General features: G+C 38.3%; 4 protein-coding genes across 8 annotated transcripts; 3 read left to right on the top strand and 1 right to left on the bottom strand.

Moving 5' to 3' along the window:
* Nucleotides 1–32,242: 32,242 nt before the first annotated feature.
* TRPC3 (transient receptor potential cation channel subfamily C member 3) lies at nucleotides 32,243–110,922 on the top strand. Of its 3 annotated transcripts, none has more exons than XM_029235861.1 (12): nucleotides 32,243–32,566; nucleotides 51,933–52,704; nucleotides 60,967–61,155; nucleotides 69,471–69,635; nucleotides 72,374–72,590; nucleotides 74,678–74,911; nucleotides 76,816–77,080; nucleotides 81,066–81,261; nucleotides 82,583–82,792; nucleotides 86,282–86,365; nucleotides 107,294–107,366; nucleotides 110,082–110,922. In XM_029235861.1, the coding sequence occupies exons 1-12, from the start codon at nucleotides 32,355–32,357 to the stop codon at nucleotides 110,222–110,224; spliced, it is 2,760 nt and encodes a 919-aa protein (XP_029091694.1). In that variant the 5' UTR covers nucleotides 32,243–32,354; the 3' UTR covers nucleotides 110,225–110,922. The 3 variants fall into 3 exon arrangements, with proteins under 3 accessions (XP_029091694.1, XP_029091693.1, XP_029091695.1); XM_029235860.1 differs by having other exon boundaries at nucleotides 107,291–107,366; nucleotides 110,082–110,709; XM_029235862.1 differs by lacking the exons at nucleotides 86,282–86,365; nucleotides 107,294–107,366; nucleotides 110,082–110,922 and adding an exon at nucleotides 84,025–84,886.
* An 8,765-nt stretch (nucleotides 110,923–119,687) lies between these two features.
* BBS7 (Bardet-Biedl syndrome 7) lies at nucleotides 119,688–164,468 on the top strand. 3 transcript variants are annotated; one of them, XM_029235082.1, is made up of 20 exons: nucleotides 119,688–119,870; nucleotides 121,479–121,544; nucleotides 124,108–124,170; nucleotides 125,556–125,731; nucleotides 133,002–133,188; nucleotides 135,644–135,716; nucleotides 136,173–136,289; nucleotides 138,079–138,209; nucleotides 142,185–142,269; nucleotides 143,015–143,117; nucleotides 144,761–144,953; nucleotides 146,177–146,251; nucleotides 149,124–149,189; nucleotides 153,433–153,572; nucleotides 155,596–155,760; nucleotides 158,745–158,854; nucleotides 158,970–159,073; nucleotides 159,225–159,348; nucleotides 161,145–161,290; nucleotides 164,402–164,468. In XM_029235082.1, exons 1-19 carry the CDS (start codon nucleotides 119,835–119,837, stop codon nucleotides 161,276–161,278), a joined length of 2,148 nt encoding a protein of 715 aa, XP_029090915.1. In that variant the 5' UTR covers nucleotides 119,688–119,834; the 3' UTR covers nucleotides 161,279–161,290; nucleotides 164,402–164,468. The 3 variants fall into 3 exon arrangements, with proteins under 3 accessions (XP_029090915.1, XP_029090914.1, XP_029090916.1); XM_029235081.1 differs by lacking the exon at nucleotides 164,402–164,468 and having other exon boundaries at nucleotides 161,145–162,206; XM_029235083.1 differs by lacking the exons at nucleotides 155,596–155,760; nucleotides 164,402–164,468 and having other exon boundaries at nucleotides 161,145–162,206.
* On the top strand, nucleotides 162,397–169,974 carry CCNA2 (cyclin A2). The gene is made up of 8 exons (XM_029235085.1): nucleotides 162,397–164,548; nucleotides 165,338–165,581; nucleotides 166,817–166,929; nucleotides 167,132–167,355; nucleotides 167,992–168,199; nucleotides 168,623–168,736; nucleotides 169,163–169,296; nucleotides 169,654–169,974. Exons 1-8 carry the CDS (start codon nucleotides 164,336–164,338, stop codon nucleotides 169,700–169,702), a joined length of 1,299 nt encoding a protein of 432 aa, XP_029090918.1. The 5' UTR covers nucleotides 162,397–164,335; the 3' UTR covers nucleotides 169,703–169,974.
* A 376-nt stretch (nucleotides 169,975–170,350) lies between these two features.
* On the bottom strand, nucleotides 170,351–182,056 carry EXOSC9 (exosome component 9). The gene is made up of 12 exons (XM_029235084.1): nucleotides 181,903–182,056; nucleotides 181,474–181,568; nucleotides 180,635–180,754; nucleotides 180,416–180,518; nucleotides 179,350–179,487; nucleotides 177,365–177,447; nucleotides 175,990–176,122; nucleotides 174,282–174,370; nucleotides 173,536–173,682; nucleotides 172,393–172,574; nucleotides 170,709–170,787; nucleotides 170,351–170,495 (listed from the first exon to the last, which is right to left on the bottom strand). Exons 1-12 carry the CDS (start codon nucleotides 181,966–181,968, stop codon nucleotides 170,411–170,413), a joined length of 1,320 nt encoding a protein of 439 aa, XP_029090917.1. The 5' UTR covers nucleotides 181,969–182,056; the 3' UTR covers nucleotides 170,351–170,410.
* Nucleotides 182,057–204,642: the final 22,586 nt, after the last annotated feature.

Here is a 204,642-nt window from a genome sequence, read left to right as displayed (position 1 = left end):
ACACACACACACACACACACACACACACACACACACACACACACACACACACACACACCCCAGACCATAAAGAAGAATTAGAACCACTCGCCCCCAGCCCAGAGCTCTCGGTAAACCCCCAGCTTCTCTCCCTGGGCTGCAATCTGCTTTCCCTCTAACCCTGTCTACCCAGCCTCACACCCTTGGTCTGCAGTCCCAACTTGAACCCCTTGGAACTTGGCTTCTCCAGGGCTCAAAACTTGGCTTTTCTCAAACAACTAGACTCTGATTCCCTTCACCCTACCACCTCCCCTACACATGAGCTCTTTTTCTGCTTTGAGGAGAAAATTCTGCCCTTAAACTTTAGGGTAAAGAACCCACTCCAGACAACACAAAGAACAGGGTGGGGTGAGTCAGGGAGTATCTGGAGATGGCTAATGGTGAGGGGGCAGGATTGGAATCTCACTTTGATTTGACTTCTCCAGCACTCTGGCAAAGGCCACAAGGCCTTCTACTTGTTAAATGCAGTGAAAATCTTTCAGAACTTAATCATACTGGATTTCTCTGGACCTTCTGACATTGCTGACAATCCTTCCTTCCTAAAACATTCTTCTCCTTCGGCACTGGCACTTTTCCCCCTTAGGCCTCTAAGACACACCTTCTTTTGCTGAGCTTTCTTTTTCTCCAGCCATTCTTTCCTATTCATACTCCTCTTCTCTTTGTTTCACTGATCCTCAGGAGTCATCTTATCCATTCCCATGGCTTTGACCTACAGCCTACATGCCAATGGTGTTCACACCTTTATCTCCACCCTGTTCTTCCTCCTGAGTTCCAGTCTTATGTATCCAACACCTATACTGAACAACCCTACCTAGGTAGTCACAGATAGCTCCAGGATGTCAAAGACAGAACTCATCATCTTTACTCCTTAATTCCATTCCACTTCCTCTGCACCCAAGCTACCCCACATCCTGCATTCCTTATTTTAGTAAATGGCACCGCGATTCATCAAGAGTGCAAAACAAGAAACTGTGAGTTTCACCAAAGTCTATGTTCTATCACCTCAACCTCCCAAATAATTCTCCATCTCTTCCCCCATATTAGGCTCTCACTTTCCTTGCTTTAACTACTATAATTACTCTGTAGTGGGATTCTATGTCTCTAGTCACTTTTCCCTCTAATTCTTCACCTGATGGCTCTCAGTGTTATCTTAATAAAACAAAATCTTATCACATTATTCCCTTCCTGCAAGCCATGTGATGACACCCTATCAATCACCCACAAGAAAAAATGTTTTAATAGGAAAGTTCAGCACCATCTTTATTTCACTTTTGCCGTATCTCCTTGACAACCTCATTTAGACACACTTAGAGACTATTTTTCCCCTAGTTCTCTTCTTTTATTCAAGACTTTAAGACTACATACCCTAAAAGAAATTAATTTGTGTTTGATTTCTCAATATTGCCATTTCATTTCCCTTCTATAGATTAATGCATACTTCCCTTTGTACATCACCATATGTTGTGGCATGAGGGATACAAAGATACCCCACAGAATACCCCTAGCAGGACCCTGTATTATAACAGTGCTGGTCAGGCAATGGTTAGCATGTAACTTATTATTTTATACAAGTAATAAAATATAATTATCTTCAGAATTATAAAATTTCATCTCCTCCTACTCCTCCCCTTCACTCAATGCTTTCCAAAATAATTCACCTCAGTTTTTTTTTAATATAAAGACCGCTGACCATAATTGACTGTGATTTGATTTACAGAAATCTAACATGTGCATAAATTTGGGGAAAATATTTGCATAAAGCTGAGCATACTACACAAATATGATTTCTCTTTGCAAAGGACTATATGTTCTGCAAGCAGAAAGAATATAAAAGTTTTGTGTTTAAGATTATCCCACTATGCTAACTAAAAAAAATTAGAGCCAATAAAGTTGCCCATTGGAAAGCAACTAAAGAGAGCTTAAGGAGGGCTTCCTGAAGGAACGGGTTTCCTGGGCTCTCTTTGCAGAAGAAATCATTGCCTGTTCTCCCCATGGACAATAGAACACAGATATCTGTGTCCAAGTCAAAGAGTGAGGAACATTTCCTAAGACAAGCCCAATATCATATCTAATGTGATCCACATCCTTCTGAGACTCTGAATGGAGAGAAGACAGAGATGACAAGGAAGTTTTCACCCCCTGAACTGTAATCCAAATGGCATCTCCATCCACAGAGAGGCACTCACACAAACAGACATGTTTATATTTCATTCCACTCCATCCACTGGCACAGAATAGAGCACATAATGCAGTAGTTTTATCAAAAGGTTCTAATGAAAGAAATTACATGCTGAACATCCCTGAATTCCTGTGAATGGAGTAATGGCTCCAATGAATAAGAAGTCTCTAGAATTATAATAAATGGTGAAAGACTGAGACATTCTGTAAATGAGAACATATGTAAATTTTAAAAGATACTTAAACTAAGTTATCTTGATTTTTAAAATTTGAAGAGGAGCATTGTTTGTCCAAACATAGAAGTAATGTGCTTTATATCCAAGTGATTTTGGCAATTAACTTGTAAAATCTGGTCTAATTATTCTTCTCCTTTTCTTGGATTAAGGTGGGCTTTTAATTTGTTCTCTTTTTAAAAGAATATGCTACAGAAGAGACTTTATTTTTCACATAAAATAGCCTATTTTTTATTTGTGGGTTATTGGGATTGAATCAAAGTTGATGTTTTAGTGAAAAACTTGAATATATTCATTAATTCATTTAAGTGTTATTGTTCAATTTATAGTGGTAACTATTAAAATATGGCAGTTATGTTTTATTGAAAGGAAAAAATAACAACAATAAAAAATAAACAAGGCAATCTTTGAGTCATAAGTGCCCTAAAGGAAATAAATAAGATGGTATGAAAATACATACTAATAATAGTTAACATTTATTGAATACTTATTATGTGCCAGCATATTACATTCTTTACATGTAATCCTGTAATGTAGGATTGTTTCCACAGATAATTTTCACATACAGTGTTCTACACACAAAGAAAACCAGGAATATAAGGAAACTAGACTTGCGACCCCAAAAGACTTCAGAGGGAGACAGTAAAAGAACTATGCTGACTTTGTTGAAACAAATAAAAGATAAGCTTGAAGACAACAGTAGGAAATAGAAAACTATAAAGCGGCTGCTTTGTAAAGGAGGAATTTAAGATGGAAAATGATAGAGACCACAATTAAAAGGCCATTGTAATAGTTTGCACAAAGGATATTATTTAAAGAATATTAATGTATAAATAGGTATCAGCCAGAACAATGGATTTGTCTTGGCCACATGTCAACACTATATTCAAAGTATAGATAAAGTTATAAAAATGTCTATCAAATCTGTGGATAATGTGCAGTTAGGAACAAAGGAGACTACTTTAGGTGATAAATTAGTAGGAAGACATCAGGAAGACATCAACTTCTTGGTGTGAACAAATAAAATAAACTGAAATTAAGCAGGGTAAACATAACATAGGAATGACAGGACTTAGTATAGCTCACATAAGGGAAAAAACCAGAGATTTTCTCTGACAGTGAGCCCAAGATGAGTGAACAGTGATTTCAACAGTGGGCTCATTAACTACTCTAAATGATAGTACCGCATTTCTTTGTACTACTTAAAACAAACCTTAAAGTTAAGGTCATTTATGGGCACCTTGCTAAGAAAAGGGGGACAAAGATGATGAGAGAGGGCACAAAACCACATCATATTAGGAATTTTGGAAGAACTGGTAATATTTAACATTGATAATTCAATTTGATTTCACTAATATTTGTTGAACATTTCCTTTATGCCAGAGATTGTTATAGGCAAAGGAAATACAGAAATATACATGACTGGTTCCCAGTCTCAGAATGTTCATAGTTTCATTACAGTGTAAACAAGAATAGAAGATTAGAAATAAAAATAATAACCTGTCTTAAAATAATTTAAGGTTTATGATGTGGAATAAAAAATGGCTATGACACCTAGGTAAGATTCAGGACCTGTGAATAAAATATAACCTATTAAAGTGAACTATTTCCTAAAAATTATAGTTTCCTGAAGATGGAATGGACTACTTTTCCATCTTCACTACCTTTTAGAGTGGTGAGTTTTATGTCATCTACGCCATTTAAACATAAGCTAGACATGTACTTGGGGGAGATTCACATTAGACTGTTGGACTGTGTGTATATACACACTACTATATATAGAATAGATAACTAATAAGAAGCTACTGAATAGCACAGGGAACTCTATTCAGTGTTCTGTAATAACCCATATGGGAATCTAAAAAAGAATCTAGGAAAGAGATTTTTTAGAATCTAAAAAAGAGTGGATATATGTGTATGTATAACTGACTCACTTTGCTGTGTGGCAGAAACTAACACAATATTGTAAATCAAGTATACGCCAATAAAATAATTAATTAAAAAAAGAAGGTTGGACCGTGTGAACTTAAAAAAGTTCTTCCCACCCTGAGAATCTGTTATTCAATATGTATTAGTTATCTACTACTGACTAACAAATTACCACAATTTTAGTGGCTTAAAACAATACACATTTATTATTCCACAGTTTCTGTACGTCAGGAATCCAAGGATGGCTCAGCTGGGTTCTCTGCTTCTCAGTATCTCACAAGGTTGCAGTTAAGTTTTGGCCAGGGCCGGAAGATTTGACTGGGGAAGGATCTAGTTGTTTCAGTTCTTCAAAGGCTATTGGACTGAGGGCTGTTGGCCATAAGTCACCCTCATTTCCTTAGCATGTGGGCCTCTCCAATATGGGAACTTGTGTTATCATAGCCTGTAAGGGAGAGAGTCTGTTAACAAGATAGGAGTTACTATCTTGTGTAACCTAGTCATCGACGTGACATTCCATCATCTTTGCCCTATTCTGTTGGTTAGAAACAAGACACAGGTCCTTCTCACGTTCTAGATGAGGGGATTACACGAAGGCATAACTACCAGGAGGCCAAGTCAGAAACTACCTGTGTCACGCTATGAATAAATAAAAGAGGTGTGTTTGGAGTCTTTAGGAGATAGGAAAGTCTGGGGGAATCAGAGAGTGGGTTATCTAGTAAAGAATAAAGGGATTGAGAAAGAGAGGTTAAAAACTCAGCCAGAATTTAGCAATCTCTGATAAAAAGTTCTTTAGGACAAAATCTGTTACGTTGGAAACTTTGCTCTGACAGAGTTATAACCAATACCAAAATCTGACAAGTGTATCACTAAAAGGAAAACTACATTCCATTCATAAACATGTAAAATCTTAATACCAGCAAAGAGATTAATCAGTATAATAAAAGAACTCTAACCACAATCAAGTACAGTTCTTTCCAGGCATGCAAAGAAGGTTCAATATTAGAAAATCTATTAAGATAATCAATCCTTTGTTTCAAAGAAGAAAAACTCCAATCCATGATCATCTTCACATATGCAAAAAAAGGTGGGGGGTGGCATTTAATAACATGAAATAGTCACTCCTGAATAAAAAGTCTTGATAAAATGGGAATAAAAAAGATTTTTCTTTAATAAATGTTTTAAAGTGTTAGAAGAACAGTAGCTAGTATGGTAGATTGGTCACCTGACAGTCCCCATTAACAGCCTCCTGGTATTCATGCCTTTTTAATGTGAGTTTGCCTCTCCTCCCATCAAGAAGTAGCATCTGTCTCCCACGTCTTGAACTTAAGTTGGCCTTATTACTTACTTAGGCTAACAGAATATGGCAGAATTGAACCTGTGTCAGTTTTAAGCCTAGTCCCCAAGAACCCTAGCATGCTTCCACTTTCTGTCTTGGACAGAAAATAGCACAGACTCTGGCTAGCCTCCTGCAGGATGAGAAATCACGTGGGGCAGAGGGAAGAGGTGCCAGCCAAGCCTTGGAAGCAGAGTAACCTCGCCATCAAATGGTTGCATGCAGACGCATAAGGGAGCACAGGGGATACCAGCCTAAATTACCAACTTGACTTGCAGGATCATGAACTAAATAAATGGTTGTTCGAAATAATTGTTTTGAGATTGTTTGTTATGCAACAATAGCAACTGATACAGCTAGCAAGTCCATGAAAATCCTCGATTGATTTTCTTGGTTTTGAAAATGATAATGTCTGGCTACTTCATCCCTCCATTCAAAAGAATGGAAGGAAGGAAGAAGGCAGGGAGGAAAGGATGGAGAGAGAAGAAGGGAGTTCAGGTTACATCCAATTCACTATTAGATTTCTGTATGGTGACAATGGGAAACGTAATGAAGTGCTTAATCTGTATGAATAAGAGCTTTCATTATTGTTTTTAGATCAGACCTAGGACAGTGATACTTGGCCTCTCATCTCATGATGAAATTATCTCTAAGAACGCCTTGATGCATTTAAAGGAGAATCGGCTTGGATGAGAATTTTAGCTAGGTTACGCCTTTTTCCCTTACTCAGAGCCTGAAGTGCAGATCCATGATTATTACTCAGGCTTCTTATTCATGTTTTGCTTTTGCCAAGATGATTACTATAAGCTACAACACTTCAAATCACAGTGGAGACATAGAATTTCTAGAGGCATAAACCTTTATGTTTTGGTTCAAAATCCATCTACTTTTCAACATGTTCTTACGGCAGTTGAGCACTTTCCCCCCTTGTTGTGCAATTAAAATGGAGTCCTTATATTTCCATTTCCTTTTGGAAAATTTCCAGCAAATTATGGAGTTGGAAGGATGGTTTGGGGGACACTTTCTCCTTACTACTCAATGCTTTTCGTTTTTATTACATGTTACTAATTGCTCTGCATTAAATACTACTACTTTTCCTTTCATGGTGCTCTGCAGGATTGGCTACAATGTAAAATATAACTGAGATATTCAAGGTTATCTTTTGAGGATAGATAGTCATTCTATTATGTGCCATAAAAATTAGATCTCTAGTTTAGATTACACAAAGCAATGTAAATCTGAGAGGATAAATAGTCTGTTAAACAGCCGAAGTCATGGTTAAGTAATCACTGGGAGCTCTAGACAATTCTTGAGGAAGAAGTGATGGGCCTCGGGGATTCTTCATAATTCCCCATGATGTCCTTGAATCCAAGATAAAAAGTGAAGGATGTGAGTAATTTAAGTCGGTTTAGAATCTCTAGAACTGAGATTTCCCTCTAAACTTAATCCCAACTCTTGAGTCAAATCTTATAAATGAGTGAACCAAATAGTCCTCAGGAGTAAACAGCCTTCCCTCTTTGTTTTTTTCTCTGAAGATCTATTACCTGAGCGTAAGAGGGCTCTCCTGGCATAAAAGCTTTAAAATTCTATCACTGCTTAGTATTCCTCCCATCTCAGGTCTTCTCTTTTTGCTCCAATCTTGTCCTGCTATTTCTCTTATAGATATTTATGGAGCAACTAACATGATTATGGCACTAAGCCCTATGGTAAAGAGGTTATGGTCTTCCCTCAGGAAGAGACATATTGAAGTTATTCTTTGAAAGACACTACTTTAAAAGGTATTGTTACCTCTATCATCATCAAGAAAGCTTTTTGGCATCCTTTCTTTAAGGAGTGCATTCACAATTCCTCCCCTTTAATAATTAAGAGAATTATGCTTTGGCATCAAGTTCCAACCTCACTTTTCCGGCTTAGAAAATGAATGCACTCTAGCCAATAAACTAAATTCTGATTTAAAAAAATACATGCTTAATTGCTTGGCAATCAGTGACTGAGCTCTGGCAGGTTCAGATAGTGAGTTGGGAGGACAGTGAAGGTGCAAAAGAGCTCTAAAGACACGTATCTTTCCATTGCCATCACTGGAACGCACAATTGTGCTCGGTCAAAAGCAGTACTACTGTTAACCCCATGGAATAGAGGAGTCTGCTTCAGGCAAATTCTCTTCACATCTATCACCTCATCACTTTGTTTTTTGTTTGTTTCATTTTGTTACAAATACACTCCCAAAATAGCCTGCAAATTGGGAATCATTTCACTAGCAAGATGGTTGTGTGGAAAATGTCACATGGCGTGAAAAAATTATCAACCTCTGGGACTAGATTTTGTGACAATGATCCAGTTCCTCTTAATCATGCAACACTCACACCCAATCAGATATCAACTCCTGTCAAGCTCACCTCCATAAGTTCTCCCATTTCTCTAGAGTCTACAACCACAACCCTAATTCACTTCCTTTCCTCTGTTCTTTTGCTTTGGGCTCTAATTTGGTCCCCCCAATTCCTGTCTTTCCCTTCCCTGTCCATTCTGATTTTAATCATCTTGAGGCCCACTCAATTTTATCACTGACATGTTTAAAATTCTTTGCTTATTCTCCATCACCTACAGGATAAAATTCACACCTGTTCTGAGGCATTCACAACACTCCTCCGTCTTGACATAATGCCTCTTTCCCACTTTCCTCAGCTCTCCCCTCCCTCACACACTCTGCTTCTCTCCTGTGGCAGAGGCAAATTGATCTACTCACTCTGTCCTATACCCACTCTTCTCTTTCCTGCCCTTCTGCCTCTGAACTTTCAGTTCCCTTTAACTGAAATATCTTCCTTAATATCACTTCTAGTGTAAATGCTATCTTTCCTTCTCAGGTCAAATCAGATGCCGCCTTATTCACAAAATCTCCCTAATCTCCCCATGTAAATGGAACTGATCTATCCCACTTCCCCAGCTTGAACGGAAGAAAGAGCTATTTTCCCATAAATCACTCAGAGGCTCTATCTTACAGAATATCCTTCCCATGGGACAGTTGTCCCTTCATGGTAACTCCAGTACCCCCAGGCATGCTTTCTCAGTCCCCGTGGGCAATATTAATTGCTCTCATCTCCAGGGGGGCAGAAAAACAGACAACCTATCCCATCAGCCAAGAGGCCCTTTCCTGTCACTCTTGTTGCTCTCATTATCACATTACATTGTTGGGAAAACACCAAGAATCTGGTTATACCTGTGCCACACTTCACGTCCATTATTTGAGGATCCTTTGTCATCTTGGACATGTACTACAACCAAAATCTGCCAACCAGTCAGCTGGTGCAATCCCTGTCCTCTGAAGAAATTCCCTTGGGCCACCTAGGATTACACGACTTTGTTGCTCTGACCGTCATTTTCTCCAAATGAGGGGCAGAAGGAAAAGCCTCTCTACTTGCAGGCACACACAGCTGGCTTCATCCCCTACCACTCAGAATGTTGCTGCACTTTGCTTACTTGGTTCCTCAAGTCTACAACATGTACCCCTAGAGCCTTTGCCCAAGGTAGTGTGGGCAGTGCCAGAACAGCCTATTCTTGAGGGACTTCCATCTCAGCCCCACGATCTAGCTGGAGTCCTCCATCCTATGCCACCCTGTGCTTTGCTGCCTGACTTTCATCTCATTACCATGACCAAAGCTTCACATCACTATCCATTCAGGTACATGTGCCCTCCAGGTAAGCATCAAAGTCTTTAGGAGATAGGTTGGTTAAAAATGCCCTTAGTTTTAAGGGTCAAAAAAACCTGAAAATGAACAAACAAGAAAAACCTCAAACTGGATTAAACAATAATGAGACTTGCTGATTGACATATCTGGAAACTTAGAGGTAGAATAGACTCAAGGATGATTTAACCCCGTAGACAGTCCTATTTCCTTGTGACCCTTGGCACTGTCTTCCTCATTGTATTGACGTCATCCTCGAGCCTGGTGATGGGGTGTCCTTAGAGGTCTGAGGTCTACACACGACAATACATCCAGAAAAAGAGTTAAGGGGTCACTTCTGTAAACATTCCTGGAGTAGTGGGCAAAAAATTTCCCAGGAGCCCCAGGAAACCTCTCTTCAGGTCTCATTGGTCAAAATGCGGACTCACGTTCCTCAGCCAATCACTGGCAAGGAGGAGCAATATTACCAACCAGGCTCACCCCCCCCCCCGCCATGAATCACATGGGTTGCATGTGGCACAGGAACAAAAGTGGGTTCTGTTAAGAATGACAGTAAAGAATGCTGAGCAGGCATCCTCTAGAGAGAAATTTCATGCATGCCTCTTAATAGCTGCCTTCTTTCTGAACTGGTGATACGGAAAACATCTCATATACATTGATTAAAATCTTAGATACTGCAATATTACTTATTTTTTTTAAGAAAAAGCTTTTAGAATCTTACAAACATAATATTGAGAGAAAGAAGATAGACACAAAAGAGAATACGTACTGTATGATTCCATTTATATAAAGTTCAGGCAACAGTCTTTTGTGTTAGCAATAAGAGAGGCAAAGACTGTAAAGGGGCATGAAGAGTTATTCTAGGGATAATGTTCCTTTTCTTGATTTATGCTAGTTACAGCATGACTTTCATTTGTGAAAATTCATCCAGCTGTGCATATATGATTTACGTACTTTTTGAGATGCATGTTTTATTTCAATTAAAAAAGTAAATGTTTAAAAATGAAATTATAGCGTAAAGTGCAGGTATTACAGATATTGAGATAAAGTCTCTTCAAGATTCAAGCACTTCATAGCTGAGTGGAAGATTCATATATGCCCATAACCCATTATTATACCATGTTAGGATACTTTCTATGATACGCAGCATCAAATCCAAGGTCGGGAAAGGCTTTCCAAAAAGGATGACATGTCAGCTGAAACAAATACAATGTGTGGGTAGGAATTTGCCTGGTGAAGGATGAAGGATTGCTGTGAATGCAGAGGTAACAGACTACCCGAGACCAGGTCAGCATGACTGGATCTGAGCGTTTAAGGGGAGAGCACACATAAAGGCTGGAGAGGTCAGCAGAGGCTTTCTAGGTTATATTAAGGAGATGGACTTTATCCTGAGGGCAAAGGAAGGTCATAGAAGGGAATTGCCCTGATCTGTCGTCAGCCAAGAGCACACTCAGCACCCTCAGTGAAGGGACTTTTACTTGTATGTCTAAGAGATTGGGAGAAACCTCCATCAAGAAGTTGACGGTCCTCAGAGCTTGGCTGAAAGGAATGAGTGGGAAACTAACTGGTCTGCAAGCCAGATGATCTAGATTCTTACTCCAGTTTTCCTATAACCTTGATCTGTACTCTTAAACAAGGGGGAACAGGGAAGAGAAAGAGCTCTTACTGAATAGATCCACTACTTGGGCACCAGGCTTAAAAGGCAGAACTTCTCCAGGCAGAAAAGAGCATAAGCATTCTCGAGGGTAGAGGAGGATGGGTATTAAGGCTACAGCACTAACAAAGGCATCTAGGCACTAGGTGTGGTCACGCAAAGTGACCAGGCTCAGAAATGGGAGTGTGGTGAGAGAAGGATGCTGAATGAGTGAGAAGCAGCAGGGTAGGGACTGCAAAGGTGACTTCAGGCTGAGTCCAATCCTGAGGCTGAGTTCAATCCTGAGGCTGATTTCAATCCTGGTAGGATGGCAGACTAGATACTCTGAACAGCTCTCCAAACTCCCAATTCTTTAATGCAGTTTTAAGAGCATGCTTTTAAGAGGATTGCTCAGCTCACAAGAAATCAAGAGAAATAGCTTAGGGCCAACTTATTCAAGTGACTGGGAGGATGATGAAGGGAGGTGCAGGTTTACAAGGGAACTGGCCAGCTGAGTGACCTTCAGGAAGTCAGCTGGCTTCTTTATATCTCATTCTCTTCACGTGTGAAATGAAGGTTTCAGGCAAGGAGATGAAGATCCCAGCTCTAATGTTCTCACTGTCTGGAGGCAGGGTGCTTTTCCTCCCAAGCCCTTCAATTCTCACTATTACATCTACCGCTCAGATCTCCCTGAGGCTGAGACGTCCCTTGGAAAGATCATAGTTTCTTTTTTTCTATTCTTGTTGTCTTCCAGAAATTTAGAGCCTAATAAATTATTCAGAACTTTTAAATTTCAGGTAAAAACATAACATCAAGAATATTCAGCTTGGCCAAAAGCAGCAGAGAAAAAGCAACTGTTATTTCCTTTTTAAAAAATCCTAAATTTACTTCATATGAAGTGAATAATGTAAACAGTGACTTCTGGGGGGTGGGGAGAAATCACTTACCCAGGAGAATGTTTATCTCTATTCCATCAGTAATTTTATAAGCAGAATTTCTAGCTTCAGGTATAGAAAAGTACACAATGAATATTATCTTGGGAAGATGATAATGTAGTCACTTAAATGAACAATTTGTGTGTTTTAACAGGCTTATAGTTATGCAAGAGTGAGTGCAATGTTAAAAAGTCATTCTTTAAAAAAGATTTCAATTTCAGAGAAACAATGATCTAGTATTATGGGAAAACAGTAATCTAAAAAATTTTTACACAGAATACATTACTTGCAAAAAGCATTCACTTGGTTATGTTTATTTTAATTCAGATAAATTGTTTTTAGGTTTTAAAGGAGCTGTTAAAAAGCTCTGTTACAGTAAGGAGGCTACTGTTGTTTTCCTTTGGGCTACCATATTTGCTTTGTTCCCAGACAAAAGGATTTATAAATTTGAAATCTAATTTCAAACATGTGTATATAAATTATTGTAAGAAAATAAGATGGAAGGAAGGAAGGAAGGAGAAACCCATAATAAGGAGGAAAAAATAAATTTTCATTAGATAAATATAATTCACAAGTGCTACTGGAATCTATTTATCCCTGCATCTTGCTCACTTACCAGGCATGAAGAAATGTCATTAAGACCCTGCTATCACTTTAATCGTATCAGTTTTTAAATTTATCCTATACTTAAGTCCCCTCTGGGGTGAAATATACATCCTCATGCAGGGTTTTGAAAATCACTCTGGAAGGAAATCTGTGAAAATCTATATAATGTAACAGAGGATATGATTCAATAATTACTTGTCTTACCTACCCCATAGGTAACATTTAGTGAAATTTAAACCAACATTTTCCATTATTATAGGTAATAACATTAATTTTCTTTCTGTACTAAGTAATGTATTTCTTTACAGTGGAATTAGCTTCTCTGAATGACAATAATTCATTCCCAGTCTTTCCCATTGGAAGAATTAACAAACATGGTTTGTTAATTACTGAAGGAGGTAAACAACCAAGGTTAGGGTCCTTATTTGAAACACATTTAGGGTCCCTCAGTTTAACCCTCTTTATTTTACCACTTCACTGACTGACGGTGCAGCATCGTGCTTTGGTACTAGTACATTGCTACATACTCCTCAAGAAATAGGCATTGACTAAATGACGAATTAACTTACCGTACTCTCCCTTCTTTAGCTGGGAAAATATGTCAAGAGCTACAGAGTAAAAATATATGACTATTTTTTCTCCTGCATCCTTTTTTTTTTTTTTTTTTGCGGTACGCGGGCCTCTCACTGTTGTGGCCTCTCCCATTGCAGAGCACAGGCTCCGGGTGCGCAGGCTCAGCGGCCATGGCTCACGGGCCCAGCCGCTCCGCGGCATGTGGGATCCTCCCAGACCAGGGCACGAACCCATGTCCCCTGCATCGGCAGGCGGACTCACAACCACTGCGCCACCAAGGAAGCCCCTCTCCTTCATCTTTTAATCCACACCAGAAAATAGGGAAGGAAGAAAGTTTTACATGCTATATCTAAATTGAAATCTCAGACAAAGGGTAGAGACAGAAATGACAACTGTATATTGTAAAGTTCTCACGTGTCACTGAGTGGCTTGCAGTCAAACAACTAGGAGGTTCCAGAATTATGCTTTGCTAAATGCCGCTGAAATTGAACTCAAGAACAGGATTATTCACAAATGATGAGGTTATCAATGAAACACAACTAGGCTTATGTACCAATAAGAAAGAGAAAAGCAAGGGTTGGTTAGATTCATGGTGAGTCAGATTGAACACAGGAATGTTAAGCAGAGAATTGATTCTCCCCATAGTAATAATTATCAATATAATTAATCAAATGTGCTTATCCTCTATCTATTCCTGGCCTGACTTGTTATTTAAACCTTATTGATTTTTTAACATTTTCTATTTTTACATCTAATCCTTCTACAACACGGCTGGAAGCTCCTAGACTGCAGGAAAAATTGACTTTTAAAAATACCTTCCTGGGTTTCCCTGGTGGCACAGTGGTTACGAATCCACCTGCCAATGCAGGGAACACAGGTTCGAACCCTGGTCTGGGAAGATCCCACATGCCGCGGAGCAACTAAGCCCATAAGCCACAACTCTAGAGCCCGTAAGCCACAACTACTGAAGCCCACGTGACTAGAGCCTGTGCTCTGCGACAAGAGAAGCCACTGCAATGAGAAGCCTGAGCACCACAACGAAGAGTAGCCCCCACTCACCGCAACTAAAGCCCGCATGCAGCAACAAAGACCCAATGCAGCCAAAAATAAATAAATCAAAAAAAAATCTTCCTACAATGTCTTGCACTAGGTTGGTGTTCAGTAAATATTGATTTGGATAGTGAAATTAAAACAAAAGCTGATTCTAATTTGAGGAATTCATTTAACATTTTTTTCTACTTAGAAATAACACATGGTCAGTGGAGAAATTTTGAAAAACACAGAAAAGCTAAAGGAAAACTTAAAAGTCATCACAAGTCCTAAATACCCTGTCAACCGTAAATATAAAATAACCAGTTATTTTACTAACAAAATGAGTTTGTTTAGAAATGGAAGAGGAATTGCAATTCAGGACATGCTAACTATGGCAAACTGCAGGCAAGTTCAGAGAAAGAAGGAGAGGAATGTTACTTTACAGAGAAAAAGGGGAAGTTGAGAGTGGCTGCTTTGAACTGAAATCTATTGGAGGAAAGCGAGAGTTCAGGGTGGTAGTGGTTACTCATTGGCTGAGTACTTGCAGTTCTCATTGGCTGGGTTGTTACTGGGCAAGGAAAAAATCTTCCTTCTTCCTGCTAGGGTAGTAAAGTAACCTTCTTCCTGCCCAGGAATGCATAGTAAGCTGTGACAGATGGAGCCTGAGAGCACCCCGTTCAAGGCTTCCCAACTTCATTTTAAATGAGGTTTCCCTTTATTAATTTTCACAACCTTTTCCCTACTCCTCTTCTGCCACTGGAAATAGGTGAAAATTCTTATAATCTTTTTGCTATGTTGGTTTGTAGGGGAAAAAAAGGTACAAAGCTACACATAAAGTTCAATGGCCCACAATTTTTACTTAATGTATTACATGAACTTCTTCCCATGACAATAAATATCCTTCTACAATATGACTTTTGTGCCAGTATAGTATTCTATTGCATGGGAGCACCATAATTACTTTGCCAAAATCTTACTGTTTCCAATTTTTTCCATTATAAATTTTTCTACTGTGATTATCCATGTTCATATCATATCAAATACACATAGCAATTAATAATTAATCAAGTAATTGATTAATAAGCTCTGATAGGCAGGATGTTTAATTAAAAAGGGACAAAGAATGGAATTAAATAGGTTTGTATAATCATGTATTACATATTTCACATTTTCATATAGAAAAATTACTAATCTCTTGAGTTTTGAAGTGTGACTAAGAAATAAAATACTAAGATTTTACAGAAAAAAATGTATGCCTTGATAAAGTGACTAATTTCATTTTTTACAGTGTAAAGTGCCTATAGATAATCAAAGCCTCAAATCAGTTAACAATAGAACAAACAAAAGGCTTCGCATTTATTTTCTGCACCATTTTCCATATCTCAGTGAGTTACTAAAAATAAATATGGGAAGAATTCTTGCTAATTCAGGAAAGTTTGAAGACAAATGCATTCTATATAAATTATATAAATGCTGAATGTATTGGTACATGATTGTTGTTCAATTTCAATCTTGACTTGTGTCACATGTAAAAATCTATGTGGCTTTTTTAAAAAGCCTATAATTCTGGATTATAATTACATATTTATCTAATTCTAAGTATAATAAGACCATCTATCACAGGCCAACATCAGGTTTTTTTTTTTTAATAATTCTATCACCAACACAGATGGATGAAAAAAAAACTCAAAAATATCTCAGAATATGCCATTTAAAGGAATCAGTGTGTGGACTATTTATTTCTACTTCCTTTCATTGGTTAGCCCTCCTGATAGCTGGTGACCTTTTTTTTTAAATCCAAAAAATTTAATAGGAGATAAAACATCAAATTATTAACAAAAAAGGCTTTAAGGGAAAGGATTATTACTAAGATTATCAGTCTTTTATCCAATTTGATCCCTTGCACCCAAAATAGCTTTATACCTTAAATATGGGCCAACAAATAAAATAGTAATAAAAGAAAGTAGCAAGAGGAAAAGTAACAAAATGGAATTAGGCCATGGGATGGAGAAATTCACAAAGAATCTAGGACTTCTGCACTGAAGAATTCACAATATTCTCAGAATTAAAATTTTAAATCTAGCCTTGTAAATGCAACCAGTTATTGCTTAATAAGGACATAAAGACTATCAAAGTTCTGAGAGGATGATGTTTAGATAAAATACATTTAGGAAGTGTCTAGACCCACATCATCACCATCACTCCCATCCCCACCACGATCTTTATCAGTTTACATTGTTACCTATAACAAAGGAACGTTCTGGTCAAAAATGATTTCCCAAGCATTTATTGAGTGATAGGTTGCTAGAACTCAGAAACACAAAAGATCCCGAGTAGCCAAAGCAATCTTGAGAACGATAAACAGAGCTGGAGGAATCAGGCTCCCTGACTTCAGACTATACTACAAAGCTACAGTAACCAAGACAGTATGGTACTGGCACAAAAACAGAAAGATAGATCAATGGAACAGGATAGAAAGCCCAGAGATAAACCCACGCACATATGGTCACCTTATCTTTGATAAAGGAGGCAGGAATGTACAGTGGAGAAAGGACAGCCTCTTCAATAAGTGGTGCTGGGAAAACTGGACAGCTACATGTAAAAGTATGAAATTAGATCACTCCCTAACACCATACACAAAAATAAGCTCAAAATGGATTAAAGACCTAAATGTAAGGCCAGACACTATCAAACTCTTACAGGAAAACATAGGCAGGACACTCTGTGACATAAATCACAGCAAGATCCTTTTTGACCCACCTCCTAGAGAAATGGAAATAAAAACAAAAATAAACAAATGGGACCTAATGAAACTTCAAAGCTTTTGCACAGCAAAGGAAACCATAAACAAGACCAAAAGACAACCCTAAGAATGGGAGAAAATATTTGCAAATGAAGCAACTGACAAAGGATTAATCTCCAAAATTTATAAGCAGCTCATGCAGCTTAATAACAAAAAAACAAACAACCCAATCCAAAAATGGGCAGAAGACCTAAACAGACATTTCTCCAAAGAAGATATACAGACTGCCAACAAACACATGAAAGAATGCTCAACATCATTAATCATTAGAGAAATGCAAATCAAAACTACAATGAGATATCATCTCACACCAGTCAGAATGGCCATCATCAAAAAATCTAGAAACAATAAATCCTGGAGAGGGTGTGGAGAAAAGGGAACCCTCTTGCACTGTTGGTGGGAATGTAAATTGATACAGCCACTGTGGAGAACAGTATGGAGGTTCCTTAAAAAACTACAAATAGAACTACCATATGACCCAGCAATCCCACTACTGGGCATATACCCTGAGAAAACCATAATTCAAAAAGAGTCATGTACCACAATGTTCATTGCAGCTCTATTTACAATAGCCCGGAGATGGAAACAACCTAAGTGTCCACCATCGGATGAATGGATAAAGAAGATGTGGCACATATATACAATGGAATATTACTCAGCCATAAAAAGAAACGAAATTGAGTTATTTGTAGTGAGGTGGATGGAACTAGAGTCTGTCATACAGAGTGAAGTAAGTCAGAAAGAGAGAGACAAATACCATATGCTAACACATATATATGGAATTTAAGAAAAAAAATGTCATGAAGAACCTAGGGGTAAGACAGGAATAAAGACACAGACTTACTAGAGAATGGACTTGAGTATATGGGGAGGGGGAAGGGTAAGCTGGGACAAAGCGAGAGAGTGGCATGGACATATATACACTACCAAACGTAAGGTAGATAGCTAGTGGGAAGCAGCCGCATAGCACAGGGATATCAGCTCGGTGCTTTGTGATCTCCTGGAGGGGTGGGATAGGGAGGGTGGGAGCAAGGGAGACGCAAGAGGGAAACGATATGGGAACATATGTATATATATAACTGATTCATTTTGTTGTAAAGCAGAAACTAACACACCATTGTAAAGCAATTATACTCCAATAAAGATGTTAAAAAAAAAAAGAATGAATAAACATAGTCCTCATCCTCAAGAGTAACATCCTGTAGGGAGAACAATTTGTAAAAACAGTAGTGGTTGCTCATAAATAACGCATACTTAAATGTCTGTTTTTCCTCACCTTACAGAGTTAATCCACATTGCTACCTTTCCTCCACACAGGACATGACTCTTCACATGTTTCTACTCGCCTCCATCCTCCACTGCCTTCCGTGTTGTGATGGTCAGACAGCCTAAGAGCCCACTTGATATCTGTGGTCTTGATTTAATGTGATTCAATAAGCAGGACTGTGTTTTCCTGCAGGCTTATTCAGCTGTACAAGTACAAGTAGAGGCATGGACATAGCAGATTAGTTTTGCCAAGTGACTAGGAGGAAGGGAAGGGGGCAAGGGAGTTGAAGGCATTATGTGGGGAATGGTAATAATTATAGTTGTGGAGTTTAAGTTGGGTAAGGGGGCATGTGGAACAGAGGGAAAAGGGTCGGATTAATGAATTAAAGATTCTGGAAAGATTGAAGTATTGTTAGAGTTGTGCTACTAGAAAGAATAAATGGCAACTATAGGGGGTGGTAAGGCCAGAGAGTGAGGTGCATGAAATTGCGAAGATGGAGGGATTTGAGGGACGGTTATGACAACTTCTAGGAGTAGAATTTGAGAGGAGTAGCTGAGGTAGAGTGTAGGACAAGACAGAGGAAAGGAGCTCAAGAAACTGAGAGAAATATCATCGATATATCCTGAAGCTTCAAAAATTAATATAGGAAAAGTGCTGGGGAGAGTGAGAGAGAGTCAGGAGCTAAAATCATAGAGAGATTAGGAGTGGCTCAGGCATAGAAAGATGCTCCCACCAATGAGGTTAATCAGTGATATCTTTTGATGACATCAGAGTCAAGCTACAGAGAAATCTACCCTGATTCTGGGTCTATAAATACAAAGTGTGTGGAAAACAGTCCCTGCTTGTGAAGACTGCAGGGGAAGATGGGTCCTCAGAAGGACAGCCAGCTTTTCTGTAAAGCAAGAAGGTAAAGGAGACTTTCAAAAAGGAGGTTGAAGACAGCAGATTTTGCTGAGGATGGATCTTGAATTCCAGAAGGAAGAGTGAAAGGGATTCAGGAATTTGGTGAAGGGTGGGTAGGAGACAGGGTTAGAAGCAGAAATGGGCATAGCTGATGAGAGAGAAGGGGTGACCTGGAATATGGAGTTTCTTATGGTGAGTGACATAAACATATAGACAAAGGGCATCATGAAGATAGTCCTGGTAGACTCAAGGCGGACAGTGAGGTCATGGGAAGGCTATGTCTGTTAGGAGAAGGGAAAGAAGATATTCGGCATATTCAGGGCTCCTTCATGACCTCAGGAGTTAGAGATAAAGAGCCAGAGAAGCCCTATCTCAGAGGCTTCTTGACACCTATTGATGAGGGTGTGTGACCTGGTAGAGGTGTCTTATTCAATGTGTACTAGATGCACCCTTGACACTGCTGGTCAAGACTGCAGATGGGAATTTAATTGTTTACAGACTCTTTACAGGGCGATTCCTTAGTACCTAAGTAAACAAGAAGTGAATATATACTTTGACTCAAAAATTTTAGGAACTTTCCTGCAAAATATTGTCATGTAGCAATCAACCACAAACTAAATATTCAATGGTTAAGTAGCATATAGTAAATCCATATTATAAAATAAGGTAGATAGTTAGCAAAGTTAAAGGTTGCCGAACAGCAAGTATAGTATAATTTCCTTTATATATTTTTAAAAGCATCGTAAAAACCTATACTTGCATAACATATAGAGCAAACACTTTAAAGAATGTACTATGTGCAGGACACTGTTCTAGGTGCTTTATGTATTAACTCAGTCAGCTATGTACTATTATTATTATTATTATTATTATTGCTATTCTATAGATAAAGAAACTGAGACACAAAGAGTATAAGTAATTTGCCCAAGAACCCCAAAATGTTAAGAGGTAGAGCTTGAATTTTCTCCCAAACAGCCTGTCTCCAGGTCTGTGTTTTTAAGTACACTAAATTGCCTATCGGGTATATAAGTATATAGAAAAAAGCCTGAAAAAAATATGTCCCTAACTCTTAACTGTGGTTATTTCTGAAAAGGAGAAAACTTTTAACAATTGGAACACTGAAAACTTTTAACAATTGGCATACATTCACTTGTGTAATTTTTTTTTCACTCCCTTGAAAAAAGAAAGTTGCTGTATGGTTCCACAAGGGTTGTGTACAAGGTACAGTGGTGGCATTATTTAAAAGGGTAAGAGGATGGTTATTAACTTGCTTTGAGGAAGGAAACTTCAAGGAGGAGGAGATTTTTGAGTTCTAAAAGTTGAAGAGTTTGCCAGGCAGACATTTAAGGAAGGGCATATAATTGATGCTCAATAACTTTTTTTGAATGGATGTATTCTAGGCAGAGGGAACACATATACAAAGTCTCAAAGAGAAGGTAGCAGGAAGTAAGACCAGAAAAAGAGGCAAGGGCCAGGTTACCAAAAGTCTTAAGTGTTAGGTAAAGGACATTATCTGGAGGCCATCAGGAGACTTTGAAGGGTTTTAAGTGGTGGACATCTCACTATTCTTTGATTGTGGGTTTAATTTAGGCTCATCATTCTATAGAGGCTCACTCCACATTAAACAGAAAGGAATAGTAGAAAAGGGTAGTTGTTGCTGCTGATGTGAGATTCTGGGATATAAAGTACATGGACTCTGATCATGACTGTCTCCTATGATACATCAGTCCTATATGTTCTGTATATAAGATCATTTCGTTCATGGCCACACTGATACCTTGGGATTTTTCATTTCCTTAGGTACTGGTGATTTTTTCCTGCTTTGTACTCAATTTTATAGTTTGCATTTATATAAAAGTAGCTTCTGAAACAAATCAAAACCCATGAATAAGATCTTACATGCTCTCACAGAAAGTCATTCTAATTACACTATTCCATTTTGTTCCCTTAACAGTACTATAAATCCTTAATGTACTCTTGTTAGCTTATGAGCTTTTATTATTCCTCCTGAAATCAATTCATTTGTGGATATTGGGCTTTTCCTGAATTATCTCCAAAGTTGTCTTTGTTGATGTTCTAATGTATTTGGCTACAGTATGCATACTATTTCTAGCCAAGAAAAAGCTGATTCTTTTTAAGTAAGGTATTATTGGTAGCATAAGCCTATCAATGCATTTTTGGTAAAAATCCACCTGTGATTCACTACGCTGGTTTTATAAGAAAATTGAAGCCATTTATGGTTTGGGAGCCTGCCATCTTCTTTTGGGTGTGTGAGAAGCCTCTCTCTCCCTTGGGGTTTCAGAATTTGAAGCTGCTGGCTAAACAGTTGAGTAGAGAAAAAAAAAAGTCCTCATGAAACAGAATATCCTAGAGAAACGATTTCTTTTTGTGGTTCTGTAGCCAAGACTAATGTCTAACTTTTAATGAGGAAGACTTTTGTGTGCAGGAATTGTTTGTTTGATACAGATACCAGTTCTTTTGTTATTGTGGCTGGGCTCCGCAGCAAGTAGCACCTTCACAGGATCCCAGCAAAGTCCCTTGGACAAAGCTCCTTTTCCAGGATAAATTAAATTCAAGCCAAGATTCAAAGCTTCCAGTTTCAAATTATATTTTAAACCATTCTCTCCTGTTTTGTAGTCAAACTGAAATCTATTGTATGCAAAAAATCTCTATAATCTGTCTTCTTTTTGGTTTATAATAATGCAGATCCTTGTAATTGCTCTCCATTCCCATCTTCAACTCATAATCCTAAGAAGTTCTGATTGGGTTGTATCCAAGGCTCAAATTTTAAAAGCCCAAACTTTCAGTGGAGACTCAGTTGTCCCCATTTGATTTGTACATGTCCAATTGGACTTTTCCAGGCCTTGTAGATTTAGATGGTGTTGAACATCAGTGCTTCCCAGGAACCCTCATAGGCATCACTTAAAGTTCCCCTTTGAACAATTATTCCATCGCAAAGAGATTCAACAACCTTCCTTATAAAGGCAATTATTCACAGATTTGACTCACTGATTAAGATGTAGTCCACACAATTAATTTTTTCCCCAGCATCTGAAACTCTTCTAAGAAAGGATTTATTGAGCTAAAAAAGAATCTACAGTGGCATGTGGATGGTGTTTTTTAAAACTGTTGACATTATAAAAATATTAACATATATGTTCAAACATTTAGCCAGGACAGTGCAGAGGGATTCAAGCATTATAATGTGATCAGACTAGATGTCCTTTAAGATACATTTCAAATCCACATAGTTCATGATTTTTTAGACAGTATAATCTCCTCCTTTTCTCTTTATCCTTAAAGTCCTTAAAGACATTCTACTGATTATAATATCATGTCAAAAGTATTAATAATTGAGTTATATGTTTTATGTTGCTGTGTGACTATCTTGTAATTTTAATTTTTAATCAAAGTTTGCATTAAAATTAGACCACTGAGCATCCCATGTATGTGGATATTTCCAACCTATTTAAGATAATTTATTCCAGGTGAATATAGGGAGGGAGAAGCAGAAAACATTGTCTTCTCTCCCATTTCTCTTTCCTTTTGTATTCTCTTAACTCTTTGCCTAAACTGAGTTACAAGATAAAGGAGTTACATTTGAAGATTAGGGATAGCTAACTGGGGTCTGGGGAGGAAGGGCATGGTTTAATGCAGTGGGGAAACATTGTCCTTTATATATCCAGAATGTTTAAGTGAGGCCCACTTTCCCTTCCCTAAATCCATACCTAGTTAGACCTGATTAGGTGTCAGAAAGTCAAGTCTCTCTTCATCCACTGGTGGTGAGTAGATATTTATGCTTTTAAACAAAACAAAGGAAGCTAAACTGGTAATATGGAGACTGACAACTTAATTCTATTACTGAACGATTCAGACCTTAGAATGGGATTGCATTTGCAACCTGTAAGACATGTGCACGTAGCACAGAGTAAATTTGACACTAAAGAGCTATATGAGTAGGAAAAGGAAAGAGAATTGCACTTTAGTTTTTATCACCATTATTAATGTGTTCTAAGGATTCACCCTGCACAAAAATAATATGAATAAGAAACGATTTTAGCTCATTTCACTAATGGTGAATATACTATGATCGGAAAACTTGAACTACTCCATTTTCTCAAACTCCCTTTCTGACAGGTGACTTACATAGACACATTTCTGCCAGTTTTCCATTTGTAAGTGATCAGTACTTTTTCCTCCCTCAAGGAAGGACAAATATAACTTTGAGGAACATGTCTTTAAATAGGTTTCGGAAGAGGGTGGGCAGGAATCTTAGGGATTAGGATGAAGCAGAGTTGTTTTTGCCCACGCCAAAAATAGAGGCTGGACAGATTTGATTTCTGTATGTACGTGCAGACAGAGGTCGAGGAAGTGAAAGCTAAGTATTCACCCTCACCTCTCCTCAAGTCTCCAAACACCACAGCATTCTAAGCCTTGAGTAGCAGTGTTGGCTGAGTAGCAATGTCAAGCCACTCCTCAGACTGTCAACACAAAACTATTAGCAGTCATAAAGTCTGTATCTTAAAAAGTAGAGGATATTGGGGCTTCCCTGGAGGTCTAGTGGTTAAGACTTCTCCTTCCAATGCAGGGGGTGTGGGTTCGATCCCTGGTGGGGAGCTAAGATCCCATATGCCTCGCGGCCAAAAAAACAAAACATAAAACAGAAGCAATATTGTAACAAATTCAATAAACACTTAGAAAAAATGGTTCACATCAAAAAAAATCTTATAAAAATTTTTTTAAAGTAGAGGGTATTGATTTCCTTTGGTACTGATTTCACATAAAAATCATTAGCAAATATTGAAAAATTAGTTAATAAATTAATGCATTTATTCTCATGGGAAAGTTAATACAACCCCTCTCAGAACCTAATATACTCTTGGAGATTTCTGCTCTGGGGAGAGCTGTGAATTTTTTCACCTGTAAAATATAATAATTGCCAAGCGCTCTGAGATTTTACACTATTTGCAAGCTAACAAGTTGGTCAGTCACAGTTTCGTGGATGCTGGCAGAAGGCACAAAACTCCCAGACCAGAAATAAAGGACAGTGTTTTACTCACAGCCATAGCAGTAGCTGGAGTGTCAGCATTTGTGCTAGTTCCCTGAGTCCCAACTCCCACAAAGTAACAGGAAGGGGGCCAGATGATCCCTGTACATGCAGTGGGTTGCATTACAAGAGAGGAACCCCACACTTAGGTAACTGAATCTTTTATAAGGATCAGTAAGCCTCCCTGCCCTTTGCCCAATGGGAGTACCATCTTTATTATACTGGACAGTAAACAAACCTAGTCTTTGCTCCAGAGAGGGACACTCCCTCTGCCTTCCTAAGCTGTTAGCCTTACAAACACCCTTGAAAAGATATTCCAGAACAAAGGCAGACTCTCTCTGCTTGCAAGATGTATAGAAATGGGAGGCACTCATGGAGAATTGTCTTCCAAAAATAATACACTTTTGTTCCTATTTTCTCAAGATTGAGACTACACATGAAGTCGCTAGCTCTGCCTCTTAGCCCTTCTTGTACTCCCTCCTCAAACTGCACCCTTTCTTGACAGTGCCGTGGGAAGATGCTGATGAGCGGGCTGAGGGGGTGAATGTAAAATGTTTGGGAATGGTAACTTTAGTAACAGGGAAGATAAAAGTCAGAAACCCTGTAGGAAAGTTCCTCCTTGGCCAGCTCGCTACTTGGCAGTTCCTCACCCCTCCCCACCCCTGTAAAAAGTATCTTCCTTTCACTTCACTTTAATACACAGCTAGTAATTCCACTAAATGGATATTCACTGCAGTTTTTGAAAAACGTAAATCCCTCAGAGCATTAAGCGCTCTTAGATGTTCACACACATTAGTGTAAATTTGTGTAAGACACTTTCCCTTTAATAGCTAGCTGAGGTTGGTTGCCCTGAAGGACGAGCAATTTTGACTGGCAGCATATAGAAGGGTGATTGTAAAGCATGGAGCACTTTTTGGGTTCAGCAGGCTAGAGAGATAACATTGTGGGATAATTCAAGCAACGTGAAGTCACTGAGTCCATAGGTGCCAGGGAAGGCAGGCACCATGAGGTGGGAAAAGATGTGAGAGAAAGAGTCGAAAGATACCAGAGAGGAATTTTGCCCATTCCCAGATTTTGTCTGAAGTTGGCACTGTGCCCAAAGCAGAGGAAGTTCTCTCCCTCCTTCTCCTCGTACCTGGATTTTCATTCCATAAATATTTATCGAGCATCTGCTATTGCAACTGCCACTGCTACTATTACTAGTTACCACTTACTGAACACTTGCTGTCTTCAGGTTTATGATTACGAAGTGTGACCGTGTCAGATAAGACACTGTCCCTGCCTTCAACAGAGCTTACCGTCCAGTGGGGGAGACAGACAAATAAGTCAACAGTTATGCAGCTTAGTAAATGCTATTTACTAAATACAATTATACAATTTAGTAAATGTTTTTATATGGAGGGGCATCTAAGTCAGACATGGCAGCTCCCTGCCTTAGGACCCAGACTTCAGACTTCTATTGTAAATTCTATAGTTTACAATAGTGAACTAAGAATAGATAATTCTTACCAGTGCCTGTTAGGTGCAAGGCACAGTTTTCCAGGCCATTAACACCTAGAATCTTTATAGCAGCCTTATGAAATAGGTACTATGATTACATCTTCATTTTATGGAGGAAGAAACTGAAGCTCAGAGAGGTTAGGTAGCTTCCCTAAAGTCACAGAGCAGCAGAGGTGGGACTGGACTCCAGGCCTCTGGCCTAGAGTATATGTTCTTACATACCTCTCTATACTGTCACTGAAACAAGTTTAAGTTAAGTAAGCTTTTGTGAGCTGTCCAAGAACGATACCCATCACTTACAACTTATTTCTGTGATAAAGTAAATGTGGAGTTCTAAACTTGTGACCCACGAACAAATTTTCAAAACAAACGTTTTAAAGTAGGAAACTACCTGAGGCCTCCTGGGCCTGTAAGAGAGCTGCAAGCATTAGTGAGACCCTGTTAATAGAACCCTGCCAATTCTGTGTAAAAAGCACTAGAGTACTAATTACCACATCATACATTCAGGGATCCTCCTTTTTCAGGTTCAATTATCCCGATATGCAGCATTCCCCATCTTACTAGTTTATGCTGCTAAAAAAATTAATGACTTATGTTTCCTTTAAAAATCAAACAATCAAGAGCATGAGAAGACAAGCCACAGACTGGGAGAAAATACACTAGTTCCCCCTTATCCTCAAGGGATATGTTCCAGGACCCCCAGTGGATGCATGAAACCGCGGACAGTATCCAAGCCTACATATACACTAAATCTTTTCTTATACTTGCATACATATGGTAAAGTTTAATTTATAAATGAGGCACAGTAAGAGATTACCAACAGTAACTAATAAAACAGAACAATTACAACAAAATTCTGTGACAAAAGTTATGTAAATGTGTTCTGTCTCTCTTAAAATATCGTACAAATTTAATGCCTTTTCCAGCTTAACTGAGCACTTATCATGCACTGTGGCTATAACTTTCGCAGTTTGAAGTGTGACAGCAAAACTAGCACAAATTTCTTTTTCCTTCCTCAAAATTTCATGAATAGAAGACTCATTCTTACCGTAGATCTTAGCAAACGCAGCATACGATTTCTTTTTTTTTTTTCTTTCCTTAAATCAAGAACTTTCACCTTTTCACCTAAAGGAAGCACTTTATGGCTTCTCTTTGGCATATTCAAGTTGCCAGAACCACTACTCTTGTGCTTTGGGGCCATTATCAAGTAAAATAAGGTTTACTTGAGCACAGGCACTGCAATACCACAACAGTGGATCTGATAACTGGGATGGCTACCAAGTGACTAACAGATACCTTACATCCTGAGTAACGATAATTCACGTCCTGAGTGGGATCGAGCGAAATTTCATCATGCTACTCAGAAAAGCATGCAATTTAAAACTTATGAATTGTTTGTTTTCTGGAATTTTCCGTTTGATATTTTTGAACCATGGAAAATGAAACTGCAGATAAGCGGGGGCTACTGTATTTGCAAAAGACATATCTGATAAAAGGCTGTTATCCAAAATTTACAAAGAACTCTTAAAACTCAACTATGAGAACACGTTTTTTTTCCTTGATGTGACGATAAACGTGTGTTGTTTAAGCTGCTAAGAAACAATAGACAGCTAATGCCATTCCTACCACAAACTCTTCTCAGGTGAGCATTACCTTCGGACTTCATGTTTCATTGGCCTAGTCTCATCTTGTTGATGGTGCAAAGAAAATCTCCATTTGACATTTTTTGCAACCTTTGAATCCATCAAAACACTGCTAAAATATTTTATAAAGAAGTTTGTAACACATAAAGTGCTAGATCTGTATCACTGAAGTGTGCTCCTTGATGTGTACCCAAAGGAGTTGAAAACTTATGTCTACACAAAAACCTGCACACAGATATTTATAGCAGCTTTGTTCATTATTGCCAAAATTTTGAAGCAACCAAGATGTTCTTCAGTAGGGAAATGGATAAAGAAACTGTGGTGCATTCAGATAATGAAATATTATTCAGTGCTGAAAAGAAATGAACTATCAAGCTATGAAAAGACATGATAGAAACTTAAATACATCTCACTAAGTGGGAAAAAAAGCCAATCTGAAAAGGCTACATACTGGATAATTCCAACTATATAACATTTTGGAAAAGGCAAAACTATAGAGACAGTAAAAAGATCAGTGGCTGCCAGAGACGGGGAGAAGGGTGGGATGAATAGGCAAAGCACAGAGGATTTTTAGGGCAGCGAAATTACTCTGTGTGATAGATATATGTCATTATAAATTCGTCCAAACCCATAGCATGTACAAGACAAAAAGTGAACTCTAATGTAAACTATGGACTCCGGTTGATAAAAATGTGTCAATGCAGGTTCATCAGTGGTAGCAAATATACGGCCCTGGTGGCGGGTGTTGGTATTGGGGGAGGCTGTGCGTGTCACGGTAGCGGGTCTATGGGAACTCTCCGTACCTTACAGTCATTTTTGCTGTGAATCTAAAACTGCTCTAAAAAATAAAGTTGTTTTTTTTTTTAAGCAAAGCAAAATCCACTTGGAAGAGAACTTCTATTCTTAAAGAGGAAAAAAATGTGCACTGGAGCTCCCCTGGTGGCGCAGTGGTTAAGAATCCACCTGCTAATGCAGGGGACACGGGTTCGAGCCCTGGTCCAGGAAGATCCCACGTGCCGCAGACCAACGAAGCCCGTGCACCACAACTACTGAGCCTGTGCTCTAGAGCCGAGAGCCACAACTATGGAGCCTGCACTCTAGAGCCCAAGAGCCACAACTACTGAGCCCGCGTGCCACAACTACTGAAGCCCATGTGCCTAGAGCCCGTGCTCCGAGACAAGAGAAGCCACCACAATGAGAAGCCCACACACCTCAATGAAGAGTAGCCCCTGCTCACCGCAACTAGAGAAAGCCTGCACGCAGCAATAAACGCAGCAATGCAACGCAGCCAAAAATAAATGGTAATAAATAAAAAATTTTCCTAAAATGTGCGCTGCTTGGAACATTATACCTGTTTCCATGCTCTTGCCCCCTTGAGAAAATTGCTAAGTCTAAACTTCATCCTGGGGTGTAAGAATTACTGCTCAACAGTGTCTTCTTATTAGGTGTGTTACAGACAACCCTGGAAGAAGAGAGAGGGAGAGAGAGGAGACAGAGAGACAGAGAACGGAGCCTTCCACAGTGTGTGAAACAGATTTTAAAGAAGGTATAGCATTTCTTAGAGATTCAGGGGGAAAACTGGAATCCATCTTCTGCTATCAGGTTTTAAAATTTTGCTTTTATTTAATTTGTACTTATCATGAAAGTTATGCTTCTCTTCTGCCTCAGTGACCACCTCTACTTGAAAATAACCGGCCTCAACAGTTGATTTTCTGAATACTGAATATTGATTTTGTTGTTGTCCTTCTCCAAAGGAGTAATGGATTTTGAATGCATGTTAGGCACTTATTTCATGAGTACACAGACAGCCAACAACATATATACAGTGATAGACCCTCTTTTACAAAAGAAGAAAACCAAAAAGACAAAGCTGGCTTATGCCAAGGAGGTCCCTATTTCCTCTCTCTTGTAAGAACTTACTTTCTTTAGATTTCCTCTCCTCTGGGTTTTTGTTAATCTCATGAATGCACTTGTTTTTTTTTTTTTGCGGTATGTGGGCCTCTCACTGTTGTGGTCTCTCCTGTTGCGGAGCACAGGTTCTGGACGCGCAGGCTCAGCGGCCATGGCTCACGGGCCCAGCCGCTCCGCGGCATGTGGGATCCTCCCGGACCGGGGCACGAACCCGTGTCCCCTGCATCGGCAGGCGGACTCTCAACCACTGCACCACCAGGGAAGCCCATGAATGCACTTCTTAAGAATAAAAATGTTGGCAGTCTCTGGATGAAATAGTTCCCTCAGCCCAGGAGAGTTAGTTTGTGTTATAGGCTGAATTGTGCCCCTGTCCCTTATTTATATGTTGAAATCCTAACCACCAGTTCCTAAGAATGTGACTGTGTTTGGAGATAGGGTCTTTAAAGAGGTAATTAAGCTAAAAGTGAGGTCATTACAGTGGGCCCTAATCCAATCTGACTTGTGTTGTTATAAGAAGAGGAGATTAGGACACAGACACAGAGGGGAGACCATGTGAAGACTCAGGGAGAAGACAGTCAAGAGAGAGGCCTTGGGAGAAACCAACCCTGTCAACATCTTGATCTCAGACCTGCAGCCTCCAGAATTATCAGAAAACAAATTTCTATGGTTTAAACCACCCAGTCTGTGATACTTCGTTAGGGCAGCCCTAGGAAACTAACACCGTATGTAAGAGTATAAACCCTCGTGAGTCCAGCATTCCCACAGTGCTTCTATCCAGAGCCTCATAAGAGCAGTTCACGCAGTCGTTAACATAATTATAAAGAACCTGTAGACTTCCTGAATTCATTCAACATTTATTGAGCTTCTCCTGCACATCAGGTACTGAGCTAAATGCAAAGACGAAAAGATAAACTCTCAAGAAGCTCAAGGTATATAAGACCCCAAACCACCCGCAAGGAATTCAGTCTTAAAAGAGACAGGAATATAAGGAGTTAATTTCAATGTGCTATGACTACTGGTAAGATTGTGGTACGCACAGAGTGCCATGGGTGCGGATCATGAGCTGTGGGAACTAACTGGGAGGCAGGAGGGATATCAGATTGGATGCCGTACCTAATCTAGGTCTTTAGGGAAAGTAAAAGTGTGCCAGGTGGCTGAGGGGACAGAGATGTTTCAGTGACAGGAATACCACAGACAAAGGCAGGGAAACAGGAAAGTGGCTAGAATGTAGGGTGATGAGTGAGAGGTTCAGCGTAACTGGAGTTAGGATGTATACGAAGGAGGATGGGAGGAGAGACTGAAGAATTAAGGTCAGACCACAAAGGGCTGGGCATGCCAAATTTGGATTTTAACCTGAGAGAAGTGGGAAGCCACCAGAGATTTTTACAGTGAAAATTCACGATCAGACTTGCTCTGAGCATGGTCTCTCTAGCAGCGTGGAGAATGAAATGGTGTGGGGAGAGGTGGGCTGCAGAAAGACTAGATGGCAGGGAGGATGATGGGAGCCTTAACTGAAGCAGTGGTTTGGGGGTACAGAAAGCAGTCCTGCTTTAGAGATCGTTCAGAGGTGGAATTGAAGGGGTCTGGAAACTTGCATTGTGAGGATTTTGACACTTCTAACTTCTATATGTGCTGGTATGGGAAGGGTGTTTCCAACTGTAAAACACCAGACATTATTTGTTTTTTCTGTACCAGGTGTATAAATAAACATCATTGCTTCCTAAAACATACAGACATTATCATCTTAATAAAACACACAATATATTATTTACTTTTTAAAACTGTAGTTCAAAAGAGCTAAATTTCCTTGTGCTTTCTTTAAATTTGAGAAGAATTGCTCTTCAAAAAAATACAGTATAATTGGACAATGGTAAAAATGAGTATCTTATTTCATAGTAGCATACCTGGTATTTCTGTGATTATTCCAAGTTGGACTTGCTGGAAAGCTGTTTATTTGAGGCAATAGAAAGCTTTAGAAAATACACTTGCCTAGGTCTCATCTGAGTTTTCTATTACCTACCTTGAGTAGTTTATTCAGTCTCTCTAGGCCTCAGTTTTCTTATTTCTAAAACGAGGGATAAATTCCTTGATCCCTAAAACTCATTCTGACTAAAATTCCACAAGTTTTTTCTCCCAGAAGAAATACTGCTCTTGAATTTTAAAATGCAATTTTTAAGTTTTAAAAAGAATACTTTAAATTTTGCTGGAAAATATTTCTTGGAAAGTATATAAGTCTTGTTAGATGTTTTGAAATTCATTTAAAACAAACAAACAAAAAAACCCCTGAAGCATCATGCACGATTAAAACATTACCATTCTTGGCACTCAGGGAAATGTACTTAAACCTCTGTAGGTTCAACGAAGTCTTAGAGAAAGTAACACAACGAACCAATGGTGCTTGTTGAAACAAATATAAAGTTGAACAGGATAAATACAACTGCAGGAAAATTAACAAGCCAGACGACTTCCTTTTCCTTTCTTTGGGAAACTTGTATCTCTAAGTGGAGAAAGGCTCTTTTGGAAGAGAAAGGGGAAATTGGGGAGGGAAGTTTCTCTGATTTCCTTACTCCCTACCTGCTGGTCTGTCTGATTTCCTCTCCAGCTCTCACTGTCTGATAAGGAATTGATTCTTCCCCTCTTCTCCCTCCCTCCTTCCCTTCCTCCCTCCCCCTCCCTCCCTCCCTTCCTCCCTCTCTCTCTCTCTCCTTCACCCTGAGTAACTGTACTGTCCTAGCAAGTGATGCTGTCGGAAACAGGAGACGGGCACGGAGGGGGCATCGCTGTCGCCGCCGCCGCGGGGCGGGAGAGCGTTTTCCAGTACCAGCGGCCCGCTCGGCCCCGGGCTTCCTCCTCACAGCCACGGGCGTGGCGGCTGCCCCCACGGTTTGATGGTGGGCGGCGGCGGCGGCGACACGGCTTTGGTTCCCGCCTCTAACTGCTCGGTGTCGGGCCGCGCCGTTCCCTCTTCCTGCCTCCACGCCCGGGGCTGCCCGGGACTGCTGGAGCCGCGGAAGGTAGGGAAGGGGCGCCGCGGGGAGACCGCGCGGCGGCTGCGGTGGAGAAGGAGGCCGCCGGCCGGCATCCCCGCGCTCGGACCGCGGCCGGCGCGATGTCCACCAAGGTCAGCAAGTGCAAGGAGCAAGCGAGGGTGACCTTCCCCGCGCCGGAGGAGGAGGAGGAGGGCGAGGACGAAGGCGCGGAGCCGCAGCGCCGCCGACGGGGCTGGAGGGGCGTCAACGGGGGGCTCGAGCCGCGCTTGGCGCCCTTGCAGCGGGAACCGCACGACTACTGCCTGCCGCCCTTCCCGCCGGGGCCCGCCATGTGAGTACCCGGCCGGCCGCGGCCCGCGCCTCGGGAGGACCGCGGCTGGCGGGGTGCGGGAAGGCGCGCCCACGGCCGCCTCGCGATGTGCCCCGGACCCTCAGAGCCCACCCTCCACCGCAGTCCTATGCGGGGCGGCTCGGGTGTACGGTAGACCTAGGGCGGGGTCTCGCACCCTTGGTGTTGTTCTGTAGAGGGACTTGGGGGCGCCGAAGGCGTGGCCGGGGTGTCCGTCCCGGCTCGAGCGCACAGAACAGCCCCGCGGACTGACACAACGGACGCCAAGCACGCTTTCCAATAAGCAGACGCCTGCTCTCCTGCAACCGAGGACCGGCGTGCCCCTGCCCGTGGTCCGGGGACCTCGCGCAAGATGGACCCCGGGGTCCCGGAGCTTACCCCGGGAGGTCAAAGAAGGGGAAGGGTGCTTAGACACCGGCGCGAGCTCGAACCCCGGCTGCCTCCCGGCGTTCAGCGTGGAGCCACCCAGGGAGCCTCAGTCCCCTCCGACGCTCCCGGCCGTCGGGCGTGGGGAGAAGGAAGGGGGCGGTGTGCGATACAGAGTGTGGGGTGAAGGTTTGCCCTGTCACCTCTTTTCCCGACGGTCCAGTCACAGTTTGGGGGTAAACTGGAGCCGAAGCCCCAGCGGGTCTCCCGGGGAGAGAGCGGGCGCGGGGCGGCCGCCGGCACCGCTTTGAGGTACTTGGTTGTGGTTCCCAGGCGGCTCAGGGTCAGTAGCTGTTTCTTTTTTAAAGAAAGGTAGAGGCCCGCGCTTTAATGTGTGAGAAAGAACAACTTTTCTTAATTGCTAAATCTTGGAAACAGCCTTTAACCAGCCGCGAGACTCAGAGAGGTTGAAGAAGAGAGTGGTTCGTTTTATAGGGCGCGTGCTCTCTGTTTCTTTTGTCACGTACCTTGGGCGTCTGTCTTTTTTAGGAGGTAGAGAACTTGGGGCCAGTCGTGACGGGCTGGACTAACCGCCTGGGCCGGGGAAGGGGTTCTCCCGGGAAGGGACGGAGGTTCCGCAGCGCCCCCTGCTGCCCGCAAGCTGTCCACAGGCGGGGTGCGAGGTTTCTGGGGCGACCTCGAACCGGTCGTGTCGCGCACTGCTCGGCTGGTCAGAGCCCGCACCTGGCTCGGCCGGACTTGTCTATTAAAAACGCAAATGATTGGCTGGGAGTAGGTCGTCTAGGGAAGGTTTCTGATTTAAAACGAGCGACGCTTCCCAGTGTGGTTCACTTATTGCTGAAGTTTAGCCTGGATTGGAAATGGCCCAGGAAATGGAGGGAAAGTAGGTCCTTTCGGATTAAAGCGCGGCCAGCTCGCTTCCCCGCCTCCCTAAGGTTTTAAGACATTGTCCATTTTTCCTTTTGCCAATTTGGTTTTTATAACCCAGCTCAACTTCTTGATTCTTTAATTTTTTTCCCTTTTATCGTAAATCCACAATAAATGGGACACCAGAGCACTCTTATCTGAGAAAGTAGGGGGGAGCAGAGATTACACACTTTGCTTTTTGAAGCTTGAGGTCAATTACACAAAGCACTGGGACAAATTCTAATGTAGGCTCGATGTCTAACTCGTAAGAGGACATCTTTCCTATCTATCTTCTGACTTTACATAATTCAACAGGTAAATGTTGTAGTGTACTTATTTTGTAAAGTAAATACAGCTGGCTGAAAAGACCCAGTCATTTGAAGGCGATATCCATTAATAAAGGTTCCTTCTAGAGGTAGAGCAGCAAGCTCTTCTTGTTTCTTTGAGGCCTGTCACTTGGTAACAGCAGAGACTAACTTGATATCTGTAGCAGAGATTAGCTCTTTATTCCACCTTTGAGTAGAATATGGCCACAGTTTAATAGCTCAGAAAGTAAACATACAGCCCCAGGATGGAATTGGAGAAGGATACCCAGTCTACCAAAGCCCCAGGGTCATTTTCAGTAGGCAGAATAGAATAGCCGAATTTAACATCCAGCAGAATGCTGAGGGTAGAATCCCACTTTTACCAAAAGGATTCCTTAGCATAACCCTGTTGCTCATTTCACTGCTCCATGCTCCAGTATTCCATCTGGGAATTTTAAACAGACTGACTTAGGAGGAAAAGTGTCATCTACTATATCACTAAGAAGACTTTTTTTTTTAATTCTTTAATAGAACTCTTTATCCAACCATTGATTCAAAACAAGACTTTTTTCCCAATTGTTTGCAAATCTAGGACCAAGTAGTATGTCACTGTCAAGATTAACTCATTCTCGAAGTTTTTAGTTATTAAATATGTCTGATGAACTCCAAAAGCATTTGAAGGCAGTTCTTATGAGTTTTAATTCAAAGGCATTTCTTAAGTGTTTACATATGCAAAGTGCAGACTAGGTACAGTAAGCCACAAAGATGAGTATGCCAACTTTACTGCACTCAAGGAGTTTAAAATCTCATAAGGGAGAGGTGGAAATGAAACTACGTACGAACAATTATGCTGTAAGTTAGAGTAAAATAAGTGCTTAAATACATACACACAGGATAGAGCTCTGATGAGTCAAGTGCAAAGAAGAAATAGACAACACAAGGTTGTGGAGAAATCAAGAAAACCTTTATGAGCCTTAAAAAGTAAATAGGATAGGAGGCAGAGACAGGATGGGCAATTAATTCAAGCCCTCCCACTTCCAAAATGCCAGGCATATCCAGGGAATATTAATTGAGTTTTACTGAAACATAGCTTATTTGGGGCATTAATGTATAGGATCTTGTATGTCAAGGGGAGGCAATAGGGAGCCATTGATTGTTTCAAAGCGGCAACAGTTTGATCAAAGCCACTCTGGGAACAGGATAGATTGAAGTGGCAATTGGCAGAATGTGAATAAATAAATTAGGGGGCTATTGTAGCTTTCCAGGCTGAGATTAGGATCTGTAATCGTGTAGGACTGGTGGGATGGAATGGGGAGAGATAGGAAAAGAGAATACACAAAGAATCTATGGGAATTTGCAGCTAACTGTCCATCAGGGGTTTAAAGAGAAAGCAGGGTCACAGATGACTTGGTGATTTTGATGTAGATGACTAAGATCGTGATGTCATTGTTGAAAAGAAAAGAACAAACAGAGTAGAATCTGATTTTTCAGATAATTTTGATAGAAGTGTCAAGCAGGAAGATGCAAGTTTAAAGCTTGGGAGAATTTGAGCATCTAATGGGAATTGTTATAGAGTTGTGTGAGTTCATGATATTACCCAAGGATGGAGTGCGAAGAGAGAAACAAAGGGAGCCTGAGCTAGTTTTCTGAGGGGAACTTTTTTGTTTAGAGGGGCAGAAAGAAAGAGTAGCAAGCAGAAGACACGGAAAAAGATGAAGGAGCAGGTGGTACTAAGACAAGGCTGCCTAGAGAGAAGAGGTTCAAGAAAAGGGAAGAATTGACCCATAGCTGGCAAATATTTGGTAAATAAAGGGAAAAACTTTGTGTTTTGTCTTACTTTTAGTAAGAAGACTCAATCCTTACTCATTAACATACATGAAAGAAGTCATTAGATTTCTCAGCAGTGTTATCTTTAAGAGAGAAAGGCTTCTAGAAGAGAGGATTCTGGGGAATTCCCTGGTGGTCCAGTGGTTAGTACTCGGTGCTTTCACTGCCATGGCCTGGCTTCAGTCCCTGATCTGGGGAACTAAGATCCCGCAAGCCTCTCAGCCAAAAAAAAAAATTATAATAAATGTACTTTAAAAAAAAAAAGAGAGAGGATTCTGTTTAGTTTTTCTTGAGGAAGTGCTGCCAAAAATTTGTCATAATTAAAGCAGTAATTTGTGTTTATATTATACCTCATGCTGTCATTTAAATGAATTAACTTGAATCACACCTCTCTAAAGCAGGTTTTCTCATTTGGCAAATGAGGAAATTGATACACAGTGAAGTTAAGTCAATTTCTAAAGATTATTTAGTAAATCAATAATAGAGCTTCTGTATTCAATATAGTATTATTAACTATAGTCCTCATACTCTACATTAGATCTCTAGACTTATGCATCCTACATAACTTCAACTTTGTACTCTTTGACCAACATCTCCCCAATTTCCCCACCTCCCAGCCCCTGGTAACTACAGTTCTACTCTCTCCTTCTATGTATTTGACTTTTTTAGATTCCACTTATAAGTGAGATCATGCAGTTTTTTTCTTTCTGTGTCTGGCTTATTTCATTTAGCCTAATGTCTTCCAGGTTCGTCCATGTTGTCACAAATCGCAGGATCTCCTTTGTAGAGGCTGAATAATATTGATATTACATTGTATATATATATACACCATATATATATATATATGTGGTATATATATATATATATACCACAGTTTCTTTTAACATTCATGGGTCTATGACACTTAGGTTGTTTCCATATTTGGACTATTTGTTAAGAGGGTAGATTTCAGGTTTCTTCATCACACACACACAAAATGTAACTATGTGAGGAGCTGGATATGTTAATTACCTTGCCTGCAGTAATCACTTCACTATGTACAGTTGACTCTTGAATAACCCAGAGGTTAGGGGTGCCGACTCCCCGCACAGTCTAAAATCCATGTATAACTTTTGACTCCTCCTAAAACTTAACTACTAATAGCCTACTGTTGACCAGAGCCTTGCCAATAACATAAACAGTTGATTAACACAGATTTTGTATGTTATATGTACATATTGTATAATCGTATTCTTCAATAGAGTAAGAGCAAGAAAATGTTATTAAGAAAAGCATAAGGAAGAGAAAATACATTTACAGTATTGTACTGTATCTATTGATACCATGCTTATGTCATCTGTTTACAAAATGAATCATCTGTCAGTACCTACAACGATATTGTCTTATATGATACAAAACATTGCAGACGTTATATGTATTATTGATACTAACACTAGACATCAAAAATGAAAAAATTATGTGAAAAAGAAATTCATATTTATTTGCAGGTATAATGATTCATGCATTGATAACGAAGAAGCAGCAATATGATTGCTTTATGGTAGCCTAGTGTAATCGATATGGCTGCTTCACAGTAGCCTATAAATAATGAATGAACTGTTATAAAATTCTTGTGGCATATGGTATTATTACCATGCCATATTCATAATACAGTATTGGAAACATGATTATGTTTTTTTAAAACCACTTACCTGTGATGATAGGCTGACACACATCTTCTCCAATTGAAAGAAAGAGAGAGAGAGAAGCATACTATGTGGTAATGTAATTCTTTGAAAGCAAAGTTATAAAACAGTAAGAAAACTAACATTATTGCTATTATTAAATATATTTAAAGTATATTATTTAATTATTTAAACATTATAATTAAATGTCACTCACCTTATGCCTATGTAATGATAGACTAGTATCTACATATATCTTAGGCATTAATGACATACCTAAATTTTTCTTAGTTTTTTCCATATTTCCAGGCTACAGAGTTTGCCTGTGAGTTTTTTCAAATTGTCACAAATCTCCAAAACTTTTTCCAATATACTTGTTAAAAGAATATGTGTACAAATGGACTTGCACAGTTCAAACCCGTGTTGTTCAAGGGTCAACTGTATATGTATATCAAATCATCATGTTATATACCATAATTATATTCAATTTTTATTTTGAAAGTTATATAAAATAAAGCCACAGAGTGATTAGAAGATTTAAAAAAATAATAGAGCTTCTGATGCTCAACTTTGTGTGATAGGGGATCTGAAGATGAGTACACAATGCCTCGTAACCCAAGTTGTCTACTTGGATGTTAGTTTCTGTGGTATTGGCCTGTGAAAATGTTCCAGTCTAGGTTTAGCTTGGCCGTGGGATGGAGAGCAGTGCTGTGCACGTTGGCTTGTGTTTCAGACTGGAAGTAGCACTTCCCTTCCACCGCTGGAGTGGAAGTCAGAGATTTGCCAAGTCACTGTTGAATCTCCAGGGGTAGGAATTTGGACTTTAAGGACTGAAGTCAAACTAGCATTATTAAGGAAGAGGCAGGTTTCTCCATAGTTATAATTTTCAAGAATAGTGCAGCACGGTATTAGACTTGAGACCTTTAATAATCTGAAACTTTGAATTATATTTTTAGTTTATCCTGTAGAGTAGTAATTTCACTATGTACAATAGAGAGTTGTCATTTTTGTTGGTTTGTTGTAAATTATTTTATATAGTTTCAAAATAATGCAAGAATATAGTTTTAAAACTTAATACTAAAAAATGTGGCTTATAAGAACAACAGCAAACCCATGGCAGTTCCCTGATTTTCTCCTTTTTTCTGCTTGTCCCCTCCATTTCATTCCACTTAAAACTCCTTCGGGTATAGCTATCTTGTTATTCATGTTTTTAGATGTCATCAGTATTCTCAGGCAACAATTTTCACTCACTTATACCTTTTATTCTCCCCCATCCTCCATCACATGGTTTGGTACAATTTGTGGTTAATATCTTACTTAAAGTCTTCATTATTATGATCATGTAACTATTATTCACTGCTGAGTCAAGTAGTATAGTATGATTGCATTTCTTTTCTTTTATAATTAGTTGTTTTTCATGGAGTAAATATGTGTTCCATCTTGTTCTTGCCTCTTTAGCAAAACCTTTTACAGTCTCTTACTGTGTGTGTTTTCCTGAAGACATCCCTTCCAAAACCCTCTGACTTCCTTTGTTTGTGGTTTTTAATTTTTTTTTTCTTCAGGAAGCTTTTAGAATGATCTCATCATTAGTGTTGTTCTGAAATGTCTAGATGATAAGCCTTGATATGGGTCTTTTTTTTCATTCAGTGAACTGGATACTTGGTAAACCCTTTCAGTATTTGGAGATTATGCCCTTTGGCTCTGGGAGGTTTTCTTGTATTATTTCTTTTATAATTTCCTACCTGTTATTTTCATATTTATTCTTTCTTTCGGGAAACCTATTATTTGGACTTTGGATCTCCTGGGATGACCCCCTAGTTTTTGTATCTCTTCTATTCTGTTTTCCAGTGATTGTCTTTTCTGTTCTTTCTGAGATATTTCCTCGGCTATATTTCCCAACTCTTTCACTGAATTTTTTTCCATTTTATCTATTATATTTTTAATCTCTAAGAGCTCTTTTTGTCTTATGAGTATTCCTTTGTTATAGCATTCTTTCTTATTTCAGAGATGCAGTATCTTTTTTTTTTTTTTTAATGTCACAAGGGAGTAGGGGTTGGGAGATAATAAACCTGACTGCTAGTATTCTGGAACTGGCCAGGGTTCCCCCCATTCTTAGTCCCTACCCTCCCCTGGGCCTGGTATCCCCCCATTTAGAGAATCTCTGTTTCTATTTCTCCAGAGATTTCGTATCCTATATTTCTTATAGGGATGTGGGAGGGTTGTCACTTGATCATATCAGTTGGAGGTTAGCAATCTAGGGGGAGGGTTACTACACACCACTTACACAAAATTTCAGCTGATTCCTCCATTTTAGGCTCCTGCCTTGTCTCTGCTTTCTGAGATTTCTTTTGCCCTTAGTTTCCAAGTCTTTTCCGGTATTGGGTGGATCAGCTTATTTTTTGTTACAGGCACTCTGGTTAGACCCTCCTTCTCTCTGTTAAATCATTCACCATTCTTCCAACTTATCTCCTTTTCATATATTGTGGAGTGCAGTTACAAATACTTCTGGTTTCATGGAAGATGAAATTTGTGTTCTTTGTTTTCTGTGTTGTTTAGGGGGTAATTTTTGAGAGGTGAAGGGGTGAGAAAGGCCTTTATTCCATCATCTTGAAACCAAACATGCTTACAATTGTGTTTTAGATATTCATTTAAGCCCAGATGAAGACAGTATTATTAACAGAACCAAGGTTGCAGAAGGAAGACTATTCTTAATTATGACTGATCTTATTAGGCAAATGAAGTAGATAGTAATAGGTACAGTGTGATTTGAGGATCATCTGAAGTCCCCCAACTAAAATCATCTTAGAATCACACTTCCTAAATTTAACTGATGTAGAATATGATGAAGAATAGAATGTTTGAGTTGAAAAGGATTTCATCTAGTCCAGTTGAGAAACTGAAGCTGAAGGTTGACATTGAATTCACAGCAGCCCCAGGCCTTGTGAAATCTCCAGTTTCCTTTGACTGTAATGTTTACACTGTGGCCGAGTTTAGGTTAAGCATTTCTCTCTTCCTCAAAGAGATTTTAGATGCACTTACTCCTAGGAGGAGCAACACAGGAAACTAATAATTAGTATTAACTCATTTATGAGATTCAATTAATTCATCATTTCAATTTGACTACTGATGGCAGATCAACTTGAGAAAGTTTTAAACTAAGTAGGAGGATTAAGAATTGGGCGGGGTGGGGGGGGGGCTTCCCTGGTGGCGCAGTGGTTAAGAGTCCGCCTGCCGATGCAGGGGACATGGGTTCGTGCCCCGGTCCGGGAAGATCCCACATGCTGCGGAGCGGCTGGGCCCATGAGCCATGGCCACTGAGCCTGCATGTCCGGAGCCTGTGCTCCGCAACTGGAGAGGCCACAACAGTGAGAGGACCACGTACCGAAAAAAAAAAAAAAAAAAACAAGAATGGGGGGGGGGGGGGGGGGTGGAGATAAGAATATCTCAAGGAACAATTGACCCCTGCCAAATATCATTTATGGTTTTCTCTTAATATCAAAGAGGTAAATGGATCCTGGACAACATCTGAAGAGTAAGTTAGAACTTTAGGAATTTTTCATTACTGTGCTAGGATAGCAAATGTCTGTCTGTTCATGTTTTCTCCTTATAAAACTTCACAGGAAATGTAATGGGAGGAAGACAACTGTTTTTGCAGAGCTCTCTGCTCTCCATAGGAAGGAATACTTTCAACTTCCTGGCTCAGGATTGATATAGCCCCCTTCAGGCAATCAACACTACGTAGTTATCAGTCTGACAGGGGAGCCAGAAGAGTGGCCTGTTCAGGTTGTACACAGAGGAATCTGGCCCCAGATAGAAGGTCTGGAGTTGGGAGCTATGGGTGCCAAATTCACACTTGTGCATAAGGGGCTCAGCAGTGACTTTATGAGAATAATTAGGATTGTTATAGCATTTTGTCTTTAATTTAGTATCTAGGTCAGGGGTATTTGTCTACACTTATCTAGTCAGAAAATTTCCCCTATTCAAAAGAAAACTCCCCTCTTTTTTTTGCACTATTCAAATAATAGGTGACTATATGAATTTGGCCCTAGACCTTTTTTTAAAAATGAGATTTAAATGTCCACAAGTGCATGACGTGTTAAGGAAAGAGCATGACATCACTAAATATTTTACACCAGTTTTGCATTTCTAAATACATTTTGTCAAATAGGACTGGTGCATATGGATTCTCTGTTGAAAAATAGGTTGCAGGGTGATGAGATGGGAACAAGAATCTAAAAACCTCAGGCTTTTGACTTCAGATATGGATGACAATGATAGAAAACCAGATCCTTTTGCTTTTAATAACATTAGAAGTTAATATATATCTAATTGATAGCGACTAATATGTTTAAATAGCCGAATAGGAACTTCTCTTGGGTCAGTAGAGGTTTTTGATTTTACTATTGAGTTCATTTTATCTCAAGTTCTTGATCAATTATAGACTGAATTTGTACTTCATTTCTAATTTCATTGTCACTAATCTTCCTGAAATAATAAAAATTAGTTTTAGAAAGTACTGAATTTAATAAATGAGTTTGTTTTTGAAGATAAGCTTAATTATTAACTATAAAAGCTTATTAATTCTAAGACGTATCCTCCATTTGCCCTCAGATTATCCTGACAAAATGTAACTTTATGTAAGATCAAAATCACAAGCTGTAAGATTCGTCAGTTATTTTGTGCTGTAACTAAGAATAGAATGTGATTAAGCAGAAATCTGTTTTGAAAGAAGAATGATTGTTTACATTACTTTAATTCCTGATAATTAATTTATATTAATGTATTCATGACATTCTTTTTTATAGAAGAATTACTCCAAATTCCCCTCCACCACTACTTCCACACATTATTTTATGTGACCAAGGGTATGCTTGAATCTGAAGGGGAAAAGTGTCTGTTCCCTAGGTCTTCAGTCTTAACGCTTTAAGCACACACACATCTGTGCCTCCAAGAGATAGATATTGATCAGCCACGTACTAACAGCCAGGCATATAGAGATATAGACAGACAGTCTCTGCTCTTAAGTATGTTACAGTATTATTGAGGAGACTGGCATGAAAGCAGTTAATCACAAAACAATAATAAGTCAGCTCAATGGAGTTACACACAAAATGCATTTCTTGGAAACAGAAACATCTAAGTTCTAGAAGGCATTTACCTAAACGCTTTTCTGGGCACATACGTTTCAGAAGCATCACCAAGAACTCATGCAGGCAGTGGTTAGGGGTCCTCACCTCTGCTCCCAGTGGACTTTTAGAGGGAACAACACACTCTTAAAAGCTTTTTTGCTTTTCTGGTCTTAGCTGCTAAAGGGTCTCCAGAACTTTCCTGAGAGGGATGCCGGGGAACGCGATGAAGAGCAGAGACAGGAGCTTCCCTCCAACAACAGCTTCTTGTCTCCGACTGAGTCATTAGGGCATATATCAAAATTAGCAGATGTCTAATAGATTTATGAAAATGATGCATGGAGAATTCTGAATGTAACACTGGCCAACAGAAACTCTCAGGAAATTAATTACTGTGGAGATCCAAATCCCTCCCCAGACTTAGAAGTTCTGGAATCTCTACATTCTAACCGTTTTCTGGGGTGGGACTCTTTAGGCATGAAAGTGACGCGTTCCTGTTTCTGAAGCGGAGTGCCTCGTCTTGCTGCTTTGGCCGCGGTCGTGACAGCGTGTTGTCGGACTGTGCGTGGTGATGGTAGAGGCAGGCTCAGCAGCAGGTGGTATGGAAAGCGGCGCTACCCAGAGCGCTGTCCCCGCTACACCAGACAGTCGGACTGATTGGGCTGCCTCTCTCTAGCCTGGCACGCTGGTGCCCGTCGGGGCTCCTCAAGCTCAGGGTGCCCCGCCACTCTCCTGCTTCCCCTCCACAAACACACATATGAGAGATTTTTCAAAACGTGACACTATCGAGGCTGTCAGATGCCCTCTCCTCATTCCGAGCACACTCACACGTAGGCATAGTGTGTAGCTGTCAGATATCTCCAGAGGCGACCACACTGACTGACAGGTGCCTGCTTCCCTGGGGGACTGTGGGGTTTGTCTCTTTTTTGACTTTTCATCTCTGACTTTCTTGTCCTCCGTCAGGTGCCAGCTGCTTCCCACCTTCATTACCGCTTCCGATTATCACCATCCCTAATACGGTAGCTAACACGGTGGTGGCTCTCGAACACGTTCTCCCCCTCCTCTGTGCCTTTCTCACTACTTATCTTCCGCGGCTCCTCCTGCTTTGCTTGCCCTTCACAGAAGGACGGACCGGATCCTAGCCGGTGGGCACATGTGCCTCCTTCGGTGTGGTGAACTGATCAGTCAAAGCAATTTGACTGTTATTCTTACCGCTTTGGTTCACATTGTTGGTGGTGTTTACTTTGCTTGGTGGCTGGCTGGCTTGCTAGATAGATTGAGTAGCTGCTGAATTCTTCACCTCACTTCAATAAAAGATTTGAGGGGACTTCTTTAATAATGTCCGTTTGTTGCTGAGTGCTAAGGAGCTTGTGATTCAACCCGAAGAGCCATTTTAGAATGGCTCATTTAGCCACTTTTTATAGAACCAAAGTATTCCAATACATAAGCTCAGCCTATATTTTAATAGTGCTATTTTGATTTGCAACTTGTTATTCATTTTTCTTGTTCCCTAGAGACAGCATGGTAAAGTAGAGAGACTCTAGGAGAGAACCTCTGAGCTCCCATTTTCTAATTCTCTTCCTTTCAGTGACCTTAAGGACGTTAACATTCTGACTGAGTCACTTTATCTGTAGAATTAGCATCAATTGACAAGTATTTTTGAACATATACTGCACTATATTAGGCACTATAGAGGTGGCTAAGAAGTATGAAAAATAAGATAGGAAGCATGGGGCATTTATTCTCAACCAGATTTAGGGGACATGAATATCATAGGAGACAATAATCAAGGAGACAGAATCAAGGAGAGGGGAAAAAAAGTGTATAGATCTATGGGCAGACTAGCAATATTGCAAAAGGTCAGGCTGAAGTGGTCAGGAATGGTTTCAGAAAGGCTCAGAAGACAACATTTCAGAATGAACGGAACCTTGCAGGTCTTCTAGTTATTACCGTGTGAAGCCTTACCCTCTGTTTCCAGAGGTGTAATGTAAACTGGGCCACAGAAGGTAGGAAGGATTTGAATTGGCAGAGGGCAAGAATAAGAGTATGCCCAGGGATAGAAACAAAAGGAACATGCCAGAGGCAGGTGTAGCAGGAACAAGAAACCAGAACAACTTGTATGGGCAGCATGTAGCTCTCATAACAGGCCTTTCCCCTGAGCCTCCTACCTGCTGACTAGTGGGGAGAAAAGTTGACCAAATGTTCAATCTGTGGTTTAAATTAGTTTTTAAACTTCTGTTTTGTTTTTTGCTTGCTAAACAGACATTCATTCTCATTCAGCAAGTGAATTAAGCAATCAGTAAATTAAGCAATTAAGTTAATTAAGCAATTATGTGGGTTACTAAGAAGGGAATCCTTGACCTGCATTATCGCAGGGATCTAGTCAACTAGAACAGTGTCTCCCTGTGCTGCGAGCCGGTGTCTAAGGGACCTTTGCTTACTGATTCCTCTCTGCAATCTCCATAAGGGGTTGGAGTCTCTTTCTGGTCTGCATGTCCACCCCCAGTTCAGGGCACTCTGGAGGGATGCTGTGAGGCCAATTTCACTGATCTTAGTTTGATAATATAAAGTAAGTTTCCTTTTTAAGAAATACTGTCTCACTTGGATAAAATTGCTCAGGCTCTTGGAAAGCTGCTGGTTCCCCTGCTCTTCTCTGTAGCATTTGGGCATTGGGGGAGGGGAGCTTACGTGTCCCCTGGAGGGAGGAAAGGGTGCTATTCTCTGACTCTTCTGGTCTCTGGGCAGTCTTCATTGTCTGCTGGGTGCTGCTTGTCAGTGGCAGTAACTTGATCTTGGCTGACGTGACTTTGTCACCCAGATGTGTTCGCTGGCATATGTGGTTTCAGCTCAGCTCCTGGGGGCTACAAAGCTGGGTGCCTGCAACATCCTCTATCCAGCTCATAGCTGGTCATCCTTAGTCTGGGTGCAGGCTCCCTGGCTCTCATTGCAGGGTCCACACTACATGGAAGCTGAGGGCGGCTTGAGAAAGCCCAGACCATTCCCTACTTAACCAGGCAGGACTGTTCCAGATCTCCAAATCAAACAAGCAGGGCAAGAATCCCCCTACCCTCAGTGGTTCCTCACCTTACTAAATCCACATCTTGACTTTTACTTCCTTTCTGCTATTTCTTTCTTCTCCCAGGACAGTAAGCACCATTGCTTTGGTGTCAAAAGTGGGAGAATTATCTTGTCTGTGTGACAAGAGCACTCAGCGATCAGGTTCTTTTGGAATTAATTAGAGAAATAAAGGAACTAAGCAAATTATTCCTCAAGACAATTTCCCTTTTCCCAAATTCTGCTTACAAAACCCCATTTTTCTTGCAAAAAAAAAAAAAAAAACACACACACACTAAAAATTACCTTGATCTCTCTATGTGCACTCCTCCTCTAAAATTTATCTTATTTCCCCCTAAACTCATGCAACTCTATACTGCATCCCTCCCACACCCCAAGGCTGAAGCAAGATGTCCCCGAGTTAACCAGGGTCAAGATCTGGTATTTGGAAAGGCAAAATTGAAAAGCACCTTGCTAATTTTTCAAAAAAATATCCTTGATGGTATAGGATATTTTATACCTGTACCCTTTACAGTACAGAAATAAGCAGAATAATATGTTTATAAGACAGTGAAGAATGAATCTGAAGTGCAGGGAGGAGAAGGTTGGTTAGGGATGCGGGGGCAGGCTGTCAGCATCCCTGAAAATCAGCTGGAGGACCTAGTTTGTTTTGGTTTTGGTTTTGGTTTGGTTTTAAGAGAAGTGTGGGGCCTCCCTGGTGGCGCAGTGGTTGAGAGTCTGCCTGCCAATGCAGGGGACACGGGTTCGTGCCCCGGTCCGGGAGGATCCCACATGCCACGGAGCGGCTGGGCCCGTGAGCCGTGGCCGCTGAGCCTGCGCGTCCGGAGCCTGTGCTCTGCAACGGGAGAGGCCACAATAGTGAGAGGCCCACGTACCACAAAAAAAAAAAAAAAAAAAAAGAGAAGTGTGATAGTAAAAGCCGACTTTAAGAAGTGCAAGCTGCTGGGGATGTCTGTGGGGATACAAAGAGGAAATCAGGAGCAGCACGAAGTGCCAGGAAGCATAGGAGTCAGACAGACCCTAGGCTGAATCCCAGTTCTGCATTTTACTCTGTGTATTACCTTGGGCAATTTCCTTTGAGCTCAGTTTTCTTATTTATGAAACAGAAAATAATACCTGCTTCCTAGCAATGTTACAAGAATTAAATATGAGAGCGCATGAGAAACAGACACATATACCAGGAACTCAGTAAAGTTTCGTTGCCTTCCCTTGTGCCATCTCTGCCGGAAAGCTGTTCTAGTGATGCAGCCACGACGAGGTAAAGATCTGGAGGATAGCGTTGGCAATGAGAATTGGAAGAAAAGGTCAGGTACAGGAAACATTCCAAAGGAGAAGCTTCAGAACTTTGTGACTGACAGGATCAAGACAGTGAGTCACAGATGACCTTGAAATTGCTAAGCCTGAATAACTAGCCTGAGATGCAAATGTTAGGAGGGGAGCCGGTTTAAGGGAGAACGTGAGTTGGGGCATTTTAGAGTGACCAGAGGACAGATAGTTGTACATGCGGGAGCTGAAGCCAAGTGAGAGGATAGGGCCCAGGAAGAGATTTGAATACTCAGTTGAATAGATATTTATTGAGTATCTACTCCCTGTTGGGCATTGGGTAATGACAAATAAAGCATGACCTTACCATCCAGGAGTGTGGTCAGGGGTGGCCTATATGAGGGGGTATTTATTAATACTCTGTTTTTCAGAAAAGAATTTAGATAACCAAAAAATAGGTTTAAGACACATGGAACACAGGATAACTGATTTAAAATCTATGTCAGAAATGATTTAGGAGAAGGGGAAAGACTGTGCCAGAAACCTGGGTTAGGATACTGATGGTAATTGAGCATTTTTAGATCTAAGCTAAATTCCTGGGTACCCTGGGCCACAAAAAAAGACAAGGGTGTACAGTTCATATTATTAGATCAAGGGAAGCAAACTCATCTGGAGAGACAGGCTTCTTGATACACAATTCTAGGATGATTTTAGCACTTGAATCCTCATAAAAGGTACAATAGATACTATAATGGAAAACCTCTTTAACCCTTTAAAGGCAGTTTTGAAGGAAACATAGTAACCCTTTAAAAATATCAATCCTTGGTAAAAGAAAGAGCATGACATTAAATGGTCACTGGTAAAGGCATTTTACAGGCTTCTCATTTACTGTGATTCAGGTGAATAGCGTCCTGAAGATCAAATTTTAAGTGGTAATAAAGGGTAGGGAACCTAAGTGAATGTAAGGCTGCTTATCCCTTAGCCTGCACTGCTCAAACATGTTATTCCAACTTTGCTTTTGGCAGGGCCAGTGTGACAAGTGTTTACAGGCCTCTGAGCCTGGGGTCATTGATCCAGGATATCGCCGTTTTTATACTGGAGGTTTCCAGCCTTCAGTGTGTGCGGGAATTGCAAAGGATGCTCATTTAAAATATATATTCCAGGGCCCCACCCCGAGAGTGATTTAGTGCATCTAGAATGGGGCCCAGAAATCTGAATTTTAACAGGTATTCCAAGTGATCTTGAGGCAGGTGGGCCTCAAGTCACACTGTTAGAAGTCAGATGAGTGGATGGCAAAGTTACGAAAACTGAGGAGCATTGCTTATATTTTTGCCTCTGAATAGAATGGAGCAAAGGATTGCCTTTGGGTGCACAAAAATATTTCTCGGGAAGAACTTTTTATTTGCTTAAGTGTTTGGACAAGTACTAGGAATCCAAAGTTTGTTTCATAAAGCATGAAAACATTTTCTTTTGCCTTAAGATGTGTGGTCAGTGTCTTACTCAGCTTGGGCTGTCATGCCTAAGTACCACAGACTGGATGGCTTAAACAACAGAAACATATTTTCTCACAGTTCTGGAAGCCAGAAGTCTGAGGTCATGGTACCAGTATGGTCAGGTTCTGGTGAGTGCTTTCTTCCTGGATTGCAGATGGCTGCCATCTCACTGTGTCCTCACAGGGAGGGGGTGGTGGGAGGGTAGGGAGAGCAAGCTCTCTGTTTTCTCTTACAAGGGCACTGATTCCACCATGAGGGCTCTACACTCATAACCTTATCTAACCCTGATTACCTCCCAAAGACCTCACCTCCACATACCATATTGGAGATTAGGGCTTCAACATATGGATTTGTGGTGGTACAGAGTGCAGTCCATAGCAATCAGATATTACCAGCCATCCATATCAGCCCTGAAGGAGCTTGCATATTGTGCTTGTAGGGCAACTGATTTAGGTCAGTGGTTCTCCAATGCTTTTACCCAAGAGAAGGCCCTGTCCAATGCACCCTTGCAGTGCTGAATGAGTTGACCCACTGGGTGAGGATCTAAAGGTAAGAAAATGTCTGGCAAAATGATTTTAGTGTTAGCATTACTAAGGTTAGGCATCCTCTCCCATTCACCCTCACTCTTTCCTTATTTCTCATGCCAGAGGAGATGCATTGCCAAGACCAGCCAAGATTGAGGCCATGCTAATGCATTGTGGATGAACTGATTGTGACTCATACCATTTTATCAGTCCAGATTAATGAAGCTTATCTTAATACTGTAAGGAAAGTTAAAAAAGAAAAAAAAAGACACTTCTTATGTGGATTCACCATGAAGACAAGTAGCACTAAGTCAGTACTTTTATTTTGAAATAGCAGTATAACTTGTTCTAACTGAAAAATCTTACTTCACACTTAACTCAGTGTTAGAATCTTTTAAAGACAAAATCAAAATGGCTCATGTCACTTGTGTTGTATAGTACTAAAACCCCACATTTCAGCTCAAATACACAAAACGTAGGTATAGGTTCCAAAAGAAGAAGAGATACTAAGAAAAAAAACTTTAAAATACTAAGAAATGCAAAGAAAAAATTTATGAAAGAATCATTTTCTGGTATTTTCAGATCACTCTCTTTTGGGAGAAAAGGTAGGGTTTTTATGAGTTATTTTCTTTGTAGGTAGCAATCATTAGATAAAAAGCCCTATTCCATTAAGATGTGACACTTGAATAATGAGTTTATTTCCCCAAAGATAACCCGTCTGAGATAGACGGGAATTCTGCAGACTTACATATTCTGCATATATATTCTGTAGTCATAAATAATGTCAATATATTATCAATGGTAAGCACAAAATTCATCATTTATACAATATGGAAGTTCTAGCCATTTGAAGAGTACCGGTTTGTAGCTTAATAGTAATATTTAATCTAATGAAGTCAGTACTACTAATGTAATAAGTATGTCAATTTATTACAATGACAGTATTTTTAAGATTTTTAAAAAGACCCTTGTCATAGAGTTTGATCTTGAAACAAAGGTCTCTTCTATGCAGTTCAGTGAATGCTATTTCCCAGTTCTTGTCCACCTAAAAAATCATCATTCTACAAAGATACACACACACAACACAAAAAAACACACACAAAACACACGCCCCCAGCCAGCCTTGCACCTCCTTGTTTCCCACACACACACCACACACTTTACACACCTCACTCCGCACACTATCCTACACACCACACCTACTAATAATAGTCAAACATATGGCATTTATTTAGCTTCAGAAAGATTATAGTGTAATGGTTATGTATAATGTAGTATGTACCTATATTTAAAAAAATTTGTCAACTAAGGGATTAAGATTTTTTAAAATTTAAACAAATTTTATTTTTAATAAAAATATTCAAACTATGGTTAAAACTATTCAAAATGTGTAAAAGCTGTAAGTGAAAAGTAAGAATCTCCCTTCCCTTGTGCTCCTCAGTTCCACTCCCCAGAGCCCCAGGTATAAATACAATGAAAGGCTTCTTGTATTGCTTTCTAGAAATTCCTACACATAGATACATGTGTGTGTACATATGTGTATATATAAGTATATTCATATAAATGTGTGTGTATATATAAATACTATATTTAATTTTTTAAAGTTGATCACCTGACACTAGTTGAGCCATTAGAATGGGGGGTCAGTCACAGCACCCTCTGCCCTTGGACAAGTTTACAAGCTTGTCGGGGGACTTCTTTGGTTTCCTTACCTCTGTAGGTTTGCCTGGCCACACTTCCTTGGTCTCTATCTGGGAAACCTCTGCCAGTGGCTTTGGTGCTCCTTTCTTAATTTGGGGCCCAAGGAGCTGAGAACTGAGTGGACACTGCTACCCGCCTCTGAGTTCACCTGCTAGAGATGCTCCCTAATGCCCACCTCCAGGCCCCCCACGGAGGACAGTGCCTCTCTAGTTAGTTTTCAACCCCTGACTATGTGAATGCTATTTTGTCAATGGTCGTTGCTTTATTCATAAAGTAATACTAGTGATTTTTAAACCATAAATCATACCATATCCTTTTAGTTCAAAGAGGTAACTATATAATATTGGTAATTAAACAACTCATTACAAAGACAGTTATTTTCAAAAAAATAAATCTAGATTGATATTCTCATTTTATAATTGCTAAATCTTGTCTGTGTTATTGAAAAAAATGAATCTTGTAAGTTTTTTGGAGGGGTGGGGGAATGGAGTGGGATACCCTTAAGAGAAAATAAAATAGCAAATCTAAGATCCTGAAAAATAATACTTGGCCTAAATACTGGGCTTTGTGTGTGTCAATGATTTTATTTAGTTAAAAATATGCAGTGACTTGAGAGGATTGTTCTGGCCTAATTCTTGAAAATTTTAATTTCTTTAGCCTTCAAGCCTAGTGCTTTGGTGCCAGGTACCTGCTCGCCCCTATTTTCAAGGCTCTTAAGAGCAGTAGTAAGGTTATTTCCACAAGGTATGATGAGTCCCATCTTTGCCAGGGTCGCAAGGGAGACGCAGGGTGTCTGGAAATCGTTTATATTATTATTCCTTGTGAATGTCATTTTCTACGGAACAGGAACTCTTGTTCTGAAGGGCTTCCAACCCCTCTCTGGGTTCTAGCACCCCGTGTTAGGTACAGGTGTAAATTTCAGGCGGGTGTCAGCAACGGACCTGTCTGTCCTCGGGCCACAGATGTGCGCGGTGGCTGCTGTGTACTCCAGAAATGGCCCGACATCTGGGAGGAAGCAATATGCCCTAATATTATACATCTGGGTTTTTTTTTCTTCTTCTTGCTGTTGCTGATTAGGTCAATGGAGGAAAGCCCTTCCCTGAGGCGCAAGACAGTGATGCGCGAGAAGGGCCGGCGCCAGGCTGTCCGGGGCCCGGCCTTCATGTTCAACGATCGGGGCACCAGCCTCACAGCCGAGGAGGAGCGCTTCCTCGACGCCGCCGAGTACGGCAACATCCCTGTGGTGCGCAAGATGCTGGAGGAGTCCAGGACGCTGAACGTCAACTGCGTGGACTACATGGGCCAGAACGCGCTGCAGCTGGCGGTGGGCAATGAGCACCTGGAGGTGACTGAGCTGCTGCTCAAGAAGGAGAACCTGGCGCGCATCGGCGACGCCCTGCTGCTCGCCATCAGCAAGGGCTACGTGCGCATCGTGGAGGCCATCCTCAACCACCCGGGTTTCGCGGCCAGCAAGCGCCTCACCCTGAGCCCCTGTGAGCAGGAGCTGCAGGACGACGACTTTTACGCCTACGACGAGGACGGCACGCGCTTCTCCCCCGACATCACCCCCATCATCCTGGCGGCGCACTGCCAGAAGTACGAGGTGGTGCACATGCTGCTGATGAAGGGCGCCAGGATCGAGCGGCCGCACGACTATTTCTGCAAGTGCGGGGACTGCACGGAGAAGCAGAGGCACGACTCCTTCAGCCACTCGCGCTCGAGGATCAATGCCTACAAAGGGCTGGCCAGCCCAGCGTATCTGTCCTTGTCCAGCGAGGACCCCGTGCTCACCGCCCTGGAGCTCAGCAACGAGCTGGCCAAGCTGGCCAACATAGAGAAGGAGTTCAAGGTAAGCTGTGCGCTCCACCCCGGCTGCCCTGCGCGCTCTTCCGCTTCCAGGCTGCCACCAGGCGCCTTCCGTAGTTTGCTCCCGAATCAGTCTCGCCCAGCGGATTTAAAACCACGAGGAACTGGGAGCGTCGTTCAGAAACGACCTGATGATTTTCCTTTCTCACCACGGAGCTGTGATAAATTCGCTCTGAGGATGGGTATATACTAGATCAGAGAGCTGTAATTACGGTGCTGCTCTGTGTTCTGGATAAGCGTTAAGTAGTACACAAGACTTCTCTTTTGTTGAAGGAGGGATGTGGTGTGATCGTCTCCCTTCCAAATTCTTCCTCTTTTGTAGTTGATTGTATGGTGGCACCCAATATAGAAAATATAGAAATAGTATTCGTTTTGCATGCACTGTTTATTGGCCCAAACATTTGTATATCACTTTTTTTAAAAATTTATTTTATTTAAATTTATTTTATTTTTGGCTGCATTGGGTCTTTGTTGGCATGCGTGGGCTTTTCTCTAGTTGTGGCAAGCGGGGGCTACTCTTCGCTGTGGTGTGCGGGCTTCTCATTGCGGTGGCTTCTCTTGTTGCGGAGCACGGGCTCTAGGCACACGGGCTCCAGTAGTTGTGGCACACGGGCTTAATTGCTTCGCGGCATGGGGGATCTTCCCGGACCAGGGCTCGAACCCGTGCCCCCTGCATTGGCAGGCGGATTCTTAACCACTGCGCCACCAGGAAAGCCCTTTGTATATCTCTTTAGACTGAAAGTCAAAAGGCTAATATAAAATTTAAATGAATGACTAAAGTCATTTTATTTGTGACAAAAACGGCTGTACCTGAAATCCACAAGTGAAATCCACAGTATTCAAAATGGTGAGCCATAGACATGAGGTCAACCCAGAAATAATGACAGCAGATTGATTTGCTTTAATAGAATTTTTGTTTTTTTAATGAGTGAACTTTTTTTCTGGACATCAGCTCCAGTCAAGCAGAATTACTTATTTTTGTAAAATCTATGCATTAACAATTTAATTGTTACAGTCTGCCGTGCATTTTGGATGGTTCTGCCTATTAAATCTGGGGCAAAAGGAGATTTCGTAGATCGGGTCCAAGTCAGACTGTTTTTCAGCAGGTTCTTGCCTCCCGTTATCCACCTAAGAGGATGATTCTAGGCATAGATTCTTTGAATTATTTTCTGTAATTTAGTGTTGTGGTATCAGATCACAGAAAAAGTGATGATTCTGCTTTTCAGATATTATTGCAGTTTTTCACACTTAGGTGTGAGCTACACAAATGTGACTAGCAATATAATTCAAGGTAAGTAGTTGAAAGAAAATGGTAGGAAAGTTTTGTGGGGGGGGGGTTTTCTCTTTTGTATGCGCCAAATTCCCTCTACATCCATCAACACACATCTTGTCCTTCTGGAGATCAGACCTTAGTATAATTTTATTTGTTATTCCATTGCATTCTTTTCTAATATAAAAGCTACACGTATTTATTGTAAAAATTTTGGAAAATGTGGGAAAATAAAAAGAAGAAAATAAATATCACTGATATCTACTCCCGTTGAAAAGATTCATTATGTGGTATTTGAAAAGATTTATTTCCTTGTACCTAAAATGATTTATTTTTTGACAGAACTCATGTAGAGCAAATTTAAAACTTCAAATTCTGTTTGAAGAGAATAGAAAAGCATTCAAAGTCTAAATGTCACTTTATTTCAACAAAGTAATAAAAAGTATAATTCTACATTTGTTAATTCACTATTCCAAGTGTCACTCAAACCTTGTTTTTAAGCGTTTTGCTTGATATATACTGAAAGTCTGTAGAAGAGGTTCTACAAAAGGGAATGTTCTAGATTATGTTTTTTGTTTTTTATTAGATATTTATTGGAGTATAATTGCTTCACAATACTTTGTTAGTTTCTGTTGCACAACAAAGCAAATCAGCCATATGCATACACATGTCCCCATGTCCCCTCCCTCTTGAGCCTTCCTCCCATCCTCCCTATCCCACCCCTCTAGGTCATCGCAAAACACCAAGCCGATCTCCCTATGCTATGCTGCTGCTTCCCACCAGCCAACTATTTTACATTCGGTAGTGTATATATGTCAGTGCCACTCTCACTTCGCCCCAGCTTCGCCCTCCTACCCCATGTCATCAAGTCCATTCTCTATGTCTACCTCTTTATTCCTGCCCTGCAACTAGGTTCATCAGTACCGCTTTTTTTGTTTTTTTTTTTTAGATTCCATATATATGCATTAGCATACGGTATTTGTTTTTCTCTTTCTGACTTACTTCACTCTGTATGACAGACTCTAGGTCCGTCCACCTTACTACAAATGACCCAGTTTCGTTCCTTTTTATGGCTGAGTAATATTCCATTGTATATATGTGCCACATCTTCTTTATCCATGCATCTGTCGATGGACATTTAGGTTGGTTCCATGTCTATTGTAAATAGTGCTGCAGTGAACATTGTGGTACATGTCTCTTTTTGAATTACGGTTTTCTCAGGGTATATGCCCAGTCGTGGGATTGCTGGGTCATATGGTAGTTCTATTTTTAGTTTTTTAAGGAACCTCCCTACTGTTTTCCATAGTGGTTGTATCAATTCACATTCCCACCAACAGTGTAGGAGGGTTCCCTTTTTACCACACCCTTTCCAGCATTTATTTTTTCTAGATTTTTTGATAATGGCCATTCTGACCAGTGTGAGGTGATACTACATTGTAGTTTTGATTTGCATTTCTCTAATAATTAGTGATGTTGAGCATGTTTTCATGTGTCTCTTGGACATCTGTATGTCTTCCTTGGTGAAATGTCTATGTAGGTCTTCTGCCTTTTTTTTTTTTTTTTTTAAAGAAGATGTTGGGGGTAGGAGTTTAGTAACTTATTTATTATCTATTTTTGCTGTGTTGGGTCTTCGTTTCTGTGCGAGGGCTTTCTCTAGTTGTCGGAAGCGGGGGCCACTCTTCATCGCGGTGCACAGGCCTCTCACTATCGCGACCTCTCTTGTTGCGGAGCACAGGCTCCAGACGCGCAGGCTCAGTAGCTGTGGCTCATGGGCCTAGTTGCTCCTCTGCATGTGGGATCCTCCCAGACCAGGGCTCGAACCCATGTCCCCTGCATTAGCAGGCGGATTCTCAACCACTGCGCCACCAGGGAAGCCCTCTTCTGCCCATTTTTTAACTGGATTGTTTGGTTTTTTTTTTTATATTGAGCTCCATGAGCTGTTTGTATATTTTGGAGATTAATCCTTTGTCTGTTGTTTCATTTGCAAATATTTTCTCTCATTCTGAGGGTTGTCCTTTTGTCTTGTTTATGGTTTCCTTTGCTGTGCAAAAGCTTTTAAGTTTCATTAGGCCCCATTTGTTTATTTTCGTTTTTATTTCTGTTACTCTAGGAGGTGGATCAAAAAAGATCTTGCTGTGGTTTATGTCAAAGAGTGTTTTTCCTGTTTTCCGCTAAAAGTTTTATAGTGTCTGGTCTTACATTTAAGTCTTTAATCCATTTGGAGTTTATTTTTGTGTATGGTGTTAGGGAGTGTTCTAATTTCATTCTTTTACATGTAGCTGTCCAGTTTTCTCAGCACCACTTATTGAAGAGGCTCTCTTTCCTCCATGTATGTTCTTGCCTCTTTTGTTGTAAATTAGGTGCCCATATGTGCGTGGGTTTATCTGTGGGCTTTCTATCCTGTACCATTGATATATATTTCTGTTTCTGTGCCAGTACCATACTGTCTTGATTACTGTAGCTTTGTGGTTAGATTATGTTTTAATAATTTCCGAAAGATGGTGATGTATGCAATTCTGTCCAGAGAAGTAGTCTCAGTGAAGCAATGTTAAGAAAATTTATTCATAGTTTTCCCCTTGAAGCCAGCTAAACCCATATTGGTAATACTTGGAATCTCCTTTACCCTGACATAAAGAGTCACCTTTGATAACCTTTCAAAGGTGGGAAACTATTATAAGTGAAGAGGCAAAAAGAGGAGAAAACACAGCTGAGTTTAAGAAGGCATCCATAAAGCTGCCAAATATCTAAGGGTACGCAAAAATCATCTAAATCTCACACTTCCTTTTTCTGAATTATATGGAAAGCAGTTGTGTAGCATAACCATCTCTGAGCCAAAATACAGACACTTCTTTGGAAGTTACAGTCTCTGAGGACTACAGGTCTCTCTCCCCTGACTAAATGTTCCTTTTCTTTCCCATTCTCACTACTCCTTGTTATTCTTTTCTTATCTGCCTTCCTTTCACCTCTTTGCCTTCTCATCCCACATTCATGTCCACCTGTCAGGGCTTTCGACAGACAGAGAAAATAGTGCTTTCACAGCACTGACCCAGAGACTCGGAGCTCTGAAAGGGCAGGAAGTGAAGCTTATTTCTGTGGCAGGGTCACTTAATTTGCCCTATTCTATGGTGTTCACTATATTCTTTCCATAGAGGCTTTGAGCTCAAAGTACTGGCCTTGAAATGGAAAAAAAAAAAAAAAGACAACATGTTCCCTAGTGAAAAACACTTGATTTTTTTTTCCGTTTCAGACACATATGACTATTTTATCTTATCAATGGCCTGTAAGATCCAGTATCTCATCCCTCAAACTGCCATCACTTAGATGCTTCACGGAAGGTTCTCAGCCACCGTGCAGTTTTCAAAGTTCCTTTAAGAGTGCGGGAGGCATGGTGCCGAAAACATGTGAAGGTCATTGCCCCAAGGGTTGAACATTCTAGGATATAGATATAGATAGATTAATGGAGGACAGCTTGGTGACAGGTTATTAAAGAAGTATTTTCGATGTGCAAATGCTATCTGAAGCTATTTTGAGAAACAGAATATTGGACAGGATGGATTCCTTGTCTAATCCTTTAAATGTCAGTGGCAAGGAAGCTGGTCATTTATTAAGCTGAAATTTACTAATTTCCTAATTCTGAATCAATGATGCACTTTTTTCGCAAAAAAAAAAAAAAAAAGCCATTTGTTTTCTCCATGCCTCAAGTTTCCCCTCTTTAAAGCAGAAAAACAATTTCAACTTATATCACAGTAGGACTGTAAGGAAGAGGAAAATGAATGTAATCCAAAAGCAAGATAGCATTTTATAGCAGGAAAATACTCTAGGAATCATCTGACTATACACACCTCTCATTCTACAAATGATAAAACAAAGACTGTAGCCAAGGTCCCATCTGCTAAGCCTAGATTTGGGTGCCTTGAGTCCCAGTCCTAGCTATTCTATGTAACATGCTGTACCTGGTAACACTGAAGCAGTTCTATAGTATACAATTATATAGTGATGTGTACCAAGCACACTCAAAGCGTTTAATCCTCATAGTAGCAATATTAGATAGGCTTATTCTCATCAGAGAGGCCAAGTAACTTCTATAAGATCACACAGTGGTAGAAGCAGTAAGTGGTAGAAGCAGTGTTTGAACCTAGGAAGTCTGGTTTCAGATTTATCCTTTTAATCACTACACTATCCTGCCTCTTTTATTATTAGGGAAAGGATCTGACAGTACCACGCCTGCTTAGAGTTGAATTTCAATTTTCCTGTTAAAGATAAAAAGGGATTAGAATGATGATTAAAGCATACACATTAAAAACCTGCTGAAACCTGTAGACAGGTTGTGATGACGCGCGAGCTTCGTTGTTCTTCCTCTGGCTTGAGCAGTTCTTCCAGGTTTTGAGTTCCTGCTCTGTAAAGTGGGCTGCAGATCCATCTGGTAACTTTGTGGAAGGCCATGGTAATGGAAAAGCGGCACAGTGAAGATGATCAAGCAAAACTAAATTAAGACAGCATCATTAGAAAATTCAGAGCAGATAAACGGTCTGAGTTGTGAAGCAACATGAGACAGGACCTCATGGCGGAGCGGACAGAGTCAGCTCATGATGCAGTTCAGACTTCAGATAGCTCCTTTTGCAGCTGAGGAAAGGCCATCTTTAGTGGTGCTCTCCATCTTTCCCTGAGAGCTCTGCATATATTGGCAAATGGTGTCCCACAACCCCAGTAGAAGAAATCGCTATTACCTCCAGCTCTGATTATTTTCTGTACTTGGATAGCAGACTTCTTCCAGCAGGAAATGTTTAAATTGTTATGAAAACAGTGTTGTCCTTGCAACTTGGTTACCTGTTTTTTGCTTCTTAACTGATCTTTTAGTGGATATAAAAAGGCCACAAAGCTTTCCTTAAGATTGGATAATTTTACAGATTATAATTTTTAAAAATAATGAGTTATTATTCAGGTATTACTGCAAAATTGGTTCCTATGTCTTCTTCAAGAATAGAAAATAGTCTCTTTTACTTCTGATCAATGGAGGATTGGCCATCCTGTGTTGCACCAAATCTTACAGAACAGTCTGAACTGACGAGTAACATGAGGAAATTTCATCTAAAAAATTGTATTAAAAGGGGAGCTTTATATGGAAACAGACATGGATAACACTTCTTCTGGATGCTATAATAAAATATTTCATTAGTCTTTCAGGAATGGAAGGCAGATGGATATTTAACTGACACTCTGCATAGAAACCAGAGACTGAACATTTTATTAATTTTATCAGTTGCATGGTACCAACTTGAATGGAAACCAAAGATTGAAGTTTTTATCCATTTTATCTGTTCCCTTATGAGGGGAAAAGGATTAACTGCAACTGTTCTTTATCTGGATTTCTGATATCTGAAATGGAAACTATTCTGGTCTGTGTAGCCTTTAAACAGTCTCTCCTCTTCTTGTTTATTTTAGTTGGTGACATGATTTTTGCCCATCAAATCAAGTTAATTAATCATTTAAGGGGAAAAAAATTGAAATTCTTTGTACATCATTTTTAAAGTATGATTTTTGGAAGCCCAGAAATTCTGCTGTGCTAAATGTTACTGAGTTATTAGACATATACAGTATCTCAGGACATGTTGGAATGAGGGATTCTATTTTCCTCAAGTGCACCAAATTAGATTATCATCTGATTAATTTTCTTAATGGGCTAAAATTTTAGTGAAAGCCGTAGAAGTGGAGCTGGGGGTTGCAAAAGTAAGGCCCTTTTCCAAGAGATGGCCATTGACACCTAGACTGGAATCAATGGGCTAGAAATAGAGCTCCATTCAGTAGGTAACAGGGAATGCTGACAGCTGACTTCCTCATACCAGTCCATGGCACTATATAAATATGCTAGTGAAATTAAAGATTCACAGATTATTTTTAGCAAGGTGTTAGTTCCAGTAGCCTGAAAATTTTTCTCTCAGGTATTGATATTCTGCAACCCTTGAGAATTCAGTTACATATAATCAGACATTTCTCTCTCTCTAGAAGCTCTGCAGGACATTATAATGTGCCCTTCAGACAAACAAGAAAAAATACCCTCCATGTTGGTACCTATCCTTCTCTTTGCCTTCACTATGAACCATCATTCTCAAACATAAATGTGTATCAGGAACACCTGGAGAGTGTGTTAACACAGATTGTGAGCCCTCAATGTCAGTTTCTACTCAGGACCCCTGGGGTGGGACCTGAGAATTTACACTTCTAACACATGTCCAGGTGCTACTGAGGCTGCTGGTCTGAGGACTACAATTTGAGAAGCACTGTCTCCAATGAGGCCATGGATAGTAAACCAGACAAGTTATTTTCATACATAGTCAATCTTCTATGCCAAATTGCCACTTAATTTAAAGAACTTTCATCGTAGAAATGGTTTTGTTTGAGCTTTAAGAAAACTGTTGTTCATCTGTACAAGAAAGATTCTTTTGATTCTTTAGTCTTTCAGCATTAGCATTTAGCCAACATCTCTTAATATAAATCAATCACTGACATGCACGCCATTTTCAGAACTGTCTCCTATGGTTGTACAGGTTGTAGAAGGTACTGGCTAAGGAGGTAGGTGGGAGCAAATCCAGCCAGTATCGAACTGAACAAAACTTGCATCCAGGGCTTCCCTGGTGTCACAGTGGTTGAGAGTCTGCCTGCCAATGCAGGGGACACGGGTTCGTGCCCCGGTCTGGGAAGATCCCACATGCCGCGGAGTGGCTAGGCCTGTGAGCCATGGCCGCTGAGCCTGCGCATCCGGAGCCTGTGCTCCGCAATGGGAGAGGCCACAACAGTGAGAGCCCCGCATACCGCCAAAAAAACCCCCAAACAAACAAAAAAATCTTGCATCCACCTGGGGGCTGCAACTTCCTACCCAGAGGTAGGGAGACTTTTTCTAATTCACAAAACCCCTAAACACTTTCCATTGAATTAAAGCACATTCTCTGCATTAAACTCTAAACCTCTTGGTCTTAGAATGACTATCGCAAGCTCTCCATGCAATGCAAAGACTTCGTAGTGGGTGTGCTGGATCTTTGCCGAGACTCGGAAGAGGTAGAAGCCATTCTGAATGGAGATCTGGAATCGGCAGAGCCTCTGGAGATGCACAGGCATAAAGCTTCACTGAGTCGTGTCAAACTTGCCATTAAGTATGAAGTCAAAAAGGTGAGTGGCCTACTTTCATCCAGCTCCATATTAGAATAAACATGTAATATCAACTATGCCATAATCCCAGGAAAGATTTTAAAATAATAGCAATTATAGATGTTATTGATAAGAAGATTTACTTCACTTCATGAAAGAGATTAAATGAAGTATCATGGTAAAGTTGTGAGTCAAGTATCTAGCTCCGATCCTTTCCACTTTTTATCCATTTTTGGACCTTGGATAAGTCATAAAACTTCTTTAAATTTCTTTTTCCTCATATAAAAGGAGAATAATACCTCTTATCTGTCTCAGGGTCTTGGTGGGATTTCAGTGGATTAAGATATGCAAAAGAGCTTTGTAAACTGCTCATTAAAATGCATTTAATGATAATAAAATCTGTTACTTGTAAATATTTTTGTAAGGCACTGTTACTTACATTCGCATGTTAATCTTGCAATAAGCCTTTGTTATTATCCATTTCACCTATAAAATAGGTGTTCGATGATGAGATTTCTATTCTATAAGGAAACCGAGGTTCACCAAGCTTAAATGACGTGCCTAAGATCACACAGCTATGGAATTTTATGCAGTTGCCAAAAAAAAAAAATTATGATTACTTTTTTACTCTGGTTACTGCAGATAGAACAGTTATGTATTATGTGTTTGCTACTTGTATGGGCCTTTGAAATAATTCATGTCAATTGTAGTTAGGACGTTTCACTTATAATAAAAATCTCAGTTATCCCGAATCTAATCGCTTATACATATTTTATATAACTTAAATTTTTGCACTTTAAATCACAAAGAAGTAAGCTGTTGTCGGGAAAAGATCTGGTTTCATGAACTGGTCAATCTATGGAATCTTCTCTCCTTCCTGCAGTGTGACATGGTGCATAAGAGGGCAGGCCATGGAGCCAACTTGCAAGGGTTCAAGTCCTGACTTGTCTTCTGTGTGTGACAGGGCAAGTCACTTGATCAGTCTAAACCTCATTCTGCTCGTTGGTAGTGGGGACAACTACTGTTTCGGTTGTTTTAAGGATTACGTGAGCTAATGCACGTAAAGTAATTAGCACAGGCATAGTACATGATGATTGCTCAATAAGTGTTAGCTAATCACATTTCTGCATTTGAAAATTCATTCTCAGAATGATGGCTCTTAAACAAGTTCAGTTCTTAGTCATCAACGACATTTCATGTTTATTGTGCTGGTTCTGGTTCTTAGTGGTAGACCATAGCCAATTTAAACAGAAAATAATTCAGTAAAGGATATTAGGAGGCTCACAGAATCATTAGGAGAGGTGGAGGAACAAGCTTATCTAAGCTGTGCTTGCAGAAAGCTTGCCCAGAACCAGGCCCAGAACTGACCTGGTAAGTGAGTTTCTGTGGCCCAAACAGAACAATTCTGCCTCTGCTGCAGATGGCCAGCTCCCCACCAACAGAAAGGATGTGCTGAGTGCTGAGTGCTGCCTGTTATAAAAAGCCTCTTCCAAATCAGAGGTGTGCACATATGCCTCTGACCCGTGGAACCTAGGCCAAAGTTTGCACCCTGGTATCAAATGAGGATGGGGGAATCTCTCTCTCTCTCTCTCTCTCTCTCTCTCTCTCTCTCTGTGTGTGTGTGTGTTTCTATGTGTGTACACACACACATACACAGTTCTACCACAGTGTAGAAAACTTCCACACTGTAGCGTTCACAAGATTACAGCCAGCCATTAATGACAGATCTCCCCTCTACTTAATAAGATATGAAATGTGAAGATTCTCAGTAAATGCTGAGGTAAAATAACTTTTCAAGGAAGTGTCAGTTACAGGGTAAATGAATTGGATTAACTGCCCTCCTCTCAGAGTATTCTTGCTAGTTGAAGTTTTGCTGTATTGGAAGAAAAAGATAGTTTTGCATAAGATTGATATTAAACTGTTTTTAGAAAACTGTCTGGACATTTATTCACAGATCTTGCAATGGGCATCTCTCCTCTTTAGCACCTGAGAGGAGAGAATTGATTTCAGTTGTCACTGCTTCTTTATCATTGCTTTCAAAGTGTCGTATTAGCAGAGACAGCTCATCTACAGATGCGCTTCTGTGAACCAAACTGTCTTGCAGAGTGAATGTCTTCTTGCATGTTGATTTTAAATAAATTGATGTGTAGGTTACAATGTATGAGGTGTCAATTAATAATAAATTTGCTATCCGTCAACTATCAGGAAACAGCAACAACAAAAATGTATTCGGAACTAAAAGAAGATTTAGGACTTTGCAGGTATTTCTGGTTTTGTCTGTTTTATGCTATAAAAGGAATATTAGTTAAAATATTTGATTTGGAATCTTCACCCAATAACTGTATATAAGAACTTTATTCTGGAATGCCTCCCCCAAAAGCCCTAGTTCCTCTTTCTTTCTCTCCAAGGCTTCCTTCATTCTTCACTCAATACTCACCCATCTCCATCTAGCAAGGATCAAAAATACCCCCACCCACTTCTGCTGCTTCCTTTTTCCATCATCTCATTTCTAGTCCCCAAGTAAAATAACCTCTTGGGTTATAATGATTCATGAACCCTACCCACTGTGACACTGAAGTAGCCCATAGCTATATGCATGGCATTGGGATTTCAAAATACTTTATATGTTATGGAATTTCCCCCCCCCAATAATATAATAAACTTGTATATGTTCAAATCAACCCATAATTCCACCAAGGAAACCAATTTGATTAATGTTAATTTGTTTAGGTCCCATAAGAAACTCAGGATGTCTCTTCTGCCATCTGCCCAAGATCTACCCCCAACTCTGATTCTGAGTCTGTTGGGTTCTTTCTGGGCTCAGGTCTTCCCTAGGAATAACCATGAGTTCACCTTAGGCCTTAGAGACTCAATGACAGTTAATGAAGAAAATGAAAATATGAAAGATCTGAATAGGAGAGGTCTGAACATGAATTTAATGTTTATGTGGGAAAGGATTTTTTAATATAAAAGCAGTAGAAGAGATAAAAAACAAAAATATAAATTGTTTGACCACATGCAACTTAAAACCTCTGTACATCAAAAAGATCATAAACAAAAAAGGTGAAGGGCAAACTGGGAACATTTTTTTCTATACTATAACTTACAGAGGATTGATATTCTTAATATCCAAAGTACGCAAACAAATTTATAGGAAAAATTTCCAGAGCCCTGTAGAAAAATAAGCAAAAGGCTTGGATAGGTAATTCACAGAAAAGAAAATTCAAATGGCTAACAAACATATTTTAAAATTTCAAACCCTCTAGTAATAAAAGAAATGCATGCTAACATACAGATACCATCTCCTCTCACTCAAATTATTAAAGAATAAAAAATTACAATTCTCAGTGCTGTTGGTGAAGTGAGCAATCATACACTACTAGTGGGGAACAAACAATAATGTATCTTCTATCAGGGAGTGGATGTTGAAGCTTATTCATCCCAGATTCACTTCTGAGGGGTCTTTAAGGTAAATAATAAAACTGGAAAGATAGTAAATGTTATTACCGTTTGTAGAGTTACCCACATTATTCTACAAAAGAGAATGGAATAGAGTGGAGGGTGAAATTTGGTTTTTTGAAAATAAGTACAAGAAAATTAAATTTTAGGCAAACCATTCATTATTTTCCAATTAGAATAATGGACTATTTGCCCTCCAAAAAGTCCTGAGCTCTATTTATGACTGTACCTCTATCTTCTCTGACTTGAGGATGAATATCAATCCACTCCCCCCATAGAAGTAACGGGAGTCCTACCTATCTCAAGTGAACTTTGTCTATTGTAAGAAAGCCCCTGACAGAGATAAAAGATACTAGCACTGGATGGATCATCAAATCTGGAAAACCGAGCTCTTGAGAAAGAGGAAATCCTTTCCTGAGTTCTTCCTCCTTGCTCTATTTCCTCCAGAGAGAGATTAGGTTTAACCGTAGAAAGATCATCTAGAAACGAGACATGCAGCAATATAGACACATAAAATTATCCACTGTGTAGGCAGAAAGTGTGAAAAGAAAGCCCAGAAAGTGAGCAGTACAATGAAAGAGTGGTAAATCCACTGCAGAGACTTTGGCGTGCATGTGGCAGCCGGCACGGGAAGGGGCTCTGCACTGTAGGGCTTCTGCCATGTTTGTGCTCAGGCACCTGAAAGGTAACAGTCGGTTAGCTCTTGGTAACAGCATTTTGCACTCAGTGGGTTTGAAATCCAGAAAACGTGTACAATGTAAGTTTTCAGGGGTTTTAAAAAAAATGCTTTTTTATTGAAGTAGAGTTGATTTACAATGTTGTACCAGTTTCTGCTGTGCAGCACAGAGGAGTTTTCAGTTTATATTTCACAATTCAAAGAACTTTAAAAAGAAGATGAATGATCTAGTTTTTATTCACAAGAATATTTTCTTTTAAATATTGTAAACTGTGGCTCCAGCAATGTCATTAAAAACAAAAACAGAGTGTTCCTACCATGTTTTTGTACAACAGTATTCCCATGAAGATAGTTCTTGGAAAAGCTAATTTGATAAAAAGACAGTGTAATTTTTTTAGGTTGAAATTTATCAGCTGCCCTGATTAGTGGTTCAGTTTACAATCTGTCAGTCATTTGGTAGGGAGTCAAGTTTGTTCTCTATGCTCCAGTCGTTTTGTTCCATTGAAAGACTGAGATTTTCTTGTGTGTCAAGCATTTTCCCTTTATATCAGAAAACCTCAAATAAGGGTATTATTATCTGTAATGGTTTCAATTTGTTGGTCCACTGAAGTTAAGAAACAGCATACAAATTTTATCCAGCTGGCTGTGACTGGTGTGGCAGCATAAGGACATTTTTTAGGAGGTAAATCAGTTTTAAGAGATAAAGGTTACTGCCCTATTTTGAAGTCATTGAAAAGAGCAAAACTCAGCTCCTAGAAGGATTAGCTCTTTTGCCCTCACTTGCTACTATTATACTGGTTTTATTTTCTTTTTTAAAATGTTCCTTGTGTACTTGTATTAGGATTTTAAATCATTGGAGGAAAATATCTATTTGTGTTTGCTTTCCATGGATTAAATGCCATATGGTGCCGTATTATGATCTCAGTTAAGAAGAGGGTAGAATTAATGGTATAGGAGATATACCTGTTAGGTTGAATCTTAAAGTGTAACAAGTGAAGTGCAAACACTATGATTTTGGCTAGTATTTAACATATATTAAGTGTCTGCACCGTATTGTACAAGTCACACCAGGTCAAAGATTGATCATTGCATAATGCCATATGGAAAGGATTGATTTCCACCAAGTCTTTGAGGGCCTTGTAAACTTTATACAGTATAATTAATCCAATAAAGCATTTAAAGATTCAAATTTAAAGATTAGCTCAAGGAGGAAGAGCAAGAAGACGGAGCCATACTACAACATTAATATTTCTGTACTCAAGAGTTTAAAACCTAAGAAAGGCTGGACAACCACAAAAGGGAAATTTGTCCGTCAATTTCACAGGGACACGTGTCCAAGTGTCTCTTAACTTCATGTGGATTTTCTGTTTTACAGAAACACTTGGCCTATAAACAAGTGCGTGTTGGCTTCCCAAGTGGTAATCTGATCTGATGACAGTGTATGCTCTACCTGTAGATTTCTCTGAATGCAACATTCCCATTCCTAAGCTGAGCCTAGCTGGAGTCACAGGACTGCCTTTTAGTTACATCTCTCCAACTTCCCACAAATGCAGATCCTCCAAACACCAAGACATTTGGACCAACTTTCAAATTAAGAGTATTTTAAATGCTGATTATTTATCTTGGCAAGCATACGGAATACAAGTCTCCATTATAATAACTTCTTCACATTTATGTAGAGCTTACTGTGTGCTCTAGAACAGGGACCACTTATCACTTACTGCAATACTGATGTTCCCGTTTTGGTTTTCTTGTACCAAATACCTAACACCTGCCTGGCGTGTAGGAGGGGCTTATGACATTTTGAAGAATGAATGAATGAATGAGACAGACATTTAAGAACCGTAGAACGGGGACTTCCCCGGTGGTGCAGTGGATAAGAATCCGTCTGCCAATGTGGGGGACACAGGTTGGATCCCTGGTCCGGGAAGATCCCACATGCCGCAGAGCAACTAAGCCTGTGTGCCACAACTACTGAGCCTGTGCTCTAGAGCCCGTGAGCCACAACTACTGAGCCTGCGTGCTGCAACTACTGAAGCCTGCATGCCTAGAGCCCGAGCATCACAACAGAGTAGCCCCTGCTAGCTGCAACTAGAGAAAGCCCGCACACAGCAATGAAGACCCAATGCAGCCAAAAATAAATAAAATTAAATCTTAAAAAAAAAAAAAGAAGAAGAACCGTAGAGGGGATGAAGATTCTTAACACAAAAGGAGGGGTGAAGCAGAAAGATATTGATCCAATAGAGTACAGGGGCAGAAGTGGAAGTTTGGAGAAATTCTCAGTAAGACTCCTAGGAAATTGTTACATAGACCCCAGGAAGCCTTCAACCTTGATTTTATTTCATCACGAGTTCAAATAATGACTGCATTGATCTTGAAATACTGTTTTCAAAAATCAGAACTTTGGAAGAGTGACAGAATCTTGAATTTGGAAAGAAGATCTAATATATACTTAGCCACTAGCAATGACCCATGAGCCTCAGGACCTGGGATTTTTATAACTAAATTAAAAGGAACTTACAAGATAAAATATGCTTTTTCACATTGAACTCATCGAGCAAGAAAAAAATAGCATCTTCCTTTTAGTACTTTCAATCTCCCAAATCCTGCTGTTCATTTCCTTTGTATTATTGGGAAAAAATTCAGTTAAGTATTTCAAACCTGATATTTGTAAACTCATCCTCACCACCTCTGTCAATGGATTGTCAAGTTTTCCTTCTGCACAGTGGTGGCAGCTGTCATAGCAAAGTCAGTGGACTTCCCAGAGGGCGGGTGCACACTGGGGGAAAGAGTGAGAATTTGAGGAAAATTGTGCCTCTACCGCCCAACCTGGGAGATGAGGTTTTATTTTTGTTTTTTCTTTTCTTTTTTAAAAAAAATTAGAACAGCTGATGGTAAACTCTACACCACTAAGTGGAATCCTGTTCATTTCCTTGAAGAAATAAGTAAGCTACTGATAAATAGCCAGGTAACTTGAGGAATTGCCTAGAGTTACTAAGAAGCATTCAGCTCATTAACTAGAACTTGATTAAAGTTGAACCCTTTGCTTAGTGGGAACTGCGGCTGCTTCCTTTGCCTCTCAGAATTTGCAAAAACATTTCATGGGTACTTCCTAGCAGGTTCTTTGTTGTTTATAGCATTTTATAGAAGACAGTTATACCTTGATTTTTGTGTTGTTAAGCACTCTTTTTTAAAAATATGTTGACACTCATCGCTGATTTGTGAATGACCCTGAATAATTCCCAAGCTTGGGCAAAGTGCAGCTGGCCGTTCAAAGAAAGGCATATCCAGCTGCAGATAGGCACCTTTTGACGTAGGGGCCTTTTCACATGGGCCTGACTACAAATATATTCTGCTACCTTAATGAAGACAGGACCTTAATGAAATCCCAGTCCTTCTATATAGATGTAGGCAGATGACTTAGCAAAATCAGATGGCAAAAATAAAATAAAATAATAAAATAAAATAGCAGGGCTAAAATAAGTATAATTTGCTCATGTTTTTCCTGATTAGAGCTGTAATTATAAAAGAATTGATAGAGATAAATGTTTGTGTTTTTTTCACCTGTGATAGAGGAAGCAAAAAAAGAGTACAGATTACTAAAATAGGATGGACGTGATATTTGATGCCAATTCCTGGAAGCAGAGCAAACATGGATCAAGCATGACACTTGGAGGTTCATTGAGTTTTTGCAAATCTTTTGCATATTTGCTATGGTAGGGCATACATCCACATGGGACATATCATGTATATATTTTTCATAGATGTATCATTTTAGGAGTTGCTCATGAAACAGTAACATTTCTCTTTTAGCTATAGTATCCAGTAAACCAAATAACTATTTTCTTTTCCATTTTGAACTGAATGCAAGTAAGCTGACAGACAGCAACATGGGACACATTTCCGCAAAGGAAAGCGTATGTCACCCAGATTCCAGAGAGGAGTCTGTAAATACAGAGAGAAAGAACTATGATTAAGGACAACGTCAGTCTTACCCTCATGTTTCCACTTTAGTTCTTGTAATAGTTCTGAAGCAATTTTGAAAAACAAAGGGAAAGTAAAGACTATTACCAGAAACCTTCCAGTGCCTATATCCAGTGCCTAATATCTTTAGGATGCACACGCATTCGGTAGCCCAGCTGTCGACAATGGCATGGTAACCTACTTCTCTTTCTCCCTCTCCCTCTGTTTCGACCAACAGTTTGTGGCTCACCCCAATTGCCAGCAGCAGCTCTTGACAATCTGGTACGAGAACCTCTCAGGCCTGCGGGAACAGACGGTAGCTATCAAGTGTCTGGTGGTTCTGGTCGTGGCCTTGGGCCTTCCGTTCCTTGCCATCGGCTACTGGATTGCACCTTGCAGCAGGGTACCGGCTTTTCCACCTCTGTTTCCTCTGTGGTTGGTGTACCATGTCCTTTGAGGATGAAAAAGGAAAAAGCTTCCTACTTAAGGCTCTTATCAGTTTTACCCTGAATGTTAATTGACTCAAGAATACGAATTCTGCTTTTTAATGACTGGATTAGTTCAAATAAGGGATGAAAAGAATTTGGTACTAGTGGGATAGATCATATTTGCAGGCATATAATACTTAGGCTTTTAAGATAAAATCTCCATGGTAAGCAGGAGGAAAAGCTGCTTAAGTGAAGTAGCAATTGTACCGATTCTATTGCCAGCTTAATAAATAGTCTACCAGGCTGGCCTGTGGAAGAGGAAGAGCCCTACTGCAGTGGTTCCAAGAAACAGTTAACCTGAAAAGGCAGCTTGGTTGAACCTGTCAAAAAGATCTGAGGCTGGGTGTATTAAGCTAGGTTCTGAACAGTGGTATTATCCAAATTCTTTAAGAAAGCACATGTCAGGTGCCCCTAGCCCTTTGTTCTTTCAGGAGATTCTAAAAAGTGTTGAATTTGGGTTTGGGGGCTTTGGATTTTTTAGATTGTTCATATATTTAGTTTTGTTTGAATCATTTTGTTCACTACCTTTATCCCTCTCTCAACTTTGCCATTTTACAGTCAACTTAATTGTGCCTAAGAGATCCTCTAAACAAGATGTGGAAAGGAATAGGGATCATGCTAACAGAATCTGTATTAGGTTAATAAAGGACACTGCCAGGGAGAAGAAACAGTTCTGAGATCCTTCAGTCCTATTTTTATATTCTAAAATCTGGTTTTGTTAAAATCAGAGGCAGTTTCAGGCGAAATGAGTCAAGGCCACTCACAAATGACCCTGGAAATCCGTCATCTCCCTGGCGCATCTGTCTCACCCTGCAGAGTCCTGCTCCGCAGGCCCATATACGTGTAAGAATATTCATCCATCTCACTTCGTCGTTGAGCTGCCCATGCAGTTTAAGGCAGAAATGTTGTCATTTTGATCAATTTTGATGACTCAGCTAAGTTCCTTTGTTATCTATCATGGGCAAATACCTTAAGATTCTGCTAATACATAAACACTAAAGACTAAAAACTATAAATAAGGAGAGAGCATTCATTAAAGCAAAAATCATATCCCACCCAAATAATTTCCCTTCTTGGGGGAAATGAATTGGAATGTTCAGATTTATACATGTTTGTCTCTTAGGGCAGCTTACCCAGTTAAAACATATTGAGTTTGAAGTAGGCATCTTGAAGTCTATTCTTTTTTCTCTTCGCTTGTAAAAGTGCAGCTAATGATGTGGTGAACTCTGCCCAGCAGAGAAGGGAAAGGAGGGAATTGAGTTGTTTCTGGAGCCCACATTTATACCTGCCATATACCACTTATCCTGTGGTGAAAGGACAATATAGTAAGAATTCTCCACATGTATCCCATTTTTTAAGATAGGCATGCTGCTTTTTTTTTTTTTTTATGTTATTTAACATTTTCAAAGATCAACCTTTAGGAGAAACAGACTTGGCAACTCCCCCCAAATCACTATGTGCTATGGATGAGCTACCCCAGTGTGTCTTCTTGGCAGCTGTGGAACAGCACAGTGATATGTAAATGAGTGGTTTATTTTTCTGTGTCTAATATGGAAAATGTGACATTTGTCTGTGTGCATTCATGTCCAATCCCAGAAATGCTTGACATTCTTTGGTTATTTGTTGACATCAAATTAAGTTTCTGGACATACAAAAACATTTGTTTGAAGTTACAGTCTTTTAAATGTGAACCTTCGTACTTTTTAAGGTCACAGACTGAGTTTGAAAGTAGGGTCTGAGTATGCAGAATAGAGAACTTCTCTGATAGATCTACCAAATATACCTAATTCTTGGACTGCAGAAGCTCTTGGGACAGGAAGAATTGTTTTTCATTCCTACTAGAACATATGGCTTTTAAGGACATTATATCACATGGGATTTAAAAAGAGTTACCTTAAAATCATTATAAACTGAATTTTAAAAGTGCTTTTGTACTATTTATATGATTTTCCAAACTCAGGGATGACTTTTCATTAAGTTAACCTACTTAGAGGTTTTAATTATTGTGTATCTCTCTGCTCTTATTGGATAGCAACAGATAAAATATTTATGTTTATTATAATATTTTCTGCCTTTTTATATCATACAAAATACAAATTGATTTTGGAATATGTAGAAGTGAGAACAAAAATTTACTTCTGTATTAGTAAGTTTTTTTTAATCTTCAAAGGCTTTGTAATGTGCTGCAAAAACATCATAACATTTCAATTATAAATGAATGAGTCCACAAACTCATCATAACATTTCAATTATAAAGAATTACATATTACAAATTTGGAGTTTCTTTTCCTAGACTCTAAAATCCTGACACCGCATAATCTTTCACGTAAAAATAAGAATAACCAGTATATGCCTTGTAATTTCCAGAAATGCATCTGTGAATGAAGTACATCCTAAGACAAATTGGATATTTAGAAACAATGAAGTTTGAAGACTTCTTAAATTATCCTTAGAGGAAGCATCCCCTAAAAGGAGTACTTTTTACAATGTATAACTCTTCAGAAACAAAAGCAGAATTTTGAGAGTGTCCTCATTTTATCTGTTTTTTTTTTTTTTTTTATCCTGTATAGTAGTTTTCATAAGTGGAAGCCAGATTTCCTAAAGTAAAAGGTTTTGGTGTTTTTTTGTTTGTTTTGTGTTTGCCTTCTTACAGCTGGGGAGAATTCTGCGAAGCCCTTTTATGAAGTTTGTGGCACACGCTGCTTCTTTCATCATCTTCCTGTGCCTGCTTGTGTTCAATGCCTCAGACAGATTCGAAGGAATCACCACGTTGCCAAATATCACTGTTATTGACTATCCCAAGCAGATCTTCAGGGTGAAAACCACCCAGTTCACATGGACTGAAATGCTAATTATGGTCTGGGTTCTTGGTAAGCCTTTTATTTCAAGTATTCTAATTTCTACCAAAATAACACCTATATAATGATTGCCATGTTCTATTTAAAATGCTGTGGTACGTTATATGGTGACAACATCCCCACTGTAAGATAAGCAGAATAGCAAATACTGGAATAACATGGCAGCTTGATAATGCTGAAAGGTATCCCTTAACACTAAACAAAAGTTTTATGAGTAACATAAGCTTAATTATAAACATACCGTGTTTCAGAAATCCGACTTCAATTACTGAATAAAATGCCATTTTTATATATACACTACCAACTGTAAAATAGATAGCTAGTGGGAAGCGGCCGCATAGCACAGGGAGATCAGCTCGGTGCTTTGTGACCACCTAGAGGGGTGGGATAGGGAGGGTGGGAGGGAGGGAGATGCAAGAGGGAGGAGATATGGGGATATATGTATATGTATAACTGATTCACTTTGTTATAAAGCAGAAACTAACACACCATTGTAAAGCAATTATACTCCAATAAAGACGTTAAAAAATAAATTAAAAAAAATAAAATGTGACTCATTGTGATGATCAAATATTTAATTGAAATAGTTCTGAAATAACCTAGTGGCTATTAACTGATGATTAAAGAACATTTATTGCTTCTGTTTCAGAGGATTTTTTAAGGAGAGTTTCCATTTTCAGAATGTTACTTCACCTCACAATAGCTCATTTTGAATAGCTATGTTAAAGTAAACATTTTAAGCAATATGAGAAAAAAATAAAGATTGGAACCAGTTTATCTATTGATCACTAATCCAAAGTCATTTTTGGATATTCTGTTTCACACAGAATGTTTCTTATTATCTTCTCAGTTCCCAAATTAATGGGTTGGTTCTCCTCCTCATTCACTCCTGTGGCCTTAACCTGAGTCAATTAATTATTTTATAAATTTTATTTTGAGCCACTACATGTCTTTTTTTTTTTTTTTTTTTAGCGGTACACGGGCCTCTCACTGTTGTGGCCTCTTCCGTTGCGGAGCACAGGCTCCGGACGCGCAGGCTCAGTGGCCATGGCTGATGGGCCTAGCCGCTCCGCGGCACGTGGGATCTTCCCGGACCGGGGCACGAACCCGTGTCCCCGGCATCGGCAGGCGGACTCTCAACCACTGCGCCACCAGGGAAGCCCCACTACTTGTCTTTTAAAAGCGCTACAATATTTTCCCCTTACATAGTCAGGACAAGTTGTTAAACTGGCATATTTTGTCCTCTTCTCCCAGAAGGACATTTTCCCCTTTCAGTTTCTTCATAATGTCCTAGGGCCTCCTGCTTAAGGGTTTCTTCTTTTTCCAATGACATTCCTCACCTTCTCAGCATGAAGCTGAAATGAGGAGAGAGGGTAGGGGAATGAGGTAAGTGTTCCTGGATGACTGGAAAACTGTTCTTGTTAAAAGCGTAGGGCTTCCCTGGTGGCGCAGTGGTTGAGAGTCCGCCTGCCGATGCAGGGGACACGGGTTCGTGCTCCGGTCCGGGAGGATCCCACATGCCGCGGAGCAGCTGGGCCCGTGAGCTATGGCCGCTGAGCCTACACGTCCGGAGCCTGTGCTCCGCAACGGGAGAGGCCACAACAGTGAGAGGTCCGCGTACCGCAAAAAAAAAAAAAATAAGTGTAGAGTAGGGTTCTCAATTACGGGCTTATTTCTCTAATAATCACCATGATTTGATAATTAACCATTGTCATTTTATAAAGATGAATTTTCTCCTCTCCTCCAAGTGTTTCATGGGCCAAAATCACTTGATGTGAAGAGCCTTCCTTGCTTATTTCCTTCCCTCCCTCCTGCCCTACCCCCATAAGAGTAGCACCATTTCTGGTGCCACATGTAGAATTATGTTTCACCAAAATCTAACTTGATGGAGTGAATCATTCCTTTGGTCGAAGCTTCTTCTTTCACTTAACTCTGCCCAGCACCTCCCTTCCCGAGCTGTAGTCCATCAGTGCTTTACAGTGCCCAGTGGCATGCTTTACACTGGGGCATTTTATAGGTGGGGACAGATGGTGGACGAAATAGTAGCTTCCCTATCCAAGCAGTAAACTCTTGTCTGTAATCTGTGCATCTTGTGACAGGAATGATGTGGTCTGAGTGTAAGGAGCTCTGGCTGGAAGGACCCAGGGAATACATTTTGCAGTTGTGGAATGTCCTAGACTTTGGGATGCTCTCCATCTTCATTGCTGCTTTCACAGCCAGATTCCTGGCTTTCCTTCAGGCAACAAAAGCACAACACTATGTGGACAGTTATGTCCAAGAGAGCGACCTCAGTGAAGTTACACTTCCACCAGAGATACAGTATTTCACTTATGGTAAGTTATCAGCTGCAGAGTCCTCTTTTGTCTCATCAAATTAGTTTACTTCTCTGTGCTTCAGTTTTCACATCTATAAAAAGGAGGTATTGCAAGGTGGGAGAAAATTACCTTTAAGCCTAACATCATGATTATGCTTATATATTCTTAGGACGTGAAATTGTCTTTAATTGGGGGGAAAAATAGCTTGCTAGATTGTTTGATGTGGAAGATGAGAGCCTGGGTTAGAGAAGATAAAATAATAAAAGGTGCTAAACTGCTGTAGAGGGAAGTGAACAAAAATTCAGCAGAGGCAGGAAATAGGAGCTAAAGTGACAGTGAGAATGTAAGCTTTGCAGAACCAGCAGAAATGCTGGGAAGGATGTTGTGCTCCTACGACCGACATGGGATGGAGAATCCAGGCTTCTGTAGATCATGAGAGCAGGAGACCCCAGTGACATCAGATGTGCATGGTTACTGATGCCTTCCTTGCCCACTGCAAACCGATATTAAGCAATGTTAGCTTCCCTTCCCTTGAGGCGAAATTGGGAAGCCGCAATTAGCAAATTTTCATATAGTTGCAAAATCTTAAACCTGGAAAAGATTTTAGCAATCATTGTCTAACCCTCATTTTACAGATAAGGAAACTCAGGCACAGAGTTTAAATGCGTTCTGATTGTAAGGAATAACTCTTTATAAGTACACTATGATACGTACCAGCAGCGTGTTAACATTATTGAAGAAGGCTGAGTGCATGCTCTAAAATGAAGGTGCACGTTTTACACATTGTGAAATTTAAACACATTATCTCTTATTGTCAGCAACCAAAGATTTTTATATACTAAGGATCAAATGAGCAAGTGATTACCACTTATAATTAAGGAAATAGCTTAGATTGTATTTGTGTGTAACATATATCTTGACTATTTCAGTACCTTCTTATTTAAATTTACTTGTGTGTGTCTAATGACTATCATTGGGAGGAATGGAAATTTGTGAATTTAGGCTTCACTCTTTACTGTGACTTTGATCAAGTTTTTAACCTTTCTAAGTCTTGGTTTCTGCATCTTTGAGAAGAGAATAATAACCTCAGATCCATAGAGTCATTGAAAGCACAGTGTCTGGTACACATTAAACATTCAATAAATGTTCATTTTTGTTGTTGTTGGAAATGTCTGCAGTGCACCATCCTTCTGGGAGTGACCCAGTTCTCACAGAATTAACCACATAGTGTTTTGCTGATCTTCCAGGGAAATGAGTATCCAGTAGTCTGCTCTGAACTTACTAAAATAACCTTGAAAGGGGTGTTGGGGGTCCTCATTTAGAATCTGTTGCCAAGATTTTTGCACCTCAGTAGCATTTTATACTTTCCAGGAACCAGCTGTGTTGCTCAGACATCACATTGACAGCACCATTGTGATTCAGTGACATTCTCACTTCTTATAATATGACATTTTACTTGCATAAACTGTTAGATGACCTAGTTTTCCCATGAACTAGGGAAAAGAAGATTTGTGCCAACTGAGCCTATAGGATGATAAAATAGCTGGTCAATAAATCTGGTAACTGAGGGGACAAATCAGTCAGGTCAGTTGTTTTGTCATCCTGGACACAGTCTGTATCTAATGAAGCGTTTTCACCTCTTTTTTCATCTCTTGTACTATATTCTGCTTCTGCTCAATGTGAAGTCAGCTTTGTATCTTTATAATAGCGTTTCCTCCATTAAAAGAAACCATACGAATGTAGAATTCATATGTTTCTGGTTTAACATGAAAAATAGTGCCTGGACAGTTCATTAAATGTAGAGTAGTTTCAATTGAGATAATAACCACCTACCTACAAGGTAGATCCTATTTAAGGTATTCCACGTAGTTAGCAATGAATAGAAAGTTCCATCTTTAATCTCTCTCTCTCTTTTCTTGCAGCCAGAGATAAATGGCTCCCTTCTGACCCTCAGATCATATCTGAAGGTCTCTATGCCATAGCTGTCGTGCTCAGCTTTTCTCGGATCGCCTACATCCTCCCTGCGAATGAGAGCTTCGGCCCCTTACAGATCTCTCTTGGAAGGACTGTGAAGGACATATTTAAGTTCATGGTCCTCTTTATTATGGTGTTTCTTGCTTTTATGATTGGCATGTTCATACTTTATTCTTACTACCTTGGGGCTAAAGTAAATGCTGCTTTTACCACGTAAGTAAAACATTTTACAAAAATAGGTAGGATGAAGGGAAATTCTAACAAGTCTAGATGAAGCAAAAAAATTTTTTTCAATGATTGTAATAAAGATGTTTTTAAGAGCAGGAAAATAATCCATTAAACATAGTTAGTGCCTCAAATAACAAATATTAGCGAGTATGTGGAGAAAAGGGAGCCCTTGTACACTGTTGGTGGGAATGCAAATTGGTGCTGCCACTGTGGAAAACAGTATGGAAGTTTCTCAAAAAACTAAAAATAGAACTATCATATGATCCAGCAATGCCATTCCTGGGTATATATAAGAAAAAAAAAACAACACTAATTAAAAAAGAGACATGCACCCCAGTGTTCATAGCAGCGTTATTTACAATTGCCAGGATATAGAAACAAACTTAAGTGTTCATCAACAGAGGAATGGATAAAGAAGATGTGGATAGACTTGGAGTGCGCTAACTGAAATAAGTCAGAGAAAGACAAACCATGTGCTATCATTTATATGTGGAATCTAAAAAATACAACAAACTAGTGAATATAACAAAAAAGGAACAGACTCAGAGATGTAGAGAACAAACTAGTGGTTACCAGTGGGGGCGTGTAATAATCGGGGGGGGGCTAGGAGGCACACACTATGGGGTGTAACATAGGCTCAAGGATGTACTGTACAGCACAGGGAACATAGCCAACATTTCGTCACAACTGTAAATGGAATATAACCTTTAAAAATCGTGAATCACTGTGTTGTACACCTGAAACTTATGTAATATCGTACATCAGCTATACCAAAAAAAGAAAAAAAGGAAAGGGATGGAGAAAACCTAAGAAAACAAAAAACAAAAACAGTGCTTGTGTGAGATTACATTGCTCCAAAGGCTCATCTCTTTGAGTTTAGTGAATGTTTGATCACAGAGTGGATCAAAACTCAGGGAAATCCTAGATAAAACTAGCTATTTTCAGAGAATTGGGTAGCAAATTTTTAATACTGGATATCTCTTACATTATGTATGACATTAAATTTAGTTTCATCATTTTGTAGCCATTACTATTATTTCAAAAAGAAGCATTGGCTTTTCTTTTTTTTTTTGACTGCAGTGGGGCTTCATTGCTGCGTGCGGGCTTTCTCTAGTTGCAGCGAGTGGGGACTACTCCTCGTTGTGGTGTGTGGGCTTCTCATTGCGGTGGCTTCTCTTGTTGTGGAGCACGGGCTCTAGGTGCGTGGGCTTCAGTAGTTGCAGCGCGCAGGCTCAGTAGTTGTGGCACAAGAGCCCGAGAGCACAGGCTCAGTAGTTGTGGCATTCGGGCTTAGTTGCTCTGTGGCATGTGGGATCTTCCTGGGCCAGGGATCGAACCCGTGTCCCCTGCATTGGCAGGTGAATTCTTAACCACTGCACCACAAGGAAGTCCTGGAGCATTGGCTTTTATGTTAATGTATCATTAATCAGTACAGGGAGTTGAAGAAAAAGAAATTATAACTAAACGTTGTACCGTCCACTATACAGTAGTACCACTTCCTTCCTTTGATCATACTGGCGTCTGCACTGGAGGCTTACCCTCCGCATGAAGTCTTCCTTGAATAAGCTTTTTTAGTTATTGTCCCTTTAAGCTCCCTCAGCACGGAGAAGTCCACATTGCCAGATCCTCTGTCACCCGTTGCTGTTTAGCGGTCCGGGAGGCGGGCCCTCCGTCTGTACTGTGGTCCTTCCAGGTGAGGAGATCAGAAGGTCCTCCGTGCCTCCCTTTGTACCCTCTGTGCCCTGTAATGCCACAGCTGAAAACAAACTAGACCTTCAGTAAGTTCCCTGTGGACTAAAGTAGAATATCCAGCCCTTCCAGGCATCTAAATTGTTTTGAAATGAATTTTTCCAAGTAGTTAATATAGAGCAGATCATAGGGGTGAAAGAGAACTGAAACTCACTTTATTGACGAAAAAAAAAAAATTCTGTTTGAACCCAGGGGGGAAGGACAGAGAGATCCTGCACACAGTAGTACCCCTTTGACCTCTATGAGAACTCATCTTATACACTACATTTCGTCACTGCTTTGTGTGAGGACCTGGCAACACAATATGGTGGAAAGACCATAGGCTGGAAAATCAGGCAGACCTGGCTGTGAATGCAACGTCTGCTCTTTTCTAGCTGTGGTCTTTGGTTAAGTATCTTAACATTTCTCTGTATTAGTTTCTTGTTTTCAAAATAAGTATTGTAGGGGCTTCCCTGGTGGTCCAGTGGTTAAGATTCTGTGCTCCCACTGCAGGGGGTGCGTGTTCAATCCCTGATCGGGGAACTAAGATTCCTCCATGCCCCGTGGTGAGGCCAAAAAAAAAAAAGCACAATAAGGTTTGAATCAGGTCATTGTAAGGATATGGAAGGTAATTTATGTAAAGCCTCTTGCCCGTAGTAGGAGCTTAGGAACTGCCAGTGTCCTCTCCTTTTCCCTCCCCCCCCTCCCCACACGTGTGGATTCTAGGGAATCTATATTCCCAGCGTTAGAGGTGGGAAGGTTTGCAAAGGAAGAGGAGGGAGTGGGGACACTTTGTGATGCTGTTAAATTCACGGCAGGAACAAAGAGGCTAATAGTCTTTCTTATTCTTCCTTTAGCATCTGTGCTATAACATCACATCATCAAATGTTTCATAATCGAGAGTAACTCTACAGGAACAGGAACCTTTCTATTGAACCCTCTATCCCCAGGGTCTAGCACAATTTCTATAACGTAATAGGTGCTCCATCAATATTTGTTGAATGATTGAATTAAACTAGTACTAAAACCTGCAAATCTATAAAATTGTTGTTTAGCATCTGTTGTAACAAACCAAAAAAAATTACTATTTCCTTGAAAAAAAAGGTCTTACTTTGGAACCCTCCTTTTTACTGGAATTCTACATGTGTAACTGTTTAAGGATTATTCTTATGGTTCACAGATCAGTGACTACCACTCGGTTGTATGACAAAACCAGCCAAATTCAGTCGGCATAGTTCATTTAAGGGATACAAGTAGGTAATTAGTCTGGGGAGGGCTTAAGTGCTAACTGCTGTGATGGAAGAATCAGGAAGTAGACTATATAAATGAAGGGAAAAGAATAGGAATCTTTAATTCTGTTGCCTTCTCTTCACTTCCACTTAAGTAAAACTTTTAGGTAGGTAATATATTCTTGTGGTGAAAAATACATGTAGAGCAGTATCTACAGTGAAGAGCCTGTCCCCTTCCTCAGCCTTGGACACCAGTCTCTTAGGTTCTCCTTAGGTACAGAGGCAATGGTTTCTTTTGGTTACTTTCAGAGATGGTTTTTGCATAAACAAGAATATAAGAGTTTGTATACCCCTCTTTGTTATTAAAACAGTAGACTATTTCACACTTGTTACATCTCATTTTTTCTCTAATATATCTTGGATATCATTTTATATAAACACATAAAGCCAGATATGTCTCATTTTTTTCCCAGTGGCTGCATAGCAATCCATTTATAGATGTACCAGAATTATTTACCCACTCTTCTATTGATAGATATTCTGTTAGTTTTCATTCTTCCCTGCTGCCATGCTGCAAGGAATAAGTTTGTACATACTCTTTTTTGAAGTGGGTATATAATTTTAATCCTAATCTTGTTCTACTCCAGAAAACCCGACTTAAATTCCTAAACCACCTACAAAGTCAAACCCCAAACTTCCATCCTTCTAGGAAAAAGGAATGGGTATTGGGGCATGACTTCAACTTTCACCTGCCAAGCTCGGAAAATTTTCACTTGATGTTAACGTAAAGAAAAACTAGGTATCGGCACCATTTAATCACCAGTTCCTAAAAACCTGAGGGAAATTTTTCTATTAAATATTATAACAAAATTGTTATGATCGGGGTATTATGATGATCGTTTAATACAATAGCATTTTACATCTGTGCAGTATTCAGACCTTAACTTGTTTTTACTTTTGACTTTTTCATACTGAAAACTATTTATTTACTTTGTACCTTATTCTTTCAACAGTGTAGAAGAAAGTTTCAAGACTTTGTTTTGGTCAATATTTGGGTTGTCTGAAGTGACTTCCGTTGTGCTCAAATATGATCACAAATTCATAGAGAATATTGGATACGTTCTTTATGGAATATACAATGTAACTATGGTGGTTGTTTTACTCAACATGCTCATTGCTATGATTAATAGCTCATATCAAGAAATTGAGGTAAATCTGCTTCCTACCCACTGTGTCTGTCCTTGCCATTTCATTCTAATAGCACACTGTGTCTGCTTTTGTGCCCTGTGCTGGAGCTCCTGATCTCGTCAACAAAGAGGCTTAGACCAAAGCAGGGCCTTTCTCTGTGTTTTCCATCTGGATAGGTGGTAATACACCTTCTAGTATCTTCTAGGAGCACAGCAGGGTCCTCGTGAATTTACCATCACTCTGCCTTCTCTCAGGGTATATTGCTGAATTAGTGTCTAGAAGAAGTATTGGCCATAGGGAAATTATTCTCTCCTATGTTGGCCAGCCAACCATCTGAAAGATCCCAGTAGAGGAATTACTAGGTACCTGGTAAACTTTGACGATGTTCTTTATCTAGTCAGAATTTTTAGTATTCTAGAAATCACTTTATTTTTGTTTGGGATTGGGCTCGATTTGGTGCCTTTCTTCATCACTGTATATATATTTTCTTATGTACTCCAGTTTAGTGTGCTGTATCTCTTTAGTGCTTTACTGTTTGTTAAGTCCATCGAGTCTTTCTATCTGTGTTTTAGAAACACATAAGATAGTGTTCTCAAAGCAGAAGTTAGGTCCTCCAGAGTTGAAAACTGGTACTCTGAACCCTTGCTTGGGTGTAGTAATGGCAGACTGGGCAGTGTGAAATGACTGAGCCAACTTCTTCCAATCATGGACCGGCTCCGTTTCTTCTCTCCATTCTTCCTACCAGTTAGAATGTTTATGCCCACCACCAGGGGCAGCACTGAGGATAAAAGGAGATTAAGACAGACATAGGCCACTGAGGGCCTTATGTGACATTTGAGTACATATGGCAGACACATAAACTCCAAAGTGCAATTCATCTGAATGCTGCTGTCTTTTTCCTTTGCCCTTTATAATATGCTGTGTCTACAACCTGGCTTGGATGGGTGTAGATGAGGAGGGGAACGGAGAACTATTGTTGAATACGCAGAATTGGAGGGGGTGGGGAGGGAGGGAGGAATTAATCTTTTCATCCTTCCTCGACCCTGAATTTTTCTTGTGCTTATGCTTTGTTTTTTGGATAGGGGACAGGAAATTCTGGTTAAATTTCAGTGGGTACAGACAGAGGCATATGGAAGAGAAAAAAATTTTAAATATCATGAAAATTATATTACTTAGATATTATATAGCCCTATAGAGATTATATGCAGATAAATGTATATATGTCACTTTTGTATTTCAAAAGCATAATGTATGTTCATTGTAAGATCCTACTGAAATCAATTACTAGACTTTTTTAGTTTTTAAAATCAGTTGTTATATTTTTTCTGTTTTTGTGACACAGGATGACAGTGACGTAGAATGGAAGTTTGCTCGCTCAAAACTTTGGTTATCATATTTTGATGATGGAAAAACATTACCTCCGCCCTTCAGTCTGGTTCCTAGTCCAAAGTCATTTGTTTATTTCATCATGCGGATCATTAACTTTTCCAGATGCAGAAGGAGAAGGCTACAGAAGGATATAGAAATGGGAATGGGTAACTCAAAGTCCAGGGTAGGTATCAAAAGCTTACTGAGACCTGAAGATAAATGTTTTGTCTTTCTCCTTGTCTCTTGACGTTTGTTCAATAATTTTTATGTGTGAACTTAGAAGATGTTGAAAGTAACTGTCCATTCCATAGTCTTTCATAGACTAATACTTAATGTCTTCATAATATATCAAGAAGTCACTTAGTCTATGCCTTGTTTTTGGTCAGAATTACATGTAAACTACCAAATTAGAAACAAACAAAAAAAAAACTTCTTTAACTTGTTAAAAGTAAACAGAAAAGTTATTGCTAGAAAGCACTTTGTTTTTTTTGTGTGTGTTCCATGCTTCTCAATTGTTATTCTGAAATTGAATAGTTCTATCCTCACATTTTTCTCTTGGTTGTATATATAGTTCACCACCAGCATATTATTCTTATTTGTAGAAACCCTTTATTGGGCTAAATAATCGTTTTTCCTTTAATATCATAAATTTGATACAGGCTTAAGAGCACCCCCAAATATTAACCATAAATGCTCCCTTTTATAAATAATCAAGAATGGTTTGTTCTTGAGTCATACTAATTGAGTCAAAGTATTTTAACAAAGATGAGTTCCATGCTAGCTCTTTAGTATCAGGAATCAGGAACTTAATTTGCAGAGGTAGAATTGGTATAGGAGACAGAAGGATATTGGCAGAACCTCAAATAATAGGGAGTGAAGCAGACAGGAGCAAAATTAAAATATAATTTTGCCTAAAAGTTGTGAAAATGGAGCCCACAAGATAGCAATGTTACCTCCACGAAGTACATATTTTTTCTCAGTTGATGCTGGGGAAAAAGACAGGATTAGTGCAATTTAATTTCTCACTTTTTAAAAGAGATGTGCATTTCCAAGATTTGTAATACTCTACATTTTACTCTTTAAGAAGGTAGCCTTTTAAACCTTCTTTGTTTGACCTGAATATGGGCTCTTAAGGCTCTTAGGTTGCAAGACAGTGATTGGCTATGATTTCAAATAATATCTCACTGTATACTGTGAGAAGCAGCATAATGTAAGGAAGAGAGCCTTGGCATTAGACCTGGGTTTCAATTCTGGCTTAAGGCTTATTAGAAAGTAACATGGATAAATCACTTCATTACCCTAAGCCATAGTTGTCTCACCTGAAAGAGAGAAAATTTCACAGGGTTATTGTGAGGAGGATATGAGAGGCACAAAATTCCAGCCTCAACAAATATCAGTGCCCTTCCTCATTCACAGTTTACAAAGTGCTCGGCCGTACATTTGAACCTCATGCAACGCTGTGAGGTAGGTATTATTATTCCCATTTTATAGATAAGACCAATGAAGCCATTAAAACAACTCACCTATGCAAGGTCACAAGAGCTAGCCAGTGTGGGGGTAGTCGTGGAATTGGCGTTTTCCGGCCTCAGAGGTCTAACTCTTTCTGCTGCACCTGGCTGCCTCCTGCCCAGCAGCTGTGGCTCTGGCTTGGTTACTGCCCCGCCTCCTCCCCACGGGCTGTGCCTTTAGCTGCAGCTTAGCTGGTGTCTTAAAGGGGTTGGGTTCTAATTGCCATCCTGGGCAGCTCCTGCTACTGCTGAGATGGACTTTGTTTGGAAGGCAGTTTGTTTCTCTGGGGATTGATTATTATTCTCTGAGGCTTTATTACTTAAAAGGGAAGCTGTTCAAGCATGGGAACTCACAGCTCCAGCACTTCACACCCTCAAGTTTTCTTTCTGTAGGCAAATGATTTCACTGACATTTGGCTTCATTCCTGATACTGTCATAAGGTAGAAGGGGAGAAACACTAACAGGTTAAGAGGAGCACATTCAAGTTGGCTGTGGCTACCTAGACCCCTGTTATAAAAAAAAACAAAAACAAAAAAACCCAGCTTGCTCACAGAGATGTGAGGGGGGCAGATGTGTTCTGTTTAGGGTGTCCTCTCCTGCCTGTATTGCTACAGCGGCAGGAAGAATAGCTTTCTTCAGAGACGTTGCTGGAAACAGAAGAAGGTTGAGCACTGATCCTTCAGGAGCCATGCTGCTTGGCTTCCTAGTCTCCCCATATCTGGTTAAAAACTGCCATTTGGGGACTTCCCTGGTGGTCCAGTGGCTAAGACTCCGCGCTTCCACTGCAGGGGGCACAGGTTTGATCCCTGGACAGGGTACTAAGATCCCGCATGTGGCATGGTGTGGCCAAAAAAAAAAAAAACCTGCCGTTTTTTTTTGTTTTTGCGGTAGGTGGGCCTCTCACTGTTGTGGCCTCTCCCTCTGCGGAGCACAGGCTCCGGACGCGCAGGCTCATGGCTCACGGGCCAAGCCGCTCCGCAGCACGCGGGATCCTCCCGGACCGGGGCACGAACCCGTGTCCTCTGCATCGGCAGGCGGACTCTCAACCACTGCGCCACCAGGGAAGCCCTGCTGTTCTGATTTTATTTCTTAAATTCTTCATGAGCTGTTTTTATCTCTTTAATCTTATTAATCTTTATAGATACTCTCTGTGTCCTGAATTTAGTAAACATTTGGAGAAATTATGTTTCTGCTTTTCTTGTTTAGAGGACAGGAAGGAACCTCAAGAAATCAATCTAACGTTTACCTCTAACCTCAGTCAATAGTCAGAGACTGACCTCTAGTGGCAAATAGGAGAATTAACTTTGTTAGCTCCTGCCACAATCGAAAGAGGACAAAACCGGGAGGATCCTTACCTATAAGTGGCACTTCCTTCCCTTCTAGTGTCCCACCGCTTCCTAAGTTATGATGGTGGGAAGACAGGTGGTGGAGTGAATACATTTTCTTGGATAAAGGGCCCTGCCTTTGAATCACACTGTATAGGTAGCAGCTTATCTGTGAATAAGATGCAGGCCCTGTTCACATACGTGAAGGGTAGACAGTCACGACAGTCTCCTCTTGCTTTCTGTTCTTACCCACTCAAAAGTTAAACCTTAAAAAGAAAGAGAAAAGAAAAAAAGCCAAAATACCTTAGTCCAGTTCTCTCCAAAGTGTTGAACCTGGCACAGTGTACTTCCAAGATACTTAGGAAGACGTTTTGTTTTGGCTCATGTTTTAGGATTACAAAATACCAAATGATACCCTATACCCTCTGAACTTGTAGTGTGTATCTGTTCAAGTGTAGGAGAGGAACACAGGCTCAGGAGCAGATAGAGTTGCTTCTGTGCAATTTCTCCTTCTAGATGCCATGAAGACATTTTGATACAGTGTACAAGGACCCCAGGAACAATTATGTTTAACACAAGACAACTTTTAAAAATACTTTTTCAGTTAAACAGTTCTATTACAGTACATCTGTCCAACATTTTGATAAATGTGAGCGTGTTGCTCACATTAATTTTTGCCTTTGGAAATATATGAAGTCATTCATAAAACTCAGCTTCCACAAAATGTCCCTCGGAAATGTTGACTCCAGAAAAGTTATCAGGGAGAATAAAGTAGATTATATTTATGATTTCCAAATAAATGTATTCTAATTTACTAGGCTAATTGTATTTTTTCCTAGTTAAACCTCTTCACTCAGTCTAACTCAAGAGTTTTTGAATCACACAGTTTTAACAGCATTCTCAATCCGCCAACACGTTATCAGGTAAGCATTCATTAGACATATCTCTTTATCTGTATGTAGTTCCACATATGTCTCTGTGTTCATGTGTGTGTGTGTGCGTGTGTGTGTGTGTGTGTGTGTGTGAGAAAAGTGAGTAGAATTATATTCTTCAGTTCTTCAGATGTGCTGTGAGGATATAACGGAACAGAGAAAATGGTATGTTAGAGGGCGCTTTAGAAATCAGAGTCCAAGTTCTTCCTCTTCTTCTCCTTCTTCTTCTTCTTGCTGTTGTTTTGTTTATTTGTTTGTTTGATTGAGGAAGAAGAGTTCCTTTGTGATATTGAAAGCAAAGTGTTGCCACAATTTCTGAAGATCACTTTCATACACCTTGAGCTGGAGAAAGCAGTGGGAGATGTGCTATATTAGGAAAATAATGTTCTCACAGTACAAAAAAACCTGGTACATTTCTCCTGATAATCTGTTTTTCAAATGAAATCTTAGGCTATACTGTTGCATCAGTACTACTTTAAAATATCTGTTGCCCTTTGATCTTGGATGTGACATTTCAACACTATTTTCCAACTCAGAAGAGGGTATAGTCCTTCCCATGTGGTTGATCACTTTGACTACCAAATCTTTAGATTTCTGTTGAGTACAAGATCACAAGAATGAGGACCAAAGAATTTATAATGAATGGTAATGTCAATTAATGGGTGTACTCCTGTTCATATGATTTTCTTGGAAGCAGCACATTCTGCAAAATTGCTGGGCACACTGACTGTCGAAGTCTTACTTTGTAATGGTTACGTTATGTCCCATTATATGGTTGTATTTAATTTATCAGCCTTCTATTGATGGAAATACAGGATATTGCCAATATTTAGCTATTACAAGCAATACAAGTAAGTAACCGTCTATACATGATATTTGAAACGTGCAAGCCTATAGAATTGTCTGGTTAAAGTATATGTGCATTTTAAGTTTTTAGCTATTATCAAACTGATTTTGATAGAGCTTGTACCAATTTATGTTCTTTTTTTTTTAACATCTTTATTGGAGTATAACTGCTTTACAATGGTGTGTTAGTTTCTGCTGTATAACAAAGAAAATCAGCTATATGTATATATATATCCCCATATCCCCTCCCTCTTGCGTCTCCCTCCCACCCTCCCTATCCCACCCCTCTAGGTGGACACAAAGCACCGAGCTGATCTCCCTGTGCTATGCGGCTGCTTCCCACTAGCTATCTATTTTACATTTGGTAGTGTATATATGTCAAGACTACTCTCTCACTTCGTCCCATCTTACCCTTCCCCCTCCCCGTGTCCTCAAGTCCCTTCTCTACGTCTGCGTCTTTATTCCTGTCCTGCCCCTAGAACCATTTTTAGAACCTTTTTTTTTTAGATTCCATATATATGTGTTAGCATACGGTATTTGTTTTCCTCTTTCTGACTTACTTCACTCTGTAGGACAGACTCGAGGTCCATCCACCTCACTACAAATAACTCATTTTCATTTCTTTTATGGCTCAGTAATATTCCATTGTATATATGTGCCATATCTTCTTTATCCATTCATCTGTCGATGAACACTTAGGTTGCTTCCATGTCCTGGCTATTGTAAATAGAGTTGCAATGAACATTGTGGTACATGACTCTTTTTGAATTATGGTTTTCTCAGGGTATATGCCCAGTAGTGGGATTGCTGGGTCATATGGTAGTTCTACTTTTAGATTTTTAAGGAACCTCCGTACTGTTCTCCATAGTAGCTGTATCAATTTACATTCCCACCAACAGTGCAAGAGGGTTCCCTTTTCTCCACACCCTCTCCAGCATTTATTGTTTGGAGATTTTTTGATGATGGCCATTCTGACTGCTGTGAGGTGATACTTCATTGTAGTTTTGATTTGCATTTCTCTAATAATCAGTGATGCTGAGCATCCTTTCATGTGTTTGTTGGCAATCTGTATATCTTCTTGGAGAAATGTCTATTTAGGTCTTCTGCCCATTTTTGGATTGAGTTGTTTGTTTTTTTGATATTGAGCTGCATGAACTGCTTGTATATTTTGGAGATTACTCCTTTGTCAGTTGCTTCATTTGCAAATATTCTCTCCATGCTGAGGGTTGTCTTTTCATCTTGTTTATGGTTTTCTTTGCTGTGCAAAAGCTTTTAAGTTTCATTAGGTCCCATTTGTTTATTTTTGTTTTTATTTCCATTTCTCTAGGAGGTGGGTCAAAAAGGATCTTGCTGTGATTTATGTCAAAGAGTTTTCTTCCTATGTTTTCCTCTAAGACTGATAGCATCTTTAGGACTCTCTATGTATAGTATCATGTCATCTGCAAACAGTGACAGCTTTACTTCTTCTTTTCCTCTCTGATTGCTGTGGCTAAAACTTCCAAAACTATGATGAATAATAGTGATGAGAGCGGGCATCCTTGTTCCTGATTTTAGAGGAACAAGGTTTTTTCACCATTGAGAATGATGTTGGCTGTGGGTTTGTCATATATGGCCTTTATTATGTTGAGGTAAGTTCCCTCTGTCCTACTTTCTGGAGAGTTTTTATCATAAATGGGTGTTGAATTTTGTCAAAAGCTTTTTCTGTATCTATTGAGATGATAATATGATTTTTCTCCTTCAATTTGTTAATATGACGTATCACATTGATTGATTTGCATATATTAAAGAATCCTTGCATTCCTGGGATAAACCCCACTTGATGTGTATGATCCTTTTAATGTGCTGTTGAATTCTGTTTTCCAGTATTTTGTTGAGGATTTTTGCATCTATGTTCATCAGTGATATTGGCCTGTAGTTTTTTTGTGACATCTTTCTGGTTTTGGTATCAGGATGATGGTGGCCTCGTAGAATGAGTTTGGGAGTGTTCCTCCCTCTGCTATATTTTGGAAGAGTTTGAGAATGATAGGTGTTAGCTCTTCTCTAAATGTTTGATAGAATTTGCCTGTGAAGCCATCTGGTCGTGGGCTTTTGTTTGTTGGAAGATTTTAAATCACAGTTTCAATTTCAGTGCTTGTGATTGGTCTGTTTATATTTTCTATTTCTTCCTAGTTCAGTCTCGGAAGGTGGTGCTTTCCTAAGAATGTGTCCATTTCTTCCAGGTTGTACATTTTATTGGAATATAGTTGCTTGTAGTAATCCCTTATGATTCTTTGTATTTCTGCAGGGTCAGCTGTTACTCCTTTTTCATTTCTAATTCTGTTGATTTGAATCTTCTCCCCTTTTTTCTTAATGAGTCTTGATAGTGGTTGATCAATTTTGTTTATCTTCTCAAAGAACCAGCTTTTAGTTTTATTCATCTTTGCTATTGTTTCCTTCATTTCTTTTTCATTTATTTCTGCTCTGATCTTTATGATTTCTTTCCTTCTGCTAACTTTGGGGGTTTTTTTCTTCTTGTTTCTCTAATTGCTTTAGGTGTAAGGTTAGGTTGTTTATTTGAGATGTTTCTTGTTTCTTGAGGTAGGATTGTATTGCTATAAACTTACCTCTTAGAACTGCTTTTGCTGCATCCCATAGGTTTTGGGTCGTGGTGTTTTCATTGTCATTTGTTTCTAGGTATTTTTTGATTTCCTCTTTGATTTCTTCAGTGATCTCTTGGTTATTTAGTAGTGTATTGTTTAACCTCCATGTGTTTGTATTTTTTATAGTCTTTTTTCCTGTGATTGATATCTAGTGTCATAGCGTTGTGGTCGGAAAAGATACTTTTTACAATGTCAATTTTCTTAAGTTTACCAAGGCCTGATTTTTGACCCAAGGTATGATCTATCCTGGAGAACGTTCCATGAGCACTTGAGAAGAATGTGTAGTCTGTTGTTTTGGGATGGAATGTCCTATATCAATTAAGTCCATCTTGTTTAATATGTCATTTAAAGCTTGTGTTTCCTTATTTATTTTCATTTTGGATGATCTGTCCATTGATGAAAGTGGGGTGTTAAAGTCCCCTGATATTATTGTGTTACTGTCAATTTCCCCTTTTATAGCTGTTAGCATTTGCCTTATGTATTGAGGTGCTCCTATGTTGGGTGCATAAATATTTACAATTGTTATATCTTCTTCCTGGATAGATTCCTTGATCATTATGTAGTGTCCATCTTTGTCTCTTAATAGTCTTTATTTTAAAGTCTATTTTGTCTGATATGAGAATTGCTACTCCAGCTTTCTTTTGATTTCCATTTGCATGGAATATCTTTTTCCATCCCCTCACTTTCAGTCTGTATGTGTCTTTACATCTGAAGTGGGTCTCTTGTAGACAGCATATATACGGATCTTGTTTTTGTATCCATTCAGCCAGTCTATGTCTTTTGGTGGGAGCATTTAACCCATTTACATTTAAGGTAATTATCGACATGTATGTTCCTATTACCATTTTCTTAATTGTTTCGGGTTTGTTTTTGTAGGTCTTTTCCTTCTCTTGTGTTTCCTGCCTAGAGAAGTTCCTTTAGCCTTTGTTGTAAAGCTAGTTTGGTGGTGCCAATTTCTCTTAACTTTTGCTTGTCTGTAAAGGTTTTAATTTACCCATCAAATCTGAATGAGATCCTTGCTGGGAAGAGTAATCTTGGTTGTAGGTTTTTCCCTTTCATCACTTTAAATATGTCCTGCCACTCCCTTCTGGCTTGCAGAGTTTCTGCTGAAAGATCAGCTGTTAACCTTATGGGGATTCCCTTGTACGTTATTTGTCACTTTTCCCTTGCTGCTTTTAGTATTTTTTTTTTGTATTTAATTTTTGATAGTTTGATTAATATGTGCCTTGGCATGTTTCTCCTTGGATTTATCCTCTATGGGACTCTCTGTGCTTCCTGGACTTGATTGACTATTTCCTTTCCCATGTTAGGGAAGTTTTCAACTATAATCTCTTCAAATATTTTCTCAGACCCTTTCTTTTTCTCTTCTTCTGGGACCCCTATAATTCAAGTGTTCGTACCTTTAATGCTGTCCCAGAGGTCTCTGAGACTGTCCTCAATTCTTTTCATTCTTTTTTCTTTATCATGCTCTGTGGTAGTTATTTCCACTATTTTATCGTCCAGGTCACTTATCCGTTCTTCTGCCTCAGTTATTCTGCTGTTGATTCCTTCTAGAGAATTTTTAATTTAATATATTTTGTTCTTCATCATTGTATGTTTTCTCTTTAGTTCTTCTAGGTCCTTATTAAAGATTTCTTGTATTTTCTCCATTCCACTTCCAAGATTTTGGATCATCTTTACTATCATTACTCTGAATTCTTTTTCAGGTAGACTGCTTGTTTCCTCTTCATTTGTTTGGTCTGGTGGGTTTTTACTTTGCTCCTTCATCTGCTGCATATTTCTCTGTCTTTCCATTTTGCTTAACTTGCTGTGTTTGGGGGCTCCTTTTCACAGGCTGCAGGTTCATAGTTCCCATTGTTTTTGGTGTCTGCCCCCAGTGGCTAAGGTTGGTTCAGTGGCTTGTCTAGGCTTCCTGGTGGAAGGGACTGGTTCCTGTGTTCTGGTGGGTGGGGCTGGATCTTGTCTTTCTGGTGGGCAGATCCACGTCCGGTGGTGTGTTTTGGGCGTCTGTGAACTTAGTATTAATTTAGGCAGCCTCTCTGCTAATGGGTGGTGTTGTGTTCCTGTTCTGCTAGTTGTTTGGCATGGGGCATCCAGCACTGGAGTTTGCTGGCCGTTCAGTGGAGCTGGGTCTTAGTGTTGAGACGGAGGTCTCTTTATAGAGCTCTCGCCAGTTGATCTTACATGGGGCTGGGAGGTCTCTGGTGGTCCAATGTCCTGAACTCAGCTCTTCCACCCTAGAGGCTCAGGCCTGACACCAGGCCAGAGCACCAAGACCCTCTTGATGTCTGTTTTCCTTCCTGCTACTCTCCTTCTCCTCCTCCCTTAGAATCCTCTCGCCAGCGAAGCTGCTTGGTTTTCTCTGCCAGCCACAAAGAAGCTGTCTTTAACTCTGTCCAATGTTGGGTGGAAGAACTTGAGTGCTCCTAGACGACCAAGTCAGGTTTATTATCCTTCCCCTACACGGTAGCAGTTTCTCATGAGTAAACAATTGTTTATTGATAGTGTGCCTTTTATCATTCTCTTGGGTCTTCAAATGATTGCAACAATTTTCCCATTTTATACTAGACTGAATGGGCTATGAGTCACTTTCCTTTTCACACATGTTCAACTCTTTTGCTCCTGCCTCATTTTGCTAGGATACCATTTCTTTGTGGGTACCTGTGCAGGTGAGCTGGGTCCTCTGCTCGGGGCCTCACACAGGAGGCTGCACGGGAGCTGCTGGTCAGGGCTGGAGACTCATTTATGGCTCCAGGTCCTCTAGCAGGCACATGGTTGTTGTTGGAATTCGCTTCCTTTTGGTTGTTGATCTCAAGCCCTCAGCTGATAGAGACCATCTGCTATTCCCTCACACGTGGGCCCCTCTCCAAAATGGAAGTTCACTCCTCGGGCAGCCGTCCTGTCACAGAGTCACCTGAGGGCCGGGCGTCCTGTCCTGAGGCTCCTTTCCTCAGGTCCCAGAGTCGCCTGAGCGGTGGCCTCCTGTCAGGGGCTTCCCAGTCAGGTGCAGTCACCTGAGGGCCGGGTGTGGGGTCTGAGTCATGTGGGGCACTGGGCACTCGCCTTCTCTGCTCCCTAGTGCACCATCGGGGGCTTCGGCCGGTGTCTGAGCCCAGTTTATATTCTTAACAATAAACGTACAAGAGTGCCCATTTCCTCCTTAATTTACCAATAGTATGTTACCAAAGGTTTTTGTCTTGTCCAAATTGATAGGTGAAAATGATACCACAGTGTCACATTTTACTTTGCATTCTTTGTAATGAATGAATTTGACCATCTTTTTAGGCTTAGTTTTCTATATGCTTAAGACCCAATATTTATTTGCTTTTCTTGATGGGCTCTTTGTTATAAATTAGGAAGAATTCTTCTAAGAATTAAGAATTCTTTTAAGAATTAAGAATTCTTTTAAGAAAATCAGCCCTTTACCTGTGATAGTAGTTGAGAATTTTTCCCCCAGTTTGTTGTGTGTCTTTTTAATATTTGTGGGTATTTTTTCCCAACCTTTTAGAATTGTGTGTAGTCAACTTTACAAATTGTTTATGGCTTCAGATTTTGTGTCCTATTTCAAAAGCTCCTCTCCCATATGAGGATGTTTAAGAAATGTTTTACCCATATTTTCCTTGGTACACTAATTGTTTCACTTTTTACATGATAATATTTGATCTGTGTAGAATATAGTTTGATGCAATGTGTGGGTGGGGATCCAAATTTATTTTTTTTCCAGATGATTACACAACTGGGTGTGTTGAATAATCTGTCTTCTCTATGGATTTGAAATATCACTTTTATCATTTACTAAGTTCCCATATCTACTTAGATTTATTTCTGGGCTTTCAATATGCTATAGAACCACATTGTTTTAATTACTATAGTTTAAAACAAAATCAAACAAAATACACAGAAACACATACATCTGTCCTTACTTCAAGACTTTTACTTGAAGAGACTCTTACTCAAATTATTTTGCATAATTTTCCTGGTTATTCTTTCTTGTTTATTTTTCTCCTTAAACTTTAGAGTCAGCTTGTATAATTTGCAAAATATTCTGTTGGTATTTTACGGGTTGTGTTAACTTAAGAAGAATTGACATCTTTATAATGTTGTGTCTTCCTTTTCAAGAATGTGACACACCTTTCCATTTGTTCAGATCTTCATTCATGTACCCAGTATCATTTTAAAGTAGTCCTCAGAGTGTTCATATTAATTAGGATTAAGTGGTGCAGATCACACAGAACCACCAAACACCAACCACTAATAGCTGAAAGAACATAGAAATGTGTTTCTCTCTTCACTTCAAGAATTCTGGAGGTGGTCATTCCAGGGCTGGTATGGTACCCACCACTGTCAGGGTCCCAGGCTGTTTCTATAATATTACTCTGTCATGATTGGCTTTCATTCTAACATGATCTTACAGTCCAAGAAAGCTACTGGAACTCTGACTATTATATCTGCATTCCAAAATATAGTCAGACAGTGATAGGGAAGAAAGATGCCTCCTTCTTGTAAGGAACTTCTGTAAAGTTACACAAACAGCATGTCTGCAATGGAGGCTACAAAATAATTCTTAATTCCTAGTGGCCGTGTGCTGAGCTAAAAAACCAGGGAAGAGAATTGGCAGTCTCTGCCAAAGTGGATTATATTATTTGTCTTGGTGCTTTACACATACTTATATCTGTTATTTGATTTATAAGTTTCAAGTTTTATCTTTTGACCCTCCAGCTATAAAATAAGAAAAAATCAGTATATTTATTTTATCTTTCACCATTTTTCCCCTCCTCCTCCCAGCTTTTGCTAGTTAAATCATTAGAATTGTAGGGGTGGAACAAAAAAACCTTTCCTCTACCCATTAGGTTCTGTAGCTGGGGCCTGTGAATTAAACTAACAAAAGGCAGATTAACAGAAGAAAAAAAAAACAGAGTTTATTTATGCATGCAAAGTGCAAACACATAGGAGAATTTTGTGATGAGTAACTCAAAGGGGTAGTTAGAAATTGAGGCTTATATATCATCCTAAAAAGGGCAATGAATTGTGGAGAAGTGACAAGACAAAGGAAAGAGGATGTCTTTGGGCTCCCAGGGGTGGTAAATTGTGGGAACGTGAGTATATATATGGGGAAATTAATGGAAGATTAGGGTTACTGTAGTAAGGTTTGTGTTTGTGCAGAACCATCTCTGAGCCAACTTTCTGTTTCTAGTGGTGATGCTTGTTTCTCTTCCTCTTGGTATGGGAGAGGGGAGGGGGAAGACCTTCACAAAGGGAAATTTATGTCCTGTTCTTGGGCAGTTGGGAGGAAGGCAGTGAGCTCCTTCTGTGTCTTCTGCTTCTTAATTGCCTTCAGCTCAAAGTAATCCTATGTCAAAGTGATATATTTGCGGGTGATATTTTCTGATCCCCTTCACTACCTTGTAAGATTATAATTCACATTTGTTTTAGTTTTAGTCCCACAGCTAAACAGTCAGTACTCACCACCAGTCTTTTGGCCTTAATTTTCCATTAATCTCTTTGTCAGGTAAAGTTTGTCTTCCTCCAGTTTCTTCAAAAAGAGCTCATGGGGAGGCTTCCCTGGTGGCTCAGTGGTTGGGAGTCTGCCTGCCGATGCAGGGGACATGGGTTCGTGCCCCAGTCCGGGAAGATCCCACATGCCCCGGAGCAGCTGGGCCCGTGAGCCATGGCCGCTGAGCCTGCGCTCCGCAACGGGAGAGGCCACAACAGTGAGAGGCCCACGTACTGGAAAAAAAAAAAAAAAAAAAGAACTCATGGGAACTACGTTCTCTGAGTTATTTCATGTCCTAAACTGTTTCCTATTTTCTATATATTCATATTAACTAGCTGTAAAATTCTTAGATATGACTTTATTTTCTTGATGTATTTGTAAACATTGCTCCACTGCTCCTAGAATGGAATGTTGATATGGAAAAGTTTGAGGCCAGCCTGATTATTTTTCTCATATAGTTGACCTGAGATTTTGATTTGAATGCCCAAATTTTCTTTGTTTATCTTTTGAATCCAATAACTTGCAATTGATTGTTCTGTAGGTGGATCTACATGAATTTTTCCTAGCATGGAGTCTGTCCTTTCAAATTGTACATTCAAGTCTTCTTTTATTTCTGAATAATTTCCTTGAATTATACCTTGAAATATTTTTTCTGTTCCATTATTTGAGGTCTCATCTTCAGAGATACCGATTAGATGCCTGCTGAATCTTTTTTTCTCTATTCCTTTTGAATTTTTCATCCATTTCTCTCTTTGGCTCCTTTTTTTCCCATCCTGTCTTTTATTCCTGTCTATCTTCATATGTGCTGCTTCAAATATATCTTTCATTTCTGTGATGATTTAATTTTTTTCTTCCTCCTCTTCTTGAGATTTTCCAACTTATATATCATTTCCTACTTTGACTTACCATATTTTCCTTGTGCTCTTATTTTGAAGACATGATTGGTCCCTATTTTTAAAAGATTATGTTTCAATAATGGCATTATGTGTTTTCATCTCTTCTTTAGCATTTTTCTAGTGAGTGTTCTCTATTTGCTATTTGTTAGTTTCCTTTTTTCTTGGACTGTCTTAGTATATATGTTTTATAGATTCCTTACTGACTATTACTCAGTTTTGAATGAAGTAAGTTCTTCTCGGACCAGCTGCTTTCAGGAGGTTGGAGTGGGGCCAGAGAATTCCAGGGCCCCCATCCCGGCTAGTAGGAATTTGCCTTTAGGCACAGCATTGTATATGTGAGTTCAACTTATTCTTTATTATCTCTTGTCAAAAATAGCACTGCAGGATTGTTCACAAGGCAGACTCTCCCTCTCCACCTCACTCACAAAGTACTTCTAGCAATTATGGCTTTTCTTTATAATTTCTCCTTCAGCCCTATAATTCTAAGCTTCTGTAGCCTTTGTATCAAAAGGTCAAGGACATTCTCAGCCATGAATGTCTGCTCTTGGCATTTCTCCATATCCCCATTTGACCTTTACATATAACCTTTCTAAAAAAGAATGTGGATTCCTCTAAGTCTCATTAATGAGGGAGTTAGTGTTTCTGTTTCCTATTCTCCTTATTGCTTTTGAGTGATTTAGAAGAAGTGGAGAAACTTCTAAGTATATTGTTAAATTGAAAATGGCTATGCCTCCGCATGAGATGATCCTTGCTAAATGCCTAGAGACTCCAGAATCCTGTATATTTCGTATTTTCTAAAGAGAATTCCCTACGCCTGTGGCATAGTCTTCCGTAGCTCCCCAAAAGTGATAGCAGAAAAAGAGAAACTGAGGGAAAAAGTCTCAATCAGCTATATATACACCAAACTTCATATAAATGTCTTGATTACATTTAGATAAAAATCTACCTGTTATGAACTCCATGAGTGATAACACTTGGTTTATTTGTTATGAATTTTTGTTTCATGTAGTGTGATTATGTGATTTACCTTAAAGAAATTCCAAATCTTAATCTGCTAAATGGGGATTTTTCCTTCAAAGGGGTGACCTTTGGAATACACTAATTCTAATGGTTTATATCACAGATCAGAATATTTTTGGAATATCTCTAAAGAGTTATGTCTATAATTAGTTTATAAGACACAAAAAAGTGCTTTGTTACTTTCTCAGTCCTGAACTCAGCTAATCATTCACCTTATTAACAAGACAGTGCCATCTGACTTCACATTTTTTCAAAAATAGTTACATCCTGGGACTTCCCCGGCGGTTCAGTGGTTAAGATTCTGCGCTTCCACTGCAGGGGGCACAAGTTTGATCCCTGGTTGGGGAACTAGGATCCCACAAGCCGCAGGGCTCGGCAAAAAAAAATAGTTACATCCACCTTCAAAAATTATGTAGCCATCACCAATCAGGTCATCATCTTACATGTTTTACATTCAAATGAATGTTTCCTCTCCATGACAATTACTTCAAAGACAGAGATTCAGATGTGTCTCAAAGGGCAACAAAGGAAAAATTTTTAGGTGCCTTAATCAATGGCAGTATTATTTATATTAACATTAATTATTACAAGCATGCAGAGGTAATTTTTATGTATATAAAGAATTTTTTTGAAAAACTGGGAATGATTTTTCTGTAGAACATGAAGACTTGGGGGATAGCTATGATTGAATTCTGCTCATGAATACCTGTGTTAATTCAAGTTAAAAGTACATAGATATGCTAATATGACCTTGAGAAATGAGAATATATTGTAAGCCTCCACAAAAGCTGGGCTTATCTTATCTCTCTGCTCTCTTCTGTGGCAGCTCTGCTTTAACAACCTTCTTTGGCTTGGGAACACCTCTGGCTCAGATAGTGTTAGACTGTCTTCGGCCCACATGATGGTCTCTGATCTAATTCATGTAGTCTTGATTTTACTGGAAGTACATGGTAATATGAGGAATTCACCTTAAGCTTCATGGCACATTCAGGATATCCTCTGTTATGCATGGTCTTAGGTTGTAAGACTACAAATATACAGTCCATGGCTTCAAGGATCTCTCCACTGGAGTGGAAGGGCAGCATGGAGGTGGAAGGAAGGGAAGGAAAGAAAAAAGTAGGTGAACGTTCATACAACCTTGGGATATGGCTATGTGGTATAAGTGAGATATAAATAAAATGGTATGGGAACCCAGGGGAACCCAGAGGAGGAAAATATTTGAAAGCTGATCAAGTAGAAGAAGACGGAAATCTATTCTCTGTTTCTCCAAAGAACAAAACTTGGACCAGTAGTTAGAAAGTACAATGAAGCGGATTTTGGCTCAATACAAAGGAATTTTTTAACAGCTACAATTGTCCAAAAATAGACCAAACCAACTGTCTGGAAAAAGTAGCAGGGTCTGAATCACAGATGTTTATTCAGAGGCTGTGCAATGGTGATCTGTCAGGGTATGTATGTCACAATGAGTGGTATGAAAAAATGAAAAACACATGATTTCCAAGGACCCTTCCCTCCCTAAAATTCTGCTCTCTACTTCCAAGTTCTTTGTGTTTGTCCAAATGAATCTTATTACCTTATAGTCACACTTTATAGGTTGCTAAAATTCAGATTATAGAATCTACCGATGTCAGTCAAATTTGGCTTCTCTGTAGGAGTAAATGAGGAAATAAATGTAAAAGTATCTGATAGATTACTTAACAATTGTTAGTTGAATTTAAATCAGTAGAAAATAAGCAAGTGAAAAGAAAAGCTTTGATGCTTTTTGGAAAGGCACGGCATACACACATATGCAACCATCCAAATCTCATTCCTTCTCCCAGTCTTAATGGAGGGCTGAGAAATGAACTTGGATTTGTTTGCAAGAGATAATGTTTGAGGTAACTAGGACCAAGCTTTCCACACCTTGGATAGAGGAAATCCGTAGTCCACTCAATAATATTACAATGTCTTCCTTAAACAGTGACTCACATGCTCATATTGAGAAATATGGATAATTTCTGGAAGTCTGTGGAATATGGAAGTTAATTTATAGACTTCTGTTGCATTAGTTAGCAATTTGACCAAGAGGGAAAGAAGATGATTCTGTTATTGATTGATTTAATTTGTGGTACTGGCTTTGATTAAAGAATCCATCAGAAATTGAGGTAAAGATAATATTTTAAATGATACTTTTACTTATTACTCACAAGTTTCATGATCTTTGCCTACAGTACCAGCATTATTAAGATGGGTTAATCAAAATTTTCTTTATAAAAGAAACATAAATGATAATAAGGAATAATAGTTACATTAATTGAGCACCTTCTATGTAATTAACTTGTATTATCTTTTACAAGATAGATGCTAACATTTCCACTACACAGATTGTCACCAAGATTTGATTGCTTGTAAATAACTCAAAACACACTCGAATCCAAGCTATTTGTCCTTGTAGCCCACTTTCTCAACTGCTATACAATACTGCCTTGGGTTCACCAGACAAGCTACCTAATAGAATGGAAATGGCTAAACTTTGCACTTTCTTTGAGCTGCAAATCATTTTGGAATTCACATCAGTTATCTTTCCAACATGAACTAAGGGATGGACAATTACCAGGTAGTGTCATATGTGGGGAAACTGGTTTCAGCCCAATAGCAGGTGTCTTCTTGCCTTTTAGAGAGACTCCAACTTGGTGCAGTGGTAGAAAAGTACATTTAAGCTATAAATATTAAGGTGAACATTTTTGTGGGATGCATGGAAAGCTTAAAACACATCAAATTTAGAAGGGAAAAATTTAAGCCTATAACTACAATTTTCCCTGCGGGTTAAAGATGAAATGGAGATGAATATGCCTTCTTCTTTTCCCTTCAATGAGGGAATTTAATCTGAATAGTTTTGTTCAGGATATTTCTAGGGAACTTGAACACTATATGAATGTTTAAAATATTTTATTTTCCTGTTATTGTCCCTTCTGGCAGTAAATGTAAGTTTTCATAGACTTTCTAAGTGTGGCTTTGAATAATGTTACATAAATGTTTTAGAGTATTATACTAGGGAATATGGGTAGCAGTATCTTAGTCCTCAAACTTTATAAATAATACCAAGAAGAGCTGTCCTTTTCTAAGCAGGAACTATGCTTTTTACATGCATTTGATTATTTAATCTGTACAACTTATTAGTTGAGTTTTATTACCCCCATTTTATAAATGAGGAAATGGAAGCTTAAAGAGTTTAAGCACCTTTAATTCACTCAGCTAGTAAATAAAGGCCTACATTCAAATGCATAGTTTTTTTGTTTTTTTTTTTTTTTTGCGGTACACGGGCCTCTCAGTGTTGTGGCCTTTCCCATTGTGGAGCACAGGCTCCGGACACGCAGGCTTAGCGGCCATGGCTCACAGGCCCAGCCACTCCGCGGCATGTGGGATCCTCCTGGACCGGGGCACGAACCCGTGTCCCCTGCATCGGCAGGCGGACTCTCAACCACTGCGCCACCAGGGAAGCCCCTCAAATTCATTGGTTTTTGACTCCAATCTTCTGCCTCACTTAAATTTTTAGAAGTTTCATTTTTTCTGGAGATAGTATTTCTAAATAATGCACTTCTGAATGATACTAAATAAGACCCTTATAAGCCCTGAGTTATTCTCAGTTTCTCTACAACATGAAGTTTTTACAGCTTTGTTTGTAAAAGTGAAAAATATTTGTTTATCATGACTGAATGACTGTTGGCTACTGAAGATGGAATGAATGCCCAGGCTAGCGAGGCACATCGATTTGCTAGGCAGCATTAAAAACCTATTTATAAGAGTATTTTAATTGTTTTTATTTTATTAGATTTTAAATTTTGATTATGGACTATTTCAAACACAGAAAGGTATCACAAAATGTCCTCTTGGACATCTATGTCACTACCATCTTACTTTAATAAATATTAACATTTTGCCATATTCTTTTCGGATCTTTTTTGTAAGGAAATTTTGATACAACTAAAATACCCTTACTCTATTACATTGGCTTTCATCCCTCCCCAGCGATCTTCACTATCTTGAAGTTCTTGTATGTTCTTCCCACGTATACTTTATTATTTACATAAGTATATTCATACCATTATGTATTGATACTAGTTTTATGTGGTTTTGAAATATATATAAATAACATTACATATTCTGGTTTTTTCACTTATCTTTATATTTTTGAGAATTATCTATATTGATACACATATGTCTTGTTTTTCATTCTAACTGCTCTATAATATCCCATTGTATGAATACACAATTTTTGTTTATTCCTCTGTTGATGAAAATTTAGCTTATTTTCCATTTTTGCCTATTATAAATAATGCTGTATTGAACATTCTAGTAAATGTCTCCTTTTGCACATTTGTAAGTGTTTTTCCGGGTTGTGTACCTGGGAGTGGTAATATCAATTTCTATTTCCAGTAACAGGGTATAAGAGTTTCCCAATGTTCTCACAAGAACTTGGTATTATCAGAATTTTTAAATTTTGCAAACTACAAAACAACTCCCCTTTATACTTCAAAAACGTCAGCATCATGAAAGACAAGGAAAGGCCAAGGAGCTGTTCCAGATTAAAGGAGACTGAAGATACATGACATCTAAAAGCAACATGTGATCCTTGATTGGGAAAATGAGACAGAATATAGATTATGTATTAGACAGTTTGATCCATGTTAATTTTTCTAAAGTTTGATCATTGTAGCATGGTTATATACGAGAACATTCTTAGAAGATACTCATGGAAATATTTAGGGTTAAAATGACATGATGTCTGAAAATTATTTTCAAATGCTTTAGCAATATAATCATAATAGACACAGGGAGCAAGATAAAGCAAATGTGGCAAATTTCTAACATTCGTGAATCAAGGTGAAAAGTCTGAAGTCACTTTATTTTACTTTCAACTTTTCTGTGCGTTTGAATTTTTTTCAAAAGAAAAACTGTTTGCCAAACGTTTATGTGTGAATTGGTATTAATTTTTTAAATGTACTCTTCTCTGATTACCAATGAGATTGAACATCTTTTCATACATTTGTTGGTCATTCAGTTTTCCTTTCTTGTGAATTTAAATTCTTTTTCCTAATTCTACTTGGCTGTTTGTCTTTACCTTAGTGACTTGTCAAAATTCTATCATGTCCTGGATACTGATTCTTGGTCAGTATGTTTTGCAAGCATCCTCTCTCCCTCTTTGGTTTGTCTTTTAACTTCATGTAATGGTTCACTAAGGAGTCGCAGCCTGTGAATGTATGAAAGTGACTTTGTTTTCAATAATTTCCCACTAACTGTCTTATTTTGAACTCTTCTTTTCCACTGAATGGAGGAGCCCTTTAAAACACCTTGTCAAGGCTCCATAACTTTCCAGTGACTTTGGGTTATTAGAAAGTCTCACGTTTGTAATTAAAGAGATAGTTATGTTTATTTTGAAACTTGAGAATTCCCTGGCAGTCAGTGGTTAGAACTTGGTGCTTTCACTGCTGAGGGCCGGGGTTCAATCCCTGGTGGGGGAACTAAGATCCTGCAGGCCATGCTGCATGGCCAAAAATAAGTAAATAAATAAGTAAATAAATAAAAATTATTGAGTGAGAGAGAGAGAGAGAAAAAGAGGGAGAAAGAGAGAGAGAAACAGAGAAAGAAAGAAAGAAAGAAAGAAAAAGAAAAACTCTCCAAATCAATCTAGCACTCTTCTCCTCCTCACTCCTATAGCACAAGCTAAACCTCTGAAGGTGACTCCAGTGGCTGAAGGCTGTGGTCTGTTTTGTCCACACCTCCTCCTGTTAGCTCTTCTAGGTGTTCATCCTGTGCTATGTGGCGAGGCAAGGGGAAGAAGCTGAAAGGTAAACATTTTTCCCTTGAGTTAACTGCAGATTGCAGTCTCTTCCTTGTTGTTCGTCACTAGTGCTCTAACACTGATCAAATCCTGATGTCCTGCTTGTGGCCGTCACCAAACTGCTACCTGTCTAACTGGGCGGGGGCATGTTTAAAGGGTTTGAGAAGGTGATGCACAGCTCCCTGATGCAGAGATCTGGCTCTCACTTGAGGTGTGGATCTAATTTTCACCTTTCCCATAAGGAGAGCCCATTGTCCAAGCCCCATTTATTGAAAAGATTTTCGTTTTCCACTGCTGTGTATTCTACCCAACATAGTGGAAATTTGTCTCTGTTTGTCAAATATTGAGAGTACAGGTTGACCCAATGGCTCTTCCTCTCTTATCACAGTTCTTTTTCCTTTCTGACTAAATTACCAGGATCAGGCCAGCAAGCCTGCTAGAACAGCCATCTAATTGGAAGCAGGATGCCAGGCTCCCTTTCGTACAGGCAACCCTAAACTTTACATTGCCTTGGATTTCCTTCTTCCCTTCGCTTCTAGGAGGCGGGCTGCACCTTCTTCCTTCCACACAGGTAAGGGAGAGAATAACCTCTCTCCCCGCAAAGCCCATGATCCCTCCCATGTCTCACTCTCTTTCCTAATGTGAGGTGAGGAGAAAGTAGTTGGTAAGTTCAATACTGGTCTAGTGAGTCTCAGTAAGCCCTGAGGGGAGGTGGATGGCTCCAGCTGCAGGGGCCAACGTGGTCTTAGACCATGGTGGCTGACCTGGTACTTAGCATCCTTTTTCATCAGTCTTGGGTTTATCAACAATTCCAGGACAGCAGGAAAAATCCCATCTGACATAAGATTACATGTTATTGATATTCTTCCTTGTATGAAAGTTTTAAATTGTCCTAATATGGTCAGATGTATCAACATTTTCCTTATGGCTTATCCTTTCTGTTAGCTTTCTCAAGAAACATTACCATATTCCTTTCAAAGTTTTTGCTTTTCACATTTAGATTTTTCGTGCATTTGGCTCTCTTCTTTAATATATGGTGTGAGGAAGGTCTAATTTTAACTTTCCCTGTAAGGATAGTCCATTGTCTAGGCCCTATTTGTTGAGCAGCCTTTTCTTTCCCACTGATTTGTATTACCGCCTTTCAAGCTGCTTTTCACTGATAAACACTTCGTTGTTTTTTCTTTCTATAGGAATATGCCTGCATTGTCCCCAAAACTTAATTATATCCCACCCACAGTGAATTGTCCCAGTGAGGTTTCGTTGGAGCAGGGATTGTATTCACTGTTGCATCTCCAGTGCCTAGTATGGTACCTGGCACAGAGCTGGCGCTCACTAAAAATATTTGGTGAATGAATGAATGAGTCCTGCCTAAGGTCTGTTCTGGGGTCCAGATTCCACACAGCTCAACAAGTTTTATACATATTTTATTATGACTGATAAAATGGGCTTTTCCTTTTTGATAGCATGGGCTCCCTCTCAATCTGTCATTATTCTCTGAGACAGACATTTTGAATTATCCTAGATTTCTCCTTTTTACTTGACCTTGGCATCTAGTGGGTCACTTTGGTTCATAATTCATACTTTCTTAAAACTGAGGTACATTTTCCACCCTCACTATATCTGCATTTCAGTTAGAACTTTTTTTTCTTTTCTTTATTGTGTTTTTAATGCTTGATATATGCACAAGAATATGTGCAGCACGTCAATTATGAAGTATAATTACATGCATACCTAGGAAGCCACCACTTCCATGAGAGGGATAACATTATCTGTCCACTGCCTCTGCATGGGTGCCCCTCCCTAGGCCACACCCTTGCCTCCACCTAAGGGGTAGTCACTATCTGGAAGTCTGGGTTTCTCATCCTCTGGCTTTGGCTTTCTTTTCAAATATAGGTTTATCACAAATATAGATAGTCCTAAAAATGCATTATGTGGATTTACTTTTATTTAGTAACCTTATAAGGATAGTTTCATACTTTGTGAAGTTTGCAACTTGAATTTGTCATTCAACATTTATGCTTCTAAGATTCATCCATACTGTTGTGTGTGGCCATGGTTCATTAACTGCATTAATTAATTTCATTAGTGAACAGAATGACATTACACTGTGTAACATACCATGATTTATTTGTCTATTCTTCTGTTGGTATTTGTTTGGACTGTTTCCAGGTTTTTTGCTGTCTCAGACAAGATTGCTATAAACCTTGTCTATGTCTGTCTCTTGGTCCACATGTGCTAAGTTTCTCTAGGGCCTATACCAAGGAGTGGCCTTTCTGAGTGAAAGGATGTGCAAGTGTCCAACTTTAAAAGATAATGCCAAATTGATAGGGGATGAAGAGGTACAGACTACTATGAATAAAATAAGCGGCAAGGATATATTGTACAGCAGAGGGAAAGATAGCCATTGTTTTATAACAACTTTAACTGGCGTGTACTCTATAAGAATATTGAATCACTGTGTTGTACACCTGAAACTAATATAATGTTGTAAATCAGCTGTACTTCAATTACAAAAAGATAATGCCGACTTGTTTTTCAAAGTGGTCTACTGCACTTGTACTCATGCCAGTGAAGTACAAAAGTCCCATTGATCCATATCCTTTCCAACACTTGGCATTATAAGATTTATTAATTTTTCCCTTTTCAGATATAAAATTGTATCAATTTTTTCCAGTTTTATTGAGATATAATTAACATACAGCACTGTATAAGTTTAAGGTATACAGCATAATGATTTGACTTACATACATCATGAGATGATTATCATAATAAGTTCAGTGAACATCAGTCATCTCATATAGATACAAAATTAAACAAATGGAAAAAAAAATTTTTCTTGTGATGAGAATGCTTTGGATTTACTCTCTTACCAACTCTCATATATAACATAAACGAGTGTTAATTGTATTTATCATGTTGTACATTACATCCCTAGTACTTATTTATCTTATAATGAAGTTTGTACCATTTGACTGCCTTCATCCAATTCCCCTCCCCACCCCCATGTATCTCCTTTTAATTGTAATTTGTATTTCCCCAAGAAAAGATTTTGAGATTGTTTTATATACATGTTGGCCATTCACAATTCCATTTCAGTGAAGTACCTGTTTGTCTTTTGCCCATTTTTCTATTGGATTATTTGAGTTTTTCTTATTAAAGTTCCTCATATATCTTGGATCCAAATTCTTTACCAGTTGTAAGTATCATCAACATTTTCTCCCAGTGTGTGGCTTGCCTTTTTACTTTCTTTATGGTACCTTTATAAACAGAAGTTTTAATTGTAATGAAGTTGAGTTTATAAATCTGAAAAGTAGAAATTATAATAGAATTATAGTAGAAATACTATAATTAGAATTTTTATCTTGTTTAAAAAACATCCAGTTGTACACTGAATTTATAAATATATTCTCCTATACTTCCTTTTAAAGGATTTAAAAGCTTTGTCTTTCATATTTAAGATGCATGTAGAGTTCCTTTTTTTGCGCATGGTATGAAGTAGGGCTCCAATTTAATTTTTTCCGTATGGTAAATAATTATCTTGTAAGAGCATTTATTTAGTTTGAAATATATTCACAATATATATTGCTATGAGAGGAAAACATAATATAACAGAATATATGGTATTTAGACAACATAAAATGTAATACATATAGTAATTAGTATATATACAAAATTTTAAGATATTGGAAAGACATACACTAAAATAACAACAATGATTATCTTTGGACGGTGGGATAATTGATGATATTCATTTATTGTTTAGTTCTCTGTATTTTCCAAATTCTCCATATTGAGCATATACTTATGTATTTTTTAAACAATGAGAAATAAGGTAGTATCTATAGATGATAATTTAGTGTCAACGCACCTTAAAGAGAAATCATTATTTGAAAGAGAAGCCATGAATTGAAGTCTTTCAGCTTAACTTCTTTTGAAGCTTCTTGCATCCCTGGAGTGGGGTGGCAGTGAGGGTGAATGAAGCCTGGGTCAGGGCAATGTTTGTGGATCATGCAGTAAAACTCAGTACAAGGTGAAAAGTGATGAGGTTCTGAAATCTGGGTGAGTCTTCTGTAAATAGTTACATACAGCTTCTCTCCCCTGAGTTCTTTGCTTTACAGGTATGTAAGGCTCTTTGGGAAATAGGATCCAGATTACTTATGTGTATCATTGGTGATACAATTTTTTTTTTTGACCCAACAGCAGATAATGAAAAGACTTATAAAGCGGTATGTTTTGAAAGCACAAGTAGACAAAGAAAATGATGAAGTTAATGAAGGTAAGCACCTTCAACTTGAGAAACATCCTTTTACAACTAATTTAATAAACTTGGAAAACTTCATATCGAAGGATACTTTAAAAATCCAATATGGGAGAGTAAAAAATGAAAGTAAAAGTCAACCAGAAATAACTATTGTTAGTACAATTCCTTCTTACCCTGCTTTCAAAAAAAAAAAAAAAAAGAAAACAAATTTAAGTTGATTTTGGAGTTGCCTTGTATTTTGACTCATCATAATATATCAAAGCAAGACTAAGCCACTTAATCCCAGTAGGAAAGACGGGGGCATTACTGATTTCAGTACAAAACATTTTAATAATAAATTAAAATTAAAACGTGTGAAAAAGAAAAAAAAAATCCAATCTCAGGTAACTGTTTGGGTTCCTCCAAGATTGACAGGAGAATCTTACGCTACATTTCTAAACTCTTTCTTTTTAAAGAAAGTTACTTAAATTGTCAATCAGAGACAGTTTATCACTACAGAATGCCCTGATTTCTTAGAATGTAAAGTCTGCCATCTTTCTGGGAGTTTTTAATCCCTATTACATAAGTAGTCTGTAGTTTCACTTCTGTTTCAGGGAGTTCACATTGAGTGTTAACATTTTTCCAGTGATGCAGGTAAAATAACGTTGGCTCAAACAGAATCCACATTTCTTCAGAAAAATCTTTACTTTGTTGTCCAGAAAGAAATCTCTATCCCATTTTTCTCATCTGGTGTTTCTCTTTTGCCTTTCACTTTTCTTCTTGGCACCTGTTTTCCAGGCGTATCCTAGGCAGCATGTCTGTCTGGACTATAACACTTTTTCATCAAAGGCTGGGATATAAGACAAAGTACAGGTCCAGAGATGGAAAGAATTCAACCAGGGAGAAATAAGTTGGCGTAAAAATAGAAACTCTAGCTTTCAACACCAGTGAGATGCTACTAGATAGAGCTACGCTGATAAGAAAAGGCTAAACTAAACTGTTGAGCTTTGAAGCCATTACTTGATTAATACAAGGAATCTCTTACAAATCTGAGTCAATACAATGGTATGTGTTTGTAGAAATCTAAGAATGTGTGATTGGAAACCAGCAAAAACCCAATCGTGGTGACCTAGAAACAGTCTCAGAGAGACAGGATTGGAATTGAGTTTTAGTTTAGAAAGCAGAAACCTTATCTGTTGTACCATAACCTCCCTGAAAACAAACAAAAAACTAAGTGAAGGGGGCAATGGGCCACCATGACAGCATCAAAAACAAGGAGTCATCTTCCAAGTCCTTTTATACAAAAGAGGAAAGTGAGTTAAGGAAAATTTGGAGTTTTGAACAAAGTTCTAACTAAGAAAGTATATCATATAATTTAACCTGTTCACTGAATACATGAAGAAGCTAAATTCCAAAGAGGTTGAGTAATTTGTGTTTCCTGTGTTGGCAAACTAAGTACAACACTTAGTGTGTAGGCTTCCCATAACTCAAAAACAAGGAAGAAGAATGTAGTAGTAGGGAGGTGAAAGGGGGCCCACTGGGCTTATGGCCCAAATATGATACTAAATGCTGTGAGAATCCATTTCTTCCACCAAAGACTGGCCTCGCGATTTTGAATTTGATCAGTTTATTTCCTCTACGTTGCCAAATGTGAAAGGAAAAGCCCCCCCCCACCTTTTTTTTGCCACAAAAAGAATCAAATGTTTTGTGTGTATTCTTGAGGAAGAGCTAGAATTCTTTAATATAAAAGGTTCTGACGTTTATATAATAAAAGAACATAGATTATACTTTAAAGCATCGTAAAGATACCAGAAAATATCATGAAAGATATGTTTTACATATGATTCCATTATAGAAAGCTATTAAAGTACCAGTGATTTAAAGAATCATTTCCTGGATTCAAGATAAATTCATGCCCCAAGGTTTACCTTTCAAGGTCAATGGCTTATCTACATTACAATTATTTGCAAGAGAATCCAGTTATTAATTGCAATCTACACATGCTCAAAGTATTACCAAGCTAAATTATGGGAATAGTTGTGTTTTAATAGCCAGAAGTTTCCTATGGAGACTTCTGCGTATGTAAACATTGCCAGTGGTACCACATCTAAACTCCTTAATTTCACCATTGCTTGTTATTTCCTTATACATCATCCCCTGTGCCACAGAAACTAATTTGTTTGTTCCTTAGCTCCATGTTCATTGCCATTGCCTTCCCTAAGAAATACCCCTACCCTTTTTCCTTCCTTTCCCTTACTTCAAACTTGACCTCAGTTTACTTCTTACGTGTGAGTATTTGCCTGTTATATAGATTGATTCATTTTTAGAAATGTTTCATTTTGCTAGGATTCCCTTCCAGCCTAGCAATGGGAGATGATCCATATAGGTGTCAACCCTTATGGCTCAGGGAACCAGACAAACTCCCTGAAGATAGAAAGGAGATACTCTGATTATAGACCAGTTAACAGAGAAATCACCCTGTGTTAAAAATTGGCTGAGCCACAGGACAATAGTTTAGCTGAGTTGTACTTTTAAAACATAGCTGAACCACTTTTTATAGCTTTTTTTTTCAAAAGCCAGTACATTTCTAAAGGCAGACATTCCTTAAACATTCTAAAGGAAAACACCTGAAGTAACTATGTTGGAGATGTTATGAGACAAATGCATTCATGTATAAATTTCACTCTTTGTTTTTTTCTAAATACGAAGGGCAAATTACCAATTATATGTTTTTTAATACAAATACCGTAGGTGAATTAAAAGAAATCAAGCAAGATATCTCCAGCCTTCGCTATGAACTTTTGGAGGACAAGAGCCAAGCGACTGAGGAATTAGCCATTCTAATTCATAAACTCAGTGAGAAACTGAATCCCAGCGTGCTGAGATGTGAATGATTCAGTAACCTGGAATTATGGCTTTGACTGTAGCACAAATGTGGGCAATAATATTTCTAAGTATGAAATACTTGAAAAACTATGATGTAAATTTTTAGTATTAACTACCTTTATCATGTGAATCTTTAAAAGTTAGGTCTTAATGATTTTACTGTTTTATCACATGCAAATGGTCTTCATTTTAATTGTCTGCCTTGACATTACAAACAATGACGTGCCATTGTATTTAAAGGCCCAATATTACTACATTATTGATATTTTTGTCCATTTTAGAATAAACTGTATGTCTTTGCACTACCTGTTTGCCTCTAAGAGACTGTAAGCTCCTTGGGGACAGGGACCATGTCTTATTCATCTTTGTGTCTCCAGCATCTAGTACAGTGCCTGGTACATAGTAGGTGCTCAATAAATGTTGTCAAAACCAACTGAACTGAACTGCCAACGAAATACAAATAAAAATTAAAAGGCCATCACTATGTAGCATATCTTCCCTTGTCCAAGTGCTAAAGAGATTTTTTTTTTGAAAAATATAAACTGAAAAAATTTTACAAGCAGCTATGACTTGGTCAGATTTTCTTAGAATTTTTGACATCACTGATAATCCTAGAACCTTTGAGCCCTGAATGAAGAATTTCACAATGAAATGGGTTAATAGAAAATATAATTACATTACATATTTGTTTCATAGAATTGTTCAAAACAACACATTAAAGATTTTTCTAAAGTATATACTTTTTGCTTACTGTCTTAGATTTTCATTTGGTTTTTTTCAGTAATGTGACTTTAGTCAGTGGGGTGGTGAATTTTGTAAAGTCGGGGGTTATGCAGCATTGTTAGTTTGTTATAACCTCCTAATTTCTGCCTCTGATGCTTTAATGCTAAATAAGTTATCAACAACTGACTTCATATCTTGCCTGTTAGCTCCACTCTGAGTTTTGGAGGGTATGCTATGGGGAGGAATAGGAAGGAGCAATGGCTGTGTACCTGGAAAGCCATGTCCAAGCATCACCAGGTGTGTTTCATTTTCCTTTGAGGCATCTCTTGCCATCATTGCTTACGATGATTGACATCCTTTTCCTTATCAAGACATTTCACTTACACTTGCTACACAAAATAGATTGTGATGTATGTGTATGACTTACTATATAACTGAGCTGAACGCTGGTAATATCCACAACGCTTCATGACTTTACTAGGAAAGGGGATGCAGACTGGTAAGTCCCCTCCTCTCTTCACAGACCATAAAACGTCAAAGTATTTTTTTTAACCAGCTAGGTTTAAAGCATAGAGTTATGCTTACCGTCCTAATTCTCTTCAGTCTGTTCCTCTCAAATCTTACCAGAATACAAATTATGATCATAGATCATAGATAGTTTTATAGGTTCTAAAAGCCAATTACATACATAATACTTTGAGTCATTGCTATCACACAGGAAGGCTTTCTAGACATGAAGACAAAAATGAACAAAATGAAGACAAAAATGAACATTAAATGGAACTACATAAAGCTCTTTAAAGATTATTTCTTAATTTCTACTTTTGAGGACTTAATTAAGAAAAGAACTTTATACATTTTTTGCTACCATTGTAGGATATTTCATTAGCTTTTGTGCTATGCTAAAAGTATTTTGTCTTAAACATTGTTCAAACTTTATGTATTTTATGTTATACCTCAGAACAGAATAAAATACTGAATTTTTCATTGTTATATGTTACTATACTTTATATTACTACAGTAAAGATATGGAGTGTCCATAATAGACAACACTTTCAGTCTTATACATAGTATTGTCTAGGATTCCAAGTGTGGGTATTTTTGCTTACAGCTATGGAGCAGAATAATAAATAATATTTTTGATTGGGGTTGGAAAAATGTTGAATGTAAAAGTGTTAAAAGCAGCTAGTTTAGGATTCTTGGAGTCTTGAGTGAAGATAAAACTCATGTCATCTATGCCATGTGAGTACATACATCTTTTCAGTCCATACCTTTCACAACTCTAGAGCTCTCAACGTAGGTTTTTTTCTCCTTTATTTACTATGCTTGTGTAAAACTAGTATGTTTTTGATATTTCACATTTTTTCTTTTTTTATAGTTTCTGGGTGGTAGTCCAGAGGAAGATGTGATACCAAGGTGTGGTAGATGCTATTGATACTATGGATGCCCTGCCCAGATTGCCTTGAATGGACCAGGGCATGCATCTCTCAGATCCTGAGTGTTGGCTCCTTAACAGTTCCCAGCTATCCTGTTCCCCAGGAAATTGCCCTCAGCTGAAAGAAAGCAGCCCTGTCCTGGTCTGGTTGTTATGACCTCCCCTCCTCACACCAATAAACGACCAACTGGCGTGGTCGCACAAAAAGCTGTCCCCTTGTGTCAAGGTAGGGCCAACTCTTTTGGTGCAATTCATGTTTCAGAGCTCTGGATAGGATTAGGCTGCAGCTAGACTCCAGCTGAGACCAAATCTTTTCTTAGCTTCTTCCCTGTTTTATCCTTCCTCCCTCCCTCCCTTTCTCCTGAGAGCATCCCCTCAATAAATCACCACATCCAAATCTTGTTAGAATTTGCGTCTAGGGAACCACCCTAAGAGGTAGGTATTACTGTGGTAACTTAAGGGTGAGGTAAAGGTTAGTTTAGAGGATTATGTGAGAATTAATACTTCTTTGAGGTTAATGATAGGCCTGGGCCACCAAGTCCTTGACCCACTTACTATTGTAACAGGCACATTGGGCTTAAAAGTAAAGCTCAAAGAAGTTGGTGGGGCAACTTGGAGAAGGGAACACTTTAACAGGACCAAAAGCAACTTGTCTAGCAAAAGACATTTAGGTGCTCATGATTGATTACAGGACTATCAAAGTCCAATATCTCCTACTTTGTGACCTCTTTGCTATGCTTAGTTTTTTCCTCTGTTACAGATAAGATCAAGGAAAGGAGGCAACACTCAACTGGCTTCTTAGGCTTATTGTTTAAAAAGTTTGGCACTTTGTAAGTGCTTGCTGTATTAAACTTACTGAGGACCCTTGACTTGCTGGAATTCACAATATGTTGAGAACCTTGGATTCATAGACTTGAAATAAAAGAAGGGACTATGCAAAATAGTATCCAGTGTCTTCAAAAAGTTCTGTGCACTACTGAAACTTAGAAATGACATAAATATGTTGTGATTATTAAAAGCAAAGTTAGGGAATTCCCTGGTGGTCCAGTGGTTAGGACTCCACGCTTGCTTTCACTGCTGAGGGCTGGGTTTGATCCCTGGTCAGGGAAACAAGATTCCACAAGCCACACTGCTCCAAGCAAAAAAAAAAAAGCAAAGTTAGTATAATTTAGGATAATTCTCTTTCCCCATCATGTCCAACATATTTCAATTCAAATGTGTAAACCAAATGAGAGCAGCTTTTGTAAATGGGATGGTAAAGTGTCATATGGCCAATGTCTAAAGGAAACTGAAGCCGCATTAATTGTTAATTGTGTGGCCTGAAACAAATCACTTAACTTCTCTGGTCTCATACATTGTCCAGTCAAACAGGGTTATGCTACACCAGGGGTTCCTGGTCTCTGGGCATTGTAGAGGTGTTTCAGAAGGTTAATATCATCTTCCAAGCTGGTAATGATCTCTGTTTCCATATCTTGCTTTTATTTAAAGTCAGCCTAAAAGGGCTATTTATTATTTTTCTTTTTTCTTTTTCCATTGTATGTTTCTTTTTTCTTTTAAAACAAGAGTTTGAGAGTTTCCAAATTGGTACCACATATTAGTGGAGACCGATATGTATACTCATGACTCAGTCACTCAGCCAACCACCTCTAGCTGTGTTGATGGTTTTAACACAGTTAATGAATAATGAATTTAATGCTCCTATTCTTAGTAATGAGTTCTTTAATTTATGCTTACAATGATTGCTTTAAGACCACAACATAAGGTTATAAGTTACTGAAGTGCATGGTAATTCAGTAAATTTGTCTCATGGCAATTTTTATCACATCTGAGATGCAATCATCTGGGGTTTTGTTGTGTTGTGTTGTATTTGGGGGTTTTGTTTTGTTTTGGCTTTTATTTTTTTTTTGATGTAGCACACCAAGATGTCGCAACTACCTTAAGACATGTTTAAAAAGAGAAAATATAGTGGCAATTTTGTCTAACTTTGTATTTCATTTATTGTGAATAAAAACTCCCCACCCTGCTAATTATTTGAGAAGTGCTTAAAATTAGTAGTTTGAAACCTTTGCTCATCATTTTGAAACAGAACACAGTACTTAAAAATAAAAAATACATTCCTTGCCTTTTCTAGATGCAGAATGAAAGAATTCCAAGTAACATATCATACAAGCTCTTTTTATTTATTTTTGATAATATGTCATAGCCTCATTTCTATGTTTTAAAAGTTGATCTTCAGGACTTCCCTGGTGGCAAAGTGGTTAGGAATCTGCCTGCCAGTGCAGGGGACACAGGTTCGAGCCCTGGTCTGGGAGGATCCCACATGCCACGGAGCAACTAAGCCCGTGCACCACAACTACTGAGCCTGCATGCCTAGAGCCCGTGCTCCTCAACAAGAGAAGCCATGACAATGAGAAGCCCGCGCACCACAGTGAAGACCCAACGCAACCAAAAATAAATATCAAATAATAAATAAATTTTTTTAAAAAGTTGATCTTCAAAAGAAAACCTCTCATCTTTTACACAATTAACTGAATGTGAAATAAACAGCGGGCATCACTTCTTAAATGGAAAATAAGCATTGCCAGCCTATGTTTTTATTACAAATATTATAAATATTGTATAAAGATGAATTCTATAATGCCACCTTAATTAAATAGCAATCTAAATACCTTTTCTTTAAAGTTACATTTATATGCAAAAATTACACAAAATTAATTGCAAAACCACACAATGAAAAAATTAAGTTATTATTAAAATTCCTAAGAGCTTTGAAGGATTATATACTACTATGAAAATAGTTTGTGAATCCAAAAGGGAAAACATTGAATTAATGTTTTCTAAGATTTCACCCAGTCCTGGAATACTATAAATACTTCCCAAGCATCATTTTTAAAAAGATAATGTCTGCCCACTTCACCAGGTTTTTGACATTTTGATGGTTTGTTTGTTATAATACAAAAACATAACAATATTGATATCGGTACCATTTTCCTTAAATTGTTAACATGCACTGCCAGGACCTAAAAAGGGAAACAAGAAAATAGACGGTGGGAAGATTCGGTACTCACCGTCTTAGAATACCCTTTATCAGAAACTTGCAATCACTGGGACAGCGGATTGCGTACTTTGGAAACTATGCCCAGTTAAACAGATGACTCTTAAACACCTTACGGAAAACAAAAAAACAGGAGGAGAAGCTCATAATTCTTCAATTTATAACCGACTAAAGTTATTTTGGTATATTTCTTAACAGTCTTTTCCTGTAATTGAAGTCATAGTATACACACAATTTGATATTCTTTTAAAATTGTCCTGAGCACTTTCCACATTGCTATACAGCCTTCATTATTTTCACTTTCAATGGCTGCATAATAGCCCGGAAAGTGGAGAGATGCAATACTCCCCTACTATTGGACACGTAGGTTCCTACTTTAAATAATGCCTCGATCATGGCTTCTAACCTATTTTGTGTTGTTTTCATAGACTAAATATCCAGAATTGGGGTTATAGGTTAAAAATATCACCACATAATTTATAGATTTGGATATACATTACTAAGTTGCTTTTGAAAAGGGTTTTTATTACTAGTTTAAAGCATCATGGATGATGAGCACATGCTCTCTCTACAGCATATAGTGGTATCATTTAAATTTATTTTCTAATTTGAAAGGCAAAAAAGGTATCTTGCTTTAATATTATTGATTACAAGTGAAGGTAACAAATTTTTATATGTTCAGTAGCCACCTTTTTTGTGTATTGTCTGTTCATGTTTTTCTTATTGGAATAATTATATTTCTTTTTTAAATATTTGTATGAACTGTTTATTAAGATACTAACTACACATATTTATCCTAAATTTTTTTTTTTATAAATGTATTTATTTATTTGGGGGCTGCATTCGGTCTTCATTGCTGTGCGCGGGCTTTCTCTAGTTGCATTGAGCAAGGGGCTACTCTTTGTTGCGGTGCGCTGGCTTCTCATTGCGGTGGCTTCTCTTGTTCTGGAGCACAGGCTCTAGGCGTGCGGGCTTTAGTAGTTGTGGCACGTGGGCTCAATAGTTGTGGCACATGGGCTCAGTAGTTGTGGCACATGGGCTCAGTAGTTGTGGCGCACGGGCTTTGTCGCTCTGTGGCATGTGGGATCTTCCTGGACCAGGGCTCGAACCTGTGTCCCCTGCATTGGCAGGCGGATTCTTAACCACTGCACCACCAGGGAAGTCCTAAATTTTTTTGTTTTAAAATTTTTGTGACATATTGAAATGTCTAATCTTTGTTTTTTATATCTGTTTTTTCTTTGTGGTTTCTTCTATTCTTTTTAAGATGAAACAAATTCCTTTCTGTTATGGGCTGAATTGTGCCTCCCCCCCACCCCCAGCCCCCGCCAAATTCATATGTTGAAATCCTAATCCCCAGTACCTCAGAATGTGACTGTATTTGGAGAAAGGACCTTTAAAGAAATAATTAAGTTAAAGTTAGGTCACTAGGGTGGGCCTTTATCCTGCATGACTGATGGCCTTATTAGAGGAGGAGATTAGGACACAGATGAACACAGAGGGAAGACCATATGAAGAAACAGGGAGAAGATGGCCATCTACACACCCAGGAGAAATGCCTCGGAGGATTTGTTCGGTTCCCTGCTGACAACTTGATTTTGTAATCCTAGCCTGTGAGATCATACAAGAAAATAAATTTCTGTTGTCTAAGCCACTCAGTTTGTACTACTTTATTATAGTGGCTCTATCTAACTAATATACCTTCCAACCCCCTAAATTCCATAAAATTCTATTACAATTCTATTTTATCTCCTCTATGGCTTTATTTTTTCAATTTACTTCTAAAATTTATATGTATTTTTGTGGAGTCTAAATGGGTATTTTCTCCAAATTTCTACACAGCTAAACCATCTTCAGGCATTGTTGTCTATTTCAATACTGAGTTATTTTGGCCTCAGCAAAAGAATTGTCTGGGGCTTCCCTGTTGGTGCAGTGGTTAAGAATCCGCCTGCCAATGCAGGGGACAAGGGTTCGAGCCCTGGTCCGGGAAGATCCCACATGCTGCGGAACAAATAAGCCTGTGCGCCACAACTACTGAGCCTGTGCTCTAGAGCCCGCGAGCCACAACTACTGAGCCCGCGTGCCACAACTACTGAAGCCCGCATGCCTAGAGCCCGTGCTCCACAACAAGAGAAGCCACTGCAATGAGAAGCCCGCTGCACTGCAACGAAGAGTAGCCCCCACCCTCTGCAACTAGAGAAAGCCCGCATGCAGCAACGAAGACCCAAGACAGCCAAAAATAAAATTTAAATAAAAAATTAAAAAAAAAAAGAATTGTCTGGAATATCCTGGGACCTAGGCAAAACTTTCTCAGATCTCTGTGTAGGAAGTAATTTCTTTTCTTAAGAACCTCTTCTCAGATATGGGAACATATGTATATGTATAACTGATTCACTTTGTTATAAAGCAGAAACTAACACACCATTGTAAAGCAATTATACCCCAATAAAGATGTTAAAAAAAAAAAAAAAAAGAACCTCTTCTCAAGGGCTTAATTCTTGTTTCACAAACATTTGTGAACTCTCCCCTAGTTGACCACAGAAATCATTTGTGAACTCTCCCCAGTAGACCACAGAAACCACTTATTCATCTGTAGTATTTCTGTAGGCAGAGTGTGGTATGCACAAAGGAAGGACTGATGAAAGTGAGTCAAGTAAGGTCAGCTCTCAATCAGATCACGGGTCACTATAGGCCAGCAATAGTCAGAGGGTCCCTGAGGCCTTTTCGGGGGGTCTGTGATTTTGAAGGTATTTTCATAACAATAAGATGCTACTTGCCCTTTTCACTGTGTGGACATTTGTACTAATGGTACAAAAGCAAGGTTGGTTAATACTGCTGGTACTTAAGCGTGGATCAAGGCCACACATTGACAGGAAACAAAGTTTCATGTAAAAATGTTCTTTATGAAGCAGTGAAAATTGTTAATTTTAAGCCTCTACTCGTAGTACATATCATTTTTTTTTTTAATTCGGCCATGCCACGTGGCATGTGGGATCCTAGTTCCTCCACCAGGGATCAAACCTGGGCTCCCTGCAGTGGAAGGGTGGAGTCTTAACCACTGGACCACCAAGGAAGTCCAAGTACATATCCTTTTTAATACTCTGTGGGGTGACATGGGAAGTATGCATGAAGCATTGCTACTGAATACGGAAGTACATTAGTTGTTTCAAGGAAAAGCATTTGTATGATTATTTGAATTGCTAGCTGAACTCACTGTTTTTTTCGTGGAACTTTTTTTGAAAGCACGACTGACAAATTACGATTATTTAGACTTGGATACTTGGCATACACTTTCTTGTGAATTCAAGAAGGAAAACTATCATTTCAAGGAAAATAATTGACATTTGTTGCCAATGCTTCAAATTCAAGCTTTTAAGCACAAATTAGAATTTTTCAAAAATTTGTATCTGCCATCTGAGGTTGACAACTTTCCAACACTTCAAAACTTTTCTGGTGGAATCTGTGATGATATTAACAAGTGGACTTTTGGAGATGTTGTATAATGAAGCCACATTGCAATTAACTTTTCAAAAACTACCACTTGTTGAGTTTGGACCACATTTTCTTTATATACTTAACAAAGAAAGAAAAAACAACATATACCAATAGATTGTATGCAGAAGTAGATCTGGGACTCCCCTTTTCACTGTTCAGGTGGACAGTGAATAGATTTGCAAACAAAGCCAGTCTTTTTACTTTTCTTTATTTTGGAAATAGTTATTTTTCATTAAAATATTTATATAATGAGTTCATTTTTTTCAATATGTTTTTTAGAAACTTAGTTCTAATTTCTAATATGGTAAATATCAATAGATAATTCATATAACCAAAAGGTCTTTGGGGTCCTCAATAGTTATAAGAGTTTTGTAAAGGGGTCCTAGAGCCAAAAGTTTGAGAACTCCTATGCTGCTGTAAGCTAACTCTTATGGCGGTGAAACCTAATTCTTTGAGGGATCCTTTCTAGTGGCGGTGAAACAGGTCAGAATCTACCAAGACTTCAAGTTAAGGCTCTACACAGAAAAGACTTAAGACTTGGGGCTCAGGGCGGTGGCGGAGGCATAGCCAAGACTGCGTCTCCGGTCTCCCTGGAAACCACCCTTCTCAGGTCTCCTGGAGCTCGCCCTCCGTTCCTCTCCGCCTCTCATTGGAGCGGGTTAAGTCAGTGGGCGGTCTGTCGGGAGGGGGTGGGGCTTCATTTCCTTCCGGGGCCCTCTCGCAGGAACGTACGGACGTCACGCAGGACGCCGCTGCCCTGACGCTCCGCCTTTGCATCCCCCACTGAGCCCTCAGTAGTTGGCGTTGGCCCTCAGTGGAGAAGCAAGCTTTTTCCCTTTGGAGGCCTGGGGTCCCGCAGCCTCTATCCTACCTGGCCTGGCCTGGCGCTGCCCAGCGCGTCCGTGCCTCCGTCATGGATCTGAATTTAAACCGAGCGGATTATTTACAGGTAAACCTGAGGGGTTGGGGCGGTCGCTGCGCGGGGTGAGCTGCGCTCCCTGAGAGGATTCGATCCTTCCACTGGCGTCTGTTGGGGTGTCTCGGCGGCGACGCGGCGGCACAGGAGCGGATCTGGGTGCCACCCTCCAGACACCTTGCTCACGGGCAACTCCGGCTTGTTGGTGACGGTCCACGGGGACTTGGAAAGAGGGAGCACGCGCCTCCGCGGTGCTGGCGTCTGCCAGGTCCTGAAGATGCTCTGAATGTCCTGATGCGCTCCCGGATTCCTCCCCGGGGCCCTTCTCCTCCTCCCCGGCTGCAGCTTCTAACTCCCTGATCTCCATCTGTACCCAGTCCCTTCTGCCGAGCGCCAGACACTTGTTTCTTACTGTGAGCCGGACCCCACGAGCCAGATCATAATAAAAGCAATGACAGCCGTTTTCGAGCGTCTAGTTTATTCTCAGATCTTAACACACGTACATATATTTAATCCTGATAAAAATTCCTAAAGTAGGTACATGAGGATCAAGGGGCTCAGAGAAGGTGATTTACATGATATCGGAAAGGATGGAGTTCCTATTTGAAACAAAGCCTCTGACTCCAGAGCTGGTGTTCTTTCTGGTACATCACCCTGCCTCTCAATATTTCAGCCCTAGACTTTCTCTCCTTCTCCATCTCCTTTTTTCAGTAATCCTATTTTGGCTAATGGTACAAATGTTTGTCCTGTCACTTTCCTTGAGAGTCATGCTAGGTACTTCCCACCTTAATATCTTCCATATCCATCTGGTCACCACATTTTGCTGCTTTTATCTCCTAAATATCTCACGAATCTGTCCCATTTGCTCCCTCCATCTCTGTTACCCCTAGTTCAGTCCTCATCTTCTCTTGCTTGGAAAATTGAAATAGCTCCTAGCCTCCAGCTTACCTCCCTCCAAGACATCCTTCATATCATTACTAGATTGATGTTTCAAAAATACGGATCTGAACAGATTAAACTTTAATACTACCCCCTAGAATACAGAATTAAAGGATAGACCTATACTATATGTAAATTCTTGCATTCTCTGTTGTTTCCACCAGTTTCTCTCTCTTTGGTCCCATTCTCCTCCCCTAACCATGCACCACTAGTGACAGTGCCCTGCTGAGCAAACCATGCTGTTTCCATCTTCTGTTACTTTTGTAAAATAATCTTCATCAGCATGGTGGTATTTTAGCTAAAATCTTTTATGTTGCGTTTTCAATAATAATCTATTACCAAAGATTTTAAATTACAAACACACTTTAACAAGTGTATGAAGTTGTAAAAGAAGGCTTATAGAAATATTTTTTTGGTGTGAAGTATCTTGCCAGTAATGCCACGTTATTATTTTTGACTTGACAACTTTATAGCATAAATTTTACTATTTTTGATTGTTTCCTGTATTCTGACTTTTGTAGTATATTTCATTAGAAAATAAGTTCATTGCTGATAATAATTATTTCATATCACTAATTAATTGCAATAAAAAAACTGAGGCTTACTATGATTAGAATCTGCTGGTCCTTTTAATCTCTGATTTAATAACTTCAAATTAGTGTATCAGAAATCACTCACCAGGCAGCTGATGTGTTTCCTTAGGTGGGAGTGACCTCTCAGAAGACTATGAAGCTACTTCCTGCTTCAAGATATAGAGCCACACAAAAGGTAACGTAGAGATACTGATTTCTCCATATGTCTTCAGCTCTGACAGAGGAGAGGTTTACATTTCCTTCATTATTGATAAGTTTTTTTTTAATTCTAAGGCTAAAATGGAAATGAATTTCTTTTCATTTGAACAGAGATTAGAATACCAAGGGACATTTATAGACAGCAAGTTTCTTGGACATTATAATTATTATGCACAATTAGTAAATAGTATAAGCAAACTAGTTGAAAACCATATTCCATTTTTCTGGTAATAACTTACCCTGTGTGTACCAGATTGTGTATATGAAAAAAGAAAAAAAAACACAATAGACTGTAGAGAAAATGCTTTTTAAAAACTTTATCATATTTTTAAGAGTAATTAAATATATTGATGTTAATCTTTACATTTAACTAACAATATTGATTATTTTAATAGAAATATTAATCCTGTGATTTCCATAAGACAATTATAATTTCTTGGTAAACTAGTAGGATATTTTAATAGCTGCAAAATAAATATAGTATTCCTATATATTAACATTTTATCAGTATAAATCAACAGATTTTTGACTGTCATTTATTGTATTCACTCAATTAGAGCAACACTTCTCAAACTTTTTGGTCTCAGGACTCTTACACTTTTTAAAAAGATCATTTTATTTATTTTTTATTGAAATATAGTTGGATTGAATATTGAAATATATTGAATATTTGAAATATATTATTGAAATATATTGAAATATATTAAATATTGAAATATAATATATATATTATATAAGTTACAGGTGTACAATATAGTGATTCATAATTTTCAAGGTTATATTCCATTTAGTTATTATAAAATATTGGCTATATTCCCTGTGTTATACTATATATCCTTTTAGCTTATTTTATACATAGTAGTTTGTATCTCTTAATCCCCTACTCCTGTGTTGCCCCTCCTCCTTCCCTCTCCACACTGGTAACCACTGGTAGTTTGTTTTCTATATCTGTGAGTCTGCTACTTTTTTTTTAATATTCACTAGTTTGTTGTATTTTTTAGATTCTGCATACAAATGTTATCATACAGTTTGTCATTCTCTGTCTGACTTATTTCACTTAGCATAATGCCCTCCAAGTCCATCCATGTTGTTGCAAAAGGCAAAATTTCATTCTTTTTTATGGCTGAGTAGTATTCTTTATCCATCAACTGTTGATGGACGCTTAGGTTCCTTCCACATCTTGGCAATTGTAAATAATGCCACTGTGAACATTAGGGTGCATGTACCTTTTCGAATTCATGTTTTTGGGATTTTTTGGATATATACCCAGGAGTGGCATTGCTGGGTCATATGGTAGTTCTATTTTTAGTTGTTTGAGGAACCTCCGTACTGTTCTCCACTGTGGCTGCACCAATTTTCATTCCCACCAACAGTGTACGAAGGTTTCCCTTTTCAGCACATCCTTGCCAACATTTGTTATTTGTGTTCTTTTTGATGATAGCCATTCTGACAGGTGTGAGGTGATATCTCATTGTGGTTTTGATTTGCATTTCCCTGATGATTAGCGGTGTTGAGCATCTTTTCATGTGCCTGTTGGCCGTCTGCATTTCCTCTTTGGAAAAATGTCTGTTCAGGTCTTCTGCCCATTTTTTAATCAGGTTGTTTGTTTTTTTTTATGTTAAGTTGTATGAGCTGCTTACATATTTTGGATATTAACCGCTTATTGGTCTTATTATTTGCAAATCTTTTCTCCCATTCGATAGGTTGTCTTTTCGTTTTTTTGATGGTTTCCTTTGCTTTGCAAAAGCTTTTAAATTTAATTAGGTAAATCAGCTATACATCAATAAAAATAAAAAGTAAAAAGTTTTAAAAATATCAAATAAGTCTGTCACAACCTCATTTTGATAAATTTTTTTATATATAAATTTATTTATTTAGTTTTGGCTATGTTGGGTCTTTGTTGCTGCGTGTGGGCTTTCTCTAGTTGCGGTGAGCAGAGGCTACTCTTCGCAGCGGTGTGTGGGCTTCTCATTGCGGTGGCTTCTCTTGTTGCGGAGCATGGCCTCTAGGCGCGCAAGCTTCAGTAGTTGTGGCACTCGGGCTCAGTAGTTGTGGCTTGTGGTCTCTAGAGCTCATGCTCAGTAGTTGTGGCGCACGGGCTTAGCTGCTCCGTGGCATGTGGGATCTTCCCGGACCAGGGCTCGAACCCGTGTCCCCTGCATTCGCAGGCTGACTCTTAACCACTGCGCCACCAGGGAAGTGCCTGATAATGTTTTAAAAGTTAATCTTAAAATGTTCTTATGCTCCAGTTAAAGGAAAAAAAAAATTGCCTCCTTGTCATTTCTGTCTCTATTTTCTTGTTCTGTTTACCTTGTAGGAACAGAACAGAAAGCCAGCTACCTCCATAACAACTCTTCATAGCCTTCTCTTTGGCCCTTTCTTACAATTCTTTGGTGGATATTTTTTGTGGGGATGTCTTTACTAGATTTTCTGGTCTCTACTTTTAAAATCATAATTTATATATTGAGAATCTTGTTTTCCCCATATAAGTTAGTAGGGCATAATGACAGTAATTTTAGATTCTCTTCAATCTGTTACAGGTGGTTGTTGGAGATCATGATGGAGTAGTTATGTGCTTTGGCATGAAGAAGGGAGAAGCAGTGGTATGTGTACCTTTTGAATACTCCTACATTAAAATTTTTTCTAAAGCATAATGAAAAATAGGTTGAGGGAAGTAGTCATATGAAGTATGAGATTACAGGCAGCATGAGAGTCATTTGCCAGCCATTTGTAAAACATCTTTGACAGCCTAGGGTGATATATTAGTTTTTTATGCTGTGTAACAAGTTACCTCAAATTTAGGGGCTTAAAACAAAACACATTTATTATCTCACGGGGCAGGAGTCCAAGCTCGAGGCCTCACGTGGCTGCAACACATGTACAGCCAGGCTCTATTTCTTTCTGGAACTCAGGGTCCTGTTCCAAGCCCATGTAGTTGTTGGAAGAATTCAGTTCTTTACTGTTGTTGGACTGAGGTCCCCACTTTATTGCTGTCCGTAAGCCAGGGCCTGCTTTCAGCGTCCTGAGGCCCACCACAATTCCTTGCCATGAGCTCTTCTCCCAGGCCCTCGCACAACATGGTGAACTGCTTCTTCAGGCCAACAGGGAAATCTGTCCAGTCTGCTAAGATGGAGTCTTATATAACAGTGTAACATGGACGTGACCGTCACATCACCTTTGCCACTTAATATAGCCTAACCAAGGAAGTGAGTTTTATGTTATCATATTCCCAGATCATAGTTTACAAGTGATGGGTCTGAGATGTGAACTCTTATATTCATTCTACATTATATGAAATTTGCAAAAAGATGAAGAGGGTAAAAATTATCAGAAACTCAGTGTTTCCATTGTTCATATACCCTTCCAGATATTTTATTCTCTGTGTATAAGTCATTGGCGGTGAAGGGAAGAAACTGATGCCAATAATAATATAGAAGATAATGAGGAATAAACTAAGGATGCAAATGTTTCCAATTAAATAGAGAGATATGAAGTTATATGCTCAGGTTTTCAGTAAATTCTACAGTCCTTAATTTATACTACTAAAATTTATAAAATTGTAAGGGAACCAGGAGAGATTAGTTTTAAAAAGATGATTAAGGTATAAAAACATGTGCACTGGAACCAGCTGAGGAATCTTGGTAAAATGCAGATTCTCATTCAGTAGATCTGGGGTTGAGCCTGAGAGTCTGCATTTCTAATAAGGTAAGTGATGCTAATGCTGCTGCTTAGCGAACCCTACTTTGAGTTGCAAGAGTTTAGATTTTAATAATGTCATTGAAATGCAATGTGAGTGGGAATAAACGTTGCAAAGTTTGAAGATATTTAGCAAAAAACCCAGAAGACCACTGGATACATTTGTATCTAAAGGTGTTCCTATTTAGAACTATAATATGTTGTAAGTTTAAAATCACAGCATTTTTTATGGTAAAAGAAAATACTTGGAATAAATTTGTGTACTTAATTTTTTCCTCAATGGTTTTTGCAGACAGTGTTCAAGACTTTACCTGGGCAGAAGATTGCCAGATTGGAACTAGGAGGGGTTCTTAACACGCCCCAGGAGAAAATTTTTATTGCTGCAGGATCTGAAATTAGAGGCTTCACAAAGAGAGGAAAACAGTTTCTCTCTTTTGAAACAAACCTCACTGAAAGCATTAAAGCTATGTATGTTTATTCTCTTTTTTATTTTTACATATCCATTTACAATATTTTGGATAGGTGACAAACATCAGATTAAGTATCACATCTTAGTAGGTTATCTGGGAAATAATTAAAGATACTTTATTAGTCGGAAATTAAATTTGACCTGGAGTCAATACAAAATCAATTGGGTGTTGAAATCTTATCTTTTTAAGACATTTATAGTATTTATAGCTTCATTTTTGACTAGTTAGTTCTGTTATGATTCATGATCAAAGTATAAAAGAAGTGAAAGAAAATCTCCAGATATTTAGGTTCGTGTTGCTTTGCTGTCTCTGGTAGTTCTGATTTTGAGGTAGCATCATTTTGTCAAAAGCCTGGCCATCAAAGTTAATGACTACCAAAAAGGTGTAATTTCAGGTGAGTCAGGTAAGACTCTAAGTGAAAAATAGCTTCCTTAATGGCTTCCTGCTATATGAAATTTTGCAATTAAAATTTTAGTTTTTGAATCATGGAGAACTGGAAGAGGCTTTAAAGTTTATCCACTGTCCTTCAAACCTGCTACTTAGGAGAATCCCTTGGAAGCTTTAAACAATAGATTCCTCGTACTACCTCATACCTGCAGAATCAGAATTATTAGGAGTGGGTTAAAATAACAGTTTTTCATTTGAATCCTATGCAGCCATGTTATATAAGAAGCCAGACCTTGGTTTGGAAACTACTGATCCAGAATTCTATTAATGTATAGCTGTCCTGTGTAATTCTGTATAATGCACAGCATGTGTCCTGATGTCTGGGCTGTAAAACTTAGGTTTGGTGAGATTAGATAAGAATTAAACAGTGGCAAGTGGAAGTAATTTCAGTGGCTTAATAAGAATATCATTCATTTCTAGAAATGCTTTTCTAGATACGCATGGCCAGTGGTAATTGTGAAATACTAAAACCAAAGTAGCTAATTATTAGCATACCTCCACATTCAGAAAGGAGTTTCCCAGCAAATAGTCTCTTTAGCTAGTTTCTTAAATGTTTTTACTGGAGTGGCGGAGGTAGGATGGAAAGGTTCTTTACTCAGTTTTTGAAAATTTATTATCTGAATCACCACATTGATAAGGTTGCATGGGAAAACAAGATTAGAACTTGAAAATATTCAGTAAGAAAACTGACCACTTATAAAATTGATTACCACTCATTAATCCTTCCCTGCTTATAAAGCAGATGGATTTGAAAATGAAATTTCAAATCTTGTAAGAGATTTAGAATTTCATTAAGTTGATAAAAATTATATTGAGAACTTTTAATTTATTTATTTATTTTAAACAGCAGGTTCTTATTAGTTATCTATTTTATACATATTAGTGTATATATGTCAATCCCAATCTCCCAATTCATCCCACCACCACCAGCCCCCTGCCACTTTTCCCCCTTGGTGTCCATACGTTTGTTCTCTACATCTGTGTCTCTGTTTCTGCCCTGCAAACCGGTTCATCTGTACCATTTTTTTAGGTTCCACATATATGCGTTAATATATGATATTTTTCTCTTTCTGACTTACTACACTCTGTATGACAGTCTCTAGATCCATCCATGTCTCTACAAATGACCCAATTTCGTTCCGTTTATGGCTGAGTAATATTCCATTGTATATATGTACCACATCTTCTTTATCCATTCATCTGCTGATGGGCATTTAGGTTGCTTCCATGACCTGGCTATTGTAAATAGTGCTGCAATGAACATTGGGGTGCATGTGTCTCTTTGAATTATGGTTTTCTCTGGGTATATGCCCAGTAGTGCGATTGCTGGGTCATAAGGTAATTCTATTTTTAGTTTTTTAAGGAACCTTCATACTGTGCTTCATAGTGGCTGTATCAACTTACATTCCCACCAACAGTGCAAGAGGGTTCCCTTTTCTCCACACCCTCTCCAGCATTTGTTGTTTGTAGATCTTCTGATGATGCCCACTCTAACTGGTGTGAGGTGATACCTCATTGTAGTTTTGATTTGCATTTCTCTAATAATTAGTGATGTTGAGCATCCTTTCATGTGTTTTTTGGCAATCTGTATGTCTTCTTTGGAGAAATGTCTATTTAGGTCTTCTGCCCATTTTTGGATTGGGTTGTTTGTTTTTTTAATATTGAGCTGCATGAGCTGTTTATATATTTTAGAGATTAATCCTTTGTTGATTCGTTTGCAAATATTTTATCCCATTCTGAGGGTTGTCTTGTTTGTAGTTCCCTTTGCTTTGCAAAACCTTTTAAGTTTCATTAGGTCCCATTTGTTTGTTTTCATTTTTATTTCCATTACTCTAGGAGGTGGATCAAAAAAGATCTTGCTGGGATTTATGTCAAAGAGTGTTCTTCTTATGTTTTCCTCTAAGAGTTTTATAGCATCCGGTCTTACATCTAGGTCTCTAATCCATTTTGAGTTTATTTTTGTGTATGGTGTTAGGGAGTGTTCTAATTTCATTCTTTTACATGTAGTTGTCCAGTTTTCCCAGCACCACTTATTGAAGAGACTGTCTTTTCTCCATTGTGTATCCTTGCCTCCTTTGTCATAATTTAGTTGACCATAGGTGTGTGGGTTTATCTCTGGGTTTTCTATCCTGTTCCATTGATCTATATTTCTGTTTCTGTGCCAGTACCACATTGTCTTGATTACTGTAGCTTTGTAGTATAGTCTGAAATCAGGGAGTCTGATTCCTCCAGCTCTTCTTTTTTACCTCAAAACTGCTTTGGCTATTCGGGGTCTTTTGTGTCTCCATACAAATTTTAAGATTTTTTGTTCTATTTCTGTAAAAATTGCCACTGGTAGTTTGATAGTGATTGCATTGAATCTGTAGGTTGCCCTGGGCAGTATAGTCATTTTCACAATATTGATTCTTCCAATCCATGAATATGGTATATCTCTCCATCTGTTTGTAGCATCTTTAATTTCTTTCATCAGTGTCTTATACTTTTCTGCATACAGGTCTTTTACTTCCTTAGGTAGCTTTATTCCTAGGTATTTTATTCTTTCTGTTGCAGTGGTGAATGGGATTGTTTCCTTAATTTCTCTTTCTGATCTTTCATTGTTAGTGTATAGGAATGCAAGAGATTTGTGTGCATTAATTTTGTATCCTGGAACTTTACCAAATTCATTGATTAGCTCTAGTAGTTTTCTGGTGGCATCTTTAGGATTCTCTATGTATATTATCATGTCATCTGCAAACAGTGACAGTTTTACTTCTTTTCCAATTTGTATTCCTTTTATTTCTTTTTCTTCTCTGATTGCCATGACTAGGACTGCCAAAACTGTGTTGAATAATAGTGGCAAGCGTGGACATCCTTGTCTCATTCCTGATCTTAGAGGAAATGCTTTCAGTTTTTCACCATTGAGAATGATGTTTGCTGTGGGTTTGTCATATATGCCTTTATTATGTTGAAGTAGGTTCCTTCTATGTCCACTTTCTGGAGAGTTTTTATCGTAAATCAGTGTTGAATTTTGTCAAAAGCTTTTTCTGCATCTATTGAGATGATCATATGGTTTTTCTGCTTCAGTTTGTTAATCTGTATCATATTGATTGATTTGTGTATATTGAAGAATCCTTGCATCCCTGGGATAAATTCCACTTGATCATGGTGTATGATCCTTTTAATGTGTTGTTGGATTCTGTTTGCTAGTATTTTGTTGAGGATTTTTGCACTGTATTCATCAGTGATATTGGTCTGTCGTTTTCTTTTTTGTAGTATGTTTGTCTGGTTTTGGTATCAGGGTGATGGTGGCCTCATAGAATGAATTTGAGAGTGTTCCTTCCTCTGCAATTTTTTGGAAGAGTTTGAGAAGGATGAGTGTTAGCTGTTCTCTAAATGTTTGATAGAACTCACCTCTGAAGATATCTGGTCCTGGACTTTTGTTTGTTGGAAGATTTTTAATCACAGTTTCAATTTCATTACTTGTGATTGGTCTGTTCATATTTTCTATTTCTTCCTTGTTCAGTCTTGGAAGGTTATACCTCTCTAAGGATTTGTCCATTTCTTCCAGGTTGTCCATTTTATTGGCATATAGTTGCTTGTAGTAGTCTCTTATGATGTTTTGTATTTCTGTGGTGTCCATTGTAACTTCTCCTTTTTCATTTCTAATTTTATTGATTTGAGTCCTCTCCCTCTTTTTCTTGATGAGTCTGGCTAAAGGTTTATCAGTTTTGTTTATCTTCTCAAAGAACCAGCTTTTAATTTTATTGATCTTTGCTATTGTTTTCTTTGTTTGTATTTCATTTATTTCTGCTCTGATCTTTATGATTTCTTTCCTTCCACTAACTTTGGGTTTTGTTTGTTCTTCTTTCTCTAGCTCCTTTAGGTGTAAGATTAGATTGTTTATTTGAGATTTTTCTTGTTTCTTGAGGTAGGCTTGTATAGCTATAAACTTCCCTCTTAGAACTGCTTTTGCTGCATCCCATAGGTTTTGAATCATTGTGTTTCATTGTCATTTGTCTGTAGGTATTTTTTGATTTCTTCAGTGATCTCTTGGTTATTAAGTAGTGTATTGTTTAGCCTCCATGTGTTTGTGTTTTTTACATTTTTTTCCCTGTAATTGACTTCTAGTCTCATAGCGTTGTGGTTGGAAAAGATGCGTGATATGATTTCAATTTTCTTAAATTTACCGAGGCTTGATTTGTGACCCACGATGTGATCTGTCCTGGAGAATGTTCCGTGTGCCCTTGAGAAGAAAGTGTAATCTGCTGTTTTTGGATAGAATGTCCTATAAAAATCAATTAAATCTATCTGGTCTATTGTGTCAGTTAAAGCTTGTGTTTCCTTATTAATTTTCTGTCTGGATGATTTGTCCATTGGTGTAAGTGAGGTGTTAAAGTCCCCCACTATAATTGTGTTACTGTCGATTTTCTCTCTTATAGCTGTTAGCAGTTGCCTTATCTATTGATGTGCTCCTATGTTGGGTGCATATATATTTATAATTGTATCTTGGATTGATCCCTTGATCATTATGTAGTGTCCTTCCTTGTCTCTTGTAACATTCTTTATTTTAAAGTCTATTTTATCTGATATGAAAATTGCTACTCCAGCTTTTTTTTGATTTCCATTTGCATGCAATATCTTTTTCTATCCACTCACGTTGTCTGTATGTGTTCCTAGGTCTGAAGTGGGTCTCTTGTAGGCAGCACATATGGGTCTTGTTTTTGTATCCATTCCGCGAACCTGTGTCTTTTGGTTGGAGCATTTAATCCACTCACGTTTAAGGTAATTATTGAAATGTATGTTCCTAATACCATTTTCTTAATTGTCATGGGTTTGTTTTTGTAGGTCCTTTTCTTCTCATGTGTTTCCCACTTAGAGAAGTTCTTTTAGCATTTGTTGTAGAGCTGGTTTGGTGGTGCTGAATTCTCTTAGCTTTTGCTTGTCTGTAAAGCTTTTGATTTCTCCATCGAATCTGAATGAGATCCTTGCCAACTAGAGTAATCTGGGTTGTAGGTTCTTCCCTTTCATCACTTTAAATATATTGTGCCACTCCATTCTGGCCTGTAGAGTTTCTGCTGAGAAATCAGCTGTTAACCTTATGGGAGTTTCCTTGTATGTTATTTGTTGTTTTTCCCTTGTTGCTTTCAATAAGTTTTCTATGTCTTTAGTTTTTGCTAATTTGATTACTATGTGTCTCAGCATGTTTCTCCTTGGGTTTATCCTGCCTGGGACTCTCTGCGCTTCCTGGATTTGGGTGGCTATTTCCTTTCCCATGTTAGGGAAGTTTTAGACTATAATCTCTTCAAATATTTTCTCTGGTCCTTTCTCTCTCTCTTCTCCTCTGGAACCCCTATAATGCGAATGTTGTTATGTTTAATGTTGTCCCAGTGGTCTCTTAGGCTGTCTTCATTTCTTTTCATTCTTTTTTCTTTATTCTGTTCCGCAGCAGTGAATTCCACCATTCTGTCTTCCAGGTTACTTATCTGTTCTTCTGCCTCAGTTATTCTGCTATTGATTCCTTCTAGTGTATCTTTCATTTCATTTATTGTATTGTTCATTTCTGTTTGTTTGTTCTTTAATCCTTCTAGGTTTTTGTTAACCATTTCTTGCATATTCTCGATCTTTGCCTCCATTCTTTTTCCAAGGTCCTGGATCATCTTCACTATCATTATTCTGAATTCTTTTTCTGAAAGGTTGCCTATCTCCACTCCATTTAGTTGTTTTTCTGGGGTTTTTCTTGTTCCTTCATCTGGTACAAAGTCCTCTGCCTTTTCATTTTGTCTATCTTGCTATGTATGAGGTTTTCCTTCCACAGGGTGCAGAATTGTAGTTCTTCTTGCTTCTGCTGTCTGCCCTATATTAAGAGAACTTCTGAAATCATATGCAGAGCCACAAAGTGAAGCCATTTGAACAATAATTGAAGAAGAGAAAATCAATGAGGATCATTATAGGATAAGGAATAATTTTAGTATCAAAAATTTTTTGAATAGACCTTAGAGGAGAAGTGGAAAAATAGGTGAAACCGTCAAATAAATACCCTCTTTATGATCACGTGGTGATAGCTATCTAGAAGTGATGATAATATACTAGTATATAATTTTTGTCAAAAATTTTAGCTCCGCAGTGGAAACTTGATTCATTATAAGAATTTTAACATAGTTGTGATTATTTATCTAAATTTTGTTAAATATAATTTGAAATGAAGTTATTATTTCTTTTTTCAAGTTAAAATTCTAGTGAAGTCTTTTTTCCCACTGTTTGTTATTTAGTTTCAAGTAGATTCAGTTCAAATAGCCTTATTCTATTCAGTGTGGTAGTAAGAAAGCTAACTGTAGAGTTAAAAACTGAGTTGCAATCCAGTCTACTGTCTACTAGTTCCGTGCCTTTATGCAGGTTACTTAACATTTTATTATTCTCCTTAAATAGGGATAATAATGGTCCCAAGTTTATAAAGTTATGAGGATTGAGCTAACACATGTGTCACTTAGGACAGTGCTTGGCCTATAGTACACATTCAAAAAAGTTACTTTTTGATATAGTAATTGTCTTCAGATATAGGCAATGAATATTACCATTATCTTGTCTTTGTTTTCGGTTCTTCTGAGCTCAATTTTTGAGAAGCCTGAGGCCTGTAGAACCTCAGTTTCAGCTTTCAATATCAATGCTTTACCAAAAGGCTAGAAATTAAGTGGGGGAAACGAAAACAAACAAAAAGTGTCCTCTGAGTCTGTGATAAAATGATAGTAAACTGTATATAAATAAACTTATTTTCATCTCTGAAAATAATTCAGGAGCTTCCTGAATCTTATATTGATATCTTAAATTACTTTTAATATTCTCAGGCACATATCTGGCTCAGACCTTTTTCTCAGTGCAAGTTATATCTATAACCATTATTGTGACTGCAAAGACCAACATTATTACCTTTCTGGAGATAAAATCAATGACATCATCTGCCTTCCAGTGGAAAGAGTACTTCGTGATGTACCGGTGTTGGCCTGCCAGGACAGAGTACTCAGAGTTTTACAGGTTGCTGTTATTTGCATTTTTATAGTTTTTCATAATTTAGGTAAAAAAATATTGCTGAACAGTGTATACTTGAGATAAATTACTTTAGTGACTACTACTTTAAATATCTTAAAATTATATCTTGAAAACATTTTTTAATATTTTAATTAACTAAGTTTTATTTTTTTTACTTGAGGCGAATGTGTAGAAATCTTTGACAGGTTTTTAGAGAGGCATATACGGAAGAAAGGACACTTTTCCCCCCACACATAATATATGAGTTAGTACAATAAGAATCTAATGCCTTTGCTATAGGGAACCCTTCCTAGCTTTACTTTTTTTTTTTTTTATGGTATGCGGGCCTCTCACCTCTCACTGTTGTGGCCTCTCCCGTTGCGGAGCACAGGCTCCGGACGCACAGGCTCCAGACGCACAGGCTCAGCGGCCATGGCTCACGGGCCTAGCCACTCCGCGGCATGTGGGATCTTCCCGGACTGGGGCATGAACCCGTGTCCCCTGCATTGGCAGGTGGACTCTCAACCACTACACCACCAGGGAGGTCCCCTTTTTAAAAAAAAATTTCTTCCATCACCCTCCCCTCTCCCAAAAAATCAAATTAAAGGAGGAAATTGGGTTGGGGAGAGGGTGTTAGGTTTTAACAGGAGAGAGTTGAGATCAGAGTTGTATCATTTGAGTTTACCCAGCATTTATGACAGTATGTTGAACAGAATAAGCACTCAGTAAATATTTGAAAAAGCATTTACTATCTTTATATTTCTATTAAAAACCATGATTGGCTAAAACAACTACTTAAGGCCATTGTTATTAGTAGTACTAATTACAACTGTCTTCTTGAAAGTGACTTTTTTTTTTTGCCGCACCACACGGCTTGCGGGATCTTAGTTCCCAGACCAGGGATTGAACCCAGACCCTTGGCAGTGAAAGCACTGAGTCCTAACCACTGGACTAGCAGGGAATTCCGAAAGTGACTTTCAATAAAATAGACATACCCTCTGTCTCTTTCTCTCTCTCTCTCTCTCTGTCTCTCTCTGTCTCTCTGTCTCTCTCTCTCTCTCTCTCTCTCTCACACACACACACACACACACACACACACACACACACACACCCCAGGACCCATAAAACAAAGTTTAGATGTAAATAACATATAACAAGTGGATTAATTGGATCAAAATTTAGGATGATAGTGCAATTGAACAAATAGTCTACCTGTTTATTCTGTGCCACCAAAGGCTATCTCACTCTTTGGAATTTCATAGTTAGATGGCCTGTCTCAGCACCAGCCCTTTTATAGAACAAATCCAGTGGTTCTATGAAGTTCTCTTTTTTTTTTTTTCTCTATGGGGAATTAAAGTAATGTTCAAGGTTCACTCTAGGGGGGGTGAACGATTAATTTCTCCCCTAGCCTATGCTCAAATATGAGTTGTTTGAATAAGGCTTTTAACGAGTTGGCTCACACCCATTTAGAAATTGATCTGGCTGAATTCTAGGATTCTGCTTTGTTTAACAAGAGATCCATATGCTAACTGTAAAAAAAAAAAAATCACTAAGTATTTGTGGAAAGTAAAATGTTGAAGTCTTTCCTCTGCCCTGCACACTTTTCCCCTACTCCCCCTCTGCCTTTGTAGGCAATCCGTTACCCCAAAGCTAGCCTTTTTAAAACAGTTTTGTGTGTATTCTTTTGTGTTTATATAGTTACATGTAGATATCTGTGAATTTTTAATGTTTTTCTAAATAAAATATAAAGCATATGGCTCTTATATATTCTATATATATTTAAAAATTTAAACAATGATATACCAGATTTACTGTAATTTTGCCAATGTTTTTTCATTGAGTGATTTATCATAATTTTTCTATGTGAATTTAATTCTTCTACCTCATTCTTTAACAGCTTCACAAATACTATTCACAAATACTATGCAAATACTATGCATTATAAGTGACAAAATTGAAAAAAAGACAAATAAAAGGATTTAACTGTTTTCTTATCTAAATAGCAGGTCATTCTGCCTCTTATTAGAGTGGTTTTCAGAAATACCCAAAGGCAAGGCCAGAGTTTCTGAGTCTGTTTGAATGTGCTCTAAGTTAAAGCTCTTGAGTTAGAGAGGACAGAAGAAACAACTTGTTCCTGGAAAGTTTTGATAGGGAAATTTACCTATCAAAATTTTTCAAGTGTCAAGTTTTCAGGCAAACAAAGTACCTAAAGTGAAAAGTATTCAAAGTGGAGAATATTTGAAATATTTATTTCCTCTTTATATTTTATATATGTATATTTTTATTATAAAATGAGTCGACGTGCAGAATTGCTAACAAATAGAAGTTAATATTCACAATCTAGTTTTTTTAGTAGTTTTATTCCAGGGTTCTTTATATGAATATTGATATTATTTATGAATACCTATATTATTTTAAATTTATCTTCTGTTTTAGTTTTAAAATACTTGTTCTCCTTCAGGGATCTGATGTGATGTATGAAATTGAAGTTCCTGGCCCACCTACTGTTTTAGCCCTACACAATGGAAATGGCGGTAATCAGGGCTTTATTTTTGACAATCAAATAAGGGAGTGAGTTACGTTATTTAAGTTTAGATATTTCAGGTTTTTTAATCATTTAACTATATATTAAGTGAAAATGGGAAATTGTAGGAAGAACATGAACTGGAATAGAGACAATTGTCTTCTAACTTGCTAGTTGCTAACAGTAATGTGTTTTGAACTTTAATTTTTTAGTTTCCTCATCTTAAAATTAGTTGATGAGGAAAGGTCTTATCTCTTATGGTTATAAATTCTGTGAATGTATAACCATCCTTCTAAATTAAGTAAATTAATTAAAATCTGTCTTTTTAAAATATTTTAAATGAGATTTTTACATGAAAGACATTTGAAAGACATTTTACATGTAATACATTTGAAAATATTTCAGTTTTAAAGAAATAGTGTGAGTTGTGGGGTAAATATAATATGTTGACTTTAAATATAACTAGGTGACTCTGGAGAAGACCTTTTGTTTGGAACGTCAGATGGAAAACTTGGGCTTATTCAGATCACTACATCCAAACCAATAAACAAGTGGGAAATTCGAAATGAGAAAAAAAGGGGAGGTATTATTTATTTATTTATTTATGGCTGCGTTGAGTCTTCATTGCTGCGCGTGGGCTTTCTCTAGTTGTGGCGAGCGGGGGCTATTCTTTGTTGTGGTGTGCGGGCTTCTCATTGTGGTGGCTTCTCTTGTTGCGGAGCACAGTCTCTAGGTGCGTGGGCTTCAGTAGTTGTGGCATGTGGGCTCAGTAGTAGTGGCTCATGGGCTCTAGAGCGCAGGCTCAGTAGTTGTGGCACATTAGCTTAGTTGCTCCACAGCATGTGGCATCTTCCTGGACCAGGGCTCAAACCCGTATCCCCTGCATTGGCAGGCGGATTCTTAACCACTGCACCACCAGGGAAGTCGGGAGGTATGTTTGTGATGTAATTCAGATTCTGAATTTCAGTGATTATTAAATAAAATATACTGGGAATTTCCTGGTGATTCAATGGTTAGGACTCCGTGCTTTCACTTCCAAGGGTGTGGGTTCGATAGATAGATAGATAAATAGGTCAACCTACATTATATAGTTCATTCTGTTTTATTTATTCATAATGTATAGCAGACTTAGCAATTTACAGAGCTGCCTCAGGTTTATTTACTGTTTGTTTATTAAGCAGGCCTATCATACTTCTGCCATAATTTTTAAAGTTAAGATATGCTAATAGTAAATTGGGATGGATAGGCTTTTATGGACTAATGTCTATCTATAACATTAATCTATGCTCAAATCCATTTTTTGTTTTTTGCTGTAGGGAATTAATTGGAATTTGGGAGTACTTGGTATGAGGCAAAGAAGTGCAGTCGGGTCAGGGAATATTCCTTTTTTCTAAGGAATTTACACCTTTCTAAGGGGAATTTATATCTGACTTGGTAGGTTTGGATGGCTGTTTATAAGTACAGCATGAGATCTGATTGACAAGAAAACGTGTTAACAATGTATAAGATTTAGGGGAAAAGAATGTCCAGGAAGAGGAAAAAGTAAAGGCAGAGGACTTGAGGCAGAGGTAAACTCGATTCATTTGAGGAGAAGGAAGACCAGCGTAGCTAAATACGTTCGTATGGCATGAGATGAAGTCACAGAGGTAGGGTAAGGCCAAATCACGTAGGTCCTCATGAGCCTTGGTAAAGGGGTTTGAATTTTAATCTAACTGTAGTGGGGTGTCATTGGAAAATTGTACGTGGGGGTATGATGTGATCTAATTTACCAAACTAAAACAAAAACACTCTGTGGAGAGTGGGTTTGTAGGGAAGCAGGTCAAAATTAGAGGCATGGAGTTCAATTGGGAAGTTATTGTTACAGTTGTTTCGTTTTGGTTTTTTAAAAATTTTATTTATTTATTTATTTATTTATATTTGCCTGTGTTGAGTCTTTGTTGCTGCACGCAGGCTTTCTCTAGTTGTGGTGAGCGGAGGCTACTCTTTGTTGTGGTGCACGAGCTTCTCGTTGTTGCTTCTCTTGTTGTGTGGAGCATGGGCTCTAGGCATGCGGGCTTCAGTAGTTGTGGCACGTGGGCTCAGTAGTTGTGGCTTGCGGGCTCTAGAGCGCAGGCTCAGTAGTTGTGGCGCCTGGGCTTAGTTGCTCCGCGGCACGTGGGATCTTCCTGGCCCAGGTCTCAAACCTGTGTCCCCTGCATCAGCAGGCGGATTCTTAACCACCACGCCACCAGTGAAGCCCTATAGTTGTTTTAATTTACCCTAGTTTTTTTTTCCTACTCTGATTTGATATATATATTTTTTCATTCATACTTGGTATATTTTTTACTATAATACCAATTTTATTGATAACTTATCACTTACCTTTTTTAAAGGTATTTTGTGTATTGACAGCTTTGACATTGTGGGTGATGGGGTTAAAGATTTACTTGTTGGAAGAGATGATGGAATGGTGGAAGTGTATAGTTTTGATAATGCAAATGAGCCTGTTCTACGATTTGATCAGGTAAGTTCACTTTTAAAAAGACTATATATGCTTATTATTCATCAAACAATTATAGAGATGACTGACTTTGTGTTTTATTAAATGAAATATATTAAAATCTTGTGTTTGGCTTAAAATATCTCTGCTTTGACATTATCAAAATCTTCTCTAGACTACTCTTATGTTTGAATAAATGACTATTGCCCTCAAGCTGAACAATAAATTACTTTTTTATTTGATTTCTAAATACTGTATATCCAAATTATTATATGTATTACCTTAGTTTCTATGATGCATAATAGATTACAGGAGTAACATTTATATGTTTAGGTAGCATAAATGAGATTGTGTTGTTTTAAAGTAATCAGGTTTTAGGAATAAACTTCGTATTGTTAAGACAATATCAAAAATATCCTTAAGCAGAGAGGGAAAAGTAGCAATTTCACTTCTCGCCACCCAAGATCCACAGTATGAGAAGAAATACTAGATAAGAGTAATTTTTAGTTCACAAATTTTAAGTGTAATTAAGCTTGTTTATCCCAAGGTGCAGAGTCACATGGAGAAGCATTCTGGCATAAACTGAATCTTTCATTTTCATAAAGTGGTGCTCTCCTGTTCAGGGTTTCCCCATCCTGCCTCATGCATGATGTATTGAGGCTGTTTAATGACAGCAACAAAACACCACAACTCAGTATGAACTTTTCTTTCTTTGTCTAATTTCTCTAATAGTGGTAAATTTCTCCCAGTACCTACTTTAATTGTATATCAGTAAATAACAGATGTTTTGGTACATAGATAAAGTGTATTATTATATAGATAATATGGGGATAAAAACATTATACAACTTATTTTCTGGATTTATTTTGTACTTGTTCATCTTTCTTTGGTGCCAAAAGTTACCTTGCTAATAATGCAAATAATAGTTTAGGCTTAAAAGTACATAATAATCCTGTGTTGGTGATCTCTCATTTTATTCTCATCAACCCCTGAGAAACTTTCCTATTTAGACCCCAAGTTTCCTCTTTGACTTCTATTCCAAACCCTAGTAATGACATAGCATGTCTCCCCTCTGCCAGGTGTAGCACTAAGAATTCCTGTCTTCCCAATCTTTCTTCTGTTTGTCTGATGATAGAGGTACTGCTTCCATGTTGTGTTAAGGCTGCGAATATGCTGCCTCATCTTGATTCATGACGTCACTCTCTTTATTGTTTTCCTAATCAGGAGAAGTCCTCTTATCTGACATAGTCTGGACTGATGGTTGGTTAATCAAAAATGTTAAGGAGCAGATCATAAAAAGACAATATGTACATACCTTAAACATCACATTTTAATTTAAACTTATAAATATATGTTTATTCACCAATATTTTGAGCAGTGACCAAGGTCTTTTCTTGTGAGTTCCCCTAATTGGCATTCCATGTTGTTACTTACATAAAGCATGTCTATACTATGTTGTCTATGATCTCCTGTGTTATGGTTCTATGACTGTTTTTTTTAAGGTGTAAGTTGAATTAACTAAATCTACAACTCCAAGACTTTTATAAAAAGGTACTTGAAGTACATAAGATAAATGAATTTCATTAAAATGTTGTATTGACAAAAAACATGTAGAAATTAACAGTTTTTTAAATTTTTATAACTTTTTCTGAGTACATTAGGTTAAATAAGGTACTTCTAAGTGAGTGAAAGAGTAAGTTATAATTAATAGTCACTCAATAAACCACTCAGAAAGTGAGAATGTGTGTGACTCTTTTGACTCTGTAAAACATTCTTCTGTAGTCAGCTGGTTTCCAGTGTTTTGCTTTCAATAAATAGAAGGAGGACCTAATCAAGGTGTCAGATGATACATCATTAAACATTTTCAGTGGTAGATCAGATGATTTTAGGTATGTAACTTGGAAGATATTTAAACAGTAGAGTGAACTTTCTACAACAAAATTTCTTTTAGTCTCATCAATATCTTTATGGGACTAAGCTCAATTAGTGCTTCTATCTATGAAAATGAAAAAAAGGAATAGGACTGATGTTGAACTCGGTCTTATTCTACCAATATATAATTAATACTCATTGTGGTACATGAATAATTTAGAAGGAAAAAATGTCCCATTGTCTCATGAGATACATTTCCTATAGAATTTTGTTTTAGTGGTTAGTTATTATTTAAAAATATAAAACATATATTTGTCAATCAATTGTGAAATACTAATAATTAGGACAATAGAAATTTCTAATTCTTAGAGCTTTTTAATCACAGAAGATAAAAAAATTCTATTTTTTCTTGGTTGCAGAGAAATATAAAATAATTTCAAGCATATGAGTATATTACATTAAGATAAATATATGTGGGGGAAGTGGAGTGAAAATAGAAGTTTAGGGAACAATGTAAAATTTCCAGCTGTGAAAGAAGGATTTGTTTTTTCATTTTTAAGTCAATTGTGTATATAAATTTGTCTTGATATTTAGATTCATTGGGTATGATTGGGATGTGATTATGTGACAGTTTTATTTTAAAATTATAATCTCTAAAACTTCCAGATATTACATTCTTTGTAACTATTTAAAGTGGTAATGAAAATCTGAAAGTCAGTTTAAAAATGTACACAGTGATGGATGGATGCAGTTTTGTTTGTTTGTTTTTTCAGAATTAACTTTAGCGAGAACATGAACAAAAAAGTTTGAAGAATTCTAGTGTATATGAAATCCACTGGGACACTTGTTAAAAATGCACTTGTTGGGGAATTTCCTGGTGGTCCAGTGGTTAGGATTCTGCACTTCCCTTGCAGTGGGCACGGGTTCCATCCCTGGTCAGGGAGCTAAGATTCCTGCAAGATGTGCAGTGTGGCCAAAAAAAAAAGAAAAAAAAATGCACCTATGAACCTAACTTCATGCAAATGTATAATCAAACCTTTGTCACTTGAATCTCTCAGGCAATTAGCTCAGGAACAGCTAAGAGAGCCTGATTTGCAGAATAGCTCAGAGGTTTGCCTCTTACAGGGAGGATGAAGAGAACTAGCATTTTTAATGCTGGTGTCCATTCCCTGTACCTTCTCCTTTAGGACAATGGTTCTGGGCCTTGCCTGATAATAATTACCTGGCAGAGCTACTGGTCAAACTCATTAATGGGTTGCCAACACATTTTTTTTTTAAATGAAAGAGAATAGATTAGAATATATCAGAGTACAACACAAACCTTTTAAGTTATATCTGTTGTTGTGTATGTTCATGTGTGAATTATACCAGATTGCAATATGAAACTTATTGCTTGCTTTCCAAATAGCTTGAAAGCCACTGACCGAGAGTGCTTGTTAAAAATACAGATTCCTAGTTGACTCACCCAAATGATTATTGTCAGACAAGTTTGGGAAGTATTGCTTAAAAGAGATATAAACCCTGAAGCATCTGAAAAACTTGGTTTCTCTCCATAGTAGCAAATTGTCTAAAGGTTCCATGTAAGCTAGCATCTTCTTTATTCTTCTAAAAAACTATTTGGAGAAAACACATGAGAGGTGGTCTGTGGAATTCAGGTAATAAACTAAATGTATTGAGAGTTTTGCTTATGTAATTTTTTTTTTTTTTTTTTTTTTGCCACGTGGCTTGTAGGATCCTAGTTTCCTGACAAGGGATGGAACCCAGGTCCCCTGCAGTGGAAGCATGGAGTCCTAACTACAGGACTGCCAGGGAATTCCCGCTTATGTCATTTTTTTAAAAATATTTCTTTATATAAATAAATGATTTTGCTCATTAGATGACTACTGTAGCTGAGTGGTACACACAAATATATGAATCATTTTCAATCTTCTTTCCCCAAATTAAAAAGCACTGGAATTTTCAGCCATTTGTGCAGGATTTTCACCTTTCCAATCTCAGTGTCTACACATAATAAGTATTCAATAAATATATGTTGAATGTTGGGAGACAGGAAAATAAGTTTTGTGGCTTATTTCACATATCTGTGAAATTTTATTAATGACATGCTTGATCTTAAATTTATTTTAGACGTTGTCTGAGAGTGTCACATCTATCCAGGGTGGTTGTGTAGGGAAAGATGGCTATGATGAAATCGTGGTATCCACATATTCAGGTAAGGTAAATGGTAATAGCTAGTTGAAGAAAGAATCAATAATAAAAAATATAAATTTAATAAATTGCTTTTGATGATTACTTTTTAAAATGTTTATTAGTAAGTCACTCTTACCTACAGCATTAAAAGCTCTAATGGTTAAAAAATAAGAAAGGAAGGAGTAGGTGTATTGATTTATAAAACAGTTAATATTTGAATAATACTTTTTAAAAGTACTTAGTATATCTCTAGCATCTTTGAAAATTAAATGATATCCTTTGGTTTAAAAAGAATATTTACTGAAATTTAGTTTGTTTTGTTACTGTGTACATTTCTTATAAAACTTGCTTGCTTTTGAGTAGGTCATTTTTGTATTCTCACAATAGTTATATGAGAGTTTAACTTTCCATGAAAATAATTTTTGAAAGACAACTTTTATTCATCAGCTATTTTTTGCATTTGCCTAGAATGTGTTGACTTATTCCATACTTGAAAACTAAAACTTTAAATTAAGAAGTGAAAGATTTCCTTAATCGTAGTATTACAGTATTTCAGGCAAAACAAAAATGGTATCCAAAGTAATTTCTTTATGGTTTGAATATCTTCTAGCTTGATTTCTTTTGTGTTTTGTTTTGTCTTGTTGTTTGAAAAGGAATAAGTCCAAGACTAAGTGAGGTTGATGTTGGTGGACACGGGGGCATGTATCTTGGGTTTCTTTTAACACTAGCAGCACTTAATGGTGCACGATTGTAATTCATCTCTGCAGGCTGGGTTACAGGTCTGACAACAGAGCCTATTCATAAGGAAAGTGGACCAGGAGAAGAACTAAAAATTAATCAGGAGATGCAGAATAAAATTTCTTCATTACGGTAATTTTGGATTTTTGTTTGCTTCTTTTTTTTTTCATTTCATAAAGTGTGTGATTGTTGTTTTTTTCTTATTTATAAATGCAGTATATTTTATTGGAAGGAATTATACATTTAATTAGTTTATGACCTTTTTAAATAAAAGCTTATCAGTTTGAGAAAATTAGCAGTAAGTGCTGATTAATATTTTGGAGTTAGAAATACACTTTTTATATGTTTTATTCTATGTTGATTTTTTTCTTAGCTCAAGAATTGTATTTTTTCATTCGTTTATTATAAGCAGTTACAATGTTTTTTTGTTTGTTTGTTTTCATAGACATTAGAAAGAAACCAACACAGATGGCTCTATTCCTCATTAATTCTAATGTTTACTGCTCTTGTGGACCCTTCTGAGTCTGTAACTTTGGCTTATAAGTTTTCTTACTGGAAATGAGTAATGTTGACTCTCTTAGACACAGGGATTGCTTTCATGACCTGTTCAGTTTAAATCCTGTGAAAATGGCCTCAAGGAAAATTGCTGCATACAATGAAGAAGTGGGAGTCACTGAAACTTTTAATGACTATTCTCCTTACCCTAGCCCTTCAGACCTCAGCCCTCAGGAGTGAGGGCTGATCCTTTTTTGGTGGTAGTTGATGGCTACAGAAGTTTTTGAGGCAACCAAATGCCACAAGTACTTGTTCACTAAAGCCACACCACCAGTTCACCACAAACCAGTTCACCAAAGTCACCAAGAGAGAAAGCTCTAATGTTCATGCAGCAAGGACACCAAGGAGAGTTAACGAACTACTATCTCATGTCGTCAGTACAATACCTCATATTTATAACCAAGTCAGCCCCCTCCTGATTCCACTGGAATGTACGTTCATGAGAAGCTTATGTCCATTTTGTTCATTCAGCACCCGGATCCTAAGTACATAGAGTCACTCAGTAAATATTTCTTGGGCGAATGAATCTTTTCTTTTGTTTAGTGCACAAATCCCTTCCAAGCGCCTTCCCAGACTTTTCCCCCTAACTTGGGGCTAGTAGCTAAACCTCATGTTTTTCTACCCTAGTTACTATTTACTTCATTTCCTTTCTCTTTAACTGGAGCAGCTCTAAGCAATGCCTGCACAGTTCAATCTCCAACACTTGGTAGAACTTCAGGTACCTCTGGCTTGTGATTATCCTTGTGGTCTCCAATATATTCATACTCAGCAGCCTTCTTATTTTGTCTGTTGCCCCTAATGTCTTACTGAAAGGTACATGTTTACTGATTTCACACGTTCTGTTTCTTCTTATTAAATCTAATATGTTCCTCTACCCCAGAACAATCAGTTTCTTTTCTGATTAGTGCTATATGTGACTGTAACCAGATTCATGTATTAGGATTGATTATTTGCAGCCTGCCTTGATTCTTACAATGCCTTATTAATATTGCTGGTGTGGGGCTGAGTAGATGTTTTAATTTTTAGATCAGAGATAAATAATGTGGAACCATTAGGTCAGTCATAGAAGTAAAAATTTTGTTCCTATTAGTGTTATAGTTCTAACTCAACCAATAAAAATGCATTTTGCAGCAGTAAATATATCAGACTTTTGTAAATATTCTAAGGATCTCAAATGTTTATGTCACTTAGGTGACAAATTTGTATATATTTTCCTCTAGGAGTGAGTTGGAACATCTGCAATATAAGGTACTACAGGAAAGAGAGAAATATCAACAGTCTTCTCAATCAAGCAAAGCAAAATCAGCAGTACCTTCATTTAGTGTAAATGACAAGTTTACATTAAATAAAGATGATGCCAGCTACAGCCTTATCTTAGAGGTTCAGACGGCGATAGATAATGTCTTAATACAGGTAAGCAAAATGTCTAATTTATTTGTTTTATGGCTGGATCTATTTTGTAAACAAGTCATATGTACTAATTATTATTGAACACTTTTAAACGGTGATTTTAAATGTTTATCTTAATCTTCCATTAGCTAATCAGTTGGCTCATAGATTATTTAAATTATGTCTTTATTTTTTATTTATCCCGTACATATTAAACAAAAGACCAATGGACTTAAGTTTCAGGAAGACCTAGAAAGGACATTAAAGATTTGTTCTCTGGTTAGCCTTTAGGAGAATCTTAACAGAGATGTGACTTAGAAAACTCCAGTATTTTATATCCTTATTAGAACCTTTTTTAAGCTCCAACTACTAAAATAATACAGCCTGCTCATTAACCATCAGTTTCTAGGTAGATAATCTCAAAAGGTGAAACTTAGGGATAATAATGTATAACTCCATTTATCAATGTATTTAATTCTTTTTTCTTTTTTTATTATTAGTTTTTTTTTAATTTTTATTTTACATTGGAGTATAGGTGCCTAACAATTATTTTTTCTTTAAATTGGAAGATATTCAGGGAGTGGAAAAGGATGATAGTAGGATGAATGGAAAATAAGCAAGATGGAAAACACATCAGAAAATGAGAAAAGAATAAAGAGGAAGAAGACAAAGTTTTAAAAGATGTGGGGGAGAGATCAGATTATTAATTAAAACTTAGAGGCAGAAATGTCTCTCAGGTAATGCTAGCTCAAGGGCTACTGCATTGAACAACTCCAGAAGCACCATTCACACAGAACACAGTGCAACAGCATTGTCCTAGAAGCTACCTCTCTGGAGGAGACCAAAAATTATCCCCTTTCTGTGTTACAGGTGAAGTAAGAAATGATAAAAATGAACTGATATAGTAAGAATGGTCATATGATTATTTGCAGCCCATGGTAACATTTTTAGCACTGACAAAAAAAAGTAGGAAGAGTATACTTTAAAGAGAGCGATGAGAGATGAAATTCTGTGATCTGATTAATCCAAATTAGAAAAAAATAGGTCATTGTAATATAACTCTTATTCTTTATTATATTTATTTTCTAGAAGTGCATATTATCAAATACAAGTTAAGAGAGTTCATACTGTCAAATTTAGAGACAAATGTAAACTAGAGCTAAGGAGAACCCTTAGAGAAAATATGTGTTGTGAGAATTTTTAGTTTTTCATCTAAACCTTTTTTTTTTTTTTAATATTGACTGTAGAGTGATGTTCCAATAGATTTACTAGATGTGGATAAAAATTCTGCTGTTGTCAGCTTTAGCAGCTGTGATTCTGAGGTGAGTAAAAATATAAAAAATTCTTCAAATGCTTTCATTTCCATTATGCCATTTTGTATAAAGCCTGTAAATGCTACTAGTGTTTGATGTTTCTTCTGTATTTCCTTTCATAACCCTTCCCTCAAAATCTGCTTCTACTCTCCTTCCCTATCCTCAGAAAATCCAGAAACTGGAGTGTTGTCCTAAATTCCTTCCTCTCTCTGATCTGTTAAATCCAGTTACAGTAGTTCCCTCTTTTTCTGCTGGAGATACATTCCAAGATCCCCAATGGATGCCTGAAATCAGAATAGTACGGAACCTCTGTATGATACGGTGTTTCTTTCAGCATCACTATTTTTGCACTTTGGAGCTGTTATTAAGTAAAACATGGGTTATTTGACACAAGCACTGCGATACCATGAAGGTTGGTCTATGTGATAACTGAGATGGTTCCTAAGTGACTAGCGGGCGGGTAGCATATACAGCATGAATATGGGATGATTCATGTCCCAGACAGGATGGAATGGGATGTCACAAGTTCTCATCACACTACTCAGAACGGTGTGCAATTTAAAACTTATGAATTGCTTATTTCTGCAATTTTCTGTTTAATATTTTCAGACCACAGTCGACTGTGGGTAACTGAAACCCTGAAAAGCGAAACCACAGATAAGGGGGGGTGCTGCTGTAGTCACTAATTTTTGTCATTTCCACCTTCTTGCTCTTCTACGTCTACTCTGCTTCATTTGCACTTCTGTTAACCTTCCAGGCCCTCATAATGCTTTTGCTTGAACTCCTCGTCTGCCAGTTTCTGTGCCTCCAGTATTGCCTGTCACCTCCAGGCTATGCTGTGCACTGCCACCAGAGAGGCCTTCCTAAAAGACAAACATCCCCGTGTCATTCCTTTTCTCAAAACCTTTTAAAGATTCCTTATTTCCTGAGCTGCATGTAGGTCAAGATTCCTCACTGTAGCATAAAAAACTTTCTGTAATTCAGCTCTTGATTACATCTCCAACTTAATCTCTCACCAGCTGCTACCTTCCCTCCCATGCACATGATTTCTGCCAAACTGAAGTTCTTAAAATTTCTTGAAAATGCTATACAGCTTCACACATTCCTACATTTAAACATGATCTGTTCCATCTGCCTGTCTTTCCTCACTTTTTCTTGTTGACTCTTGCTTAACCTTCATTCAACAGACATTTACTGAACACTTACTGTGTGCAAAGTACCTGGGATGAGACCATATCAGAGCTTTTGGATGTGCTTACTGTATCACTTCTTTCTGCATGGTACTGGCTGACTAGCAGTCTCAGAGCTTAGGTGTAGCTCCTGAAGAGAAGTTAGGGTTCAGAGAAGGTCTGGAGCAGCTGCATTGGAGAAGGCAAGCCAGAGCAGGAAATGGTGACTGGAGTTGGCATTAAAAAGGGAAGGATAGGGCTTCCCTGGTGGCGCAGTGGTTGAGAGTCCGCCTGCCAATGCAGGGGACACCGGTTCGTGCCCCAGTCCGGGAGGATCCCACATGCCACGGAGCGGCCCGTGAGCCATGGCCGCTTAGCCTGCGCGTCCAGAGCCTGTGCTCCGCGGTGGGAGAGGCCACAACAGTGAGAGGCCCGTGTACTGCAAAAAAAAAAGGAAGGATAACAAGAGTAGACAAAGAACAAAGTTGATAGTTATATTAGGGAATAATTTTCAAAATAATTTCAGAGTAAAGCTTTTTTTTTTGATAAGAGATTTTATGGCAGTTGTATTATTTATCATATGTGCTTTGTCATCCCTGTTTGAGAATAAAACATAAAAGGATTAAGACCTACATTTTTATGATCATTTAAAAAATCAAGTTAGTATGAACTTCAGATCTTTAATTCCTAAGTTACAGTGAAAGATTAACCTGTTTATATCACTGCAGGGTTCTTTGAAATGAGTATTTCATACTAATTTAAAACCTGTTTTCTAGAATGATGGCTTAAAAAACAAATCTTATGGAGATTTCAAGTATATACAGAAGGAGAAAGAATACTGTAATAACCTCCATGTACTCATCACTAACTTTAACATATGGCCAGTCTTGTTTTATGCTCTTTACCCTCTCCCTCCCCATCCCAAACCAAATTCCAGACATTTTATCGCCTTTAATTAATATATATAATTTTATCCATAAATACTTAAATATATAACATTTGTTTTTAATTACACACAAGTATATTTATTTTTAAGTTGACTGATCCTCTGTGTTTGCTGAGTTTAAATGATTTGAAATTAAAACATTTGAATTTTCTGATTTTGCAATTCATGCACACAGATATACTCTTCTGTTTTTAGTAGTTTATTATTCAATTTTAAGAAGTTATCATACTTGAAGTAACCTCTCCAATTTTGTTCAACAAACGTGTTGAATGCCTACAGTCTACCTGACACTATGCTATTTGCTGGGAATGCATAGATGAGATATTTCTCAGTTGTCTATAAGTATGTGTGAAAATCAAATACATTCAACACTGAACATTGATGTTTTTACCTTTATAATACAAACATTAGGAGTTTGCACTGCCAGTTAAATTTTTGGGAGAACAATTAATATTTTAAAGTGTTATTGGAGAGATTTAATATGGAAAGAGCACTGAGCTTTAGAGTCTTAAAGATACGAATTTGAATACCAGTGTTATTACTTACTGGCATTTAGGAAATTTACCTAACCCTTCAAACCTCAATTTCTTCATCTGTTAAAACTTACCACATAGGGTTGTTTGTAGGAATAAGCATAAAGCTCATAGCATGGTCCCACCCAAATGATGGGTGCTCAGTAAAAATAAATATTATTATTACTGTTGGTGCTGTTGTTATTGTTAAAAACATAGATTCATCCTTTTCCTCAACTTTGAATTCTTCCTAGTCAAATGACAACTTTCTTCTTGCCACTTATCGGTGCCAGGCAAATACCACGAGGCTGGAACTCAAGGTAAAACTGTTTGAGATTACTTTTACTTGAAAGTTTGAACTTTCTATTTTCCTTGGTAAATCTTGCAACATATGATATCATTTCTTTGCATTAAATTTCTCCCTGAAATGAGCATTTTGGAATAATGTCTTTTGAATGACCTATTAGGTTTTAATTCAGCCCAAACCACTCTCTTTTCTGTTAGCACTCAACCCAGTCACGCTCTCTAAAATTACCAATCCTAAATTTCCTCTAACTGGAAATATTTTTTATAATTTTCTATTATGGAAAGTTTCAAGCATACATAAAAGTAATGATTCCAGTTTCAGCGATGATCAACTCATGACAATCCTGTTTATGCTGTCACTCTCCATTCTAAATTATTTTGAAGCAAATACAAGATACTTTATAATTTTATTAGTAAATATTTCAGTACATATGTTTAAAAGATAACTCTTTTTTCTAAGTGATTATGTAAAATTTGTATTTTTAAAAAATTTTTTATTGGGGTATAGTTGATTTACAATGTTGTGTTAGTTTCAGGTGTACAGCAAAGTGAATCTGTTATGCATATACATATCTCCACTTAAACGATAAGAACTCTTTTTTAAAACATAACCACAATACTGTTGTCACACCTAAGAAAAATAATAATAATTCCTTAGTATTATCAAATGTTTAGTGTAGTGTTTTTTTTTAGTTTGTTTGATCCAATCATGGTCCAAATAAGGTAATTTGGTTATTGAAGTATCTGAGCATTTGCCCTATATTTTCCTATTATCTGGATTTTTCTGATTGCATTCCAGTGATGTCATTACCAACTATTCCAGGGAAAATCTTTGAAGTTTCCTTTTGCAATTTACTAACATAATCACTTTATAATTAAATACTGATTGTAGCATACAAGTTTATTTTAGTTATTTAATTTTTAGTGTGAAATTAAAAAAAAATTTATTTTTGATATGTTTATGACCCAAAAATTAAGCACTGTAACTTTTTCCTGATGTTCTGAAACTCAGAGTATGCTTTTTTCAAGAGAGATGCTGTTGCACAATAACTTTTTCATATCTGGTTAAGGAAGTTCCAGTTAAAATGTAATTTTTTTCTAAACAATTTATTTTCATCTGTATAAGTCCCCTTTCATGTATTTTGAAAGAAAAATTGAAAACTGGTATAAGTTCTAAAGGAATATACTTCAGCATATTTATGTAACCTAATTAAACATTTAGATTACATTCACTGAGCTAGATTGTGCCAATGAATTAGGAAGTAGGCCTAAAAATATTAAAAACCTATGTTCTTTTTTAAAATTGGATACAATAACTTTAAAGTTCAGAGGAAAGAGTAAATGCCTGAAAAGAGCCAACAAAACTATGAAAAAGGAGAAAAGGTGGAACTTATCTTGCCCTATGGTAAAATGTACTATAAAGCTACTATAATAAAAATAATGTGGGATATTTACAAGGCCTAAATAAATAGGTCACACAACAAAATAAAGTTTAGAAATATAGCCCAGCACATATTTATGGGAATTTAATGCACAGAGTTTTTAGATAGGGAAAATTCTATTAAATTACTATTTTTATTTAAAAATTGCTTTTGGTGGGACTTCCCTGGTGGCACAGTGGTTAGACCCACAGCAACTAAGACCCAGTGCAGCCAAAGATAAATTAATTAATTAAAAAAATAAAAATTGCTATTGGTACAACTGGCATCCATCTGGAAGAATATTAAGTGGATTCTTATGCCATATATTATAAAAGATAAATTCAGATGAATTAAGTACCTAGTTATTTTCAAAAAGAAGCTGTCTTCCAGATAATGGGTAAATATCAGAATATGAAGACTGCCTATAAGTTGTTTAAAAAGACTACCCAGGGTGGTTCAGTAGTTAAGAATCCACCTTCCAATGCAGGGGACGCGGATTCAATCCCTGTTTGGGGAACTAAGATCCCACATGCCACGGGGCAACTAGGGCCGTGCACCGCAACTACTGAGCCTGTGTGCCACAGTTAGAGAGCCCGCGTGCTGCAACTACTGAGGCCATGCACTCTGGAGCCCACATGCCACAACTAGAGAGCCCACACACCACAACTTCTGAGCCCACACACTGCAGTGAAACATCCCGCATACAACTAAGACCCAACGCAGCCAAAGAAAGAAAGAATCTTGTTCCTTAAAAAAGAAAAAGACTACCCAATTAGGAAAATAGGCCAATGTGGATAGGCAGTTCACAGAAGAGGGAATCAAAATAGCTAACAGATATTAAAAGGACATATTCTACCTCATTATCAGTTAGGGAAACTCAAAATAACAAAAATCAGTTTCCGCTTGTCTAACAGATTGGCAGAAATTTTGAAAAAGCAGAATTACCAGGTGGCAGGATGAGGAAAAGGACACTCTCAATCATAGCTGAAGGAAATAAAAATTCTTATTGCTACTTTGGTAAAATAGGCTATAACCCCATTTGTTGGAATCTATTTCATAGCAATAAAATCACAGTATTGTGCACACAGGTATGTATATAATTAACTGCAGCATTGTTTGTAGAGGCAGAAAAGTTGAACCAAAGTGAACACTCAGTAATTTAATGTTTGAATAAATAGCTGTTTATCCATTTCATAGAACATTGCAGAGCTGCAATAAAGAATGAGTTGGTCAATTCCTGTTAACATGGAGCAAATTCCATGAAAAACACAAAATGCAGATAAAAGTCCTACATATGTATATATATATATTATCTATAATATGAAGAAATGTATAAAAAGAAACATACCTCTCTGATAGATAGGTCATACAATAGGGGGAAGGTATGGGTGGGATGGGAGTGGGAAGGAGGTGATGGTATTAGGAGAGGCAGAGATAAGGGAAAAACCTGGTTATTAGAAATAAAAACAAAGATGTCTATGATATAAATAGAATTTAGTCATGTGAAGTTATGCATTTATTTTTGCACATCTGCATAGAGAGATGTATGAAAGAAAGGTTGACTATCAAAATAGCAATAATGATCATCTCTGGGTGGTAGGATTTCAGATTACTTATATGTTAATCCTAATTTTTCTTCATTGTGTGGATTTTAAAAAAATGAATATGAAGTATACAATCAGAGAAAGCATTATGACTTTTCTTAATATTATGAACAATTATATTCTTTTTTTAAAGTTTATACTGCATTTACAGTTATTATAAAATACTGGCTATATTCCCCGTGTTGTACTAATTGTGAACTTATTGTGGAAAAATTTATGTGCCAGTGTAAGCTTACCCTTTAAAAAGAAACCCTAAAATATAGCTTTATCAGATCGATTTTTTATTTTCCTTCTGTATTTTTATTCTTTTCCTTATCTTTTCTCTCTTCCCATTCAGAACAATATTTTCAGTATAAAATTTGCAAAAAATCTTGCTTTAAACTTTTATTTATGTTTCCCATTTAGGTAAAACATTGATTTTTTTTCCCCCCCTCACATGCCAGGAAAAGTATGAGCTGATGTATCAGTTAGATTAGAGAAGCTGCCTTTGTAATACAAGAGGTACTACAATCCACTTCATGAATTGGAACAGAGAAGAGCTGAAAGGGACAGGAGGGAGAAACTTGACTGCTTTCTAACTCCTAATATTAGGTCTTCATAATTTCATTAATTAGGGTTTTCTGTAAGTGTTTTAAATTCTCAGGATATCCAACTAGCCATATTCAAAATAGCTTAAAAAGAATTTCCTAATCCAAATATGTCATAAGTAAATTGTGAGTATGCTTCTCTATTTTCATAGAAAGTCAAGAATTACGTTCTTGGAAACATTTTTTTTTCTGTCAGTAGGTTTTTATAACAATAGCCATATGCTATAATACCCCTATTTCTGAGAAAATGAAGTATTAGTTATTGACCCACTTATCCCTTCAACAAAAATGTCTAAATTTTAACCATTTTTTATGTGAATCTTATACAATATATTATACACCTACACATTTAGATGTGATAGGGTGGTGTGTGAGAATGTCTGTCTTTTGGAATGACAGACCTAAAAATATGTAGTGGGGATGACTTTCATAGATGGATTAATTTTGCTTTTGATTTTCAAAATCTTTTAAAATTTTCTTTTACGGTAGAGGTAAAAAGTTCTTGTTTCATAGAATGTCCTTATTTTCTTCAGCATATTACAGAAGAGATTACGGTCTGAGTGCCTGCTTGCTTGTGTTGAACATTTTAAAGATAGCCTTTATGTTGCCAGACTATTCTTATTTTCTTTCCTCTTTTGTGTTCAGATTCGCTCAATTGAAGGCCAGTATGGCACACTTCAAGCATATGTGACTCCAAGAATTCAACCCAAAACATGTCAGGTCCGCCAGTACCTTATCAAACCCCTTTCACTCCATCAAAGAACTCACTTTATTGATCATGACAGGTAGGACAAAGGAGGGAGAAGTTTATTTTTAGGATATTACATGATGCAGATAAAGTTGCTTTTTATTTTAGTAGTGTAAATTCTGGTAGCTAGTTGTACTTTTAAAAAATTAAATAAATATTTAAATGCTGTGTACAGGTTTCCCCCGCTATCTGAAAGTAGCATGTTCCTATGAAACCTTTCATAAGCCAAAATAGCATAAAGCGAAGAAGCAGTTACTGTAGGACACATCTTGATGATGGATGCTCAAAATAAATTGGGATAAAGCACAGATGCTCACAGACAGTTCAAAGCTATGTGGCCTGATGAGTGTAGTTCCTGGAGAAGGAACTCGGCGGGGCCGCTCTCAGTGCTGCTGGGGTACTTGCTGCTTCGGTAACAGCCGCTGCAGAACAAACGCTGAGGCTGTTTTTGCTTTTCACCTTTTTTGGTAAAAGCAAAAATCCTCTTTGGATTTCTCTTGGTTACCGAAAATGGGCACTCATGTAGGCCTTTTGTAAAAACAAAGTGGCATAAAGTGAACTTTCAAAAAGCAGGGGATACCTGTATTATTTCTAATAGACGTAAGAGTCTTTGTCTTCTTTTAGAGGCTGATTTGAGCTGGACTTTCCTATCTTTCTCATATATTTACCATTCTGAAATCAGTAGAGTAATAGTTCTCTGTCTCAAACATCTATCGTGAGAAAATACTGTTTAGCATTTGAGTTCTCTGTAAACAGGACCTTATTGTGTTAGCCTCAAACATTATATTTCCTTTCTACTTCACCTCAGGGAATACTGGTAGAGCAATTAGTTGTGATAGTCCCTATTATTTCTAACTTCCATTCCAACTTAATCATCCTCCTGGTTATAGTTTTTCACTTTCTTTTCTGAAAATGAGAGACCATGGCCTTAAATGAAGAAGGGAAAGAAATGAACAATTAGTGAATACTTGCTCTGTGCCATGCATTGTGCTCAGTGCTTAGGCGTTGCCATTTGAGTCTTACGGCAAAACAAGTAGTAATGTTTGGAAAAGTAAGTAACTTGTTGATATGAGAAACAGAGTGAAGATTTGAGGCCAAAGCCTATGTTTTTTTCTATTGCAGCTTGTAATTTTAAAGGTATGTAATTTAAATAAGATGTAAGGAGAAAAGTTCCTAAGGAAGGTTTTGGGAAAACGTTAAAGAGAATGGATTCTCTGAGGGTGTCTTCCTGCTTAAAAGTCAAGAGTTGTTAAAGGAGGTGTAGCGTGGTGTTCTGGAAAGAACAGCAAACTGGGACTCAGGAGACTCAGATTATAGCCTGATATCTGTTCCTACATGACTTCGGGAAAATAATTTAAGCTCTGGGCTTTAGTTCTCTCATCTGCAAATAGAGTTGGTGTGGCAATCTCAAAAGTCCTTTCTATTCTGTATTCTCTGAAAATTCTTTCTGTACCTTTAATTCCATAAACTTGCATTTTCTTAATTCTTTATCCATTTGATTTATTTTAAATTTATTTGATTTATTTTACAACCTTTTATGTGTATGTGTAATTTGCAGATAGAAAGTTAATTCCATATCCCTGCAAAATAGAAGGTATCATTCCCTAACTTTACCAGTGGCATGCAGCTAGTGTTTCAAACCCATGTCCATCTTACTTAAAAGCCCAATTCTTTGCCTTCACATTATGCTGATTTTTTCCTTTCGGAGATTCTTATGTTTTGTAGTTCCTATAATATAAACACTAGATGAACTTTTAAAAAATGGAATTTACCTGAGTAAACTGAATTGTATTTGTGAAGGCATGTTATAATGAAAACAATTTTTTCATTTATGTCACTTAACTGAATATTAAAAGTACAGGTATAGGTAAGCATTCTTTTTTTTTTTTCCTTGAAATCAAAATGTTTCTCTGATGGGTAAGATAAATCGAGAAAAATTAAATGGCTGCTTTTCTATTTGTAACTACTGTTGCAAAATTCTGTTTTTTAATGTGTTGAGTACATATAATACCTCTGTGTATTCCCAGACAAATATGGGTACCTCTGCTATTTAATTGCAGACCCATGAATACACTGACTTTGACAGGCCAGTTCAGTTTTGCTGAACTTCACTCCTGGGTGGTTTTTTGCCTGCCTGAAGTTCCTGAAAAACCTCCAGCAGGAGAATGTGTGACATTTTACTTTCAGAACACCTTCCTGGATACACAACTTGAAAGTACCTACAGGTAAATAAAACTTATTCCTGGCTCACAAGTGTTTTTTACATAAATGGAACTTCTAAATTTTCATAAGTTTTAAGGCAGTAATAATATGCGAATAATATGATTGAAAAACTATACTGTTTAAGAGAATCTTTGAAAAAACAAATGGAATTAATGAGTTTAACTAAAGATGAATATGAAAGAGCAATACCTTTCCAATTCTCAGCCATAACCAGTTAGAAAATAAATTGTTTAAAAAGATTCTTTCAGAGCAGCGATAACAATAACAAAATGTTCATATAAAATCTGTAAGAATATTCTTTATTAGAAATACATAGAACTTCATGAAGAAAACTTTAAAATTTTATTGACATTAAAGACTTGATTTAATGGAGTAATATATTCTATAGTTATCAATATGAAGACAATGTAAACATGCAAGTCCTTCCCAAATTGATTTGAACATTTATCCTAATTCCAGTAAGAATTACAAGAAGAATTACCATTGAATTTCTTTATGCAAAAATAGGAAATGGCTCAAGAACTTGAGAGCTTAGAACATGCAGGCTTTTGAAGTGACCACATTGAGGTGAAGGTCATTATTCCTTGACACTCTTCTCAAGCTCCCAGTTGCCCTCCTGCCCCCTTCACTGTCACTCCCTACTCATCTCTCATAGGCTCCCCTAATTTCTGTTTCTGAATATAGTAGAGGCTAAAATTTCCTTCTCCTTTGTTCTTTTTCTGAATGCGTTGGGTAAGGCTGGTTTCTCTACATCTGCTTTGAGCTTGTACCCTCATACTTCTTCAAGGTTTTTGCATTCTCATTCTCTCACATCTGTAGGTTGTTTTTGTTTGTTTGATCTTTTGTTTTTTGTTTTTTTATTTTGTTTGTTTGGAGGGGAGGAGGTTTCTTATCTTCTCTCTGTCTCTGTCTCTTAAAGCTTCTCTCCCTAAGCAGTTTACTGAGGTATTCTACTTTCTGCTTCCTAGCTGAGACTTTACCATGCTAGGTTCTGGAAACAACAGTGAACACATAATTTTACCTCTGAATATAGCCTTTGGGACCAAGAACTCTCCAGAAATCTAATTGGTTTTAGCATCAGTTCTATGGGGGTGTTTCACTGTACCCTCCAGGGGACCTTACCTGTGTAAACCTGGAATCATGACTTCAGTTTTGAAGTACCACAGCGAACCTCACGTTTTAATCATAGCAGACAATTTGACAGGCCCCTGGCACACTACATATTTTTATAATAGCATACCTTTGCTTTTTACCATTCTGTGTCTTTAAATATTCTTTCCTTAATAGTCAAAACTCTACTTATTCTTCAAGGCCCAACTCAATAGGTACATTTTTTAAGTCTTCCTTGATTCTCTTCTCTGTTCCCATAACATTTTATTCTTACCTGCCTTAGGTTTTTATTGTTATTTTTTTGAAGTATATAATAATCTTTATGTAAGCTTGTCTGTAAATCAGATTGTAAGCTCTGGGCAGAGTTTATTTCTTAATTAACTTTGTATGTATCCTCCAAGTATCTAACACATGGCTTTGAACATAGTGGTACTCAATAAAGGTTTTTTGTTCCATATAATACATATATATGGAAGAAGTATAGAAGCATGTACTTTGGAGACAGACATACTTAGGTTTGAATCTGGCTCTGTGACTCACCAGCTATTTGCTCTTAGCTACATTACTTAACTTTCTGGGTTTCAGTTTCTTTTCTGACGAATAGAAATAGTAGCACTTACTTCACTGAATTGTGATGCTTAAAGGAAGATAAACCACGTGAGTCATTCCACAGTGCCAGGTACTGCATAAGTATTTAATGTTAAATATTATTAATTAAAATTGAAGACTAGTGAAAAAAATCTCATGATTTCTAACACATAATTGGGATCAAAATAAGTGTGTATTATTCATCTTTCTAGAAAAAAAGAATTAGCATTTGCCTACAGCAGTCAATATAAAAGCAAATAAAAAGGCAACACTGAATATGTAAAAGATGGTATATATTAATTAGGAAAATTTTGGTCATCATAAAAAGGAACCAAACGTAAGCAAGCTTAACCAAATAAAAGGAATTTATTAGCTCATATAACTTAAAAGACTAGCAGTGGTCTGCTTCAAGCATAACTGGATCAATGGCTTAACTGATATTGTCAAGACTTTATCCCTTTCCATTGCTCAGCTCTGTTTTTGTCTTCTCTTGGCTTTCCTCTGTACTGCCATGGTGGCCACCAACAGCTCCATCCAGCTTTATATCTTTTCAGCTACCATAGCCTTTCTTTCCCACTAGTTTCAATAAAAGTCCCAGGATTGAGTATCATCGTTGAGTCGTGAACCACTGTGCTCAGGGGTATGGAATACGCTGCTGAAAACTTCCTCCTGAAGTCCCAGAAATGGGGTTGGGGCCAGTGCCAATGAAACTATATGGATTGAAAAGGGTGAGAGAGAAAGAGAGAGAGAGAAGGAGGGGTTCCATAAAGAAAAAGAAGGGTACTGTGAACATAAGAAGTGGCAATGGATGCTGGGCATGGAAGAACAGAAGATGTTACTCTTAGGTTTGATATTAGCTTTCTTTTAAGGATGAAGCATATAGTCATGCTGTAATTTATGTGATTACATAAAAAAAACATGTGAAAGCAAGCAATTCTAAATGCATTTTATATACATAAGGGGTTAGCTATTGGAAATTTTATTAGTGAAAATGAAAAAAAGGTGTTTTAAATGAAGAACTTATATAAATTGTTGTATCTTTCAGAGGCATGTGTCTAACATCTTTTATTCAGTTTTACAAGTATGTTTAGAACTTGAATTGCTACAACAGTAAAAGGTTACATATTTAAATATGTTTTACATTAATAATGAGATGTGTATATAAAGAAATCTAAAATTAAATGAAGTCTAAACACAAGGTCCTATTCACAAAATATGTATTTACTGGACATATTTATTGGATGTATTTCCTTCTAAAGCTGTTCTTTTAAAAATATTAATTTTATAGAAAAGGTGAAGGAGTTTTTAAATCTGACAACATTTCTACTATATCCATCCTAAAAGATGTGCTCTCTAAAGAAGCTACAAAAAGGAAAATTAACCTCAACATATTATATGGTAAAAAAAAAAAAAAAGAATCATTCTTTCTGTTTTGGGGGGGGGTTGTTGTTACAATAAGAATGTTCCTGATCAAAGTGACTTATCTAATTGTACCTGACTTAACTTCTTCTAGAGATAAATGAAGTATCAGTCAAACACACATTAAAGCTAATCCACCCAAAACTGGAGTACCAGTTGCTTTTGGCTAAGAAAGTGCAATTAATTGATGCTTTAAAAGTAAGTATTTGTGTCACGGGACTTATGATCATTATTTTATTGTGATGGGATTTCTAAAATTGTAAAGACCTTAAAGTTTTCCACTTTAAACTCACTTTACACTGGATTAAATTTTGAACATTAAGTGCTGCTGTTTTTAATTTTAAATAAGGAATTGCAGGTTCATGAGGGAAACACAAACTTTCTGATACCAGAATATCGCTGTATCCTGGAAGAGGCAGATCACCTACAGGAAGAATACAAAAAGCAACCTGCACATCTTGAAAGACTCTATGGTTAGTGAACTATTCTAGAATACCTTGTCATATTTCTTTTCTACTGGCTGTTTGCAAAGGATCACATGAGAGAAGCTGGGCAGAAGGAGACAGGCAAAGATTACAGCAGTCATGAACCAGTAACAACCCATGTACTGCCCAATATATTTATTTTGTCAAGTTGGTTTTAATGTTTAATATTTTTACTAGATAAAATACAAATAAATATTAAGAAGTGAAATAAGTCTAATGCAATGAACTAATCTATATATATGAAGAAACCCAGTGTGAAATGAATGTATCCTATGAAGCATTACAATTTAGGCTATATTTCACACAAATAATTTTCAGTTTTTATTGCTATTCTGAAATATCAAAATGCAGCATTTAATATTTTTATGCAAAATTTAATGGGGGTATATATGTGCTGTGTCAGTTTATGTTTAAAACTCATACTGCTTTGGTGGTGAGAAGTTGAATGTTTCACAGTTGTATTGAAAAAGCAAGAGCAAGAGGGAGGAAGGAAGGAACAGCTTAAGGAAACATTTTTTGTGATCTTTATGTAAGACCTATTGTGCATAGCACGCCTATTTATTTATAACATCTTTATAATCAGGGGGGATATTTAATCCTTCCAACAGCTCAGCAAGGTAGATAGTGTTATCTCTGGTTTTCACATCTGTAAACTGAAATCTGAGCTTAAGAATGTGTTGTCACATAGGTAGGTGGTGGCAAAGCCTTCATTAGAATCTCCTCGCCCCCAAATGCAAGCTTTTTGCACTGTGCCGAGTCTTCTGTAGAGTCAGTTGGTATCATCAGTCCATATTGATCCTTAAGATCTACCTAATGAATTTATTTTATGCCCAGAGACTTGCTCATAAACGGTAACAATAATATCTAATATCTTAATATCTACTATGTGGCAAACACATGATCTTTTATCCCCATTACAACTTAGAAGATGGGTGGTGCAGAACCACCATATCTTATCACCAATTCCACAGTCCAGAGAGCTTTGAAATCAAAAACTTTGTTCAAAAATCATTTGGCAATAAATTTGACTTGATCTGAATTAATGACAAAACCTCACTTAAACTGATATGAGGTTATTTATAGTTTTTTTATTCCACTTAGTATGAATAGTCATATATTTTGTTGCAGAAATGTTATGTTTTGTTATCAGATGCTGCCACTCACTTTCCACGGGTATTACGCCACATATATGGTGTATTCCTTTTATTATCTTCCTAAAATGTGAAAAATTCTGAAACACATCTTGCATCAAGAGTTTTGGATAAAAGGTTGATAGCTTGAATTATTCCCACTCTATATATGCAGAAACTCAAAGGTGAAATAATTTGCCCAGATCTTTGAAACTAGAAATATTTGCCGTCAAGTCAAATCCTAAGAATCGTCAACATATAGATGGGATATTTTAATTCAGATAAAGCTGTTATGAACAGAATATGTCTACACTATGTCAAAATGGTCAGCCTGGTGGAAAAAAAAACCCCACTTGTTGTAATTTTATATATACCAATAGCAGTTCAAAACTGGCCAGCAGTTGATTGTCTGAATTAATAGCTTATAGCCAATTGTTAAGAGGGTTATTAGCCACATGATTTATATTTTGAAACTTGCCTTAAAATCCCCCCCAAATATTTTTTAATGCATCAATCCTTTCAGATTTCTGTATGTTAAATAATGGAATTACAGGTGCTTAGAAATAGATTCTCAAGCAGTCGCTTACTTTCATTAAATAATGTGTCATTAATAGAATTAATCAATGACAGAAAATTAACATTTTTTCTTTATAGGCATGATCACCGATCTTTTCATAGATAAGTTCAAATTCAAAGGCACCAATGTAAAAACCAAAGTGCCTCTTTTACTGGAGATTCTGGACAGTTATGACCAAAATGCATTGATTGCTTTCTTTGATGCTGCGTGAAATATAAATAAGGTAAAGTTCCAAAGAAGTTGTATGTTTAAATGAAAAATGTTAAAATAGAATTGCAAGCTAACTGTATATACTTTTATTTCAAGTGCGTTTTTTAATATTATCTAAAAATATGACTTTTTTTAGTAATGCTTCTATTTTTTTTTGACAAATGGAACTTTTTTTTTTAATTTTTAAAATATTTATCAAACAACCCCCATATTGTTAGTATAGACATCGTGCAAGGTTAAAACATATTCAAACATCAAGATCCGCATTCAGGGCTTCCCTGGTGGCGCAGTGGTTGAGAGTCCGCCTGCTGATGCAGGGCACACGAGTTCGTGCCCCGGTCCAGGAGGGTCCCACGTGCCACGGAGCAGCTGGGCCCGTGAGCCATGGCCGCTGGGCCTGCACGTCCGGAGCCTGCGCTCTGCAGCGGGAGAGGCCACGGCAGTGAGAGGTCCGCGTAAGTTCTAGAGGCTGGAAGTCTGGGGTCAAGGTGCCAGCGTGGTTGGGCTCTGGTGAGAGCTCTCTTCTTGGCTTGCAGATGGTTGCTTTCTTGTTGTGTCCTCACATAGCAGAGAAAGAGGAAGAGGAAGAGGAGTAAGAGAGAAAAAAAGAGAGAGAGAGAGAGAGACAGAGAGAGACAGAGAGAGAGAGAGAGAGGAGATTTTAAAACAAGTGGAATGATTATAAGGGATTTTAATGAATTTTTTTCAAGTGGATGTTTTATAATAATCATTGTATAAAATAATTATTTTATAGTAATTATAATGTTTATAATAATCGAGAACTATTATTTGGAAAATAAAAATATATTCAAATATTTAATAAGCTAACACACGTATGTATAAACTGCTTTACAGTTTTCAAAATGTATTTACGTATGTTACCTCATTTGATTTTTTTAATGTATTTTTGGCTAATTATTATTTTTTTAATTAATTAATTAATAATTTTTTTGCTGTGTTGGGTCTTCACTGCTGCGTGCGGGCTTTCTCTAGTTGCAGCGAGCCGGGGCTACTCTTCACTGCGGTGAGAGGGCTTCTCATTGTGGTGGCTTCTCTTGTTGCGGAGCATGGGCTCTAGGCACGCAAGCTTCAGTAGTTGTGGCTCACCGGCTCTAGAGCGCAGGCTCAGTAGTTGTGGCGCAGGGGCTTAGTTGCTCTGCGGCATGTGGGATCTTTCTGGACCAGGGATCAAACCCGTGTCCCCTGCATTGGCAGGTGGATTCCTAACCACTGTGCCACCAGGGAAGTCCCTCCTCATTTGATCTTGACAACATATATTGATTATTTTGTCAAATCATGTAAGAAAACTGATTCTCAGTGAGGTTAAGTGTTTAAGAGGACATGCTATTATTTTGTAAAGGTGGAACCCAAGTTCTGGTGCCTGGATTGCATTCTGGTTACTATGTATGTTGTCAACCAGGGGAAATAACATAAATTTTTTTTAAGGAATTGAGATTGATTTACAATTGATTTTGCTGTTGCTTGGTAATCCATGCTCAGTTGGTAAAATACTTGAGTTGGCCAGGGAAATCAGCAGAATTTGCACAGATTGGGGGGATCTTAACTTGATGTGCTGTAACCAGTAGGGCTATACAAGTATACTACATGTGAATAGTGTCGAAATAGTGACAGCTTCTTAGATTTTCCTGCACTAATATCCACTGATTTCTTTTTTATCATAAATGGAGGGAAATATGACTTTAAGGCTATGGAAGTCATTAATCTTAATTCATATTTTATTCATATTCAGGTGAATATTGTACTTAAAGGTTGTTTAAAATAGCATAAGGATTACAATAGAAAATAAACTATTCTGTGTGTTTTCAAGAAGGGCACACTTATGAATTTGTTGGAAAACAACAGTGCTTCTTAATTATATACCATTATATTTATTAGTTATGTGCAAGCCTTGTATATTAAATGTGAAAATTTGTTAAAGGCACATATTGCTAAGAGAGTTTTACTTTTATAAGGTCATATTGCTTTTACTATGTTTAAACAACCTTCATTTCTAAATGGAACACATAATTATATCTAGGTCACTAGAATTTTACTCCGAGCTTTTTGTCGGCTGCCACACCTTGGGGAGAAAAAAGAGATAAAAATTAATGACTGTCTAGTTGAATTTCTTGTAGTACATTACTGTTTGTTACATATATCAACAGTAGTTCAAGGTGGCACTTTAAATTAATTGCATCTTCATTAGGAAAAATAAAAAGCATAAGACTGTGAAGAAACACCTAAATGGTAGGATGACATTATAGTCTTTCAATATTATATCAGTTACATAAGCAGCGTGTTAAATGACTTATGCACGTTATTTAATACTAACGACAACTGTATAACGCGTAGATATCATTCCCAATTAACAGATAGGAAAATTGAGAATTGGAGACACTGAATAACTTGAACAAGACCACCAGGCCAGTATGTGGCCGGATCAGATTTTAGACCTTGAGAAACTAGTCAGTCAAGCTAACTGGAGGTCCTAGGGCAGAAGGCCGGGGCGGCCCGCTACTAATTGCTAAAGTTTAATTCAGTTTATCCTAGAGACAGCCCTTACCCCGAGACGGGGACCGCCTAGCGGCCCTATTTAAAGTCACAGTAGACTTAGGCCCCGCCTCCCCGCCGGGCGCGCGTACTTCCTCCTGCCGCCGTTCGACGTCTCTTCGCCCCGCTCCGCCCCTGCTCGGTTGCCTTCGCAGCCGCCTTCACTCGCCTGCGACCGCGTCGCCCCGAGTGACGTCACGGGCCTCGGCCCTTTTCATTGGTCCATTTCAATAGTCGCGGGATACTTGAACTGCATGAACAGCCGCCGCTCCGGCGGGCTGCTCGCTTCATTTCGGGGGCGTCTTTGGTCCTCCACGTCCGGCAGTGCCTGTCTCCGCCTTTCGCAACCTCCTCGGTCCTACACGATCTCGAGCGGGCCAGCGGGTGGGTAGGCTGGCCCGAGCTGCGGCGGGCGGGTACAGCTGGAGTGTACCTAGGCTGATCGGCGGGACGCAGTGCACGCTGCTTGGCGCCGCAGGCTGATCCCGCCGCGCCCCCGGGAGCAGTGATGTTGGGCAGCTCCGCGCCCGGGCCTGCGGCCCGCGAGGCAGGCTCGGCGCTGTTAACATTGCAGCAGACGGCGCTCCAGGAGGACCAGGAGAACATCAACCCCGAGAAGGCGGCGCCCACCCAGCAGTCCCGGACCCGCGCTGGGCTGGCGGTACTGAAGGCCGGGAACTCGCGGGGACCAGCGCCGCAGCAGAGGCCTAAGACGCGACGGGTAAAGCAGTGAGCCGTATCTGCAGGAGGGTGGGCCGAGCGGGAGTTTTGCATGGGTTTAGCCGGCAGAGGAGAGTGGCGAGAAAGCATCCCCTGGCCTTTTCGCGGGAAGCCAGGATCTGGAGTCCCTTGATCCCTGGTTTTCTGGAGTGTAGGATGCCACATTACTCCCATTAGTTTCTCCCATTACTCTCCCTGCCAGCACTCTGCGTTTGTGCTGGCTGTCCGCTCTCCTCCATTGGGAGTATTTTTCTATAGATAACGAAGTCAAACCAAGCCCTACAACATGAGTATGGCCTTTGCCCGCCTCCAAGCCTTTCTCTCTGCTTTTAAGCCCCAGGCACTGCTCGGACTTCCTTCATCCTCCCCATATGGTTAAGAGATTACCTCTGCTTTAGGAAAGGGTATAAAAAATACTTTGCTTTTGGTCAATTCCGCCATCTTACCGAATTTGCTCTGTTGCTCCACCCTGGGGCGAAAGAGGTAAACCACTTTTTTGCCATCTCTCCTAAATTTGGCATTTTTCGCCCTGCCACTCCACCCATCTCGTGGCCTTGATTAGTTTTGCCCAATTCCACTTAATCTGACCCTAAAACCGTTGCAGGAATGCCTGTGACAAATTGGAACATCCCTTCTTTCTCCAACTGACTACTCAAATTTCCGTGTCTGGATTTTCCCCCCTAAAGTTTAATTTTCCTGATAGAGTAATTGGGAGTAAATGCAGTATAAGGGGATGAAAGCAGAACAAAATTCCACTTAATAGGCTCAAAGCCAGTTATTTATTTTTTAGGTTGCACCTCTTAAGGATCTTCCTATAAATGATGAGCATGTCACCGTTCCTCCCTGGAAAGCAAACAGTCAACAGCCTGCATTTACCATTCATGTGGATGAAGCAGAAGAAGAGACTCAGAAGAGGCCAGTTGAATCTAAAAAACCAGAAAGTGAAGATGTCTTGGCTTTTAATTCAGCTGTTACTTTACCAGGACCGAGAAAACCACTGGCACCTCTTGATTACCCAATGGATGGTAGTTTTGGTAAGTTTTAAAAAAAAATTGTATCAAATCAATGTAATCATAATTATTGAATAGACTGGATTAATGAAATTTTGCTTTTCAAAACATGATCTTACCTGATCCTTAACTACATTATGAGTTAGGTTTAATGTAACAAGTTTAGAAAGGGTGTGACTTATCTCAGGCCTCACAGCTAATCCAAGACCCAGTGACCCACAGAAGGATCCTAATCCTGTGCTCCTGGTACACTGCTAATCACATCAATTTCATTAGATCTCAGACTTATTTTAATCTGACCCTGGAAATGTTTGCTTGATTGGGAGAATATATTTCAGTTGTGTTAAGACTCACTTTGTACATACCATTCTCAAATAGAGTGCTATTTGAGAATGCAGCTTTAAATACTGAGATAGCCAACATCTCTTCCACCTTTAAAACTTTGTTTCTGTAAAATCAGTCTGAGTGATTGTCTGATACCAGAGAGGGACATTGTCCTCCTGTGGGTAGCTGCTATAGACAACTCTGACTACAGTTTGTGCTGCTTCTTTACCATCAGGCTATCGAGTCACTGGACAGCTCACTAAATTCAATCTCAGCTTTAGTTCTGTAGATGAGAGGTATAGCAGCGAAGTCCTATGGAAATAAAATAATTGGTGTATTTTTATTTAAAATCTGCAACAAATTTTAAACCCAAACCTTGAAGTAAAAAGAATAATGGATATTTTTTGCCTTCAAAGATAATTTAAATTTACCAAAAAAGAATCACCCATTGATATTAGTGTTAATGTGTTTGAACTGCCCATAAGAAATCTGAGTTTCTCTTTAGCACACTTGTTAGCCCTACTTCTAGTTATTGCCTGGATTGTGCTTTGAATGTTAGACTTAGGGGTCTGCAAACTCTCTTTTGACAAATCCTAGATATCTCCAAACTTGGATTTTAACTTTGTCCTAGCAAAACCAGTGTACTCCTGTCATGGGAGATGAAGACACTTCAATACCTGCTCCTCTAACTCATTTTCCTGTTAATGGTTTGTCAGTACTTTTTCTTGTTAATTAAAATCATTCCAAAACTAAGTGGACATAGATACTAAAATCAGAGTTAAATCTTCTATGTACTTTGTCATAACAAGCTCTTTTTAGTTGGATGAAATAAACACATTGGTAGTTTGGGACTCCTTACAAGGGCAATCACTTTTAGCTCTTAAATTAAGTCAAAAATGAAAAGTGAACTTCACTGTACTTTTGAATTCTCCTAGAGTCACCACATACTATGGATATGTCAATTGTACTGGAAGATGAAAAGCCAGTGAGTGTTAATGAAGTACCAGACTACCATGAGGACATTCACACATACCTTAGGGAAATGGAGGTAAAGGCTCTCTGAATCTACTTTTTACACTATTTGTTCACTGTGGTGAAAGGAAATTAAGAGGATAATGTTTTTAAGTTTTTTAACTGCCAGTGAATTACTCTAATGCTATACTTAAGTTTCTAGCATATAGGCAGCATCTGTTAATGGTAGAATAATCTAACTGCAGTTTTAACACTATACTAAGTAACCTTCTCAACAGGTTAAATGTAAGCCTAAAGTGGGTTACATGAAGAAACAGCCAGACATTACTAACAGTATGAGGGCTATCCTCGTGGACTGGTTAGTTGAAGTAGGAGAAGAATATAAACTACAGAATGAGACCCTGCATTTGGCTGTGAACTACATTGATAGGTTTCTTTCATCGATGTCTGTGTTGAGAGGAAAACTTCAGCTTGTGGGCACTGCTGCTATGCTGTTAGCCTCGTAAGTACAACTTGGTTTGTTGGGTTAAAAGTGATTAGTAGTATCTTTCTGTGTAGGGAAGAAATTGTGATCTTTTAAAGTATGACATTTTAACATACTATACAAGGCAGGGAGTCAGCGACTACTTTAGGGATGGTGGAGTGGATGAAACTTTTTAAATTTAGGACATTAATTTTCCTAGATCTGGATTTCAGGGCACCTTGAATGAACCTACAGATTGGCGACATTTTAATACACCAGGACTAGGTTACAGAGTGGTTCCTTCTACTTTAAAGTACTTTCTGGTATATAAGCAAAATCTTATCTTTTCTCCATTAAGACATGAAAACTAAAATGTAAATTATTTATTTTTCTAAGGAAATTTCCTACATTTTCAGTTACTTGGTGAACTCTGGCATTGTTCCCATCTTGGGAAGTCAGTCTCTCACTTACTTTCTTTGACTGAAGTGGGAGAAATATTTGGGGCTTTTAATTAGCATTTACCTAGTCTTGGCTAGAAATGGTCAAGTATCAGTGCAAACAGGCAGCTGGTTTTGGATTCGTTCCATTCATTCTGCTTAAGGGATTTCAAGTTGGGACAAACAAGCTTGCTTTTCTTATAAAAGGACTGATTACTTAAAACTTCTTTCATTGTAGAAAGTTTGAAGAAATATACCCCCCAGAAGTAGCAGAGTTTGTATACATTACAGATGACACTTATACCAAGAAACAAGTTCTGAGAATGGAGCACCTAGTTTTGAAAGTCCTTGCTTTTGACTTAGCTGCACCAACAATAAATCAGTTTCTTACCCAGTACTTTCTGCACCAGCAGTCTGCAAACTGCAAAGTTGAAAGTTTAGCAATGGTAAGTTCTTTTCATTTTGCTGAATGAAGATTCTAAGGTCACAATTCGGGGCAAGCTCTAGTTTCATTATACAGCCTTGGTCAAGGGATTTAGTATTCTGAGGACAGGTTAGTGCTGCAGCATGAAAGAAAGCCTACCATTGGCAAAAGAAAACATAAATGGAGAAAGCACTAGGAATAGTGGTATGAGGAGGAAGTCTTGGTAAATGGTAGCCAGAAGAGTTTGTTTTTAAAGCTATTAAAGGAGGAAAAATACAGGATGAGAATGAAGCAAAATATGATAGTGAATATATTTAAAGATGTGGCAATGGTTGCTACAGAGCCAGTCTTAAAGATAGTAAAATATTCGGTCAGAAGGTAAGGATTTGAGTTTTGAATTCCAGAGCTCTTATGATCATAAAGTATATTTACTTTTTCATTCCAGTTTTTGGGAGAGTTAAGTTTGATAGATGCTGACCCATATCTAAAGTATTTGCCATCGGTGACCGCCGCAGCAGCCTTTCATTTAGCACTCTACACTGTCACGGGACAAAGCTGGGTATGTATGACGACGTCCTCACACACCCACCTTGTGCTGTAAGTGCTTGTGCCAGATAGGTTAAATAACTGTCCTATACAACTGACAGTTGTCTAGATGTACTGAACTGGAAGAGCTATTCAGCCACGTACACTGTTGAAAGCATTCTGTCTTACCTGTTTAATAGCATCTGTTAGGTAGAAAGCCTGGTTCCTATTAATGCTTGGATTTGAAAGGTGTGCTTAAAGAATTCAGACCATAAGACTTGCTGTTGGCAAGGAAAATAGTAAAAATTGATCGAAGTTAGCAACAAGAGCTTGAGAAAACTGGAAGATGTTAGTTGGAGGTGTTAGGACAAAACTCAAGCCAACTAATGCCAACTACTAACTTGTATTCAGTGTCTGTTACTGAAAACAAAACTCAGTGGTTCCGTCCTCCCTCCTGCAGCCTGAATCATTAGTACAAAAGACTGGATATACGCTGGAAACTCTAAAGCCTTGTCTCATGGACCTTCACCAGACCTACCTCAGAGCTCCGCGGCATGCACAACAGTCAATAAGAGAAAAGTACAAAAACTCAAAGTAAGAATTAACAGCAGTAGATACCAAAGAAGCTTGCTTTTCCAGGCTATCGTACGGTTCACAGATCCTTGACATTTTAACTTTATTTAAGGGATTCACAAGTCAGGCACAGCCTCCTTAAGCAACTGTTCTCTTAGCAGCCATGTGTTTTGAGCTTCTGTCTTGTATTTGAGGGAGAAAAGGGGAGAGGAACGGTGGGCATGCATGCAAGTGTTGGGGACCAGACTATGGTTTTATAACCATTAATTCAAGTAGACAGAAATAGCATTTGTGAGTTCCTAGTATATGTTTCATTCCATAATCTGTTTCACCCAATGAATGTTTACTAAAAATGGATTTTTTTTTCCCTGCTTACAGGTATCATGGTGTTTCTCTTCTCAACCCACCCGAGACACTAAATGTGTAACAGTGAAAGACTGCCTTTGTTTTCTAGGATGTAAATCACTCAAAGTATATGGTGTACAGATTTTATCTTAGGTTTTAATTTTACAATCATTTCTGAATACGGAAGTTACGGTCAAGTACAAATTATGGTATCTATTACTTTTTAAAGGTTTTAATTTGTATATCTTTTGTACATGTAACTATCTTAGATATTTGGCTAATTTTAAGTGGTTTTTGTTAAAGTATTAATGATGCCAGCTGTCAGGATAATAAGAAATAAATTGATTTGGAAAATTTGGTTTGTAAGTCAAATTTAATTTGAGGCAAAAATTTGACTTCAGGATTTCACTTAGAAAAATTAATTTGGTTTATTAAAGCATGGGGACAGGGAAGGCTTCTCCTTCCAACACACAGGTGATGACATTCACCTCCCTAAGGAACTGGGCCAACTGTCTGACTTGGGCATAATCTAAGAAGACTCTTTCAGGTCTTTGTACACACTATGAAAATGCTTTTCATTCATCGGCTTTTACTACACTTGACCTACCAAAGTGACAGTTATTTAAAACCTGTTTTAAAGAGTCCTCCAGACGTTTATTTTAAAGCATAATGTAAAAACTGTATAAAGAACTAGATTCTGTAATGGGTTTGTGAATAATACCCAAGGTTGTTAGCACTGAATAAATACCTTTTTAATAGTTATATACACAAATATACAACTATGTGAACTTTAATTAGCAGCTCTCTTCTTTTTTCTCTTTTTCACTGGCTTTTTACTTGGTGCTTTTACTTGTGTTGCACTGATGGTCTGTGTTCTGTGAACAAAGTAAATTAACAAGTTTTAACAGTATTAGTACTAGGAGTTTACTTTTGCCACCTATGACAGAAGAATACTGTAACCTTGAAAGGCACCCAAGCAGTTTTACAGACCTAATTCTATAAATCTCAGGTTGAAGAAACCCAGAGAGCAAGCTTCTAAAAAGTCTTGAGTATATGTATACATTTGAAATAAACCAGAAATTTGTTACCTTATTTTCTTCGGATTCTTATCTGGTTCTAAAATGATCATTTCTTCTTCTTCACTGTCTGAGAGCACTATAGGGGCATCTTTTAAGAAAATGTTAAGAAAGGAATATAAGTTTCAGATAGAGAGCCCAAGCAGCATTTTGGGTGGAGGCTTACAGATCTACTATTTGGTTCTTCCCTTCCCTGAGGTTATTCCTTGGAGCTCTGAAAAACCTTATGTGTGCTTCTTTAATAGAATTAAAATGAGGGGGATAATTCTACATACGTGTGTGTGTGTGTGTGTGTGTGTGTATATGTGTGTATATATACACACACACACACTATACACACACACATAGAGCATCTTATAGAACCAATTTGGAAACAAGTCAATATGCCAACTGAATTCCTTGTGCTACTCCTTGAATTTGTTAATTTTGAAGATCTAGATTTTAAATTTCTCCCTATTATAAACAACACTAAAAGGAAAAACACCTAGAAGCAGAATTCCTGGGTCAAAAGGCATATACCTTCCGAAAGACATTTTTGCCAGATCCCTCCAGAAATGTTTCAATTTACACTCCAAGAATAGTATATTAACCCATTTTCCTATACACCCTTGCCAATGTGTTTCTGGCCATTTGTATTTGGGAATGCAAATACAAATAGGAACAGAAACAAAAAATGGGCAAAAGAACAGAAACGTCTGTTTCTGTTCTTTTGTCCATTTTCCCCATGAAACGTACTACATTAATTCTTTATATTTAAATAGTTTTCAATTACTTTCTCCCTATTAGAAAAATTTCACAAATATATAAAGGCATATGGAGTTTAAAAAAAAAAGTTAACATCTATCAATAAATAGTCCCTGTGTTTAAGCAGCTTATGTTGGTGTAAATATATAGTAAATACATGGAACGAGGTCTGGAAGACTACTACTAAATAGAAGTAACCACTGGGGAAGCTGAATAAGGGTCCCAATTAATGGGGAATTTTTTTTTTTTTGCCTTACAAAAAACCCCAGCAGGTCCTCAGTAATATTTACAGGCAGTGATCTTCCTTGAAGGCAGGCAGGTATGTGCATTACACACCAAAACAGTATCACCTTCACTATTTTCTCAGCCAGATTTAATAGCTGCATCCTTTAGTTCTCCACCAACCTACTTCCTAGATCGCTCCTTGTTTATTAAAATTTAGAATTCTTCACACAAGCCACATTTCACTGCTCAGTAGCTACATGTGGCTAGTGGCTACTATGCTGGACAGTGTAGAGACTGAACATTTCTAACACTGCAGAAAGCTCTATGGATGGCACTACTCTAATATACGTTATGATACTGCCTTTTTATGTTTGAGTCTAGAAACTATACAAAGAAAAAATAGCACACAGGAATGAGATTTTAAGAAACTCATCCCCTTAAAACTGGCCCGGATAAGATACAAAAACAGAAAAAAAAAAACTTAAAAATAAAAAATGCCACTCCCTTCACATACCAAAGAATACCACTATTCCTCAAAGATAAGCATATTCTTGCAGTTAGCCTCAACAGTTTAGTTGAAATTTAAATTACAAAATATTTAGCCCCAACTGCTAATATAAAAATAAGATTCCTAAAATAGGGATATATATATGTGTGTGTGTGTATATATATATATATATATATATATATATATATATATTACATATAGCCATAAAGTATCACATACCTTGGCTTCCAATATTAGAGACTTCTCCCGTGTCCATTTTTATACTATCAAGAATAATAGCTTCATCACTGCCACCTTCATCTTCGTCTTCCTTCTCAGAGTCTTCAAGATCACCCCAGGAGTTTTCTATTCCCTCTCCAATTTGGGCGGTTCCAGGAGTCCACAGCACAGGTTTCGAAACACTTAGCAAGTTAAGAAAACTGAATAACAGAAATACTGCTATTTGATGCAGTGCTGAAAATGATTAGAATGAAAGTTTTCTTCCTTTAAGATTGATTGAAGTGTGCCTCAAATTATTAGGAAAAAATTTACTAATAGCTATACTATGGATGGCTGGACAGTGAAGAAGAAATAGTGTATAACTCAGGTTAAGATTTTATGGACACAATGGGTGAGAAATATCAAGAGACACACTTGCTCTGAACATTTTAGTTGCAGTAATAAATCTGATGAATGAATGAACTTCAAGGACAATGTGGGGACTTCCCTGGTGGCGCAGTGATTAAGAATCCGCCTGCCAATGCAGGGGGACATGGGTTTGAGCCCTGGTCCAGGAAGATCCCGCATGCTGCAGAGCAACTGAGCCCATGCGCCACGACTGCTGAGCCTGCGCTCTAGAGCCCGTGAGCCACAGTTACTGAAGCCCGAGCGCCTAGAGCCCGTGCTCCACATCAAGAGAAGCCACCGCAATGAGAAGCCCGAGCACCACAACAGAGTAGCCCCTGCTTGCCACAGCTAGAGAAAGCCCGCGTGCAGCAACGAAGACCCAATGCAGCCAAAAATAAATACATATGTAAATAAATTTATTAAAAAAAATAAGAACAATGTGTATAATGTATAGTGTCTGACCATGCCAGTGAGATTAGGGAACAATTTTCCAAAGGAAAATGAAATGCTGTAAATTGCTTCTTAAAATAAAAGAATTTTCTGGTTTTGGTAGGATAGCTGAAGAGAAGGTAGATGTTACACCATCAATTTAATATGACTCATCACTATCTTGTCTCATATCTTAAATGTTTTTTTCTAACAAAGTACAGTGTTTCAGAAAACAAATTTCCATATGCACATGCTTCACAGAGCCCTAATAATACCCAAAGTGTTATGAATCTTCTTGTTTTTACCAAAAACACCCAGGAAAGATACACTTCTGAAGGAGGTTCAGCTTCAGAGATGATTTCTTCTGCTTTCTCCTCTACATCGGAGGTATCAATAGGGGCCTTTTCCATTCTAAATGCTGTGATCCTTTGATTTGCTATAGATTCTGCAAAGCCAAACTTTCCACCTTCTTTCCTGTGTGGGTTTTTTTGGGGAGTTGGGAGGGAAGGGGGAATGAGAGATGGGAGAGAAGACAGGAAGGGAAAAAAAAGTTAACTATTTTATCCTTTTGATACATGAGAAATATTGGATGAGAAACTATTTGACTAACTTAACCCCACCAATTTATTATGCCTATCAAGTGAGATAATAAAAAGTTACTATAATTAACCATTTATTAAACCATGTGTCAAGCATGTGTTATGTACTTAAAGCAGAAGACACTGAAGTGCTGAGATATAGCTGTTGCTTAATGTCACACAGTAAGAAGAGATGGGAATCAACCCCAGTTTGTATTCTTTCTGTTAACATGAGCTACTGGATTCTTTTTTTCCTAAGAAAATGTTAACATTTTAAATGAAAAATATTGTGTGGCTTTTTAATACAGATTATGTGTAAACTGGAATACAATAAATAGTTCAATCAACTTTCAAAAAACATTTAGTATATTCAACTGAGATGAATAGATAAGGAAAGACTGAGTGTAAAAACTGTAGAGTTATGCTTGTGCGAGAAAAATCCTCAACAGAAAAATCTATAACAGGACCATTCAGTTCTAAAAAAATCAAACTTACCTAACTTTCTGGTCGTTCGCCAAAGCTTTCTGTATTAGCTCTGTAATTTCTGCTACCTTCACACCAGCTATTTTACTACATCTCAAAACCTATTTATAAAAGTGAACTCTGTTATTTAAGGACAACAAATCAAGTAGCTTTCTCTAACAAAACTAAAAACATGAGATTAGTTTTTCTACCTTTGCAATTTAAGCCTTTAAAATATGAAAATAATACAGTGTAAACACAAATTAAGGCAAGATGTGAGAGCTATTTTTATTTATTTTTATTTATTTATTTTTATTTATTTTTTTTGCAGTACGCGGGCCTCTCACTGTTGTGGCCTCTCCCGTTGCGGAGCACAGGCTCCGGACGCGCAGGCTCAGCGGCCATGGCTCACGGGCCCAGCCGCTCTGCAGCATGTGGGATTTTCCCGGACCGGGGCACGAACCCGTGTCCCCTGCATCGGCAGGCGGACTCTCAACCACTGTGCCACCAGGGAAGACCGTGAGAGCTATTTTTAAATGTTAAAGGAACTGACCCAAAAACTCTTCTATGACAATGTAGAAGATACCACTCAAGAGGCCACAGATACACTAACTTCCTTTCTGTGAGTGATCCATAGCTCTGTTCAAGACAGGGCTGCACAGTGTCCCCCAGAAAGCTTTTATAAAGTGAAGATTCCCAGGCCTCAGGGACCTAATGAATCAGAATCACTGGAAATAGGGATCTGGCAGAGGTCATGATGCTGGTAATAATGACAATGATGATAACAGAAACTAACATTTACTGCACACTTAATTTATGCTATACAGTACAATATATCCATATCTATCCCTATATTCTCCTAACAGAAGGTGTTGACATTAAGATTATTTACTATTCTACAGATAGAGATTGAAGCACAAAAATATGAAGCCATCTGCCAAAGGTCAGTTAGTGTAAGGAAGAGCTGGAATTCCAATTAAGTAGTCTTTGTGCTCCTAACGAGCTGCACTATGTGCGACATGGCAATCTATTCTCTAAAAGTCCCCATGTGAATCTTATATGTAGCTGGATTTGAGAACTTCTGCTCACTGTACCCAAATTCCAAAAGAAAAACTATCTTTTTACATAATTTCTACTTTCTGACACTTTAAAGAAAAATAGGGATATAGGGACTTCCTTGGTGGCACAGTGGTTAAGAATCCGCCTGCCAGTGCAGGGGACACAGGTTGGATCCCAGTTCCAGGGAGATCCCACATAACGCGGAGCAATTGAGCCCATGCGCCACAACTACTGAGCCTGCGCTCTAGAGCCCATGTGCCACAACTACTGAAGCCCGCGCACCTAGAGCCTGTGCTCCGCAGCAAGAGAAGCCACCGCAACGAAGAGCAGCCCCCACTCACTGCTACTAGAGAAAAGCCCACTCGCAGCAATGAAGACCCAACACGGGGAAGGGGAAGGGGAAGGAAGGGGAAAGGATATAAATCTCTTTCCTCACTGAAAGGAATAGAGTATTCCTCTATCTAGAGGTGTAGACTCTGGAGGGCCATCCATGGGAGAAGCAAGGGAGGAAGGAGGGTACCTTGTAGCCACAAGTCAACAGACAATACTGAAACCAGATTCTAACAGATCCGAGAATCAATCATTGAAAATATCTGTTGGATTTTAGTTTAAAAACAAGAAAAAGCTTCTAAAAAGAAGAGACCTATTTTTAATGGAACATTAATCAAATCAAAGCACTGACTTGATCTTTCAGCAGCATTATCCCACCACTGGATTGGATGGTGCAAATCTCTCGATGCTTATTCATGGCAATCACCAGCAAGCCATCCATTACACGTTCCTCTCGTTCATTGGGATCCACCAATAAATATGTTCTGAAATGAATGTTAAATGGACATGAACAAATCTGATGCTGAGTGCTTGTCAATTTTAAGCTAATGGATATTTTTAAAAATAGTATTATAGTAAGGTCAACACAGTGTAGGTCTGAGCCTATGAATCTGAGTCACTTTAATCTGAAAAGAGACAACAGAATTATTATAATGTTAATTTGGTTAATTTTAAAGTTTCCCTAATATCCTGTACTTTGAAATTCTTCCAAGTTCTGCTTGAAATTCTTCCAGGTTATGCCAATGGCTCATTACAAAAAAATACTGCCTATTTCCACACTGTCCAATGTTAGCCTCTAATCACATGTGGTTACTGAGCCCTTGAAATGTGGCTAGTCCAAACTAAGATGTACTATTAGTATAAAATACTGGATTTCAAAGACTTAGTAGAAATAAAAGAATGCAAAATATCTCAGGAATAATTTTTAAGATATTGATTATATATTAAAATATTTTAGATATATCAAGTAAAATAAAATATCAAAATTAATTTTACCTGTTTCTTTTTACCCTCTTAATGTGGCTACTAAAAGTACATATATGGCTCATGTCATAATTCTACAGGACAGTGCTGGTCTATTTCCCTCTAATAAAATTCTATACTACAGTGACTGAAAGATCAAAGCTTTTCTCTAGTTCTTAGTCGTAAAATTGCTAAAATATTTATACCTCTCTTTGTTTCTAAAGAGATTTAAGGCTCAAGCTTTCATTTAAAGGCACCTTACATGGACCTAAGATTCCAGGCTTTCTGTTGTAGGAGGAATTAGCAGTGAGTTGTGAAGAAACTGCTGGAGAGCTGAAGGAAAACAAGATTTTTTTTCTCATTTGTGAACCATTCCGCCTTGTAACCTGCTCCTATCCTACAACTATTCCATATAATATGCTCCTCAAATATATTCCAAAGTCCTCTTCCATTAATCCACAGTCATTCTCAGCCTACTTTCCAAAATTAGAGCCTAACATCTGTACACCTCTAGGAAAGATACACTACCATGCTGTGGTAAACTCATAAACGTGTAAGTATGCCATGAAAAGAAAAACGTGAAGTCTCTTCATTAAAGGAGAATTTGTCACTTCTACTGAGAAAGCTCTTAGTTCTGAGCATTTTTCAAGTAATGCTCTTAAGAAAGAAATAAAAGAGCTATAAGGCGCTCTAATACTAAAAAAGGGGTTTGTTCATTTGCGTACGGATTTATAATTTCAGACCATGACAAGGATGAGACTTACCCTTGCTGGAAGAAGGCAAAACTGACACAAATGGGCATGTGGTGGATACTCAATGGTACAGGATCACGTTCTTCAAGTGTATACTGTTTGAAAATAAAAGTTTCAATAATTACAGTCACTAACTTATAAACATACAAAAAATCATCTTGTACATCAGATATTAAAATAAAAACTGAAATCCCTTTAATCTTCAGTGAGTACCTAAATAACTTCTTTTGCAACTACCTGTTTGACTTTGCCATTCATCTTCCTTAAAACTTTATGTATTTGTCAAAAAGCTTTATTGAGGTATAATTTACATAACATAAAGTTCACTAACTGTTAGTAAATAATTCACTTTTTAGTAAATATACAGTGAAGTAACTATCACCACAATTCAGTTTTTAAAACATTCTCATTGGGCTTCCCTGGTGGCGCAGTGGTTGAGAGTCCGCCTGCCGATGCAGGGGACACGGGTTCGTGTCCCGGTCCGGGAAGATCCCACATGCCGCGGAGCGGCTGGGCCCGTGAGCCATGGCCGCTGAGCCTGCGCGTCCGGAGCCTGTGCTCCGCAACGGAAGAGGCCACAACAGTGAGAGGCCCGCGTACCGCAAAAAAACAAAACAAAACAATTCTCATTACTCCCCCAAATTCCCTTAAGCGTGTTTGCAGTTGATTATCACTCCCACTCCCAGCCCAAAGCAACCACTGATCTATCAATACTTTATCTCTATAAATCTGCCTTTTTTGGACATTCCATGTAAGTGGAATCAAACAATTTTCAGTCTTTTGCCTCTGCCTCCTTTCAACTCAGCATGTTTCATCCACCTTGAAGTATACATCACACTGGTAGTTTGGTCCTTTTTACTGCTGAATAGTATTCCACTGTGTGGATACACCACACTTTGTTTTTCCATTTAAATGTTCATCATCACTAGTTGATGAACATTTGGCTAATTTTCAGTTTTTGGCTGTAATGAATAATGCTGCTATGAACATTCTTTCACATGAAAGTCTTTGAGTGAATGTATACTTTCATTCTCCTTGAGTACATTCTTAGATATAGAATTGTTAGGCTGTATAAGTTTACACTTAACTTTTTAAGAAACTGCCAAACTCTTCCGACATGGCTGTAACACTTTATCACCAGCAATATCTCTACAGTATTTTTAAATCAATGTCTTTTTTGTCTACTCATCACTCTATATTTTCTTTTTTACTTCCATATACCACCTCCCCTCTCTAAAGCAACATGTCTCTATTGTTAATAAAACTTTGTCTACACCTCTAAGTCTTTCAAGAGTCTGCTCCAGTCTAATTCCTAAAAACAGCATCACGAATGACATCTTAGAGAATTTGGGCATCTGATGTTTCCTTTTATAACTTCAGGAATCAAATTATCACAACAGTGCACTTTCATTATTCTAGCATGTAATTTATATAAATTGAAATTGACATACTCCGCACAAAAGAAAGGACAATGTAAATAGTATAGGTCCATAGTTTTCAAAATGTGGTCCTTATACCAGCACTATCATATCACCTGGGAACTCTGTCAGAAGTACAAACTCATACAACCTATCCCCATTCTACTCTGAGGATGGAGACTAGCAAGATGTTTTAACAGTCTTTCCAGGTGTTTCTGATGGGTTTTTGCCACACAGTGAGAACAAGCATCTCACTGTGAAAATACTGAGAATTATGATTTTTCACACATGCCCCCTAAGCATAAACCAACCACTTTATCTAATGCTCAATCCAAAGAAGTCATCTATTTCTATTCTAAAAAAAACAGGACAGGGTATGCATTCACTGACAAAACTTTAATACAGGAGATTTAAGAGATTTCAAAGGTAACTATGACCATATTTTTTGCCTTGTGAACAAATTTTACAACATACTTAATGGCCATTTACAACAAGACTTCATTAGAAACAAGCTGTCTGCACAGCAAGGATATTCATTCATTCATAAGAAGGAGCCTGGCTCACATCATGGAAGCTTACCAGTGTTACTTCATCTCCTTGGACAGAGACATCAGGCCTTCGGAAGTGACATAAGGCTACAATTGCAGCAATGCTGGCAGCATCAATAATGTTTCCATCATGATTTAACAAATGTAGGTCCACGCGTATTTGCCAAACCTGAATGTGAATTCAAAACAAAAATAAATCCTAAATAGTCACAACCAGAGGTTATTTATAAGGAAAGGTAACACTGTGTGCAAAATTTTCTTTTGCTGTTAAAACATGCAGTTACTCCTTCTATTGTATCAATAAAAATACATTTAGAAAAATGTCAAGCCAGGCCAACACCTGAAATACCAATAGCTTACCTTTCTATGAGTCATTTGACAACAGTAAAATATATACTGTAAATAAACAGAACCACACTACATTTAGTACTAAGATTCCCCTAACTCCAAGCCTAATGATATTTTTATTGTGTCTCCTAACTTAAAAACCTCAAACTCTTAGGTTTTACTTGACAATATTTATGATAACCTTACAAGTAATGCAAATAGTATTATATTCAAGTATAGAATGTAGAAAGGCCAAGTGACTTCTTTGGAGTCAAAAAGATAGTTAAAATACCCTAACCAAGAATAAAGTTCTAATATCATCAAATAGCACAATCAATATATTGAGAGTAATATTTCCAATGTCGGACTACCAATGACTCACTATGCAGCCCTGTGTAAGTCAATAAACCTATCCAAATGAAGGATTCAATCAGTTCTTTACCTCTTCATCCATAAAAAAGGAAAACATTACCTGCTTCTATCAACTCACTTAAATAACATAAGAAAATAAATGAAAATATGTGAAAAACCACAAGTTCTTTGAATAAGAAATTTGTATACAAATCCAAGTTGCTATTTTCACCAATTTTTTTGTCCCTCCAAAGAGAGATGACACAAAGTTCTATGGGTAGCACTCAGGAATATGTGAAGTGAAGTGAACTAGAGTAAAACTGAATTAACTGAAGCTCTGAGAATGAAAGTATAGATACAGGGATCCATGAATCAACAATACTCATCCCAAGATTAAGAATTTTGGGCATATTCCCCACCTTTTCACCAGCAACAACACAGAGAGATTCAGTGTCTATACACTTCGAATTTCTTAGACATCTTTCCAAGAGGCGATTCAACTTCACCAAGAGATCTGACTGCCTATGAAAACAGGAATGGGCTAATGTCATGAGATATAACACCAGGCAGTAAAACAATAGCTCACCCCTGTTAGGCTCTCCTCTGGCTAAAGCAGCTTAAGAAAAAGATTTAAATACCTGCCAGGTTCAAAAGCTGGGGCAGCCATCTGAGAGAGCTCAAGGTTAAAAAAAAGAATACCTTCTGTTGCCCTATTGAGTTTTGGAGAAACAAGTTCACAGGAAACCTGTCCAAGAACTCTGCAAAGATAAAGTACAAATCTGTTAATTAAATGTATTTCCTTTCCAATTAAAAAAAAAGGAAATCTAAAAATTAAGTTTCAGTCTTACACTACGTTGAGTAATAACATGTTCAGTATGATATATCATTAAAGGTTGAAGTTACCTACAAAGTATAGTAGTAGAATACATACAGAAATAAAACACATATTGGCATAACCAAAGAGATGACAGGGAAAAAAAATCTCATTACAATATTTACTATTCCACAGATTTTTAAGAGTCAATGACCATTTCTTCTCTTTTCTAAAACAAATATTTAGTGATACAAGATGGCATGCAAACTTGAGACGTCCTAAGAATTTTCTTATGGCATGGTTCACCAACATTATCTGACCAGTATCCTCACAACTTCCAAATGAATATTAAAAATCTAATTCTCATGTCACTCAGGAAAAGGAGGAAAGTAGGCCCTACTTAATGACAACAAATGCAAGGAACAAATTCAGTGCAATCAGTGCTGGCTGTATATATGATTCACAGAGATCAGAAAGAACTATGTGATACTTATGTGACAGAAAATATATTCATGATTAAAAATGTAAAGCGTGACTATAAAACCAAAGTCTGGGCAGCTAAACAAAGTACTGTCCAGACTTAACTGCTTTGTAAACTGGGTCAATCAAGTTCTTTTAAATTTCTCCCTATTGAGCTTATACCTAATTTGAATACTTTGTTACCTTGTTTTTCCAAGTTCCACAGTGCAGCACCCATAATCTGTTCCAAATGAGATCTTGATATTCCTATAATCATAGGTTTGTCTGCCATCCAGCCGCTGTAAGCACAACATTCCTTTATTCCTAATACAAATATTTATTACTCTGTGCTAGGCAGTCCTTGGGCTAAGCACTTGGAGGTAAGTGTGATCCTACCCACTCCACGTAGGAGAGTGGAAACTAGGTGCCCGAGCACTGACAGTCGCTGGGGTGACCTGAGCCTTGAAAAGACCCCACCGGAGCCAAATAAATATTGAGGCCTTGGGGGAACCCACCGGCCGCTCCCCTAGGGCCTCCCGGGGCCTGCGAGAGCTAGGTCTGTGCGCCTAGGCCGGAAGGTTGCGGGCCGCCGCGCTACCCGAGCGCTCACGCAGTGCCAAATTCCCGGTTTACCTTTTTCTCTTCGATGGCGCGGAGTAGAAAACGGCGCTCGCAGTTTGAGAGTGGCGTCTCCTTCATACTGTCAGGTCAGGGAACGCACAGGTACTGGAACGCGTCGGGAGAAGACACCCTGCACCTCCTCACCCGCGCCCTGCTCGTACCTCGGCGCAGGAGATTAACGTCATCAAAGCTCGTCAGCGGAAGCTGGGAAAGCAAAGGCTGAGAGACCGCCGCTAGTGCGCAGGCTCAAAGCAAAGTTGGACCAGCCGGAACTGGCTGGAGAAGCAAAAGGAGTCGAAATAATGAACGGAAAGATGTTTCTTTTATTATAAAGTGTAGCGGAGAAAGGGACCCCGAAATAACCACCAGTGATAGAAATTAATATCAGTTGAGCCCTCTTACACTTCACCCTAGCCTCAGTTCTAGCGGAGTAGGCTAAACAGGTATTATTGCTATTTTACAGATGAGGAAGTTGAGATTTGGCCACTAAAAAGCTGTAGAGGCAGAGTTTCAGCAGATTCATTGGAGAAACACTGGAATGAGCCGGCGTTAGTGGAGCGGAGGGGAGAGAAGAAAGTTGAGATGGTGAGCTGGGGTATTTTTATGGGCTGACGGTGAAACCTCGGAGGACCTGAAAAATTGACAAGAATTGATAGTATTAGCAATTTGTAATGGCGTTATACCTACCGCTGGCTGAAACAAAATTTGTTGTTTATTTCTTACAGTCTCTCCAGTTATTTTAAGGCGATAAGCTTATTTTTTATAGGCGTAGAGGAACTTTAGTGTGTTCGTGCTGCCAGTCACTCGGCTCTTTGGGAGAGGCAGAGTCAAGTAGTACAGTTCTTCCTCCACTTACCGTAGGGTTATGTCCAGATAAAGCCATGTAAGTGGAAAATACATTACTACACCTAACCTGGGAACATCATGGCTTAGCCCAACCTACCTTAAACTTGCTCAGAACACTTACATTAGCCAACAATTGGGCAAAGTCATCTAGTTGGGCAAAGTCATCTAACACAAAGCCTATTTTTATTATAAAGTGTTGACCATCTTGTGTAATTTACTGACTATTGTACTGAAAGTGAAGAGCAGAATAGTTGTATGGGTACAGAATGGTTGTAAGTGTACCGGTTGTTCACCAGGTGGCTAACTGGGAGCTGTGGTTGCTACCACTGTACAGCATGAAGAGAGAGTATCGTACTGCATATCCATAGCCCCGGGAAAAGATCAAAATTCAGAATTCGAAGTACGTTTTCTACTGAATGCATATCGCTTTCAAGCCGTTGAAAAGTTGAAAGGGGAACCGTTATACGTGCAGGACCCTCTGTAGTTAAAAGCAGGAACTAACTTCAAACTACCCAGGCTCAAATTCTGACTCTGCCCTTTACTTGTTCTGTGACCTTGGCCAATGTAGCCTATATGCTTCACTTTACTCATCTGCAAAATAGCAATGATAAATCTATTATGAGAGATAAAAATGAGTTAGTACATGTAGAATGCTTAGAACAATGCCTGGTTTGGAGTCAGGCACTAGCTCAGTGTTCACATATTATTTTGTTTCATTTGCTTCAGAGTGATAGGCAATGTAACTCCCATGCAGGCCGCATCTCGCTTCAATTTCACATGCTAAATACTATCAATATTTGAGAATGTGGAGACTATTTTAATTGGGCTAGTTGCAGGAAAAGGTCACTTTGTAGAGGTGCCATTTGAGTTAAGTAAATCCTTCATGATGAGAAGGATCAGCCAGAATATCATCTGCAGGAGAGGAAAAGTCTTTCATGCAGAAGGAGCCACGTGAGCCAAGACTGAGGTTGGATGAGCCTGACATGGTCCGGAGACAGGAATCGTGAAGAAGGAGGGAAGGGGACAGACCCTATATCCACATGCTCAAGACAGCCGATTGATTTTCAAAAGGACAAGGGGATTACAAGGTAGAGGCTGTTTAAGTTCTTAACACAATTCATGTTTATAGTATAGTTTCGCAACAGGACTCCTGGCTGTTAATTTCATCATTTAAATCTTTGGGTTATTTTAGTGGGCTTTTGATAATTTCTCTTTCCCGTGAGAAAGGAAACAGGACTTTGTTGAAATAGTCTGTGCTTTCCTGAGAGACAGCTTGGTGGTGGAAAAAAAAATGGACTTTTGCTTCAGATAAACTTCAGATCAAATGGACTGTAGGTGAATTAAATAATCCTGAGCTTCAGCTTCTGTGTATTTAGGTTGGAAATAATTACTTTGTGCTCAACGGTCTGAAGGAAAGCATCCAACACCATGTTTTGGACACAATAGCTATTCAAATTGTTAGTTTCCTTCTGCTTTTGATTTGGCAAGGCTTCCCATGAAACTGTCCAAATATGCCGTGTCTGATTGCTGTTCTGAGATTGCTGCTTGATTACCTTGTCCCGCTCACCTTCCACTTTTATACAATTTCCACCATTCCTTCCTACTTTTACTATTATTGTAATTTTAGTACTACAGCATTTACCTTTTATTGGAGTTAATCCAAAGGTGTATAACCCATTTCCACTCACATCTACATACCATCATAAAATATACTTACTTCATAGCCTTGTTTTTAGTAAGAAACTTTTGAAACTTGGGTGCAAGGGACATTTGTTTCATGCTTACAGGGGATTTTTTTTTTTTGAAATTTGAGAAGAGGTTCAGATAATGTGCATTCTGCTCTTTAAAAAGAATAAGTTTGAGTAGTATATTGACCTAGATGATCTGTCTAAATATAACCTGGTTTTCAACAAGATATTTGAGTATAGATCTTCTCTTCTCTTTATTGGACATCTGTTGCTTTGTCTGACCAGCACCCTTCTATTTCTTGGAGACATGCCCTTTCCTGACCCTATGTGATTCTGTTGTTAATGTTAATAGCAGGCATGGCTGTGATCAGGCCCTGCTAATTGTGGAACCCCATCCCTGTCTTCTCATTGACTGTTGACCCAGGTAGGACCAAAAAAGTTCCTCCATCAGAAACTTTTGACATGTGAACTCTGAGAGAGAGTAGGTCTTTCCTTCTCTAGGATTATAAACATTAAGGACCATTAAAGTCTAGAACTATGTGGGACCATCTTGCCACCACATGGAGAGAACCTGTTTGAAGATGAAGTCAGACAGAACTGAGAAATAAGAGAGAGAGAAGTAGATCCTTTACATAGAAACAGCTTGCACCAAATTCTTGGATTTCCCAGTTGATGAGCCAATACATTTGAGTTGGTCTTTTGGTAAGTGTGTCCAAAAGAATACTGACTAAATACACTTCTATTAGAAGTGTATGAAGAGGGACTTCCCTGGCGGTCCAGTGGTCAAGACTCCACGCTTCTACTACAGGGGACATGGGTTTGATCCCTGGTCAGGGAACTAAGATCCCACATTCCTTGCGGTACAGCCAAAAAAAAAAGTCTATGAAGAGCCATGTTGTGGAGTACCCTGTGAATAAGTGGATGAATGACCTATTTCACAGCACATTTGTTGAAAGAAATTAATGGGCAGATCACTAAATAAACAAATGGAAGCTTACATTTTATTTACTATATAATATGTCTGCCATGCAATTTGTTTATATAGAAATTGGTTTTCCAGAAATTGTCCTGGAAAGAAATAATGCAAAATGTTAAGATGATTATTTCTGGGTAGTGGGATTCTGGGAAAATTTTTTTCTTTTTGAAGTTTTTTTCTTTATAAATTTCCCAAATCTTCTGTAAGGCATATGAATAGCTTTTATGATCAGAAAGAGTTAAGAAAAAAAAAAACTTACGTTTTCCTTTTCATGTTCTGACACATTTAACTATTTATTTAGAGGAATTTTGGCATTCAAACATTTTATCAGAGACATTTGTTGTTGTTTTTCAAGACTCAATCTGGAAACCACATAGTCAATATCTGAAAAGATTTTATGCATTGACAAATGCTGTGGTCTGAATGTTTGTGTCTCCCCAAATTCATATGTTGAAATCTTAACCCCCAAAGTTGATGGTGGTTGATGGTTGGAGCCTTTGGGAGGTGAGGGTGGAGCCCTCCTGAATGGGATTAGTGCCCCTGTAAAAGAGATCCCACAGAGCTCCCTGGCCCCTTCCACCACATGAGGATACTAAAAGAAGTCTGTGACTTGAAGGAGAGCCATCACCCAACCACGCTGGCACCCTGATCTCAGGCTTCCAGCCTTCAGAACTCTGAAAAATAAATTTCTATTGTTTATGAGCCACCCAGTCTGCAGTATTTGGATTATAGCAGCCTGAATGGACTAAGACAACAACAACTGAACACTAATAAGTCAGATGCAGTGTATATTTTGCTTCCATATTTTTTCATTCATATAATAAATAAAAACCCTTAGCTTATCAAGTTCGGCTCTAGTTTCCACTGAATAGTTGAAAGAGCTTCCCCTTTCATTCTTATCAGTCACTATGCTCAGGAATCTATATATAATCTCTCCTATTATTATTAAGCTTTTCTATATGTTGAGAGGAATAAAAAATTATCAGTCTTCAACTTATCATAAATACAACAAAATAAGGGGGAAGGAAGCAGGGGACATGTTGATTTCTGCTGCATACTGATTGTCGTAGTATGTGGGTAATCCTGGACACAAAGAAAATTATGCATATGGCTCTGTCTCAGGCACGTGACTGAATTCCTTTGATCTATTTTCGTCTACAAAAAGAAGACTCATACTCATTGATAAGAATCTGTAGGAAATTATGTGGTTTGGTGTCTAAACAATAAATACAAACCAGAAGTTCTGTGCCAATTAGGTTTCTACAAACAAAATCATATCTGAAATAGAATTAGAAATAATAAAATAAAATAATAAAAGTAGAATATATTATTGTGGGCTAAACTCGTAAGTCAAATAACTATTATGGGAATAGTCCCCCCACTACACCCCTGCCCCAAAGAAGCCCTTGTCCTAATTCCAGGAACCTGTAAATATGTTACCTTGTAAGGCAAAAGTTATTTTGCAGTTGTGATAAATTGGGTGTTTCAAGATGAGGAGATTATCTAGGTGGGCCCAATGTAATCACAAGGGTGCTTATAAGAGGAATGTGGGCAAGGGAGAGACAACAGAAGCAGGTGTCAGTGAGGAGAGAAGTTGCTATACTTCTGGCTTTGAGGATTGAGGAGGGCCTGCAAACCAAGGAACATGGGCAGCCACTAGAAGCTGGAAGATGCAAGAAAATGGATTCTCCCCTAGAGCCTCCAAAATGAGCGTAGCCTTAGGGACACATTTTAGACTTCTGACCTCTAGAACTGTAAGATAAGTAAGATAATAAATTTATGTTGCTTTGAGCCACTAGGTTTGTAATAATTTGTTACAGCAGCAATGGGAAACTAATACAGATTGCCAGATAAAATACAGAATGCTAGGTTACAATTGAATTTCAGATAAACAATAAATAGCTTTTTTTTTTTAGTATAAGCATGTCCAATTCATCCCCAATATTGCATAGGACATACTTATACTAAAAAATTTGTTTGTTTATCTGAAATTCAAATGTAACTGGACATCCTATATTTTTAAACTAAATCTGGCATCCCTAAATTATTATAATTTGCCTTATTTATTCATGTATGTATTAATTTCTATCTCTAGTTTTATATACCAAGTTTTCTTTTAAAGGAAGATGCTTGTGTTCATCACAAACTATATTGTTGTGGGGAGTTACGGTATTATGAAGCTATTTTTACCTGAAAATTTCTCATTGCAGTGTGAAGATATGTAGTTGAAAATATTGGGTGGCAAAGCTCTTTTTTGTATGTTAGAAGGAACTTCCTCTCTGGCACAATAGGAAAGTCTATAGATAACATCTCATAATTTTAAAGCTATAAGGGTCCTGAAAGGTCAGGGCTAGTACAGGGCTTGCAGGTGAAACGACTTCAGGGTCCAGGTAGATATAGATGAGTGAAGCTGATTAGTTTAGGACTATAGGAAGTGATGGGGACTGTGGTGACCTACACAGCACATGCCCTGTTTAAAGGGATCGAAATATTGTTAAAACTCTCTGTGAGCAAAACAAAACGTGGACTGCTAGTTTGCTTAGGCCCTGTCTCATAGTCTCCATCACCCCAACCCATCCAAATAAGCTCTTATCCTAAGTAAACACAGCGTGCTTGCCAAGCAGATGCAGCCTTCTGAGAAGTTCCTTAGTCCCTTTCAGCCACATCGCTGGTCCCAAGCTCCTCCTTTATAAGTTCCAGAATGTCTACTGAGAAGATTTCATCTTTAAAAACCATCAAAATTCTTGCAACTTTTAAATGTGATCCTCTGACCAGTAGCATCAGCATCACCAGGGTGCCACTTGAAAATCCAAATTCTCAGGTCTCATTCGCGACTTACTGAATCAGAAACTTTGCAGAAGAGGCCCTGCAGTCTGTTTTAAAAACCTCTCCAGGTGATTCCTATATGCACTAACGTTAGCGAAGCCCTGATTTAATTTCTTGGAGAAAGAGATAAACCTGGTCTTGTGCATAGCCCTGGGATTCCCAGTCTGTTTTGTGCAAAATACACCTGCAGGTGTCATCCACTCCCCTTTCCCCAGAGGATGCTGCTAACTGAGGGCTTACAGATTTCAGGAGTGAGGTAGAGGCAGAAAAGTAATTATGGACCTCCTACTATGTGCTAGGCAGTGTGATTGGTGCCAGCAAAGTTGTGCCTTCCACACCGTGATTTCCAACTTGCTCTTTACTCATTTTGCAGAAGGAGAACTTTCAGTTACAATCTAAACCTGAGCTATAATTTAACAGCATGGATTTTAAAACCTTAATAGACATTTTTCAGAGCACAGCAAAATTGAGTGGAAAATACAGAGTTCCTAAATACCTCTCCCCCCACCCCCAAAATACATACACCTTCCCCCACCATCAACATCCCCGCATCAGTGTGCTATATTTGTTACAACTGACGAATCTACACTGACACATGATTATTACCCAAAGCCCATAGTTTACATTATGGTTCACTCTTTGTTGTACATTTTGTGGGTTTTGAAGAATGTATAATGACATATATCCACTATTACTGTATCATACAAAATAGTTTCACTGTCCTAAAAATTACCTGTGCTCCACTTAGCCATCCCTCCCTCTCCCCTAACCCCTGGCAACAACTGATCTTTTTACTGATTCTTTTTTGCCTTTTCCAGAATGTCATATGATTGGAATCATACAGTATTTAGCCTTTTCAAGTTGGCTTCTTTCACTTAGCAATATGCTTTTAAGGTTCTTCCATGTCTTTTTGTGTCTTGATAGCTCATTTCTTTTTGTTGCTGAATAATCCATTGTAAGGATGTACCACAATTTGTCTATTCATTCACTTATTGAAGGGCATCTTGATTGCTTCCAAGTTTTGGCAATTACAGATAAAGCTGCTGTAAACATTCATATGCAGGTTTTTGTGTGGACATAAGTTTTCAATCATTTGGGTAAATACCAAGGAGCACAACTGCTACATCATATGGTAAGGGTGTGTTTGGCTTTGTAAGAAACCTGCCAAACTATCTTCCCAAGTGGCTGTACCATTTTGCATTCCCACCAACAGTGAGAGTTCTTGTTGCTCCATACTGGAACCACCACTTGGCATCAGTGTTTTGGATTTTGACCATTGTAAAATGTGTGTAGTGGTATCTCATTTTTATTTTAATTTGTAAGTCCTTAATGACATATGTTGAACGTATGAGCAAAGATAGGCTTATTTGCCATCTATAAACCTTTGATGAGGGGTCTATTTGGATCTTTTATCCATTTTTATAGTTGAGTTTTACACTTTCTTATTGTTGAGTTTTAAGGGTTCTTTGCATATTTTGGATAATAGCACTTTATCTGATATGTCCTTTGCAGTTTTTTCTCCAAATCTGTGGCTTGCCTTCTCATTCTATTGACAGTGTCTTTCAAAGAACAGAAGTTTTTAATTCTAATGAGGTTCAACTTATCAAAATTTCATTCGTGGGTTGTGTCTGTGGTGTTGTATCTAAAAAGTCACCTCCAGGGGCTTCCCTGGTGACACAGTGGTTGAGAGTCCACCTGGTTCGTGTCCCGATCCAGGAGGATCCCACATGCCGCAGAGCAGCTGGGCCCGTGAGGCATGGCCGTTGAGCCTGCATGTCCGGAGCCTCCTGTCCCAAGATCCTCTTGACTGTCTCCGATGTTCTTGTGTGTTGTCTACTTTTTCTGCTCGAGCCCTAGCATATTTATTATAGTTCTTTTAAATTCCTGGTTTGATCATTCCAATATCCTTGCCATAACTGAGACTGGTTCTAATGTTTGCTCTGTCTCTTCAAACTGTACTTTTTATCTTACAGTATGCCTTGTAATTTTTTGTTGAAAACCAGACATCATGTACAGGATAAAAGGAACTGAGGTATCTAGGTGCTTTGTGATGTGTTGGTAAGGTGTGGGGGAGGGGAACATTCTACAGTCCTGTGATTTGGTCTCAGATTTTTAGTGAGCCAGGGCCTCTGGGCTGTGACCTTTACAATGGTCCTTAGGTGAGACCATAAGGCTAGGGGTGCATAGAGTTCAGTCTTTCTCTTTTCCTAGGTTAGTGAGGCTCTGGTAATATCCCAGTCTATTGGGCTCTGCTGAAATAGTTTCTGCTGGGGGCAGGTCTTGTTAAGAAGAACAGGGTGTTCTGGTCCTGTATCATAATGGCTCCTTCCCTTGCCAGAATAATGAGGAGATGTTTCCCCCCGAATCTTCACTGTGAGAGCCAGGTATGGCTTCTGGAGGTAAACTCACAAAAGCATTGGAGCCACCCTGTGAGTGCCTCCCTGCTGGAGTTTTATTTATTAGCTTATTATTATTATTTTTAATATATATTTTTTTAATTTAATTTTATTCATTTTTTAATACAGCAGGTTCTCATTAGTTATCCATTTTATACATATTTGTGTATGTACGTCAATCCCAATCTCCCAATTCATCACACCACCACCACCCCCTGCCACGTTACCCGCCTTGGTGTCCATATGTTTGTTCTCTACATCTGTGTCCCAATTTCTGCCCTGTAAACCAGTTCATCTGTACCATTTTTCTAGGTTCCACATATATGCGTTAATATACGATATTTGTTTTTCTTTTTCTGACTTACTTCACTCTGTATGACAGTCTCTAGGTCCATCCATGTCTCTACAAATGACCCAATTTCATTCCTTTTTCATGGCTGAGTAATATTCCATTGTATACATGTACCACATCTTCTTTATCCATTCGTCTGTCGATGGGCATTTAGGTTGCTTCCATGTCCTGGCTATTGTAAATAATGCTGTAATGAACATTGGGGTGCATGTGTCTTTTTGAATTATGGTTTTCTCTGGGTATATGCCCAGTAGTGGGATTGCTGGGTCATATGGTAGTTTTTTTTGTAGTTTTTTAAGGAACCTCCATACTGTTCTCCATAGTGGCTGTACCAATTTACATTTCCACCAACAGTGCAAGAGAGTGCCCTTTTCTCCACATCCTCTCCAGCATTTGTTGTTTGTAGATTTTCTGATGATGCCCATTCTAACTAGTGTGAGGTGATACCTCATTGTAGTTTTGATTTGCATTTCTCTAATAATTAGTGATGTTGAGCATAATTTCATGTGCTTCTTGGCCATCTGTATATCTTCTTTGGAGAAATGTCTATTTAGGTCTTCTGCCCATTTTTGATTGGGTTTGTTTTTTTAATATTGAGCTGCATGAGTTGTTTATATATTTTGGAGATTAATCCTTTGTCTGTGATTCGTTTGCAAATATTTTCTCCCATTCTAAGGGCTGTCTTTTCGTCTTGTTTGTAGTTTCCTTTGCTTTGCAAAAGCTTTTAAGTTTCATTAGGTCCCATTTGTTTATTTTTGTTTTTATTTCCATTAGTCTAGGAGGTGGATCAAAAAAGATCTTGCTGTGATTTATGTCAAAGAGTGTTCTTCCTATGTTTTCCTCTAAGAGTTTTATAGTGTCTGGTCTTACATTTAGGTCTCGAATCCATTTTGAGTTTATTATTGTGTATGGTGTTAGGGAGTGTTCTAATTTCATTCTTTTACATGTTGCTGTCCAGTTTTCCCAGCACCACTTATTGAAGAGACTGTCTTTTCTCCATTGTATATCCTTGCCTCCTTTGTCATAGATTAGTTCATCATAGGTGTGTGGGTTTATCTCTGGGCTTTCTATCCTGTTCCATTGATCCATATTTCTGTTTTTGTGCCAGTACCACATTGTCTTGATTACTGTAGTTTTGTAGTATAGTCTGAAGTCAGGGAGTCTGATTCCTCAAGCTCCATTTTTTCCCCTCAAGACTGCTTTGGCTATTTGGGGTCTTTTGTGTTTCCATACAAATTGTGAATTTTTTTGTTCTAGTTCCATAAGAAATGCCACTGGTAATTTGATAGGGATTGCATTGAAACTCCCTGCTGGAGTTTTAGCTCTCAGAGTTGTCTACACTGAGCCTCCAACAGTTAGCCCCTTACATCTTAGGTTTCCTACCACATGCTGCTTCCTGTAGAGGTTTCTATATGTGAGTTTCTGCTTTGGTAAATTGTGGTGTTCTGTATCTCTCTGTCTGCCTCACCAAATTCTGTGGCAGTGGTTTGTCCCATGACCTCACTTCTGTGATGAATCTAAGAAAAGTTGTTGACCTTTAGTTTGTTCAGCTTTTTTCTTGTGTGTGGACAGCAGGACATTTCCAAGCTGACTTTTTGTTGGACCAGAAACTGGAAGTCATGTGAAGTAAAAATTTAAAATAGATTCTTTTATTTAAGAAACATGAATATAGCACTTACTATATGCCAGGCCCTGATTTAAGCGCTTATAAATATTAATCCTAATAATTACCCTATGAGGTAGGTAAAATTATTATCTGTTTTACAGATGGGGAAACCCAAGGCACAGAGAGATTGATTTTCCCAGGGTCACACAGCCAGAAAATCATACAACCAGGATTCATACCCAAACAGTCTGTCTCAAGAGACTGTATTCATAACTATTACACTGTCCTGCTTCTTATAAATGGGAATCCATTTCTATGCCAAGTGTATGGACTTTACCTTAACAGTGAATCTGCTTATTTTTTCTCTCTGTGAGTATCTTAACTTTCCTCTCTTGATGACTTTGCCATTGACATCTATATAGAAAAGAAAGCTGCTATTATTAGATTATCCAAACTCAATTTCTTATGCTTAGACTTGACACGCAATTAGAAGTACAACCATGAAGTAGGGTTCATTAATGTAAAGAGACATGAAATCCAGCTGTAATCCCAAAACTTACATACAAGCAAGAGTGAGATTAATATTGAGCTTTTATTAACAAGGAATAGAAGCTGTACATGCAGATGTGGTATTCATTCTTGATTGAGAGGCTCCTACAGACTATGTCATTTGTACAACATCCACCACTCTCCTTTAGCCCAAAGCCCAGGGATGCTGCACCTATATCATGACCAACTGTTTATTCAAGTGAATGATTTCAAGGGAAAAGTGTCTACTTTTTCTTGTTTTCACCCTGTTTTCCTCTTCTTAAAGTTGCCTAGGAAGAAAGGCTTAGTTTGTTTCAGAAGCAGCAGCTTCAGCAGAAGTGAGAAAAAACCAGATGATGCTGACTCTCCGTGAGGTAACAGTGGACAGCCAAGTCCAAAAGGTGGTATCATGTGGCCTCATCTCTTTAAGAAGAAATATGGTATTATCTTGAGATAGTACTTCAGTAGTAGGCAGCTTCTAAGATGGCCCGCAGTGATCCCCACCTGCTTGCCTTCAGGGCCTGTGTAATCCTCTTCTTTGAGTGGCTTGCCTCTGGCCAGTAGAAATCTCAAAATTGAGGGGATGACGCTTCTATGATTAGATGGGTTGCAACTTCCATCCCGCCAGCAGATTCTCTCCCTTGTTGGCTTTGATGATGCAAGTTTCTACGTTGGTGGGCCCATGTGGCAAGGAGCTAAGGATGTCCTCCAGCCAACAGCCTAGTAGACATTGAGACCCACAATCCACAGCACAAGTGGAACTGAATACTGCCAAGAATCACATAAGTGAGCGTGGAAACATGCATCCCAAATTAAGCTTTCAGATGAGACCCCAGCCCTGGCCAACATCTTGATTGCAGCCTTTAGAGAGAACTGTAAGCAGACCCAGCTGAGCTGTGCCTGTATTCCTGACTCACAGAAACTGTGATAATAAACGTGTGTTGTTTAAGCTGCTAAGAAACAATAGACAGCTAATGCCATTCCTACCACAAACTCTTCTCAGGTAAGCATTACCTTCGGGCTTCATGTTTCATTGGCCTAGTCTCATCTTGTTGATGGTGCAAAGAAAATCTCCATTTGACATTTTTTGCAACCTTTGAATCCATCAAAATACTGCTAAAATATTTCATAAAGAAGTTTGTAACACATAAAATGCTAGATCTGTATCACTGAAGTGTGCTGTTTTTAGTGATCAGGAACATTTTTTTTTTAAAGTTTTAATTTCTTTTATTTTTGGTTGCGTTGGGTCTTTGTTGCTGAGCGCAGGCTTTCTCTTGTTGCGGCGAGCCCAGGCTGCTCTTCATTGCGGTGCGTGGACTTCTCATTGCAGTGGCTTCTCGTTGCAGAGCACCGGCTCTAGGTGTGTGGGCTTCAGTAGTTGTGGCACGTGGGCTCAGCAGTTGTGGTGCACAGGCTTAGTTGCTCCACAACATGCGGGATCTTCCCGGACCAGGGATTGAACCCATGTCCCCTACATTGGCAGGTGGATTCTTATCCACTGCGCCACTGGGGAAGTCCAGAAAAAATTTTAATGATGTCTAAGAGGTGACCTGAAAGGAAAGCATGGTTTGTATCTCATTAATCTTGTTTTAGTTAAGTACTACTGGATTAGAACTATAATTTCTACCTCTGCCAATATAAGATGCAGGGAAAAATGACTTCTAATGTGCAAATGGAAAATCCTTGAGCCACTTTGCTTTTACTTAAAAAAAAAAATATATCAAAGCTGAGCCTGGAAGGGTAATTTATTGAAAGTCACTGACAAACAAAAATCCATTCAGAATTGGATTTTTTATTTGATCTGATAATGTTATCTGAAAAGGGAGAATACATCTTGGAAACTCTGTTATGAGTACATATCTGTAAGAAGAAATAGTATCTGCTTATAAACAGGGACTGGAAAGGAAAACTGAAATTAATAGAGATTATATATTACATCTGATCATAGCATTTTTATTTAATTTTTGTTTCTGATATTACTGAAAGTTAGATTGTGTAACAAAAGTATGTAAGAATTCAGTCACCTATAGAAATATGTTTTGTGAACCTACTGTGTGCCAGGCTTTATTCTAAGTACTGGGATAATGTAGTAAACAAAATAGACAAAGTCCCTGGGAGCTTTTGTTATAGAGACAGGTGGACACTAAGGTAATCAACAAACAAGCAAATGAAAAATGCCTGGCAGTGATAAGTGATAGAAAAGTAAAGCCAAGCCAGGCATGTGTAAGGGAGAGTGTCCAGGAGGATACTGTGCAAACAGCATCATCAGGAAGATAGCCTCCCTGATGAGGAGGCATTTGAGGAGACATGGAAATGGGGGCAATGAATGATTACGTCAGTGGACTTGAGCTTCAAAATGACTAAATAGTCTGTGAGGAAGCTTGCTGGAAACAAATAGGGTGACTTCTTTGAAGTTCTTTGGCAAGTACTCAGTATAGCTGGGTGTGGTTTCTTTTTTTTAAAATTTATTTATTTATTTTGTCTGCGTTGGGTTGTCGTTGCTGTGCACGGGCTTTCTCTAGTTGCGCCGCATGGAGGCTACTCTTCGTTGCGGTGTGTGGGCTTCTCACTGTGGTGGCTTCTCTTGTTGTGGAGCACGGGCTCTAGGCGCCTGGGCTCCAGGAGTTGTGGCTCGCAGCTCTAGAGCTCAGGCTCAGTAGTTGTGGTGCACGGGCTTAGTTGCTCAGTGGCATGTGGGATCATCCTGGACCAGGGCTCGAACCCATGTCCCCGCATTGGCAGGCGGATTCTTAACCACTCTGCCACCAGGGAAGCCCTGGATGTGGTTTCTTGAGAGGGAGTTTGATGGATAAAAAGCCCAGGCTCCAACTGCCTGGTTTAAATGCCAGCTCTTCAACTTGCTAGCTGGGTGACCCTGGGCAAGTTGTAAACCTCTCTGAAAATGAAATGGGGCTGATAATACCCTCATAAAGTGGTCATGAGAATTAAATAGTACGTGAAAAGCATTTACAACAGGTGTCAGCCTATATTTAACAATAATAAACATTAGCTACGGTTCTTACTAAGTTTCCTCTATTACAATATTTATTCTTTTCCTTTTTTAAAAAACTTTTTTGGCTGTGCCACACAGCATGCAGGGTCTTAGTTCCCTGACCAGGGATCGACCCTGTGCCCGCTGCAGTAGAAGTGCAGCACCTAAACCACTGGACCACTAGGGATAAATTTACTCTTTTTAAAAAAAAATTTTATTGAAGTATAGTTGATTTACAATATTGTGCTAATTTCTGCTGTACAGCAAAGTAAATTATATATATATATTATTCTTTTTCATATATTTTCCATTATGGTATATCACAGGATATTGAATATATTTCCTTGTGCTATACAGTAGGACCTTGTTGTTTATCCATCCTGTATGTAATAGTTTGCATCTACTAATCCCAAACTCCCAATCCTTCGCTCCCCACCCCAACCCCTTTGGCAACCACAAGTCTGTTCTCTATGTCTGTGAGTCTGTTTCTGTTTCATAGATAGGTTCATTTGTGTTGTATTTTAATTCCACGTGTAAGTGATATCATATGGTATATGTCTTTCTCTTTCTGACTTACTTCTCTTAGTATGATAATCTCTAGGTCCATCCACGTTGCTGCAAATGGCACTATTTCATTCTTTTTTATGGCTGAGTAATATTCCATACAGTATTTATTCTTTATTAAATGAGGTCAACACATGTCACTCTCCAGAGGTATAACCATATGCCTTTTAAAATATGAGGGCTATAGCCATCAAATTTGCAAACCCAATTTCCTAAGTAGCTTTTCTGGCTTCTAGGAAAGTTTCAGAACACGAGCCCAGAAGTAGCTTCCCAAACACCTTAGGTATAAGGTACATTGTTAAAACAAAGGTATAAAGAAGTGAGTAGATGTCAAGGATTCTTTGAAATCATCTAAGAATGTCACACATTTTAAAAATGTAAATTTCATAGTGGTTTAGGGCATGGGCTTTGGCTTCAGTGTTGGGTTTAGATCCTGGCTTGGGAAACTGTGGTGTCTTGGACACATCTTACTTCTCAAAATGGAGTTGTTACAGCTGATACTCATAGCATTTATTCTGTGCCAGACACTTTCCTTAGATGTTTACATACATTAGTTCATTTAATCTTCACAGCCCCTTTTGAAGGGAGTTACTATTATTATCATCATCCCCATTTTACCGATGATCAACATGAGGCAGAGATCAAGTGACTTTTCAAGACATTTAAGTGACAGAGTCAGGTTGTTTTGTCTTTTTAAATTATTTTTGGCTGTGTTGGGTCTTCATTGCTACACACAGGCTCTCTCTAGTTGTGGTGAGCAGGGGCTACTCTTCATTGCAAGACGCGGGCTTCTCGTTGTGGTGGCTTCTCTTGTTGCGGAGCACAGGCTCTAGGCGTGCGGGCTTCAGTAGTTGCAGCACATGGACTCAGTAGTTGTGGCACGCGGGCTCTAGGGTGCGTGGGCTTCAGTAGTTGTGGCTCGCAGGCTCTAGAGCACAGGCTCAGTAGTCGTGGGGTGCGGGCTTAGTTGCTCAGTGGCATGCGGGATCTTCCCGGACCAGGGATCGAACCCGTATCACCTGCATTGGCAGGCGGATTCTCAAACACTGCACCACCAGGGAAATCCCCAGAGTCAGGATTTAAAAGGATGCTGTCTGGCTCCAAGTCTGTGCACTTAAGCTGTACACTCCACTGCCTCTTGATAATAACAGTTTCTACCTCGTAGGTAGAACTGTATTAAAAGAAGTGGTGTATAAGCACTTAGCATAGTACAAGACACAAAGTAAGTGCTCAATAAATATTTGTCAAAAGTCATAATAAGTTATATCATAGTAAATAGAATACCTGCATACTCTATAATGGCTGAACGGTTCAATTATTTTTACTTTTTAAGGTTCTCTTGTGTATATTACATTAGCTTTGCAAGCCCATTAGCCTAATAACCCTATTTTGATAGGACATTGGGTTACCTGGCAACATTTGTTTGTACTGAGCCCATGCTGGCTCCTGACGGTCACCTCTTACATCTCTAAATGCTCACAGACCATCTGTTTGAGAACCTATTTTAGAATTCTGCTTGCAATCAGTGTCAAGCTCATAATTTACATATTTGCTTTTTTGCATTTTTTTGGAACTTGGGGAACTTCTAGCTCTCTTCAGGATGAAAATCTGGTTTACATGACTGGTATACTTCATTGGTGATGAAGACTGTTAGAAATTTTCTATATAATTTCAATTTTTTATTAAAGTAATGAGATAACTATATTGTACTCAAAGAGGATTTGAATCATACAACTAGCAACTCACTCCTATTTCAAACCCATAGCTATATCACACTGTGGGGCTGATCCAGCATAAAATAAGATTACTCATCTGTTAGAGGAAATTTTCCAGCAGGAACAGAAAAATTTAGGTAGGATATGAGTCATATAATCTGACATTTTTCTGCTATCTAAATAAATCCTATTTCTTTTAACTAAACCATATGCTTTAAAGGAGTAAAAAAAAGAAAATATAAAATTTTTATACACTGAAACCCTTGACCAATTAGAACTTTTATACATTTGAATTTTCGAGTTAAAATTGGACTTTGAAAATAGGTCAGTCATTTTCTTTGCAGTAAACCTTTTCAACTGCATGTTTTCCTTAATAATTTCTGATCATCTAAATATAGCAAAGAAATTAAGCTCTGCATACTTTTGTTTGCTGTCTATAGATGGTATTGTCTAGAGCAAAAGCTAGTAGTAAAAGTTCTGAAATGTTAAAATGTATAGTCCGTAGTCTCCCTTCTTAAATTTTCCAAAGGTCAATTGAGTTGTTAGGAGATGAGAATTAAAATTCATAACTTAAGTTGGCCAAGTCAGCATTTCATTTCTACAGTTTACATTTAAAATGATAATAAGTGGCTTCCATTTCCATACAACAGCTAGAATCTAGGCACCATTGAAATGGATTAAATCTTGGTCACCAAACATTAAGTTGCCCACCGCTCCCCTTTCCTTTTTTTACCTTTTGGTCTAATGAGGGCTTCAGGTAAGTTGCAGTGCAACTACAAAGGATGGGAGTGGGAAGACAAGGAAAACAAGACAGAGCAGACTTGGTGGATCTTAGAAGAACATAACCTATTATTTGAGGATTTAAAGTGTGTGTGAGTATGTGTATATGCATGTAAGTCTGTGTGTGTGTGTGTGTGTGTGTGTGTGTGTTTATATGACATTTAGATTGATTTACACCTCCTTGCTGTTAAAACCAATGAAAACTGAAATCTCTTACTTGGCTTTTTGGTAGCATTTGATGTCATTTGTCTTCTTGAGATACTTGTTTCCCATGACTTTGGTGACTTTCTTGAAATACTTTTTTATCTTTCATGATTTCTAATTCACCTGATTTTTCTACCTGTTTGGCCATTCCTTTTCAATCCCTTTTGGGTATTCCTCTTCCTCAGTTCATCTCTTAAATGTCAATGTTTCATGGGATTCTGTCCCAGAAAATGTCTCTTTTTATATACTCTCCCCAGTTTTCCACTTCCATGGTTTCAGTGACCAGCTATCTGCTGATTACTCCCAAATGTATTGTACCAGCCCTGACCTCTTCTGGACTCTGAATGCCTCTAGATGTTCTATGGACATTTGAAATTCTTTATGTCCACAGCTGAACTCATTATCTTTCTTCCCAAGCTTGTTCTTCCTTATATTCCCTCTAGAGAATGGCAACACCCCAGTAGCCAGTAAGCCAGGGTGGCATTCTCGTCTCCTTTCTAACCACACCCACCTCTTCTTATAAATTACCAAGTCCAGTTGAGGCCACCTGCTTAAACACCTAACCCATTTGTTTTCTCTGATCCTATCATCATCACTGAAATTCAGGTCGCTACCTTTTGCCTAAATTATTGTATCAGCCACCAACTTAGCCTCTCAGTCTCCAGTCTTTTCTTTGAGTTCACTTTCCACATTATGTATGATGCTTCCCAAACACAAATCTAACCTCGCTGTTTTCCATAACAACCCTTCCATGATTTCCCATTGCTTTTAAGATAAATTCCAAACTCTACACCGTGGTTTACAATGCCTTTTATAATTTAGTCCTTGTCTATTTCCCCAGTCCCATCTGTGAACACTTCTGCCTTTATCTAATCTTCAACTTTATTAATTATTTTCACTTACTCAAAGGCACCAATCACCTCTAGGCATTTGCATGGGGGCTCTCTCTGCCTGAGTAGTTTACCCCACGTTTTCTTTCTGACCAACTTCTAAGCATTCTTCACTTTTCAGCTCAGAGAAAGGAAGAAGTCTTTCCTGAAAACCCAGACTAGCTGAGTCCCCTCTCTGTGCTCCTAAAGCATTCAAGGCATACATTTTTTTTAACCATCTTTATTGGAGTATGATTGCTTTACAATGGTGTGTTAATTTCTGCTGTATAATAAAGTGACTCAACTATACATATACATATATCCCCATATCTCCTCCCTCTTGCGTCTCCCTCCCACCCTCCCTATCCCACCCCTCTAGGTGGACACAAAGCACTGAGCTGATCTCCCTGTGCTATGTGGCTGACTCCCACTAGCTATCTATTTTACATTTGGTAGTGTATATATGTCCATGCCACTCTCTCACTTCGTCCAGCATACCCTTCCTCCTCCCTATGTCCTCAAGTCCATTCTCTACATCTGTGTCTTTATTCCTGTCCTGCCCCTAGGTTCTTCGTAACCATTTTTTTTTTTAGATTCCATATATATATGTTAGCATATGGTATTTGTTTTTCTCTTTCTGACTTACTTCACTCTGTATGACAGAATCTAGGTCCATCCACCTCACTACACATAACTCAATTTTGTTTCTATTTATGGCTGAGTAACATCCCATTGTATATATGTGCCACATCTTCTTTATCCATTCATTGGTAGATGGACACTTAGGTTAATTCCATGTCCTGGCTATTGTAAATAGAGCTGCAATGAACATTGTGGTACATGACTCTTTTTGAATTACAGTTTTCTCAAGGTATATGCCCAGTAGTGGAATTGCTGGGTCATATGGTAGCTCTATTTTTATTTTTTTAAGGAACCTCCCTACTGTTCTCCATAGTGGCTGTACCAATTCACATTCCCACCAGCAGTGCAAGAGGGTTCCCTTTTTTCCACACCCTCTCCAGCATTGACTGATTGTAGGTTTTTTGATGATAGTCATTCTGACTGGTGTGAGGTGATACCTCATTGTAGTTTTGATTTGCATTTCTCTAATGATTAGTGATGTTGAGCATTCTTTCATGTGTTTGGTGGTTATCTGTATATCTTCTTTGGAGAAATGTCTATTTAGGTCTTCTGCCCATTTTTGGATTGGGTTGTTCGTTTTTTTGATATTGAGCTGCATGAGCTGCTTGTAAATTTTGGAGATTAATCCTTTGTCAGTTGCTTCCTTTGCAAATATTTTCTCCCATTCTGAGGGTTGTCTTTTCATCTTATTTATGGTTTCCTTTGCTGTGCAAAAGCTTTGAAGTTTCATTAGGTCCCATTTGTTTATTTTTGTTTTTATTTCCATTTCTCTAGGAGGTGGGTCAAAAAGGATCTTGCTGTGATTTATGTCATAGAGTGTTCTTCCTATGTTTTCCTCTAAGAGTTTTATAGTTTCTGGCCTTACATTTAGGTATTTAATCCATTTTGAGTTTATTTTTGTGTATGGTGTTAGGGAGTGTTCAAATTTCATTCTTTTACATGTCCAGTTTTCCCAGCACCACTTATTGAAGAGGCTGTCTTTTCTCCATTGTATATTCTTGCCTCCTTTATCAAAAATAAGGTGACCATATGTGCATGGGCTTATCTCTGAGCTTTCTATCCTGTTCCATTGATCTATATTTCTGTTTTTATGCTAGTACCATACTGTCGTGATTACTGTAGCTTTGTAGTATAGTCTGAAGTCAGGGAGCCTGATACCTCCAGCTCTGTTTTTCTTTCTCAAGATTGCTTTGGCAATTTGGGGTCTTTTGTGTTTCCATACAAATTGTGAAATTTTTTGTTCTAGTTCTGTGAAAAATGCCATTGGTAGTTTGATAGGGATTGCACTGACTCTGTAGATTGCTTTGGGTAGTTTAGTCATTTTCACAATGTTGATTCTTCCAATCCAAGAACATGATATATCTCTCCATCTGTTTGTATCATCTTTAATTTCTTTCATCAGTGTCTTATAGTTTTCTGCATACAGGTCTTTTGTCTCCTTAGGTAGGTTTATTCCTAGGTATTTTATTCTTTTTGTTGCAGTGGTAAATGGGGGTGTTTTCTTAATTTCTCTTTCAGATTTTTCATCATTAGTGTATAGTAATGCAGGAGATTTCTGTGCATTAATTTTGTATCCTGCTACTTTACCAAATTCATTGATTAGCTCTAGTAGTTTTCTGGTAGCATCTTTAGGATTCTCTATATAGAGTATCATGTCATCTGCAAACAGTGACAGCTTTACTTCTCTTCCGATTTGGATTCCTTTTCTTTCTTTTACTTCTCTGATTGCTGTGGCTAAAAGTTCCAAAACTATGTTGAATAATAGTGGTAAGAGTGGGCAACCTGGTCTTGTTCCTAATCTTAGTGGAAATGGTTTCAGATTTTCACCATTGAGAACAATGTTGGCTGTGGGTTTGTCATATATGGCCTTTATTATGTTGAGGTAAGTTCCCTCTATGCCTACTTTCTGGAGGGTTTTATCATAAATGGGTGTTGAATTCTGTCGAAAGCTTTTTCTGTATCTATTGAGGTGATCATATGGTTTTTATTCTTCAATTTGTTAATATGGTTTATCATATTGATTGGTTTGCGTATATTGAAGAATCCTTGCTTTCCTGGGATAAACCCCACTTGATGATGGTGTATGATATTTTTAATGTGCTGTTGGATTCTGTTTGCTAGTATTTTGTTGAGGATTTCTGCACCTATGTTCATCAGGGATATTGGCCTGTAGTTTTCTTTCTTTGTGACATCTTTGTCTGGTGTTGGAATATGGGTGATGGTGGCCTTGTAGAATGAGTTTGGGAGTGTTCCTCCCTCTGCTATATTTTGGAAGAGTTTGAGAAGGTTGGGTGTTAGCACTTCTCTAAATGTTTGATAGAATTCTCCTGTGAAGCCATCTGGTCCTGGGCTTTTGTTTGTTGGAGGATTTTTAATCACAGTTTCAGTTTTAGTGCTTGTGATTGTTCTGTTTATATTTTCTATTTATTCCTGGTTCAGCCTCAGAAGGTTGTGCTTTTCTAAGAATGTGTCCATTTCTTCCAGGTTTTCCATTTTATTGGCGTAGAGTTGCTTGTAGTAATCTCTCATGATCCTTTGTATTTCTGCAGTGTCAGTTGTTACTTTCCTTTTTCATTTCTAATTCTATTGATTTGAGTCCTCTCCCTCTTTTTCTTGATGAGTCTGGCTAATGGTTTATCAATTTTGTTTATCTTCTCAAAGAACCAGCTTTTAGTTTTATTGATCTTTGCTATTGTTTCCTTCATTTATTTCTGATCTGATCTTTATGATTTTTTTCCTTCTGCTAACTTTGGGGTTTTTTTGTTCTTGTTTCTCTAATTGCTTTAGGTGTAAGGTTAGGTTGTTTATTTGAGATGTTTCTTGTTTCTTAAGGTAGGATTGTATTGCTATAAACTTAGAACTCTTAGAACTGATTTTGCTGCAACCCTTAGGTTTTGGGTCCTGTTGTTTTCATTGTCATTTGTTTCTAGGTATTTTTTGATTTCTTCTTTGATTTCTTCAGTGATCTCTTGGTTATTAAGTAGTGTATTGTCTACCCTCCATGTATTTGTATTTTTTACAGATTTTTCCCTGTAGTTGACATCTAGTCTCATAGTGTTGTGGTCAGAAAAGATACTTGGTACGATGTCAATTTTCTTAAATTTACCAAGACTTGATTTGTGACCCAAGATATGATCTACCCTGGAGAATGTTCCATGACCACATGAGAAGAAAGTGTATTCTGTTGTTTTTGGATGGAATGTCTTATAAATATCAATTAGGTACATCTTGTTTAGTGTGTCATTTTAACCTTGTGTTTCCTTATTTATTTTCATTTTGGATGATATGTCCATTGGTGAAAGTGGGGTGTTAAAGTTCCCTACTATGATTGTGTTACTGTCGATTTCCCCATTTATGGCTGTTAGCATTTGCCTTATGTATTGAGGTGCTCCTATGTTGGGTGCGTAAATATTTACAATTGTTATATCTTCTTCTTGGATTGATCCCTTGATCATTATGTAATGTCCTTCTTTGTGTCTTGTAACAGTCTGTATTTTAAAATCTATTTTGTCTGATATGAGAATTGCTACTCCAGTTTTGTTTTCATTTCCATTTGCATGGAATATCTTTTTCCATCCCCTCACTTTCAGTCTGTATGTGTCCCTAGGTCTTAAGTAGGTCTCTTGTAGACAGCATATATATAGGTCTTATTTTTGTATCCATTCAGCCAGTTTATGTCTTTTGGCGGGAGCATTTAACCCATTTACATTTAAGGTAGTTATCGACATGTATGTTCCTATTACCATTTTCTTAATTGTTTTGGGGTTT

This window comes from Monodon monoceros, unplaced genomic scaffold, assembly GCF_005190385.1.
Source record: "Monodon monoceros isolate NGI ecotype Baffin Bay Population unplaced genomic scaffold, NGI_Narwhal_1 Super_Scaffold_20, whole genome shotgun sequence".
NCBI classification, from domain to species: Eukaryota; Metazoa; Chordata; class Mammalia; order Artiodactyla; family Monodontidae; genus Monodon; species Monodon monoceros.
Note: the sequence above shows the minus strand (reverse complement) of the source record. Positions and strands in the feature narration are given on the sequence as shown.

What these genes read in the sequence shown, in the direction of transcription:
- TRPC3 (XM_029235860.1), top strand. Translation starts at nt 32,355, where the DNA reads ATGTCCACCAAGGTCAGCAAGTGCAAGGAGCAAGCGAGGGTGACCTTC. An exon ending in TTCCCGCCGGGGCCCGCCAT is followed by an intron (nt 32,567 to 51,932) that starts GTGAGTACCCGG and finishes GTTGCTGATTAG; the next exon opens with GTCAATGGAGGAAAGCCCTT. An exon ending in GTAAATGCTGCTTTTACCAC is followed by an intron (nt 77,081 to 81,065) that starts GTAAGTAAAACA and finishes TTCTTTCAACAG; the next exon opens with TGTAGAAGAAAGTTTCAAGA.
- BBS7 (XM_029235082.1), top strand. Translation starts at nt 119,835, where the DNA reads ATGGATCTGAATTTAAACCGAGCGGATTATTTACAG. An exon ending in TTAGCAGCTGTGATTCTGAG is followed by an intron (nt 146,252 to 149,123) that starts GTGAGTAAAAAT and finishes AATTCTTCCTAG; the next exon opens with TCAAATGACAACTTTCTTCT. An exon ending in CAACTTGAAAGTACCTACAG is followed by an intron (nt 155,761 to 158,744) that starts GTAAATAAAACT and finishes TTAATTTTATAG; the next exon opens with AAAAGGTGAAGGAGTTTTTA.
- CCNA2 (XM_029235085.1), top strand. Translation starts at nt 164,336, where the DNA reads ATGTTGGGCAGCTCCGCGCCCGGGCCTGCGGCCCGCGAGGCAGGCTCG. An exon ending in GCTGCTATGCTGTTAGCCTC is followed by an intron (nt 167,356 to 167,991) that starts GTAAGTACAACT and finishes CTTTCATTGTAG; the next exon opens with AAAGTTTGAAGAAATATACC. An exon ending in AAGTTGAAAGTTTAGCAATG is followed by an intron (nt 168,200 to 168,622) that starts GTAAGTTCTTTT and finishes TTTTCATTCCAG; the next exon opens with TTTTTGGGAGAGTTAAGTTT.
- EXOSC9 (XM_029235084.1), bottom strand. Translation starts at nt 181,968, where the DNA reads ATGAAGGAGACGCCACTCTCAAACTGCGAGCGCCGTTTTCTACTCCGC. An exon ending in CCAGCTTTTGAACCTGGCAG is followed by an intron (nt 180,519 to 180,634) that starts GTATTTAAATCT and finishes CTGTTTTCATAG; the next exon opens with GCAGTCAGATCTCTTGGTGA. An exon ending in TTTGCCTTCTTCCAGCAAGG is followed by an intron (nt 176,123 to 177,364) that starts GTAAGTCTCATC and finishes CATTCATTTCAG; the next exon opens with AACATATTTATTGGTGGATC.